Source organism: Stegodyphus dumicola, chromosome X1 (assembly GCF_044657685.1).
Source record: "Stegodyphus dumicola isolate Sdum_Otavi_A_Nest chromosome X1, ASM4465768v1".
Lineage (NCBI taxonomy): Eukaryota > Metazoa > Arthropoda > Arachnida > Araneae > Eresidae > Stegodyphus > Stegodyphus dumicola.
Genome location: NC_140780.1, coordinates 103,349,338 through 103,637,695, shown reverse-complemented (window position 1 = coordinate 103,637,695; position 288,358 = coordinate 103,349,338). Strand labels below are relative to the sequence as shown.

At 35.4% G+C, this 288,358-nt stretch overlaps 2 protein-coding genes and 2 long non-coding RNA genes across 8 annotated transcripts; 1 reads left to right on the top strand and 3 right to left on the bottom strand.

Moving 5' to 3' along the window:
* Positions 1-55,369: 55,369 nt before the first annotated feature.
* Positions 55,370-61,531, bottom strand: LOC146993230 (uncharacterized). 2 transcript variants are annotated; one of them, XR_015038503.1, is made up of 3 exons: positions 61,449-61,531; positions 56,646-56,735; positions 55,370-55,771 (listed from the first exon to the last, which is right to left on the bottom strand). It is a non-coding gene; the product is annotated as an uncharacterized LOC146993230 (long non-coding RNA). The 2 variants fall into 2 exon arrangements; XR_015038504.1 differs by lacking the exon at positions 61,449-61,531 and adding an exon at positions 59,887-60,560.
* A 7,055-nt stretch (positions 61,532-68,586) lies between these two features.
* LOC118184663 (pantothenate kinase 3-like) lies at positions 68,587-286,700 on the top strand. Of its 3 annotated transcripts, none has more exons than XM_085807605.1 (10): positions 68,587-68,772; positions 71,189-71,262; positions 182,715-182,893; positions 188,837-189,010; positions 232,791-233,035; positions 233,722-233,898; positions 267,631-267,754; positions 267,859-267,984; positions 268,079-268,145; positions 268,924-286,700. In XM_085807605.1, exons 2-9 carry the CDS (start codon positions 71,217-71,219, stop codon positions 268,130-268,132), a joined length of 1,125 nt encoding a protein of 374 aa, XP_085663731.1. In that variant the 5' UTR covers positions 68,587-68,772; positions 71,189-71,216; the 3' UTR covers positions 268,133-268,145; positions 268,924-286,700. The 3 variants fall into 3 exon arrangements, with proteins under 3 accessions (XP_085663731.1, XP_085663730.1, XP_085663729.1); XM_085807604.1 differs by lacking the exon at positions 68,587-68,772 and adding an exon at positions 68,779-69,157 and having other exon boundaries at positions 278,780-286,700; XM_085807603.1 differs by lacking the exon at positions 68,587-68,772 and adding an exon at positions 68,779-69,157.
* LOC146993229 (uncharacterized) lies at positions 92,040-106,708 on the bottom strand. 2 transcript variants are annotated; one of them, XR_015038335.1, is made up of 4 exons: positions 106,447-106,708; positions 104,834-104,911; positions 104,531-104,596; positions 92,040-92,214 (listed from the first exon to the last, which is right to left on the bottom strand). It is a non-coding gene; the product is annotated as an uncharacterized LOC146993229 (long non-coding RNA). The 2 variants fall into 2 exon arrangements; XR_015038336.1 differs by lacking the exon at positions 92,040-92,214 and adding an exon at positions 106,279-106,349 and having other exon boundaries at positions 104,533-104,596.
* LOC118184665 (histone-lysine N-methyltransferase SETMAR-like) lies at positions 278,594-282,493 on the bottom strand. The gene is made up of 2 exons (XM_035354367.2): positions 281,489-282,493; positions 278,594-278,674 (listed from the first exon to the last, which is right to left on the bottom strand). Exons 1-2 carry the CDS (start codon positions 282,491-282,493, stop codon positions 278,594-278,596), a joined length of 1,086 nt encoding a protein of 361 aa, XP_035210258.2.
* Positions 286,701-288,358: the final 1,658 nt, after the last annotated feature.

Here is a 288,358-nt window from a genome sequence, read left to right as displayed (position 1 = left end):
CATATGAGGCATGTCAAAAGGAATGCTCATCATCTCGGATTACCTGACTTAATGGTAAGACGTCTCACCCTCGAAGAATGGTAATAATATTCTTTAAAATAAGATCCCTTAGCCACCCCGCATTTCCCACTTGAAGAACCCATTCTATCTATTCTTTTTTTAAATGTCTAGGGATGTCATCCGACGCAACCTCTCCGCCGAAAAAAAAAACAAGTTCCTCCCACCTACCCCAAAAAGAAGAAGAAGAAGAAATTTCCCCTGAGTCTTTTCGAGAACCCTTCCCCCTCTCTCTTCCTATATATAAAAGAAACCGAGAAAAAAGTTGTCTTTTCTTTTTTTTTCCATCTCATCCTCAGGAGAAAGAGAGAGAGAGAAAGAAAACCAAATGCCATGGAGTGGTTACGGCTAGAGTCTTTTTCCCTCGCGATTCGTTTCCGTTTCGCCAAGACAATTCCCCTCACGTTTTACTTGGGGTCGGGCACGCTCTATTTTCGAGGATCGGAACTCGTGACTTGCCTTTCCCAGCAAGGGACTTGGATGAGTCCGAAAGGTCAACGGACCCTTCAGCAATGGATCTCTCGAGCCCCTTTTCGCCCTTACCGATCCTTAACGACGGATCTCTGGATCGATACGTCGGACCGCCCCAGCCGGATTCTCCGCTATACCCCTTTTATCACCTTCGATTCCCTGGAAAGACTGCTCAACGATTTGGGTCCAGACGCTCTCCTCTTTTCGACCTGGCTTCAGAGTGTGATGAGAGAACCTCTTCAAATCCAAGAAGATTCTCAGACCGGGGAAACTTATTTTAGTCCCGTGGAGAACAAGGTGATGGATTTTCAGTTTCAAAATTTATCGGAACTGTTTCAATGTGCTTTATGTTTTTATTCTTCTTAAAGAGTGGGGGGGGAAGAAAAACTAAAAATTGTAGAATAATCATAAAAAATAATTTTGTTTTTCTTTAAAAAAATATTGAGATAGTCCAATCTTCGGAAGGAGGTGGAAAATTCAAAACTATTATCTAAAACAGATATGGCGGTCAGTCCATTTCGATCCACGGAGGAGGATATGTGTGAGATTCTCTGATCCATAGAGAGTTTCAGAAAAAAAACTGCGAAAGTTTCCCCCCTATCTCCAAAAAATGGGTATCCAGGTTGAATGCAGAGTACAGACTGATGGGAAGCCGAAACTCGAGTTCCTTAAATAGAAAAAAATGAGAGCTCCTTCTAGAAACAATTTTAGATGTCTTGTTTGGATGAGTGAGTCGACTGGGAAAAATTTCTCAGCGCTCTGGAAAAAAATTTCGTGTTAAAAAAAAAAAAAAAAAAAAAACTTTTGGTTAATTTTTATCATGTCTTATAGACATGATAAAAATTAACTCTCTCTTCTTTTTGTCTGGGAATAGACCATCACTCATCATCCTTTCTAAAATAATAGAATTTCAAGAATGGGATATGTTCTATTTTTCGAAACGGTGAGACATCATTCCCAGACAAAAAGAAGAGAGAGTTAATTTTTATCATGTCTATAAGACATGATAAAAATTAACAAAAAGTTTTTTTTTTTTTTTTTTTTTTTTTTTTCAATTTAGAAATTTTTCTCTGAGCTTTGCCAATTTTTTTTCCCAGCCAGCTCCATCCATTAAACAACACCTCTCAAAATCTTTTCTCACTTATCTATTTAAACCACTCGAATTTTGCTTCCAATGAGTCCACGCATCTTGGCCTTTCTTCCACTCTGCTCTGAGAAAGATAGGATAGATTGTTTTGGGTGGACCGTCCTGTTGACGCTTCCGATTTATATAGAGAGCTATATATAGATAGGGTCCCTCCTAACTCCCTCTATTATGACTATTAGTCTTTTTTTTTTCAGAGAAATATACAAAGAATGATCCACTGTTTTTTTCCGTTAATGAAAAAAAAAGTGCTTCTACCTTCCGACTTCTTTTTAGTACCTCTTTAGGTGTCTCCTCCTTCTGGATCTTTTCCTTCTCCTCTCTTCCTCGCGAGCAGGGAATTGGAAATGCTGTTCAGGATGCAACGCTCGTAAAGGCTCCATTTTCTTCCTGGAGAGGGCGTCTACGGCAAACACCGTCTTGTCATGAAATTGGAGTTGGTAGTAAAGAGGTCCGTGAATAATGTACACGGAGCGAGCTCGCAGTCGATAGGGAATCATACGATACCCGTCGGCTTCTAATTCCATTTCCCATCCATAAAGACGGATAGAAGCTTCTCCGGTTTGAAGAATATGAACCCACTCGGGTGAAACGTAAAACAGTTTTAAAAAAGTTCCAGCATCGACGGCGATCACATTTTCCCATCGCAGATAAGCGTGTAAGCGAAAGGTTCCTGCATCCATCATCGATTGGAAAGCAAAATGCTTGAAAGCTTCGATGGACGAAAAATAATGCAGGATTTTTCCATCGTAACAGGATAAATAGCACATGGTTTCTTGGACGATTTGTTCCATACGCTCCGGGTCCCGAAACCATTCTTCGAAACGAGAGAGAGGTTCCCATTGATGAGCTCGTTCGAGATGACAGACGGGCGTGATTTCCACCAGGGTAGGTAGAACTGCAACAGCATCGGTCGACATTTTAGTTTTGCTCGGTTGAGAAGGAAGAACGAGAATGAACCCTGTAGGCAGAAAAACTCGGATCTATATAAATACTAGTGGAAAAAAGGCGGGGGGAAGGGAAGTTCTTCCTTCCTCCCAAAGAATAAGAAAAGTGGGTGGAAAGAAAAAAGTCATTTCGCTCTCAGGAAAAAAAAAAAAAAAAAAAAAAAAAAGAATTTTTTTCTTGTCAACATGTTGTCTAGACATGTTTCTAAAAATAGATTTCCAACAAAGGTTCATTCTTTTGTTAGAAATCTATTTTTAGAAAAGAATTGACATATCCTTCAAAACAAATTTCTTTTTTTTTCCTCCCTCCAGCCAACTGGATGGGCAAGCGTTTCGGGTCAGATCAGTCCGTGCTGACATTATTTTTTTTTAAATACAATGGAATTAGTATAGGAATGTACTAGAAACTGACCCAAGGTTGAAAAGAAAATATCAAAATCAATACTCACTTCTTGACGATTTCTTTTTCCAAAAACCTGTCGAAGAATTCTTGATGGGTTATCCACTCTCTAGACCTGTCTGAAGGGAATCCAATCTAAGGTGAGCGCGCATTTACCTGACGCGAAACTCGGAATATCTGCATAAATAACAAAACGTCCATTCTTAAAACCTCATCGTCTAGTCCATTGAGTTGGTTGGGGGGGGGAGAAAAAAAATTCTCAGAGCTCTGGAAAAAATTTCTGAGTAAAAAAAAAAAAACTTTTTGTTAATTTTTATCATGTCTTATAGACATGATAAAAATTAACTGTCCCCTCTTTTTGTCAAGGAAGGATGTCTCACCGTTTCGAAAACGAAACCAAAACTCATCCTTCTCATGGCAATTATTCCAAGAATGAGTCACGGTTTGTTTTTCGAAACGGTGAGACATCCTTTCCAGACAAAAAGAAGAGAGAGTTAATTTTTATCATGTCTAGAAGACATGATAAAAATTAACAAAAAGTTTTTTTTTTTTTTTTTTTTTTTTTTTTTCATCACTCAGAAATTTTTTCCAAAGCTCTGAGAATTTTTTCCCAGCCGACTCGATGATCCAAACAAGACAGATCCAAATTGTTTCTAGAAGGAACTCTCCCTTCTCTATTTAAACCACTCGTGTTTCCAACTTCAGTTCAGTCTGTGCTGTGAATTCGACCTGGATACACACTTCTCCCTCCTGGAAAGAATTCCTGTGAAGGTATGCGAACATTTTTCTCAGCTCTTAGAAAATTTTACCAGCTGACTCGATCGACGACAGACATCTCGAACATTCTGTTATCTGCGGAAGCCGTTTCATTTTCGTGCAGTCCATGCTGTGGACTCACCTGAATATTCATTGCTCCCTCCCCTTCTGGAAAGGGTCGTAGCTTTTTTAGATCCTCGTCGCTCTTTTTACGTTTCGTTGGATATCTAGGACGAACTTTTTTACCTTATTCCTTTCAAACTCTAATATTGAGGTTGGAGAGCCGTCATGGAAAATCAGCCATGATCCTGACGAATCTAAATCGACTCCTTGAAGACAGAGCTATGTCATGTTTTTTTGATGACAGATTTCCAAGCTCCGAGTGATGAGAAATTTAGAAATTTTGCAGTGTTAACGGAAAGGAGGAGACAGAAACCTGGAGAATGGAAATGAAGCTAAGAAAAAATGCTAAGAGCTCAGAAAAAAAAGGCTCTTTCCAGGAGGGAGAAGCGCGTATCTAGGTTGAGTGCACAGCACACACGGATCTGAAGTTGGAAACGCGAGGAGTTTAAATAGAGAAGCGAGAGTTTCTTCTAGAAACAATTTTGGATGTCTTGTTGTTTGGATCATCGAGTTGACTGGGAAAAAAATTCTCAGAGTTCTGGAAAAAATTTCTGAGTGAAAAAAAAAAACTTTTGGTTAATTTTTATCATGTCTTCTAGACATGATAAAAATTAACTGTCCCTCCTTTTTGTCTAGGAAGGTTGTCTCACCATTTCTAAAAATAGATCATGACTCATTCTTGGAATAATTGCCTTGAGAAAGGGTGAGTGATGGTCTATTTTTCTATTTTTAGAAAGGGTGAGACATCCTTCCCAGACAAAAAGAAGAGAGAGTTAATTTTTATCATGTCTGTAAGACATGATAAAAATTAACCAAAAGTTTTTTTTTTTTTTTTTTAATCTCATCTAGAGAATTTTTTCTAGCCGACTCGATCGACAAGACATGACATGACCATTGTTTTTTTTAATAATGGACTTTCACCTATCCCTTTCAACCCTCCGAATTTGGCATTGGATCCGTGTCCTTGCTTCCACATTCAGAGCTCTTTTCTTCAACATTTCGATGCAGGGGAAGAATCAATTCTCTCACGACGTTTAGATATTCTTTCAGAATGCTAGAAAACTCATTCAAAGAAGAAGTATCTAAGGGTGGAGTTGCCGGTTGAGGAAAATTCACGAGTCTTGAAACTGGATTATGCTAATCCGTCTGTATGCCAAACTGTAAAGGAGAACCACCCGCTTTAGGAGAGCATATAATAGTAAGATCCATCTTTTTCCAATTTTTGATTTGTATACTTGTTTCTTCTTACTCGGAACATTTTCCTTTTTCTTCCTCCTCATCCAGGAACTGAATTCCAGGTGGAACAGAAGCATTTGTAATAAACTGTTGTTTCTTGGTTCCACACGCCTGACATTTTCCCGTGACCATCGGCCGTCGATTTTTCGACATGCGATAGTGGACGTCAACCGTATCGGTCTTGGCTCGGCATTTCACACACCAAATGGAATACGAAACAGGTTCCGCGTCAGAATGCTCCATTGCAGTAACACACTCTTTATTATTTTCTTCTCTTTCGATAGAGAGAGAGAGAGATCTTAACCAGAAGTGTAGATATAAAATTTAGGATACGTTTCGGATCCGTCGGCTCTTTTCGCATACCCCACTTCTTCACAGAGGTATTCCGTTTGCTGATCCGCTCTTCGAGGATAAAACTCGTTTCCCCAAGCATCGCGAGCATAACGAATTCGATCGCCGGCCGTTAAACAATATTCGACTCCATCCGCCTTTTTAGGATACATTTCATGCCCCGATTCGTCTTTGGCATAAGGGAATAAAACAGACGTATAAAGCGAATACTCGTCCCCATTTTGAAATTTCGGGTAGTAATCTCGTCCAAAAGACGTTCGGGCATACCGTCGAGGAGCTAAAATGTATTGGTTTCCGTTTAAATCTACCGCGTAATACTCATGACCGTTTTCGTCTCGAGCCAAGATAGGATTTCCTTCAGGATCCGTAACGTATAATTCGTAGTGAGGATGTTGGGGGTCGGTCGGGTATCGTTCTTTCCGCGATGCGTCTACTCGATAAACAGACATGCTTAGTTCTCGTCGCCTGCTTCTTCCTTCCTCCCACTCGAGACCCGTTGAGATGAGGGTATGATGTGATATCTATAAAATGGGTTGACCCTTTCAAACTATTCCATTGTTTAAAGACGGGTGGGTTAGGAAAAAAAATATTAATAAAAGCAAATATCTGAACGGTTCAACACAACGGGTGAATGGAAAAAGGAATAGTTCTCTCTCTCCACTCACAGGATGGTTTCTTCTTCTTGAACGGCTCACACTCAACTGAAGCGAAACTCGGAACTCGAAATGTTTAAATAGATCATAGAGTCCATTCCAGAAAGAATCCGGAGATGTCTTGTCCATCCAAGTCGGCTAGAAAAAAAATTCTCAGAGCTTTGAAAAAAAAAAAACTTTTGGTTAATTTTTATCATGTCTTATAGACATGATAAAAATTAACTGTCCCCTCTTTTTGTCTGGGAAGGATGTCTCACCCATTCGAAAATTCGAAAAAACAAACCATGACTCATTCTTGGAATGGTTCCCATTAGAAAGGGTGAGTGATGGTCTATTTTTAGAAAGTGTGAGACATCCTTCCCAGACAGTGCTATTGGTTCGTTTCGAGACGAGGTCATTTCACACCCCCCTCCTCAAAAAGTATATGTATATAAATTAAAGGAAGTGATTTTCATACACACACTTCACCTTTTTGAGTGGTGTCACGATGAGCCTATCCAGTAGAGAACGTCTTAGGGAAAGAATGCGTGAACAGAAACGACGCTGGCGAAGCATTCAGCTAATCGAGAGCGAGAACGAATACTTCAAAGAGAACGTTATGCTGTTCTTAAAAAGAACTCCCGACCGCGAAAGAAACATCTTCCTCCCAAGCAGTGGGAAAGCTATACCAATTTGCAGTATAAGGATATGTGGTCCAAAGAAGCCCATCAAAAATGTATTCGACAATGTAATAAAGAGCAATACAACTTCCTGATCTACGTACTCGTTCGTTTGTACACCTATTACGCGTTACCTGAATCGAAACGTCCCCCTCCTCTGGATATTATTGTGCAAGGATCTGCCGGAACGGGTAAATCTTTCCTGATCCAAGCTTTATACCAAACTCTGATTCGAACACCTCTTTTTAGCGAAGCGTGCTCGGTTCTCAAACTCGCACTCAGTGCTCAAGGAGCGGTCTACATTACGGGAGATACTTTGCATCATGCCTTGCGTCTTCAAATGAACGGGACTTTTGTTCGACCTCTGACCCAAGAGACTTTAGACTATTACCGACCCCTGTATGCTCCTTTACGGATGTTGATTTTGGATGACGTTTCCACGATCGGATCCAATTTATTTTCGCGCCTCGACCAACAACTTCGACAATTGTGTCATGTGCCTGATAAGCCGTTTGGGAATGTGCACATGATTAAATTCGGAGATTTGCAGCAGCTCCAACCGATTCGCGACACGCCCATTTTTTATTCTGAAGGGTAGTGGACGCCTCAATCCACGCTCTACTATGAACTAGTCGAATGTATGCGATTCTCTCTGGATTACGAGGAGAGACTCGATCGTTTGACGAGAAATCACTTTTTAGAACCGGACGATGTGGCATTTTTCCAGTCCCGCGTTCGCAGTTTCGACGAAATTCCTCGCGAAGCTATTATTCTCTGTTTTTCGAGCAAGGATGCAGAGAAATATAATATGAAACGTCTCCAATCCCGAGGGACGTACTGTTCGTGTCTGGCTCGAGACGTGATTTATTCCGAGAGCGAAAAATTGCGGAAGAGGATGATGAAACGGAGTCGACATTTACATCGATCTCAGATGGCGAATCTCGAATCCGTCCTCCATTTACAAAGAGGAGCGCGATATCAATTGACTAAAACGCTCGACAGATCCAAAGGATGGATGAATGGAGCGATTGGAACACTACACCAAATAGACCAGGACGAAGACGGAGTTGTGACGCGTGTCTGGCTGCAATTTTCCAATAGTCTAGCTCCTATCGATCGCGTCTCCATTCGTATCGACACCTGTTCGACGAAAAGACTCGCATTTTATCGCGAACAGTTTCCTTTGATGTTAGCCGAAGCGATTACGGCTCATAAAGCCCAAGGAGCCACCTTTCCGTCGATAGCAATTTACATGCACGGACCGTTTAATCAATTTCAGCAATATGTCGCTTTTTCTCGAGTGACTCAATCCCAGGGATTGTATATTCTGGACCAGTTTCGTCCCCGCATGAAATTGGCGAGCAAGCAAAAATACGAGGAGGAACTGGAGCGATTGCAAAACATGTCCCGGATTCCGTATGATATATCGGCTCGAAAAGAGAACCAAGATCCGTACGAGTTTCTCATGAACCTTCTTCAATGTGGGAATCGTCTTTCCTTCCATCTTTCCAATAGAAACATCTCCCAAGAAAAAGAAATCGTCAAACTAGAAGAAAAACCTTCTTTCCATGTAAAACCTGTTATAAAATGTCACTCTTAAATCTTTTTTTAAAAATTCAATAAAAAGAAATATTCTCCATCAAAACCCCTCCATTCTTTCAAAGCTTCACAAAACGCTCAACAATGTCCACACAATGAGAAGAGAAAAATCGATCTCAACGGTCCACACAACATGTTGACTCCTCAAAATATGTCTCTCCCAAGTGACAGGATGCTTCTTCTTCAACGGCTGACACTCATCTAAAGCCAAACTGGGAATGCTTAAATAGATAAGCGAGAGTTTATTCTTAAAAAAAATGGCGCTGTCTTGTCAATGGAGAATCGAGTCGGCTGGGAAAAAATTTTGAGAGCCGGGAAAAAAAATTCTCTAACTCTAAAAAAAAAAAAAAAAAAAAAAAACCTTTTGGTTAATTTTTATCATGTCTTATAGACATGATAAAAATTAACTCTACCCTCCTTTTGTATGGGAATGTTGTCTCTCCGTTTCTAAAAATAGACCAGAACCCATTCTTGGATTTTTATTCTTTTTAGAAAGGATGAGTGATGGTCTATTTTTAGAAACGGTGAGACAACATTCCCAGACAAAAGGGGAAGGTAGTTAATTTTTATCATGTCTAAAGACATGATAAAAATTAACCAAAAGTTTTTTTTTTTTTTTTTTAACAGAGTTAGAAAATTTTTTTCCTGGCTCTCAAAATATTTTCCCAGCCGACTCGATTCTCCAATTGACGACACAGTGTCATTTTTTTAAGTATGGATTCTCGTTTATCTATTTAAGCATTTCGAGTGTCACTTCAGATGAATGTCAGCCGTTGAGGAAGAAAAACGCAGATTCCCATTTTCTCATTTCCTTCAGAGAGAGAGAGGCCTAGATTTTCGAGACTCGATGACTTTACAAGCACTTTTTGTTTAAGCTATTCGACTTCATATTTGTCTGACGTTCAAGAGTATGATCTCTCGTGGATGGATCTCTTCCACCTCATTCTCTTTCCAGTCGATTTAGAAGGGGAAGGGGAGATTTTTTTTTCCTCATGGAGGATGTCTCCTGAATACCGTTCAAAGAGTCTATGGAGAAATTATATGGTCAGAGTCACGGATTTCCAGGGTAATCTGCTTCTCAGCTAAAAAAAAAGGATCTCTCTTTCCCAGTCTGTCTTCGATTGCCTCGTTAACTGTGAAACCCATCGCTTTTCCGATTTTATGGTTCTCCCAGTATAATCAGACAGTCGGTCACAAAAGTATTCGAACACCGGTACCCTATCAGAAAGTGACAAGATGGCGTTTTTTTCTCTTTCTCTCTGTATGTCGTGTTATTCCATCCTAGGTTTTCTTCTCCCCCCCATCTTGGAAAAAACTGGAAAAAATTGGTTACGATCTCTTTTTGAATGGGGAGATGCCATTTTGAGAAAAAGCTGACGACCCTATCTTGGAGAATGAACATGACCGCTCTACACACATTTCACTCTCTCTCTCTTTGAATTGGGAAGCCATTTTGGGAAAATGCAGACGACCCTATCTTGGAGAAAGGAAATGAACGCCTCTCCCTCTCTCTTTGAAATAGAAAGCCATTTTGGGACCCTCTATTCTTGGGGAGGGAGAAAAACTGAAGTCTGCACTTCGCTGTCTCTGAATGCGGAAAGCCATTTTGGGAAAAGCAGACCCTCTTCTTCTGATCTTGGAGAACTGGAAATGAACGCTCTACACGATCTTTCTTTGAATTCAGACGGTATTTTGGGACCTTCTAATGTTGGAAAACTGAAATGGACGCTCTACGCTTTCTCTCTCTCTCTCTCTCTCTTTGAGATGAGTAGCCATTTTGGAGGATTCTCCACCACCATCCTAACCTTGGAAAACTGAAATGAACGCTCTACACCTTCTCTCTCTCTCTCTCTTTCTCTCTTTCTCTGAAATGGGTAGTCATTTGAAAACTCCCTAACTTTGGAAAAAACAGAAATGAACTCTCTACACCATCTCTCTTTGAAAATGGGGGGTGTCATTTTGAGACCTCCCTCCCCTAAACTTGGAAACAAAAACTGAAATGAACGCTCTACACTTTCTCTCATTGGACATGGGTAGCCCTTTGGGGACCCTCTCCTCTTGGTATATATAAAAAAAAGAACTGAAATGAAGGCTCTACACAATCTCTCTTGGAATGGGATCCATATTTCGGGAAACGTGGATCACCTCATGCTGGAAAACTGAAGTGAACCACCAAGATTGGACTCTATATAATATTTTTTTTAATTGACATCATGACCCTCCTCCAATTTGTTATTAAAAAAGTTTTTTTTGTTTTCGTTTTTATCCCATTTCCGATGTGATTTCAGAAATGCAATTCCATAACAGTTCAATTTCATTCGAGGTTAAATGATCTAAACAGTCTTTGACCCACCCATCCGTATGATTATTTTCTTCTCCTTCCTGTTGCACCAAATTTTGTAAGTCCATATAATCATTCCATACGGGAAGGGCTGGATCCTCACAAGGCTGTCTTGAAACACTTGGAGTCTCTTTGGGATGAGTGGAGGGATCTAGGATGTCTGGACCCGGCTGCGATTCTACCTCCATGATTTGTGGACCCGTTGGAACTTGTTTACCCGGCTGAAATTCTGCAATTCTGCCTCTACGATTTCTGGACCCGTTGGAACTTGTGAACCCGGCTGTGATTCTGCCTCCATGATTTCTGGACCTGTTGGAACTTGTGGACCCGGCTGACATTCTACCTCTACGATGTCGGGACTTTTTGAAGCTTGTGGACCCGTCTGACATTCTACCTCTACGATGTCGGGACAGGTTAGAGAAGAAGAAGAAGAGTATACTCCAAGAGGTTCTGTCTGTGAGGAGTCCGAAAGAGGCTGCCTGTTTGAACAAGTCGGGGAAGAAGAAGAAGAAGCTTCTGGGTTCTGAAGCGGATCTTGCACGCCAGGTAGGTTCCGGTAAGTAGACCGTTTTTTAAGAGGTAATTTTTTTCTTCCTCCTCATCTTCAATCGTGATGACTTCAATTTCATTCTGTTGCCGGGTCGATTTTGTTTCGGGCCATGACGGTTTGGTCCAGCTCCTCTTATCATCTAAGGAAGGGATGGGTAAAGATGGCGGAGGGTTCTCCTCCTCTTTTTCTTGAAACATCATCGGCGATTGGAAAGAAATCTCCTCTTTCAATTGTTTCCAAAGCGAGTACGAGCACCGATCGACGAGAAAGAGACTCTTCTGGGTTGTGACGATGAGATATTGCGTTTTCGGGGGAACGACATAGTTTTGAAAAGGTCTTAGAATATATTTCTTATATTTCATCCTGTCGCTGACTTTAAAACTTCTTTCCTTCCGATTGGGGGACGATGATTCGTAATAGGCGAGAGGAGCGGCTGTGGTCTGAACAATATGAACTTCGTCCTCAGCCGTCGTTCTCACTCCAAACGTAAAATATCGTTTCGTGAGAAAAATATTCTTTCACCGAAAACTCGTGCGCGGATCCGTATATCGCCGGTCTGTTTGAATGGGCCGTCTCAAAGCTCGATACATCCGATTCCAAGAGAAGGGAGATTCCTCTTTCGTTTGTTGCGATTCGAATAAATTTCTGTATATATTCTGAACGAGCAGGTTGGAGGATTCGACATCTTGGTTGAAAGAAACGATCGCTTGATGAGGTGGTAAATGCGGAATAAATGTCGCACAATGACACGCCAAAAAGATTTTCAAGTTGGAGATTTGCTTTAGCGTCTTCAAATCCTCCCCGTTCGAAATCCGTTGAGTTGGAAAAACGTCTAATAGCGACATGGCTCCCAATGGAAAAGAAATGATCTCGCCCAGTACTCTCGTCTTTTTATATATATAGACACACACAGACACACATAGAGGCTCTATGACGGCCGTTTTATTTGTTTTTTTTTTGTTTCTCTCTCTCTTCTTTCCAAGAAATCTTATCTCCGTGACCTCTTTTTCTTTTCTCAAAAAGATGAATGTGTGTGGGAATGAGGAAGTGAAAGTAATAATTTAATAAACAAAAAATTATCCAACCATGACCTTCTTTTTTTTTCAAAGTCACCCTTTCCAATCCAAGGACGTCCAGAGATAGAGGAAGCAGAGGGAGAGGAGGAGGGAAGGGAAGGTCACACTCTCTTTCTCTCTATAAATAAAAGGGGAGAGCCCCAAAGTCGTATTTTTGTCCAAGTGGATCATGAGGAGGCATCCCCAGCTCACTACGTGTATTCCTTTCAAATATAAATATGTTGACCTTTCCTTTTATATCATCCAAGGAGTCGTTTACTTGAAAGCCTCCGATTTTTCAAAATGTGCGGGTTATCATACCGTGGGGAGTTATCAAAAGATGCGGGACGAATTTTTATCCGACGAAAACGTGTTGATGGCTCGTGACATTACACCTTTGGATGCACAAATTTTGTTAATGAAACGAGCCAAATATTTTTACACGTCCCACTTTCTAACCGTCTCGCAAATGAATAGGATTATGGATCGTCTTGAGAAGACAAAAGGGATTCTCGTTCATTTTAGTGAATGGTTGCACAAATGTTTGCACGAACCTCTCTCGATCGAGAAGACTGGGAAGAATACCTATTATATTCTTCTCGAGGACTCTCCTCCTTCGTCTCATCTTAAGGAGGCCACGACTTTTGAAAAAATCCTCGAGCAAGAAAAAATAGAATTGTGGAACAACTACCCCATCCCTCTCCCCGAACATCAAGAGAAGCCTGTTCAGAAGAAAAAGAAAAAAACCTTTCCAAAAGCCTATCCTCATCCTCCTCGATAATGATGGGGATGAGGAGAAGCCTGTTCAGATTCCTCTCAGTTTGTCAAAACCCGTCGAGGATGAAAAACCTCTCCCTTCCTCAAAACCCCTTGAGGAAGAGAGACCCCTCGAGAAGGAGAGATCTCTCCCATTGTCAAACCTCCTCGAAGATGAAGAATCTCTCCCTTTCTCAAGACCCCTCGAGAAGGAGGGACCTCGTCCTTTATCAACCCCCCTCGAAGATGAAAAACCTCTCCATTTATCAAGACCCCTCGAAAATGAGGGACCTCTCGATTTGTCAAGACCCCTCGAGGATAAGGGAACCAAAACTTGTCTCTCTTTCGAAGAGGAGGGACCTCTCAATTTGTCAAGACCCCTCGAGAATAAGGGAACCGAAAATCCTCTCCCTTTCTCAAGATTTCTCGAGGAGGAGGAGGAGGAGAGACCGCTCCATGTCTCAAGACAGGACCCCCCTCTATCTCTTGAGGATCCGACGGAAACGATTCCTATTGAAAAACCATCTATCGACGATCCCCAGAAAAGGTCTTCGGAGGAGATTAGACTTCCATGTAGAAAACGAATCTGCCACAATCATCATCATCATAATACTAATAATAATAATATACCCCCCTCTCAACAACAGAATCCTACAACATTTGCAGATAAATGCATTCAAACCAATCCCTTTATAGTAACCCTTTTGATTGGAGAACCCGTGCATTAGCCTCGAAAAAAAAATGAGATTCTAGACTGTTTCTATGACCAGAATGTTAAGCGAATAGATAGGTCTAGCTCAGAATTTTTCTTTTTAAAAGAAAATAAATAAATAAATAACCCAAAGACTATTCGTAAATATAAATGGTAAAGTCTCGAGTCGGCTGGAAAAAAATTTTCAGAGCTGAGAAAAATTCTCCAACTCAGGAAAAAAAAAAAAAAAAAAAAAAAAAACTTTTTGTTAACTTTTATCATGTCTTAGACATGATAAAAATTACCCCCTTCCCTTTTCGTCTGGGAATGTTGTCTCACTCTTTTGAAAAACAAATCGTGATTCATTCATGGAATGATTGCCATTAGCGAAAGGATGAGTCATGGTCTATTTTTAGAAAGGGTGAGACATCCTTCCCAGACAAAAAGGGAGGGTCATTAATTTTTATCATGTCTAAGACATGATAAAAATTAACCAAAAGTTTTTTTTTTTTTTTTTTCATTAGAGAATTTTTATCTCAGCTCTGAGAAATTTTTTTTCTCCCAGCCGATTCGAGACTTTACCATTTGTTTTTAAGAATGATTTCTCCCTGATCTATTATTTCAAAATTCCAAGTTTTGCTTCAGAACCATCTGTGCTGTTGAAGAAGTAACGTGATATATGTATTTTTTTAATGAGTTCTGTCAAGATTGAATTGTGCAGGATCGACCTTGCGAATTTCTTCTCTGTGTCTTTAAATAATAATGATACCGAACCGCTTTTTGTAGAGCGCAATGGAAAAAAACCTTTTGTATGGTTAGGACAATTCATGTGTTCGATCCCATTGTATTTGAGAATTTCTTGCGTCGATCCCGAAATGCAATAAATGGATCTTTGCAACCATTTCTCTAAAAACTGCCGTTTCATTTCTCCTCGCACCCAAATCATGGAAAAGGGTTCCGTCAACATCGTTAACACCCATGGAAAATAACTGCACGGAATTTCTCCTTCGTACCACGACGAGCCGTGATAAAAATCACTCGCCCACACAGCGGTTCGTTTTTCTTTCTCGGTGAGCATTTGCCATGGAAACGGGGGTTTAAAAACAAATACCCCTCGAGAAGTACCGTCCAATGTGACGTAAGCCAATTCTTTCACAATAAAGGCTCCTTGAGAATCGTAGAAACCTTCAAAGTCGAGCACAAGTTCCATGTTTTTTATTTCTTTTTCTTTCCAAGGTGACCTTTATTATTATTATGATGGATGTGTATTGAGATACGCACGATATTATTCAAAAAACAAATATATATATACGAATGTGACCTTTCCCAGAATTCATACGACCTGTCACGTGCAACCTTCTCTCTCTCTCTCTCTCTATAAAAGAGGAGACGGCGAGAGAACGCTATCCATTTTTTCCTTCAGGACACACAGCGAGAGAGAGAGAGAATTTTGTTTTCTTTTTTTCCTCAATTGAAGAAGATGGACATTTTGAGTGCCAAACCTCTCAAAGATTCCTACATTGTTCTGGACATGGAATACTTTCACTGTTATGATCCAAAGACGGGAGATATATGTTTCATCTTGAAAGAACTGGGCTACATCACTTGCGATTTAACCTTATGCGGATCCATGATTTTTCTCCCTCCTGTCCATTACGATGACTTATCGTCCCGCAATCAAGCTGTGGTCAACCAGACTACAAATAACCGACACGGCCTGCAATGGACCGAGGGTCGTCTTTCCTACGAGCATCTTCCTACAATCCTGAAAATGCTGACCGAAAATGTGGAGGTGATCTACGTCAATGGATACGATAAAGCCGAATTTTTCAGCAAGCTCTGCCAGCGCTCCGTTTACGAGTTTTACATCCCAGGGAAAACCGAGTGGCGGAACAAGTCGAAATGCACGCGACACCAATATTTCCAAAAGATGATTCATTGTGCCGAGAACAAGGTGAGAAATTTTCGATACCATTTGATGGAGGGTAGTTACGTTTTCCGGAAATTACATTGTTACCCCTCCGAAAGCAATGTCGAAGACGAAGAGGAGGCGGAAGAATCTCCCCAGGAGAACACGTGCGACGATGAGGAGGAGGAGGAGGAGGAGGATGAACTTTATAATAATAATAATAATAAATGTCTAAGTTGGGATGCTTTAGAGACCCAAGAATATTGGTCTCAACCCTTATCTCACCTAGACCTGAAAGAGGATCCTCAAGTGTACTCTTTGTGGTCCTCTTCTAAAATTTGGTCTTGGAGAGAACCCTTGAATGTTCATGAATGAAATGGTATGTAAATCCCTAGAGAAAAAAATAAAAAAAAAGTTCCTTTTTTTTGTAATGTGTTGATTTCTTTCCAATCCCATTTCTTTTCCATAACTCCAGCCCGATCGACGAGAAGAAGAAGAATTTTCCAAGTTACACAAGACGAATCTTCCAAGTTACACAAGACGTAGAAAGATTTCACAAGGATTTATAAATCACACGCTCCCACATGATATATGTATAGAGAGAAAAAGACCCTCTGTTATCTAGCCAATACGTCAAGACTTCCCTAAACTAAGAGAGACCATGAGTACCGAGGAAACCTTAGCAGAGCAAGTGGAAAGACTTTCAAAGAGATTAGAAGAGTTAAGACGGGATAGATTTACAGTTCCGCCGACTAAAGAGGAAACTATCATCGATTTCAACAAACCGCTGTACTTTCATCCCCTACCCCAAAGAATGAGACGAGTGGACTCGCCGTTCAACAGTTCCAATGACAAACAAAATGTCACTTATTTGAATATTCAATTTCAACACATGAATATTTCATAAGTATTTTTTTGTTTTTTTCCCTAAAGCGTAGGGAGATCGGATCAGTAGTTTTTCCTTTTTCATCGTCGAAAAAGATTGGGAGGAAAAATCTTTCTCAGCTCTCTCAGAAAAATTTTTCAGCCTTAAAAAAAAAAAAAAAAAAAAAAAAAAAAAAAAAAAAACTTTTGGTTAATTTTATCATGTCTTAGACATGATAAAAATTAACTCTACCCCCCTTTTGTCTGGGAATGTTGTCTCACACTTTCTAAAAATAGACCATCACTCCTGCTTTCCTAAAGAATAGAATTCCAAGAATGGGATCTGGTCTATTTTTAGAAACGGTGAGACCCTATTCCCAGACAAAAGGCGGGTAGAGTTAATTTTTATCATGTCTAAAGTTCAGGGTCCATCCATCTTCTTATGTGAAACGGTGACCCTGACGAGATCGAGATAAACAAGTCCTGTGAGTTGTTTTGTCATCTTGACGCGATCCAAGAAAGAATTCTTATTTTTTTTTGAAATAGGCGGGGGGTGGGGAGAGAAAATGTTCTCACGACCCTCAGATATCTTTTCATAAATATATTTTTTTTATCAAAGTGTTTCTTTCATTCCGATCCTTTTAAGAGGTTGGAATGACCCTGACATTTAGATGGGGTCGCGATCCCGACAGATGTCGCGCGAGTATAAAAATGTGTGTCCTCCACGAGATTTCTTCAGAGAACAGAAGAAGACGTGAACTGAGCTGGTAAGTCCCTTTGGTCCTATGAATATGGTTATCTATAAACTCGATTTGATTCTTAGTTTTTTTTTAATAATCATAATAATCATAACTTCATTTAAAAAGACCTTTGAAACTTTGAGACTTCTTAACCCTTTGAAAAGAAAAATGTCTCTTTCAAGACGACGACTCTAAAACTTTTTATTGTTTTTTTCCCCTTTCTAGATCTTCCCTGTTATACATATATACCTTTTCGATTATTTTTTTTGCTCCTGTTTGTGGGAGACATCACCGTATTCATCGCCATGGCGTGTTCAGAAAACTTTATCGTGCTCGATCTAGAGGGTTTCCAGTCCTACAACCACAAGAAGGGTGAATTTACCTACGTTTTAAAAGAATTGGGCTGTGCGACAAAAGATTTTTTGACCGTGGGATCGTTGACGTTTGCTCTTCCTCACCCCTTCCACCAACTGAGTGAAAAAAACCAAAAGACGAATGCCTGGCTGACGAGAAACCGGCACGGACTTCGTTGGAACGAGGGTCATATTCCCTACAACCATTTAGGACGCATTCTCCAATCGCTCACTCACAGCTTCTCCACGATTTATGTGGTGGGATGCCAGAAAGCTAAATTCTTTGCTAAAGCCTTGGATTATCAAAAACCCGTGACGGAAATTTATGTGCCAGATGGAATCATTTGGAAGTATCGGGAAAAATGTGCCCGACATCATCAAAGGAGGAAATATTTCCATTGTGCCGAAAACAAAGTGCGCAACTATCGATGGCATATTACGGAAGGAGATTTTCATATCAATCACGTCTATCCAGACGGAACGGAGAAAGAGGAGAGGATTCAGGAGGAAGCAGACAATCATCTGCAAGCTTTTGATAAGGCCTACGATCAGTTAGAGAAGGATCCGTCCCCAAAAGCGTACGATAACCTCATCCAGAAATGGGATAATCTGTCCTGTTTCCAAGTGATGGAACATCCGGATGAGCATACGCCTTTCCACTTGATGGGCTCTTCTACTTCTTCTTTGTCGTCAACTTCCTCCAATAACTCGAGGAAGACGGAGGGTTGGGGAGACATACCTGAAAATATTCCCCATTACGATCCAGCAGCCTGTTGGGACGAACCTTCCAAAGAATCTCATGAGACCCCCAAAATATCTTCAGAGGATCCAAAACAAAATCCACTGAGTGTTGGGACAATGAACGGACAACTCATGCTCTAAAATCCACTAAGACTATGTCCACTGAGTGTTGGGACAATGAACAGACGACTCATGCTCCAAAATCTACTGAGACTATGTCCCCTGAATGTTGGGACAATGAACTGACGGCCCATGCTCCAAAATCTACTGAGACTATGTCCACTGAATGTTGGGACGATGAAACCGAAAAGACGACAGAGAATTGGGATGACCGTTCTCAAAAGTATTTGAATTGATGTATACATAAACTCAGGAGAAAAAAAATAAAGAAAAGATTTTTAGAAATAAGTAGGGAAAGGTTCTCCGCTTTCCCTATATTTATGGAAATGGACTGAGAAGAGAGAGAGAAACGAATCAGGAGACCAAAAAAATGGGTCTTGGAAGGAATGAGTGCAAATGCATTCGATTCCTTCCGAGACCCATTTTTTTTGGGTCCCTCTCTCATCCAATCTTGGAAAAGAACTTTGTCCTATTTTTCTAGGTCCATTCAAAAAGAAATGAATCTATCCATAAATTTTCTTAAAAGAAAAAAAAAACAAAAAAGATCCATTACCTCTTGACGGTCCAAAGTCGAGAATCTTGGAAAAAGTCATCCACTCTCTCCATCCAGTCAAGATTCTCTGTAGAAAATCTCGTAGGTGCATCTGCATTCTTGAACACCCGGCAGTTATTATTGGACGCGAAACGTCGAATGCTGAAATAGTTAACAGTGAGCCCATTCTTAAAGAAATGGGGATGTTTTATTCATCCAGTCCAGTGCGGAAAAATTTCTGAGAGCCGGAGAAAGATTTCTCTGGCTGAAATATATATATATATATATACCCCTTTTAGTCTGAAAATTGATGTCTTCAATTTTTCACAAATTGAAGACATCAATTTTCAAATTTTCAGACTAAAAAGGGGGGTAATTTATTTTTCAGAAACTTTTCCCAGCCGACTCGATGTGAATAAAACTTTACTGTTTGTTAAGAATGTTATTTAATGGATCGATTTCAACCTATCGAGTTTCGCTTGAGTTCCGGCCGCGCTGTGGGCCCACCTGGATACAAGTTTTCCCCTTTTGGAATAGAATAAAACTTTACTGTTTTTTAAGAATGTTATTTAATGGATCGATTTCAACCTATCGAGTTTCGCTTGAGTTCCGGCCGTGCTGTGGGCCCACCTGGATACAAGTTTTCCCCTTTTGGAATAGAATTTCCGTCAAGGTAGGCTACTTTTCCTCTTTTTGCATTTTTCATGTCATTTCGTTTGTATTACAATATACTGAAAACGGGCGTTCGAACTGATTTCTAGGCTATTTCAATACAAATGGAGCTCGATCCAAGAAAGAAATGATGTCTTTTTTTTATTTTGTGGACTGCCAATTTGTATTGGAATATACTGAAAACGGGTGTTTGAGTCGGTTTTCAGTATATTTCAATACAAATAGAGCTCGATCCAAGAAAGAAATTATGTCTTTTTTTTTTATTTTTTGGACTGCAAATTTGTATTGGAATATACTGAAACCGTGTGTTTGAGTCGGTTTTCAGTATATTTCAATACAAATAGAGCTCGATCCAAGAAAGAAATGATGTCTTTTTTTTATTTTGTGGACTCCGAATTTGTATTGGAATATACTGAAAACGGGCGTTCACGTCGGTTTTCAGTATATTTCAATACAAATGGAGCTCGATCCAAGAAAAAAATGATGTCTTTTTTTTATTTTGTGGACTGCCAATTTTGTATTGGAATATACTGAAAACGGGTGTTCACGTCGGTTTTCAGTTTATTCCAATACAAGTGGAGCTCGATCCAAGAAAAAAAATGATGTCTTTTTTTTATTTTGTGGACTGCCAATTTCGTATTGGAATATACTGAAAACGGGCGTTCACGTCGGTTTTCAGTATATTCCAATACAAGTGGAGCTCGATCCAAGAAAAAAATGATGTCTTTTTTTTATTTTGTGGACTGCCAATTTTGTATTGGAATATACTGAAAACGGGCGTTCACGTAGGTTTTCAGTATATTACAATACAAGTGGAGCTCGATCCAAGAAAAAAATGATGTCTTTTTTTTATTTTGTGGACAGCCAATTTTGTATTGGAATATACTGAAAACGGGCGTTCACGTTGGTTTTCAGTATATTTCAATACAAATGGAGCTCCATCCAAGAAAAAAATGATGTCTTTTTTTTATGTTGTGGACAGCCAATTTTGTATTGGAGTATACTGAAAACGGGCGTTCGTTGGAATATACTGAAAACGGGCGTTCACGTCGGTTTTCAGTATATTTCAATACAAATGGAGCTCGATCCAAGAAAGAAATGATGTCTTTTTTTTTATTTTGTGGACTGCCCTATTTGTATTGGAATATACTGAAAACGGGTGTTCACGTCGGTTTTCAGTATATTCCAATACAAGTGGAGCTCGATCCAAGAAAAAAATGATGTCTTTTTTTTATTTTGTGGATTGCCAATTTTGTATTGGAATATACTGAAAACGGGCGTTCACATCGGTTTTCAGTATATTCCAATACAAATGGAGCTCGATCCAAGAAAAACATGATGTCTTTTTTTTTATTTTGTGGACAGCCAATTTTGTATTGGAATATACTGAAAACGGGCGTTCACGTCGGTTTTCAGTATATTCCAATACAAATGGAGCTCGATCCAAGAAAAAAATGATGTCTTTTTTTTATTTTGTGGACAGCCAATTTTGTATTGGAAAATACTGAAAACGGGCGTTCACGTTGGTTTTCAGTATATTCTAATACAAATGGAGCTGCATCCAAGAAAAAAATGATGTCTTTTTTTATGTTGTGGACAATCAATTTTGTATTGGAATATGCTGAAAACGGGCGTTCGAGTCCTTTTTCCGACTATTTTTATACACATTCCACTATATTAAAATGACGTCATGGTTGAGTCCAAACAGAGTCGTCCCCGGACAGAGTCGTCTCCGGACAAAGTCGTCCCCGGACAATTTTATACCGAATTTGTATAGAGATATACTTAAAATGGGCTTGGAGGGGGGGGCGCTTTCTAATATATTCCTATATACATTCGGTTGCATTCAGAAACAAAAAGAATGTCTTTTTGAATGGACAGGATGACTATGGAAACCGGATCTCTCTCTCTCTCTCCCAAGATTGGATGAGAGAGTGCCTCCTATTTGTATTGCAATATACTCAAAACGGGCTTTCGAGTCAATTTCTAGACTATTTCTATACAAATGGAGCTCTATTTACGAAAAAAATGATGTCTTTTTTATTGTGTGGACAACCCTATTTGTATTGCAATATACTGAAAACAGGCGTTCGAGTCGGTTTCTAAACTCTTCCTATACAAATTCCACCATCTATATAGAAATGATGTCATCGTTGAGTCCAAACAAAGTCGTCCCCGGACCATCTTGATGACCAGACATATTGCCTTTTCAACAGCCCGTATTATTCTGAACAAAAACGTGGAATACTTTTATAGAAAAGAGAAGAATTGAAAGTGAAAGTCAAAAAGCAAAATGGGATCGGCTGGGAAAAATTTCTGAGAGCCGAGAAAAAAATTCTGAGTCAGAAAAAAAAAGAAAAAATATATAATATATATATTATATAATATATATATTATATAATATATATTATATAATATACATTATAAATACTTTTTGTTAATTTTTATCATGTCTTCTAGACATGATAAAAATTAACTAATCCCTTTTGTCTAGGAATGTTGTCTCACCGTTTCTAAAAATAGACCATGACTCATTCTTTCTAAAGAATAGAATTCCAAGAAAAGAATGGGTTCTGGTCTATTTTTAGAAACGGTGAGACAACATTCCCAGACAAAAGGGGGTACATTGAGTCTGTGCTGTAGACCCTGAACAACCTATCGGTCACCGGTAATATATCTGAAAGGACCCCAAAAAGCTATCCACTGTCGTTGGAATTGTGTTCACTGGAGGCTATTTCTTTTTTTGCAATCTCGCTTTTAGTTTTCTCTGAGATTATTTAGAAATGGGTGAAGATGGGTAGTGTGAAGCGGGGGACACCTGTATCAGGATTCCCGATTAGGGTAGAGAGGGAGGCGTGTTGCCTTTTCAACAGCCCACAGTGTTCTGAACAGAAACGTGGAATGCTTTTATAGAAAAGAGAAGAGTTGAAAGTGAAAGTCGAAAAACGAAATGAGATCGGCTGGCAAAATATTTTCAGAGCTCAGAAAAAAATTCTGAGATGTAAAAAAAAAAAAAAAAAAAACTTTTTGTTAATTTTTATCATGTCTTCTAGACATGATGAAAATTAACCCACCTCTCTTTCGTCTGGGTATGTTGTCTCACCGTTTCTAAAAATAGACCAGAACCCAGTCTTTTCTTGGATTCTATTCTTTAAAAGGATGAGTCATGGTCTATTTTTAGAAAGTGGGAGACAACATTCCCAGACAAAAGGGGGGTGAGTTAATTTTTATCATGTCTAGAAGACATGATAAAAATTAACAAAAAGTTTTTTTTTTTTTTTGAGCTCTGAGAAATTTTTCCTAGCCGATCCCATTTCGTTTTTCGACTTTCACTTTCAACTCTTCACTTTTCTATAAAAGCATTCCACGTTTCTGTTCAGAACAGTGTCTCTCTCTACCCAAATCTGGAACCCTAGTCACGAGAGAATATGAGACTAGAAAAAAATAGTTTAGCTTATTGATCTAAAAAATGTCCCATGCTAGAACTCAGAATTATAATCAGAGAGGGGCTTTCCAGTATCCACTTCCAAGATTTTAGATTTGCCTCTCCCAAGATTGGAGGAGAGAGTGGCCCAAAAAAATGGGTCTCGGAAGGAATCGAATGCATTTTGAAATGCACTCATTCCTTCCAAGACCCATTTTTTTGGTCCCCTGATTCAACTCTCCAGTCTATGGAATAGGGAAAGCTGAGAACGTTTCCCCTTCTTTAAGCGACTGGAGACCATAGCGCATCATCACCATCATCATCATCATCACCATCATCCTCTTTCTGATACTTTTCAACGAAGGCTTGATGTCTCTGGATGATTTTGGGGAGATGATGGATCCCGAATTGAGTGATGAAAAAGAGAGGACTCTTTTTCCTTTCTTGTTCGTCTTGCACAGTCTCTCGGAGGGTGATATACGTTTCCCCGTCCTCCTCAATTTTCGTCAGAGGTCTCATGAATATTTTACACATCCAAGGGAAGAGCGACTTGTTATGCAGGGATTTCGAAGCGACGAAGGCCGCTTCATTCGAAGTGAGGACAATCTGGTTCGGTTGACCCCATTCTTTGGAGTAGTTGTCCAAATCGCCTAGTCGAAGAAAATGGTGTCGATTAGGAAAAAAGACTTGGAGAACACTCGTCGTATGCGAGACGTTCGTAGGCAAGAGAGTCAAGATATCTTTGGCATTTCAGTACAGGAATCCTAGATCCACATACGCGTGCACGTAATAGTCATCGTTATATTCCAGTTTGAGCAGCATGGCTTTTGTATTTTTTTCCGTTCTCAAGGCGAAACACTCGTCTGATATGAACAAGAGCTCGCTGGCGATCCGTTTATATAGACTCCTCAGAGAGAGAGACGGAGAGGGGGGAGGAGGAACAAGGTTGATGAATTCTAAAATAAAAAAAATGATAAAACATGAGTGTTTGTGAAGGTCATAGAGAGATGATTATAAAGTTGTTTTATTTTTTATTTCCTCAAAAGAAAAAACCAAAAGGGTCCCATTCCATACGACATAACCTTTGAGAAGGTGATGGGGTCGAAATGGGTGAAGATGGGTAGCGTGAATCGGGGGACACCTGGATCAGGATTCCCGATTAGGGTAGAGACGGAGGCGTGTTGCCTTTTCAACAGCCCACAGAGTTCTGAATAGAAACGTGGAATGCTTTTATAGAAAAGAGAAGAGTTGAAAGTGAAAGTCGAAAAACGAAATGAGATCGGCTGGCAAAATATTTTCAGAGCTCAGAAAAAAATTCTGAGATGTAAAAAAAAAAAAAAAAAAAGTTTTTGTTAATTTTTATCATGTCTTCTAGACATGATAAAAATTAACTCACCCCCCTTTTGTCTGGGTATGTTGTCTCACCGTTTCTGAAAATAGACAAGAACCCAGTCTTTTCTTTGAATTCTATTCTTTAAAAGGATGAGTCATGGTCTATTTTTAGAAAGTGGGAGACAACATTCCCAGACAAAAGGGGGGTGAGTTAATTTTTATCATGTCTAGAAGACATGATAAAAATTAACAAAAAGTTTTTTTTTTTTTTTGAGCTCTGAGAAATTTTTCCTAGCCGATCCCATTTCGTTTTTCGACTTTCACTTTCAACTCTTCACTTTTCTATAAAAGCATTCCACGTTTCTGTTCAGAACAGTGTCTCTCTCTACCCAAATCTGGAACCCTAGTCACGAGAGAATATGAGACTAGAAAAAAATAGTTTAGCTTATTGATCTAAAAAATGTCCCATGCTAGAACTCAGAATTATAATCAGAGCGGGGCTTTCCAGGATCCACTTCCAAGATTTTAGATTTGGCATGGGTGACATGTTCCCAAATTCCTAAATTCTTCAATTACAGTCCCCTTCTTTGACAAATGGCTAAAAAATTCTTAAAGAATATCATGATAAAGATTTAGCTATCTATATATAACATTATGTTTTCTTTTCAAAAACAAAATCCAGTCTTGATCGAAATGGACTTTACGCACAATTTATTGTGTCCCCCCGTTTCCAAGATTGGTTTGAAGAAGTGATCAAAAAATGGGTCTGGAAGGAAAAGAGTGCATTTCGAGAAAAGAAAAGAGGACCCTCTTTTTCTCGCAATGCACCCGTTTCCTTCCAGACCCATTTCTTTTGCCTCCTCAGAACTCTCTTTCTTTTCTCTCCCTCTCTCTCTTAAGAGGGATTGAAAGAAAGAGGCTAGATGGAAAAGTTTCTTTTTTTTTCTTTCGAGAAGATGAAAAAAAATTTGGAGGAGGAGCAAATTTTTTTTTTGGGTGGTGGTGGTTGTTTTTTTTAGAAGGTGATGACTTTAGTGACATTTAAAGAGACCACCAGAGGATCCGTTTGAGTCTCGACGACCTTTTCTTGACGGGGGTCTGTCTGGCAATAAGCGCTGGCATATTGTTTAGGGTAAGTAGAAGAATCCGTCATGCCTGGATGAGGCGGTATGTAGCGCACTCCCAGATTAAAGGGGGTGATGAAGGGAAATCTCTCCCCCGGATAGAGCAGTCGGTAAACGGGTTGATTGGGTACAACTCAAACCAGCGGCTGAGTTAAAATGCTATACACCCAGGCCAGAAGTTGATTATTTTTAGGATTTTTTTCGGCCAGATGTAACATTTCTTCGCTGGAGAGGACATATCCCTCTTGAGAACTGCCGAGACTCTCAAGATCTTTTATTTTCCTGAAGACGTGGTGTTCGTCGAAAAACACGGAGAGAATGTCCCAGGTTCTTTTACTGGAAGTATGAATCAGAGGCAAAATGTCCGTAGCGTTCCAAAACAATCTTCCGTCATCCACATAACAGCGAATGCTCACAAACTCATTATATAAGATGCGGATCATCATCTTGAGTAGAAATACGGCTACGCACAGCAGTCTCTCTCTCTCTCTCTCTCTGGGAAATAGAGTCTGTCTTCCACTCGCCTCTCTATATATACGAGAAGACCACGTGATGGGCGACGTGACGGTTGACTTCTAGAAAAAAAAATCAACTTTGTCTCTCTCTCTCTCTCTCTCTATGACCTTCTATTTTTTTCCTAAAGGACACCCCGTCACCATCTCAAAGGTCATGGGATTGAGAGGAACGAAAGAAAAAAAAACAACCATCCTTTGTATACTACCTATGACCTTCTCCTAGAGACCCCTGTCATTTTCTTCTCGAGAGCTACGTGATGAAAGCTTTTTTTTATTCTAGATTTTATCAACTTTGTAGACACATGACCCCGTCACCTTCTCAAAGGTTATGTCGTATGGAATGGGACCCTTTTGGTTTTTTCTTTTGAGGAAATAAAAAATAAAACAACTTTATAATCATCTCTCTATGACCTTCACAAACACTCATTTCGTTATCATTTTTTTTTTATTTTAGAATTCATCAACCTTGTTCCTCCTCCCCTCTCCCTCTCTCTCTCTGAGGAGTCTATATAAACGGATCGCCAGCGAGCTCTTGTTCATATCAGACGAGTATTTCGCCTTGAGAACGGAAAAAAATACAAAAGCCATGCTGCTCAAACTGGAATATAACGATGACTATTACGTGCACGCGTATGTGGATCTAGGATTCCTGTACTGGAATGCCAAAGATATCTTGACTCTCTTGCCTACGAACGTCTCGCATACGACGAGTGTTCTCCAAGTCTTTTTTCCTAATCGACACCATTTTCTTCGACTAGGCGATTTGGACAACTACTCCAAAGAATGGGGTCAACCGAACCAGATTGTCCTCACTTCGAATGAAGCGGCCTTCGTCGCTTCGAAATCCCTGCATAACAAGTCGCTCTTCCCTTGGATGTGTAAAATATTCATGAGACCTCTGACGAAAATTGAGGAGGACGGGGAAACATATATCACCCTCCGAGAGACTGTGCAAGACGAACAAGAAAGGAAAAAGAGTCCTCTCTTTTTCATCACTCAATTCGGGATCCATCATCTCCCCAAAATCATCCAGAGACATCAAGCCTTCGTTGAAAAGTATCAGAAAGAGGATGATGGTGATGATGATGATGATGATGATGATGCGATATGGTCTCCAGTCGCTTAAGGAAGGGGAAACGTTCTCCGCTTTCCCTATGAGTGCATTTCAAAATGCATTCGATTCCTTCCGAGACCCATTTTTTTGGGCCGCTCTCTCCTCCAATATTGGGAGAGGCAAATCTAAAATCTTGGAAGTGGATACTGGAAAGCCCCGCTCTGATTATAATTCTGAGTTCTAGCATGGGACAATTTTTAGATCAATAAGCTAAACTATTTTTCTAGTCCCATATTCTCTCGTGACTAGGGTTCCAGATTTGGGTAGAGAGAGACACTGTTCTGAACAGAAACGTGGAATGCTTTTATAGAAAAGTGAAGAGTTGAAAGTGAAAGTCGAAAAACGAAATGGGATCGGCTAGGAAAAATTTCTCAGAGCTCAAAAAAAAAAAAAAAAAAAAAAAAAAAAAAAAAATTTTTGTTAATTTTTATCATGTCTTCTAGACATGATAAAAATTAACTCACCCCCCTTTTGTCTGGGAATGTTGTCTCCCACTTTCTAAAAATAGACCATGACTCATCCTTTTAAAGAATAGAATTCAAAGAAAAGACTGGGTTCTGGTCTATTTTTAGAAACGGAGAGACAACATACCCAGACAAAAGGGGGGTGAGTTAATTTTTATCATGTCTAGAAGGGCTGTCCACAAAATAAATCATGTCATAAATCATGTCATTTATCATGTCAAATAGGGCTGTCCACAAAATAAAAGAGAAATAATTTTTTTCGTAAATAGAGCTCCATTTGTATAGATATATTCTAGAAATTGACTCGAAAGCCCGTTTTCAGTATATTACAATACAAATAGGAGGCACTCTCTCATCCAATCTTGGGAGAGAGAGAGAGAGATCCGGTTTCCATAGTCATCCTGTCCATTCAAAAAGACATTCTTTTTGTTTCTGAATGCAACCGAATGTATATAGGAATATATTAGAAAGCCCCCCCCTCCAAGCCCATTTTAAGTATATCTCTATACAAATTCGGTATAAAATTGTCCGGGGACGACTTTGTCCGGAGACGACTCTGTCCGGGGACGACTCTGTTTGGACTCAACCATAACGTCATTTTAATATAGTGGAATGTGTATAGAATTAGTCGGAAAAAGGACTCGAACGCCCGTTTTCAGTATATTCCAATACAAAATTGATTGTCCACAACATAAAAAAAGACATCATTTTTTTCTTGGATAGAGCTCCATTTGTATTAGAATATACTGAAAACCGGCTCGAACGCCCGTTTTCAGTATATTCCCATACAAAATTGGCTGTCCACGACATAAAAAAAGGACATCATTTTTTTCTTGGATGGAGCTCCATTTGTATTGGAATATACTAAAAACCGACTCGAACGCCCGTTTTCAGTATATTCCCATACAAAATAAGGCAGTCCACAACATAAAAAAAAGACATCATTTTTTTCTTGCTTGGAGCTCCATTTGTATTGGAATATACTGAAAACCAACGTGAACGCCCATTTTCAGTATATTCCAATACAAAATTGGCTGTCCACAACATAAAAAAAAGACATCATTTTTTTCTTGGATGGAGCTCCATTTGTATTAGAATATACTAAAAACCGTCTCGAACGCCCATTTTCAGTATATTCCAATACAAAATTGGCTGTCCACAACATAAAAAAAAGACATCATTTTTTTCTTGGATGGAGCTCCATTTGTATTAGAATATACTAAAAACCGACTCGAACGCCCGTTTTCAGTATATTCCAATACAAAATAGGGCAGTCCACAACATAAACAAAAGACATCATTTTTTTCTTGGATGGAGCTCCATTTGTATTAGAATATACTGAAAATCCACGTGAACGCCCGTTTTCAGTATAATCCAATACAAAATTGGTTGTCCACAAAATAAAAAAAAAGACATCATTTTTTTCTTGGATGGAGCTCCATTTGTATTAGAATATACTGAAAACCCACGTGAACGCCCGTTTTTAGTATAATCCAATACAAAATTGGTTGTCCACAAAATAAAAAAAAGACATCATTTTTTTCTTGGATGGAGCTCCATTTGTATTAGAATATACTGAAAACCAACGTGAATGCCCGTTTTCAGTATATTCCAATACAAATTGGCAGTCCACAAAATAAAAAAAAAGACATCATTTCTTTCTTGGATCGAGCTCCATTTGTATTGAAATATACTGAAACCCGACTCAAACACCCGTTTTCAGTATATTCCAATACAAATTGGCAGTCCACAAAATAAAAAAAAAATACATCATTTCTTTCTTGGATCGAGCTCCATTTGTATTGAAATATACTGAAAACCGACTCAAACATCCGTTTTCAGTATATTCCAATACAAATTCGCAGTTCACAAAATAAAAGAAAGACATCATTTCTTTCTTGGATCGAGCTCCATTTGTATAGAAATAGCCTAGAAATCAATTCGAACGCCCGTATTCAGTATATTGTAATACAAATGGAATGACATGAAAAATGCAAAAAGAGGAAAAGTAGCCTACCTTGACGGAAATTCTATTCCAAAAGGGGAAAACTTGTATGCAGGTGGGCCCACAGCACGGATGGAACTCAAGCGAAACTAGATAGGTTGAAATCGATCCATTAAATAACATTCTTAAAAAACAGTAAAGTTTTATTCACATCTAAAACTCAAGCGAAACTCGATAGGTTGAAATCGATCCATTAAATAACATTCTTAAAAAACAGTAAAGTTTTATTCTATTCCAAAAGGGGAAAACTTGTATCCAGGTGGGCCCACAGCACGGCCGGAACTCAAGCGAAACTCGATAGGTTGAAATCGATCCATTAAATAACATTCTTAAAAAACAGTAAAGTTTTATTCTATTCCAAAAGGGGAAAACTTGTATCCAGGTGGGCCCACAGCACGGCCGGAACTCAAGCGAAACTCGATAGGTTGAAATCGATCCATTAAATAACATTCTTAACAAACAGTAAAGTTTTATTCACATCGAGTCGGCTGGGAAAAGTTTCTGGAAAATAAATTACCCCCCTTTTTAGTCTGAAAATTTTCAGACTAAAAGGGGGGTATTTTTTTTTTATTTTTTTTTTTTTTTTTTTTAGCCACAGAAATTTTTCTCCGGCTCTCAGAAATTTTTCCGCACTCGACTGGATGATTAAAACATCCCCGTTTCTTTAAGAATGGGCTCACTGTTAACTATTTCAGCTTTCGACGTTTCGCGTCCAATAATAACTGCCGGGTGTTCAAGAATGCAGATGCACCTACTAGATTTTCTACAGAGAAGCTTGACTGGATGGAGAGTGGATGACTTTTTCTAAGATTCTCGACTTTGGACCGTCAAGAGGTAATGGATCTTTTTTGTTTTTTTTTTCTTTTAAGAAATATTATGGATAGATTCATTTCTTTTTGAATGGACCTAGAAAAATAGGACAAAGTTCTTTTCCAAGATTGGATGAGAGAGGGACCCAAAAAAAATGGGTCTCGGAAGGAATCGAATGCATTTGCACTCATTCCTTCCAAGACCCATTTTTTTTGGTCTCCTGATTCGTCTCTCTCTCTCTTCTCAATCCATTTCCATAAATATAGGGAAAGCAGAGAACCTTTCCCTACTTATTTCTAAAAATCTTTTCTTTATTTTTTTTCTCCTGAGTTTATGTATATATCAATTCAAATACTTTTGAGAACGGTCATCCCAATTCTCTGTCGTCTTTTCGGTTTCATCGTCCCAACACTCAGTGGACATAGTCTCAGTAGATTTTGGAGCATGGGTCGTCAGTTCATTGTCCCAACACTCAGTGGACATAGTCTTAGTGGATTTTAGAGCATGAGTTGTCCGTTCATTGTCCCAACACTCAGTGGATTTTGTCTTTGGATCCTCTGAAGATATTTTGGGGGTCTCATGAGATTCTTTGGAAGGTTCGTCCCAACAGGCTGCTGGATCGTAATGGGGAATATTTTCAGGTATGTCTCCCCAACCCTCCGTCTTCCTCGAGTTATTGGAGGAAGTTGACGACAAAGAAGAAGTAGAAGAGCCCATCAAGTGGAAAGGCGTATGCTCATCCGGATGTTCCATCACTTGGAAACAGGACAGATTATCCCATTTCTGGATGAGGTTATCGTACGCTTTTGGGGACGGATCCTTCTCTAACTGATCGTAGGCCTTATCAAAAGCTTGCAGAGGATTGTCTGCTTCCTCCTGAATCCTCTCCTCTTTCTCCGTTCCGTCTGGATAGACGTGATTGATATGAAAATCTCCTTCCGTAATATGCCATCGATAGTTGCGCACTTTGTTTTCGGCACAATGGAAGTATTTCCTCCTTTGATGATGTCGGGCACATTTTTCCCGATACTTCCAAATGATTCCATCTGGCACATAAATTTCCGTCACGGGTTTTTGATAATCCAAGGCTTTAGCAAAGAATTTAGCTTTCTGGCATCCCACCACATAAATCGTGGAGAAGCTGTGAGTGAGCGATTGGAGAATGCGTCCTAAATGGTTGTAGGGAATATGACCCTCGTTCCAACGAAGTCCGTGCCGGTTTCTCGTCAGCCAGGCATTCGTCTTTTGGTTTTTTTCACTCAGTTGGTGGAAGGGGTGAGGAAGAGCAAACGTCAACGATCCCACGGTCAAAAACTCTTTTGTCGCACAGCCCAATTCTTTTAAAACGTAGGTAAATTCACCCTTCTTGTGGTTGTAGGACTGGAAACCCTCTAGATCGAGCACGATAAAGTTTTCTGAACACGCCATGGCGATGAATACGGTGATGTCTCCCACAAACAGGAGCAAAAAAAATAATCGAAAAGGTATATATGTATAACAGGGAAGATCTAGAAAGGGGAAAAAAACAATAAAACGTTTTAGAGTCGTCGTCTTGAAAGAGACATTTTTCTTTTCAAAGGGTTAAGAAGTCTCAAAGTTTCAAAGGTCTTTTTAAATGAAGTTATGATTATTATGATTATTAAAAAAAACTAAGAATCAAATCGATTTTATAGATAACCATATTCATAGGACCAAAGGGACTTACCAGCTCAGTTCACGTCTTCTTCTGTTCTCTGAAGAAATCTCGCGGAGGACACACACTTTTATACTCGCGCGACATCTGTCGGGATCGCGACCCCATCTAAATGTCAGGGTCATTCCAACCTCTTAAAAGGATCGGGATGAAAGAAACACTTTGATAAAAAATATATTTATGAAAAGATATCTGAGGGTCGTGAGAACATTTTCTGTTCCCACCCCCCCGCCTATTTCAAAAAAAACATAAAAAGTCTTTCTTGGATCGCGTCAAGATTACAAAACAACTCACAGGACTTGTTTATCTCGATCTCGTCAGGGTCACCGTTTCACATAAGAAGATGGATGGACCCTGAACTTTAGACATGATAAAAATTAACTCTCCCCGCCTTTTGTCTGGGAATAGGGTCTCACCGTTTCTAAAAATAGACCAGATCCCATTCTTGGAATTCTATTCTTTAGGAAAGGAGGAGTGATGGTCTATTTTTAGAAAGTGTGAGACAACATTCCCAGACAAAAGGGGGGTAGAGTTAATTTTTATCATGTCTGAGACATGATAAAAATTAACAAAAAGTGTTTTTTTTTTTTTTTTTTTTTTTTTTTTTTAAGGCTGAAAAATTTTTCTGAGAGAGCTGAGAAAATTTTTCCTCCCAATCTTTTTCGACGATGAAAAAGGAAAAACTACTGATCCGATCTCCCTACGCTTTAGGGAAAAAAACAAAAAAATACTTATGAAATATTCATGTGTTGAAATTGAATATTCAAATAAGTGACATTTTGTTTGTCATTGGAACTGTTCAACGGCGAGTCCACTCGTCTCATTCTTTGGGGTAGGGGATGAAAGTACAGCGGTTTGTTGAAATCGATGATAGTTTCCTCTTTAGTCGGCGGAACTGTAAATCTATCCCGTCTTAACTCTTCTAATCTCTTTGAAAGTCTTTCCACTTGCTCTGCTAAGGTTTCCTCGGTACTCATGGTCTCTCTTAGATTAGGGAAGTCTTGACGTATTGGCTAGATAACAGAGGGTCTTTTTCTCTCTATACATATATCATGTGGGAGCGTGTGATTTATAAATCCTTGTGAAATCTTTCTACGTCTTGTGTAACTTGGAAGATTCGTCTTGTGTAACTTGGAAAATTCTTCTTCTTCTCGTCGATCGGGCTGGAGTTATGGAAAAGAAATGGGATTGGAAAGAAATCAACACATTACAAAAAAAAAGGAACTTTTTTTTTATTTTTTTCTCTAGGGATTTACATACCATTTCATTCATGAACATTCAAGGGTTCTCTCCAAGACCAAATTTTAGAAGAGGACCACAAAGAGTACACTTGAGGATCCTCTTTCAGGTCTAGGTGAGATAAGGGTTGAGACCAATATTCTTGGGTCTCTAAAGCATCCCAACTTAGACATTTATTATTATTATTATTATAAAGTTCATCCTCCTCCTCCTCCTCCTCCTCATCGTCGCACGTGTTCTCCTGGGGAGATTCTTCCGCCTCCTCTTCGTCTTCGACATTGCTTTCGGAGGGGTAACAATGTAATTTCCGGAAAACGTAACTACCCTCCATGAAATGGTATCGAAAATTTCTCACCTTGTTCTCGGCACAATGAATCATCTTTTGGAAATATTGGTGTCGCGTGCATTTCGACTTGTTCCGCCACTCGGTTTTCCCTGGGATGTAAAACTCGTAAACGGAGCGCTGGCAGAGCTTGCTGAAAAATTCGGCTTTATCGTATCCATTGACGTAGATCACCTCCACATTTTCGGTCAGCATTTTCAGGATTGTAGGAAGATGCTCGTAGGAAAGACGACCCTCGGTCCATTGCAGGCCGTGTCGGTTATTTGTAGTCTGGTTGACCACAGCTTGATTGCGGGACGATAAGTCATCGTAATGGACAGGAGGGAGAAAAATCATGGATCCGCATAAGGTTAAATCGCAAGTGATGTAGCCCAGTTCTTTCAAGATGAAACATATATCTCCCGTCTTTGGATCATAACAGTGAAAGTATTCCATGTCCAGAACAATGTAGGAATCTTTGAGAGGTTTGGCACTCAAAATGTCCATCTTCTTCAATTGAGGAAAAAAAGAAAACAAAATTCTCTCTCTCTCTCGCTGTGTGTCCTGAAGGAAAAAATGGATAGCGTTCTCTCGCCGTCTCCTCTTTTATAGAGAGAGAGAGAGAGAAGGTTGCACGTGACAGGTCGTATGAATTCTGGGAAAGGTCACATTCGTATATATATTTGTTTTTTGAATAATATCGTGCGTATCTCAATACACATCCATCATCATAATAATAATAAAGGTCACCTTGGAAAGAAAAAGAAATAAAAAACATGGAACTCGTGCTCGACTTTGAAGGTTTCTACGATTCTCAAGGAGCCTTTATTGTGAAAGAATTGGCTTACGTCACATTGGACGGTACTTCTCGAGGGGTATTTGTTTTTAAACCCCCGTTTCCATGGCAAATGCTCACCGAGAAAGAAAAACGAACCGCTGTGTGGGCGAGTGATTTTTATCACGGCTCGTCGTGGTACGAAGGAGAAATTCCGTGCAGTTATTTTCCATGGGTGTTAACGATGTTGACGGAACCCTTTTCCATGATTTGGGTGCGAGGAGAAATGAAACGGCAGTTTTTAGAGAAATGGTTGCAAAGATCCATTTATTGCATTTCGCGATCGACGCAAGAGATTCTCAAATACAATGGGATCGAACACATGAATTGTCCTAACCATACAAAAGGTTTTTTTCCATTGCGCTCTACAAAAAGCGGTTCGGTATCATTATTATTTAAAGACACAGAGAAGAAATTCGCAAGGTCGATCCTGCACAATTCAATCTTGACAGAACTCATTAAAAAAATACATATATCACGTTACTTCTTCAACAGCACAGATGGTTCTGAAGCAAAACTTGGAATTTTGAAATAATAGATCAGGGAGAAATCATTCTTAAAAACAAATGGTAAAGTCTCGAATCGGCTGGGAGAAAAAAAATTTCTCAGAGCTGAGATAAAAATTCTCTAATGAAAAAAAAAAAAAAAAAAAAAACTTTTGGTTAATTTTTATCATGTCTTAGACATGATAAAAATTAATGACCCTCCCTTTTTGTCTGGGAAGGATGTCTCACCCTTTCTAAAAATAGACCATGACTCATCCTTTCGCTAATGGCAATCATTCCATGAATGAATCACGATTTGTTTTTCAAAAGAGTGAGACAACATTCCCAGACGAAAAGGGAAGGGGGTCAACAAAGACATGATAAAAATTAACAAAAAGTTTTTTTTTTTTTTTTTGAGTTGGAGAATTTTTCTCAGCTCTGAAAATTTTTTTCCAGCCGACTCGAGAGTTTACCATTTATATTTACGAATAGTCTTTGAATTATTTATTTATTTTCTTTTAAAAAGAAAAATTCTGAGCTAGACCTATCTATTGGCTTAACATTCTGGTCATAGAAACAGTCTACAATCTCATTTTTTTTTGAGGCTAATGCACGGGTTCTCCAATCAAAAGGGTTACTATAAAAGGATTGGTTTGAATGCATTTATCTGCAAATGTTGTAGGATTCTGTTGTTGAGAAGGGGGTATATTATTATTATTATTATTATTATTATTATGATGATGATGATGATGGTTGTGGCAGATTCGTTTTCTACATGGAAGTCTAATCTCCTCCGAAGACCTTTTCTGGGGATCGTCGATAGATGGTTTTTCAATAGCAATCGTTTCCCTCGGATCCTCAAGAGATAGAGGGGGGTCCTGTCTTGAGACATGAAGCGGTCTCTCCTCCTACTCCTCCTCCTCCCCGAGAAGTCTTGAGAAAAAGAGAGGATTTTTGGTTCCCTTATTCTCGAGGGGTCTTGACAAATTGAGAGGTCCCTCCTCTTCGAAAGAGAGAGAAGTTTTGGTTCCCTTATCCTCGAGGGGTTTTGACAAATCGAGAGGTCCCTCATTTTCGAGGGGTCTTGATAAATGGAGAGGTTTTTCATCTTCGAGGAGGTTTGACAATGGGAGATATCTCTCCTTCTCGAGGGGTCTCTCTTCCTCAAGGGGTTTTGAGGAAGGGAGAGGTTTTTCATCCTCGACGGGTTTTGATAAACGGAGAGGAATCTGAACAGGCTTCTCCTCATCCCCATCATTATCGAGGAGGATGAGGATAGGCTTTTGGAAAGGTTTTTTCTTTTTCTTCTGAACAGGCTCCTCTTGATGCTCGGGGAGAGGGATGGGGTAGTTGTTCCACCATTCTATTTTTTCTTGCTCGAGGATTTTTTCAAAAGTCGTGGCCTCTTTAAGATGAGACGAAGGAGGAGAGTCCTCGAGAAGAATATAATAGGTATTCTTCCCAGTCTTCTCGATCGAGAGAGGTTCGTGCAGACATTTGTGCAACCATTCACTAAAATGAACGAGAATCCCTTTTGTCTTCTCAAGACGATCCATAATCCTATTCATTTGCGAGACGGTTAGAAAGTGGGAAGTGTAAAAATATTTGGCTCGTTTCATTAACAAAATTTGTGCATCCAAAGGTGGAATGTCACGAGCCATCAACACGTTTTCGTCGGATAAAAATTCGTCCCGCATCTTTTGATAACTCCCCACGGTATGATAACCCGCACATTTTGAAAAATCGGAAGCTTTCAAGTAAACGACTCCTTGGATGATATAAAAGGAAAGATCAACATATTTATATTTGAAAGGAATACACGCTCTCCCCTTTTATTTATAGAGAGAAAGAGAGTGTGACCTTCCCTTCCCTCCTCCTCTCCCTCTGCTTCCTCTATCTCTGGACGTCCTTGGATTGGAAAGGGTGACTTTGAAAAAAAAAGAAGGTCATGGTTGGATAATTTTTTGTTTATTAAATTATTACTTTCACTTCCTCATTCCCACACACATTCATCTTTTAAGAAAAGAAAAAGAGGTCATGGAGATAAGATTTCTTGGAAAGAAGAGAGAGAGAAACAAAAAAAAACAAATAAAACGGACGTCCTAGAGCCTCTATGTGTGTCTGTGTGTGTCTATATATATACAAAAAGACGAGAGTACTGGGCGAGATCATTTCTTTTCCATTGGGAGCCATGTCGCTATTAGACGTTTTCCCAACTCAACGGATTTCGAACGGGGAGGATTTGAAGACGCTAAAGCAAATCTCCAACTTGAAAATTTTTTTGGCGTGTCATTGTGCGACATTTATTCCGCATTTACCACCTCATCAAGCGATCGTTTCTTTCAACCAAGATGTCGAATCCTCCAACCTGCTCGTTCAGAATATATACAGAAATTTATTCGAATCGCAACAAACGAAAGAGGAATCTCCCTTCTCTTGGAATCGGATGTATCGAGCTTTGAGACGGCCCATTCAAACAGACCGGCGATATACGGATCCGCGCACGAGTTTTCGGTGGAAGAAAAATTTTCTCACGAAACGATATTTTACGTTTGGAGTGAGAACGACGGCTGAGGACGAAGTTCATATTGTTCAAACCACAGCCGCTCCTCTCGCCTATTACGAATCATCGTCCCCCAATCTGAAGGAAAGAAGTTTTAAAGTCAGCGACAGGATGAAATATAAGAAATATATTCTAAGACCTTTTCAAAACTATGTCGTTCCCCCGAAAACGCAATATCTCATCGTCACAACCCAGAAGAGTCTCTTTCTCGTCGATCGGTGCTCGTACTCGCTTTGGAAACAATTGAAAGAGGAGATTTCTTTCCAATCGCCGATGATGTTTCAAGAAAAAGAGGAGGAGAACCCTCCGCCATCTTTACCCATCCCTTCCTTAGATGATAAGAGGAGCTGGACCAAACCGTTATGGCCCGAAACAAAATCGACCCGGCAACGGAATGAAATTGAAGTCATCACGATTGAAGATGAGGAGGAAGAAAAAAAATTACCTCTTAAAAAACGGTCGACTTACCGGAACCTACCTGGCGTGCAAGATCCGCTTCAGAATCCAGAAGCTTTTTCTTCTTCTTCTTCTACCCCGACTTGTTCAAACAGGCAACCTCTTTTGGACTCCTCACAGACAGAACCTCTTCCAGTATCCTCTTCTTCTTCTTCTTCTTCTTCTCCAACCTGTCCCCACATCGTAGAGGTAGAATGTCAGACGGGTCCACAAGCTTCAAAAAGTCCCGACATCGTAGAGGTAGAATGTCAGCCGGGTTCACAAGTTCCAACGGGTCCAGAAATCATGGAGGTAGAATCGCAGCCGGGTCCAGACATCCTAGATCCCTCCACTCATCCCAAAGAGACTCCAAGTGTTTCAAGACAGCCTTGTGAGGATCCAGCCCTTCCCGTATGGAATGATTATATGGACTTACAAAATTTGGTGCAACAGGAAGGAGAAGAAAATAATCATACGGATGGGTGGGTCAAAGACTGTTTAGATCATTTAACCTCGAATGAAATTGAACTGTTATGGAATTGCATTTCTGAAATCACATCGGAAATGGGATAAAAACCAAAACAAAAAAACTTTTTTAATAACAAATTGGAGGAGGGTCATGATGTCAATTAAAAAAAATATTATATAGAGTCCAATCTTGGTGGTTCACTTCAGTTTTCCAGCATGAGGTGATCCACGTTTCCCGAAATATGGATCCCATTCCAAGAGAGATTGTGTAGAGCCTTCACTTCAGTTCTTTTTTTCCTACCAAGAGGAGAGGGTCCCCAAAGGGCTACCCATGTCCAAAGAGAGAAAGTGTAGAGCGTTCATTTCAGTTTTTGTTTCCAAGTTTAGGGGAGGGAGGTCTCAAAATGACACCCTCCATTTTCAAAGAGAGATAGTGTAGAGCGTTCATTTCTGTTTTTTTCCAAAATTAGGGAGTTTTCAAATGACTACCCATTTCAGAGAAAGAGAGAGAGAGAGAGAAGGTGTAGAGCGTTCATTTCAGTTTTCCAAGGTTAGGATGGTGGTGGAGAATCCTCCAAAATGGCTACTCATCTCAAAGAGAGAGAGAGAGAGAGAGAGAAAATGCGTAGAGCGTTCATTTCAGTTTTCCAACATTAGAAGGTCCCAAAATACCTTCTGAATTCAAAGAGAGATCGTGTAGAGCGTTCATTTCCAGTTCTTCAAGATCAGAAGAAGAGGGTCCGCTTTTCAGAGACAGCGAAGTGCAGACTTCAGTTTTCTCCCTCCCCAAGAATAGAGGGTCCCAAAATGGCTTTCCATTTCAAAGAGAGAGGGAGAGGCGTTCATTTCCATTCTCCAAGATAGGGTCGTCTGCTTTTTCCCAAAATGGCTTCCCAATTCAAAGAGAGAGAGAGAGAGAGAAAGGGTGTGTAGAGCGGTCATGTTCATTCTCCAAGATAGGGTCGTCAGCTTTTTCTCAAAATGGCATCTCCCCATTCAAAAAGAGATCGTAACCAATTTTTTCCAGTTTTTTCCAAGATGGGGTGGAGAAGAAAACCTAGGATGGAATAACACGACACACAGAGAGAAAGAGAGAAAAAAAAACGCCATCTTGTCATTTTCTGATAGGGTACCGGTGTTCGAATACTTTTGTGACCGACTGTACTTAGAATCCAAATCTCATCGAGAACTTACCTTTTCAGAGCGTTCTACAAGTACAGGAAATTATCAAAAAGATAGCAACTCATTAGAAGACAGAGTGAGGGGAAAAAGGACCTTCACGATTACACTCTGATGACCAAATATAGAATCTAAATTTAGGGTTTGTTGAACAATTTTAAAGGCCAGTTTAGTATGACACATAATAAATACGCCATCTAATTGAAGTGAAATTTCCCTATGATGGCAACTTGTGGTTTCTGACAGTTTAGGCTTTCATGGTGGGGTCACTTTTAGAGCACATGCTTGATAGTAATGTTAAATACTATCAGGACCAGCGCCAAAGTCGGTGTTATTGGTATATTCGCACTGGGCGCTAGAATTGATGTTCAGCCAAATTTTTAGAATTTAGAGAGGTAACGAACATAGGGATGGCAAGATTTTAAAAGCTTAGAGGAAACCCTGGGAAGCAAAATTTATTTATTGTTCGAAAAACAGCATTCACACCAAACGATGGAGAAAGTCAGAAAAATTTGTAGAATTTAGAAAATTGCCAAACAGTAGAATTTAGAATCCGCGGAGTTTGCACTGGGCGGGAAAATGCCTATCGCTGGTTTTGAGCACTATTACTTAATTAAGCTCTCAGAATCACTGAGATTAATCGCCCTGACAAGATTGGTATCAAGATATATGATGACTGATAATTTTAATAAACACTTGCACCACAATTGCACAGAAACATCATAAAAATTAAGAATAGATATTTACCCTCCACTTAATATCAGGTGTTGCACGTGGTTGCGGCTGTGTGCAACAACAAACTATGGGTATTGGAATTTGCCAATGCTTTTAAGGATGAATTCATAACATACCATAAGAGCCAATTTTTTGATAACAAAAACATTTAATCACATCACAATATTAAAACTTAATTACTACAGTCGACAGACAATCATGTTGGAGGAAAGCGAGCGACCAACCGCACCGACGACGAGACGTGACGGTGTGTCGCCGAAACCACCTTTGGTTACAGTTAGTGATAACGGCGCGCGGTTGGCGAGTACAACACATGTTTACAGAGTCGCCATAGTACTTCCCCTCCAGTGGCAAGGAATTAAAGGTACCGAGGGTTAAATCGGACTCTACGTTCGGAACGTGTATACTGAGGAGCACTTGTTTTCTGGGATCCAGGCACAGGAACTGACGTAGTAGCAGATGTTGGTGTAGACCCCATAGATGAGGGTGCCTTCGAAGGAGGTGGGACTGATGTACCAGTCTCGAAAGTTTGTGGTGCTAAGATAAAGGCTGGTTTGAGACGATCAAGGCTCACCACTGTCTCTTTGTCGCCGATTATTATCCGATAGTTCTTGGATGTGCGACTTAGAACTAGGTGTGGGCCTGTATAGGTATGCTCCAAGGACTTTTTTGATGCATCACACCGTAAGAACACATGTGAGGATGTAGCGAGTTCTTTAGGCACAAACACAGGTCTTGAAGAATGTATGCTTGTGGGCTTAGGGTATAACGCAGTCATGGTTTCACGCAATTGTTTGAGGAATGCATGGGGCTGGACATTGGGTGAGTTTTTTGCGGGATTTATAAAATCTCCCGGTAAACGTAAATTGGTACCATAAACCATTTCAGCACTTAAAGAACCCAGGTCCTCTTTGATAGCCGTTCTGAGTCCTAACAACACAGTAGGAAGGACATCAACCCAGTGAATAGCAGTATGGCATCTAATGGCCAGTTTAAGAGAGCGATGGAACCTCTCAACAAGTCCATTGGAATTCGGGTGGTACGGTGATGTACGGATCTTTTTAGTTCCCAAGAATTTTGTTAATGCAGTAAATAATTGAGATTCGAACTGCCGTCCTTGGTCCGTGGTAACGTACTCGGGTACCCCAAACCGTGAAATCCATACAGAAAAAAAGGTTTTTGCCACAGTGTCGGCTGACATATCTACAATAGGGATAGCCTCTGGCCAACGTATGTATCTGTCGACACACGTAAGAAGATATGTATAACCTAGTGATGGGGTAAGGGTCCAACCAAATCGATATGTACTTGCTAAAGCGAGCAGATGGTAACTCAAAGCGTTGACATGGAGTTCGAGTGTGCCTGTGAATTTTTGATTTTTGACAGACTGTACATGACCTCGCCCATGCAGCGATGTCCTTCTGCATACCAGGCCATACGAAACGCTGTTGAATTAACGTGCGAGAAGCACGGATGCCAGGATGGGATAAATTATGGAGGCCGCTAAATATACCATGCCGGAATTTCAGTGGAATGTATGGCTGCACCACATTACCTTGCACATCGCAGTACAGTGAAAGATCTGGTTCTAACTGCATAGGTACTAAATTAAGTCCATGAGAAGACTTGTCAGACAAAAGATGTAGCAATTCTGGGTCCTGTTTCTGGCATTCAGCAATGGCGGAGAAATCTGTTGTTGATGGCAACTGAACCTCTTCAATTCTGGACAGAGCATCAGCAACTGTATTTTGAGGGCCTTCTACATGTCTAAAATCGGTTGTAAACTGCGCTATGTAATCAAGATGACGCATTTGCCTGGGAGAAGCCTTGTCAGGCTTTTGCCGAAAAGCGAAAATTAGCGACTTGTGGTCGGTATAGATAGAAAACACACGACCTTCTACCATATGACGAAAATGTTTAACAGCCTCTTACGCACTAAGAAGTTCGCGGTCGTACGATCTGTATTTTGATTGCGCTGCAGAAAATTTTTTCGAGAAGAAAGCCAGAGGCTTCCATGCTCCGTCTACCAGTTGCTGCAAAACTGCACCCATGGCCGTATTAGACACGTCAACCATTAATGCTAAAAGGTGCTTAGAAGGATAGCTAAGAGCTGTTGCCGACGCTAAGTCATTCTTACATTGTACAAAGGCTGTACGGGCATCATCAGACCAAATAATTGGCCGCGTATCTATCTTTTTACTCCCAACCAAATATGTGTGCAAATGTGCCTGCTTTTCAGCGGCATGAGGAAGAAAGCGACGATAAAAATTTAACATGGCCAGAAAACGACGCAGCTCCTGAACAGTTTTTGGCTCTGGGAAATTTTGAATTGCAGTGACTCTGTCACTAAGTGGGCGAACGCCCACCGAAAAAACTTCGTGACCAAGAAATGACACTTTAGATTTCCCGAAAACACATTTTGATGGATTAATGACTACACCATAAGACTGAAATCGGCCAAGGACTATGCAAAGGTGTTCAAGGTGCTGGTTTTCAGTTGTCGAGGCTACCAGAATGTCATCGAAATATGGGACACAAAAATCTAAATCTCGAAGGACTTCATTAATAAAGCGCTGAAACGTTTGCGCAGCGTTACATAACCCGAAAGTCATGACAGGAAATTCGAATAATCCAAAAGGTGTTATTACAGCAGTTTTTGGTATATCAGGTGGATTGACAGGGATCTGGTGGTAAGCACGAGTCAAATCTAATGTAGAAAAAATATTTTTGCCTTCCAAGACTTGCATGGAGTCCTGAATATGAGGAACCGGATATCTATCAGGCAAAGTAACTGAATTAAGACGTCGATAATCCCCACAAGGACGCCAGTCGCCGTTTTTCTTAGGGACCATGTGGAGTGGACTGGCCCATGAACTTTTAGATGGCCGACAGATTCCTTGCTCAAGCATGTATTTAAATTCTTCTTTTTCAGCCTTTAATTTCTCTGGAGGCAACCGCCGTGCTTTGGCAAAGATTGGTGGTCCAGTAGTCTCTATGACGTGTACAATACCGTGGTCAGCAGTCGGTTTGCCAGTTACTGAGCGGATGACGTTAGGGTATTGCTCAAGTAGTTTGTGGAAAGGAGAATTACCGGAAATTAATTTAATTCCAAAATTAGTGGCATTTCCAATGCTACCTACCGCGGACAATTGTGTGATGGAGTCGAGTAAGCGTCGATTTTTAATGTCGACCAACAGAGAAAATTATTGCAGAAAGTCTGCACCAATTATTGTATGCGAAACCGCAGCGATGACAAATGGCCATTGAAATTTGCGACGCAATCCTAGATCCAAAGACATTAATATTTCTCCATATGTTGCAATTTTTGACCCGTTAGCTGCAAATAAGTTAAATTTTCCAGGCGGCCGTTTGAATTCGGCAAAAGAGGGAGGTACAGCCGAAATGTCAGCACCTGTATCAACAAGAAAACGTCTGCCTGATGGTTTATCTGTTACGAACAATCGACTAATGCACGGGCCGTTGTCACTCATGGCTTCGAGTGACGGCCCCTTCAGTTTAAAGAGGTCTTCTGAAATTTGCATGGAGGTGTACACTTACGCGCTTTATCACCGAATCGGCTGTGATAGAAACAAATGTCTGATTGAGTACCAGAACGAGCGCGGTGGTATTCCCTATTATTTCGGTTCCGGGACTTTGATCTACCGCGCGGACGATACTGAGATCGTGTCTGTAAGGCTGCGACCTGCAATGATAATTCCTGGATTTGTTGTTGAAGAGATGAAATATCAACACTGGGATGCTGAACTTGACTGATTGTTTGTGGTTGCAGAACATCATGAATTTTGTCTGCCATTTGGGCCAGTTGGTGTAGGTTCTCGTTACTAGAGGCAAGAATAGCTTGGATATTGTTCGGGAGACGATTGAGCCACAATGATTGTAAAACATTGGACTTAAAATTGTCACCCGCAAGCTCCTGTATTTTTGACAATAACTGCTTTAGTTTGGTGTTTTCAGACTCCTCATAAACTGAAATTAATTTATTTTTCAATTCCTCGTATTTATTATCCGAGGGTGGTTTCAGAACAATCTCGCGTACTGACTGAAGAACCTCAGTGTCGAGGGCGGAAATTGCAGTATAAAATTTCATGTCGTCGCGTGTTATATCCCCGAGCTTGAATTGTGCATCTAATTGAAAAAAACCAAAGGTTGGGGTCACTACGATAAAATGGGGCAGGTTTCACAGCAACGCGAGTCATTTGTTTGTCATCAGTGGCTAGAGGATCGTTAGTAGCCACAATAAATATGAATAAATACAGATAAAAAAAACGATATAGTTCAAGACTACTGTTGCAGTACACGTAAAGTAACACAAAATAATTAATGTTAGGACCTGGATTCTGATGATCTAGAACATGAGAAATATAGGAAAAAACTCACCCGCTTGACGAATACATACGAATCCATGTGCGGAATAAAAGGTAAAAAATATTACCTTGATGTACAGAAATTATCCACTCGCTTGATGTTGGAACACTATCACTAATGGAAGATGAAGGTACTCCGCATGTCTGAAAGATGATCACAAATGGAACATGAAGGTAATCCACGTGGCTGTAATATGATGAAACTGATGCACGATCCAATAGACACGATAAGTAATCCAATACACATAAGTAAAAAATATTGGTTCAGCTGCGTTTCGCAAATTATCACAAGGTCTTGTTTAAGCACAAAATTCCTGCTGTACTATAAATTTCGACGATTCATTTGGCTTGAGCCTCACCGTCCTGAAGTCACCATTTGTTGCACGTGGTTGCGGCTGTGTGCAACAACAAACTATGGGTATTGGAATTTGCCAATGCTTTTAAGGATGAATTCATAACATGCCATAAGAGCCAATTTTTTGATAACAAAAACATTTAATCACATCACAATATTAAAACTTAATTACTACAGTCGACAGACAATCATGATGGAGGAAAGCGAGCGACCAACCGCACCGACGACGAGACGTGATGTCTGTGTGTCGCCGAAACCACCTTTGGTTACAGTTAATGATAACGGCGCGCGGTTGGCGAGTACAACACATGTTTACAGAGTCGCCACATCAGGTTTTCCATTTATTCTCGTTTCTTTTTCGGGAACATCACCAATAAAAATGAGATAATTTTTGTTGGGATAGGGATTATGTATGATGGCTAAATTTCAGAGAGTGAAGGAGGGAGAATTCAACTTCTGGCAACAACGATCATGTCAATCATGCGGGTTGCCATCATTATCTATGAGTGGGTTCATAAGGAGATTCTTGTAAGGACGCGAAGCTGTGGGGTGAATTCTTCACCTCGCGTTTGTTTACTTCGGCGAAGTGCTACTTGTTAAAGTGCGGGTTTTTTTTCGTATTGTGGTGTTTAGTTTGCGTTTTAAGTAATGCTAAAAACATATTATTTTGTTCTCCTGGTTTGGTGCTTACAGAGAAGATTCAGGTAGAAGATTTTTCCTTTATATTTTGCGCTCAGACACAAATTGTGAGGAAGAAAGATGGAATGGAGCTTTGACCCGGACTGTCAGTACAAACCGCCCATATCGTCAGAACGTCTATTAAAAATTTGTCATGAAAAAGGAGTAAGAAATTACACTTTCTTTCGTAAACAGTTCTAAAATTTTGAAAGATGAAATATCCAGCAAAGTGGCTTTAGTTAAAAATATTGACTGCATTAAAATTATAAGAGCTGGAAGGCTTCTAATAAATACCTCAGTGGCAGAATGTGCGTGGCAAATTTTAAACATATCTGAATTGCATAATGTAATGGTTTCCCCGATGCTTGCCATGTCTGAACTGACAAGCAAATTTCTTTTGTCAGCCATTGTAGTAGAAGTCGAGCTGTCGGAGCTAGCTAACGAGCTGAATCATAATAATGAGACTGAAGTATTAAATTTAAGAAGATTTATGGCGAAAAGTTCAGAGAGTAACAAGAAACCTTCAGAAAGAGTACTCGTTACTATTGCAGGACACCACTTGCCAGAATATGTAAAAGTATGGCTGACAAGACATAGGATCACAAGGTTCTAGGATAATCCAAGGCAATGTCCTCAATGTCTGAGGTTTGGTCACGGGATTAAAAGCTGTAGAGGATTAGTAAGATGTAGCAAATGTAGCGAAAATCACACCAGGGCACAGTGCTAGAGTGTGCAGATAAAGTGCGCGTTGTGCAGTAACTCACATGAAGCATCCTCGAAGAGTTGTCCCAAATACATCGAAGAGGGCAATATTCTCAAATATAGTACTGACCATCATGTTCCCGTAGTAGAAGCAAGGCAAGCTGTAGCAAACAAAAATTGTTATGCAAAGGTGGCAGGAAATCAGATGTCAACTCCTGCAAAGGAAGATTTCCTGAAAGTAATGACTCCATTAATAGCTGCGTTGCAAGGATCTTTTGAAAACAGCAGACGTTAAAACAGCAGGCTAACTATTTCGAAAAAAACGTGGCAGGGTTGGATCAAAAGTATGAAAGCATGTTCAACAAGCTCGATACAAAGTTGAAAGAGATATCAGAATGCACTAGAGATAAGCATATTGGGAAAAGAGCTCTTGAGTCTGACAGTGACCAGGACTTGGATAAGCATATTACGGAAATAGAAGTAGTAAGAAGCAAGGGCAAGAAGCCCCATTCTAAATCAGAACCTATAACAAGTGAACCCTGCATTCAAAGCAAGTATGACATGAGTAAACCAAAAACGTCTGGCCAAGGTTAGAAACTGTGATTTTATTCATAAAATAAGTTTTTTTCCTCCTGCTTCTCTCTTTGCTTCTTTTCTCATCTAGTTCGATAGGACCTACGTTTGTTCATGGAATGCAGGAAACATCTCTAACAAAAGAAACTTTATCATTAGCAGGAAAGAATTTGTCTGCGATGTTTTAATTATCCAGACCTGGCTTTCTAATTTAGACGATTTTTGCTTACCCGATAAAGTTATTTTTCGCAAAGATAGATCAAGCTCCTACCAAGGCGGGGGGCTTATGATTGCCATCAAGAAGCAATGGGCAAGTTTATTTGTACAAGATAGCAGTTATGATTTAGCGGGAGGAGAAATTATGAGAGTTGATCTTCGAGCAAATAGTTCCGACATTTCAGTCATCAACGTCTACCTTCCCAATGGCCAGTTCAACGTGAAAGAGTGGGATAAAGTTCTGGCTACGTTGCCCGGCAAGTTTATTATCTTAGGAGACTTCAACTGTCACAACCCGGCTTGGGGGTCAAGCAGGCTGTCAGCAGGGGGTAGAGTGCTTTTGAAAGTGGTGTAACAACAACAACCCTTGCATTTTAAACACAGGGAAGCCCACACATGTAAGTCCCGGAGGAATCGAATCTTGCACTGACATCGCCTTGTGCTCAGCCGAGCTTTATGGTCAATTGAAATTGGTAGTTTCTCCTGATTCCTATAGCAATGACCACTACCCTATAAAAATTAACCCATTAACAAGCCCGCCCCTTGAAAGGAAATGCTTTGAAAATGGCCGTGTTGCCAAACCCCTCCAAAAAAATCGCTTTCGTTTTCTGAAATCTCTCTAAGATGGCCCAGCCTAGGGCAGTATGTTTGCTTCCCCTTAGTGTGATGGATAAGCCATAAAATTGCCTCCCCGTCATTGAATGGCAAGAAGTACTTCTTGGCTTTAGTTTCGTCTCTCATCTTTCTTTGTACTTGTAATAGTTTGTAGACTTGTTTCTTTTAATATGTGACGTCCGAATTTTCCGAAATCATTTTAGGATTTTAGCTTCCAAGCTTGTAAATTTTCAATTATTCGACATGTTTTATTGGGCAGTATTTTAAGAAAGATCATTATTTATTTTGTTACACAATTTTTTTACTATTTAACTTATCTATTTTATTTAGTTTTAGTAGACCAATTTATTTTGGGAAATTAAATTTTAATCCATTCTTTTACCGACTCAGTTTTTATCACATTATAAGTCCATATATATTTACGATGATTGTACAATATTTATCAGGAATTTTTGGAAAATTTGGCATACGTATTTATATTTTAGCATTGGATTTTTTCCACAAGTTGTTCGTTAACAGTCGAGCTCATCTTCGTAAACGCTTGATCTTTTCAGCATGCAATTGGCAAGCAATAATCTTCCTAATATTTTTCGGGAATTTATAGCAATTTCTAGAATTTTGGCGGTTTTCTCCAAATATTTTGTTAAGTTTAGCTATTGTACAGTTGTTACTAATGTGGAATTTAAAACCAAAAATGTATTCCTTCGTTGATTTGAGAGATAGCATTTCGAATTTAAACGGAAGTTTAAATGAATTTGATACAATCTTACCACAGACTAGAAAGAATTATTTCTCTGTGTTGGATGGATTTTCTCACTTTTCCGTATTTTATACAATAAATGCATAAAGCAGACATGCACAAAAATCCCTTTTGATTCTTACGGTTTCAGTTAAATGAATTGTATGCATAAATTTAAAATCGTGGGACTTCCACTTACAAAATATGACTAAATTGCAGTATTTAAGCTAAAAACTGAAATTATAGTACTGAAATGACATAGAATATAAGAATAATTATAGTCGATTTAAATAAATTTCTATTCTATTGTAGTCTATTTAAATAAATTTATATTTTCATTTAAAATTTGTCATTATTAGCATCTCCCGCAGTTTTATGCAATCATAGGATTTTCCGAATTCTATTAGACCCTTAGCATAATTTCAAGGCCTAATAGAAAAGTGATAATATGGAAAGACTATGTCTTGAGTACCAATAGCCAAGTATTTGTAATTAAATAATTAAATAAAAATAAATATTGAATACCAGCCGCTTTTTTATTTATTTTTAGTCATATAACAAAAGATAAATAAGAATACTATTACATCTAAGAATTATTTAGTAAATTATTTTGCTAATTTATATGAATGAGGAAACATGGTAAAAATGTTTTAATGATTGAATTCACCGTTAAAAATCAAACAAACCCCAAAGTTCCTTTTTCCCAAAACTGCGTAAAAAGTTTTGATTAAATATGATTTGAATGAGTTTTCCAATTCTGTTTTGAGTGATAAAAATTAGGATATAAATATTATTAAATTAGGATATAAATTATTATTAGTAATAATTTTTATATTATAACTTAGCAGAATATCGTTTACCGTTAAAAATTATATCTAAAAGAATTAAATTTTGTAAAAGAATAAAAAATATAATTAACTGTTCCATTTTGTCCTCTATGCATCTATTTATATAAAAATGGAATCTGGCTAGGGAATTTACGACTTGTATATGAACTAAAAATTGGTATCTTGACAAAACTTGTCAGAGCATAAAAAGCGTATATTCTGTGATATTAGTGTATTAATCATACTTCTGTATACGTAAATGCAGTTTATAATTACCAGCATAAGTATCATAATGGATTTTATTAAAACGACGAAAACTGAATGCATTATCAAACTACGGCTCTTTATCTCGTTAAGTATTGCTTGGGTCGTAACCAACACGAGTTTTATTTTTGAAATATTATTTCAAATAAAACAGGAAGCGTTAAACGATATTCATTTTAAACAGTTTTTATAGAGAAATGTTAAGTAGCTTTAAATTGTACTTCATTTCTGAAACTTCTGCGGTACTATTTTTAGAACAGATCAAGGACTTTAAAGAACAAGTACATTTTAGTAATATGCAACGTTAATGATTTAGTTCAAATGTTATTGAACAGCTGTACGATTTGTAACTGGCACTGAAAGAAGCGAAATTTATCTGATTATCCGCAGTCTTCATTTAATGAATTAATAGAGAATGATACAGGATGAGCTGCTGGTCAGCATGTTAGTTACATACGAAAGCTAAACTACTTTCTTTTTTCCCACCGACAGTGAGGCAACCAATCCACTGGGGCAGTTAGCATAGGCAAACTACTATTTGCTTGTACAAAAACTGTACTTAATGCTTACAGCTTATTTTAAATAAATTTCGTATACTGAATACAGCTCCCCCGAAAAGCTCAGTTTTCTATCTTATTTGTTTTAGATTTCAGATTAAAGGAAAAGAATCAGTTCTGTTTCTCAGAGACGGGATTCCTGCCTGTTTGTTTTTCGTGGTTTTCTACATGTGTAACCCAGTTTCCCACTGAAAGGACTCCACGAAGGCCCATAGCTCTCGTAAATAAATAGTGGAAAAAATGCAAATTCATGTAGATTTTATATAAAGTAACATCGATTGATCGATGTGTATATTTTGCATTGAAGAGGGGAAAAAAAAGAAAACTGCAGTTTTTGACACCATTTAGGCGTCATACATTAAAAAATGAGATTCTTCTGTCTAGTCGAAAAGGTTATGCTATTAGAATATGACAAAGTAGATGTGGGCAATTTGCATAAGGAGAGGAATGCTTTCTTGAAGGATTTTCGTAAGTAAAGCTGACTCGTATTCGCATTCCACAGGTGGAAAACCACGAAAATAAATCACGCGCTCAACATTTTCGCCCTGGAATCGAATACCGGTTGAACTACCAGTATTCGGCTGCCACAGATAGGACTTCTACACTTACAAAGAGTCTTTCGCTTAAGAACTGTTTATCACCTCTTTCATTCCCCGATGTTAGGCTTTTGTCGTTATTAGGGCACGTTGTTTACCGTTGTTTGATTTCAATGAATAAAGGCAAAGCAGACAAAGCCTCTCAACCTGAAAGATAAAATGCCTTTAGGTAGGATTTATAGGAAACTGGTTCGCGTTCGTTTCATGCATCAGGGAATTTCATGCATCCGAATTTTGTTTATGTTTCTTTCATTTAGCTCAAAACATACGAGTACTCTCTATTTTAAGAAAAGAATGTTTTTGGGGAGTATTTTATAAGGGTAAATTACTTGTATTAATAGTACACATGGAGGGAAAATCACGAAAAGATCCGTACAGTTAGCTTGTTCATTAGTATTCGGAACCAGATTTAATTACTGTGGTTCAATGATCTTAATCACTTGTGTTCTAATGGGCCTCTTGAGCTTCACATTTTTGTTGATCAGGCTAATTTATGTCGAAATCGCACGAAATTTTCCAAAATTTAAAAAACTGCTTTCTGATGAAATATTCCAGTAATTTTGATTTATCAGAAATTTCGAAATGTGTCAGGTTTCTGGAGTATGTGTACATGTGAGCATATAACATTTAAATTTAGTCATTTTAAACATAAATCAGATAGCATATCTTTTATGATACATTGAGTAATCTTCAGTACTATGTAATTAATTCCCTAAATATGAAAGTATGTGAAACTTAAATTAGGAATTATAGCAAATCATTCCATAGAAATATGCTATGCCAGTATTAGTCTAGAAAGGATCAGTTATGCGTAAATATTGTAGTAGGCATGTCAGGTAACAATTTGTCAGCAGTATAGATATCATTAATTTAAAGGAGATAATAACGATATGTGTGCCTTTTGTTTTAGCATAGTTCTGCTCCCGTTACTTTTAAGCTAAACATATCACTTGAAATAAATTTCTTTCTAAAATCAGAGGGATATTATCAGGGGCGTAGCTAGAGGGGGGCAAGGGAGGCATCTGTCCCCGGGCGCAGAATCCAAGGGGCGCCAAACTAATGTTACGACATTTTAGAATTAAATGTTTTCCATCCTTGGCAAGCAGTAGGGGGCGCGAAATCTTCAGTTGTCCCTGGGCGTTGAAAACCCTAGATACGACTCTGGATATTATTAACAATTCTTCTTTATAAATATAAAGTTTATCCTTTATATAAATATAAAGTTTATCGTTTATTATATAAATAATTGAAATGCTTAAATTTGGCATTCTAATAAATATTTTATCTTAACTTTTTGAAAAATTGAATTTATTTTAAAATGTATAAAAAGGAATTAAATCCTGAATTTTTTCCAGTCTTATGATAATAAAATTTTAGACTCATCAGTTTGTATATCCGTATATATTATAAGAAAGTATCTCATTCTTTTTTGAGGGATCTTGTGATGTAAGTGATAGTAGATCGGACTAGCAGTCGGAAGGTCTGCGGTTCGTATCCGTGCGAGAGCATAGAGGATTTTTCGTATTTTCTCCTCAGAAAAACGGAATGTATGGAAGCGTGATAGACGATAATTCGTGAACACATGAATTAGGCCGATAGAGTCTCGTGCTTCTTCTCTTTCGCCCTATAAGAGGGGGGAAAAAGGAATTATGCCATTGTCCCTATCTTGCTACAAATCTTGGATATTCTTCCAATTAGAATTTGGAAGACATTTTTGATAGAAGAATAATTACAGCATTGCTGAATTTTTGCATTTCTTGCTTCGAAAAAATCCAAGGTCCGCCTATTACTCCGCCTTTCGCAAATTTTTCAGATTTACTTTTTCTGGTATCGCTTTTCCATTACAGTATGTTGATAGGTGAAACAACCCCGTAAAACATTTTTTACATAATTTACGTTCAAGTTACATTAAAACGCAATTTTCGGAATTAAACTTCTTACATATGAGTTCCCTCGTTTTTGATACTTCTAGTAAAATTATATTAGGAGATAATATAATCAATATTTCTTTAGTAAATAAATTATTATTATCTTACTTTGCGCAAGTATTAGAAAAACTTTTTTTCAAGTGAATTTTAGATCATTCAACATATATATATACACCGCATTTTATAATTTCATTACACAAAAGTTTTATACCTTAGGGAGTATATCTTTTCTAGTAGATTTCGTATTGCTTGAATTTTGAGGGAAAAGGAAAGTCAAGATTTTTACAAATAAAAACAATAAGAAAAATGTACTTTCCTCCGTTCAGTGCTGTATCTCTTTACTTACGTGCACTCTAAATTCGAAAGAGTCCTATCCGACTCTAAAGGAGTGATATCCCACCTCCCTCTAATGCCAAAATGGCACCAACCTCGAAAGAGCGATATTTCACTCTAGTAAAAAGCGGTTCCTTTTCACACAAAAACAGGAGTGACCCTTTTTTTGTTCGCTCTTCTTCGATAGTCAGATATCGCCCGATATTCGGGTGAAACCACACACATTACAAGGAGTTATAATAATAGTCTGCTCACTCCTTGATAGTGTGATTTTTATATAATTATTTTATAGGCAAACTGAAAATTGGTATTTACTATGTAAACTTTATAGCTGATGTATTGTTTTAGATATCTGGTTAATATTATCTCTTGAAAAAAATATTTTACACTACTTTTTAACATGCTATTGTGATTTTAATTATCTGATATATACATCTGTTTTAGATTTGCTACCTATGTACTTACTTAAACATTTATTGGTGATGAGATTTCTTTCCAGATCTAACGAAATATACATATAAAAAATTACATCCATATTAAAATATTGGAAATTCGGTGTAGTTAACATTCTGAAATACTTAACACTATCACTTTCTCATAGAATATATTTAAATTTTACAGAAACATGGCTTTTGCCTTTATGTGTAATAAGCAATAAAAATAAGAACGTCAATGCAACTTATATATAAAAACTGGATTATGAATCAAAGTAGACCATCACTGAAATAAAAAAACACAGTTTAAAGACAATCATATCTTCATTGTTTAGACATATAGTTTTTCTTTCCAAATCTAACGAAATATACATATAAAAAATTACATCCATATTAAAATATTGAAAATTCGGTGTAGTTAACATTCTGAAATACTTAACACTATCACTTCCTCACAGTACTTCTGATGTGAAATTACTTTGAATTCACAGAATATATTTTATTTTACAGAACCTTTATGTGTAGTAAGCAATAAAAATAAGAACGTCAATGAAACTTATATATAAAAACTGGAATAGCAAGATATTCGCAATGAAAAACTTAGTTTTTGAATAAAAAATAAGGTTTTTCAGGTACTTAAAACTTTGAATAAATATTTCAGATATTTTCAAAATTTGATTTGAGAAATCAAAAAATGCTTATTTTCATAAAAGAAATTTAATAAAATCATTTTAGATGAATCATATATATATATATATACTGATATACATTCTAAATTTTGTATACATATTTTAATTTAAAAAAGCAAATTATGCTTATTCACAAGATTTGGGCACGTAATCATGTAAATTGTAAGCTAAATTTTCCATTAAATAATCTTACTAGTTGGAAAAGTAATTTATTAAAAATAATTCTTGACAAATTTTATAATGAAAATTTGAATGTGTTAGAACAGCTGATCATATATATATGTGTCAGTAAACCTGTATCATAATCTGATAGATTTAACTTCTTAAAATGCTACTTATAAGTGAATATATTAATACAATTTGTGAATTGATGTTACTAGTAGTTTGTCTACTTGAGCATAATATGCATAAAAAATCGAATAATAAATTTTAATATACATTGAACTAAGAAACAAATGCGAATTTAATTTCCCTTACATGAAAACTATTCAGCTTTATTTTCAATGTATGAGATTCAGAAAATAAGTAACCATAAAATACTCTCATGCTATTTTTTTAGCTCCATATATTGCACAAAATATAGCAAAAGAAATGTTTTTATTTCTTATTACATAATTATGAAGAGCTTAAAATTAATTATTACCCCAAATTATGAATAAAGTCTAAAATCTTCAGTTAGCTTGTTACACTTTCTATTTTTGAGAAGTTATATGCATACAAATTCCCATACATTAATCATTACAGGTGAATAAATGCTTACATATACTTTTAGACTATAACTTATTTTTATATATGCTAATTCCAAGTCTCATTTGGGAAAAATAAAGTAAATTTTAAAGTGAAATAATAAGGATTATAGCTCACATGTGTAAGCTAAAAATTCATTTTTCATAATTCTGCTGAAAATTATTATGTATTTCATTTGCTGATTAAATCCGAATAGGAATCATTACCATAACTGCAGAATTATATTAATTTCAATGAACGAAGTATTTTAAATATAAGTGAAAACAAGCAATGCATGAAAAACTCTTTATTAGGAAATATATGTACATATATATACATATATAAAAATGGAAAATATGACAATAAAATGACATTAAAAATATGAAATGTAATGCATGTACAGAATGCAATAAATTCATACTCAATCATGTATTTAAAGAGTCCCCACAAGCTCTAGGATTGCTGACATTATACAAAAGGCTTGCCACAAAATTATAAAAATTTGTTGATGTATGTGCATATTGAACGCTAAATACAAAATTAGTTTTAAATAGAATGTCAAATGCCTTCATGGCATGATTTGGGCATGTTATTAAGTGATTTACTGCTTTAATATAGAATGAACTTGTAATACACACTATAATGGGCTGTTTATTCTGAGCTGGCCCAAGAGATTCCATGTCTTCTATTTCCTGAAAATAAATTTCTTTATTAAGAATACATCCATTACCTATCTATTAGGACAAGTCAAATATCAATGAGCCATACTAGAAAGTATATCTTTCCAATTAAAAAATATCGCCAGAAAATTTGTTCTTCTTTCAAAAATAAGTAATTCCTAGTAATTTTATTCACATAGAGGTCTTTTGCTTTTAGTTTCTGTAAAAATGCAGTATAAATACATATAGGAATATGTAAATATTATATTGATGCAAATATAGAATAGGATAGTCTATTTGTGCATTGCTTCTTAATGAAAAATGTAATAAATAATGTACATAAAAATGTAAAAAGAACAAACTATATGGAGAATTAGTCTGTCTTTTCCTTATAAAAACAAGTATCATCCCTTCATAATAAACTATTGTTGTTCATAATAAACTATTGTTATTGTAAAGATGTTTGTTCTTGATTTCATGATCGCTATAGTCTGGCTGGAAGTGTATCTTTTGAATTTCACCTTGAAGCAATTTTTCCATCACTTTACAAGTTAAAAAAAAAAAAAAAATCTATGTTCACTGTATATACATGCATATATATGATTAGTGTCATGCTTTAGATTTAGATCATGTAAAGGCATCACACATATTACAAACCATCTTATTCTCTTGAAATATTTGCTAGTATGTAGGTGACATTCAAATCAGTGCAATTCCAATTCTACAGAAATTAGCTAAATGACCATGCATCATCTGTGGGTACAATAGTCGAAAGCAGCCTGAGAAGATGAATTTTAGCAACATGAGGCCAAATACATTCACTGTTGTAAAATGGCTCATTTTAATATAATCTGCCCTCTTAAAATGAAAGTTAGTGCAAAGCATATCAAAATTCCTCAATACTTACATTTAGCAAATATTAGAAGTGCAAAATTTGGATTTTTTTAATTTTTTTCAAATAACAGCCTGATGCTAAAATACTTGCTTTGCCTTTACCCTACAAAAATAAAAATAAAAAAATATATAAAAGACATATACTGGATAAAAATTGCATGTGAAATATAATAATTGATTGAAACTATATAAATATCACACATGAACCTTTCAAGATAGAATATGTAGCAAATTTCAAAGGATATGCAGCTCAGCTCACTTACATTAGTATCAATAGCTTATTTACATATACATACACTGCAAACTAAAAATATTATCCTATGAAAAGAATTTTATAGCTAAGCATATGAAATTATTTTTTATGCATAGACTTATGCCAAATATTTACTCATTAATAATGAATAAAACCTTTTCCCCTCTTTCTTTCCAATAATTTTAGCTGAGCAAAACTAATGCTTTTAGGTCATCTCTCTCTAATATATATAAATACACACGTTTATTACATAATGTTTGCAAAAATATCATTAAAAAGACCTTTGGCACTAGAGGCACATGCATTTACAGCTTACCTTTATGAGCCAGAAGAAACAAACTATAAGCCATTTACGAATAAAGACGAATGTGAGTAATAGATGCAAAATTACTTTACTCTAGGTAATTAAAAAGTAAACAAAGAAAAGTTTTAAAGTATTCTATCATTTATAATCCTAAATAAATTCTATCATTTATAATCCTAGTTAAATTTTTAAAGATTTTTACCACTGAAATCAGCAATACTTGGTACCAGAAGATCAAGGCGTTTTGTTTCCACATATTTCAAAATTCTTGGGACATAAAAAGATGAAAACTGTTTTTTAAATGTCTATCATTAGAAATTGTTTCAGTTTCGATACAATTTCTTACATGGCTATTAGACAAAACCATTTCAATTGTTTTAATGACTGAAACATACTGAAATGTTTCTTTTACAATTTTGGTTTCAAATTGACCTGTTTTTGTATTCAGAGCTTGATCCAATCTACTGCCAAGCATAATTTCGACAGGTTCGATAAAATTCTGACAGCTTTTCAAAGCCTTTATTTGTTCTTTAGTTGCTGACATGCCATCAAAAATCTGCCTAATGGGAAGGATGCCTCCGTGGAGGTCTTTGTAAGGCAAACTGGTTCGTATACACGTTACACATGGAGAAAACCACAAAAAAGTCCATGCATCCAGCTCCTTCATGCGATTCAAACTCTGGACCGAACTACCAGTGCTCAGCGACTTTGCCGCTAGTGGGTATTATTTAGGGGATGTGCATTAATGTTCGGAGAAAAAGCATGATATTAAGCATTTGTTAGTTAACAGCCTGTTAAACATGGTATTTAGGGCATATAAATTAAAATGAGCGCAGGGGTGTAGCTAGAGGGGGACAAGGGGCATCTGTCCCCGGGCGCAGGATCCAAGGGGCGCCAAACTGATGTTACGGCATTTTAGAATTAAATGTTTTCCATCCTTGGCAAGCAGTAGGGGGCGCGAAATCTTCAGTTGTCCCTGGGCGCTGAAAACCCTAGCTACGACTCTGAATGAGCAGCAAGAAATATAATATTAAGCATACGTAAGTAAAATTTACATAAAGTAAATATTAGTTACTGAAATCAATTTGGCCTTCCCCCATTTTCTCAAAATTGTCCCAAAAACTGTTCCGTTAAGAAAATTTTCGGCAACATATTATCTTAGAAGGAAACATTCTTTAAACGCAATTTAATATTTCTTTGACTGTATCTCAACCATTATGCTTAATTTCATGCCGAGACAAGTACTCGAGTATGCAGTTTTGTAAATTTTCTTTGCAAACACTTAAAAATCACTTTTAGGAAACATAGCACGGAAATCAGACAAAATAATAATAAATTGAGAAAAAATGAGACATGCAAATAAATTTTGAACAGCAGCGAAAGAAAGCGAGGAGGCCGCAAGAGAATTCTACCAGCTTTGTGCTTTTGCAGCGTTTACATTTACTGGATTCTTTGCGGTAGTGTTTTCGAAGGCAGGTGGAAGGATGGTAACTTTGAACTTCTGCAGTTCATAAAATTTCAGAATGCAATTCCAAAGGATTAAAAAACACCTAAGACTGAGAAATTGTACCATACTGTCTACAAATCAGCTGATAGAGTATTAAATCAAACTTTTAGAATACTATTAATGATTTTGTGTATAGGAAAACAAACAAAATAGTACTTTACGGTATTAGAATTAATGTTTTATTTCAAAAATAAACCCAGATATTTTGTTTTTATATATATCATTTTGACATTTTATAGACCTTTTTATTGTGCACTGAGCGAGGCAGCAAGAACTCTGGCTACACCTCTAACAGTGTTCACATAACTTAGTTATTGAAAATATAAACAAGCTGTGTTACCTGGGTCTTTAAATCCTATCTAAACCAGAAAATGAATTCATATGAGTTTATTAAAATCAGGTTACTTACATTTCTTTCCTACTTTAAAGGACTGTGGATAAGAAAAGGTTTATAAGACTTGTTTGATACAACAATAGCTTTTGCTAATGTAAACAATTATATTATTTTGAACATTACTTTATCAGATCCTCTCACTCATTTTAATATCACTAGGAGAAGATATAATAACTAATTGAAATGAAAAAGCATTAATCTTGAAAAGTAATAAGTAAATGTCATTAGTTTAACTTTCTAACTATTGAGTTGATGTATATGAATTAATCTATGAATCATTTTAGAATTATCATGTTTAAATTAGTATATATTTCAACAATATTGAAAGTATGCCTGACAAGTTTTCTTAGAAGGGGGAAATAAATAAATAAAAATAACTCGTCGAATTAGGTTTTCTCCCGCAATAGAAGGTAGGGGAAGCTGTTTTTTAATTGTGCATTCTATTATCTGTTAATAAAATAAGTTAATTTTCTAAATATGATAGGCGCTGCCACAAATATAAGGCAATATTGCTTAATTTTCATATTATAAAATAAAAATGCATCAAACATTTAGGTTTTATGGCTTACATATAAAAAAGTCGTTTTGTTTCAGTTGAAATAAAAATGTTTAGACATGTACGAATTTTACTATTTAATTAAGTCTGAAAAAAACATGCCTTACATTTTTTAAAAATAAATACTGTTTTTTTAATTTTCTTATTTGCATTAAAAGAAATAAACATTTGGTGTACATATTATATATTGGCATATACGTATATTTGTCAGTAAATACATATTTAGCATAAAATAAATACATGTATATAGCATATAAAGTCAACTGAATATCTGGAATTTTCAAAAATCCGGACTCGGTATAGTTTTTAATTAAAAACAGAGTAGACCTGGAACATTTAATAATACAATAGTTTTCAGTTTGTCATCAGAAAATCAAAACTTATTTTTTTTTTTTTTTTTTTTTTTAATAGCTGGGTTTTTTTTAGTCCAAAGGGGCAATTCTCCCAGAAGGACTGTTAATTTCGTTTTGGCATTTTGCATCGATTCCCGATATGTTTCATTTCAAATTGCTGCCACCAAACATTATATTTAAAGAAATTAAATAATGAAGAATCTGCATGAATGTATGTATGTTTCTCGCATTGTAATAAAACAACGGCACCTAGAGCCAACAAAATTTGAATAAGGTAATCTTCCATAGAATATGGGCATGTGGAAGCCCTAATTTGAATTTGAAATTGGTTTTATTATTTTCTTTATTATTTAATATTTTGTAATACTTCAACGAATTTTTGATTAACAAAGTAAACGATTTCAAAGCGAGCAATGGCAAGACTGCTCGTGTAAAAAAAAAAAAAAAAAAAAAAAAAAAATATATATATATATATATATATATATATACCTCCAGCTCGCGAGACTCTGTATTGGAAATTCTAAAGATATGTTCATTTTAAAATTATTTTGCGATATTGCTGTTGAATGTTTTTATGGTTTAAGTGCGGAGAACATGATATTTAATAAATAAAGGTAACACACAAAATGTTAAAAAAACGCCCGTTTGGACGTAATTTAAAATCTGAAGCTTTCAGTCTTTTTTAAAGAATGCAAGATTTTTTTTAAATCGTAAACGGAAAGCCGTCTTATCAGCTTTATTGGCCTCCCGGACTTTTGTAGCTACACCTACACTCTCGAGAATAACAACATATTTGCAAAAATATAAGTTTTAGAATGCTGATATGACCCAGGTAGTGCAAGTATTTATATTTTGGAAAAATTCAGCTTTGCAACAGTAAGTGAATTTTATTGTCACAAACTATAAGCAGAATTTATAAAAAATGAAAATTAAAAATCTATTAAAAACTACTAGAAGCTGAAAACGATATGACTTCAATAGGAAATTCAGTAAAGTATACGGTTTTTATTTCTTCCAATACTACCAAATAATTTACACACTTGTGTTATAAAAAAAATCAAAACTTTAGTATGCATTTTTTTTTTCCACCGCTGTTCTTCCTATTTGAAATAGGAATGCATGCAAAACTAAATTTAAATAACTAAATTCGATAGCTTTGTGTAAATTGTTCAAAAATAAAAATAATGTTAAGAATTATTTACAAAAAGTACCATCCATACGTACAGCTTTCATTGTGTTAGCAGTACGTAATAAATAAAACTACGTTACAGCATTACACTCTTAAAGCAAATTTACAGACACCTAAAAAAAAAGAGCAAACTAAAACTACTTTTTATTACATACTTAAATTTTGACACATAAATCTAACTATAATTTATAATAATTAAGATATTTATATTAATTTATAATAATTAAGATATTGTATATATATTTTAAAAGCGAACTTACTTTTGGCAAAGGAGCTGTATCCATTGTTACGACTGTCCTCGCTTGAAATGGCGCTTAGCCAAAGAACGTTCTTTGACTTAGCAAACTTGTTTGGTCAGTCTGGGTGGACAATGGCAAGACAGGGGGTCGTCCTGCTCCTTCAATTCACTCCCTTCCCCAAGGTTATTATTGCAAGTGGGAAACATGTTCTGCTACCAAGACAGTAAATTTGCTTTGTTTGACACGAAAACGGAGCGAAAACTGCTTCACCCTCCAAATCCCACCCTGCGAGATTTAGAGTGTGTGTGTGCGATTATGGCAAAGTCTCGAGGGCTATCTGCCTAACGGGAGGGATGCCTTCGTAGAGGACTTTCTAAGGAGAACTGTCTCGTATATATATTACGCATGGGGAGAACCACGAAAACGCCCATGGTATTCGAACCTCGGACCGAACAATCAGTGTTCAGCGACCTTTACCGCTCGGCCGCTGGTGGGCCTCTCTTTTAATGACGAATTAACACCAATAGATAGGCTGTTTTCTCCTGAAGGTTCGGCCTTTCTGTAAACGATTAGGGAAAACCGGAAAAGCAATAAAATGATTTTTCACTCATGAATCGGCATCTTCAAGAAGCATCGACTCCCAGTGAGTAAAAGCGACCATCTGGTAAGATGTATTTTAGCATAAAATGGTTTGCAAATCCAAATAACATTAATTTAGAGAAATTTTTATGGATTCAATATATAATTCTTAGATAAAAGTACAAAAGTAAGTAAAAGGGGGCGATGAAGGGTGTTTTTCGCTACTTTTAATTTTTAGAATAGGGCCCCAAACATATTACTGTCGACCATGTATTTAGATTTGCTAACTTTACTAAAGCACGCGATATCTATCTTCCAAGATAGGAATATTTCACTTCCGGCGAACTTTCTAAGGAAAACTTACATGCATTTAGGTTTACATATAGAGAAAACCATGAAAATTCTATGCAGCTGATCTATTCCTTCGCTGAAAATAGAAGCTTAGAAGAATTGATAGTGTTGTGTTGCTTCAGCGACTAGATTTCTCACTTTGATTTGGGAATTAGAAATATAATTACAAAGATCTCCACTAGAGGAGATCATAATTCATTATTTTTTTCACACATATAAAAATCTGGTTAAATATGTTTCCTCGTTTATAAATTACAGAAGTTTTTTTTCAATAATTCCTGATATTTTAAAGGAAAATTTTCATGTACTTTTTTTTTTTTTCCTTGTAGCAGGTTTATATAGTCGTTGATTGAAACCACACTAATTTTACCTAACAATCGGAAAATGACACAAATGACGTGAACTCTTTCATAATTATATTACTCATTAGCATTAAAAAAAAACTTAACTTGGGTTGAAGATTACCTCAGAAGAGTTTTTTTAATTTCTTAATGTATATGCCATACAGTCTGGTAATACATATCTTATAATACATAATAATAAGTCTGGTTATACTACAGCCATATCAGTGGCCGATAAGACCGCTAAGCATTAGTTGTTCGATTTGGATTCAAACTCAGGCGAACGAATGCGATGGCTGTGTGGTATTTTTCCATGTATAACATGAGTATGAGCTATTCATTAGAAAGTCCTCTATGAAGGCATCTTTCTACTTAAAAGCAGATAGTCCTCGTGTGTTTTGCTGTATTCAAATAATCCTAGCCTTCAAACTACGACACCTATCACTCTAAAAATCAAGATGAAAGTTTTCTAAACAAGATTTTTAAATCGGTCTGTGGGGGTTCCAGTGGCCAATCGCTAAAACTGCTGAACACTGGTAATTCGACATAGGTTCAAATCCGGACGAACGCGCTTGTTCTATGAAAGTTTTCCAGGGTTTTCTACATTCAGTGTGGATGAGATCTAATTCCCCTTAGAAATTCCCTCCATGATAGTTTCAGTCCTCTTGCGCAGATTCCAAATCCATTAAATTTTCTTTATTAAATACAATTATAATTCTTTCTTTTTAGAGAAATCGCAGGGAAAAAAAACTGTAAACATCAAATCGAATGCGATTACGAATATTTTAAAATAGTTAAAATTTTGAGCGGGAAAGCTTTTTTAATACGTTCACAAGCAACTGATAATTAGGGAAAGAAAAACATTTTAAATTGGCATAAAACTTTGTCGATTTCTACAATAATCTATAGAAATGCGTTTTCAAAAACTTCTGCTGAAATATGAAGTTTTGTATTTGTAAAGCACTTATTAGTGAGATCTGTAATTATATACTCAGCTTTTAGTTTTCAAAACCTTACAGTCATCAGAATAAAGTCATTAAGCGTAAGGGGGGGGCGAAAAAGGAATTTTAAAGAAAAGATTATTTTTAAAAAATGACTCAAAATTTCCTGAGCTGGTATAAGTATAATTATGTAGCTCAAATAATTAAATATTTGCGAAAATTTTGTTAACCTCTCTCAGTCTTACCAATATTTCTGTATAGATATGGAACATAATTAAAGAGTATCATAGATAGTGGAGGATATAGACTGAGCATCACAATATATAATTCTGTTTGTCGCAAAAGCAGCCACTTTGATAAATGAACATGGCTGTCGGAAATCGCGTATGAATGTCACATACATGCTTTATAATACCAAGAATGTTATAAAAATGACGGTTATTTGATATCAGTCTTTACTGAACTTTCCAAAATGTTTAAAAATATAATATTTAAGAGTCAGCAAGTTTGTTTAAAAAATTGTATGCATTTCAATCACGGTGTTTTGTCGCTATAATCAGAAGCTCGTCATCGATATTTAGACTTTTTCTCGATAAGCTACCGAGTTCAAATTTTGTACTCACACCGTTTACGGACCGAAATACGGCAAGGTAAACAGAGTTCTGTAAAATTCGATTTAGAGGTCTTAAAATTTAATGTTGAAAACTTTTTTTGCCCATATTTCCATTTAAAGAATAAACTTAAAATCTCACACATTTTAAGTTTGCATCACTTTACAAAGCGTAAAATAGCTTTTGAAATAAAATTTGCATAAAATTAATATCATTTCTGATTTTGGGCGAATTTTTAGAACTTTATACTTTTATGAGGTAAGAGGAATTTTGGAAGTAAAAGACAACCAAAAGGAGAAAAATAATTTGTCGTACAGATTAATGGGAATAAGAGCCCTTTGAAAAATTCCTGTACAGGTTTATAACAAGAATAATAGATTCTTAAATAACGAAATCAAATAATCGAATCGCATTGTCAAAAGTATAAGATTTATAAATTTATGAAGAGAGCTGCACGTTTTTTATTATTCGTGATATAAATTTGTAGAAATTTTTAAAGAGAATTATTTAATCACGTGTTCCCAATAAATTATATAATACATTATTTTTCTCATTTTAATTCATTAATAATTTTATGAGTCATAAATAAAAATTTATTTTATAGAAACTTGTTTATTTTATTCAATACTTGTTCTAAAACGGAAATTCTTAATTCCTTTTATATATATATATTCACTTTGTAACTGGTAATAAATTTGTTTCCTTAGAGTCAGTGTAAGGCCTTTATCTCAAAACATCAAGAAGACTTCTCCCCGCATTAATGACAGCCATTACCCATTGTCGTCAGGGGTGCGCGGACCCTTGTCCCCTTAGACAATGGGGGTTGGAAGACGTACAAAAATACGGGCTAGATGTTTTTGGCGCATTTTTCCGCTATTACAAAAACACGGGAAGATCTGTTTTCGAGGGTACATTTATACTAACAATAATTCATAACGAACCGTTAAGGGACCTGCATAAAAGAACGAGAAAATACGGGTCAAACCGTTAATGGGTTGTTCAGAAATGATAACTACGCCTCTGCTTCTGGCAACCAGAGATTTATCGTTCACTGTCACTGGAAGAAATTCGCTACAGAAAGCAGTAACAGAATCAAGCTTTTATACCCAGAAGAAACGAACCTGGAAAATTTCAACCGCATCTTGAGCGCCACGAAAAAGGAGTACCTCAAAAAGAGTTGCGATTTAACGCAAAAACAGCCTGCGGGGGGACACAGAATGTAACTTCATTCTTGGCCAGAAAAAGAAATGTCTTAGACTCGCTAAAGCTCATCTTTTAAGAGGTTACTGGATCTCTTACAAGAAATGGAATGCTTACCTTAAGAGGATTATTAAAATCAAGAGAAGGCTGTATTGGGAAAAAATTTGTAGTCATACCAGAAAGGATGGCAATTTATTTAGGATAGTTAAAAATATTCAAAATAAAAAAGTCAGGTCCAGTTCTCAAACAATAACTTAAAGCATCAGAATAGCCCCACTTGGTCAGCTGAAGAGCAGAGTGTAGTATTTGCTAAGTACTATTCAAGTTTCACTATTCAAAAGTTCATCCCCTGGATTTCAGTGACGAAGAGAGTAGCCGTATTAATAGCCCCTTCTCAGGTTCTGAACTCGATAAAGCTATCAGGAGCCTCAAAAATTCTGCTCCGGGACAAGATAACCTTACAAGATATGCTATCCCAGTTTTAGCTGATGATTGCAAGCAAGCGCTCCTTGAGGCCTGCAATAATTCATGGAATTCGGGTCTGATCTCTGAGAATTGGAAAGAAGCTATTGTTATTTCTTTTTTGAAACCTGGGGGCGACAGTGCGCTGGTTTCCAGTTACAGACCAATTTCTTTAACGCAAATTCTTGTCAAAGCAATGGAAAGGATGATTCTCAATAGATTACTTCCGAGGATCCGGCAAACTAAAAGACTCTCAACCATGCATTACGGCTTTATTCCGAATCGAAGTTGCCTGGTCTTGCTTAATAAATTGTTCAGTAGTATCCTGCATCACAGAAAGCAAAGGAAAGTTGTTCAGCTGGTGGCCCTTGACCCTTGATCTCAAAGCTGCATTTGATTCAGTTTGGCATGATGGCCTGCTCTATAAAATAATACAATTCGGTGTTAAAGGGAATAGTATCCTGTGGATTGCCAATTTCTTAAACCAGAGAACTATCAGAGTAAAGTTTGAGACGGGTCCTTTCAAGGAGCTATGAACTTATCTGCAGTGTCCCAGGGCTGCATTTTGTCTCCTATTTTCTTCACAATCTTCATGCACGATATCTGTGAAATTATCCCGGATGATGTCGACTGCTACGTGTATGCGGACGACATATTCTTCTACAGTGCAGATGTCTCGTTCCCCAGGGTAGTCAATAATTTGCAGCGTGCGCTGTTTGAAGTGCATAGATGGGCTAAAGTGTGGAACTTATGCATTTCCCCAGAGAAAAGTAAATCAATTATTTTCGGCGGGACAAGGAGTAGTGAAGAGAATCTATTGGAGCTTGAGGGTGTTAGCATCCCTACGGAAGATCACATTAAAATTCTGGGCATGTGGTTTGATAGTAAATTGAGCTGGAACGTCCATGTTAATAAAATAGTACCAAAACTGGAAAGAATGCTGAATGCTTTTAAATTTATCGCGAGCCCCAGGTGGGGTGCCAGAAAAGTGGATCTCGTTAACATTGCAAATGCTACAAAAAGAGGAAGATTAGAATATGGCAGCTGTCTCCTCATGTCTACCTCTCAATAAAATAAGAAAAAGCTTGAAATTGTTTATAATCACGCCTTAAGACTGGCTATAGGGGCGCTCATCAGCACCCCTCTCCCGTTGTTATATGTTGAAGCAGGGGTTTTAACCTTAGATACGAGAAGATGCATCACCGCAAGGAAGTTCCTAATAAAGAATATCGCTCTGTCAGCAGCCTCTCCTATTGCGGAAAGTCTGAAAAATTGTTTGCAAAGATACATGTGGAGCAAAATACGTAAGCCCATTAGCCAGTGTGTTAAAGATAAGCTAAGCAATCTCGATCTAGATTTCAGTAAGTGTATTACTTTAACAATGAACTAGATTTTTCTGAAGAAGTTAAGTGTTGTTTCAAAACTAATGAGTATGAGTTCCAGAACAAAAATCTTTCAGATGTGGAGATACAGTAATTTTTCCGTTCCATTATTAATGATTACGTGAATCAAGGTTTTAAAATCTACGCTACAGACGCTTCCAAGTCTGATACACGAGTTGGCATTGCGGCTGTAGATCGTACCGCGGTGATTGTCAGTCAGTGCATAGACAATAGAAGCTCCATCTTTTCAGCTGAGACTTGGGCCCTTTGTAAGCTCCTTGAGGAACTGAATCCTAACGATAAGATTGCTATCCTTACAGATAGCAAATCTGTAGTGAGCGCGCTGAGCTGTGTTCATAGGAGATCCAACTCTCTCATTCTTAAGCTCTTCGAGCGGATTAAGTCTTTCCATCACCTTACAGTCATCTGGGTTCCTTGCCATAAGGGTATAGGGTTCAATGAAAGAGCGGATAAAGTTGCGAAAAGAAGAATATGAATAACTCGGGGGATCTTTCAGCAGAGGATGCGTGTAGGTTCATCGAGAATACTATTAAGGAAGAGCAAGTCGACAGCTGGCGGACTTCTTACACCGGCCGCAGATTCAGCTACTGTAATGTTCACTGTGAGTGCTGTAAAGGATTAAACATCGATAGGAAAATGGAAGTAGTAATCAGTAAAATTAGATTGCAAATGTTGGACACGAATCAACTGTTGTATAGGTATCGTAGAGCGAATTCTCCATTTTGTGACTCATGTTATATGATTGACAGTATAGAACATGCCGACATTCACTGCAGTAAGTACGATAGCGTCAGAAACATTAGGTCAAGAAGATGAAAATCAGCAATATTGACCTCTTAGCTGATCTTTTAAATCATTATAATAAGAAACCTTGGAGATATTATTTCCTAGGCAAATTTGTAATCAAATACATCATAAAGAATTCTTAAGCACTTTTAGTGTAAGGGTTTGGTTTTCGGACAGACGTTCCCCCCTGAATTGGAGGGAATGCGTCCTTGTGGTTTAACATGTAATTAACATTATATTTGAGTTGGAGCATAAGGCCCATATCACACGGCGTTTGTTTCACAAGAAACAACTTTTTCGGACAATTTTTCTGCCTGGTTTACTACTGAAAGAAAGACGTGCGACTTTTTCCTTCCTTTCGCAAAAAGTTGCAAGTTTTTCGTTTTCAACGAATCAGCTATCAGCGGCGAATGCTGTTAGCTGGTTTGTAATGGAGAACCAGTTTTCCCTGTGTTAACCCCAAAGCGATTTGTGGTGATTGGCTGTTGTGACAAAGAAGAAAAATTTTTCTAAACAGTTGTTCTTTCGAAACAAACCGACGTGTGATAGCAGCCTAAGGCAAAGAATGTCTATGTACATATTCTACCCCAAAGCGATATGTATAGAACAAAACATATTCTTTGCCTAAGGCGCCAAAGGGAAGCACAGCTTCAAGATGAAGAAGAAGATCTGTAAGTGTATTGATTGGACGTGGAGTAATATGAACACGCCTATGTGACTCTGAATGTGTTCGATGTTTAAATGACTCTAAACATGCACTATTTTAGAAATATTGAGCAGACGAAAATAATGTAGTTTAGAAATGCTTTCATTGTTAAGTGCATGTTTACTTCCAGAAATGTTTCTATTATGATATTGCTTTTATCTCCACTTTAATGATTCTTTGTAATTCTTTTCTGGTGCCTGTCCTTTTCGTAATTTATGAACATTTTGTGCATCTTGGAAGAGTGTTCATTTGTCGTTTCATCAATGCCGAGAGTGTAATTTCAAAATTTATTCCATAAAATTAATGTGATTTCTTAAAGCATTTATCTACGTGCCGTTAGAATAAGAAAGGTGATGAATGTGAATTTTCTTGTTAATTTAAAGTTGTTACTTTTTTTATTAACTGATTTAAATTTTGTAGCGTTTTTGGTCAGACAGTTTTCAGTACCTTTACATTTTGTATATTTATGGCGTTCATCATTTTGTGCCTGTTGTTTTGTATGCAGCAATAGTTTTATACTTCGAATATGTTATTTGTTGTTGAATATTAGTGGAGATTTTCCTGTTTCTAATTGATCGTCTTTGATTTTTTATCAGTGTATAGTGGGCCTGCATATGAATAAATAACATTCTAAGTAAATTAATGATTTAAATTCAAATTGGATCTGGGTTATTTAAATGTAACAAGTAAAAAGGCCTCTATGAAAGCATCTCTTCCGTTAAGCAAACAGTAGGATATCTGTCTGAAAGAAGTAAAGCCTTCATAGAGTACTCTGTATAGAAAATCAGAAAATTTCATATTAAGCAAAGAAACAACCTTAGTTTCTTGTATGTATTAAATGAAGCTTTGTCCATTTCGAGGATGATCAGACCCAGGTACCTCTTCTTTATCTGCAGAAACAGAAAGTTTCCTAAAGAAGAGGGACATGTGTCTGATTGCCCATGAAATCTATAGAGTTTTGCTTGAAAGTTATGCCAAACTAAGTTTGCTTTTATGCATAATTATTTTCCTAGTTTGAAACCATGAAAAATCCGAAGATGCCAGTACATTCAACTGCTAAGAATAGAATTCAAGACAAACTGCCATTTGACTTAAAGGAGCAGAATTTAAATTAAGAATTATGCCATTTTTAATTTCAGGATCAAAGCTGTTTGTTGAACTACTTTTGAGAAGACATTTATTTAGAATGTATAATAGAATAGTATATTATAACCTTTCTAAAGTTCTAGTGAAAGAAGCTTATTGCATGTTTTATCAGCATATTTGTGAATATTTTCTGGGAACTTATTATAGAAAAAGAGTCTAAACAGCAGTTCTCAACCTTTTGACTAATGCGTACCATCGAAACAAAAACTGAAAACCTTTAGTACCACCACTACAAAGTACTACTACCACCACACTCTTGAACAAGGCTCAGGCATAAAATTACGAGTGTGAAAGAAAAAAACTCAATCAGTATGTTGAGGTTTTAATTTTTTAATGTAGTAGTTAAAAATACTTTGCTTCTTTGCGTACCACCTATTTTTCTCTTACACACCACTGGTTGAGAACCCCTGGTCTAAAATATGTTGTCCACCAGTGGCCGAGTAATAAAACTGCTTAATAATGATAGTTTGTTTCCAGTTCAAATGCCCATTTGGAAGTTTTCATGTTTTCTTCATGTGTAACTTGAATATAAGCCATTTTGCATTGAAAGGTTATCCCTCCCTTTCTTTATGTTCCTGAAGTGCTTTGCTATTATGTAAAAAATCCTGATCTAAATTATGATTGTTAAATAGACTGAAAATGTATTGAATTGCTTGGTAGCCTGGAAATTTTGAAATATAAAGTCAGTTATTATTAGTGCCTGTTGATAAGTATTTTTATGAAAGATAAATATTAATTTATATATTGTTTTTTCAAATATATAGGAATTGTGTCTGAATAATGTGAAAAATTTTAAGGAACAGCTTTAGTATTAATCCTTTTGGCGATTTTTTGATTTGGCAACACCTGGCTTTGACAGTCAGATAAAATGGTGAATCATCAACAAAACCTGTCAAGGATAAATATATCTAGATTAAATAACAATCCTAATGATTATGATCATAATGTGCACACTGAAAAAAATTAATTTTATACTTCATATAATGACCCAGTTGGGTATGGAATAAAATTATGCTTAATTCTTTTTTTTTTTTTTTTTTCCTGCTTTATGAGGAATCTTTTGCATCTTTTAAAGAAATTTTTTTAGAATTAAATTATTATTAAACTATTGTTTGGATCTTAGCATAACAGTTTTGCAAGGATAATGTTTAAGGAACGGTTTCTGTTCACTGTCTTTTATCTATATATTTTCAGTAAAACAACTGGAAATGTACATGAAAAATTTTCTGTTTCAGAATTAAAGATCTTTCATGCTTTCAATAAATGGCTTCTGAAAATTGTAATGTTTTCTGCAGTTGCTCTTCTCCTCGTAAGTTGAAGAAAATTTTAATGCTTTTACTATGTTAAATGTATTTACAATGTTTTTGTCTCTGATACTGATAGCTACTGAAAAATTTAACTATTTCATTCTAACTTTTAAACGAGAAGTATTAGATTCCACTGAATTTTAAAGCAGCTTATGTATTTGTTACATCAAATTGTAAATATTATAGGGCCTTTATTTTATGTATAATAATTTTAAATGATTTTTTTGTACATTTGTTTGTTATTTAAGCTTGCTGCTTGCGTGTTTCTTTAGTATGAACTTCATAGGTAGGTATAAGCAATATTTGACATAAAGACTTGTTTTTATGTCAAACATAAAAACAGGTCTTTATATCAAGCACTGCTTATGTTAAAAATTAAAAATTGAAAGGATTTGTGAATAGTTTTTGGCTAGACTGGAGATTACAGGCCAGTTGCCGAATGAAGCGAAATCACGCCAAATCTGTTAACTTCTTTGCATTATGAAAATCGTTAGGGTTTAAGGTTACAGTTTATAGTATTTAAGCGGGCTTTTTGAATTTCCATCATTTCGCTGTGCTTCTTGTGGATTGTGTGATATATCTACATATATACAGGGTCTCGTCAAAGCAATCTTGGCCCTTAACATAACATTCTTTTAGGGATTCCCAATGCTGTCTCTTTTCTGTTTCATGAAGAAAAAAGAGAATTTGGGGAAACTATAGAATGATTCTGGGGCGCTCTAAATTTTTGGCCTTGGACACGTACTTTTTGGGCCTAGGTGGCAATCAGGCCTTTTTTTTTATATGTGTATGTAGTATTTATTCATGCAAGGTATGGTCATTGTATTGTTAACACTCCTGATATTTCTGGTATGAAATTAAAGTAAAAATATACTGGGAATTACGTATTTTGTATGTATGTATATACAAGGAAACCAAAAATGTTCTGCCATTTTTTGTCTCTTTTAATCACATGCATATAGAGAAGAAATGATACGACTCATGTGCTGAAATGACCTTCACTAATACAGACACATTGCACACACATTAGTCATGCTTGTCTAGTGGCAAGTTGTGGGCAAAATAAATGGGGGAGACATAAAAGCATGGCTTTTTGTGGTTTCTTTTAAGGTGGACCTGTCACCAGCCGCCTCTAATCATCAAATAAGTTGGGCATTTGGGGAGGATGCCATGATAAAATGCATTGCTAGGTAGGGAAGTTCTGGAAGTTGAGGTTAGGAGATACAGTCAAAAGTCATTAATCCAGATACCCATAATCCGGACCTCAAAGCTATAAAATTTCTGCGCGCGTAATACCTTTACGCATGCGCGTTTAAAGTATAACGCACGGTATAAGCTAAGCTAAAATTATCTATTTCAGTTAATGTTGCAGATTGCATTGTTCCTTAATCTTTGAATTGGAACCGGCTTATTATTTTTTGCAGACTGTTAGAGCAATTTTATAAAAGTAAGTTGGATCTTTCGATTATGTCAAATAGAATTTCCGATGCTGGATCTACAAAGGGAAAGCATGTTTCGATGTCCATCAAACAAAAAGTGGATAAAGGCTTCTTTGTTTCTCTAACCATTCCGAAATCTGTTTATCAATTTCACACTGCTCTGCGCGGTAGGGAAACGTTGCGGCCCGCAATGAACTAGAAGTTGATCTGTCAGCACTATCCTTATCTTCAGAGCAGATGTTTTTATTTTATTCGGCTTATAATTCCTTACTAAATGTAGTATTTAATTTCGATGTACTCCGTCTTTGATATGATTTAAATCAAATTCCTCGTCATTATAAATACCATGAATACAAATCAAATAGTTTTCTGGTTGCAATTTTCTAATTTCGGCTATGCGTAAGGTATGCTTTACGCATCCACGCGTTGAAAGAAATGTTTAATAAAGTAAACAAATAAATATTAGGCTTCTTTTTTGGTAAATTTTCATACCCTTTAGATCATAATTGCTCATTATTTTATAAATTACGGTTTCATATTTTTAATTTTATAATTTCTGCATGCCATCTTACCAGATTTAAACTGATGATCTATAATCCGGAAAAATCGATAATCCGGAATCGCCGAAGTCCCGACGAGTCCGGATTAAAGACTTTTGACTGTATAAGCCTTTGTTAATAACCACACAGTTTGCGACCCAAGGAGTTACATGACTAGGCCATAAAAGCAACCATAGAGGAGGACAGCAGTCAAACATGTAATGAACTTCAGAAATGCTTCCAAGTTCATAGGAAATAATTGGGCTTTACCTGTACTGTATAAGGAAGGTTTACTAGTTACGCAAGTAGGAACATCATTTAGTGTAAAGTGACCACAAGTCCCGCTTTGTGGAGGACCAATTTTTAAAAATGCCCCGCTTTTTAGAAAACATCTGCATTTCTTATTTTAAATGTACTATAGAAATATATTGCATATTATTTATTAATTATTATAGCAAATATAAAGAAATAAAAATACATAAATAAAAAAACAAAATGGATGCAGAGTACACTAAATTAGGCAATGTAACGAGTTAGATTTGCTCGGTGGTGTTTTATCATTTTTGTTACGTCTTGTCAAGGAATATGCATTGTTAACGGAGGAACAGTTAGCATTAGCTGAAGGGCTATTTGCTTTTCACACCATAAACCACAATTAAAGTTTCAGATCAATTGATTGTATGTCGCAAATGATCAAAACATTGTATGACAAAAAATTTGCATGTGCAAGGACAAAAACCGAAGCAATTAATTGTAATACTGCCCTATATGCTCATACTGCCCTCTGTTGACAAAAAAGGCGAACTGTAGTTTTTTCAGTCTTGTCACTTAAAGCATTGATTTTGTGTGTGTGGAAGAAATATGTGAGAGGAAAAAAAAATGTAACAGGGGCTTTGCTCTAGTGGCAAGTCATCATGTCATGAAAATGAAACTATATGATAATTTTTTATTTATTATTCTACTTAATTTTATTTTGATGTTTTCATCCTCCTAATTTCTAGTTTTCCATGAACTTATATTTTCTGTTCATAATAACACATTTATTTGATATCTTTTTTAATACTTAATATTTCTAATTTGTAATATTTTATTTAATTTTTTCACAGAATTTTTTTTCATACCTTTCATAATTTTCAACATACTCTGAATTTTAACTTGCATGTTATATTTTAAGAATGTAACTGTTCCCTTACATGTTGTGTATTTGTTACATTATTTAATTTTGACTTTTTAAAAAATTCATAACATTATAGTTTTCAACATGTTCTAACTTTTAAATTATTTCTTATATTTCCCCAATGATATTATAAGTACTAGTTATTATATCATTTAATTTTAAACATTTTTATCTATTTTTTTACCTTTTTAGTTTTCTGTACACACTTTAACTTATTTGTTATATATTTTATTTATAAAGGAACATTTATGTCTCATAATCTTGTTTATTTTGCTTTATTTTATACAGAATTGCTGATTTCTTTCAGATGTTTAACAATATCTTCCTTATACTGTCGAATTATTATTATTTTTTTGTATTTAGCAGTTTAAGTCTATAACTGTTAATTACTTTTCTTATGTTAATAATTTTCCCCCTTAGTTTATATTTTATAGTTCTAGTTTAACTTACTTATTGCTCTGTTTTTATTTGTCACAGTCTTACAATTCATAATTCTAACACTGTATGCCATTTTAGACAGTAACATAATTTTTTTAACAATTTGAAATTTTTGAATTTACTACATATTCAGAGATTTCTTTATAATTTTTAATATACTTCTTTTGTTCTCTGATCGTAATTGACCATCTATATGATTTGATTTAGTTTTACTCAGAAATTTCCTTTTGCAACTTTACAATTGAATACCATTATACAATCAAAAGTCATTAATCCGGACTTGTCGGGCGATTCCGGATTATTAATTTTTCCGGATTATAGGTCATCAGTTTATATCTGGTAAGATGGCATGCAGAAATTATAAAATTAAAAATATGAAACCATAATTTATGAAATAAAGAACAATTATGATCTAAAGGGTATCAAAATTTACAAAAAAAAAGCTTAATATTTATTTGTTTACTTTATTAAACATTTCTTTCAATGTAAGTTGTTTAAGTTGGTTCATTTTTTATGTGATAATACTTTCTCTTTAATTCTATAAACAGTCATAATTTCTTGTTCAGTTACAAAGTTTCAGTTCAAGTTCTATAACTCCTGTGTCGAGAATACCGACTAATTTGTCAGTCGAAATTTTTTCATTTTCAATAACCTCTGTATCACTTTCTTCACTATCGGAAGCAAATTATAATGACGAGGAATTTGATTTAAATCATATCAAAGACAGAGGACATCGAGATGAAATACTACATTTAGTAAGGAATTATAAGCCAAATAAAATAAAAACATCTGCTCTGAAGATAAGGATAGTGCTGACAGATCAACTTCCAGTTCATTGCACGCCGTGACGTTCCCCCCCCCCACACACACATGCAGAGCAGCGTGAAATTGATAAACAGATTTCGGAATGGTTAGATAAAACGAATCCATTATCCTTTATCCATTTTTTGCAGCAATTCCACTTTTTGTTTAATGGACTTCGAAACATACTTTCGCTTTGTAGATCCTTTATGTATTAGTAAATATATATCAGAAATTCTGTTTGACATAATCGAAAGTTCAAGCTTACTTTTATGAAATTGCTCTAACAGTCTGCAAAAAATAATAAGCCGGATCCAATTCGAACGTTAAGGAACAACGCAATCTGCAACATTAACTGAATTAGGTAATTTTAGCTTAGCTTATACTGTCCGTTATACATTAAACACACATTTGTAAATGTATATTGCACATGCGCACACGCATATTTGCAGCCGTAAAGGTCTTACGCGTATGCGCAGAAAGTTTGTAGCTTTGAGGTCCGGATTATAGATCATTCCATATTATGGGTGTCCGAATTAACGACTTTTGACTGTATCTAAATGTGAGTGTTAATTTCTCATATATTTTCAAGGTCTTAGAAATATTCTAACATCATGTTTAGTTTTAAATCGTTATTACTGTTAAGCATATTATAATTTCCATTTTCGTTTCATCCATAAAGACCTGTTAGGTCTTTTGCGATGTGACGGTCCTAATGCATGTTTTTTTTTATATCTTTGCTTTATGGTCTAGTAATAATACCACACCAGCCTCTTGGATCAGTTTCATGTATATCCATTAGTTTTTGTCTTAGTCTGTGTTTTGCCTTTGTTGCCTATTTTTTGAGCAGGAGTGTATTTGAATAGTATTTTTAATAAATAGTATTGATAAATATCTCAGTAAATATTATTGTATGAAATGACTTTGAGCTTTTGAGAATATGAAATTTATTGATTAATATTTTTTTGAGGAATGTTGGGAATATCCTCCAGATTCCATCAGTGGTAAAAAAATTTGTCTTAAACCATGCTTTTTAACACCTTGATTGCTGAATTGATGTATAATTTGAGGTACTTAAATGACTCAGTCATAAAAATAGGTGAATTCAAATTATTCTTATATTTATTGTATATTCTCATTATATGTTGGATCAGCCTTTTAATGGAAAATGCTGAGACTAAGAATAATTGAAAATCGTTTAAAATAGTTTTCAGATATTGGGAATTAACTTCAGTGTTTTGTGATAGGTTTGTCATAACAAATTTCCCCTATCTAAGGTTTTGCTTTTCTAATAGTTCTTACTGTATGTTGACCCTTCTGTTTGAGTATTTTAAATTTCATGCATTATAAGGTACTTTCTCCTTCCTTTCCACATGCCTACATGGTGGTGTAATTGGAAGCATACTTGAACCGTATTTGAGTGGTCCAGGGTTTGAGTCCTACTGAGGGCATTGCACATTTTTCACATGTTCTGCTTGAAAAAAAAAGTAATGGCTCTACAAGGGGTGCTAGGTGGGGATAAAAAGGTGGGGGACGATAATTCATCACCCCAGGATTTTGCAATTGGGTCCTCTAATATCTACTCCTACTTTGAAAGGGGGAGTATACAGCATAGTTTCTCTGCCTTTGGTGTGTAATTGGAAGCATACTCGAAATGTATTCAGGAGGTTTAGGGTTCAAGTCCCAGGGAAAGCATTGCACATTTTTCATGTATCTTGCTTAAAAAAAAAAAAAAAAAAACTAACGACTCTACAAGTGACACCTGAACTAAAAAGATGGTGGACAATAATTCATCACCACCATGATTTGGCGACTGGGTCTTCTAATCGGCCAGTCGCCCTTTAAAAGGGGGAGTATATAAGGTATTTTCTCCCTCCTTTCCACCTGTCTTTGTGGTGTAATTGGTGGTTGAAAAGCGGAACACGCTCTGCGTGAAGTAACTCGGACACCAGGTTAAAATAGTAGCTTTCTACATACTTTGCATTATGTGCAAAACTGATATCTCATTCTGACGAGAAAGTGTGGGATGAAAACGAGCTATTGGAAAGGTTCCTTCCAATTTTTGCTAGTGTTACCAGCACTGTTGCAACATATCAAGATCTCGATTTAAGCGGATAGTGTTTTGATATGTTATACGCTATGCATAGAGTTTTTTCATTAGGCATCTGCTATCATGCAAATGTGGTTTGAATTTAGAAATGGCCGTTTGAGTTGTCAGGAGATATTAGTTTAAATATGGGAAATAATCTAAAAATTTTAATAGAAATCAGTAAATAATTAGCTGGGACTTAAAATTCATTAATTTATTTGCATGTCGTGAAATCACTAAGAATCCCTTAAAATTTTAAGAAATTCATGCTGCAATCATGTTAGTTTTGCTATTAGAATTTAAACTGATAGTCATAATTTACTTTATGGATATTTTGTCTGCTTTGTGAATTCTTTTATTGTTAATTTGTGAAATATAATTAATAGCAAAGTAATTGAAAGGTATATGCATAGATAAATAAGTTTTGAATAGTATTGTCTTAATTTCAATGATTAACTTTGTAGGGACCAAAAATGATAGCGACTTTTCACTGTTTCATACTTGAAGTAAAATATGTATTTCACTTTATTTTTTTAACGGCCTTAAATTGCTATGATATAAAATTTATGGATGTAAAGTTAGTTTAAAAGTAAATATTAATATATTTTTGTCGCATCCATAAATTTCTCAACATTTCTCCAAATCTGCATGGATGTATACCATCTGGCAGTAGTATTACATTTTTCGGTACTATTCGGTTTCAAGGGCCGTAAAAAAATTTCAACGAAAATGTATGCACGAAAGCGCCAAATCTCGCGTACGCGCTGATTTCAGATTGTGTAAGTTTATATAGTTCTATATTTCTTATGACGCCATTGAAATACTAGTTTAATTTTTAATTCCTTTTTTGATATCCTATGGATTTAACAATTTGGGAATTGCCTATGATGAAAAGTCTGGAATAGAATTTTGGGTAAAGGGCAGAATCACCCACTGCTTGATGCGTTTTTAAGAATTGCACATACTCAGTATCCATGTACACATCGACTTATTTTCACTTAAAAAAAAAAATCCCAGAATTGCACAAAAATGGCACTGCGCACACCCTTGACTTAATCTATGTACACATCGACCTATTGTCACTTAAAAAGTAAAAGAAAATTGACAAAATTCCAATTGTTTTTACCCTTGTAAAAAGTGGCAAAGAAATAAGTGGGTGATTCTGCACTTTAATGAAAATGTTTTCAAAGAAAAGGCATCATTCATTATAGAAAATTATGTTTGAATAACCAACGAGATGACATTATGCTTTAGCGATAACTCAGTAGCGAAATATTATATGAAATAAACCTTTCATCTAAATTAAAACATCAATATTTAGATAGTTATTTACTATTATACTTCCTTTCTTGCGTTAGGGTTGCCGCAATTACTTTTGGCAGCACTGGCATCAACAATAGTTTGGCAATTTTTTTACGGCCGTCAAAACCGAATAGTACCCATTTTTCTTTTGAATAGGTCCAATTTTTTTGTAAAATCTTTTTGTAACTGATTGGCGGTATTGATATTAGTGTTCTTAGTATACTTACAGTAAGCTCTTCTAATTTTCTCTTAGTTCTTCATTTATAATTTAAAATTTAAACTGCATTATTCAGAATATTCTGATTGATGAACGTAGTTCAAGTATCTTATTTCAGTCATTATCCTCAACTATTTTTATAACTTATTTCAGTCTAATGTAAATGTAACTTTTAATCTTTTGACAAAGTTAAGTATGTGAAGTTATTTTTGAAAATGTGGTCATATGGGTAAGACAGTTGAATAATGAAAACTCGACTTAAGTTTTGCTAATGGCAAACGGCCTGCTTGCATGTGATTTATGGTTTGCAGTATGTAACATATGCGAACCCGTGTTCCTTAGAATCGTACACAACTATACACTTTCTCTAACAGAGAGCTCTCGTGTGGTTTACCTGAATCTATAATCTAATCTGCTTGATTAGCGTCATAATTTTGAATCCAGAATAATTTGTTTTGTCATTCCATTTACACTATGTGTGTTTTTAACTATGTGTGAAATATGAGCCAGTTTCTTTTAAAGGCATTCACCCCCTTAGGCAGATAGTCCTCTAAATTTATGCAAACTTCATTCCTTAAAAATATTTATCATATCATTCATTTTTGTGTTACTGAAATATGTCATGATAATAAAAGTCTGTTTTGGAAAGGCTATTCAGAATTTATTCTTTGAAATGAGCGGTGGCATTTTTTGTGGCATAATAAGAAACAGCTAAGCGATGTAAATTTGAGAACCGAGGTTTCAGTGTATTTTTAGAATACTTCTTTAATATTCGTATCAATAAAACCCTAAAATTTTTAAAAAGAAACAGTTTCTTTCTGTAAATTTTAAGCATTGTTTTGGACTAGATTATTTTAGTTTTGCAAAACATACAAAAACGATCTGCTTAAGGGAAGAGATCCTTTCATGGAGAAGTTTCTAAGGAACACTGTCTGATTCCACATTATACATGGGGGAAACAATGAAAACTCCAATGCAAACAGCCCGTTCGCCGGAATTTGATTTTAGGTTGACCTACCGCTTTCAGCGATATTATTGCTCGGCTGCTGATGGATGTTAAAAATTACTTTAATGCATGTAGAAACTCGAAACTAATGCTTGTTTTGCAGCACTTCATTTATATGCATTGTGGTACATAAGTTGACAGTAAGTGCATAAGTCATTTTAGTTGATAATCAATCAGCTAATAATGCTTTTTATTATAGGTATTATAACGCGTGGGTTGGCAACACTTCTCATTTTGAAGAAAATTGAATTTTCAGTTTCCTTTTCAGGTGAAAATAGTAAAACCTCTTACATATACTAGTAAAGAGTGCAAATGCAAAAATCAAGACTTCAAATTGCATTTAAATTTGCAATGCATTCACATGTCATAAAACTTACAGACATGGTGTTTATTCACCTGTCACCATTTCCTCTGAATTTTAAAGAATGAGTGCATTTCATTATATATGCAAGTTTTGTCATTTCTTTAATTATTGTGATATCAGACATGACAGATATTAATGCTTTTTTCATTTTATCATGAGGACGGTGAAAATAGCTTTTTTTAAATCCCCGATTTGTCATTTAAATTCAAGAAATTCACAGAACAAAGTAAAGCCTTTCTAAGATGATCATTAACATTTCCAAATGGCTTGTTTTTTCCTAGAGACTTGTTTTAAAAGAAATGATATTCAATATCAGTGTTTTATGTATGTCTTCTGAAGGACTGTCATTTTCAGAGGTGGTCATCTTAAAGAGATTATCACACAAGAAAGTTGATTAATATGAATGCGATACTTTTCAATTTACCTATTCTACTTTTTTTCTCTGTGGTAGAAATTTTATAATAATTGATGCTGATTAGCTCGGAATACATAAATAAGACTATAATAAAAATATTACCAATGTAATGCTTTCTTTCTATAAAAATAAGACAGCTTTGGTTATTAATAATTGCATCCTGGAGTTTATAATCCTATCGAAAAGTGAATCAGCGTATTCAGATGTTGCAGTTGAAATTCATTAAGTCTTCAGAAGGCACTGAACATCATTTGAGAATTAACAGAAAATATTAATTCATTACAGTGCTCAACATTGCAAAAGTAAATGGTAATATTTTCTTCAAAATGATCAGCGAAATGCATTTTCTGTTTTTACACTCTGTTTTCTGCATGGTATTCATAGCTTAAGACACATCATAGGGCTGAAAGAGGCCAGTTGGTCAAACAGGTGAATAGGCCAGCATATCAGTCGAAGCAATATCGTTGCTGTTTGAACCAAAGGCTCAGCAAAGCAATAGTCACGCTTCCAGTCAGCGATGCGTAGTCACTCGGTAAGCTCCCGGTAACCAATGCATGAAATGATCGCACAATTAGAAGAGCTGCCACATCTGCACCAACAAAAGATACACTATCATTGATTCAGTGCCATTTACCAACTCTCAGGGATCCCGGGTTATCCAGGGATACAATTTTCAGAAGACTAAAGGATTTTGGGTTCAGATCTTGATGTCTATTAAGAAGCTTGCTATTGACACTCCACCGTGAGCAGTGTCACCTAGCATGGTGCTGCTCTTGTTCAAGCTGCACTGTGTCCAGTTGGAGAAATGTTATCTTGAGCGATGAATCACACTTTTCTGTCAAATCTGATGACTGCTGCATATGTGTCTGGAGAAGCAGAGGTGAGAAGTCCAATGTGCCATTTGTTACTGACATATGATAGACAGAACGCAGTATGTGACAGTCTGGATAGTAATCAGCTGGGACAGCCATTCAACATTAGTTGTGCTCCAAGGTACTCTGACTGCTCGCAGGTACAATGATATCTTGCAGCTGATTGTACTCTGTGCTGCTAGCAGGTCATCCAGGTCCATTTTTCAGCAGGAGAATGCTCAACCATATACAGCACGACTTTCCCAATAATGTTTTCAATCTGTTAATGTGCTCGACTGGTCCGCCAGGCTTCAAGCCATCAAAGGTGTTTGGGACATGTTGGATGGGAATGTTCAGCTGTGTACAAATATGTCCCAACTCACTGACCAGTTGCTCCGATTATGGCACAATCTATCGCAAAAGGGCATTGGCAACTTAACATATGCCAAACCCAGCTGAATATGTGCTTGTATAGCTGCCATGGGTGCTTTACCACCTACTGATTTTCACATTCTTTGTATTGCCGTGGATTTTCAAATTCTTTGTATTACTATGCTTAAATAAAACTATTTTTTTAACATTAGTTTATCTACTCAAACACTGTACTACTGACGAGTTTCGTAGTTGTGGCTCAATTTTTTTCAGAGTATATACATTTTTTTTATAGTAGAATATATTTAAAACTGCACTTTTGAAACTCTTCATAGTAAAAAATATTGCCAAGCTAGACATGGAAACACACTAACATTGGATCAGTTCACTGATTTTATTATAAGAAAAGTACAGATAGTGAATTTTTTGTATGGGTAAAAGTCTGGGGCAAAAGTTATTCAGGCAATAGGTAATATTACTTAGGTTGTTGCTGCAGGTTAAGATTTCTTGGAGCTAAGAAACCTTGGTACGTTAGAACTGCTTTTCAAGTTAGCAGTAAATCTTGAAAGTTGGCCTGCATTGTTAAATATGCATAGGTGGGTACACGATGAAAAGTTAGAAATTTTATAAAGTCTCTAACCGAAAGATCTGACCAATTTTATGCAGGAGACATTTTGATAGTTGGCAAAATGTTTCGGCCACTAATGACCATCACCAAGATAAATAAATCACAAAAATAAAATAAAAAGAAAGTAGGTGATAAGTTGAAACCTGTAAACTAGGTGGGGGCAGTGGGTCATTAGCCGAGATGAAAGAAAAAGCCTGTCACATCCAATTAAATACAGTACTAATTAAAAACTTTCTTCCAGGTATTCAAGTTATTTAGAATGGAATTCCATCAGACGCTTTATTGGATACAGTGACGCAAAGTATTTTTTTGGTAGAAAAGTGTCAAAGAAAATTTTTAGAATGTATAGATTGTTTGATGTTGCCGGTACAAGGTTCTAACATGAAGGGAAAACACTGTGAATAAGTAGGGAGAGTGAATTGAATGTGCAAGTTAAAACGAGCAGCAAAAAGCATTTTTTTTTTTTTTTTTTTTTTTTTTTCTGTAGTGAAAAATTTACGGACAAGTATAATTTTGAGGTTTTATCACTTAAAATCAGGTGGCCCATAGATTAACATTCAAGAAGACACCATTCAGTTGGATATGAACTTGTTGATGGAGAGAGTCTCGGCAGCCTTGAACTTGAAAGAACTGCATCTGGAAGAAAAAATAAAGTTGGAATAGATGGTGAGACGTTTTTCATATTAATTTCACAGCACCCAAGTATTAACATATGTGTTGAGTCACCTAACTGAAAGAGGGAATAATCCATGGCAAAAAAAAAAAAAAAAACAAAAAAAAACAAAAAAAAAAAAAAAAAAAGTTATAAACCCTTTAAGTAGTCCCTATGCTAATGCTGGCGATTTGCTATCGTTTACATGAAACTAAACAATATAACAAAATATTTGATTTACCTGTTACCAATAAATGAGAAAATAATATGGAAAAGTAAATCTCTACAGAGGCTGTTTGCACTTTTTTTTAGATGATTTTGCTTTGCTATATAAGAAAAAAAAGGGTCTGCTTGGAATTTTTTTCTAACATCAGCAATATATTTGAAAGTTTGAATTATCATGTGCTGCTTGACAGTTTTGCTTTCTTGCAAAATGGCGCTTTTAAAGAAGCAATGTATGGAAAGCTGCATTTGTGCTCTTTCTGAAGAAAATTATCCATATCTAGTTATTAAGGAATACTGTGAACACCATGATTTTTTTATATCTAAAGCTATGATAGGTAGTACAGTTAACAAGAAAGGAAAAAAAAGTCAAAGTTTGGCTTCAAGTAGAAAAATAGTTCCAAATACATAGCAAAGGAAAAAACGGAATGTTTTGAATGTTGTAAAACTAAGAACTTTAATGTTAAAAGAAAATCTGCCAAGTCAAAGGAGAGTTCCAAAATCATTAAAATGCTGAGTGTCAACTGTAAACAAAATGATTAATTCTGATTTGAATCTTGGAAAGGTGTAAAAACATAATATCCATCATCTTTTTTCACTACACATCACCAAATGCAGAATGCGCTGCATTATGAGACTATGAGAAACATTTATCCGCACAAAAGTGGAAAAATGTTATCACAATAGATGAATCTTGGATGTATTTAAATGACTGAAATAAAAAGGAGATCCATTTAATATCATTAAAGAGGAGGAAAAAAAATCTTAAAGCATGATTCAAAGAATCTAAATAAAGCTTCTCAAAGAATTTATGATTGTTGCTGGTTTTTCATATAACAGCAAATTAAAAATAAAGATAGTGCAGAAAAATGTGAAGTTCAACACCACATATTAACAGGAACGTTTTTTTTTTCTACTCAGTTTTCAAATATGAAATACCTTCTCTTCATCCATAGTGCCATCAATCAGTAGATCTTCAATTCAGGTATGGCCTCCCGTGTGGAACAAACATTTTATTATGGTAGGGAAGGGGGTGGAATGCTGTTTAGCCCACTTATTATGCCAAGTGCCAATAACCCCACCAAGGCTGGAAATCTTTCTTGAAATGGGGCCAGGGAGAACTTTTTGATGATGATGTCACTTGAGACATTCAGCATGTGCGTTATATCACTGATGGTTTGACTAATTATAGAAGGCTGGTGACATCAGAGATCAGAGCTTATTTGAATTTATTTGAACAAACTCGAATAGCTTATTTGAAAAAGCTATTCTAATATATTATTATTCAAATTTATTATAACCTATATAAGCCTATTTGAATTATTCTTTATATTTCTTACGTGCTTCCTTAGTGCACTGTCTCTTGGAAAGTTATACGTAAAAGAGAAAGTGCACAAAATGTGCCAAACGTGGCAATTTTTTAAATCACCCCAACCAGTGGGCTAAACAACATTTTCGCTGAAGTTCTGTAATAAATTCAAAGGTCCTTTTCTAATCGAGAGAATCTTTTTTTTTTTTTTTTTCATTTAAGAGAAAAAGAGTGGTGAATCTGTAAGAGCGAATGTGGTTCAGCTAAGAAGATATGTTGAGTGGGCTTAAAAGCAGATATGCTGCTTAAAAGATCGATATTACAAGAATCATGTAGTATAAACTGAGTAGGGCCATTAGAAAGTTCAGTTGATTCAGCAGGCATCTGTGTAACAAGGCCCGTAGAGAAGAACAAAGGATTCCAGGAATAAAAACGAAGAGAAAAGGCCCATGTTTTGGATGATGCCAAAAAGAAAAGCTACTGAGAAATATTGGTCCAAGAAGAAAGAAGGAATAGGTCAGAGGTGAAAACAAAGTTTCTGGATTCCTCTGTCACAACCACCTGAGTAGTAAACAATGGCAGGTTGAAGGATGGTGAAAAGGCAAAAATATTGGTGAACAAGATTAACAAGCAACTTGCATTGATGGGAAAATGACTGGTCTCTTAAGAGCGTTTAATACCCCTTTCTCATGTCGATTTTTAATAACAGATGGCGCTACGAATGTTGAGCGATAAAGACTTAAATCTGTAAGACTACCTACAGCCTGGTTACTATGGCAACGACGCTTCCTTCCTCTGTACTTGTTTGGCGGGAAAGTGAGTAAGCCATAAAACACATCCCCTCAGTTGAACAAAAGACCTGCTGTCATTTCTTCCGTCTGTGACTCAGACTGCAGGGTATGCTTTGAACAGGAATAGAACTTTTCCACCTTTGTGTTGAATGAAAGATATCTGTGAGATACGTGCAGCAGTCGCTATTTCTTTTCGCAAAATTTGTTCATCACGCTTTTCAATGTTGCGTAATGTTTCATAATTTGCCGTTATTTTGCGGAAGAAAACAAATTTCATCGCGACATAAAAATTATATATAAATGATTTTATACTTGATGATATGTGTATACATATATAGCACGCACATAATATTCCATTTACTCATCCATCCATAATATTTCATAAATTACCATCCATAATATTCCATAAATATGTGTTAGCACTATCCAGAGCTTTATATATATTTTTTACTTGTATTATAAAATCGTATAACACTCCTAACTATTATTTTTTTACTTCAAAAGTGGATAAATCATTATCAAATTTTTCTAGTACACGGAGAAATGGTCTATGTATCCACACACATAAACGTAGTAAAAGATACTATTGTTGATTGAATATCTTTTGGCAGCAATATCAAGATGCAACGAAAATTCGAAATCAATTAATAACATGCATTTTATTACAAAAACACTAGCAGGACGTATTATTTGCACAAAAAACTTAGTGTGGAAATAATTTGCGGCACATTATCTGAGATCCGCTTTGAATGAATACATAAAGTGTTATAATGAACAATCAGTTTTAATATTTCACTTGATACTGAAATGCATAAAATCAAATTGCGTTTCTATGTTTCAGGTTTATAAAATACAGCTGATAATTGAAGGGGTATCAGGTTTATAAAGTACAAGCTGATAATACATGATAAGGGAGAAGAAATTCCTAAATTACAAAATTGAATATTATATTTTAATAAAGTAAAATGATACATATTATAGATACATCCTAAAAAACAATAATATATATATATATATTGTATATCGTTGTATACCGTATATATATATTATGTATTTATATGTATATCTACTCTTTTCCGGATGTAACTGTAATTACGTACTGTGCTGGTTTATCATCTTCCTGTAGCGATGCATTTGGATTTGCTGTGTATGAATCTGTTTCATTGAACAGGAACAAATAGGAAACAGAATATTGAAAATTGAATTTTTTTAAAGCATTAGTAATTTATATATATTAAATTGACTAAAAAGAGTATATTCATGCATAACGTATAAATATGCGAAGTGAATACTTTTTGGCAATCACCTTTCTAGGATGATCATTTTTAAAAATAACCAGTACTGTTGATAACATAAACACCGGTACGATCTATCTGCCTAAGGGAAAGGATGCCTTCGTGGATAACTTTCTAAGGGAAATTGGCTCCTAGACACGTTACACAGGGTAAAACCACGAAAGCGCAACCAGTCCCTTCGCGGGATTCGAAACTCGGACCGAAATACTGGTGTTCAGCTACTTTACCGCTTCGTGCCTCATTTCAGAGCGGATTCGCTATATATGAAACAGAGTAATGTGCTGTTACCGTATTTAGCAGCCTGCCTTTTTCCTTGACCTACCATAAAAAAATAAAATAGCAAAATTATAACAGCGTCTCTAAAAAGATGCTTTGCTATATTCTCATTAAATCTTTATCATTCTGCGCTACTAAAAACGAAGTACGATTATTTCAAATTCAAAATTTTATAACATTACTTTACAGAAAGCGATCTCATGTCTTCTAAAAATAAAACCCAACATCTGTTTCTACTCAAGCGCTTACTTTCTAGACAAAGTAATTTCAGTGTAACGTACGTTCAGTTTTATCTAACTTTGAACGGAAAAAAAAAAAAACTATGTACATAACAGGCAAAGATATTAACAGCACATAAATTTACTCAATTATATTGGATTACCAGAGGAGAAAAAAATAATTCGATGAGATAATTCTCTGAGAATTCATAAACGCTAAATTAAGAATAAATTTTATAAAATGTTTACTAATGAATACATGTATTTGCATAGTAAGTTTCCTTTTTTAAAAAATTTTTCATCTTTATCACGTTTATCGGAGTGTCGTATTTAACTTCACAATTATGCTCCGAAATTTCATTGCTGTAGATTGGATTATTACCAATATATAATTCTACTAGTAACCAGAGCCAGTATTAGAGGTTTTTGCTGCTTACTACAATATCTGTGGCTCTTACTTCTGCCACGCGCCGCCAGTGGCTGAGTGGTTAAGAATATTGATTACTGGAAGTTCGACCTGGTTTCGGTTCGATCCCAGGCGAACCAGCTGGCTGCATGGTTTGTTTTCCTGTTGTGCAACATGAATACGACCCAGTTTCCTTCAGCAATTAGGCTCACCCGCGGCCGAGCAGTTAAATCGCTGAACACTGGTAGTTCCGACCTGGGTTCGAATCAAGGCGAACGGGCTGGCTACATGGGCGTTTTCATAATCTTCCCCATGTGTAACGTGTATGGGGAGCTTTGCTATAAACTAAACTAAGCCTTCAGAAACTTCCTCCACGAAAGCATCTGCTATCTGCCACCTCGTGGCTTTGCTATATTCAAAGAGCCTAACCCAATCTAGCACTCAGTTCCTCTCTAAATTCTAGCGGGCGAGCGCTAAAGTCGCCTATTACTGGTAGTTCAACCTCGGCACATTATCTGAGTTCAGCTTTGAATGAAAACAACATAAAGTGTTATAATGAACGATTATTTTAAAGATTTCACTTGATACTGAAATGCATAAAATCAAATTGCGTTTCTACATATCAGATTTATAAAGTACAGCTGATAATTGTAGGAATATCAGGTTCATAAAGAACAGTTGATAAATACATGAGAAGTAGGAAGGAATTCATAAATTACAGAATTTAATGGTTGTAACGAAAATTTTAAGCACGAACGTTCTTCATAAAGTTATGAAAAAAAAAAAGCAGTCAGTACCTTTAGTGCGGATAGTAATCACTACCAAAAATCTATGCTTTTCTGCCAATTTTTTGGTAGTTTTTCAAAACCTTTGGCTCGGAAACTTGGTGGCCCGAGTCCAAACACAGGTCAACCTCATTTCGGACGTCTTGTGCAGAAGTGAAGATAGGACCAGCAAGATGTAGCTGAAAGTCCGAATGTGCGATGTCGGGGTTATATGGTGGATGTGGTGAAAGATCCCTTTCGAGTCCGTACAGAGGCCAGCCGGTGAATGCAGACACGTATGGTATTATCTTGATGGAACGTTACCTTTCTGCGCCGGAACTCAATTCGACTCTTTTCCTTGATAGCAGCGTCAGCATGCACTAGCATCTCGTTGTATCCTTTACTGTCAAGGGTTTTACCTTTTTCCATATACTATTTGTGATTAATACCACGGCAATCCCACCAAATACAAAAGAATGATCTTTTTGTTAGTCAAATTACGCTTTACGATGCTGCCGACGGACTCACGGGCGCAGATCAACTAAATTTTTGGCCTATGTTGTTGAAATAAATTTATTTTTCAACACAAGTGACTATCCAGATCACCAGATCCAAAGCATGATCTTTTCGTTAGTCAAATTACGCTTTGCGACGCTGCCGACAGGCTCACCGGGCGCAGACCAGCTCCCTTTTCGACCTATATTGTTTGTGTAAACTTGTCTAACTTTGAAAGAAAAAAAAAAAAAAAAAACTATGTATATAACACGCAAAGATATTACAGAACATAAATTTACTCAATTTTATTGGATTACCAAAGGAGGAAAAAATACTCAAATAACTCTCTTAGAATTCTGAAACACTAAATTAAGAATAAATTTTATAAAATGTTTACTAATAAATACAAGTATTTTAAATAATAAATTTTTCCATCTCTACATATACCACGTTTATCGGAGTGTCGCATTTGACTTTACAATTAAGCTCCGAAATTTCCTTGCTGTAGATTGGATGATTATCAATATACTTACAATCCTACTAGTAACCAGGGCCACTATTAGGGATTTTTGCTACTCAGTACATTATCTGTGGCTCCTACCACACGCCACCAGTGGCCGAGTGGTTAAAACTACCGAATACTGGAAGTTCGAACTGGTTTGGGTTCGATGCCAGACGAATCAGCTGGTTGCATTGTTTGTTTTCACCGTGTGTAACATGAATACAAGCCAGTTTCCTTCAGCAATTAGGCCCTCCCGCGGTAGAGGAATTAAATCGCTGACCACTGGTAGTTTCGACCTGGATTCGAATCAAGGCTAACGGGCCGGCTGCATGGACGTTTTCATAATTTTCTGTATGTGTAACGTGTATGGGTTGTCAATTTCTCTAAGAAAGTTCAACATGAAGGCATCCTACTGTGCTTTGCCGTAATAACCTAATCTAAGCCTTCAGAAAATGACTCCACAAAGGCCTGCCATCTTAAGAAGGTAACCCTCGTGGCTTTGCTACATTCAAAGAGCCTAACGCAGTTCTAGCAAGCGAGCTGCCGAACACTGGTAGTTCATCCGGAGTTCAAGCCTCGATAACGAGTTGGATGCATGACCGATTTTGGTGTTTTCCAAATTCACCTGCTTTGGCGTAATCAAACTCTATAATTCTAAACAAACTGACGTTCAGTTCGGCTCCAACGGCTCTAGCACCACGTTCCAAATTATAACTACAGTTCAACAAATAAATGTCTGGCGTATACATTCGAATAACCTAAGTAAAAAAAAAAAAAAAAAAGGGCTTTTTAATTTCTTCCACAACCAAGCATGCATGCACATAAAGCGAATAAAGAAAAACTTATGGAGTGCAATAGGGTTCTAATCCATAACATATTTAGTTAGTGATCGCCATCATTGGGAGCTATAAATATGCTATATTGACGGGAAGGAGAAAATTTTATTTCCTGAGTGAGCTAATTCAGAACTAATCATTATTTCATCTGTCATCTTAAATTTAGGATGTCAAATTACGTGACTAACAAAAACCTAGTATTTATATGAAGCTTGATAAAAATCAAAGTTTTGAAGACGGTATATGTGATCATGTTCGGTTGATTACCATTATGATCAGCAAATAACAACAGCAATTTACTGATGTCTTTCTTATCTTTATATTCAGATGTAGTTTTCAGGGCAACTAGAGAAAATTTATTAATTACTTTTATTATTTTTGATACTTTATACGTACGAAGATACATACTTGTAGGAAGAGAGATATAAATATCATATTCGAACAAATAAAAATAAATCGTGACGTGAAGACCCTAGAGATACGGCTTCTGATTGCTTTTCAAATTTTTACCATATTAGTAACGATATAATCGAATAATCTTTCAAAGATTATTGTTTACCGATTTTAGGTAACAACTAGAAAACATTTTTTCGAACTTATCCTCAAACAAGTTTGCTATTGGTAATGAATACTGCTGTATCATGAATCAGGTGCGGCGCTATGCATTTTGCTGACTTTGTACGCAATAAATTCTGTTGTCAAGTGCCCTTCCCACAAAATTCTAAAATTTTATTGCTTGATGCTTCGCTGAATTTTACAATTTTGCTGTACCTAAATTCTGCCGTACCGGCAGTGATCATGATTTCAAATTCCCCCTCCCCGAGATTTACTGTGTTATCTGAAAAACAGCTCACAAGTTGCTAAAAATAGCTATAAAACTGGTTCCACAGCTTTTAGCAACGGCCTCCCGTTGTGCGTTTGGAAACTCAGCTTTTGAAAGAAAAGGAAGGGGAATAATTTCTCTCTGACTACAGTATAGATGAGGTCCGTGACTTTGAGCTACTGCAGAATGTTCTGAAGTACACTTTTTTCTGTTTCGGCAACATTCATCTTGAGAATTCAACACTTGTTCATTAGCCCTTAGTAATTGACAGAAATGCTTTTAGAAAGTAGTGGGTTCATTGATACCAACAAAATGGTTGGTATCAATAAACTGGGGATATGTTAGTTTCAGTTGTTGGGTTCAAATGAACCTTTCAAATACTAAAAAAGTCCTTTTGCATAATCGAAAGAATTTCATCTGAGAATAATTTTTCTACTTAAAAATGAGTTTTGCAGTACTTTTTAAATACTACTTGTATTTTTATTTTCGAAAATTTTCATAAATATTGTAATTAATTATTTCCAATTTTAATAACTCGCAGAAAAAACACAATTTTCAAGAAATTTTTTTATTATGGTTATTCAAACTTATACTAATATACAGCATCTTTTATATTCCTTATACATTTGACACTGCATGCTTCAACCTGCATGTAAGTTTCTCTTCCTTAGTAACTCCTGACCCAGAGACGTCTCAATGAAAGCCAAATCATGCACAAAATTTTCACCTGAAAAAAAAAAAGAAAATGATAAAATATTTTTAACACCATATTCTCGACCCCCCCCAAAAAAAAAGAAATTGCAAGAAATACAAATTTCTAACAGAAAAATGCATTTTCAAACAGCTGAAATTGTTTCACAAATTAACAATGCAGATAGCAAATGTAACATATGGCACTATTGCCACTCAGTGCAATCTCTGCATATCCTAAATTCTGCTGGCTGATGTCTTCGTAAGTTCTGAACATTTTTTTGCCTCTAAATTTTGCTGCTCAGTGCCCTCTGCTAAATTATAAAATTTTGACTACCACTGGTTGCACAGGCCCTGATCAAAGCAAAGAGGCAAGATGCTACCTGCTATTGATAAACTGCCTTATAAATACCACAAATCTAAATAAATATCAGTTTTATTTCCAAAACAGAATTATCTCACAGCTAAAGCATTGCCTTTGCAGAAAATCTTCTAAATGGAAACAGAATTGCATCCACATTACATGTGCAGAATCCCAATAATTCATTATAAACAGTTCCAAACCATAGTTAGGCTTAGAACTCACAGGGTATATTCAGGGAACATGTGGGCAAAATCATGACAGTATATCACAAGCCTAATTCTTGACCATACATACTAGAAAGATCACAGAAATTCCTCACAGGAAGCTAGATTCATATAACAAAATTTCATGCAACATATGGCATATGGGGAAAAGCAAGGACATTATAATCACTAGCATAGTTTATACCCAAATGAGTTGCAGATGGTGCACTATGTGCTCACAGCTGATTATCACTAATGCAGATATATATTTACTAATATTTAGAAGATGATGTCAGAGGAATGATGAAGTATAGCAAAATATACAAAACATTAGTCCTTAAATCCAACACATTTTCTGATTTTCATACCATCTAGAATAATAGATTTGACGTTAGGTACAGTATCAGAATTTTGGGTACATGAAATGTGAAATGGTTTTTTATTTTCAGTCACTGTTTCTAGTAATTTGTTCGAAAGTAACAAATAAGCTGGTTTCAGTCTGTCAATGAAATGTTAACTTGTCTGTCCTTAATTAAGACTCAGAAATATTTATCATATTTTTTCACCACAAAAAAATGGTCCCTCAATAAGCAAATTCAAGTGCCTTTTTCACACGATCAGTTCTCACAAACACATGAGAACATGATCTCAAGTCTTTATGCATAAATATTTTATGTTTGTTAGCAGTTGATAAACTGGTGCTGATCCGTAAAAGACAGTAAATTTGTTACAAATGGTTCAGGTTTAGTTTTAGTGGTAGGTCGTCGAAAAACTCACATGGTAACCTTATTTGCATAAAATATACCATTTGAGCTACAGAGTGATTAGTATCAGGACATATTGCAACTCTGAATCCTAGAAGGATTTCTGTCCATCTGATGTTGCTGTGAGCCTTTATTGCATTTTTTTAAGTTCTGAGAAACTGCTCAATTTTCCCACTGCAATGTGGGTGGTATGGAGTGGAACGTAAAACTTTAGCACCACATACTTTTGCAAGGCTCTTGAAAGGCTGCGACTCAAACTGTCTTCCTTGATCTGAGATTATAGAACTAGGCACAACAAATCTGCTAATCCAATGATTGTAAAATGCTTTGACAACCATTTCTCTTGTGATATCTGGTAAAGAAACTACTTCTCCCTAACAGGAAAAATGGTCAATAAATGTCAGATAATACGTCCTACCAGCAGATGGTGGTAATGGCCCAATCAGGTCAACTTGCACAATACTTAATCTAGCATGAGGTGCTTGGAACTCGGCTATTTTAGATTTTGTATGCCTGTTGACTTTGCTCCTTTGACAATTAACAGGACTTTAAGTCTATTCGTGAATTTCTTTCTTTATATTTGGAAAGATAAATTTTTCAGTCATCTCGTTGACAGTTGTCCTGATACCAGAGGAGCAAAATTATGAATTTGATGAAACATTTGTCTAAATTGCTTTGAAATAAAAGGCCTGATACTGGTTGTTGAGCTGTCACATCTTAATGTTTTCCAAAATGCTAATGTAGATGATTTAAATTTCAGTGAAGCACTACCTGTCATTAAATGTTGCAATTCTTCATTATATTCTTGAGCATCTGCTACTGCTTCATAGCCAGTAACTGAGACTACTTCAACTGCAACTAAATTTTCTTTGGCATCAATATGCTGAATATCAGTTGAAAATTCCGATATATACTGAAGTTGGTGTTGTTGTCTGGGTTATGCCTTCCCATTCTTTTGCTTCTATGCATATGACAGTGGCTTGTGATCAGTAAGTATGATGAATTTGCGTCCTTCCGATACATGTTTAAAATGCTTGACAGAAAGATATATTCCTAAGAATTCTCTGTCATAGGTACTATAAACCTTCTGTGCATTATTTAATGTTTTAGAGTAGAACACAATAGGTTTTCAGTCTTGTTCTTGTTCTTCCAATTGCTGCAATACTGATCCTATAGGAAAGTCTGATGCATCTGCACACTAAGGGTAATCCATTGGGAAACACAAAAGGGCACCATTGACTAAATCAGATTTGCACTTCTCAAACTGGTGAATTCCTTCATCTGTGCAGGCCTACCAGCGGCAGAGCGGTAAAATCGCTGAACACTGGTAGTTCGGTCCGAGGTTCGAATCCCGCGAACGGACTGGCTGCATGGGCGTTTTCGTGGTTTTCCCCATGTGTAACGTGTATATGAGCCAGTTTCCCTTAGAAAGTCCTCCACGAAGGCATCCCTTCTCTTAGGCAGATAGCCCTAGTGTGTTTTGCCATAATTAAATACACTAAACACCTTCATCTGTGCATGGAACTTTACAATGATCTTTTTTTATCACCCTTTAACATTTCGTGTATGACTCCTTGAGTTTCTGCAGCATTTTTCAAAAAGCATCGATAAAATTTTATCATGCCCATAAATGAACAAAGCTCATGTATTGTCGGTAATTTACATTGCAGATTACTTCAACCTTTTCTGGCAGCGAACAGGAACCTTCTGTGGTTATGAGGTAACCCATAACTTATGTTTAATATGTAATACATAATGTAATATCCCACCACATTACCCATTTCCAATCCTCAGATGTCCAGTGTCTTTTCTCGACACCACTGAAAATGAAGTCTTGCATGTCGGCAGAACTGAGTGATTTTCTTACAGGCACCAAAACTATGCATTCCTATCCCTCTGCAATTCGCTGCGCATAGTTCTAGCTGAAATTTGTTGGGAAGAGCCTTGGTTGACGATTTGTGATAGTTGAATCTGTGTTCTGCCGTACAGTTCATCGGAGATACCGCCTATCACTGTCTTTGAAAACTATGCTCGAACTGCAGTTACATTTTTTAGAGAAGGATTCGAAATCGATGCCCCCACTAAATGTGCACCATTAATAAGCCCCTTTTTCAAATGGTGAACGATCTGCCGCCTTTTTTTTCCCATTTTACTTCATTCATCATGAAAAGCACTCTTACACCTTACTTATACTGGCATTTTAACCAAGTATAATCCACATCATAGAAAAAATTTGGATATTTCATCCCTAGCATGCATTCAGATGAAAATCTGAAAGGTTTCTTATTGATTGGCCAGTGTGTGTATTATTATATTATGCAACATGAGGCAGCATTAACATGTGGAGCTGGGAAGGCTTCTAATGATCACCTTTCTCTCTTGTGAGAGCAGGATGCACTGAAATTTGATGTCCTTATTTTTTAGCATGGTTATGAGTTTTGTAGACAAGTGGATCATCCACGTTCAAGATATAAGCAATCATCTTTCCACGATACTCAATTTTGTATGTCTTCTCAAATATCATTGTATGGATGTCCTTCCAGCTGAATCAGGAGTCCTGAATTGTGATAGGATTAATGCAAGCCACTTGTTTGGTGTAGCAGAATCTATCTTGATTCTCCTGGGTTGCATCGTTGTCAGTGTACATGTCAGGCTCGGTAAGTAAGTAAGTAAGTTTTAGGCTTCCCTGCTCCGTGAACTAAATCACACTGCAGGCCTACTCCCCCTTTGGGCACGTCGTGGAGGTTCAACCTCCACTATTATCCTCCAAGGGAGCAGCGCACCACCTGGATAAGACACCAGGCATCACCGGTCGTCTAATGCTCCTACCAGTCGCTTGGGCGAGCCCGTCGCAGCGGGACATTACCCAGCGAACCTGGGGGAAAAACCCCGGGCTACTAGTACCACGCCGCGCTAGGACGTGCCAGACTCCGAGGCCGGCCAATAAGTGACCTTTCCCAGAGCCTTCAGAACCACTAAGTTCATAAATTTTATACCCCTCGTGGCCGAGACTGCCTAGGTACAGATCCTAGCCAGTAGCTTCGCAGAGTTCTCTACGTCAACCCCGGGGGGGATGTCAGGCTGGGTACTGGCATTTCTATTTCCATCAGCTTTTTTGCAGCATCAAAAACCTTCATTCTCATGTTAGCAAACACTTTCCTTACTCTTTCTGGCTGGTGACAAATATTTTTATTTCTTCTTGGCTCATTGCCGGAATCTGAACTTCCGCCGATCGGCTTATAGCAGCTATCATCATTTAAATTTTCTTGCCTGCGGGGTCACCAGATTTTATGACTTTCATCATCCCCAGGTTGCTGTTCAATGCTATCCGCTTGCTTTGAAGAGTTTGGAAACTTTCATCTCTGGATGCTCATTTTTGCTTCTGCAGGAAATCGTTATGAGCAAGCATTTTAAGGTGTTTGAAGAAATTAAGGTCACATTCTTCAGCAGCAGTGAGAGGAACCACTACTTTCGAATATATATTCCAAGTTTGTGATCTCAGAAACAATAAACTGGAAAAAATTGCTCATTAATAATGCAGAAATCAGTAAAAAATTCAATAAAACCATATGGCACGCTAGGCCTTCCTACAGTGCTCCTAACTGAAGTTGGTGCACCAAACTACTATAGCAGTATCAGGCGAAACACAAAGCGAGGGGAACTAGCAACTTAACACTCACTGTCTCGGAGTCCTCTCCACAAACGATATCTATACCCTCTTAAGCAATGTCCTTGCCTTATAAAGCACATGTTGTAGCATACAGGAAAGTCCCTCATGTCCAATAGAATTCCTGTAAATCCAACGTATCTTTTTGCTTTATAAAGCACATGTTGTAGCATACAGGAAATACCCAATGTCCAATAGAATTCCTGTAAATAAAACGTGTCTTTTTACTCAGTACAATTGTAATTTCACTTTCGATGCCAAGTTATTAATTTCCAATACTTTCAAAAATTTCTAAAGCCTATCAGAATACACAATGTAAATAATTGTATTGGAGATCTTTCTTTGTGGAGCTTTTCCTTGGAGAACTGGAGTTATACTGAAATTACTGATGAATGAAACCAAAATATTTCATTGCAGACAATGTTTACATTGAAAAGTATAACACTTGGTGCAGAAAATGCTCACAACAAGTTAGCAGCTATAAATAAAAGCACACAGGAATATTTGGAAGCATAACTGGATGAGGAAACATTCGGAAAGAGATATCTTCTGGGAATGAGCACAGGATATGTAATCTTCAAAAGTTGATTACTGAAATAAGGCAGAGTTCATCAGATACATTTTTTTACAGAAACAGTGACTTTGTGGAGGTCATTACAGAAATGTGGTTATACTTAAATTACTGATGAATAAAACCAAAATACTTCATTGTAGGCACTGTTTACTCTGAGAAAAACATGGTGCAGAAAATGTTCAAATTAGCAGCTACGGGAAAAGCACACAGGAATATTTAGAAGCAGAAGTGGATGACAAAACATTTGGAAATGTGATCAATTTAATTTTCTGCAATGGCAGTGCAGCACTGGAGAGGCTCTCTTCAAACATTGATTACTGAATTATGGTACAGTTATCAGACACATTTTTCTACAGAAGCAGTGACTTTGTGGAGGTCTTTCTTGGAGAAATGGAGTTATACTGGAATTACAGAAGAATGAAACCAAAATACTTCACTGCAGGCATTGTTTTACATTGTGAAGTATAACACATGGTGAAGAAAATGTTCACATGTTAGCAGCTATGGAGAAAGCACACAGGAATATTTAGAAGCAGAAGTGGATGTGGAAACATTCGGAAAAGAGATCAATTTAATTTTCAGCAATCGCGTGCAGCACTGGAGATGCTCTCTTCAAACATTGATTACTGAATTATGGTACAGTTATCAGACACATTTTTCTACAGAAGCAGTGACTTTGTGGAGGTCTTCCTTGGAGAAATGGAGTTATACTGGAATTACAGAAGAATGAAACCAAAATACTTCACTGCAGGCATTGTTTTACATTGTGAAGTATAACACGTGGTGAAGAAAATGTTCACATGTTAGCAGCTATGGAGAAAGCACACAGGAATATTTAGAAGCAGAAGTGGATGTGGAAACATTCGGAAAAGAGATCAATTTAATTTTCAGCAATCGCGTGCAGCACTGGAGATGCTCTCTTCAAACATTGATTACTGAATTATGGTACAGTTATCAGACACATTTTTCTACAGAAGCCAGTGACTTTGTGGAGGTCTTCCTTGGAGGAATGGAGTTATACTGGAATTACAGAAGAATGAAACCAAAATACTTCACTGCAGGCATTGTTTTACATTGTGAAGTATAACACGTGGTGAAGAAAATGTTCACATGTTAGCAGCTATGGAGAAAGCACGCAGGAATATTTAGAAGCAGAAGTGGACGTGGAAACATTCGGAAACGAGATCAATTTAATTTTCAGCAATCGCACTGCAGCACAGGAGATGCTATCTTCAAAAATTGATTACTGAATTAGGGCAGAGTTCATCAGACATATATTTATTTCTTGTATTCAAATTAAGTATATGTAGATGTACATCACTTAATGGCTATCACTGTTTACAAGCAGGTGTATACAGTATGGTGGAGAAAATGTTCACAAAAAGTTAGCAGCTGCACAGAAAATATACAGGAATGTTTAGAGAACAAGCATATCAGGCCACATGAGTACTAGAACAAATTCAGAAAAGAAAAGATTTTCATTTTCTGCAACAGTAGGGCAAAAGAAACGATGCTATCTTTAATAATTAGTGGCAATGCAGCACAGGAGACTACCTTCAAAAAGTGACTGCTGAATTATGGCAGAGTTTATCAGACTTGTTTTGCTTTCTACAGAGGCAGTGACTTTATGGAGGTTTTCTTTACAGACATGTGGTTATTCAGAAGTTACTGATGATTGAAACCGAAAAACATCATTACAGGTATTGTTTAGATAGCGAAGTATAGCATGTGGCGCAGAAAATGTTCACAGGTTAGCAGCTATGGATCAAAGCACACAAGAATACTTAGAAACAGAAGTGGATTCGGAAACGAGATGACTTTAATTTGCTGCAATAGCAGTGCAGCACAGAAGATGTAATCTTCAAAAATTGATTACTGAATTGTCAGAATTCATCAGGCTTATTTTTCTACAGAAGCAGTGACTTTGTGGAGATTTTCCTTGGAGAAATGGACTTATATTGGAGTTACTCATGATTCAAACCAAAATACTTCTTTACTGCAATTATTTAAGTTCAGAGGTATAACATGTTATGCAGAAAATATTCTCAACAAGTTATCAGCTATGGATCAAAGCACACAAGAATACTTAGAAACAGAAGTGCATGAGGAAACATTCAGAAAAGAGATGACTTTAATTTTTTCCAATGTTAGTGCAGCACAGGTGATGCTATTTTAAAAAATTATTTATTGAATTATGACAGAGGTCATCAAACTTATTTTCTTTTTCACAGAAACTGTGACTTTATGGAAGTCTTCTTTGCATAAATGTAGTTTTACCAAAGTTACTGATGATTAAAACCAAAATATATGATTGCACGCATTATTTACACTGCAAAATATAACATGTGGTGCAGAAAATGTTCACAACAAGTTAGCAGCTATAAATCAAAGCACACAGGAATATTTAGAATGAGAAGTGGATGATGAAACATTCAGAAAAGAGATGCAATGGCAGTGCAGCACAGGAGATTCTAGCTTCAAGTATTGATTACAGAATTATGGCAGAATTGATCAGACGTATCTATTACTGAAAGCAGAGACTTTTTGAACATATTTTTTTAGAGAAATGGGGTAATATTCTAATTAGGTATGGATTTAATCATAATGCTTTGTTGCAGGCATAGTTTTTATTCAGACGTAGAAAATGTTACGGTGTGCTGGCTTGGCTTGTTACTGATTACAAATCAAAAATAATTTTTGGTTTCCTGATTCTTTTCTCTCCTGCATTCTTTCTAGGAGATGAAATAATTTTATCTGCTTCTGAAATTTCAATTTCTCTTTTTTCTTGTGTTTGTTTTACAGAAGCAGTGGCCTGTTTTTGTTTCTCATTCTGTGCTCTAGCATCAACAATATACTTCGGTTCTCTAAGAGACATTTTTCTTGGTGCTCTTGGATCAACAAGCTCAGGAAGAATACAATTCACGTAAAATTTTTCGAGTTTTGGAACTAAACTGATCCAGAAAGTTTTGTCTTCGGGTATTCTTAATGTGATTGCATCTTCTCTGCACCATATATATAAATCACACCAATTCCTCTCTGTTATGGCTAACTGCCCTTGAATTTGAAAATAATATTTGTGGCTTTTCGGTAAATAAAGATTATTATCAGCATCCATCCGAAGACCAACAGAATTAGGCTTGCTGAAAAAGTCTGACAAGTCTGCTGAGAATCTTGCTGTATAAGGACATTTTATTTCAAGTAATCCATCTTCGTCTATCAATCCATCTGGCGAAGTACAAAGAAAGGGATATTTAGGATCAATAAAAAGGCCACACCGTCTGATGTTTTTTCCCATGTGCTTTTCCTTGTATTGATTTAAGGCTACTGCTTTGTTAGCCAAGCCATACTTTAATGCTTTAGTTGAAACGTTATCATTATATATGATACGTTTCACTAAAGCAGCACTGAGTGTTGTTGGACGCCTATCAGCAACATCTTTGAAAAAGGATGATGATATTCTTCTTGATCTTTCATGACGCCATCTTTCAGATGATGACTGTCCACGTGTTACGGCCTCAAGAGAATCTTTTTTTGGAACTTCAATTGATATAAAAAAAATTTTAGCTGCCAATTCATATGCTTCATCTGATAGGTCTGGTTTCTCAGGAAAATCACCATAAGAAATATCCCCACCTTGCTGAATATGTCCTGCTTTCCTCGTATTTCTCTTTTTCTTCTCAGTGTCAAAAAGTCTATGTCTCTCAAGACGTTTTACATGGCGCTTATTTCTGAAAGCTAAGAATTTCAAAGTTGGAGTCCTGGGGCTACTTCCTGTTACAGCTTTTTGTGCATTTTTTTGCCACTGCTGTGCTGGATTTTGATAGGCCATGACAGCAATACTCGCACGCCTGTTCATGCCACCAGCTTTGGAAAAATCAACTCTTTTTCCACCAGATGTTTTACACAGTTGACTCATGAAGCTTTCAGCAGGATTATTTGTGGCATTCCAAATAAGAGTACTGCTACACGATATCAGTACTCTTCCCACTTCTGCTTCAATAGCTTGCAACATACCCGAGGAAAAAATTTCATTGTATGTGCTGTCCAACTCTGCACCTTTCTTTGCACAAAAAGCACTACAAGCATCATGCTTGCCAAATACATGATGTGGCCCATTTCTCAAGTCAGATACTAATGCATCAATAGCTTCTTGTGTGTGCTGATAATGGCTAGGTAAAGCATGAGCTTTTATAGCTACTCTAGCACCTCTGACTAACAGTGGCATTTTAATTTTCAGCAATTTACGGGCAGCAATTCCTTTAGCCCCGGGGAAGCGCGCAGTATTTTGCTGAAGTTTCTCAAGAGCTCTGCGATATCTTAGAACAGCATGGTTAGCACATTCTACTTTGATCACCCGTCCTCCATATGAAACGCTTTCTTTCACTTTGGCCATTGTGTTAGCATCTCCATCTCCAACAAGTCGAGTACAACGTATTTTGTGAACACACTGGAGATAATTCAGACCTTCCACAATGGCACTGCTTTCCGTACCTATAGAAGGCCCATTCCAATTTCGCCAACAAAGGTGCACTTTATTTGGCATCTTGCCATCTTCAATAGCACTGCATATAAGGCACACTTTGTTGCGAATTCCAACAAACAAAATTTTCAGGGTGACCATGCCTATAATAACAGATATGCCACTTGAAGCATTGTAACCATGCCCATAGCTTCTTTTACACCAACCTCCATCAACAATGACAGTTATACAGTGATAACCATCATTATCTTTATCATTGCGAAGTTCTGCCTGCCTTTTCTCCTCTTCTATAGCAGCACACATAGTTTCCTGTGCACATCCCTGTATTATTTTGCCAGTAGTTCGCTTACAAGAAGCAAAGGTCGAGTTGCTCATATACGGAATTTCCATGATGCTAAACTTTTCCTCCTCTTGTGAAAATCCACTGCCAGTAGATAACGCACCTAATACTGCAAGCTGATTTAGGCTGCTTTTCTCCATATCAGAACAAATTGTTGCCATTTCCCCACATAAAATTTTATCACATACATAGTTATATGTAGTGACAAGACCACGTCGAATCACTTTGTTAAAAATAAATGATCCTCCAAATTTACAATTTAGGGAATGTTGCTCTAATGTCCTAGCCTGCACTATTACAAAAGACATATTGCAAATTGTTCTGCCAGATGGTAATGGATTTGCCTTTTGTCGATCTTCCCTTTCGATAATTAAAGGTGAATCAGGACACAGAAATTCATCATTAAGGTTCTCCTGAAGAGGCTCAGACTCCAAGCTAAAATATATATATACACAATATATATACATATATATAATTAATATATATAAATATTACAAATTAGGTTTAAATTTGGCTTATTTGATGACAGCAAAGCACTTGATCTTCCTAAGAGGAGGAATGCTTTCATGGAGGACTTTCTAAGGGAAATGGCTCATATACACGGGGAAAACCATGAAAACGCCCATGCAGGCAGCCCATTCGCAATTAGGTTTAGGAAATTTAGGCAACAGATAGCAAATAAATTAACAATAATAATACACTGGATTACCAGTATATTACTACAAGAAGATGAGTCATCTTCACAACTGCTGCTTCCATGCTCGCAGTGTCATTTGCTCGTGCAATATTAGTCAGTACTTTGTGTGCCGGAGGTTTCACATGAAGGGCCTCTACACCTGAGTATAAAATGTTCGTGTTCCAGTAAACACTGAATTCAGAGGGGCAAGAATAACTTTCATGGTGGATAACTCAGTTACCAAATGGCTTTCTAAGGCTCTATTCAAGCCGTTGTATAAATGTCATAATTCCCAACTAACAACGCTTTGTAGTCAGACCTTGCTATGTCACAAAAACTAGTTTGGGCATTAAGCTTGAAGTTTTCAACTTTGTGCCGACTTGATATAAGAGTCGGCCAATCAGAGCATATACATAAAACCTATTGAGAGAGAAAGCTGTAGACACATACATGCATGCACAAATTTAACTTCTCTAATTGGCTATGGCTTAGACCCTCTCTCGCAGGTGTGAATGGAACTCCCACATTTTGTGCCTTATGATTATGCGTCTATGACATTTATACCATCATGTGAACGGAGCCTTAGGATGGCATACTAAGAAGATGCGCTGTCTTGTGGGGATAAGCAATTTATACTCCTAAGCCTAAAAAAAAAACTTGGAAAAAAAAGATCACGACTTAAATTTGTTGTCTAATTGCTCTAATTTGAGGCACATTACGAGAGGAAAGCAAAGGTAGTAATCAGAATTATTTAAAAAATTTTATCCTTATATTTTTCTTAAAAATTCTGTAAAATAATAAAATTTTTGGTTTTCCTCAAATAAATATATATGGAAAAAATAATAGCCACATAATCACAGATTTCATTTTGTTATATTTTATTAACAAAATTTAAATTATTAAAAATCTCTTTCATGAAGGGAACATAAAACATCATGAAAACAATGAAAAAGAAGCAATATTTAAAAAAGATAGTAGGCTTATTGATGAGGCTCCCATCAAAAGAATCAAACCCCAAAATATTTTCATTTGCTTCAGTGTCCCGTCTGAAAATTTCACTGATTTCAATGAATATATTTTTAAAAAAATCTTTTATTTTCAAGTTCTTTCATGCAAAACGTCCAAATTTGGTACAAATCAAATTCATCCCCCTCTTTTTGATAGCTACAATATTATATTTAACAGTTTTAATAGCTATCAGTATGTAAACAACATAATGTAACACCATAAAAGAAAAACATAAATGATGACATTTTAATTTTCGCATAGAGAAATACATATTTACCCCAAAAGAGAGCTTGTATTTCTACCTTCTACGTCAGAGTCAATAACTGAAATGTCCAGATCAGAACTAAGAAGAAAAGAACCATAATTAGTTTAATTAAGATACAATAACACACCGACCAAGTATTAATTTGAGAGTCAAGCAACAAAAATCAGCATCATATTTTGAAATATTCACTATTTGAAAATATAACGCTGATTTTGGTTGCTTGACTTCTAAATTAATACATAATTAGTTAACCATAATTAAGTAACTGTAATATCATGCACAGCTAATATCTATTTTAAAAATGAACCAACTTACCTCAGGAAAGCCTGGTTTGTCTTAGGAACATTAGCTGTAACTTCTGGCGTAGAAAAGTCAAATTTTTCACTTCCGGACCTAAGAATGAAAGAAATAAACTGCTATAACATAATTAAAAAAAAAAAAAAAAAAAAAAAAACATGAATAAATAAATAACACATAACAAATTTAAGCATTAAGCTATGTATGACTACCACCCATCTCAGACAATGCGACAGATATTGCTGTATACTGTTTCGCCATACCCTGTGTAGCTATTATATCATGCTGTATAACCACAGTTTAGAAAAATTACAAAATGTGTTATTTATATCTATCTAAAATGGTACATTACTACATGATTTGTAAGAATAAATTAGAGGGCTCTGCGAATGAAATTCCTTCCAATTAAAAAATGTAGGAATAAAGAAAATGCAGGAATTGCAAATGCAGAAATGAAAAAGGAATTATATTTTTTGTACAGAATCCAGATGACATATTTTTCAACATTTTAGAAATTTCAATATTAATTTTAGGGGCCTAAAATATTAGGCCCCTAAAAGCAGAATATAGTTTTTAAATGTTCAGATAATCTTCCTATGAGAAGAATTCATTTCAGAACCACACATCTGAACCACAATTAAAAAACATGTACAAGAACAGAGCTGAGGACTTCTGTTTGCAGAAAGTCTGTCACATAACATATGAAAAGTTTCTTATTGGTAGATTTTTGATCAGACAGATATTTTATTGTTATAAAGAGAAAGCATTCACTCCCTTTATACTGGAGATAATTCAATTTGGACAATGGCAAAAAGGCTAAGCAAGCCTGAGCGTATTGGTCCCATTCTTGGCACTAGTTTGGTTTATGCTCAAAATACACAGCAGATATTTTCTAATTACCTGCATCCCAATATCAATTCAATTCAGCTTTTGGTGGAATTTACCATTTGTGACATATTTTTCAAAAACTACACTTCACAACATGCATACATGACAAATACACAGAACCATAAATAAACAAGCAATAATATATATTTATATATAAATTTTACTAAATGGTCATAAAATGTTCCAACGCTAAAAGAAAGTTTTAACATCCAAGTAAATGACATAATAAAAAAAAGCAAGTTGAACAGCGAGCACATGAATAAATGTGCATACACCTGTAAAAATATACCATAGGTAACTGACAAAGCATTTCGTAGCAAACATATGACTATAAAATTTCCAATAATACATGTAATGATGGTGAATTCAATTTAGATCGCAAGAACATGCTCATACTTTTGAAAAGATTCAATTATTTCAGCAATTCCTTGTGAATTGGAATTTACCCTTTCAATATTTCCCAACAATTTAGTGTGAATGGAGGAATAAATTGTTATAACAGAATTGAACAATTATTAGCATCCCCTCATACAACACATACCAAAAAAAAAAAAAAAAAAAAAAAAAAAACTTACTTTGTAAAAAAAAATCATCCGGGCAATGATTCTCCTTTGACACAGATGCAGTTGTATCAATAATTTCTGACCTTCAATAAAAAAAATACGCATATTTTACTTCGGAATTAACTTACTACGAAATCATAAACACGGGGTAGTCGATATAAAGAATAAATTATTTCTCACCTTTCGAAAACATCCGCTTGTTCGGAATCTTCCACATCTCGGGAATTTAATTTCATATTTTTTTCTTGAGCTCGACGTTTACGCTGAATTCTGGATCTTTTATTAAAACCAGGATGTTTTTTCGGTCGTCCTTGATATTTTCGCATATTTTTTGCAAGCTGACCACAGTACAAATAAATGTAAACAAAACGAGTGCGGAATAGCAATGCAATAGGGTTGCCGTAAACGTCATTCTGCTGACAGCTGACAATGTTTAGTGAAAACTGTGTATAAAGGACTATATGAAACGCTTCTAAATATTATTTAGAAAAAAATATGATTTATAACTGATATCAAAATCAATTACTTCGTGAATTTTTACAGAAATAAGATTACAATGTTAAATTTTAACTCGTAGCGCCATCTATTGATGGCTTTCCAAACTACACATTAAAATTACGTATTTCAAACTAATTTTTTTAAAATATAATATTTAAGTAAATTTCATTTCAAACCTGATTCTAACATTGTGATTCGAAAACTGACCTATTGCTTTATATTTCTGCCAAATTTCACGCAACATAGTTTCTTAATTAGCGATTCTGCGTGTAAAAAAATTTTTAGTATTGTAATGCTGCTGTAGTAGACCACCTTAAGGAGAAATCCGTGGCTGCCGGATTAGGAACCTTTATGAAGGAAAGTAAAAGAACAAACGATCAAAAAGTACAGATAGGCATCAGACCAGGTAACTGAAAGGCACCTACCAAGGAACACATAATCATAATCAGAATATTCCAAAGACAAATGAAATCGACGAGAATAAAGCACTGACTCCAGAAACTGTGGAGGCCAGCACAGGACCACAATAATTATCAGTCCCAGAGGCATATACGAATTCATAGGGCCATGACCTATTCAACTTGGAGCGAAATTCTCGAAGAACATACGAGTCCAAATGAATATGGACTTCTACTACAAAAATAAAAGCTAAGTAAAAATTTACCTTATTTCTTCAAGTATCAGTTTATTTTTTATACTTAGTTAGTGTACAAAGTTGCTAGTGTACCTTTGTTTTACCTCAAGAGAGGCTATCTAAGTAAAATACAGCGAAGAATTTTTGTTGTGATGTATTTATCTGCTTTTAAGAATTTTATGTTATCTGTTAAATACGATTATGTGGCTGTTGTAAAAGACAGTAATGAGTAGAAAATGTTGCTGGGAATGCAAATCAAATTACATATCTTTAATGTATGAATATATATGTTAAAAACTAATGTATTGTAAAAGAAAAACGCATTCTTGATAGTGCGTGTTTTAAATAAAAAGCAAAAGCTAGCATATGGTAATGAGTTGACTTAGAGGTAGGCTCTCCAGTCAACACTTTTAAGTTAAATGTAATTTAAGCCGAGAACATTAGGTATAGATTTTGAAATAAGGTTTCTTTGTGGTCTAGTGTGTCTGATGCTTATAACCATGTAGAAATTCGGTTAGCAAGTAGTTGTTGAAATACTGCAGTTTTACATACTGTTTGACCCAACACAAAACTGGAGAGTTGGGGGGGAGAATGGGAAATTTAGAAGGCTATTCCTATGCCCGCATATTGTGTAGCTTAAATATTTGTATGTAAACTATTTTGCCTTCTAGATACCTGGAAGGAGATGTTAGACAAACGTCGGTGATGAATCTGAGAAAATGTTAAAATTGAATGAAATTTTATAGAATGTGAATTTAAATGAGTTTTGTTAGAGCTGCCTTGTGTTTTTAGATTTAAAATCTTATCCAGTCATTAAGACCTTTGACTGTGATTTATTTAAATTCTGGTGGGAAAAACTACTAATTTATATTAATTAATCAGTCATTATGATTTGAACTTTAACTTCATTCTGTAGGCCTCACCAGAATGCAAATTAATTATTGTGTGCTTAAGTAGAGGGTTGTATATTTTAGAGTAAGAGCTTCTGGCAGCCTTGCATTGCAGTTAAGTTCTATTGCCAGCTGTGTCAAAGTTATTCTGATTGTGCAATTAGGCTACATGCCTTTCTTATCACATACTTGCCAACCTATGACACTCAAAAATCAGGAGATTTTTTTAAGAAATCGGGAGATTTTTCACAATGTTAAAAAGACTTTTTAAATGAGGAAAATATAGTTTTTAATAATGAATTAACTTTAAATAGTAACTAATTCTTAAATGCAAGCAACACAAAAATACCTTACACATAAAAAACATTTTTATTACTTGCATCGTTTAAGAAAACAAAACAAACAAAAAAAACTTTAATCAGTTTTTGTACAAATGGTATAAACAGTGGCAGATTTTGCTTTCTTTAAGAAAGAAACTTCATAATTTTGTTCATAGCAATTGCCACATAGGCCTGCTTTCACTAATAAAATTTTTCTAATGTGTCATCACTAATATTAGATCTAAATTTAGTCTCGTTTTTGCAACAACACTGAAAATCCTCTCACAGTCTGCATTACTATGGGGAACTGTCAAGATGGCCAACCTAATTCTAGACAGTTCACTATATTTTAAAATTCCATCAGCATCTTTCAGTTTTCCAATTAAACTCCACTGGGTGTCAATCCTAGCTGATTTTATAACTTCATCCAAGTTTTCTAATTGTAAACTGCTGTTGTGCAGCTGTTGGACCTGTTTCAATTTTTCCTCCTTCTTAGAACTCCTTTCAAGATAATAATAAATATCAACAATGTGTTCATCCACATTTATTGGTAAAGAAGCTACTCCTTTTTCAGCTGCTAAATTTAAGAGGTGACAGGTGCACCTCATAATCTGCAAATCTGAATTTTCCTTTCTGAAGATGCCTGCAACACCAGTCTTCAAGCCTACCAATACTGGTGCATTATCGGCACCAAGTGCTAAGCAATTATCCAGAGGGACTGCATTTTCTTTTAAAGTTTTAATAATTAGCTGTGCTATATTAAAGTCTGTCAAATGTCCTTCTAAAATGGGGACAGAAAGTAAACTGCACTCAATTTCTGAAGACTCTGGATTAAAAAAAGAAACAACAATTGGATACAGTTTTGAATCGGTATTATTGCTTCCATCCGTAGAGAGGCAGACGGAGCTGTTTTAATGCAATCAATAACTGAAGATTTATTTTTCAAATCCATTTCTTCAACAACTGCACCTCTTTTGGTTCTTGCACTTAAGTATTTCTTAGCGATTTCACTATCGGGAAACATTTTTCTAAATAAAGCTGCAGCGTGATCCGATGCATTCAGTGGCAGGTTGTGCTCCAGTAAAAAGGCACAGAACAGTCATTCTGCATTAATAACTTTTTGGTCCTTTGTTTCCGAAGAAAAATTTAATTTTTCGTTTTTTTTTTCAAAACTACTCATGTTGCCCTTGAGTTTTTGTGTACGCACATGTTTGAGAACATCCGCCCTTCCACCATGCGAAATCGAAAAATCACAACAACAGGCGGTACACACCGCAAATTTATTACATTTCCTTGAGGAAATAATGGAAGGAAAGTCAACTGTGTACGATTTTTGAAACGTACACAAGTATTTCACCTTTCTCGCAGCCATAACAAAAGATGATAATTTCTAAAACTATTTCCCGAAGGCACGTGTACTCACACAACTCAGGACAAAATGACCGAACTGACTAAAGAACATCCAAATAACAGCTTGTTTTGTCCTCATTGGCTAATATATGCCAGATGACACGCAGTGGAGCACGATGCCCATTGGAGAACTGGAGAAGGACGTTTCTGGATACGTATATGCTCTCACTCACAAAGCAGACGTTATCTATCTAATTCCCAAGGTTTTGCTTTAGATATAATCTAGAGAAAATTCATTTGCTTCGGACGTCCAAAATCACTTTTTTTGTTTATATAACAAAGTATTAAGCCAAGTTCCATAAAAATCGTGAGAAATTTTAAGAATAAGAAAAAGTCGGGAGAAATATATTGTAAATCGGGTTGGCGGGAGAGCGGTCGAAAATTGGGAGTCTCCCGCCTAAATCGGGAAAGTTGGCAAGTCTGTTATCATAAGTAGTCTATCTGTATAGTCTCAGGCTATGTTAACTACCTTCATCTTATGTTAAATGCCCACAATTTAGCAGAGTTGGTCTGTAGCACAAATAGTGCCTTATATTCATTATAACCAATGTTATTTTAACCTTTTCAAAGCTTGGTTATTTATTTCAGACTAATGCGATAACTCGCTTTGTAGTGTAGTAAGTAGGGTCTGGAGGACATTGAGATAATCTTCTAGAACAGTGGTTTTCAACCATATTTGTTCCATGCACTCCTTTCACCGTTACTGAACGATCATTCACCCCTTCCATTTCCCAAATCGAAAAATATGTATATACATTTATTTAAATTTAGATTATTTTGTAATATCTTGTAAATTAAGGAAGGAAAAATGTTGATAAGTACCAAAATTTGAATAAAAATAGTTTTTTATATTCATAAAATAAAACTAAGTACTTTACATGGGGAAAAAAAAAAGCTGACAACATTCTCCCTCCCCCTGGTTGAGAACCTGTGTTTTAGACACAGCAGACATTTTGGGGGGGGGGAAGCGGAAAAGTGAAAAGAAAATGCACAAAATACCATCATTTAAAAAATATATCATATTATGATTGCTGATCAGATATAAAACGAAGGAGACAGTTTGCGCAGTTAAAAATTTAATACATATTTAATAGACACCATATTTTCTTTAAAATTTTTTAAGCCGGCACTAACTCGGAGGAAATTTTGCCCGCATATTTTTTAAACACGCCAGGGGCTATTGGCCACTGCCAGTCCTAAGCCTGGAAAAAGTGTGAAGGGAAAATAATGCGGAGAGGGGGAGCAACAAAATTGTTACCTATTAATGTGCTATCTTACAGTTAAGGAAGCAGCGCATTAAACAGCGGCATGGAATTTAAGGTGAGATAAACAATACAGTTCGCAGATTGATTCAGATGTGTAGGGCGACTGTGCTAGTAAACGTTGTATTTTCAATTTGGGGGTGGTTCTTACATTTTCAGGTGAAGGAAAGCAAAAATCGAGATTGAATTAATTTACACCATTCAAGGCAGAATAATATGAGGATTTTGAGTATGGTCGCAAGCTAGTTCTTGTAATTCAGATGTGGTGAAATCTGCGATTGCACCGAAAATTTCGAAAATGGAGTAACCATTTGAAAGGGTATGAAACTTTTCCTGGGGATTCCGATTCTGCCCAGATAAATAGTGGTTGACGTCAGGCAAAGAATATGTATTTTAAGAAGGAAAGCTTCGCAGCAGCAGGAGTGGCTCCCTCCGAACGAAAAGGGACACAACTGCGCATGCGTGAAATATCTGTCGCCAAAAAGCGCCAAAGCTCGAAGCTGATGTCGAAGTTCGAACAGGTTCGACGGTCACATTTATCAAGAGTTTAAAGCTGTGTGACTCCATTTTTTTTCCCTACTTATTGACAGATATAAAATCAGACATCAAACTGCGATATGGATAATACAAGTTCAATTAGTAAGGCAAAAAAGCACGAAAATTCGAGTTTAAATTATCGCGAAAAATCAAAGAACGACTCATCTTCCTCAATTTCCTGTACACGTGGCGGAGTTGGAAAATCTCGGCCAGGTACATCGCAAAGGGGGAAATTCTCGCCAACAGGTTCCATCGCCAAATCCCTTGGCGAATTGTCCCTCCTCTTTCTAGAGGCGTAGAAGACAAACTGGTTTACATTACGTCTATGGAGCCTTTCTTTCTTTACATAGACTTTCTTTGGTCAGGGATAAATAGAAAGGGCTATTTCATTCCTTTGTTCGACTCCTCGCCAACGCGAGCCTAATGAGGGGACTTAACCGGCAGTAATCTGACGTCACTGTGATGCACCTGTTCTGATTTCCCGCGTTTAAAACTATAGTTTCATTCATCTGCGAGACGATATTCTAGAGATTACATATCCCAAATTAATTTAAATCATATATATTTGTTTTCTAATAATGTAAATATTAAAAATAATTTTTATATATATAATTTTAGTCAGTTTTCATTTTAAATTCTATATTGTAAAGTACCGTTTATGTAGTATGGCTTTTTGCGCTGTAATAACGTGCCGTAGCACTTACAGAAGTGCGAAAGGATGAGATATTTTATTTCATGGGATGAAAGGACCCAAATGAGAATTTGCTTTTCACGAAAGAATGGATACCCAAATGTTAAAGACAAGATTCTATTAATGTGAAGAGCGGAAAAATCTGCAGCGAACATTTTCTATGCAGTGTTTATGAAGCTATGAAAAGTTCCTTGTTTAGATAGCCACAAAAAGAAACTGTTGAAATGGAATGCTGTGTCGAAAGTAAATTATGATGACAATGATAAATCGAAATTGATGATGACAATAATAAATCAAATGTTAACGATTTTCAAATAAAACTCACAAATGAAAATGTAGATATTCCTGAATGCTCTAAGTTTATGAATAAACAAGAATGCATGGATAATTTGAAGAACAAAATAATATCCTTAGAAAGTTGTATTAAAGTATTGAAAAATAGAGAAAAGAAAAATTTTAGAATGTTTGTTCAGCGGCAAAGAAGGTGGACGACATCTAGAAAGAAATTGGTATCAGAAAATTAAAATCTCAAATAGCGAAATTTCGGGAGGGGGGAAAGCACAAATCGGAGAATTTGGAAAAACGTCTAAAGCCTATTTTTATAAAGACGCAAATTAATGCATTGCTGAAAAAGAAGGAAAAAATCAGGTGGACTAGTCAAAATATTTCATTTTGCATTTTCATAAGAGCTCTGTCATCTTAAAGCTATGATTTTTGGAAAGAAAAAAATTGGAATTCCTTTACCTACTTTTAGCAAATTAAAAAAAATGGTGTGCTAAATTTTAGTGTAGTCCAAAAATTAAAAGTGATGTTCTTATTCTAAAGAAGAAAAGAGGCGAATATTTGAATTGTGTAGAAAAAATATGCGTTCTCAGTTTCGATTAAATATTGAAATATATTGAAAACTCTGCTATGACTCTAAAGTGGACCAAGTTCTCGGTTCTTTTCAAAATGTGCAGTTTGTGTTAATCAGAGGTCTCATTTCGCACTCTGCTTCAAATTACTGAGAAACCATGTTTTAGATAAAGGATTTATTTTAGAAGATGGAACTGTTTTAAACTTTGATATTATTAAAGAGGTTTTAAATAGAGATTCGGAAGAAATCGAATTGTGTCACAAACTAAAACCGAATTATTAAATGGTTAAGAAAAACATTATTTTCAAGAACTACCGCAAAACGCAAAAGGTATACTCCACCTCACAGGAAATCAAAAAGCATATGACTTCTATGAGTTAATCGATATCTTCGGAATTATGAATAGTACCAAAATAGTACCAACAAGAATAACAAGTACTTAATAAACTAATTTTGTTAAGTGCTTGTTAAAGTTATTCTTATTGTATCCTTTGTAACTAATTATTGATTCGATTTTGTGCTAGATTAGCATTCTAGATAAAATATGATAGTATAAAACATCAAAGTAATTGGTATAAAAAGACCTGCCTCCTTTTTTCACACTTTTGAAAAATTTAATAACTGTTTTAGGTACTGTGAGTAAAGCTATTTTTTCAAAATTAAGGTAACAATCTTACATTTATTTAATTGTAATATAGATGTAAGTATAAATTACAAAATTATTTTTAAAATATCTATTATTATATTGAATCGGAAGAAAAATATGCTAATGTAAAATTTACAATTTGGCAAAAAATCAAACGTAGATTAGCAGAAATTTTGCCATATATGTCATTACTAAGTGAATGTAAAGTTGTTTTTTTGAGTAAATTTAAATAGCTGCTATTATAGTTATCTTAGAAGCAGTATAAAAATTCTCTCAGTTAGCATGCAGATAAAGAAATGATTATAAATAAACGTGCATTAAATAAAAAACCTGCAAATAATTTTTTAAAAAATACCACGGAGCTTTATGTTAAAAGAGTAGCGCATTTTATCTATTATTTTTAAATTGAGTAAGTATTATTAACTTTTTTAATCGTTCAGTGTAAAATGCATACAGCAGTAACATTGTCTCTTACAAATTATAGTTTTCTTTCACATACAGCTCATTTTAAACGCTGGTTCAAAAACGCTAACTTCTAAGCTATGAATTGCATCTCCGCGCTCAGTGTCATCATAACTACGTCATCACTTCTCACTTTCTGCTTCAGGGGGAAAAGCTCAATGAGCTAACCCTTCTCTTCTAAGTCATGGGTTGACGTACTAAAAAAACCGAAAAGAATTTTGGTAGCGCAAAAGTGGTTATCGAGATATTACTCTAGGTCAGCATTTCTTTATCTTTTTTATAAGCGGAACACTTTTTGATGTCCGCTTTTATTGTAGAATCCCTGATTTGCATCATTAGTATGGTTTTAATGCAACATTCTGTAAATGGATTATTTGCAACAAAAATGATTATTATTTCAAATAATATTTATTTCTCTTACGAAGTAATTTCACAATTTCTAAAAATAGCATATTCAAACAGGGCTTTTAAATTTTAATTAGATGATTGGTACTGCTTTTATTATCGCAGTTACATTTAATATTAGGCTCTATGGGGTGAAACTGAATTCTCATATCAGGTTTGGTGTCAGGTCTGTTGCGCTATTCATTTTTTGTCGACTCATAAGCTGAGAACCCCGTTTCACGTGTTCATCTAGTTGCAATTAGTAAAAAGGCCAAACTGGCCGTTTGTGACAGTTGGAGGATGTTCATTATTTAAACTGCACCAGAATTCCACTAGTGTCTTAATATAAATTTTTCTTGCAACGATGAATCAGATATCATTCTTATAAAAAATTCACACTCTTGTGTTGACATGGTCAAAGGTCATTCATTGAAAATAAAATGCCACCTTATTTTGGCTTAGTTTTGATTATAACCAATTTTTTCCCCCTGCGGCTAACGAAGAGGAACTTATGTTTGACTGCCCTTGAAATCGATTGCTTTCTCCAAAATTTAATTGAACGTGCTTTTTTGACCTAATTATAAATTTTACATTGGCATGTTTCTCTTCCTATTTCATATAATAACATATATTTAAAAAATAGTTTGTAACTTATAGACATACATTACATTTAAATAAATGTAAGATTGTTTCTACAAAACAACTTTGTAGAAATGTTTACTTTCTTAATATAAGATTGTTTTTACAAAACAACTTTGCTCTCAGTATCTAAAGAAAATTACTTAATGTTTCAAAAGAAGGGCAAAGGAGGAAGTTCTTTTTTATGCGAATTACTTCGACGTTTTATACGATGATAAATTACTTAAATGCTGAGCTAGCATTATTTGCTTTTTTTTTTTCAAGTTACTTTGTTGAATAATGTGAAAAAAAAAAAAAAAAAAAAAGCACGTAAGTTTTGGGGAACATTTGAGTAGGGCTTTCATAAAATCCAGTTTAAGAAATACTGCTGTAGGTATTTCTTACTATCTTATTTTTGTGGCGCAAAACGTAAGAAAACTTTTACGCTGTCTATCTCGGTAACTTTTGTTTCTATTAGACGAAATTTTGCATGCATATTTAGCGCCAAAGGACTAAGAAACAGAAAAATAGTACAAATAGTTCTAAAAATACACCCATAGTTCGTGTTCAAATATGAAAATTTCCCCTTTAGGAAAACTGACGCTTCATATCTCAAGGTCTAGTGGTTCTATCTCGATGGCACTTTACAGATGTATCCAGAGGCAGCCCCTCCTTTACAGCGAGCATTGTTATGAGGATGTAGTACAATCCACCCATAGCGCCTGCTTTCTGATACAACACATTCTTTACTAGATTTTTGAAAAATTTATCAAATTTAGTTTAATTTTTGTGCAAGAAATTGAAATTTATTTGGAAAACTTAAACGAAACTTGAGAAGATTCTGGTTAAAAAATTTTTTAGCTAACCTAGAGTACTGGCCATAAAAATTGCAACACCAGGAAGGAATGATCTCACGAATGTCAAAATCACATGAAAGTAAGTAGAGGTTGGGATATGCAAATGATTAATATTTCAATGCATTGAAATGACGCAAGAGGGAGGAACGACATCTGAAGCACAGCATAAAAGTTGTGTAGTGGATTTCTCATTCGGAAAGCACTTCGTAAGTTCGGACTTTGCTCAGAATATCGTGTTACGCATCGAATAATAATAAGAAATGCATACCAGCAAGTATCAGAATTCGATAGAGGTAGGATAGTTGCCTATTGAGAGTGTGGATTAGCGTTCCGTGATATCGTCCATCGCTCTGGTCGATATCCAAACACTGTCATGCGAGTATGGAATCAGTGAGTTGCTGAGGGTCATACTGAACGCCCTCCCATGACAACGCTCAAGAAGACGGACATATTGTGAAGTCAGCTCTGCAAAACCGTACAACCATACCGTAACATTAGTCAGCAAATAGGCATGTTTCCAGTAGCCCCCAGTATACGTTCGTCCGGTGCGTCCACGTTTGCAGCATCATAAACGATCAGCACGGCGACCATTACTTTGTCTTTCCTTGACAATGGAGTATAGAGAGAGACGGCGAATCTGGTGTGCTGAACAACAAAGCTATAGGAGTGGCATAGTGTCGTCTTTTCAGACGAGTCTCGGTTCTGTCTGGAGGCTCCGAGGAGACCGCATGTCGCCTCGGAGCACACAAACAGAGAGCATTCCAGCTACTGTTTAAAATCGCGAAATCCATATTTAGGGTAACAACAACAATATTGGCTTCCCTGCCTCGTGTAACTCAATCACATAACAGGTCCACTCCCCCTTTGGGCACCTCGTGGAGGTTCAACCTCCACTATTACCCTCCAAGGGTAATAGTTTTGTTATCGATTTACCCTCCAAGGGTAATAGTGGAGGACCACCTGGATACGACAGCAATAATAATAGTGGAGCACCACCTGGATACGACACCAGGCAGCAGCGGTCGTCAAGTTGCTCCTACCAGTCGCTTGGGCGAGCCCGTCTCAGCGGGACATTACCCAGCGAACCCGGGGGAAAACCCCTGGGCTACTAGTACCACGCTGCGCTAGGACGTGCCAGACTCCGAGGCCGGCCAATAAATGACCTTTCCCAGAGCCTTCAGAACCACCAAGTTCATAAATTTTATACCCCCGTGGCCGAGACTGCCTAGGTACAGATCCTAGCCAGTAGCTTCGCAGAGTTCTCTACGTCGACCCCCGGGGGGGATATTTAGGGTAAAACAGACAAGTAACTTTCCGTACTTGCATAAAATTAAAATTTTACACGAATAGAAATAAATAAATTTGCACTTACCTTTTTTTAGCCTAAAGGGCGTTAGCCCTGAAGGGCTATTAATTTCGTTTTTGGCATTTTGCGTCGAAAACTTTAAATCTCCGTTTCACTTTTCAAATTGTTGCCACCAAATATTATCGCCCTTTAAAGAAATTAAATAATGAAGAATCTCCATAAATGTATGTATGTTTCTCGCATTGTGATAAAATAACGGTACCTAGAGTCATCAAATTTTGAATTGCTTAATCCTTCACCGAATATGGGAATCTGGAAGCCCTAATTTGGAATTTGTTTTGTTATCGATTTACTAGCGTGTAACATTTTAACGAATTTTTTATTAAGAGATTCAAAGCGAGCACTGTACGGGGGAAAAAAAAGCATTTTTATCTCTAGCGCGCGAGACTGTGTATCGGGAATTCTAAAGATATGCTCATTTTAAAATTATTTTGTGATATTGCTGTTGAATTGAATTTTATGGTTTAAGTTACTTTTATGAAGAACATGATATTTAATAAATAAAGGTAACACAGAAAACGTTAAAAAAGTCTCTTTGTAATATAAAATCTAACTTTAATTTTTTTTAAAATTTTTTTTATAGTCTTCCCTTTTGTGTAGTTGAGCGTTTCATTTGACTACGAAGTCGTGTTAGGTTGGCCACCGTAACCTGTTAACCCTTTCCGGCACGCTACCTTTTAAAGATGGAATTTCGACCGAAAAAAAAAAAAAAAAAAAAAAAAAAAAAAAAAAAAAAAAAAAGAGGAGGCAGTCTAATCAGGCCTGGAAGAGTACACAGGTAAAATTTTGTGAGGATAGGACTAATCGTTTTAATTCTGTGGGTGTGCCCGAAGCTCGTACACTGAATGAACAGAGCTTCGAAAAGAGTGCTGAAACAAGATTTGCTGGGTAGCGCGTTAAAAAGTAAGAGATTTGCGTACGATTAAAAAACACAGGATTCTTCATACCATAGCAGATTTAGCATTACCCAGGGTGTGCCACGGGAAGGCCTGCTACTCTACACCCCCCTAAAAAGTTCTTGGTTATATGATGATTACATGCGTATAAATGAAAAAAAAAACATAACTAGGGTATATGATAGTTACATTATTTACATTTCATATTTACACTTTCGTCTATGTTTTTCATGGTGGTACTTTTCGAAGAAAGTGACACCGCCTTTGAAAATGCACAATCCAACATTGCATGTTTTGCGCATGCACCGGGTTCCGTATCAGATTCACTATCTGAAGGCAATTCGTGTAGCACTTTCAGTGCTTCAGAAATGGTCAGTTCTCTCCGATCCATTTGAAGAATAATTAAAAATCCGAAAAAAGTGAACTAATATTATATCTACAATTAAGAAATTATAAACTGTAAAATAAAATTAAATAAACGTCTACAACTCGAAAACTATCAAAACGTAGCGCTAACAAAACTTCTTTGAACGAAAGCTAAAGAGAAAAAAAGAATTGCTCTAGTGAAAAAGCAAACAGCTAACTGATAAAATTGCCCCCTGACCATCAGAAAATTACCTCAACAATTTCTTAGTTGATAACCAACCCCCCCCAAAAAAGGACAATAAGAAAGAAAAACAGGAAAAGAAACACAGATGCGGACCCACCTTTCTATTATGAATGAGCTGACGGGTAAACTGCAGAGAAACAAAGGTACAGCTGTTAGTCTTGTCCTATTCTCTCAGTGATCCCACTCTGGGCACACCTGATGTTCGCGGTTCGAATTTATGCGAGATTTCAAGGTAAAAATTTAAAACTGATATAGAATAAGGAGAATAGTATACAGCCAAGAAAATAAAATATAAATTTCTTTTCAAACAATTCCTTTTATATCCTAAAATAATCTGGAAGATTTCTTTAAAAAACGAGGGTGTACTGGTTTGTGTTGGGCTGCCATCTTCTATAATAAAGAGTGTTCACAGTAACCTATGAATCCTTTTTCATTAAATTTTTCCCAGCGTAAGGAAGGAAATTTTTAGGTGTACCTGCTACGCAAAGGGTTAATCCCTATGTCCTTCTTGCCTGCCTGTCTCTGCTTAGTGGGGTCTTTTTGACTTTTCTTCTTGCTTGCATAATCGTTCTGTTGGATTAACAGGGCTAACAAGTCACCGAGTGGTTAAGATCGCTGAACAGTGGTAGTTCGAGTCCAGGCGTATGGGTTGCTTACATTGTTGGTTTCCGGGGCTTTCGCCATGTGTTACATGCATATTAACCTGTTTCCCTTAGAAAGTTCTCTACCAAGGCGTCCACCCTTAGGCAGACAGCCTTCGTATGTTTTGCCAAATTCAAACAATCTAACTTCTTGGTTTCGACACAGACATTCCACGGGTTTCTGTTGTCTCTGCCTTCAGAAAACTGGCTGGGAATGTGCATTTTTTTCTTGCGTTGTTGCCTTCCAGCTCCTGGCACGGCTGGTTGCGATACCTGTGAGATTTTCATAGACTTTCTTCGCCACCAGGTTTCCTTGACCGCTTCTTCCATTGCTGGCCTGGCTGATAGCTGAATCCTTTCATGTCTTTGTGAAGCCTTGGCATGTTGTACTGTAGGCTGTGTACGGATGCCGATGCTATGCTTTTGCACTGGCTTTGGGGCTTTAATGCATCTCCTGAACCGGAATTCTCTTCTCTCGTTTTCGCTGTAGCCTTTCCCTTTGGCTGTTGTTCAGTCTTAAGCACCCTTTGAGCTTCCATTTATGCTGGGCTGATTCCTATTCCTTGGTATGCCCGCCACAGACTTGAGCGCGTTTGCTCTTTGATTTGGCCTCTCCCTGACCCGATTCTTCCCTAATGTGCGGCGTATTTTTACTTCCTCCCTAGGAAACGCAACCCACGACTAAATTTGGCGATTTATCAGGTCTTGGCGAAATGATGACAAAAAGCGCTGTCGGTTGATGTTTCAAATTTGTGATGGCTGCGAATATGTCAAACGAAGTGGAAAATTAATTTTATAAAATTTTATTTGATGGATATTCCTACAAAGTAGTGTCTTCCAAGTTCGGAGGAAAAGAGGATTTCGACTTTGAGATCAGATGTGATCTTAATAGTGAAGATATATGGGAGAATTGGAAAATACATTTTGAAGCTGTTTCCCACGCGCATTGGATTAAAACAGTGCAAATCGGAAAGAGTTAAGTTTATTTTTAAGAAAGATTATGTGTGTCAACATGCAAGACTAAATAAGAAAGAGACTAGTTTCAGAAATAAAGAATGTTTAGCTGCTTTGCATGTCAGAATTAAAAATATAATAAGTATACAAGATGTGATGAGTATGTAAAAAGGAATCTGTGCGCTTTGATTAAAGTTTCATTCATACACATCGATGTGATGTTGTTGAAGCGTGGAATTGCTTACGCCCAATCGATTCGGTGAAAGAAGTGTTCACCAACTACTTTCGTGCCGGTAAAATAACAATTAATAATATAATATTTTTATTCTACTATACATCCACAGAGTTCACTGTTAGTAAATACCGTCAAAATGGTGATGATAAAGGCAGTCTCATAAACATGTATCTGAACATACAAATTGAAGCAGTTAATAACACATAGTAACTTTTGATTTAGTCAAATTCTAAATATAATCACAAACTCCTCTGATAGTAACATCAAAAACGTCTTCGAAATCATTGACCAAGAGTGCACTTGGTTATGTCTGTCATTAGTTTAAACCTTAGACACATTATAGGTGACGATATGAATTTGCCCATCTCTATCTCATTTTGAAACAATGATCAGAAATAGATTCAAAGGTCATCTACCCCTCTTCCGTTCCCATTATTTCTTGAGGACTTACTGTTCCATGCTATATACCAGGGCTTAATTTCTAAAATTAGAAGTGCCGGAGCCCTATGGAAGACTGAGAGGAAGGAAAGAAAAAATAAATGATTAAATTAACTAAATTAATTAATAAAAATGGAAAGACAGAGATAAATTTAATAAACTATTAAATTAATTTTGAATAGTTAAAAGAAAAAAAAAAAGTATCGGACATCGTCTTATTTGAGGCATCGTCTGGAATTACAATTCCACTTAGATCCTAAGAAGTAGCTCAGCCAATCTCCGTCTGAGTTTAAGCCCTGATTATACATAAAATGTACTATTCCAAGGGATGACAAGTATCAGTCTTTTTTTTTTTTTTTTTTTTTTTTTTTTTTTTTTTTTTTTTTAGCATACCAAGGAAAAAAGATAAAACGATTACAGCTCCACTAAGGAGAATAGTGAGAATTCTAGAAACAGTATGAGGATATAAAATAAGTAATTTAACTGAAAAGTGTAACTTTGAACATAAAGAGGGAAGAGTTCAAGACTACCTGATCGCAATGCCCTGTCGATATAATTCTAGCCGTCAAGCAGAAATTTTTCCCGATTACTTTTCCTGAATACAACCTGAGAATAAATATAAGACTTCTCGGTACAAGTGGCAGCAGCGGTTCCCCCGTTTGGTTACATCATTCAGAAAGTCTACAGCTCTGCAGAAGTAAGTCACTAGCATGGAACGTGCACAATCAGGGTGTCACTTTAGTTCTTTGAGGGAATACAAAATTTACCCGCTCGCAAATTCATTGCATATCCTGGAGAATAAGCCTTTGACATATAAACAAAATTTCTGTGTTAAAGTTGTGGTTCACTTGCATAAAAAAGTGCCTGAGCTCTTTTATTTAGGGCTCCAGCTGAAATTATAATTTATTTCGAAAACTGACAAGTACCGGAACAATTTAAGCTCTGCTATATACACAAATGCCACAAAATGAAGAGAAATTTAAATGCCACCAACCTGCACCCCTTTAAGTCTCATTCTAAACTTTTGAAAATAAATACACATTTATCATATGAATACAGTGAATCAAAACAAAAATTCTATGTGCTACTCTTTTTTTTTTTTTTAGCATACCAAGGAAAAAAGATAAAACGATTACAGCTCCACTAAGGAGAATAGTGAGAATTCTAGAAACAGTATGAGGATATAAAATAAGTAATTTAACTGAAAAGTGTAACTTTGAACATAAAGAGGGAAGAGTTCAAGACTACCTGATCGCAATGCCCTGTCGATATAATTCTAGCCGTCAAGCAGAAATTTTTCCCGATTACTTTTAATGAATACAACCTGAGAATAAATATAAGACTTCTCCGTACAAGTGGCAGCAGCGGTTCCCCCGTTTGGTTACATCATTCAGAAAGTCTACAGCTCTGCAGAAGTAAGTCACTAGCATGGAACGTGCACAATCAGGGTGTCACTTTAGTTCTTTGAGGGAATACAAAATTTACCCGCTCGCATAAATTCATTGCATATCCTGGAGAATAAGCCTTTGACATATAAACAAAATTTCTGTGTTAAAGTTGTGGTTCACTTGCATAAAAAAGTGCCTGAGCTCTTTTATTTAGGGCTCCAGCTGAAATTATAATTTATTTCGAAAACTGACAAGTACCGGAACAATTTAAGCTCTGCTATATACACAAATGCCACAAAATGAAGAGAAATTTAAATGCCACCAACCTGCACCCCTTTAAGTCTCATTCTAAACTTTTGAAAATAAATACACATTTATCATATGAATACAGTGAATCAAAACAAAAATTCTATGTGCTACTCTTTTTTTTTTTTTTTTTTTTTTTTTTTTGTTCATTCTTCAAAAATCTCTTATGTGACCTCAATAATTTGAAAGAAAAAATGAAATTATATCTGAACAATGGCAAGTTCTGTATTTTTAGTAGAAAGCCCACTCAATCTCTAAATATTAAAAATAAATATTTAGGATTAATAAATATTTTTAATATTTGGAAATTTATTATTCCCGAATTATATGACTATAATAACTAAATCCTTTATGCTTTTTACAAAGACCAACACAACTTTGCTTTTTACAAAGAGACAATTTAAGACCTTTTAGAAAGGTCTTAAATTTACTCTCAGAAAGAACTAAGGGTTATAAAAGAAAGCATGGATTTTCATTTTTCTAGAATGAAAAAGTGAAATTATTATTTAATATTTTTATTTAACGTAATGACTGCAAAAATGTACGCCTTAATTTTAAGAAAGTATATTGATCTAACACAGTTTTTTCAAAATGCTTTGATCATGTATGAAAACAAATTTTTATTTATTGAATATATTAATTTTAATATTTTATGCTAACCATAACACAATATAACCTGAATTGTCAGTGCTGTAAGAAAATAGGCATAGAAATCATAGGAACAGTACACACTCAAGCAATAGTTAAGATACTACTAAATGATCCTCGTTCTTCTTTCTGCATAAAAAAATTGCATCTCTTACTATCAGATCTTTGACAACTCAGGATACCAAACATAATCATTACTCAACCACCTGCAATTATAATGCACTTGCTGGTGTTTTAAATGCTAATTAATAATATATATATTATTAATTAGACTATATTTTATTACATCATTTTATATTTTAGTAATTTTAATTTGTTTAAATATAATTTGAAAGGTTTTTTTTTCTAATCCGAGAACCTTTTTTCATTTAAATTAATGGTAAATAGTTCTTTGATTTATCATTTATACCATTTTGTTTATAAAAATTTTTATTGAAAGATTGCTTTCATTATGTATTAAAAAATTTGATTTTAATTAAAATTTGAAAATTGTTCTGTAATTATATCAGCTTGACACTATTAATTAAAATAATTGCCATAATTTTCAAACTTTAAATTTCGAGATAGTTATTTCTTGTAAGTGCGTAGTGCATATTAATAGCACATAACCTAAATTAGCAACAATATGCCAAATTTATGGTGATATAATCCTTGCTGTATAATAAGAGGGGGGAAAATACTAACAACAACTTATAAAAATTTTTATCGAAAGATTGCTTTCATTATGTATTAAAAAATTTGATTTTAATTAAAATTTGAAAATTGTTCTGTAATTATATCAGCTTGACACTATATAATTAAAATAATTGCCATAATTTTCAAACTTTAAATTTCGGGATAGTTATTTCTTGTAAGTGCGTAGTGCATATTAATAGCACATAACCTAAATTAGCAACAATATGCCAAATTTATGGTGATATAATCCTTGCTGTATAATAAGAGGGGGGAAAATACTAACAACAAGTCTTAAAATATTTTCATACTTTTAAAATGAGATATATTTCTTGCAAGAGAGGTAGCACATAAAATTGTCATTTTGCCAATGTAATTAATATTTAAAAGCTACAATTGTCAAATTACTTAGCTGACACATTAGAAATAATTTTTTTCTTGCTGTAAATGCTTTTATATTGTAAATCTTATGTCGATTAAGAATTCTCTTAATCTGTTCAATGTCCATACGATTGCCATTAACTCCAATTAGCTGGCATGATAAATGCTTCTATATATTTTTTTAACAATTTTCATAAAAATTAAAATTTGTAAGAAATAATTTCCAACATTTAGGATTGTGCATTGTTGTAGTTTAAATGAGAAATCAACTAGGATTTGATAAAATAACATTTATTAACAGACTTCAGAAACAAGCACGAGATATACCTAGATATAAAATGGTTAAAAAAATGTCCACATATAGTTGTTCCAATCAACAACTGTATTGCATATTACAAAACTCAACTGAGGTCAGTCCATGGTACCAATGGTACATAAATTTTACAGCTCTAAGGAAATTTAGATGCGTGTGTGATTATGGAAAAACCTCGAGGGCTATCTGCCTAAGGGAAGGGATGTCTTCATGGAGGTCTTTCTAAGGGAAACTGACTCATATATGCGTTACACATCGGGAAAACCATGAAAACGACCATGCATCCAGGCCCGTTCGCGGGATTCAGACCTCAGACCGAATAACCAGTGTTCCGCGACTTTTACCGCTCGGCCGCTGGTGGGCCGAAATTTAGATGCGATCCTTCAAACCAAGTGCAAGATCTGAGACTTTTTTCTGGGCAAGATTTAAGATTGAAACTTTATTTTGGTGTATCGTAATTAGTAAAACACATCATTTCAGGATTATTTTTACGAAATTTTCAGCTATGAGGAATCCCTTTATTCTGTAGTAATTTCACTGCTTACTCCTCTTTTTTTTTTTTTTTTTTTTTTTTTTTTTTGTAAATCCCAGGCAACTTTGCTAATGAACAAGAATTTCTATCTATAGAATTAAAGAGAAAGTGTTCGCACAAAAAATTAAACAAGTTACATTGAAATAAATGCTTAATAAAGCAAACAAATAAATATTGAGCTTTTCGTTTTTGTACATTTTTATTTCCTTTAGGTCATACATACTTTGTTATTTCATAAATCACCATTTCATATTTTTAATTTTATAATTAACATCTTACTGGATTTAAGATCTAATATGCAGCAAACTCCCAAATCTGAAATTGCCAATGTCAGGAATATTCTAAGATCTTTGACTTCTGTACTATATCTCTAACAGCAGTCAGTATAAAGCCATGCTATACAAGGGATATAAAAAATTGCAGTGACAGTTTCTTTTTTAAAGGATGTTCATGGTCTGAACAACTTTTTTTTTTTTTTTTTGTTTAGGAAATGCTGCTTAGCACAGCCCAAAACAAGTCCACAGACATTAAATTAAATCGATGGAACATCGTGCATAATTTTAAAAATTTCTGTGGCATATGCTCAGAATGAGAATGTCAAACAGGGCCCGATAAATAGGTTCTGCATGCTTTCATAGAGGAATGGGAAATAAAATACATCTGTTTTGAAATGGCATCAAAAGGAACATTTTCTAGATTTCATTACAAATGCTTTATATATTGCAGTCCAATGCACAAAGACTACGGTTAGTATTGGAAAAATGCACAACCCAAGCTCTACGGCATGTAAATTATATTTATTTAATGAAAATAAGAAAGTGTAATAAACAAATAATAACACATGAATATTTGGCTCAGTTCACTAATAAAACCAAGATGACTTAGCTGATCACATTGTTGCTATCTTCAGCAAGTTATCACATATTTTAACACTGTTTTTTGCAGTGCCCATATAACAGAAAAAAGTACCTGCATTTCTAATAACAGTTTTTAAATGGAACACTATCATTATGAGTTATAAAATATACTTTTTATTTCTTATTAGGGCAAGTTATTAAATTATAATTAATAGAATTTTTTAAAATGTGAAAACTAACAGTCTCTTAATGAAGAAAAAGTTACAAAAATGATAATTACCTTATATCTAAGTAAGAAAAGATATATTTATAATTTATTTAAATCTTTTATTAAAGGAATAGTAATAATAAATTACTCAAGTATATGTTAAAATCTAAAATAAACCTAACACTTATAAATGTAATTACTTAAAACGATCTTTCAAAATATATTACGTAACTATGCTACTTCTGATTAACATTTCTTACATGATAAACTATTTCTCAGATTGAATTTTCCTTTAAAACTTAAATACATATTTTGAATATAATGCCACTCATGATATGTCCCCATATAAACATATAAAGGAAAATATATCACACTTTGTAAGTGTTTGTATACGTTACAAACTAGACAACGGAAGCAAAGGAAGATGGTGGTGGGGTGTATTTAATTTTGGCAGAGCACACTAGGGCTATCTGCCTAAGGGAGGGATGCCTTCGTGGAGGACTTTCTAAGGGAAACTGGCTCGTATACACGTTACACATGGGGAAAACCACGAAAACGCCCATGCAGCCAGCCCGTTCGCGGGATTCGAACCTCGGACCGAACTACCAGTGTTCAGCGACTTTACCGCTCGGCCGCTGGTGGGCCCCAAAGGAAGATGAAATGAGTTAAATAAAAACTGTTAAAATGAATAAATTATTAACTTTTATACATCCACTTTTTATTGATCACATAAGAAACAATACATATCTTAACAGAATTATTTAATAGGTAAATATATACAATACATGTTATAGTTACAGAGTTATTAATACTGAACTATATAGGCTGAACTAAGAATAGTAATTATTAAATTAGAAAGAATTATTATTTTATTGTTCACTTTCAACCAAATATAATCATTATTAAATATTATGGTTTACTAAATCCCACAAATTTACAGGAAAGGTGTAATACCATAGGTGCTGAGACATGGTAACGTACAACTCCAGCATTCCATAAACCGAAAAAAAGCACTTCTACCTACATTGCTATTCTATCATATGAGCTCATGCTCATCTAAATGCAATTTTTTTCCCGTATATACCTAATATTTATCTTTACTGTAATGCGACCACGCTAACCATACGCAGTGCTAATAGCTAGTAAGTGCCAATAGCCCCACACGTTAGTCAAGCCATTAAAAAAAAGCAGCGTAAGTACACTGTTGAAAAATGAACCGCCATTTTTCTTTATTTAATACCCCTCAGTAACCACATATGAAGTTTGCTTATTCAGTAATTATGTTTGACATATGCACAATTACATATAACCCGCCATTACGAAATATCGGCTTTCAAGTATTACGCTACAAAATACGACATACGATCACGATAGTTCGTCCATCTCTGCTCATGCGCTAGCCATACAATTTCGCCAAGACCTCGTAAATCGCCAAATTTAGTCACGGGTTGCCTTTCCTAGGGAGGAAGTAAAAATGCGCTAATGGGCGTGGGTTACTTTCTTCTTGGTGTTTCCCTAAAACTTCTCTAATTAATGGCATTTTGCCCTGCTCATAGAAAGGTTTGCGTTGCTCTGCATTTGCCGTTACTTCGGCGCTCTCTGAGGTACGCTATCATCGCTGTTTCACGCTCAACCGCAAGCGCCTTTAGTTGTCGAAAAATTTAGCACGGAAGATAACGAATGCTTACCTTTCAAGTTTGTATCCCCGACATTCAAATTTCCCTCATGCCTCTCGGTATATGAATGCTGCTTGGTGAGGGCTTTATCCGAATTACTAGCTGGCTTATCGACTGCTATCTGAATGTCTGATTTTAAACTCTTCTGCCGTCCCTTCCATTAAAAACAACTTACTGAACAATATAGTCAATTATACTGTTCAAAAGTAGTTCTCTGGGTGTTGTATCAGGTTTTGCCGACGTCAACTCTTTGGTAAATTCATCGGCTTAGGCATCCAAGCGTAAATGGCAATTTTATATGTAATTGCGACTAGTTTTAATTCTGTTCTGGTTTATTTGCGCTGAAGTATTAGTTTGTCGTTGATAAGGGGCCATCTTAAAATGTTTTATGTTAAGGTTTAAGAACATCTCAAAATATGTTTACTAACGAATTGTGGAACATTATCGGATATATATACTGGTTATCATTAATTAAGAAAAAATCACAAAAATGACGATTACTCAAAAAGTTGCATGTAGAATTTAATAGAACTGACCCACAGTATACAACAGTAAAATAGTAAGGTATAAAATAACATCAAAATAATTTAGCATATGTATAAAATGAACGAATTGGATGTGTCAGCTTCGTATAGGAAAATTACCTTCAATGTGGAGTATGATCTTCTCTAGAAGCAATACAACATATACAGCGGTGTGCGACGCTGTCAATTATGCAGTGTATAAGTTTCATAGGACGTGAGAGCCACTGCTCATGCAAAGCAGTTACAAGCGTTGCAAAGGTCTGAATAGGACTGAAAGCACCTATACGTCTTCCTAAAACATCCTAAATATGCTCGATAGGATTTTGGTCCGGTGATCCAGATCGCTTTCCATGCGCTGAATTATTTGCTGTTGAAGATAATCGTCTACGATGCGAGCCCTGTGTGTTCTAGCATTGTCGTCCTGTAGCAGGAAATTATCACCTATTGCCTGGCTATAAGGGCGCATATGAGCATTCATGGTTCCACCTGGAAAGACATGGTGGTCTGTGCGCCCACCCAAAGAGATACCGCCTCCTCTCTATTCATCACTTTCACGGATGTTTGATGGATGATAACGGGTTGGAGGTTCTCTCCAAATCAAATAACGCCTACTATCAGTTTGGAAGCTAAACCTGGTCCCAGCCACAAAGAGAACAGCGCTCCATTGATCAGCTGTCCAGTGGACATGTTGATGTGCCTACCTCAAATGCAAATGGCTGGTCGCCTGGCGTCCAGACCTGCTTAGCTACGCATGGTTGACGTTGTCACCAATCTTCCAATGGCTGCACGAAGGGAAGTTCTGAATTGAAACGGAGTTTAGGTTCTCTTCCTTCTTGCGCATAACAGCAAATATTGGTCATCAGCGCTCGTCGTAGCGGTTGGCCGTCCTTGGCTGAACCTCCTGGATGCCGAATTTGTGGTTAGAAATTGTTGCCAAAGTCTATGAACAACAGAAGTACTCATATTTAGCCATCTGGAGAGCTCTGTCTGACATTCACCAGACTCTAGTCTCCCACGGAACATGAAAAGGCTTTTTTGTGCTCCTTTTTGAGGTGTCGAGATGTGTGGTTACAGTGTAGCATGCGTTTCATGTATGGTTTAGGAAAGACCCACCATACAAAAAAACATAAGTAGGTGTTCCTAAAACTCGATGGATCGACCTCGTTTGTTCGAAACGAACGTTAAAAGAATGCTCGGGCGTTTTAGCAAAGTCCTTGCAAGTGACTTGGTAAAGCAAGCAGGAATTGGGCATGCTAAAAAATACGGTGTGGAAGGTGTTACATAAGCAGCTATGTTTTAAACCGTACGAAGTGGGGTTAGTGCAGGTCGTTACACCAGCAGACAAAGTGAAAAGGGCCTAACTGTTGTGAAGAGATGTAGTTAAAAATGGAGAAAGATGGTTTTTGTAGGAAGACTCATCTTCTCCGATCCGATGAAACCGCTTTCCATGTAAGTGGCAAAGTCAACAAACATAACATTACACCGAAGCAGGAGCCCTTGCCCCGGGAAACTTAGTGTTTCCCATTCAAAGTTTAATGAACTCAATCTCCAGAGACGATCAGAGGAGGCGCCACCTCCCTGGTCGATCCAGAGGGACTTAAGTCCTAATGTGCATATCTGGGGAAGCGAGAAACCACATACACAAATTCATCATCAGTGTGACTCTCCAAGAGTGAACGTTTTCTGTGCGGTGTCCTGCGAGAAAGTGCATGGTCCATTTTAATTCGAACAAGAAACTGTGACCGGAGATTCATTTCTAGACATGTTGGAAACCTAGTTTTGCAACTGGATGGTGCTCCGCCCTATTTTCACAGGAATACATTAGAGCTTCTTAATCGTGTTCTTCACCAACGCTGGATTAGTGCTGCAACAGCAGAAAACAACCTCCCCCCGGCTGATGCTGGTGTTCATGGCAATGAGAGGGCGGATACGCTAGCCAAAGATGCTGCAAAATGTGATGGAAATGAACATTACGAGTTGCTATTTAAGTTTTAGAAGGAAATGAATGACTATGATGGAAAACTTTACATTAAATAAATGGAAAAAACATAGTGGGAAAATTCGAGGTACATCTTATAGGAAATATATAAAATATGAAGATTTATAACGACATGCACTTAAATTGAATTCTGTCAGATCACGGAAGATTTCCCGAGTATTTTAGTAAACTAAATCTCCAGGAGAATGAAATCTGTAGAATTTTTAATAGTTGCGGAGATGCCTCCCACTTGGTTGAGAACTGTTCTTTAACCAGAAAAGTGAGGGAAAGGTACGGAGATTTTGAAACTTTATTGAAAAAAACAGAAAATTGAAAAGGTAATTGGATACGCTGAAGAAATCATGGAAATTAGTTATAAAAACAAAAGTATTATTGGATTAGAGCAGGGGTTCTCAACCAGTGGTACGCAAGAGAAAAATAGGTGGTACGCAAAGAAGCAAAGTATTTTTAGCTATTAAATTCAAAAATTAAAAGCCCAACATCCTGATTGAGTTTTTTTCTGTAGCACTCGTAAATGTATGCAATCTGAGCTTTGTTCAAGAGTGGTGGTGTAGTAGTACCTTGTAGTGATGGTACTAAAGGTTTTCAATTCTTGTTTAGATGGTAGGCGTTAGTCAAAAGGTTGAGAACCGCTGGATTAGAGGATTTAATTGAAATTTAAGAATTTATTTTACATATTGATTATTGGATATTCAGGAAATTTATTACAATTATTTTTAGGTAGCGTTAATATTGAATTAATTTGATAAAATAACATGAATTTATTAGATTTGAATTAATATATAGGATCGAGGTTTATGTATGGAGTGGATTATTTATATTGTGTGTCGCGTTATCCTCGGTTTCTAACGATTTTATTTATTATTTTATTCTATTTGTTTTTGTGTGAATGTTTATGTCCGATGTATGTAGATTTTCTTCTTTGCATGCCGCCATTTATTTTGTTCTTATTTATTATGTGTTCTATTTCGTTAATTAGCCTGTTTTGTTACTTGGGCCCCGTGCTTGGTTTTTCCTGTAGCTTTAATTTGCCTAATTGCTGGTTGGTTAAGGTGACACTTTAATTTTTTTTTGAGGAGTGCTGCTGGGTCTCTTGCTTCATCGTTTGTTGTTGGAAAGCAGGCCCGCGCCGACAATAGGTGCCAGGTCCTGCGGCGCACGACGGCGCTGAGTTAAAACAAGCAGTTCGTCTCGCTGCCTGTCTGAACAAGAAAATTTTTGTCTTATTTGAACGCCCATCCGGGAGTCGACTCAGGTAAAACCTGGGAAACTACTGATTAGGCTCTGTACTCAGGTAGTCTCGGCGGCCACAGGTGTTTAAATTCAGTCTCCACAGGACTTAAGTCATCGCTGGCGATGGGTGTTTTAGGCTGGGCAGGGACCGTATGGTACTGTCTTATCCGTTGGTTGTGGTGGAGCTATATAGTCAGATAGTCATGATTGTCCGTGGTGAAACACCCCCATCGATGGGTTGGCTAAATCAGCGAGCCTTTGTACTTCTTAAGGTTTCCAGTGAGCGACTGAAGCTTCAAAACTGCATATTCATATCCTTTCTTGGCTTCCCCCGGAGGCGTCTAAAGCCGACATCTGTATACCATGACGTAGTGTTAGCAGGCCGGATTGGTGGCCCGATCTGTCTGACAGTGTTTAAGTGACGTTCTGCTGTTCGGGCTTGTGGCCGCTGTTGATAGCAGATGTTTTTACCATCCCTCCTGAAATGTGAGTTGCTGAGTATTCCTGTCGATTCAGCTGAGTCTTAGCTCGTCGACTCCACCAATGCCAGGACGCCTATTCTATGATCACTGGATCTGTCTACAACTTGAGCGAACAATATTGACTCAAAAAAACCGGTATGGACAGCCATCACAACTTATCGGAGAGAGCCTTTCTGTGGTCCTCAGTTGGTGGGCGGGTGTGTCCATTTGTCTTTACTGAAAGCGGACAAGGCTTCAAGGAGCTTTAGACCAATCGCAGTACACACGAGTGACGAAATTCATAGCGCGCGCTGGCTGAAGTTCTAGGAATATTCTCCTATTGTTTCACTAACTCATACGCTGTATTTGTAGTGCGAAAATAAAATTGCACAAAACAGTATTATGACCAACACGCAGCAGAATATGCTGCTGTGTTATGTGAAGGAAAATCCCGTTTTTTAAGGGGAAAGTTAACGCAGGAATTTAGAGCTAAGAAATAAGTGATATGGGATACTACGAAAGCAACGGTAAATAGATAAGAGTAAATGAATTAAGCTTACTTCAAATCCTTTTAGAAATAAACAATTTTAATTATTTAAATTTATAATATGATTAATTTGCATTACAATCTAATAGCAAACTAAGGTGTTGTTTTTTTTTTTTTTCCTTCCCATGTTTACATTAAAACTGTTTTCTCGCAATTTATTTTACAGTTACTATTGGAAAAATATTTCTTTAAATAAGAAATTAGAAACAAAATATTTCTTTCTTAATATTTCTTCGCCCTTTTATTTTATTTTATTTTATTTTATTTTACTGAGCCCACCAGCGGCCGAGCGGTAAAGTCGCTAAACACTGGTAGTTCGGTCCGAGGTTCGAATCCCGCGAACGGGCGGCTGCATGGGCGTTTTCGTGGTTTTCCTCATGTGTAACTTGCATACGAGCCAGTTTCCCTTAGAAAGTCCTCCACGAAGGCATCCCTCCTCTTAGGCAGATAGCCCTAGTGTGCTTTGCCATAATTAAATACACCACACCACACCTTTTCTTTTTCTATGAAAATTATTTCTATCAGGAAAAGAAATAAAATTCATTCGCTATTATAGTATGTCCGATTGCTGCTGCATTCAACTATCACACACGCATCAAAATGCTTTATTTTAAATAATTTATTCTATAATTAACATGAAAGGAAGTATTTTTTCGATATAAAATATATAACCAAAATTAAACTAATCTATCCTGTATGTGTGATTAATTCGTTTTGCAATTTTTGTCACACAATTACTAATACCTTTTTTTTTAATATTACATTGCTGTTATTTTAATTTTTTATATATGTAAGAACTACTTATTTTAAATATTCTTCCTTCTCAAGAGATTTTATTCTGTGAAAATAATTAAAAGATAGTAATATTATTTTCACAATGTAAGTACTAAAGTAAAAATAATCATTGTAGGTCTCCTCTAGTTGAAGTCCTTGTCAAACTAGCGTTTCGACACATTTTAAATAGAAAATTATTGTAATAATAATCAATATCTCTTTTACAATATTAAAATGAGAACTCTTCTATGAACAGTATTTTTTTTTTTTTTTTTTGCAAAGAAACAATGATTTTTTAATACTAATAGATTACAAAAGTACTATTCCATGAACAAACCCTCAGTCTTATAGCATTGTTACATTATAGCATAATACAATAATAATGTAGTATAATTCTACTAACAAGCTCACCAGCGGCCGAGCGGTAGAGTTGTTAATTTAATTTTCAGGAACGCAGGTAGTTTGGTCCGAGGTTCGAATCCCATGAACGAGCTGGCTGCATCGGCGTTTTCGTGGCTTTCCCCATGTGTAACGTGTATACGAGCCAGTTTCCCCTAGTAAGTCCTCCCTTAGAAAACAATTTTAAAACGTAATAATTATACACACACACACACACACACACACAAAAAAAAAAAAAAAAAAAAAGCTGAAAGTTTTTAGATTTTATATTACTCACAAAAAGCTATTTTTTTTTTATCGTTTTGCGCAGAGTCGTAGCTAGGGTTTTCAGCGCCCAGGGACAACTGAAGATTTCGCGCCCCCTACTGCTTGCCAAGGATGGAAAACATTTAATTCTAAAATGTCGTAAGATCAGTTTGGCGCCCCTTGAATTCTGCGCCCGGGGACAGATGTCGCCCCTCTATCTATGCCCCTGGTTTTGCGTGTTACCTTTATTTATTAAATATCATGTTCTTCGCACTTAAACCATGAAATTCAATTCAACAGCAATATCGTATACTGTTTAAAAAGCATATCTTTAGAATTTGCGATACATAGTCTCACGCGCTAGAGACGAAAATGTTTTTTTTCCCTCATTTCTTTTTTTTTTTTCCCCGTACAAGGTTGCCATTCCTCGCTTTGAAATCGTTGGGTTTCTTAATCAAAAACTCATAAATGCTTTACAAAATATGAAAATACGTAATAAAACAAATTCTCAGTTCCAAATTTGGACCTCCAGATGCCTGTATTAGTATGGAGGATTACGTTATTCAGAATTTCATGGCTCTAGGTACCGTTGTTTTATCACAGTACGAGAAACATTCATACATTTATGCAGATTCCTCATTATTTAATTTCTTTAAATATAATACAGTGCGATAATACTTGGTGGCAACGATTTGAAAACTGAAACGCCACAAAATGGCAAAACGAAATTAATAGCCCCTCTGAGCTAAAACTTATTTTTAAAACTATCACAGTAGTAGTAGTACTGCTACTGAAAAAAATATTATAAAGCTATTTTATAGTTTTATAATTATTTTTATTTTTATTTTATAGTAGTGTGAATTTCGCGCAATAATGAACGACATTCCTTTTTGTGTTCACAGTATTGTTCGTAAGGTGCTGCTAGATTTTAAAGTAAACGTAATTCTTGCTGTATATAAATCGAGTAGAAGCTTATCGAATGTCTATATTTGTATTAAATGAAGAAGGTTTATGTGCTTGATAAACTTATTATCTTCTACATTTTTAAAGCATACAATTACAATTTATATCTATAATTTCAGGAATAGTATAAACAACCTTTCTTTCAGTAGAAATTGCGTTCTTGTTTTTTGAATGTGGCTCCAAATACTCTCTCAGTTCATCGCAAATTAAAATAACTCTAAATTTTGGCAATCTGAAATACGCAATGAAAACATCTTTTGGCAGAGCTAAAGCATCAACATATTTTCTATAAATTCGCCACCGATTCAGAGATCTACGACCATATTCTTCGTTTTAATATGAAAAAATCAGCGGCGAAAACACATACAAAGATATTGTCTACTTAGTACGTCAACTGCACAATCCTGATTGACGACGCGGCAACACTTTTTCGCGCGCTTTCGACAACTTCCATACTCAGAGAATATAGGATGTCGGGCTGACCTGTTTTTCACTGGCAGCGACATCTGGTGGCCCACAACTTGCTGTCGACTCTCGTAGCGTAGAATAACCGTTCAGGTTTGAGTGCCCCTTTCTCCTAGCACACTGTCTTATTTGACCGAAAGTTATAACCAGGGTAGGAGTTCCTCTCTGGTGTTATCTTCTGGCTTGTTTGAACGTGAAAATACTTGATGCCGATGCGTATGTAAGGGTAGTCGCGTTCGACAAATTGCTTAATCCTTATTTCGTGTCTATTGTTTCAATCATAATAATTTGTGCAACTTTTTTTTTTTTTTTGTATGTGTGTGTGTGATTGCTTGTTGTTATTGTTATTCTACATAGAAAAAGGTATATACAGTTACATATTATGTTACACGTAGCTTAACGTTTTTAATCGAAAAAGTGACGATCTGAGCATAATTACTCGAAACTGTTTACCTCCGATGTTTGAGTCATTGTCGTATTCTTGGCCGCGTAAATTACTAATATCTAAACCATTTTCCTCTAAAGTCTTTAATAAGAGTTTGTTCGTATCTGTTATAAAACCAAAAATAAAATCCTTTCTTCAATACTCATGTCCGTATTTTCTAAATTAAGATACCTCATACAAATTGATATCTCTTCTTGATGGCTAGCATCAAGTGTACAATCAAGTAAAACAGAAAAATGCTTTGCCTGTTTAACCTTATTTAAAATATTATATTATCTCCTAATAAGCTAATTGTTTTATTTTGAATTTTATCTTAAAGGTAATGAAGCATTTTTTTAGTTTGAATTTTATTAATATATAGAGAAATGATAGAGTCAAATTTTGTGATCACTTCTATACACTTTAAAAAATTATTTCTTTCGAATAATTTGTAACTGAAACCACGGAATGCTAAGTTTTGTTTGGCTAAAAACTGAATGTCTTAGATAATTCTTTCAATAACATCGCGCCAATGCTTACTCTCTCTCTCTCTTTTTTTTTTTTTTAATAAAATGTGAAATTCGGAATTAACAGGCTTATTCCTTCCTAATCGTTCTAAGAAATCGGGTAACTCTTTCGTTGTTTGGCAAGATTCGACAAAAGTACATCTAAAGAAATTTACGTCAATTTTGTCTTTTGGAAAACTGAAACTCGAAACCAGGTTTTGGTATTATCCAGGACAATTTTCTATGAAGGCTTTAACTTGGGATGGCAATAATGGATTTGGGCATAATCCGGAATCATCAGGCACCGGCAAATGCGTATCTAATGCATAAATTTTAGATTTCAAGCTCATGTCTTCTTTCTTTCTTTTCTTTTTTTTTTTTTTTTCCCAACCGGCTGCATTGAAGTTAAAGGTAATTCCCACGTGAAAACACATTCTAACTCTTTCTGATTATTAGGTTCTTTTGGTAATTTCTTTGGTAGCTTAGACGTTGATGGACAACTAGTGCTAGTAGTGTCAGCTTGGGTATTCTTTGGGTTTTGAAAAAACTGTGTAATTTTAAAGTTCTGGTTTACTACTTCCTCTAACTTTCTTTTTCTTCATTACATTCTGATACTTAGACAGTTTTATCCGTTTTCCTTCCGACATATGGGGAAAAATGAAAACCAAAAAAAGTGGAAGTAAAAATTAAAGTAAAAAATAATCATTATAAGAACTACTGCGTAAAACACTTTTTAATAACACTCAGTGTGTGTGTGTGTGATTATGGCAAAGCCTCGAGGGCTATCTGCCTAAGGGGAGGGATGCCTTCGTGGAGGACTTTCTAAGGGAAACTGGCTCGTATACACGTTACACATGGGGAAAACCACGAAAACGCCCATGCAGCCAGCCCGTTCGCGGGATTCGAACCTCGGACCGAACTACCAGTGTTCAGCCACTTTACCGCTCGGCCGCTGGTGGGCTTTAATAACACTCAGAAAATCACTGTTTGAAATATTTTACCTTACTCCTGAAAACGTGAGTATATCTTAAAACACTGCTTGGAAAATATATGATGAATACCGAATAATTCAAGGAGGTGGTGGTACTCTTTTGTTTATTAAAGTAAATAAATCAAATTTAAAGTATAGATTTAAGAGGTAATGAAATAACGAAACATTTTCCTTCGGTTTCCCGCATAGCTAATATCGAAAAATGACCAATTCAATTTTTGATTTCAGAATACCTTGTGTATTTTTACTTCACTTCAAATCTGAAATAGGTATATTTTAAATTCAGTGGTACTCCATAAATATGTCATTAAAAATTATTATCTTTTCTTCTCGAAAGATAATAATTTTTAATTTAATAAACAAATGGTTCATGTAAATTTTTCGAGTACTTATGTTCAAATCGTCGGTTTTCTGAATTAAAAAGCTAACCTAAGTTTAACTGCATTTACCTTTTTTTTTATGATGTAGAATAACAAAAACAACAAGCAATCACCAAATAAATCCCTTTAATATCGTCACTACATAAAGGCGCTCGCAAGACATTTGCACGACGGCGCCGATTAGGCTTGGCGCGGGCCTGTTGGAAAGGCATATTCCCGCATGTTCATAAAGCCTACAGACTTTTTCTCCTATGGTCTGCTCTCATTGAATGAAACATCTGCTTGGCGGTCATATTTGGAATGGCGAGTTATTGCCTTGTAGGTTTGATAATTAACGCCAAACAAACCTTGCGGGCTTTCAGTAAAGCGAGGAGAAACAGCCTTTATTTCATTCGACAATTTTTTATTTTTTGAAGGAAAACTAAAGGGAATTGTGTGAAATATATTTTAAATAACCTACTGATGTTATTTATAGTTTGTATCTATTTGGTTAAAGAATATGTTTAAACTGTTTAAAGTACGATAATTGTTTTGCAAGAAAAAGGTGTTTACATGGAAATGGCATATGTACTTTTCCGTCATTTTTGTTAGAAAAAGTCTATTGTGCAAATTTCCATAGCGCATTAATTTATACAAATAAAGGAATATTTAAAAGAAAAAAAAAAAAGAAATGAAAACATTCAATAAACATTTAAAGGTATCGGATACCTATTCTTTTTAATTAAATTATGATTAAGTATAACTAAAATTATATTTTATTCCATCATGCGCTATTTCTTTTGTAACGCTTTTCGGAATCCTGGATCGTAATCTTGCTACTGGTACCTACTACAAAGAGTACAAATCAGTAAATAAAAGTAAGAAAAATTAACATTAACAAAAATAGAGAAAATAATGGTGTTAAATTTTTAACACCGCACACGAAGGTGAAAAGACCAATAATGACAAGTCATTCAATAATGTGAGGATAAAAATAATTGTAGAAGACACGAGCTTTGATAGAACCCGAGATACTATCGACCCCGTCCGAGAACTTCTTCCGTACCACTGAGCTGCGGTATCTCCGTTGATTTTTGCACGCTCAATCAATCAATCAATACATGTATTACCGGGCTATAGCTAATATATGCAATGTTGCCGGCTCAGTGACAAGTCTGCCCAAAAGGCGCATGCTCGGACGGAGTAAGAGGAGGTCGAGGTGAAGAGAGAGGGGTAGACCATACACAACAAGGTTTTAGAAAACCAAACAAGACCAGGAGAGACTTGGCAAGAATGTGGATATCTGACTGATATTAACATAACATACATAAGAAAATGCATAAAATACAGAGTTTTAATATACTAAAAATAAGTCAGTACGGTAAAATGAGAATAAAAGAATAAATGTGAAGTGCAAAATAAATACATAACTACTATATACACCTATATACATAAGGTGCAATTAAGTCGGGAAATTTGAGTCACGGGTGAGGTGGGGTGCGTAAGGTCTGATATTAGCGTCATCAGGTAGTATAACATATTCGAAGGCGTTGAATTCTCGTAAGTGTGAGCAACTCGTGCCTTATTAAAGAAATTTCTATTCATACGATTGATAAATTCTTTTACCCATTCAGTTTTGAAGGTCGTTGTGTAGGTTATCATTTGACACGTAAAAGTGTGCTTTGGACCCAGGACCAAGGCGATGGCTTCCGGAGTGCCTTTGCTGAAAACAGCAATTACCTCCACAACTTCGTTAAGAAAATATGAATAATTCAGAGGTAAGCATAGCCAAGGCTTAATTTCTAAAAGTAGAAGTACCGAAGCCCTATGGAAAACCTTCAGGAAAGAGGAACAAGAATAAATAAATAAATGAAAAGACTATTAAAATCATTAACAATTTAAAAATCAAATTAATTAATAATTATTTAATTCATATTAATAATCAACATATATTAATTATTATTTAATTAATAATTAAATTATTATTTATTTATTAAAATAATTAGATAATTTCAATTTAAAGTAGTTAAATAATTACAATTGTAAAGAGATAAAATTAAATAAGCGATTTTAATATAGTATTATTGCTAAAAATAAAATTTTCGAGATCAAAATTTCTACTGAAATTGTTGTTCAGTTACATAAAAGAAGTACCAGAGCCTTCTATTTAGGCCTACCATGTGCTCCGGCTAGAATGAGATACATTCCGATGACCTCATTGATCACGTGATTTATGTATACCTTTTGTAAACAAACAATGCAGATGACCTCAGAGATCACATGATTTATGTACAGCTAATGCAAACAAGCAAGGTCATTCTTCCTCTTCTTCTCTTGCGGAATGTATCTCATTAGAATTTGTCCCCAAAGCTAAGAAGCACCGGAGGTGGGCTCCGACGCAATTTAAGCTCTGGTCCACACAAAGGGACGAAAAGGCGGATACAGATTTGAACAGGTCAAAACTTACAGTCGTTATATAGCTGAGGTGAAACAGACATAATAATAAAGGGACGAAAGGCTTCTTTCAACTGCTTTCTTGCCAGGTCAATACCCCCTGCAGCGCCAGTTGAGTAGTGAAAGAGGTGCTGAGTGAGGCGATACCTGCACGCGCTAGCGTGAACGTTAACAGAATAGGTAGCCCCTCAGATGTCAGAAGTGTCTAGCTCCTCAGATGCTAGTTTCCTCCCTGAACATCTGCGCATGTCGTCTTTTCCCTGAAGGCGCTCCGTATTTACTGTTATTTACTCTGCTCTTTGCACTGCTTTGGTAGCGTGTGATTGCTGATACAGTTCTCTTTTTTATTTTGCTTCGATTATTATATCTTCTGCACAAAATCAAGAAAAATTGCCCATTTCAGGGCCAAGTACTTCTGTTTCCTCAGAAGCAATTTTTGATTCTGAATCGAATCAAAAAGTACTTCTGTTTCCTCAGAAGCAATTTTTGATTCTGAATCGAATCAAAATCAGGAAGGAGTAGTCGTGGGCGATAATTCTCATTGTGTTGTGAGTGATATGGTTGACTGTGCAAATGATTTTACACTCATGTCCATAAATTAAGGATAATGCAAAATCAGGCAAAGGAAGAGTTAGAAGCAAAACAAATTTGACTTATTTGTAAAGTTTATTTATTAAAAAAAAAAGTAAAGAGCAAAAAAAGATGCTATATGTTTGATATTATTAAAAACATTAGCGATTTTTTCTCCCTGGAGCAAATTACAAAAAAAAAATCTTTTTTACAAAAAACCAGTATTACATTGTTGGTATGATTGTTAATACATTGTATGTCTCCCAGACGATGCAATACAGTCCGTACAACTCCTAGGCATGCTGAGTATCAAATTATCGATCTGATCTTGGGGGATATTACACCACTCAAAAAGCAATGCTCTCCGAAGTTCCGGTAGACATGTAGGAGGAGGTTGACGGGCATATTCACAAAGCCTACAGACCATTTTCCTACGGGCTGCTCTCATTGGAGGAAACATCTGCTTGGCGGTCATAATTGGAATGGCGAGTTATCGCCTTGTAGGCGTGGTAATTAACGCAAAACAAACGTTATTTCATTCGATATTTTTTTATAGTTTATGAATGAAAGCTTAGAGGAATTGTGTGGAATATATTTTAAATAACCTACTGATCTTATTAATAGTTTATTTGTATTTGAATTTAAACTTTTAAAAGTACGTAATTGTTTTTCAAGAAAAAGGTGTTTACATGGAGATAGCATATGCACTTTTTCGTCATTTCTGTTGTGTAAATTTCCATAGCGCATTAATTTATACAAATAAAGGAATATTAAAAAAAACCAAAGGAAACATTCAGTAAACATTTAAGGGCGTCGGATACCTATTCATTTTACCTAAATTATGAGTAACTATAACTAAAATTATATTTTATTCCATTATGCGCTATTTCTATTAAAATGCTTTTCGGAATCTTGGATAGTAATCTTGCTACTAGTACCTACTACAAAGAGTACAAACCAGTAAATAAAAATAAGAAAAATTAAAATTAGAAAAAATAAAGGCGTTTAATTTTTAACACCGCACCCGAAGGCGAAAAGACAAAGTCATTCAATAAAGTTAAAATAAAAATAAATCCGTGCAAAGCAGAGTTTATGAAAGCTACGAGAGGGGATAGAACCGGCGATCTAGAAGCCTGAGAGTTTTCCCGCGCTCGTTACCGCTGAGCTGCGGTTTTTTCGATGTATTATGCCCACTTTTTGGTACGCGAAGCTCAAATACAAATTGTAAAGGCGATGAACCAAAAGTCGCCAGCCAAGCACTAGATTCTGTAACCCTACGTTTCCTGTTTTAACCAATCGGAGCAAACAGCAGCAGAAACGGTCTGTAGGCTTTGTGAATAAGCGGTTGACGGGCTGCAACTCGTCGGCCAAGCATGTCCCACACGTGCTCTACTGGAATCAAGTCCGGTGAGAATGCTGGCCAGTCCATACGGGTGATATCCTCCGATTGAAGGCATTAGCTTACGATGTTTGCACGGTGAGGACGGGCGTTGTCATCCATAAACACAAATTGTGCGCCCATGGCGCCCCGAAACAAACGTACATGTTGTTCCAGAATGACGTCCCGATAGATTTGGCTTGTTATGGTTCCAATTTGAACATGCAGATCAGTTCTGGAACCCAGAGTAATTCCATCATCAAAGAGCACTCCTGCACCACCGTAACGGTGTCGTTCAATGATGTTTCTTTGGTGGTAACGGGTACCTGGAGCTTTGCCGGACTTAACCGGACGCCGCCGGAGTCTGATTCTCGCCGGACTAACGGGTACCTGGAGCTCTCCATAGTCCGGCAAGAATCAGACTGCAAGCTAAACCTGGACTCGTCGGAAAACATCACACAAGCCCACTGTTGCGGTGTCTACAATGCATGCTCTCTATTCCAGGCTAACCGCAGGCGACAGTGAGTTGCAGTAAGTGGAACGCATCTGACAAGTCTACGAGCATATAGACCTATCTTCCCTAAACGTCTGTACACGGTCTGCCTTGAAATTGTCGTACCAGTGGCTGAAGAGAGCTGACGAGACAGGTCTGAGGCTGTGCTCCGCCTGTTTCTTTTCCCAGTAACTGCCAAATACCGGTTCTCATTCGGCGTTGTAACTCTGTGGCGACCTATGTTGTAACGTCTACTAACATTACCATCATCTTGGAATCGTTGCCAAAGCCTGGAGATGACACTCTGGGCAATTCCAACTTCGTCTGATTCCCGTTGCGTACGTGCACATTCCAGACGGCCGATAATTCTACCACGTAAAAAATCATCCAAATGCGCCCTTTGTGTCATAACTATTCGGTTATTGCACTGAAATGCTTATAAAGCGCCTGCGAACAATTTTACTTCTTTGCCTGTATTCCTTATATTTCACTCTCGTCATTGTGACGTACCATCGGTGTCATCTGGTTACTTCCTGAAATTTGCATATGATTCTTGAAGATGTGTGTAGTGATTTTTATCAGGACTTGTATTCCTCTTTACTTGCTTTGGAAACATGAACTGTCCTGACTCGGAACAGGGAGCTTACTCAAGCTATGTTCAATAATTTATGAAGTAGACAATACACACAGGAAGGGTATACAAAACCCTTTATTTTTTCTATCTTTACAGCGATTTCCGGAACTTCGGAATACAGAGACCAACCACTTGTGGTCTGAACGTAAGAATATAAAAATATTAACTGAAACTCTAACTAAACTAACTTTGAATTAATATACAAGTGCCTAACTTTAAGATTGGCCGTTATTTAACAAAAAATCCGTATGTAGTACAAAGAGCTGCTAAAACTACGATACGTTTAAAATTATCAAGAGGATTAAACCTCTGGCCTTGAAGGCAACCAGCAACGGAGTAAAACTAGTATGGCTAGCGGCCTGCTTCTAATAACTCCTTCCTCTCTCTTGCTTGGCAAAAAGCCACAATTTAAGTACTTGGCGTTAGCAAGACAAATTTGCATAAATAAGTTAAAGCTTTTAATTCTGGCCGGAAGTAGAAAATAAGAAGTGATAGTAAAGATTTAAAATAAAATAAACGTTAGTAAAACTTAGGATCCTTACAATTTTACAGGTGATATATTTATTTTAGAGTTCGACTTCCGCGTGACTCCGAATTATCCTTAATTTATGGACATGAGTGTAGTATAGCTGAGAGTGATTTTGTTTGCCGTGATTGTTTAAAACTTTCAATTATAGATACAATTTGAAACGTCATGCATATAAATTTCATTACAATACTACATTAATTGAGTCTCTGAAAACTCAAAGTTCTAATAGTATGGTTGATTGTGCAAATGATTTTAGTGTTGCTGAGAGTAATTTTGTATGCTCTGATTGCTTAAAAACGTACAAAAATAAATGCAGTTTGAAACGCCACGCCAATACATTACACTCTAATAATACTGCATTAATGATTCATTAAAAAGTGGTCGATCACTAAGCTACAAATGTGAGGACTGCCATCTGAAATTTAGTGACGTAAAAAATTTGAAATATCATCAAAATAAAATTCATACTTCTAACAGGTAATTATGTGTGTCCTGTATGTTATGCTAATTTTTAAAATCGAGAAATGATATTTCATTTCAATAAGGTTGATTTGAATCATACTGAGCTAGAATTTAATTCATTTAATGATTTTTTGGCATGGAAGGCAAAAATTGAAAATAATACTAAGTCAAAATTTCTTTTGGAGTAAGCATATTTAATATACATGGTGTAATGTCACTGTTCAGCAAATTTTATATCAGAAAGTAAAGGTTTGCGTCACTTAAAAATCCTTGGTAGCAATAAAATAAATGCATATTGCCCAGCTGCATTAAAAGTAACAGAATATACAGATGGCAAATGTGTAGTGTCATATCCGAAAATACATATTGGGCATCGGAATGATTTAGGTCACTTATTTTTAACAAGAGACGAAAAAAAATTTTGCATCAAAGATAGCAGCAAAAATTTCTCTGGATAATATTTTAGATTAAATTAGGAATTCTCTGTCAAATGCTGGGCTTGAGAGGGTCCATTTACTTACCAAAAAAAAAAAAAAAAAAAAAAAAAAAATTTAGATAACATCGAAAAATCTTTCGTCTTCTAATTCTGTTAAACATGAAAATGATTGGGTTTGTGTAGATACGTGGGTACCTGAAATGCAAAATTCTGAACATCCATGCATTTCATTTTATAAAACCCAGGGATCAACTTAGCATGAATGAATATTGTACGCAATATTCATTTCTAAAAGGAAATGATTTTGTTTTGATAATGATGACAGAACCACAAGGAGAGATACTGAAAAAAATTTAGTTCTGACTCGTATATGTATTAATGGTACACATGAGGTGAATGCACACGGATTTGAACTCATAACATTGGGCAAATACAACCACAAATATTTATGTCTTATATGGCTGAATCTTTTTTTAATGCTTGGAAGTCTGAAATGGGTTTACTGCAGAAACTTTTTACTTTTTTTGTGCATGGCATGTTGATAGACCCTGGAGAAACAATTTTAAAAAATCAATGCTGTTGAAAAACATATAAAATTATTAAATCTCTCTTAGAAGAGCAAGACATTCATACTTTTCATACACTGACCGAAGCAGCAATGAAATTACTTAAAGAAGATCCTGACACTATTGAATTTGCAAATTACTTTGAAACATATTATTTACAAAATACATCTAGCTGGGCATACTGTTATAATAGACTTCACAGTGATGTTAACACAAACATGCACATTGAACGAATTCACCGAACATTAAAATATATTTAATTAATATATTAATGTTCATGGGGGAAATGTTAAGAGTTATGGGGAATGTTAAGTTAAGTTATGGGGGGATAAGGCTATATGTGGTATTATGAGATTTGTAAGAGATAAAGTGATTAATCGCTTAATTACAGCAAATAAAGGTAAATTAATAAGTAAGATTTGGGATTTAAGAATCAGACATAAAACAAATGAAATACTATCTTTATAAGTAATAGAGGATGAGAATGGGTGGTCTTTTTCATCAACACACAATATACATGAAAGTAACAAAACTTGTACATGTCACATACAGTGCACTGAGTGTAATATATGCATTCATTGATATAATGCAGCTGTATTAATTCATCAGTTTGTAGAGACATTAGGTATTTTTTTGGAAGCAGGTAAGATGAAAAATATGCAACGCCTTTGCCTATGCAACCGCGGACCTCTGAATACGCACCACACCACGAAGAGTGGCTTGGCAAATGCGGTCAAGAGCAGGAGACTGACGTTAATTACGGAAGGGGAAAGTAAACGGCTGTGTCAGGGATCATAAGGGGAGATGTATTTTTTTAAAAAAAAGTGTTTTTAGGTCTCATTCAGTATCAGTATATCAGTATACCATTAACGTAATTAATGAAAGCCATTTGAAACCAAAATAGGATTTGCATTAGTAAATTATAGTTAAGAATAATGGCTCCCCATTGTTCTGATTATTACTGGAATAATTTAAAGATTAAATCCGATAGTATCTTAAGATGTTTTTGCAGTTGGAAAAACAAGAATATAACTCATTTTGATTCAACTTTCTTTTCTTTATGAATGAAGAATATCTGTTTGCCATACACGTGATCAAATAGGGAATAAGTGTTTAATCCGTAAGATTATAAGTATTGATTAACATTTCCTATAACTACTTCTAATTGAGGCTTTCTAAGAGCAACCCCCTTAATTTTGACTCGCAGCTTTTAATTTTAGACTAAAATATGAGCATAGAATCTACCTTTAAACAATGGGATTTTTTTTTAAACATTGTGGCATGAGAATGCCTAGTAATAATAGTTTTAGCGTCGCTAAGAATCATTTTCTGGATTCTCATATTGATTTTTTTCCAAAAAATATTAAAAGCTGCAATTGACGAGTATGAGCAATGCATAATACATACATATATAACGTAAGCATACCATAAAGAAAAATGAACCCCCAACAAAAGCTGATTGACTGCTATTGAACTCTAAATAGGGGTTTATCAGTGGGAAAATGGCAATTAAAATCAATTAAAATTCCATTTAATTGATTTTAATTATTTATTTACTGTATCGACTTATTACTTATTATAATGGATTGGAATATTAGAATATGAATTAGCTGAATATTTAAGAAAAATATTATGACTGCGAGAATAGGAAAAAAAAAAAACATTTCTTGAATATTTACTTTCTTATAGAATGCAGATGAATTTATTTTTACTCAACGAAAATCAAAATTTAGTACCTAATTAATCTGCCCTGTATCGAGCACTTTAGTTCAGTGATCCGTATTAATGTGCGCTTTTTTTAAAAAAAATTAAATGCTTCAAGAATAATTAGAAAAGGGCATAATTCTCTTCTTACCCTTAAATTCTTCAATAAAAAAACTGCATTTTCAGCTATAACCAAGTGAAATAATTTTCTAAATATAATTCAAAGCATGAAAAATAAGGTACATAAACAGCTTGGAAATGGAACCAGCATTGAGATTCTCTTTAAGAAATATGGTGAAGCTTAACAAAAAGTCTACGAAGTGAAGTAATTCCGTAGAATATTTTCTGACTCTTTATGATTAAATTGCACTCAATTATACTTTATAAACGACATGTAAATACTATTTAATGTATATGTGGGGATGTGTGTTTGTGTGTGTGTGTGTGGCTCACTAGCGGCTGAGCTGTAAAGTCGTTGAACTCTAGCAGGTCGATCCGGGGTTCGAATCCGGATCGACGGGGATGGCTGTATTGGCGTTTTCGAGGTTTTCCCCACGTGTAACGTGCATAAGAGTCAGTTTTGCTTAGAAAGTTCTCCACGAGGCACCCATACCCTTAGGCAAATAACCGTCGAATGCTTTGCTATAATCAAACAAACCAGACCAAACAATAGATATATAAATAAGTAGCTTAAAAAACTGAAATACCCTCATATGCGGTCAGGTCGTAAATTTAGAACCCCTTTTCTCACAGGGGGGCTGAAAAGGAAGTGATAATCTTGCGCGTGGTCTTGAGAAAATGTGGGGGTCGTTTAAACATCTAACTTCTCTACATTCAGTTTTATACAGAGGAAAATACAAATTGAATTCTTCGAATGAATGCAATTTTGTACAATGAAAATGTATTACTTAACGATCAACTGTAAGACAAATAACATCTTTTTTTAAAGCCATAGGTGTAGAAAGACAGATATTTGTTACACGAATGAATTTGTAGTAAATATTGAGTTTTACATTTCGAATGCTATGTTCCATGTATGCGAAGTAGCTGAGTATGTGAGATAATAGTCATAACAGAATGCCTTTCAACCTTTTCACGGCTAAGGACTGTTTCTCAATTACATTGTGGTCGCTGCTTTTTGGTTAATTTTCTAACGACATATAAACAATAATTGTTTTTTATTGAGACTTATGAATAAAATAACGCAAACTAGACTGCAGAAAATTCTTGAGAATGAAGTTAAATAATACTGAAAAATACATTATTGATGCACTTTTGTGTTTTATATGTAGTAGTATTAACTACTACTATAATCCTTAAATGGAATCCTTAAATTATATATATCTATGTATAGGTATATATAAATGGAACCAAATATAGAGCAAGGTATAAAATATCTTTATTATACAGTGTTCATTACCATGCGTATATTTACGTAATATCAATATAAATAGTTAGTTAGGTTTCGTACATATATAATTTATTTTTATATTTTGTATTTTTTTGTATTAGATTCAGTATTGTATACGTATCTGAAGTTCAATTTGTTCTCTTTTTGGATTACGACTTTAAGTGAGAAAGAATTGTTAGGTCCTTCATAGGGATTACATTATATACAATCAGTTAGGATCCGACTTTTCCTTTCTTTTAATCATTATATATATTGAAATACTACTTGATAAGTATACATAAAATATAGCAGTTTTTTGGTGGCTTGGCAAATGCGGTCAAGAGCAGGAGACTGACGTTAATTACGGAAGGGGAAAGTAAACGGCTGTGTCAGGGATCATAAGGGGAGATATATTTAAAAAAAAAGTGTTTTTAGGTCTCATTCAGTATCAGTATATCAGAAATAAATGATGCACATGCTATCAGAATGGAGACAAATTACATAAGATACGAAAAGTTATATTTATTTGTTTATTAACATTTCATTATTACATTGTTTTCGTTCAGGAATTTCCTTCCACCCCCCTCTGAGCAATACATACAGGTACATGTAAGTCGGCTGAAAAGCACTGCTATAAACAAATATTCCAACCCAATTCCAGTTGAACAGCGCTTATTAATACTAATTGTTTACGAAAAGCATCCTACTTTTTGAAAAGCTTCGTATCATCTAACATAAAATTAATTAATTAATCATCTTAAGAATGATTTTGTGTTGAATATGGCAAAACATATGAGGGTTGGTTAGGCATGTTTTCATGGAGAATTTTCTAAGGAAAATGGGCTCATATTTACATACCTTAAGGAAATCCACGAAAATGCTTACACAAAGTGGTACGTTGCAGTAGGATTCCTTCAATCCATCTGTTAAATTTGCATCTAATTGTCAAGTACTCCCATCTGTTAAATTTGCATCTAATTGTCAACTGCTCAATTTTTTTGGCTAGTTTATACATTCAAAGGAAAATACAAGTTACTCACTGAACTTCACACGTTAGTCTGAATAACCTTTAAACCCGATGAACAGTATATTTCTGTGACAAGGCGAGCTTTCTGACTGTACAATCTGTTTTATATTTAGCAAGCTTGTGCGGAATAAGTTTATTCGCTATTTTATGTAATTTCTGCAATATTTTGTAATTCTTTTATTTTTTCATTTAAATTTTATTTTTTTAAAGATAATTTCTTTTTATTCACAAATATTTATATTTTCTATTTTTCTAATAAGTGAAACATTTAATTAGATTCTGATATTTTGTTTTCAGAAGATAAAGTACGAAACCTTTGTTAAAATTTTCATTGCTCACTGTAGTTCAGTGACCGTATTTTAATGTGCTATTTTATTGGCGAGTCCATTCATCCGATATGAAACTTGGAAATGAATTAACAAATCGATCTTTCCATTCAATTGGTCCTATCGACTTGAATACAGTAAGCCTGAGTAAACGGGAAGTATCTTTCGTAAATATAAAACCATTATAAGCGCATTTATAAATAATAATTTTAAAATATAATTTTGACAGTGTTTGACGCTGCTTTGAAAAGATTTCTTAATTGTAAATATAAATATATATACTGAAAATTACGAGGAGAATAACACATACGTATCTGTTATTACGAGAATAAGTATTTCTAATGTATGCAATAGGGCAATTTATTTACTGTATCGATTTATTACTTATTGTAATGGATTGGAATATTTTAATATGATGTAATGTTGCGCGCTTCCAACCTGCACGCAACAATAGTGGTGACTGCTGAGAACTGGAAAGCTGCAATTGACGAGTATGAGCAATGCATAATACATACATATATAACGTAAGCATACCATAAAGAAAAATGAACCCCCAACAAAAGCTGATTGACTGCTATTGAACTCTAAATAGGGGTTTATCAGTGGGAAAATGGCAATTAAATTCAATTAAAATTCCATTTAATTGATTTTAATTATTTATTTACTGTATCGATTTATTACTTATTATAATGGATTGGAATATTAGAATATGAATTAGCTGAATATTTAAGAAAAATATTATGACTGCGAGAATAGGAAAAAAAAAAAAAACATTTCTTGAATATTTACTTTCTTATAGAATGCAGATGAATTTATTTTTACTCAACGAAAATCAAAATTTAGTACCTAATTAATCTGCCCTGTATCGAGCACTTTAGTTCAGTGATCCGTATTAATGTGCGCTTTTTTTAAAAAAAATTAAATGCTTCAAGAATAATTAGAAAAGGGCATAATTCTCTTCTTACCCTTAAATTCTTCAATAAAAAAACTGCATTTTCAGCTATAACCAAGTGAAATAATTTTCTAAATATAATTCAAAGCATGAAAAATAAGGTACATAAACAGCTTGGAAATGGAACCAGCATTGAGATTCTCTTTAAGAAATATGGTGAAGCTTAACAAAAAGTCTACGAAGTGAAGTAATTCCATAGAATATTTTCTAACTCTTTATGATTAAATTGCACTCAATTATACTTTATAAACGACATGTAAATACTATTTAATGTATATGTGGGGATGTGTGTTTGTGTGTGTGTGTGTGGCTCACTAGCGGCTGAGCTGTAAAGTCGTTGAACTCTAGCAGGTCGATCCGGGGTTCGAATCCGGATCGACGGGGATGGCTGTATTGGCGTTTTCGAGGTTTTCCCCACGTGTAACGTGCATAAGAGTCAGTTTTGCTTAGAAAGTTCTCCACGAGGCACCCATACCCTTAGGCAAATAACCGTCGAATGCTTTGCTATAATCAAACAAACCAGACCAAACAATAGATATATAAATAAGTAGCTTAAAAAACTCAAATACCCTCATATGCGGTCAGGTCGTAAATTTAGAACCCCTTTTCTCACAGGGGGGCTGAAAAGGAAGTGATAATCTTGCTCGTGGTCTTGAGAAAATGTGGGGGTCGTTTAAACATCTAACTTCTCTACATTCAGTTTTATACAGAGGAAAATACAAATTGAATTCTTCGAATGAATGCAATTTTGTACAATAAAATGTATTACTTAACGATCAACTGTAAGACAAATAACATCTTTTTTTAAAGCCATAGGTGTAGAAAGACAGATATTTGTTACACGAATGAATTTGTAGTAAATATTGAGTTTTACATTTCGAATGCTATGTTCCATGTATGCGAAGTAGCTGAGTATGTGAGATAATAGTCATAACAGAATGCCTTTCAACCTTTTCACGGCTAAGGACTGTTTCTCAATTACATTGTGGTCGCTGCTTTTTGGTTAATTTTCTAACGACATATAAACAATAATTGTTTTTTATTGAGACTTATGAATAAAATAACGCAAACTAGACTGCAGAAAATTCTTGAGAATGAAGTTAAATAATACTGAAAAATACATTATTGATGCACTTTTGTGTTTTATATGTAGTAGTATTAACTACTACTATAATCCTTAAATGGAATCCTTAAATTATATATATCTATGTATAGGTATATATAAATGGAACCAAATATAGAGCAAGGTATAAAATATCTTTATTATACAGTGTTCATTACCATGCGTATATTTACGTAATATCAATATAAATAGTTAGTTAGGTTTCGTACATATATAATTTATTTTTATATTTTGTATTTTTTTGTATTAGATTCAGTATTGTATACGTATCTGAAGTTCAATTTGTTCTCTTTTTGGATTACGACTTTAAGTGAGAAAGAATTGTTAGGTCCTTCATAGGGATTACATTATATACAATCAGTTAGGATCCGACTTTTCCTTTCTTTTAATCATTATATATATTGAAATACTACTTGATAAGTATACATAAAATATAGCAGTTTTTTGGTGGCTTGGCAAATGCGGTCAAGAGCAGGAGACTGACGTTAATTACGGAAGGGGAAAGTAAACGGCTGTGTCAGGGATCATAAGGGGAGATATATTTAAAAAAAAAGTGTTTTTAGGTCTCATTCAGTATCAGTATATCAGAAATAAATGATGCACATGCTATCAGAATGGAGACAAATTACATAAGATACGAAAAGTTATATTTATTTGTTTATTAACATTTCATTATTACATTGTTTTCGTTCAGGAATTTCCTTCCACCCCCCTCTGAGCAATACATACAGGTACATGTAAGTCGGCTGAAAAGCACTGCTATAAACAAATATTCCAACCCAATTCCAGTTGAACAGCGCTTATTAATACTAATTGTTTACGAAAAGCATCCTACTTTTTGAAAAGCTTCGTATCATCTAACATAAAATTAATTAATTAATCATCTTAAGAATGATTTTGTGTTGAATATGGCAAAACATATGAGGGTTGGTTAGGCATGTTTTCATGGAGAATTTTCTAAGGAAAATGGGCTCATATTTACATACCTTAAGGAAATCCACGAAAATGCTTACACAAAGTGGTACGTTGCAGTAGGATTCCTTCAATCCATCTGTTAAATTTGCATCTAATTGTCAAGTACTCCCATCTGTTAAATTTGCATCTAATTGTCAACTGCTCAATTTTTTTGGCTAGTTTATACATTCAAAGGAAAATACAAGTTACTCACTGAACTTCACACGTTAGTCTGAATAACCTTTAAACCCGATGAACAGTATATTTCTGTGACAAGGCGAGCTTTCTGACTGTACAATCTGTTTTATATTTAGCAAGCTTGTGCGGAATAAGTTTATTCGCTATTTTATGTAATTTCTGCAATATTTTGTAATTCTTTTATTTTTTCATTTAAATTTTATTTTTTTAAAGATAATTTCTTTTTATTCACAAATATTTATATTTTCTATTTTTCTAATAAGTGAAACATTTAATTAGATTCTGATATTTTGTTTTCAGAAGATAAAGTACGAAACCTTTGTTAAAATTTTCATTGCTCACTGTAGTTCAGTGACCGTATTTTAATGTGCTATTTTATTGGCGAGTCCATTCATCCGATATGAAACTTGGAAATGAATTAACAAATCGATCTTTCCATTCAATTGGTCCTATCGACTTGAATACAGTAAGCCTGAGTAAACGGGAAGTATCTTTCGTAAATATAAAACCATTATAAGCGCATTTATAAATAATAATTTTAAAATATAATTTTGACAGTGTTTGACGCTGCTTTGAAAAGATTTCTTAATTGTAAATATAAATATATATACTGAAAATTACGAGGAGAATAACACATACGTATCTGTTATTACGAGAATAAGTATTTCTAATGTATGCAATAGGGCAATTTATTTACTGTATCGATTTATTACTTATTGTAATGGATTGGAATATTTTAATATGATGTAATGTTGCGCGCTTCCAACCTGCACGCAACAATAGTGGTGACTGCTGAGAACTGGAAAGCTGCAATTGACGAGTATGAGCAATGCATAATACATACATATATAACGTAAGCATACCATAAAGAAAAATGAACCCCCAACAAAAGCTGATTGACTGCTATTGAACTCTAAATAGGGGTTTATCAGTGGGAAAATGGCAATTAAATTCAATTAAAATTCCATTTAATTGATTTTAATTATTTATTTACTGTATCGATTTATTACTTATTATAATGGATTGGAATATTAGAATATGAATTAGCTGAATATTTAAGAAAAATATTATGACTGCGAGAATAGGAAAAAAAAAAAAACATTTCTTGAATATTTACTTTCTTATAGAATGCAGATGAATTTATTTTTACTCAACGAAAATCAAAATTTAGTACCTAATTAATCTGCCCTGTATCGAGCACTTTAGTTCAGTGATCCGTATTAATGTGCGCTTTTTTTAAAAAAAATTAAATGCTTCAAGAATAATTAGAAAAGGGCATAATTCTCTTCTTACCCTTAAATTCTTCAATAAAAAAACTGCATTTTCAGCTATAACCAAGTGAAATAATTTTCTAAATATAATTCAAAGCATGAAAAATAAGGTACATAAACAGCTTGGAAATGGAACCAGCATTGAGATTCTCTTTAAGAAATATGGTGAAGCTTAACAAAAAGTCTACGAAGTGAAGTAATTCCATAGAATATTTTCTAACTCTTTATGATTAAATTGCACTCAATTATACTTTATAAACGACATGTAAATACTATTTAATGTATATGTGGGGATGTGTGTTTGTGTGTGTGTGTGTGGCTCACTAGCGGCTGAGCTGTAAAGTCGTTGAACTCTAGCAGGTCGATCCGGGGTTCGAATCCGGATCGACGGGGATGGCTGTATTGGCGTTTTCGAGGTTTTCCCCACGTGTAACGTGCATAAGAGTCAGTTTTGCTTAGAAAGTTCTCCACGAGGCACCCATACCCTTAGGCAAATAACCGTCGAATGCTTTGCTATAATCAAACAAACCAGACCAAACAATAGATATATAAATAAGTAGCTTAAAAAACTCAAATACCCTCATATGCGGTCAGGTCGTAAATTTAGAACCCCTTTTCTCACAGGGGGGCTGAAAAGGAAGTGATAATCTTGCTCGTGGTCTTGAGAAAATGTGGGGGTCGTTTAAACATCTAACTTCTCTACATTCAGTTTTATACAGAGGAAAATACAAATTGAATTCTTCGAATGAATGCAATTTTGTACAATAAAATGTATTACTTAACGATCAACTGTAAGACAAATAACATCTTTTTTTAAAGCCATAGGTGTAGAAAGACAGATATTTGTTACACGAATGAATTTGTAGTAAATATTGAGTTTTACATTTCGAATGCTATCTTCCATGTATGCGAAGTAGCTGAGTATGTGAGATAATACTCATAACCGAATGCCTTTCAACCTTTTCACGGCTAAGGACTGTTTCTCAATTACATTGTGGTTGCTGCTTTTTGGTTAATTTTCTAACGACATATAAACAATAATAGTTTTTATTTGAGACTTATGAATAAAATAACGCAAACTAGACTGCAGAAAATTCTTGAGAATGAAGTTAAATCATACTGAAATATACATTATTGATGCACTTTTGTGTTTTATATGTAGTAGTATTAACTACTACTATAATCCTTAAATGGAATCCTTAAATTATATATATCTATGTATAGGTATATATAAATGGAACCAAATATAGAGCAAGGTATAAAATATCTTTATTATACAGTGTTCATTACCATACGTATATTTACGTAATATCAATATAAATAGTTAGTTAGGTTTCGTACATATATAATTTATTTTTATATTTTGTATTTTTTGTATTAGTTTCAGTATTGTATACGTATCTGAAGTTCAATTTGTTCTCTTTTTGGGTTACGACTTTAAGTGAGAAAGAATTGTTAGGTCCTTCATAGGGATTACATTATATACAATCAGTTAGGATCCGACTTTTCCTTTCTTTTAATCATTATATATATTGAAATACTACTTGATAAGTATACATAAAATATAGCAGTTTTTTGGTGGCCTGGCAAATGGGGTCAAGAGCAGGAGACTGACGTTAATTACGGAAGGGGAAAGAAACGGCTGTGTCAGGGATCACAAGGAGAAATATATTTAAAAAAAAAGTGTTTTTAGGTCTCATTCAGTATCAGTATATCAGAAATAAATGATGCACATGCTCTGAAATGTAATTTCTCATACATTATTTGTTTTGTGCAGCCGGGGCAACAGGAATGAGACAAATTTTGGAATATAAAGTGGTAAGTTTATTTTAGCATCCATCTCGTAAGCGTTCTCCTCGTACCTTGAGCAGAAACCCTACTTATACATATGTGTACGTCACGAAGCCCCTCCAATCAGCGATATTAATTGAAATCACGAGGTGACGCTATCTTCTCATCAGGAGTGTTCTTAAGTACTTTATGTAATATGACAGATTTATGAGTTTGGCGATTTGGCGGGCGCCAACAGGTTAATATATTTTATACTAAAAAAAGGATTTCGCCAAAATTTAGGAACAGGGATGCAATTTAGGTAGAGAATCGCCAACACATTATTAAGCAACATTAATAGAATTTAATTTAATCAATTGCTTTAAAAATATCATTACAGATTATACCCCCATCTGAAAAGGCTTGCAGTCGCGGCCGTCGACCCAAGACAGTCCAGATAGTGAGAGCAGAAAATTTAGTTATTAGGAAATTAAGTGAGTAGGAAAACTGATTAGATTTACCTCAAGGGACACAAAATGTTTACATAAAATATGACATAAAATATTTGAATATAATTAATACAGTATATAAAATATAATAAATGATTAATGAAATTATAATATAGTAACTAAGTGCAGAACAAATAAAGCACTAATAACATATTGCTGGTTAGCTACGCGGCAATAGGAAATAGTAATATAACTGAATTTGTAAGTTTATATCTTAGGGCATGCCATTCACAGTTTGTGTATGAGTCCATACAATCATTAGAGTTGTCATTCAGTCTCATCTTCAGTCTTTTACTGGTCTTTGGAGATCTCCGGATCATTTAATTAGCGCTAGAATTATGGATCAGCATTGTCACTGAAAACATTTGAGTTTTTATGTCACGATACTAGAGCTCTTATACTCTTGTTGAAAATACACATTTTGCTAGGTTTTTAACATATTTTGTCACTCTATTTTTCTCTTATTAATGATAACAAAACAAAATTTAACTTCCAACATCCATACCAGTTTTTTATACACGATGCTGCAGAAACATAAAATGAAATTCAGAAATTTCAACAACTGAAATTTAACTTTTTCAACTGTTGCTACAATTTATAACACAAACATAGGAAACCATGAGCTCAAGGAAATGTGAGGGTATAGTACTCTACTTGTAGTATAGCCTCAATTGAGTGTTTCCCACACGGAAAGTGCATTGAACCTGAAACTCAAGTTTGAAGGAGCCCAGTAAAAGAAAAGGGCAGACAAACTTTGCAGGCACTGAGAGATAAATCAACTATTAAGAGGGACAACAGGATGAAAACTAAAAGAAGGGTTATGGATTGTTTATTGATTTATAAATTTTGATTTATTCATGATGTAATTTAAAGTTTTCAGGTGGATAATAGAACCTTAATTTTGACGCATGTACAATCTCAGTTGGTTTCTTCGTGTGAAAATTTTCCCTGTCGATTTCATAATTAACTTCAGATAATTTATTCATAATCTGATAAGGGCCTGAATAGGGTGAAGTCAATTTTCTAGTATTTGGGTATTCAAATTCCTCGTAAAGGACAAAATCTCCAGGTTGAAATTTAGATTCTACAAATCTGATGTCATATCTAGTTTTATTCTTTCGGTGGTATTCGATAGTTCTTTTCTTTGCTAAAGCCCTTGCTTCATTTAAGGAAGGGTATTTATTTTGTTCAATTGGAGATTCAAAAGAGAGGTTACCAAATAGTAAGTATGCTGGGGTGAACTTAGTTACCGTATGAGGGGAGTTGTTATATTCGATAACAACTTGCTCTAGCACTTTAGTCCACGGTACTTTTTTAGAAGAAGAATTTACTTTACATTTTAGTCGATTTACTATTGATTGATTTACTCTTTCTACTTTACCATTTGTCTGGGGATGGTGAGATGAAGTTAAAAGTTGTTTAACATTATGCTTTTTAAGAAATTTTTTGAATCTAGAGGAAGTGAAGGCTGCATTCCTGTCACTCAGAATTTTTTCGGGGACTTGTATTTGAAATATTTGTTTTAGACAATTGGCATAGGTTTCTGAAGTTACACTTTTAGAGGGAAAAGCCCAGACATATCTTGTTGCATGGTCAATAACTATATGCAAATATTTTTTTGTAGAATTATAATAATTAAATCCTCCCACAGTGTCAATAGAGAGACATTCGAAAGGTTTGTCGGTTGGGGGTACGTTTTGCATAAGACCAAATTTTTTCTGTTTTTTCTTTTTATTAAGTTGACAAGTATGACAATGTTTAACAAAATTTCCGATATCTTCGCTAATATGAGGCCAATAATATTGAGAGGTGATTAAGTTAAGCATAATTTGAACTCCCGGGTGACCAAAATTTTCATGGGTTTTATTCAACAATTTTAATCTTAAAGATTTAGGTACTACAATTTTATAAAAATTCTTTTTCTTAATTACCATCATATCATTTATCTCTTGGTAATTTTTTCCGCAGACATTATCAATTTTTTGTTGTTGGATTATTTCATTTCTATCAAGTAAATGTACATAATGTTGGAGGTGCTGTGAAACAGGATGTCTAGAAAGCATGTCAGCTTCAATATTGGTAGAGCCCTTCTGATACTTTACTTCATAATTGAACATACTTAGTTTGAGTGACCAACGGAAGAGTCTACCTTTTAAATTTTTAACATTTTTGAGCCAAACGAGGGCCGCATGGTCCGTATGTATAACAAATTTTTGTCCATGCAGATAGTAATAGAATTTGTCTAGGGCATCTACTATGGCCAAACATTCTAACTCAGTAATCGTATAATTTTTCTCATAATTTCTTAAAGTTCGGGAATGATATGATACAGGGTGAAGGACATCATTTTCATCTGGTTGTTTCAAAACAGCTCCAACAGCAGTTTGAGAAGCGTCAACAAAAATATGACATGGCCTACTGGAATCATACAATTGTAAAACAGGTTTGGAAATCAGTATTCTTTTCATTTCGTCGAAAGCTTTTTGACATTGGTCATCCCATTCCCACTTGACATCTTTTTTCAAGAGTCTGTTTAATGGAGCTCTAATAGTTGCATAATTCGGAATGAATCTATGATACACATTCACACTTCCCAAAACTCTTTGTAACTCTTTGGTGTTACTGGGGTTTTTAAGTTTCTTAATAACTTCTATATTATGGTTATTGGGAATTATTCTACCATTTTTTATTTCATAGCCAAGAAATGTGATCTGATCTCGGGCGAACACACACTTGTTTCGATTCAATTTAATATGCTCCTCTTTAAACACCTCAAATAAAATTTTTAAATGTTCCAAATGTTCCTTCTCAGAGGAAGAGTAAACGATGATATCATCAAAGTAACTGCAAGCGAAATTAATTTTATTTTTTGTTAATATTCGTCTAATTGTTCTGTTAAAAATTGCAGGAGCATTTTTGAAACCAAAAGGGAGTCTTAACCATTCGAATAATCCAAAATTCGTGCAAAAAGCTAATTTCTCAGTATCTGCAGGGTGAATCGGGATATGCCAGAAACCAGATCTCAAATCAATTGTAGAAAATACTTTTGCTTTACTTAATTTGTCTAACAAAGTGTCAATGCGAGGAAGAGGGTTTGCATCTGTTTTAGCCAGGGAATTCAATTTTCGATAATCTATACACAATCTAGTTTTTTTTCCTTCCTCACGTTTAAGTACTAAAGTCACGGGGGATGAATATGGGCTACAACTTTCTTTAATTATACCTGCTTGTAATAATTGCTCAATTTGGGTCTTAATTTCCTCTTCTTCCATAGGGGATGTTCTATAAGGTCTTAATGATACAGGCAAATCAGAATTTAAATTAATTCGTTGAGGTTCAATATTAATTTTTCCTACATCATACTTATTTTTAGAAAACACAGACGAATAATCATTTAACAATTTTTCCAAGTTATACTCTTTGTTATCGAAAGTATTAGAAACAGCATTTTTCACATAAATGTTAGACTGAGAAACTAATTCCTTTGGATTTGTAGTCCGAGATTTACAGGTTGGAAAATTTCTTACATCATCATTATTAACACATGGATAAACATTTGTTGTACCACCTTGAAGTTGGAGGTGTAGAGATATGGGTCGGCTGTCAAAATGGCAGTCATCATTAAGTACAATAGCTCTCTGTTTAATTTTTAAATTAGTACAATCAATACTCAACTCAAATAATTTTGCATTCATAAAGTCCTAAAATTACATAATTCAAATTATTATCAAGAACAAACAAGGTAATTTGTTTACTAATCCGTCCAATTTTCATTTGTATACAACATATTTTGTTGAAGATTATTTTTCCTTTAGTTTGGGTTACTGAAAATGATCTAACTCTTTGTACTTTTAAACGTAATTGTCTAGCTGTTTTGGAAGAAATTATTGATATGGTGGCACCACTGTCTACAACACACTCTAGACGTTTCTTATTGGGCAAATATCCCGACACCTTTAATAGTCAACTACTATGAGGGGTTTCTGGGGTTGGTTCTATTGCAAGGGGCGTAACATTAGGTGTATCAGATCTCTCCCTTCTGAAAGGATAAACCTGAAACCAGTGAAAAGCATTTGGGATTCCGTTCCGGGTGCAAAGTCTACAGGGACTAGGTGGCAATGGCAATCTATTTTGAGAATTATAATTATGATGGCTTGTAAATCCTGGACCACTGAACCGATTATAAAAATTACTTGGTCTCTGAAAACGTTGGAAATTGTTGGGTCTAGGAGAATCTTGTGTCACAGTAGCTGAAATTCTACTTCTATTAAATCGATTGTAACCTTGGGGACTGTTCTCAATCGGAGTAACAAATCTGGGAGGTGCACTTTTGATTTGTTGATTTTCTCTAATCTTAATAAGCTTATGGACATGAGTAAGCCAAGAGATGGGGTCAGAGGGTGCGTTGATCGTCATTAAGGATTTTAATTCTGTAGGAAGGCCATCCGTCAGACCCTCCAAGATCATTTCATGAGTTAGATTTAATTTTTTACCAATATCTAATTTTTTGCGAAAATATTGCGTTATGTCCTCTTTATGATTGTACTTGTAATTGGCAAAATCACCAAACGTAGTTAAAGTGGGGTCGAAAAAATTTTCCTTTAAAATTTGGACTAATTCCACATATTTAGTAATTTTATGGCAGTTTTTGACATATACGCTAAGTGCATTACCTTTTAGATATCGAGCTACATTATTAAGCTTCCACGTTTCATCTTTATCTAAATGAGTTTTGTTAAAGTACTCAAGCCATGAATTTATATCCATATCATTCTGCGCGTCAAAGGGAATTATACTTGTTTCAGGTTCAGCGCAAGCTGCCCTTAATGAATCATCAGGATCAGAGAGGTTTTCATTAGCCATTATTCTTTTAATAATACTTTCATAAATAAAACTAATAATACTTTATAAATAAAACTAATTCAAAAATAATACTCTTTAAATTTTCCCAAAACAATATTAAAACCAAAATACATCCTTTAAATACCAAATTTAAAATACATTTATACCCAAATAATATTTTTTAAAATTTTCAAAATAAAAACACTATTATTAAATCAGTAATTATAACTCAATAGTAATAATATCATTTGCATCGCCAATCTTTTTACTAATTGCTTCTGTTTGACTTATTGTGACGAGAATACGAGTGATGAAATCGACACGAAAATACACATTTTTGTGCACTCTTGATTAGATTTTCGCAAAACACGATCAATCACCACACAAGCACAAAGCTCTCGAGAGCAACACAGAACGGCGTAGACGTAGGGAAAGATTTCCATCCTCAAAAGTAGGTCAACGGTAAGAGCACATTTGATGAACGACGAACTTTCGATGGAAACACAAATCACACATCACAGGGGGCAGAAGGATGCTTCTCTGGACGTAAAATAATCTGCAGAATACCAGAATACAGGTAACAGAAGGATGATTCTCTTGAAGCAAGAACGCCTAGCGAAAAATGTAGAAACATAGAAGTCGCACAGCGGCAAATTCATCTAAAGTGCGTAACATTTTATCCGTATAATCCTTGGGGTATTTTCTTTTTTAGATAATCCCTTTGAAGGTGGTATCCTACCGGCTTTCTGAAATGTAATTTCTCATACATTATTTGTTTTGTGCAGCCGGGGCAACAGGAATGAGACAAATTTTGGAATATAAAGTGGTAAGTTTATTTTAGCATCCATCTCGTAAGCGTTCTCCTCGTACCTTGAGCAGAAACCCTACTTATACATATGTGTACGTCACGAGGTGACGCTATCTTCTCATCAGGAGTGTTCTTAAGTACTTTATGTAATATGACAGATTTATGAGTTTGGCGATTTGGCGGGCGCCAACAGGTTAATATATTTTATACTAAAGAAAGGATTTCGCCAAAATTTAGGAACAGGAATGCAATTTAGGTAGAGAATCGCCAACACATTACTAAGCAACATTAATAGAATTTAATTTAATCAATTGCTTTAAAAATATCATTACAGGTATATATAAATGGAACCAAATATAGAGCAAGGTATAAAATATCTTTATTATACAGTGTTCATTACCATACGTATATTTACGTAATATCAATATAAATAGTTAGTTAGGTTTCGTACATATATAATTTATTTTTATATTTTGTATTTTTTGTATTAGATTCAGTATTGTATACGTATCTGAAGTTCAATTTGTTCTCTTTTTGGGTTACGACTTTAAGTGAGAAAGAATTGTTAGGTCCTTCATAGGGATTACATTATATACAATCAGTTAGGATCCGACTTTTCCTTTATTTTAATCATTATATATATTGAAATACTACTTGATAAGTATACATAAAATATAGCAGTTTTTTGGTGGCTTGGCAAATGCGGTCAAGAGCAGGAGACTGACGTTAATTACGGAAGGGGAAAGAAACGGCTGTGTCAGGGATCATAAGGGGAGATATATTTAAAAAAAAAGTGTTTTTAGGTCTCATTCAGTATCAGTATATCAGAAATAAATGATGCACATGCTATCAGAATGGAGACAAATTACATAAGATACGAAAAGTTATATTTATTTGTTTATTAACATTTCATTATTACATTGTTTTCGTTCAGGAATTTCCTTCCACCCCCCTCTGAGCAATACATACAGGTACATGTAAGTCGGCTGAAAAGCACTGCTATAAACAAATATTCCAACCCAATTCCAGTTGAACAGCGCTTATTAATACTAATTGTTTACGAAAAGCATCCTACTTTTTGAAAAGCTTCGTATCATCTAACATAAAATTAATTAATTAATCATCTTAAGAATGATTTTGTGTTGAATATGGCAAAACATATGAGGGTTGGTTAGGCATGTTTTCATGGAGAATTTTCTAAGGAAAATGGGCTCATATTCACATACCTTAAGGAAATCCACGAAAATGCTTACACAAAGTGGTACGTTGCAGTAGGATTCCTTCAATCCATCTGTTAAATTTGCATCTAATTGTCAAGTACTCCCATCTGTTAAATTTGCATCTAATTGTCAACTGCTCAATTTTTTTAGCTAGTTTATACATTCAAAGGAAAATACAAGTTACTCACTGAACTTCACACGTTAGTCTGAATAACATTTAAACCCGATGAACAGTATATTTCTGTGACAAGGCGAGCTTTCTGACTGTACAATCTGTTTTATATTTAGCAAGCTTGTGCGGAATAAGTTTATTCGCTATTTTATGTAATTTCTGCAATATTTTGTAATTCTTTTATTTTTTCATTTAAATTTTATTTTTTTAAAGATAATTTCTTTTTATTCACAAATATTTATATTTTCTATTTTTCTAATAAGTGAAACATTTAATTAGATTCTGATATTTTGTTTTCAGAAGATAAAGTACGAAACCTTTGTTAAAATTTTCATTGCTCACTGTAGTTCAGTGACCGTATTTTAATGTGCTATTTTATTGGCGAGTCCATTCATCCGATATGAAACTTGGAAATGAATTAACAAATCGATCTTTCCATTCAATTGGTCCTATCGACTTGAATACAGTAAGCCTGAGTAAACGGGAAGTATCTTTCGTAAATATAAAACCATTATAAGCGCATTTCTAAATAATAATTTTAAAATATAATTTTGACAGTGTTTGACGCTGCTTTGAAAAGATTTCTTAATTGTAAATATAAATATATATACTGAAAATTACGAGGAGAATAACACATACGTATCTGTTATTACGAGAATAAGTATTTCTAATGTATGCAATAGGGCAATTTATTTACTGTATCGATTTATTACTTATTGTAATGGATTGGAATATTTTAATATGATGTAATGTTGCGCGCTTCCAACCTGCACGCAACAATAGTGGTGACTGCTGAGAACTGGAAAGTAGACAAAGTCTTGAGAAGGGCTTAAATCCCTTTTTATTCAACTTTAGAAATTACAAATGCGTGCTCTTGACGCTCACAAACTACGCCGATCCGGCGGTAAAATAAAAATAAGAAACTGAAAAGAGATAATAACAAGTGACTAACTACGAGGCTCTCTAAAGGTAACTAACCTCACCGCGTTCTAAGATACCGCTGATAATTCAGCAAACTTCTGAATATTACGTTGAAAGATTAACAATCTGCCGAGGCAAGCACACAGGCCGAAACGCGTGGTTCTTCAATTTCTAGCTAGCCACCTCCACGCTCGTGAAGCAAGAAAAGCACACATTCGAACTCGTTTCCTTTCTATTTAACTCAAATTACTTCCGCTGACAATTTGAATCCTTGCGCGTTCTACTAAAATTTACATACTCTGGCATTGGCAATTCCAGGGGAAAGTAACGCTTGACAGGAAAGTAGTTTAAACTTAAAATAAATATTAGTTAAAATAAATATAAACTCTACATTTGCCGCTGCCAGAATTTGGTAAACTTGGAAGCAGGTCCTAGAAACGATCTGTTGAAAAGTTCCCACAATTCTGAACTAAATTTTAAGAGCCTCATTTACATAAAAAGAATCTGTTATCTCAGAAAAGGTAGAATAAATTTCTGTAGATACTTATTTAATTCTCTCTTCTTACAGCAACCTTTCCTGCACTTCAGCAATCAATCTGTTCTCTTCCTTCCAGCATCTGGAAGGAATAAGTATCAGTATCTTTCTAAATACATTTTAATTTACACTTTCTTGACACTGAATAAATTTTTGTTTTTGAACGATTTATTTTCCTTAGTTACTGCTTAATTCACATTCATTCAAGTATTCAACCATGAATTTAACCTTACCCTGGCTCTCCACCATGTGTGGTGTCAAACGGGAATATTCGTGTTTTAGTATTGCAACACTTCCCCTAACCACAATGATTTGTTAGAATTCAACGACCAAATAGACGCACCTTACTCGACATTCTACAACACGATGAGCTACTTTAACATTCTTAAAATTCAAATGTAGTCGGAGAACAAAAACAACACATTCATTTTAACTTCCCCCTCATTCATCTTTAGACATGCAGGCTTTCGCTCTAAAGCATGATTTTATCTACAGTTTAATACTTAAATTTGAATTCATTTCTTTTGAGCATTTACTTTTAGCATCTAAAATTTTATGCTTCTAGACTAAATTCTACTTTTACATAACTTTCAGGTATTTACGTATATTTACAAAATTCTAATCCATATGATTTTTACAATATACCATAAAATGAATAAGAGAAAAATAAATTTTTACTTCACGCATTCTTCGCCAAGCTGGCGGCACTGAAACTAAAGTTCTCATTAATACAAGAATACGAAGTTATTTTACTTTCGGCCCAATTTTGGCTTTAACATAACAGAATTAGTCTTTCGACAAACAGGAACTGCTTGTTCTTAGATTTTATACTTAAAGAAAATAATACTTTTTGCCTTAGCTAAATAAAGTAAAACAAAACTAAGTCTCAACCGAGACAAATTGACTTCGGTCAAAACATAGAACTTCGTATTTACGCATAACATTTCGGAGCAAAAGAAAAAAAAAATTATAGAAGATTTTAACTTATCTTTGAGTTTTCGATGATTGGAACTCCGACATCCTCTTCTGGCAGAACTGCTCCCACGTTATAGGTTTCATCGACGTCAGTCTTCTCCTTAGTGTCCTCCCATTGTCGTCCACGTTGCTTTTTCTTTTTCGCCCTCTGCATGCTGGCCTCTTGGAGTGGTAGTCGTCGGGTTGCTGTCTTTTCCGTTTTTTCCCTGGACGGCTGGTCTTGGCGTCTTCCGGTCTGGAGTCATGCTTGAATTTCTTCTGTTGGTGGTGGTCTTTTCGTTCCTCCTGCTGTCTTTTCGTTCTCGGGAACGTCGGCCTTGTTTGCACCTGACTCTCTGGCCCTGGCAGCCTTCTCCTCGATGTAGAATTTCTACTACGATACGTTGTAAGTGGTGTTTCACTAGCCAGTGCGCCTGTGGACAGACTGGCTCTCCGGAGCATTATCTAACCTCCTGTCCCCTTACAGAAGGGCTACACATCAACCTTCCGTCGACCAATCGACAAGCTTTCTGTAAGTTTTTGATAAAACAGAGGCACTTGGTTAGAAAAATAGGGCTTTTAATGGATAAACTGGCCGATCTTAACACAGACCTGTGCCATACTTAGCCATGTAGACGAATAGTAATTCAGTGTCTAGCACCAACTACCAACACCACAAAATAACTGTGAATTATCGTAAGGAGTGTCCAACACTCCTAGTAATATAGCAAGAATAAACTATTTAATCAATTTGCATTATGCCAACCAAACGAATTATGTCTATTATCTGTACCGCAATATGTAAATAAGGACCATCTGTACCTGTTTATAAATGTATCTTAAGTACCACCATGTAGTTATGTTTTATGTATGTATATGTATAATGCACCCAATGCTTCTATACTCAATGTAATTATGCGCCTTGTACTTGTATATATGTGTTCTAGTATACATGTTACTGTATTGATCATTAACTGTATTAATCATTGCTGCATTATTGTATTAATATTATTTAGCATCATCAAATTAATAGCACCATTTGAACCTTATTACGTACTTTCAAGTCCACGAGACTAAGGCACTATGTGCATTAAGATTGTGAGCCCAATGATTACTATGTGCCTAATAATATGTATATATATCCTCGTATATATGATAATGTAACCATGCATCCGAATATAACATCACGCAACATGACACTTTACCGCATAGTGTTAATCTAAAGTCTTAATTCTAAAAACCCCATTGCATTAACTAACTTCTATAGCATTATTATTATATATATATTTGTTTATATATTATGTATCGTCTGTTTATGTACCATGTATATTATGCTTATAAATCCAATGATTACTGCGTGCCTAATAATTGGGTATACGTGTTTTAGTATGTATATAACTGCATCCATGGCTCCGCGCATATCATCCTGTAGTATGGCACTGTACCACATAGCGTTAAACTAGGATCTTACACTAAAACTAACAGCACCAATGAATTGTTCCAGCATTGTACTAATCTTATGTATTATGTACGTATATGCATAGTGCATCTAATAATTATGTATCCTATGTTAAGTATGCACCTAAAAATATTTGTATATTTATATATATATAGTATTAACAAGTAGAAATATTACTGTATTCATGCGTCAGTATTTAACACTGTGTAACATGAAGCCGTTTCGCATAGTGTTAAACTAGAATTTTACTATAAAATTAACTGCATTTATTACTTTCCATAGCACTGTATTATGAACCATCTGTTTATATATGTATATGTATACCATGTACCTAATGTCTGAGAATCTAGTGATTATTATGTGCCTAAAAGTTGTGTATATGTATATTAGTATATATATTAGTTTATCCATCCAATTGCCTACAGCATCATGTAACATGTAAAAATAACAGCACCAATTACTTGCCCTAGCATTGTATTAAGAAACTAATATATGAATATGTATATGTACCCAATGACAATTATACACCCTATAATTGCGTATAAATGCATTATTTTTAAAATACTATAAAATTAATTGCATCAATTATCCTCAACGGCACTCTACAATGTACCATCTGCTCATGTATATAAATGTGCCATGTACCTATTGATTATGAAATCGAATGATATAAGCATTGTAAATAGGTATAGCATTGTAAATAAGAAAACAGTATAGCATTGTATATAGGAAGCTGTACCCATGCACCCGCATACATTTCTACGTAACGTGACACAGTAACGCAAAACATCAACGTAGTGTCCTATTATGAAATTAAATAAGCACCTATTACTATTACTAGTTATAACATTATTTTATGGATCTAGAGTTTCAGTATATGAAGTAAGTACGAAATGTTTATGTCACCAATGACTATTGTGTACCAAAATATAAGCGTATACACGCTTTTGTCTATATGTAATTGTGTATGTCCTTGTTTATATGTAATTGTACCCATGTATCTACTAGTGTTATCACATATCTTGGCACTGTATAGTTAATATACATCTATTACGCACTGAATAATCATGTACCTAATGTGTCTGTATATATGTATATGAATTTATGTTCTGTATATATGATAATGTAACTATGCATCTGCACATTTTATCCTGTAACACGGCACCGTATCGCAAAGAACTAACTAGAGCCCCACTCTAAAATTAATTGCACCAAAGACACTGTACTACACAGTACTAATCTAGGGTCTAACTTTTAATTCACTGTACTAATTACTTATTCCAGCATAACATTGCGCACCTAATATTTCAGTATGTGCATGTCTTCTGTAATCTAATGATAATGCTTCAAAGGGTCATAGTGTACTCAACATATGAGTACACACGTTATGTATATATGCTATCGTATCCATGCTTTTGCATACACGTTGTAACATGGCAATGTATTATCCAGTGTCTAACATTAATTAGCTTTAACGCCACTGTATGAAGTACCAAATTTGTATGTCTGTTTATATATTAGTATATTAGCACAATGAACACGTATGATTATCTAGATAAAGGTGGACGTGGCGCTATACCGATTAACCGTATTGGTAGAGGAGTGGTGCCCACGTCCTCCGTCGCATGTCGCATGTCTTTACCAAAGTTTCTTTACGCGGCGGCTTTGCTTTCTTGTATTTCTTAAATGCTGGAGTCTGAAAGTTTTCATTTCTTCTTTTAGGTACCGTCGCATGGGTTGTAGAAGGGCTAGGTTTCTCTTCAGTTCTCTGCTTCTTGGGTGGTGGAACGGGTGACGTTACTTCTGGACCTTCTACTTCTTTTACGCTTGAGTCCAACAAGAAACTTTTAAGGATTTCAAAATCATTTTGATTATAATATTTTTTCACCTGGTCGGGACTTGCTTTACAGATTTCCCCTCTCTCGTTCTTAAGGTACAATACGACTCCCTTGATTTCCTGAATTACATAGGGGCCTTCAAATTTTGGAGCTAACTTTGCAGTAAAATTGTCTGGGGCGTTTATTAGAGAAAATTTCCGCTTCAACACTTTATCTCCAACTTTAAAATCTGCTTCACGGCGTTTTCTATCATAGTACAATTTTTGTCTATTTCTTGCCGTATCCGAGCTTTCAACCGCCTGGTCAATGAGTTTTTGCTCATCTTTTTGTTTAAATTCTTGCTCTCTTTGTTTCACAAAGAATAATTTATCTAATGGCGTAATTAACTTCCGTCCTAAAAATAATTCTGCTGGAGTTATCCCCGTAGTATCGTGATTTGCTGTTCTTAAAGCATAAGCTAACTCATTTATGTAGCCATCCCAGCGCTTGTGATGTGTGCTAACATAACTTCGAATTATTCTTACAATGTTTTTATTAACTCTTTCTGCTATGTTTGCCTGTGGTCTATACAGAACCATTTTGATATGGCGTATGCCAAGTCCAGTGCATATATTTTCAAATATTTGACTAACGAATTGTTTACCGTTATCGCTAATGACTTTTATCGGTGCACCGTATTTTAAAATGTATCTGTGTAAGAATGCATTTGCGACTGTTTTGGCTGACGCGCGTTTAAGTGGAACAATTTCTGTCCATTTTGAAAAATGATCTACAATTACTAAAAGAAAACGATTTTTATTTAACTCACTCTGGGGGAAAGGACCAAGAAGATCTATGCCTAAAATTTCATTCGGAAATGTAGCGCGAATGCTATTTAAGTACCCGGCCGGGCTGTAATTAATATCATTTATTAACTGACATTGATTGCAGGACCTGACATACGCAGTTACTATTTTGTATAATTGCGGGAAATATACCGCTTCGCATACCCTTTTTAAAGTCTTTCTGACCACTAAATGACCCGCTGTTTTCGCGTCGTGTAATTCCTTCAAAATGCTTAATCGAAGCGAGGCTGGGATGACTGGTTTGTACTCGAGATTTTCGTTTGTTGTTTTCGTATAAAATAATAAATTATCTATTATTTCATAGTTTTCTGCTCTATTTCTTATCGCATCGATATCTGTGTGCTCAAAGCTTTCGGGGTCTTTCAAATATGCATAGATACTTCCAAATTCAGGATCAGCTTTCAATTCAGCTATAATTGTATCTCTAGAATCTAAAATTTTTGAAGTCAACACAACGCATTTAAGTTCATTGCCTTCATCGTCCAGTTTTATACGAGAAAGTGCGTCAACTACATTGTTTTCCTTACCCGGTTTATATTTGATTATGAGATTATATTCTTGGAGTTTTAAAGCCCTTCTTATTAACCTGGGCGTTAGGTTTTTTCCCGAGTAAAGTCTACCAACAGCCGCATGATCCGAAAAGACTGTTACTGGCGCTTTGCCGAAATAAAGTCGAAATTTGTGTACAGCTATTAATACGGCTAATGTTTCTCTCTCTGTAGCTGTATAATTCCTTTGTGTATGATTCAACGTTTTACTAAAAAATGCCAAAGGATGGCCATTTTGCATAAGAACCGCACCCACAGCATAGTCCGACGCATCTGCTGCAATTTCCAGGTTTTCGTCCCCCTCCGGGAATTTCAAAACAGGGGCATTGATAAGCGCTTCTTTTAACCTTTCGAATGCGGTATTTGCTTCTGCTGTCCACGTGAATTTACATTTCTTTCTTTTAATTACTAACAAGGGTTCAACAATATTAGCAAAATCTTTTATGAATGACCGATAATAAGAACATAACCCAAGGAAAGAAGAAAGTTTCTTGGCGGTGTTGGGAGGTGGGAAATTCTTGATTGCTTTTATTTTTGAATCTTGAGTTTCTATACCCTTTTGCGAAATTTTATAACCCAGATATTTAAGTTCTTTAGTTGCGAACTTGCATTTTGAGGCGTTAATTGTAAGACCGGCCTTTTTTAATAAATTAAAAACTTCTTCTAGATATATGTTGTTCCAACGTACTACTCGTTATAATTATATCATCTAGATAGATTAAAGTCGATTTTCCTAGGACAGGCCTTTAGAACAATGTCCATAGCTCTCTGGAATGTTGAAGGGGCCCCACACAACCCAAAGGGCATGCGTAAAAATGCATAAGTGCCCGATTTTGTTATAAACGCGGTTTTATGTATGTCTTCGGGTGTCATAGCTATTTGATAGTAGCCAGACGTTAAGTCCAAAGTAGTCATGTATCTTGTAGATTTAATCTTTCTAATAATATCCTCTATAACCGGCAAAGGGTAAACTGGGAATTTAGTAATACTATTAAGTTTTCTGTAATCGATAGCAAACCTCCAAGCCCTTTTATCCGAAGGAGGAAACTCGTTCTTTTTCCTACATAGTACGACTGGACTCGCGTACTCACTATTTATGGGCGTTATTATTTTGTTCTTTAACATTTCCTGAATATGTTCTTCTATGATTAGCTCTTTCTGTTTAACATAGCGATAAGGTTTAGTCCTACAGGGTTTGTCGGCAGTTAACTGTATCTCATGCGTAACTATTTGACAGCTACCAGGCCGTTCTGAAAACAAGTTTGAAAAAGTACTCACCACTTGCTGGATGGCTTGACTTTCATGGTCGTTCAAATGGCTAAGGTCAACTTGCGGTTGTTCCACTGGTTCCACCACCCTCTGGTCCATCTCCAGCACAATAGAACTGTCCTGAAAATTCAGTTTGGCCTTCGCGGCTTTTAAAAACTCCATACCTAAAATAAGTGGACTTTGCAAATGTTTTACTACAAAAATTAATAATTTAAGGCTTTCATTTTGGACCTGTATCTTTAAAGATAGTTTTCCGATACATTGACAAGTTTGTTCTTGTGCTGCTATGATTTCTGTGTTTTTATTTTTAAATAATCGTAACCTATTAAAATTCTTCTTAAAATATCACTCATAAAATTACCTTCTGCTCCTGTATCGATGAGGGCTTCTACTGTTACATCGCCAACCAGGACTTGTATAATTTTAACTGTGAGTTCTTTACGATGACCGTATTTAAGTGTCTTCTTGAGGGATTTTTCAAAACTTCCGGGGTCTGGACCCTCGCTTTCACAGGCCCCTCTACTCGTTTAAAGCTTTCCTTTCAAGTTCTGCCTTCTGGGTACGCGGACGTTTGTTCTCAAATTTCCTTTTGGGGCCTTGACCTTCGAGCTTCGATGAGTTAGCTTGATAGCTCTTTCCCCCATAAGAGCGGTTTGCATTTCTGGTCTGCTCATTTGAAGATTGCCTTCGGATACTTTGAGAATACGTTGCGCCTCTAGCTTTTTCCGCTATTCTGCGATTTTGAAACTTGACCGCCAATTCGAAGAGCTCCTGCAATGTGCTTGGGTTTCTAATTTCGAAGTAGTCTTAAACAGCAGGTAACAATCTTGGTAAGATTATTTCAATAATCTCCGGGTCGGGTTTCTTCCCATACAGCATATCCGTCAGCTTAATATTTCGCAGAATAAAGTCCGTCAACTCTTCTATATCCCGTTGATAAAAACTATATAGTTCGGCTTCTAGCCTTGCTCGATCTTTCACTATGGGGAAGGCCTTTAATAACGATTTTTTGAAATTTTCAAATGTATATATCTGGCCTCCGAATTCCCCTAATAAAAATTTGTCTATATTCTTCCACCATAGCGCCACCTGTCCTCTTAGTGCAGATGTGGCGATGGCAACTTTTTGTCTTTCAGGCACAGGGTAGAGCTGGAATTGATTTTCTAGGCCTTCTAGAAATATTGCCACTGAATTTTTTCCGTCGAAATTGACGTTTGGCTTAATTGACGCTCTCATCGTCTGGACCAGGTATCCAAATCCTTCCAATGGGCTTGCCATTTCGTGTTGTTGTCCAACAACTTCCATCCATTTTTCGGCCATTTCAGTTCGTCAAGTGTTCGGGCGCCAATGTAATGTTGCGCGCTTCCAACCTGCACGCAACAATAGTGGTGACTGCTGAGAACTGGAAAGTAGACAAAGTCTTGAGAAGGGCTTAAATCCCTTTTTATTCAACTTTAGAAATTACAAATGCCTGCTCTTGACGCTCACAAACTACGCCGACCCGGCGGTAAAATAAAAATAAGAAACTGAAAAGAGATAATAACAAGTGACTAACTACGAGGCTCTCTAAACGTAACTAACCTCACCTCGTTCTAAGATACCGCTGATAATTCAGCAAACTTCTGAATATTACGTTGAAAGATTACCAATCTGCCGAGGCAAGCACACAGGCCGAAACGCGTGGTTCTTCAATTTCTAACTAGCCACCTCCACGCTCGTGAAGCAAGAAAAGCACACATTCGAACTCGTTTCCTTTCTATTTAACTCAGATTACTTCCGCTGACAATTTGAATCCTTGCGCGTTCTCCTAAAATTTACATACTCTGGCATTGGCAATTCCAGAGAAAAGTAAGGCTTGACAGGAAAGATAGTTTAAACTTAAAATAAATGTTAGTTAAAATAAATATAAACCCTACAATGAATTAGCTGAATATTTAAGAAAAATATTATGACTGCGAGAATAGGAAAAAAAAAACATTTTTTGAATATTTACTTTCTTATAGAATGCAGATGAATTCATTTTTACTCAACGAAAATCAAAATTTAGTAGCTAATTAATCTGCCCTGTATCGAGCACTTTAGTTCAGTGATCCGTATTAATGTGCGCTTTATAAAAAAAATTTAAATGTTTTAAGAATAATTAGAAAAGGGCATAATTTTCTTCTTATCCTTAAATTCTTCAATAAAAAAACTGCATTTTCAGCTATAACCAAGTGAAATAATTTTCTAAATATAATTCAAAGCATGAAAAATAAGGTACATAAACAGCTTGGAAATGGAACTAGCATTGAGATTCTCTTTAAGAAATATGGTGAAGCTTAACAAAAAGTCTACGAAGTGAAGTAATTCCGTAGAATATTTTCTAACTCTTTATGATTAAATTGCACTCAATTATACTTTATAAATGACATATAAATATTATTTAATGTATATGTGTGGATGTGTGTGTGTGTGGCTCACTAGCGGCTGAGCTGTAAAGTCGTTGAACTCTGGCAGGTCGATCCGGGGTTCGAATCCGGATCGACGGGGTTTGCTGTATTGACGTTTTCGAGGTTTTCCCCATGTGTAACGTGCATAAGAGTCAGTTTTGCTTAGAAAGTTCTCCACGAGGCACCCATACCCTTAGGCAAATAACCGTCGAATGCTTTGCTATAATCAAACAAACCAGACCAAACAATAGATATATAAATAAGTAGCTTAAAAAACTACTATATTTTATGTATACTTATCAAGTAGTATTTCAATATATATAATGATTAAAAGAAAGGAAAAGTCGGATCCTATCTGATTGTATATAATGTACTCCCTATGAAGGCCCTAACAATTCTTCCTCACTTAAAGTCGTAACCCAAAAAGAGAACAAATTAAACTTCAGATAAAGTCGTAACCCAAAAAGAGAACAAATTAAACTTCAGATATGTATACAATACTGAATCCAATACAAAAAATACAAAATATAAAAATAAATTATATATGTACGAAACCTAACTAACTATTTATATTGATATTACGTAAATATACGTAAAAATACGTGTAATGAACATTGTATAATAAAGATATTTTATACCTTGTTCTATATTTGGCTCCATTTATATATACCTATACATAGATATATATAATTTAAGGATTTCCATTTAAGGATTATAGTAGTAGTTAATACTACTACATATAAAACACAAATGTGCAACAATAATGTATTTTTCAGTATTATTTAACTTCATTCTCAAGAATTTTCTGCAGTCTAGTTTGCGTTATTTTATTCATAAGTCTCAAATAAAAACAATTATTGTTTATATGTCATTAGAAAATTAACCAAAAAGTAGCGACCCCAATGTAATTGAGAAACAGTCCTTAGCCGTGAAAAGGTTGAAAGGCATTCGGTTATGACTATTATCTCACATACTCAGCTACTTCGCATACATGGAACATAGCATTCGAAATGAAAAACTCAATATTTACAACAAATTCATTCGTGTAACAAATATCTGTCTTTCTACACCTGGTTTTAAAAAAAGATGTTATTTATCTTACAGTTTATCGTTAAGTAATACATTTTCATTGTACAAAATTGCATTCATTCGAAGAATTCAGTTTGTATTTTCCTCTGTATAAAACTGGTCGTAGAGAAGTTAGATGTTTAAACGACCCGCACATTTTCTGAAGAGCACGAGCAAGATTATCCCCTCTTTTTGAGCCCCCCGTGAAAAAAGGGGTTCTAAATTTACGACCTGACCGCATATGAGGGTATTTCTATCTAACTTCCTACCTCCATGGGGTAGAACATGGAGGTAGGAAAGGAAGGAGGGGCCAATCGACACTAGAAGTGAAGCACTGCTTTGAAGCTTGGGTCACCAGATGGGGTGTTCTTTGTTTACATTCAGAAGCTCGCTTGAGAGGATTCTGATAGTATTTCGACACACGACTATTCCATACAAATCGAAAAAGGGACACTTTCGCATGAAAGAAACATTCATAGTATGATGGATAATAGCAATTTGTATAGTTTAGTGACATTTACGCAAAAATCACATCTTGCTTATTTTTCGATAACTAACAACAGCGATGTTGATTATGAATTTGTTGTATAAAATTCTAAGCTGTTAACCTACAAAAATATAGATTTAAAAAAAAAATGTTATGCTTAAAGAATGAAAAATACCTTACGGTAAATTTAAAATTGTATACGTCTTTCAATTCCCTTGATAGAGTATTCGCTACTTTTATTTTATTTTCCAAACGCCAAAATGTTTTAAATAAAACAATTTTTTTTCACATCCCTATATTATTGTTGCATATTATTGCAAAAACCATGTATCTGCCTTTGACAAAATACATAAATATTCATTAAATTATTTATAAATGTATTTGAAATGAAGAATTTATTCACTTATAAAGAACTGTGAAAGTACTGTGAAGAAATCAAATTATTAAATGTATCTAATGTATAATAATTATAAATGTTATCTAAATATATAATAACCTTAATATTGAATTGTAAGTAAACATAAATTGAAATCCTGTTGACAAATACGTTATAAAACTAAATATTTAGCAAGAATTGTTCGTATTGGAAAGCAATCTGTTAAAAGGTATTGTAAAGCAAATGCTATGAGGTGCGCACTTAAGAACGTAATAAAGAGTTTTGGATTATGTATTGTTGAAATGAAGGGTAAAAAAAATCTGATAAGTATAATTAAAAGAATTATTCCCCTTACATTTTATAATAACTCAGTTACAAGTTTTAAATAATACTTCACAAAAAAAAAAAAAAAAAAAACTTATTTTATTCCCTTTCAGAAATGTTCAGAGAAAGTCAAGTACTATTTATAGTATTTCACTAATTCCTAATAATTCTCTAATTTAAAATGAACCAAATAGAGTATTAATTATAAATTGACTTACATTTTTCGATTTAAAAGATGCCTCAGAAGCCAAAAAATCATGTCATATTTAAGAAAGTATTTTAGGAAGAAGCTCTATAAATAGAAAAGAATTAATGCATAATTTTAATATTAATAATACAATAAACTTTGATCTTAATTTTTAACCGAATAAAATAGAATTACCTTAATTTTTTTTCCTAATGTAATTAACGAAAACTTGTGAAAATATTTCATTCAAATTAAACCATTCTGAGAAAACTGTCCTGTGAAAAGTATAGCATTTAATTAATTCCGTTCAGAATGAAATGTTGTTTTCACATACTTAGGACTCTGAAGTGTTGTAGAAAAAGAAAATATATACATTTATATGTATATTTACGACGTAATTACAAAATATTTACATCCGAACGCGTCAAATCCCATTGAACTCAATGGTAAATGACTCAATGTTTTGGTCACTACGTAGGGATCGCCGGTGCTTCAAAGCAGGGTACGGGAGAAACTTGTTTAGGCCAACTCCATCTTACTTCCTACCTCCATGGGGTAGAAAGAGGGAACGCGGGGGGGGGTTAAAGTCAGTTGAATCATGGAGGTAGGAAGTACCTTTCCTACCTCCATGAGTTGAATGCGGGGAGAGATAAGCGAAGTTCTTTCGAGGTCTTAACCGTGCCCTTCCAGAAACAAGGCCGTCCAGCTCTCTCGTGACGTCACGATGAGGAGTGCGAAGAAACCTCTCTCCTGCATTCGAAGAGAGTGGACCCACTGCCCTCTAATTTATCTGTAAAAGCTAATTTTATGTTATTTTGATGTAAAGTAAATGAGATTACTAAATAAATGATACTATCTTAACATTTATTATATATCACGCTTTAAGATTTCAGATATCTGAGCTTATTTTTCTTAATGCTTGATAAAACTTTCACCTGGATGATCAGTAATTATTTATATGAGTCTCATTTTATTTTCCATAGTTTGGATAAACTTTCCCACACTTCATAAACCAAAAATATTAAGCTTTCGAACTGGAAACAAAACATTGCATATTATTTTCATTCATTTGTAAACATGAAAAATATGAATAAAAAGAGCATTTTACAAGAATCAACTTTTTCTTACAGACGTTTTTAAATAATATATAATTTTTTTCAGTATGGCGATAAAATAAAAGAACTAGCATTTTTGGTTATTATATTTATTCTTTAAACAAATTTTAGTGTAGATCTTTTATAATAAACTAAATATAAAAAAGGAATATTTCATTATTTATTTATCGATATAAATACGTAAAAATTTATTTTTAATGATAATTTTTAATGTCAACATTGTTTTAAACTGTCAGATGGTGTTATGTAAATAACTCTGTTATCATTAAAGTAATTATTAAACTTGCAGTGATTCAGATTCTTACAGAATAAAAACCAAAGATCTATTTTTAAACTGTCACAGAAAATCATTTAACTTTAGTTTTGCCGACTGTTTTTATTAAATACTTTTTTAATTGCTATATGAATTCTTACTATTCTATATTACTCTTTAGCGAAATCTTGACATGTCCACATTAGAGTTATTATGAACATAATAGTTAATTTCCTAGCTTTCTAGATCGAAAGATTGTGCCTGTAACTATGTGTGAGTTTTGATTCTTTGGATTACTTATGTGTATCGACAAGGAATTGTAAAGGGCAAAAAATAATAATTCTCCGAAAGTTTAACAGACATGACATTTTGAACGGAACAAACTGCAGAATTATGCTTTAAGTTTTAAAATATGCAAGGTAGTTAGCCGAGGTTCCCACATCTCGTTACCGAAGTGCACGTGGTAGAGCCTATATCATATCAGGAAAGTGCAATGGTAGTATAGGATACCGGACGTCCCTTGCAAAAAAAACATTTAATTCTGCCAATATATTTAATCTTTTTTAATTGTTTATTTTATTGTATCCATTTAAAACACCATATACTCTATAGCTCTTCAAAAATTTAGCATTTTGCTAATGTATGAAGTCATGTACGAAGTTATGTAGTGTATGAAGTTAAAACAGCAAAATTTAAAAAAAAAAAAAAAAAAAATTGCAAGCTTTATAAGCAACTGGTGTAACAATATTGTTTTCAAGTTTTGTTTATATATTTTAAAAATATAATATTAATTACAATTTTCACAATAATTTTGAAAATATGACAGAAAAAGTTTAAAAAAGGGGTAATGTGAAGCACACAAATTTGAATTTTTAAGTGAGAAACATTATTACTTTTAAATCTTTAAAACTATAATGACAAGTGCATTAAAAATAAAACTGAAATAAATTAGATATTACAAATCATTTAATGCTATATTATTAATATATATTCATAATGCACAGCGTTTCAGCAATACTTGAAACAAAATTTACTATACATTAAATAATCCTGTAATATCCATAATTAATTTATTGTTTACTTTTACATTTTATACTAGTTATTGCTTACTTTTTTTATATTTTACACTAGTTTTTCAGTGGGAATCATTTTTACTTTAAAAACAGACATATTAAACGTATCGAATATTTAATCTATTTAAGTTTTCTTTAAATATCAATACAATCATAGTAATGAAAGCTCATCCTGCTGTTTTCAGTCGGAATGAAGTCCTTCCGTTTTATTGCACGTATCCGCTTTCACATCTGCATCAACAGGAAAAGCGAAAATATGTACTTTAAGTCCAAATTGGTAATTTCAATTACATCATGGCACTGAACACATGTAAGACATTATATTATTTGTGGAACAACCCACAAATTGAAAAAAAAATTAAATTTAAAGTGTCCAACTGCGAAAAAAGCAAGTATATACCAAGATTTTAGGTCAATAATTGGAGTTCAACCACTTCTGTCGTAGCAATGGCGACCAACAATAACCTTTGACCCAAAGCTGCCCTCAAACCCAAAGAAGGCTTACACTCTCTGTACTGACGTCACGCGCTCTACGTCACTGAGCTGTAAGCATGGACCTTTTTTATAAGGTCCATGGCTGTAAGGCCTTGTTCTCGAAGGCCACGCCTTAACTTGGCTAAATGAAAGAAATGTGCGGCCGAGCGGTAAAGTCGCTGAACACGGGTAGTTCGGTCCGAGGTTCGAATTCCGTGAACGGGCTGGCTGCATTGGTGTTTTCGTGGTTTTTCCCATGTGTAACGTGTATACGAACTAGTTTCCCTGAGAAAGTCCTCCACGAAGGCATCCCTCACAGACAGATAGCCCTAGTGTGCTTTGACATAATTAAATACACCACCAACACACCTAATTTGAATATCAGCCCGTCATGCCAGACGCGGTCGAAGGCTTTCACCACGTCTAGCATGAGTAAGGCTACCTTCTGATGATTGTAAAGCGCTGATTCAATAAATTCATTAAGGCAGACAATCTGCTTTGTCATGGAGATTGATTTTCTAAAGCCGAACTGTTCGGGCGGCAATTTGGCCAGATAAGGATCCAATTTTCTTAAAAGAATTCTTTCGTAGATTTTGCCTAAACCAGGCAAAAGACTAATAGGTCGAAAACCCTGAGGTTTATTTATATCTTTATATGGCTTTCGTGGATGGGAAATCTCTTCTGGACTATAAAAGAAATAAAGAGCTAGTTACCATGCTTGCGTACGGTGTTGCAGCAGGCAACGCAAACTGAAACTGAGGACAAGGCGACAAGTCCTTGTGCATTTAAAAAATTAAGTATGCAGTTAATGGGGAATCATAAGTTGACCTCTGTGTGTGGTACATGAGCTACCACAATATAAGCATGGATGGATGTAGCAGCATTGAATGATAGATTTTATTAACGCTTTGTTTCTTCGGTAGAAAAATTCAGGAAATCCAAGTTGTGTCTTGGGAAGCAGGTCTTATTCCGGACAATATTCCTTTACCCAATAGCTTTCAAAGAGTGAATCTTCATTAATATAAAGTGATATTTCCAAAAGTATGGTTTGCATTCCTTGAAACAATGAAAACCGATACAGGTATTGCATATATACCTTTTTCAATACATTCCTGCGAAGTCCTCTGACATTCTGTGGACTTTTGTGCCGTTGCTCTCTTCAAGAAAGATCTTTCTAAAATCAAACCTACCACGACTGATGGACTTTGGAAAGTAGTGGAAGAGGAATGGAAATCAATACCCCTGGAAATTTTGCGAAAAGCCCTTCTATCATGGAAATCACGATGCAGACTTATAGTATAGAAAAAGAGGCTATCAGATCGAACATTAAAAGAGAATACTTTTAACATTTTCAGCAGTAATTAAACTGTTCCCAAATCGTTCTAAAATTGTGTAAGCCCACTCTGTAACTGCATTTTGTTATCCAACGGGTCAGGGTATTCTTGTGAGGAAAAAAAACTGAGAAACTTCTTTCATCTACTAGTCTTATCTGTGCAGAAAGGACAAGGTGTGACTGACACGTTGGATGCGGTCATATAGATTGCCAAATCTTTCGATGAGCTTCAGTCCGCAAACTTCGTTTTTTTACTGGAGAAAACTGCTTAACAGTTCAGAATCTGAATCTCGAATGAATCTAGAAAAGACAGAAAGCTTTAGATTCGTGATAAAGAGAAATCCTAGCAGCAAGGAAACTATTGACTGTGATGTTGACGAGTCGATGAGGCAAAATGAAAACGACCGTTCTTCTAGACTGTAATAGTGTTGCACCGATTAAAGAAATTGAAAAAGCCAGAGGATGAAGAAAGCGATAGAGGGTTAAGATGACGCCCAGTTTTAAGATTGAAATCTATTGAGGAAATTTTGTGTTATTTGTAGGAACAGTGAACTTCAAATGACTTTTCTTCTTCCGTCGATTATGAGATAGAGCAGCGCGAAGAAGAAAGAATATGAGAGACGGTTAAGTATCATCAGCATTATCTCCAGAAGGGTTTAGTCAGTTTTCTTATAGGTATATGATTTTTATATTATTCTTTTGTAGCAGAATATTGTCTTTGGTTAGATTTTATATTTTCTTTCACTGTTTATGCATTAAGGGAATTCAGCATATGATTTTGTAGCAAAATATTCTAGTTTTTGTATAAATTAGTTTGCAGCAGTATGTTGTTAGATGTCCATCTCGGATTCTGTTAAATTCGTCTCATCTATCCATTTATTCAGTTTACATTAGATAAATTTCTTGTTTTCCACTGTATAGTGTGTGTGTGTGTGTGTGTGTGTGTTTGCTAATATTGATAATTATTTCAGCTGAAGGATTTTTTTTCTTCTGAGAGGAATATTAAAGATAATTCACAAAAAATATATAATTTGAAATCCTGTTCTTGCATTAAATTGTTAAATACTTTGATAGAAAATTTTTAAATATTTTTAGCTATGCCTTGGTTTGGAATGGACATTGGTGGAACTCTTGTGAAATTGGTTTATTTTGAGCCTTCTGATATATCTACAGATGAATTGGAATTGGAAAAAGAAGCCCTGAAAAACATACGTCATTATTTAACATCTAATTCTGCATATGGCTCTACAGGAAAAAGGGATGTTCATCTTCAAGTAAGTTTCTAATCTTGAATTAAAAATGTTTTTGTAAAGTGAGCAGTTGCAAAATAATGTTTCATTAATCTTGTAATAGGCATTTAAATGTTAAAACTTTCGCAAGTACTTGTAATTACGTTTCAGATTTATTAATGATCATAAAGTAGCTTTGTATTCTAAATAAAATGGAGTATTTATCACAGATTTAAACTATTTAATTTTAGCCTGTAAATTTATATCCATGTTAAATAATAGAATTTTTAAACCCTTCATAATAAGAAAAATTAGGTTATATGCATTTTGTTCCAGGGTTTTTGAAATATAAGGGAAGTGGAATGTAAAATTTGAGGGAAAATGGAAAACTGATAATATACGTTCTGTACTTAAAAAGAAAAAAATTTACGCGCCTCGAAAACGCGGTGGAGCGTAACGACACTTGACATGCAAATACCCTAAAACCAGCTATATACTTCATTAAGCATGCACAGCCACTGAACGGCCATAGCCCGTGTATGGCCCACCAATACGAAATAAGCCGACAGACAGAAACTCCAATAAATCAGAAGGCCTGCTAATGCCCACTTGATAAAGGTTGCTCCCCTTTACCTCCTCTCACTTCCTTACCCAGTAGAGGACAACAACCAAAGAACTGTTATTGTTAGGAAGTCTCCAGCGACATTACTTCAAGGAACCGGAACAATTTATGCTAAATGTACGATAACCGCGGCATACAGAGGAATTAGGGATTTCGGTGTACATTCTGACCAATTTCATAGCCAAGGAGACAGTGTCTCAGAGACCTACCCGATGAGGTCACATGTAACTGAGCGAGTGCTAGAAAGGTTGCATTACTGTCTTTCGTGAAGCAGTATGGTCATGCCGTTGAATCTGCAGGCGTGAGAGTCGGACAGATGAAACTGAGGCAATGTTGTCTGCAGCGGTTCCAGCTAGTACTTCCTATTTATATAAAGGATGTACTGTTTCAGTACGTCGTCCATCAGACCACAGAGCGGTGTGATAGGCGACGATCCACAGTTCTCTGTACAACGTGCTGTCTCTGGTCTCGTGGTTTGGATGGAGACTAGAGAGAGGGCAACGGCAGACTCCGGAAGGTTTAGTGTTGCTCAGAAGACGACTGGAAGAGGATCGACTGTGTTATGGGTTCTCCCCCCGAGGGCTCGACTGGGAGCAATCCCGGCGGCGTTCTGGCTAGGTCCATACCTAGACAGATTCGACTTCTGGGGAAAAATTATCAATTTTATCAGTGACTAGAACCATCGTTTATTAGCTGGTAGTTTCTGGTTTGGCAGGGACCATATGGTATTGTCTCCTCTGCCCCTTGGTTGTGGGGACGCTCCATGGTCAGATATCGAAGGTTGTCCTTGGAGGTTTGGCTCACCTTGTCAACACTGGGAAGATGGTCGATGTCTAGGTATAACTTTGTTTTCTTTTTGGTGTATAACACAGACTGTGTGAAACATTTAAGTCCCCATAGGTTGACCGGTAGTTATGCCTCCTTGGATCGCTTCTAGGGGTTGGGGTGTTTAACTGTGTAAGGCAGCCTCGAGCTACCCAGGTCTACCCAGCCTCTTCTTCCTAGTGTATTGTGTTATCGGTGCCTCTTATGACGTCCATTTATAACGCCGACTCATCTCCTACAACGTTCGCTGTGGTGTCGTGCCTGAGCCGCCTGAAATGTAGCGGACTTGAGTCGTATCGTTTTCAGCAACGAATACAGAGGACAGCCGCATATATGTGTGGACACGGTCAGGCCAATGCTGCACACCCTATGCCGTTGAATGGCATTATTCCATCATGCCCGGCATTACTGTGTGGGGTGATTTGCGTATAATAACCGATCACCTTTAGTCATCCTGCGTACTACTCTAACAGGCCAACGTCACAACAACGACATCTTGCGGTTTGCTGTTATCAGGCTTCCTGGGGATCTATTTTTGAGCATGACAATGCTCGGCCGCACTCGGTACAAGTCGATGGTAACTTTCATCACAACATGGCAACCCTCCTGTAATTATCTAAATTGCCCGGCCTTCCCTTCATTAAACACGTTTGGGACATGTGAGTCGCCGACTCTAGCCGTCAAAATTTATGTCTGACCTTAGTTGACCAAATCTGGCGGGAGTAGACGCGGAATTGACGGGAGTAGACGCGGTAGAATCACTTTAATAAGTTCATTATCCGGCCTCTTTCCATATATTAAATTAAGTATCTGGTTCTTTCTAAGAATGAAGTCTGTTAACTCATCGAAATTGGTTTGATTACATGCTAAACAATTCTGCCTCAAGCTTTGATCGGTCTTTAAAAAGTGGGAATGCTTTCAATAGCGCTGTTTTAAGGTTTTCCCATGTAAATGTTTCCGATCCTGGATCCCCCAACAGGAACTTACCAATTCCTTTAAACCAAATGAGGGCTTGGCCTTTTAGGTTTGCTGTAGCGATAGTAATTTTCTGCGGCTGGTTCTCTGGATATAACGGGAAAGTAATTCCAGCTGCTCCAGGAAAGTCATCACGGAACCTTTGGCGTCGAATGTTGCAGCTGGCTTCATGGCTGCTCTCATTGTTTCCATGATGAATCCGAATCCCTCCATCGGGTTTACTGGTGACTGAAGGATTTGAAAGTTCGGAGTGGTCAACGTAAATTTTTCGTTTTCTAACGGCATAGTTCATCTGGAATGCTTCGAACACCAAATGTGGGGGACACCAATGTGTCCACTTTTTTATCTAACAACCAAATGTGGAGGAACCCGGTGAAGAGTTAAGCGAATAATCGCTTAAGTTCAGTAACAGGAACGTAAGACTCGAGAACGGTTAATTACCCTTTATTGCTCAAAATAAGAAGGAACAGTTGGCCCCTTTCTCAGGGCGTACAGCAAAGCCTCCACTTGGGCTTGAACTCAAAATAAGAAATAAGAACTTAACTGATGCTTAACTAAAGAGACGTAGCCGAAGCTACCACAAATTAAGTAGGTGGCCTGTAAATATCGAATTTAGCTAGTGAAGCTATCAAGGGCCTGCAATACGGCCGAGCTTAGTAACAGCTTAAGGAGACGCACGCTAGTCAGAAACTCTGAGGCTGTCTCTCAAAGTCAATAAAACATCGACTTAAATACTACTCTTACTCATTTGCATTAAACGCGATTCTAAAAACACATTCTGGTAGGAAAATGTAATCTGAAATTAGGAGAGATTAAAGAAAAAAAAGAGCTTTAACTCAAAATAACTGTTAAAAACTTAGGATAAACCTTACACTTTTATCAACTCCTCTGCAACCCGTTTCTGTAGACATAGATAAATAGGGAAATTTTTCATACAAATCCAAATTGGGATCCTTGTGAATTTTTTTGGAGTTGACCCCCAAAACTGTAAGCAATTTCTTACATCTTCATTAAATGAAGGGAGTTGTATTTTAAGGTAATGCAATAGCGAACATTGGCGTGTTACGTTGCCAATTTCAATAGAATTTGAATTCAACAAAACACCTGATAAAGGTGTTTCGGAAGATTTTAATATATATTATAATTAGATATGGAGGCAGAAAGATCTTTTGTTAATTACAGCGATGCTGCAAGTGTTCTTAATCATCAAACGGGTGTATGAAATGTATTTTAATTGAGTCATTTATATATAGTACTTGTCCGATAACGGTGTAAAGGCACAAATCAAAATAAACATTTCATTCACGAAATTCACAAACGTTTATTTGAAGGCGATCACGAGCAAGAATCATTTACATTTTCTCAGACTAATCTATAACATTTCCAAAAACTCATAAAATCATACTATTCAATAAACAAGTCTCTAATATTTTTCTAGTTTACTTTCTCTACAGAATATTCCAAAATTACTACAAAAATAAAACTCTCTTCGTCTCGATGAAGCCGACCAGCGGCCGAGCGGTAAAGTCGCTGAACACTGGTAGTTCGGTCTGAGGTTCGAATCCCGCGAACGGGCTAGCTTCGTGGTTTTCCTCATGTGTAACGTGTATACGAGCCAGTTTCCCTTAGAAAGTCCTCCACGAAGGCACCCCTCACCTTAGGCAGATAGCTCTAGTGTGCTGTGCCATAATTAAAATAAACCAAAACCAATCCTCTCGATGAACATTAGTCACAAAACTCTTAATCAAAAACGAAACGTGGGAATTCGATCTGTTGTCACTAAAACGGAAGTGGAATATAATTAAAACCATAAGATTATGTTTGTACTCTCGCCCACATATCAGATGAGGAAATGTAAAGATGCAGTTTCCAACAGTATTAAAAATAAATATTTAAATTGTGAAGGAAATGCCTTCATTGCTTTTAAAACTTTAAGTTTGTTTAGCAGTTATAATTTGAAAGGTAAGTTACAAAACTTATATAATGATGAAGTTTCATAAATTATAATTAATTTTATATCGAACGGCAACATTCTGGAAACTGTTTGCTGAGCTGTTTCGAATGCAAATTAAAGGTCCTATGACTCGTGCAGTGGTAGAAATTGCATAAAATAGGTTCAATTTTGTCATCCCCTGTTGAACTAGTAATTTAATTTAATTACCCTTAAAGTACACCGAGACTTCTTTGATTAAATATAGTAATGTGGTCATAAAATACTGGTAAAAGTATTATTTAAAATGACTTTGCGTGTCATCATCTGTCTTAAAACCACGTGTTAAAATTTTTATGCAGATAAAATTTCATTTGTGAATTTTCTTTGAACTGATAGTCTCACTTTCTTTGGTAGCATAAACTCATGAGCTCTAGAAAGAGGAATAATCACCTTTCCTTAAACTGTAGACAGTCCGAATAAAGGCTTAAATAGTCCGTTTATTTGAACACAAAGAAATAACAATGACCGAACTTGAGTTTATACAAGCCAACACTTCTGCCATAACGTAAACAAGTTATATTGAACTAAAATCAAATGTAGTTAGATTAGCCGAACTGCTCACCAAGTAACGCGAGGAAGGCAGTGGTTTTTTAGAAAACTAGCGAGACAAGCTTAATGGCTGGAAGTACTCCACGCCACAGAATCAGATCGCTATTTAGTCACGGTAACAACGTGGCCTCAAGTAGGCAGAACACGCTCTAAAATCAACAATCAATCAATATCCCTATCGCCGGGATGTCTCTGTCAGCACGGGACATGTCCGGCTGGATGGTACTTAGGACCCATGGGCGCATGACAGTGCAATGTCTGAGGAATCAACTCGTGAAATCTTCGATTAAATAGCACTTCTTCTCCCTTTGTCTGAATAAATACGCTCAATCTCATTTACATTCTGGCATGAAAAGCGTAGGTAAAAAGGAGAGCGACAGGAAAGTTACTTTAACTCAGAATTAACTATTAGTCAAAAATAAATAGATAAAGCCTCACATCTTACTAAAGCTTTCTATTTTAATAAATGATTTTTAGTAATTTTTTTAAGGAAATTTTAATTCATGCTAAGCCCTTAGTTTTTTTTAAATATCTTAAATTTTCTTAGCTCTTTTCCTTTAATCAATTTCTAACAAATTATTATAAGCTCCCCTAAAGTTTGTACCGTTGTCTGTATAAACCTCTCTAGATCTTCCTCTTCTAGGAACAAAACATCTAAATGATAACAGAAAAGCATCAGTGGAAAGCGATGCGAAACACAGCACTTTTCCCTGAATCTTAATATCAGTTTTGTAGCTATTTTATGCTCCCGTGCATCATAAGTCATTTTTTTAGTTATTTTATACTCCAGTACGTCATAAGTATTTCACATGTAGTTTTTAATATTTTAGCTAGATTCCTTTATTGTCATGAAAGTATTTCAGAAAGCACAGTAAATTTTAAAATTGTAAAACGTCATCAGAAACTTTTGTCTTTTATTGTATTTGTCTTTGTGTAAAATTTCAAACAAATATGCCACTTTTAATTAAGTTTGATCGTAAATCCTTTCTGTTACAGCTCTAACTTAATTTTTAATTCATTTTAGATGAATAATGTGGTAATAGGAGGGCACACTGGAACGCTGCATTTTATACGCTTTCCTACAAGTGCCATGAATGTGTTTTTACAGCTTGCTAAATCCAAAGGAATGGCTTATATGGCTAGCACTGTTTGTGCCACTGGTGGTGGAGCTTTTAAGTTTGAAGCTGATTTTCGTCATGTAAGACTACTTATTTCTGTATTTTTTATGTGTACTTTTATTCTGTAACAAAATAGCTGATATTATCATCTAGCAGTGTCAAACACGCGAGTGCTACTGTACTGAAATACCTTACAAGTTAAGCAGTCAGTGCTCTGTAATAATAGTATTGCATGTAATTGGTCTCAAAGAATGATAATGATTAAATAAATCATGCTACCATATTAATCTACGTATTGCATTTAATATTGTAAGGCTTCCCTTAATTTGCATAACAAATTATTTTAAGTTTGGTAGCTTTCCTGAACCTGTCATTTCCCCTCGAATTACCTCGCAAGGATGCAAATTTAAATTTAAGTAAAGAGAGTATAAAAACAGATGAAACTTGTAGTTTATTCAGAGCGTGATTTCGCTACCCAGTGCAGTGTGCAATTGTGTCTTTGCTGCTGATACGCCTTTTGGCCATTTAATAAGTGTATTGCTGGGTAGGTTGTTGAGTCAGCCTAGTTAGCCTTAAAATAAATTGTTATTCCAGCACTGCTACTCATCTTTCAAGTTATTGTTAAATTATTCTTAATTTCCCACTGCAAGTAGTCGGTGTTATTGTAAGCATGAAGTATGTGCATTTGTGTGAAGAGTTTGACGAATAATAAAGGGTTTGTTGTACCCTTCATCTGCCCTGGTATTATTCACACCTGTGTGAGAAGTCACCAGATTTCCTCGTAAGATCATTTTAACTGTATGGTCGCCTAGATGGTATAGTAGTTAGGGGACGCGACTGCGATACCGAAGGGCTTGGGTTCTAATCTCAGAGAAGGCATGGATGTAAATTGTGTGCCCCCTCGTAGGCGGTAATGGTGACCGCCTGTTAGGTGCCTCCACAATGAAATGGCCACCACTTCTGGCCGTAGGAGTGGCCAATGCTGAAAAAAGGCGAGTACCTGCCATTTGATTAAAAAATAAATTTTAGAAAACCCTAACTGTATGATAGAAATGAAGGTTAGACCTTACAATATGAGTATTGTAAGTTTGTTTTCGTAAGATCTGAAAGAGTAGTCGCAACTAATGATTTAGAAGCATAGCTTAGAGAGAAAAAAATTTTGTTTTAATGTTTCAAATGCGGATATGAAAATATTAGCAGTGTATATGTCATCAATGATATGTTTTTTATTCTTGCATTAGGACATGATAGCTACATGTAGCTTTCATGATGTGAAGCAGTACCTTTTAGCTGTAATAGCATAGTATTTTATTCAGAAGGATTTTTCTACCAGGATAATTTACTGTATTTTGTGATGATACACAAGCAAATATGTTGACTTTGTATTTAAATATTCTTGTTGTGCGCTAATCTACAACAAATGTAGTTTTAATATTCAGTCATAAGTATTTTTTCTTACTTTCCTGCAACTATATAGAAGCAAAAATTAAATAAATAAAATGGTCTTAGAAATGATTATAGTCTTAGAACTGTCACATACATCGGAAACGTCAGTGGGGTCTGGAGATCGAGATGACCCAGAAATTTCTGAATGATGAGAGGTACGCGAGTCGTCTCCACAATGAGAAACTGAAGACTTTACAGCAGATTGATGTTTTTGAGGATCACTTGGATGACATGAATCTGACAAATCATCATCTTGGATTTCTTGAGGAAACACTCATTGTATCGGACGTACCAAATTGTTAGTTTACGTTCTTAATCCAACTGTTCTCACTTTACCATCTTTTCCTGGAATCAGTTCCGTAATTTTAGCTAAAGGCCAATTCAATCTTTTCTTGATATCATCTCCTATCAACACAACGTCATTCACTCGAATATTTGGAAATTGTGAATTTTGCTGTCGTTTCTGAATAAGTAGTCCTAAATATTCTTTTCGAAAACGTACTCGGAGATCTTCCATTAATTTTGCACGAAATATGATTCTTTTTCCTGAGATGATTGGTGTCTACTGTTTCTATATCAGTTACATTTAAATTGAATCTATCAGTCAAAAACATGGCGGGTGTAAGTGGAACTGTATCTTCGGACAAATATGTCAAGGGTCGCGAATTTACTACCCTTTCACATTCGCACATAACTGTTTCCATTTCTTCATAGGTAAGAACAGCTCCGCCCAATGTTCTCCTAAGGAGTTCTTTGACTACTCGAACAAGTCTTTCCCACCAGGCAGCAGTGGGGGAATGAATTTCCATTCGATCTTCTGTATTTCGGTCTGTCGAGTTACTTTACTCCAATCAATTTCTAACAAATTATTATAAGCTCCCCGTTGTCCTCCCCTAAAGTTTGTACCCATTGTCTGTATAAACCACTCTAGGTCTTCCTCTTCTAGCAATAAAACGTCTTAATGATAACAGAAAAGCATCAGTGGAAAGCGGTGTTATTAACTCTAAATGAATTGCTCTATAAAGAGCACATGTGTAGAGAACCATCCATACTTTGTCCCCACGTTTTACAAACAGAGGACCAGCCAAGTCAATACCAACTACTTCGAAAGCTGCTGCATTTTCCACTCTATCAGCAGGTAAGGAAACTGGTTTTGTATCTTCGACATTTAGTACAGTCCTTCAGAACACTACGTATAGCTCTTCTTCCTCTTATAATCCAGTACTTTTCACGCAATATACTTAGTAATATCTGGGTTCCAGCATGACAGTTTTTTTGATGAAAATATTCAATCAGTCTTTGAGTAAAGATACATTTATCAGGAAGAAGAATATGTGAAATGAAGAAAGGCTTACCTATGTGTTCAGTAATTCGAGTTTTAACTCTAATTCCGTTCACAACTTTGAAAATATACAAGTTCCGACTAGAGGTTTCACTAGGAAAAAATTGAGCTTGCACATTACAAATAAGCAGAATTTCAGCATTTTCAATCTCCTGCATTAGAAGTTCTCCCCCCCCGTCTAGTATCATGACGCGATCTTATATTACTGATAAATCTCAATATCCACGCAACCATTCTAACTATTGAATGGAAATTCGAGAATTTAATGGCATACCACGGGACTTGCTCTTCTGACAAATTAATATTACATAACCTAACTTTTCTCCTTTGAAATGTTATTTCGGGTGTTTCTATTGTCAATATCTCGGTATCAGGGCAGTTGTCTGGTGTTTGCAACAACAAAGCCGGGCCTTTCCACCAGCAGGATTCTAAAAATTTCTTAGGAGAACACCCTCGCAAGCTCAGATCAGCGGGATTCGTTTTCCCTGGCACATGTCGCCATTCATTATTAGGAAACAGATTATTTATTTCTTTTACTCTGTTCGAGACAAAAACTGTCCAATCACCATGTTCTTTTAACCAGTATAAAGCTACTCTAGAGTCGCTCCAAAATATTGTTTTAATCTCATGGGCGTTTAATGCCTGCTTCACTGAATATGCCAATCTGGCACCAGTGCAACAAGCCATTAACCTAAGGATCGTTACTTTCTTCAAAGGTGCAACTCTGGTTTTTTGCTCTAACAAAGTAAATTTTTACACCTTGAGAGGTTCTCGTTCTAAAAAAAAAAAAAAAAAAAAAAAAAAAAAAACAATGCAAGTGGCATATGCCTCTTTGCACGCATCTACGAAAACATGCATCTCAGTGGAATGATTTTTTTTTTTTATTTCAACATAACGTGAGATTTCGATATCTCTTAATGCGTCTATTTCTCTAAACCATCTTTTAAAAAAACATTTGAATATTATCTGGTAAGGGAGTATCCCACTTTAGATTTAAAGTCCATGTTTTCTGCAATAAAAGCTTAGGTGGCAAGATTGCAGGACTCAACAGACCTATTGGATCAAATATTTTCTGAACTGTAGCTAAAATGATTCTCTTAGTAAAATTCTGATCTTCACTTACAAGATCAAAGTTTAAATTACACTTAAGAGTGTCCTTATCAAGATCCCACGAAATTCTCAATACTTTCGTGACACCAGTACTTTTAGAAACAAGTTTACATTTTACATTACTCTCCCATGGCCCACCAGTGGTCGAGCGGTAAAGTCGCTGAACACTGGTAGTTCGGTCCGAGGTTCGAATCCCGCGAACGGGCTGGCTGCATGGAGGTTTTCGTGGTTTTCCCCATGTGTAACGTGTATACGAGCCAGTTTCCCTTAGAAAGTCCTCCAAGAAGGCTTCCCTCCCCTTAGGCAGATAGCCCTCGAGGCTTTGCCATAATCACACACACCACACCACACATTACTCTCCCAATTTCTTAAGTTAAAGCAACCCTGTGACAAAATATCTTTCGCATTTACAATAAAATTTTCCTCCTCCTCAATATTTGCAACGCCGGAAACACAATTGTCGACATAAAAATAATGTTTCAGTTTTTTGTACTATAGCATCAAATTCAGATGGTACTTTATCTAATAAATGTGTAATTGAAGCTGCTAATAAAAATGGACTCGACTTTAACCCAAATACTACTCTGCGATGCCGGTAAACAATCTGTTCACTCTCGGACGGATAAAAAAATCTCTAAGAGCTTTACCACTTTCTCGTGCTAACGCGTCAAAGACAGCTCTGATTTTTGTAGTGGTACTGTCCTTAATTACTGGCCGATTAGGAAAAAATGTACCGTCTCAATATTATCAATCACCTTTTCAATTATATCCAATTTTTCCCATTCCCGGAAAATCGTAGTATATTCTTCTAAAAATGCTTTATCTTGTGCTCGCTGGCACATCCTTTTATGCGGCTTCCAAGTTAAATCTTTATTTGTCGGCAAATCGGCCATATCAAATTTAAAAGGTAAACAAAGTTCATATCTACCGTCCGAAAGAATTTTCACATTATTTTTAAACTCTTTCCAAAACTCTAGAATGTTCTAAATTCTTTCTGTTATTTTCAATGGGATCTGAAATACCTGTAGATTCTAAATTCTTCAATTTAATCTTTTATCGAATAATTTCTAACATATAACGAAATTACATTCAAAACAGTATCATCATTGGTATCTCCAAATGACTCATGCTTCCCAGTTAACACATGTCCCAAACAAGTCTCAATCAAAAGTAACCCTGACTCCAACCGAACAGATTTATTAGTAAATAAAGCGCCTATAATATCCGCTCCCAAAAGCAGACCAATCTCACGATCAGAAGAACCCAAATCAGACAAACTGACGCCTCTATCTTTCAGGTCATTAAGAATTTTACTATCATTCACTTTTGGCACTGTGCCACAAATTTTGCTCTCTGATAGTGCTTCGATTTGAAAGGAGAAAAGTTTCATCTAATGCCGAAATCAGCAAATTATAAACATCGTGAATCTGCGTTTGCGTTTCTCTTCTCTCGAATAACGAATGCTTCAATTTAATTTGCCTTAATGGTTTTAAATTTAAATTCTCTACTGGTTTTTTTATTGACATACGAATGCTGAGAACCTGTATCCAGTAATGTGCTTACTTTAAGCTCAACATTCTTAAATTTAATTTTAACTATTAGAGTCATTAAATAAGCATTTTCTATTCTACAGTTATTAGTTAATGTACTGGTTTCAGTTACGTTACTTCTAGACTTTTTCATTTGCTGTTTTTTCTTGGGCCCACCAGCGGCCGAGCGGTAAAGTCGCTGAACACTGGCAGTTCGGTCCGAGGCTCGAATCCCGCGAACGGGCTGGCTGCATGGGCGTTTTCGTGGTTTTCCCCATGTGTAACGTGTATACGAGCCAGTTTCCCCTAGAAAGGTCCTCCACGAAGGCATCCATCCTCTTAGGCAGATAGCCCTCGAGGCTTTGCCATAATGACATACACACTTTTTTCTTGGCGATTGGGACACATTAAAGAATGGTGATTTTTATAACAGTGCAGGCAAGAATTTTTTATTCGACATGTTTTACAAGTGTGTCTCAATCTGAAACATCCAAAAACAGGCTTCTTTTTAATTAATATATTTTTCTTAGCTTCTAATGTCATGTTTCTAGCAGAAAAACAGTTTAGTTGGGTGCCGTTATTCACAAAAGAGACAGTTAAAATTGCGCTTACCTGGGCTCTCAGAATTTGACGTACTACTTACTAGCGCAGATGCGATGGCGGATTCTACATTTTTATTTAGTGTCTCCTTTTTCTTAATTAGAACCAAACCCAGTGCGGGCTAACACGACCATTTCCATTTCTTTTCCTTTCACTTGTAGGGTTTATATTTATTTTAACTAACATTTATTTTAAGTTTAAACTATCTTTCCCGTCAAGCCTTACTTTCCCCTGGAATTGCCAATGCCAGAGTATGTAAATTTTAGTAGAATGCGCAAAGTATTCAAATTTTAAGCAGAAGTAATTTGAGTTAAATAGAAGGGAAACAAGTTCGAAGTGTGCTTTCTTGCTTCACGAGCGTGAAGGTGGCTAGGTAGAAATTGAAGAATCGCGCGTTTCGGCCTGTGTGCTTGCCTCGGCAGATAGTTTGAATCTTTCAACTTAATATTCAAAAGTTTGCTGAAATATCAGCGGTATCTTAGAACGCGGTTAGGTTAGTTACGTTTAGACAGCCTCGTAGGTAGTAACTTGTTATTATTCATTTTTAGTTTCTTATTTTTATTTTACTGCCGGGTCGGCATAGTTTGTGAGCGTCAAGTGCACGCATCTCTAACTTCTAAAGTAGAATAAAAAGGGAGTTAAACCCTTCTTAAGAGTTTTGGGTACTTTCCAGTTCATAGCAGTCACTATTATTGTTGCGTGTAGGTTGGGGCCGCGCAACACCACACACTTCTTGTTTCAGAAAACTCATCAAATTATCAAGGTATCGGTCATCGGGCTGAGGTGCTTCTTTTAAATTTCTGTTTCTCTCTCAAGCAATTAATACTTCTTCGGGCAGGCAGGACTAAAGGCGTTAAGAAATCACCATACTTCTCTTGCGTTCTTCCAACACTTTCTACAGCTATAATCTTGGTTTCTATATCATCGTAGAGAGTGGGAAGATCCGTCTTCACACGTCTCCGCTGCTTGCATTACGCATAACCATGCTTAGATCTCTTACGTATATCTGCACAAGTAAGTCTTCTCTTCCAAACCTCTCCCGAAGCTGGGCGATTGCTTTCTGATAATTCGACGCCGTTGCCGGAAAGCTCTCCACTACCCGTGCGGCTCTGGACTGAGGAACTACTGCTTGTAGAAGGTACTGGAATTTATCTCCATCTGGAATCGTCGGATCTTCATGGATTTTCGAAAACTGCCTCCAAAACGTCAAAAATTCTTTTGCTTCGCCGTTGAATTTCTTTACTTCGATCTTCGGCAGTTTAAATTTGCGCTTCTCTGGTAACTCAGTAGGTAAAGGATTCTTCAGCAGCCTTTTGATTTGAGAACACAGTTCAAAATATTTATCTCCATAAGGCTCAGACGAAATAAATTCTTTTTCATATAGCTTTTCAGCTTCTTTAGATTGTAGAATTATCGACGTTATTTCCTTTTGGCAAGTTTCAAGTCGATAAAATTTGTCTTTAAGCTGTTGTTCCAGAATCGAAAGTAGCTTCAAATCGTGAATATATGATTTTAGTTCTGCATCAATTTTGTTTGCACATGGGGTAAAGGAAGTTCTTAGAGATTTCCGTTCAGTTTTCAGTTGTGTCAGCTCCATTTTCAATTTATTTTAGCTGTTATCGCGCTCCACGTTTTGGCGCCACAAATGTTATGTTACGTAAGGCGTTACGTTCGAACAATGACTAGCTCAGAAGGGATTCATAAGTCATCTACCCGATTAATTAACAGCTATCTTATCATAAATGGAGCACTTCAAATCTTTTAAACTTAAGCAAAAAGGTTTGTTTACACATTTGTACAAGTTAAATGAATAAGAAATATCTATTTAGCTACATCATGCAAACATCGTCCTTAAGCTATCTAAACCGAGACTGTTCGTTTATCTCTGCCGTCCCATGACGTCAGTCTCTATCTGGCCTTTGATTCGTTGGCGTAGTGATGCCATTCCCAACGCATCAGGTGTTTTGTTATGTAGGCTTAGGTGTACATGATTATTTTTAATTAAACTTTTAACAAAGCATCTTTTTTCTGCAGTTTAATATTTTTACTGTCATTGTTTCAAAGAACCTATTTTTACTGTCATATAACACCTAATTAAGCATCATTTTTTTAGCTATGTAGGCTTGGATGTACATGAGTATTTAATTAAAGTTTTGACCAAGCAGTCATGTCATTGTTGCAAAAAACCTGAATTCAGATGGAGTTTATAAACCAAGCTTAAAGGTTTATTACTTTAAAGGTTGCATCATTAAACTGATTGATATCTAACCGCTTCAGCTTGATTTATTTCTTTTTCATAAATTTCTTCGTGAATCGTATTTTGGTTTTTTTGTTTTGGGAAAAAAATTTTTTAATATCTTACAAAGCTGAAAATGACTGTGTGTTGGAACATATTTTGTAAAGGATCCAAAAAATCCATTTTTTATATCATTCCACGAAAAATTAGGAAGATTTTCAAAACTAGGATATAAGGAACAAAATTTGCTTTCAGTTTGTCTCCTTAGTCATGGATATGGCAATTTATGATGATTTGAACCACGTATTTAATTGAAGAATCTGTCGCCGGATATTAATCCATTTCATTATAAAAGCTATATTTGAATTATGTTACACTTATTTAATTGAATTTCATTAGTCAAAGGAAAATTCGATTGCTGCAACAAAATTTGGGTGGTGGTTTTGAACGATATACAACCAAGCTGAAAACCCATTTGAAGGAGCTCCATTTTGGACCCGCAAAAAATACTAATCACGACCGATCAGCTGAAAGCCAGCTGGGAGTACCAGCGTTACTATGACAAGTGGGAAGAAGAGTATCGTGTGTGTATTTAATAATGGCAAAGCACACTAGGGCTATCTGCCTAAGGAGAGGGATGCCTTCGTGGAGGACATTCTAAGGGAAACTGGCTCGTATACACGTTACACATGGGGAAAAACCACGAAAACACCCACGCAGCCAGCCCGTTCGCAGGATTCGAACCTCGAACCGAACTACCAGTGTTCAGCGACTTTACCGCTCTGCCGCTGGTGGGCCTATGACAAGTGGGAATACCTGCTGAGGCGATATGTAGTTTCCCAAGAGAGCTAGCTACTTTGAAGGAGATTGAGGGAGTTTGTAATTTAAATGTAAATAAAAATACTCTATTAGAAAGTCTCATTACTTTATTTTCAGACTTCGTATATTTAAATTCGGTCAACCAGGTTCGGGAGGCATGAAGCGATATACTCAGTTGTACGGATTTGAAGTATACCTAATGTACATGATTCTACTTTGAAAACCATAAACTTGGTACATTGATTTGTTGCCTTCTGTCATCCTGAAAATTCTGAAATACGAGTATCTGGATTTCTTTGCTATGTCTCGAGTCTTTTAGAGCTCTTTCTCACAAAAATATAAGTGCTGAAAACATTTCACATCTATTTTAGACACATCTGCAAGCTGCAGATGTGTATGTTGCATTTGCAGATGTGTCTAAAAACAGTCATGTGTCAGTCTTATGTAGCCTCTCCTTTCTCTAGTGCATTATTTCATGAAACATGTGTGAATTCATTTTCAGATAGGTTATCTGATTAATTGTTGGTCAGTCTGATTGATTGATTAAGCTATATCAAGGATTTCTTTTGTTTCTTCGTCGAGTGTAATCGCTCTTAGACTTTCATACTCATTTAAAATCTCAGAAATCAGATTTTTCAGTTTAATAGCCTCATTGCGTAACACTGTAGGCATATGTGAAATCTGTGTTTTTAGTTATTTAAATTTTCTATTTCTTTATAGATATTTTAATTACTTCATATACAATTTACTTATAGATATTTAATTTGTTTAATATACTAGTTACCTGTACAGTTTCAAGAAAACCATTTAATATGTTTATCAGGTTTTCGATCGCCAAATAGAAATTAATTTGAAGAAGTAGTAAAACTGCGCTGATAAATGTTTAATTTTTCTTTTATCAAAAACATTTATTCTGCAAGAGACCTTATAAATGATTTCTTATTCATTGTCACCAGAAATGTCTTAGTACCTACTGACGAATAAGGAAGGCACGGTGCAACTTAACTGACATCCTTACAACTGCGAGACATTTAAAATATTTTATCCTAAGACACCTTGAATTCTTAAATTTTGTGCAATATTTTTACATTTCTCACCCTCCATCAAGGTTTAAAAACATCCCCCCCCCAGTTAAGACTTCAACATAGCTCTCTGCTTAATTTTCGAAGTACTTTTTTCTCGAACTTGACTGAAACTCTTTTCAGAAAAGCTTGCACTTTTGCCCCTAGGTAGATATAGTTTCCATATCTAAAAACTGAGCCTTGTTGGCTGTATTTCTCTTTTCAGTTTTTGTTATTTACAACACGTTAGAAGATTTTATAATAATTTTTGCTTTATTTCCCATTAAAGAAATTAAGTGACGAATATAATATTTGAGCAAGCAATAGTAATCTAAATTTAGATCTACTACTTTTGTAGAAGGAATGTTAAGAAGAGAAAATATTCCTTAATCGAGGAATTGTATAGTGCTGTTAAAACAAATTCGAGGTACGAAATATCGCTTCTACTGCACTCAAGGTGTGATATAAATTCATACATCTAACTTTTTCATGTCTTTTTTAATAGTTTTTCCTCCGGAAGAAGAAAAATCTAGATTTGAGGATAAATGTATTAGAGCGCAAACAATTTATAAAATGTACTACACTTCATAACAAAATAAATAAATAAATAAATAAATAAATAATAAATAAATAAATAAATAAAAATAAAAATAAAAATAAAAAATCGACGTGCCAAGAAGAAATCATCCGATTGCTTTGAAATTTCGTGTGCATGAATGTTTTGACCAAATATACCAATGATTAAAATTTGGTGTCCAATGAATGAATAGTGCGATCTCCAGCGCATCGGATCTGCGCATCCAGCAGATGTATATAAGGAGCTGTTCTTGAACTGTTGTTAAAATTGACAATCTAAACTCAGAAGATGGTGCTTTTTGGAAATACATACTTCAGCAAAAATCAAATCAAATGAAAAACATTCCCATTCAGACCGCCAATGGATTCCTCTACACAGATGAAGATAAGGCCAATGCATTTGCTGATCATTTTGAAAATCAGTTTACACCTAATGATATCCCAAATGATAACAATTTCACCAATTTTGTAAACTACTCGGCTGAACAATGCTTCATTCAGCCCACGGCAAACAATCTCCCAACTTTCACAAATCCCAGCGAAATCAGTAACATAATTTCCAAACTACATAATAGGAAAGTACCGGTGCATGACAATATATCAAACAAAATGTTGAAAAATCTACCTAGAAAGTACATCTCCAAACTCTGCTGAATCCTGAATGCCTGCCTATTTCTAAACTATTTTACGACGGCGTGGAAACATACCGTAATTATCTTCATCCCAAAACCAGAACCCCCCCCCACGAAAGTTCAAAATTGTAGACTGATAAGTTTACTCCCATCGCTCGGAAAAATACTTGAACGTATTCTTTACATCCGATTGGACACTATTCTCAGCGTACTGGCTAATCAGCAATTCGGATTCCGCAGGGATCTCTCTACCACTATGCAACTAGTAAGGATTGTCGAGTTTCTCAGTTCTGCAATATGACTTAATGCAATACACAAGCATCAAACCATTGCGTATCTTATGCTGGACGTGGCCAAAGCTTTTGACCGCGTCTGGCATAATGGACTTATTTTTAAACTCACCACTCTCGATGTCACCCGAAAGCTAGTATTTATGATTCATTCCTTTATCAGTCACAGAACTTTCATAATCAGACAGGGTCAACATTATTCTACCCCAAGAAAGAAACATTGCTGCGGGCGTTCCTTAAGGATCTAATCTAGGGCCTTTGTTTTATTTAATTTATGCCATGGACTTCCTGATGTTTGATAACAATACTAATTGCATCACCGCCTGCTACACTGACGACACAGCTATTTCTGTCTTCTTCACTCAACTGTCAGGCAATAACTCGCATCCAGAGACGGATGCATGAAATCAAACATTGGTGCTGTAAGTAGAAAACATGTTAATACGAGTTCTCTACTTACAGCACCAATGTTTCTCCAAAAGCCAAGATTTAACGCAACTAAATCCAAACTCTTGCTCATAGGTCGTCACCGCAAGAAAACTGTTAATGTTGACATGACATTATTTAATGAAAAATTGCCTAAAGTCATTCAGGCAACATATCTTGGCGTCAAATTCAACTCCAAGTTTACCTGGAACCCTCACGTCACGACAGCCATAGGCAAAGAAACAGATGTGGCAAGAAAACTTAACAACATTATTATCTCAACATCCACGTTTGATCTCGCCAGGAAAAGAAGGATCTATATCTCCATCTTACACCCAATTCTTACTTATGCATCCTCAGCCTGGTGCGGGGCTTCAAAATCTGATTGTATCAAACTTCAGACTTTTCAAAATAACTTTCTTAGAAAAATAATGGGAGCTCCATGGTTCATTAGAAACACTACACAAAGACCTAAAACTAGATGACATCAAAACATACATCGGGAAAATAAATAATAACTTTTATACCAAGGCCACCAACACTAACACTGTTAATTATGCAGATAATTTCAGGTACGAACTCCTGGAAGAAGACTTTAATCTCCGCCCGTATGGTATTCATCTCTTATTAGGCCATTAAACTCCTTGCTTGCCAATAGCGCTGAATTCTACAAGAAAAATTTGTCAGTGCTTCACACTCCTCCAAATGTTCCGCCGTTATTGGCCGCCCACTATTACATAAAACACACAACGGCGAATGAGCTAGTCCAATGCGAAATAAATGATTCTGTAGACAGTCATGCCCCGTCAATAGTCTAAAAGATGCAACCGCAACTGTTCGCAGGTGGTCAGAAACAAAAGCTGGGTTTGATGACAGAACACTCCAAGGCTTGCTCTCATAAGCCCGAGTGGCAAAATCTCTAAAAGTCTTTTGATATGTTAGCGATGTCAGGAGCTTAATAGAATGGAGGCTTGCACTCGTTTTTGGCTTTTGGAGAACAGTAGCCCCCTTTTTTGCAAGCATATCAGACATCTTATTCCCATAAATACCGCAGTGTGAAGGTACCCATTGAAAAGATATCTTGTGGGAAAGTTCTTTTATGACTTCCTGATACTGTTGAACGCATATGTTCTTACATTCTTTGGTAAGAGGAGATGGCCAGTATTACTGAAGTCGAATCAGACAGTACAACAGCCCTCCTGAACAAGCTCTGTCTCAATGATAATTGTTGGAGAGCTACATGAATGGCTTTCAGTTCTCCATCAAAGTGAGTGGAGTAAGCCCCTACAGGTATGTAGGAACTGAAAAGCTAGCTAAAAACTCCAGCTCCAGCCCCCTGAATCCTATCGGTCAAAGAGCCATCCGTATATACATGTATCCATTCCTCAGCCGGAAAACGTTGCTCAATTGTTTCCAAAGCTATAGTTCTTATTTGCTCTGGACTCATTTCCTTCTTATCAACTTTCATTTCCAGGTCCAACCGCACATCAAGGAACCTATAATCCAACGGATTTAGCGAAAACAGCAGTGCCGGTTTCAGTGTTCTTATATGATTGTATTGTTCTAGGCGAGAGACACACTACAGAAAGCCATTTTGTGTCTTCAGATTTCGTTGTTTATTGTAATCATAATTTCTCCAATGAAGGTTACTTGGTAGACGAATAAGTCTCTGGAAAAGGATGAAAGCATTTTTCTGAATTAGGTTTGTCATTAGTTGGTTTGCCGATATCAACTGCATTGCCAGAATAGGAGTCGTTTTAACAGCCCCGGTTATAATGCGCAGTGCCTGATTTTTGAAGACCTCCAGGCGTTGTATCACATCTCGCGTAGCCGAGATCAATATCTCACAGCAACAATGTAGTATTGGTCGAATATACATTTTATACGTCGAGTTGAGAGTCTCTCTACCACAACCCCATTTAACACCAGCTAAGCGTTTAAGGATCGGTAATGTACGCTCCGCCTTAGCAACTACATGCTCTGCATGCTTTCTCCAGGTTAGGCGCTTGTCAAAAATACAGCCAAGATAGGTGGCACCATCAGTCTGCTGCAAAAACCGACTTCTCATACATTAGTCTAGGAGTAAAGTGTTTTCTGTTGAGAGAGAAAAACTGACAAGTAGTCTTTCCCTGATTAAGTCTCATATTATTAGCACAACACCACTTCTCATGTCTCTGGAGCGCAGAGTTTAAGATTCGGTTTAAACCATCTTGATCTTTTTCGTTAGCTCTGGCCCATACGACAAGATCATCGGCAAAAAGAGCAGTGTTCACGATTCCACCTGATTCTAAGATGTCTGGTAGGTCGTTAATAAAAATGTTAAAGAGGATAGGGCTAATAACTGTGCCCTGAGGCAAACCCGTTTCAACTTGTTTATATTTTGAAGTGCTGGTGCCATAACGAGTAGCACAAAAACGTTGGATCAAGAAATGTTTTAACCAAAGGAACATTTTTCCACCAACACCGAATGTCTGAAGTTTTTGAACAGCCTTTAACCTCCAAACGTTATCAAAGCTGCTTGGAAATCTACGTAAACAGCTAGTACCGAATTTCGTTCATCAAGTGCATCTTTAATTGACTGGCTTAAGCATACAACTTGTTGACTTGTAGAATGGTAATTTCTAAATCCCGCTTGTTTGGAAGACATTAAGCCATTGGTTTCCAAGTACCACTTAAGACGGGGAGCAATCATTCTCTCCATTATCTTTGATAACACACTAGTTAAAGCAATTGGTCTGTAGCTGACCAAATCTTGCTGTGGTTTGTTCTTTTTAAGAATTGGGATCAAGATGGCCTTTTTCCAGGCAGCAGGAACAGTCGAGTTCCAACTCATAGAGCTTCAGGAGGACATTCAAGGTGTTTTCGCCAAAATTGTTTAAAAATTCAATATGGATATTGTCTGGACCTGAACTTTTTTTACATTTCATTTGTCCAGTAGCTCCTCGCAATTCAGAAATAGTTAAATCTCTATTAAAAACCGAAGGTCCAGAGAGCTAGAAGAAAATTTCTCGATAATTGTTTTCCTAAAGATCTTTTGGCTCTTCTTTAGATCGTTTTTTAAACGCTGTCTTTTTCAATAAAATGAGTTAAAAGCATCCGCAATCACCAGATCATCCGTCAGTATTTTTGAACCTACTTTCATGGCTTCTCTTTCCTGAACACTCTCTTCCTTTTTCACTCCATTCACAAAATTATAAACCTTTTTCCGTCCTTTCTATAATATATATTAGTAATGAAATCATTAAAGCATTTTTTCTTTGCCGCAATAATTTTTTTCTAAGGATGGCTACACTTCTTCTCCATCTTTGGACGTCCTTAGGATTTTTTGTTTGTTCAGCAACGTTTCGGGAATCAATGGATATACACTTTAATTCAGTCAATCTATCATTCCAGAAAGCCTTGAACCTTAGTTGTTTACCTCTTGGTATCCACTTCTCTGCGGTTCTCAAAATTAATTCAGAAAAATAAGAGAATGCTTTGTAGATGCTCGTCTCAGGGTTTAAAAACTTAGGTGGCTGGGAAAAGATAGTCTCACGTTCCCAGCAAAAGTTTTCCCACTTCGCCTTCTTAAAATGCCACCTGTTTCTCATTTTATTTACTAAAGGGTAAGAGGTTTGTAATCCAAAACTGGTCGTGATGATACGATGTCTAGAACCAGGATCATAAATGACTTCCCTTCTTGCATCCACAGCTAAATCAGCAGTAGCTAAAATCAGATCGGGATTTGTACCATTTCCATGATAATGAATATAAGAAGGAATATCCGTTTTCTGGTGGATTAGTTCCAGTCTGGTTGAGTTAATTAGGTCCTCCATTATCCTCCCGGAATGGTTAGAATCGTTATAATTCCAGCGGGAGCTATGAGCATTAAAATCTGCACAAAGGATAGTTTTATTAAGGAAGGGAAACCCTGTAAACTTAATTTATTATTGTTCGGTGGGCTATAACAACCATAAATAGTGAATTGAGTTTTTTGTTCCCAAACGTCGATTTGGACCACCTCAGCACCAATATGAGAGAATAAATCACTGATAATATTGAATTTGGACTTATCTTTGATAAAATTGAATATTGAATTGCTACTCATCTCTGATAATATTGAATTGCTACTCATCTTTTTACATATAATATCTAAATAATTGGCATATTCCTTTCCACTATTTCACATTTATTTTACTTTCTCACAATTTCAATTCTCACAGGCATGGGCCTAATTTACTTCTAATTTCCTTTACTGACAGAGTTTACCACCCGAAGATCTTCATGCGAGGTTTGCCCTACCCAGGAATAATTAAGGTGCTGGTAAGAGCGGCATAGATATCGCGCTGAGGCCAGCCTAACTAACAAGTATCAAAGTATCTGTTGTTAAAAAAAATCTTCATACCGAGCAGAAATTAACGGTGCTATCACTGCTTTATCTGATAGCATCAAAGGTGCAGTTTCGGAAGCTAGTGAGACTTATCCTAACAGTGATAAAATTTTCCGACTTCCTCCCAAGATTCGTCTGCTCATGAGAGAGAGAAACCGGCTGAGAAAGTGTTTTCACTTAACATGGGACCCGGCTCTCAAACGGGACATCAATCGGCTTAATGAGTTAATACAAAAAGGAAATTAAAACCGGGATGAAAAAAATGTTGAATCTTGATTCCAAAGATGGCTCCTTCAATCGGTCCCTTCACTACAATGATAATGTAGCAATATCCAATAAGGACAAAGCTTCCATCTTCACCTCACACCTCCAGGAGCAATTCACACCAAATGATTGCCCAAATGACTCTGCTTTTGAATTAAACACCCTCCTACGAGTCAGAGATTGGTTGAACGCTCCAACTATCCCCCATCCTATTACCTTTGCCACTCGGGTCCCAACAGCGGCCGAGCGTCAAAGACGCTGAACACTGGTAGTTCGGTCCGAGGTTCGAATCCCGCGAACGGGCTAGCTGCATGGGCGTTTTCGTGTTTGTTTCCATGTGTAACTTGTATACGAGCCAGTTTCCCTTAGAAAGTCCTCCACGAAGGCATCCCTCCCTTTAGGCAGATAGCCTCGTGTGCTTTGCCATAATTAAATAATTCAATCCAATCCAATCCTTTGCCTTTTTCAAATGTAGCAATTAAAAATCTCCCTACGAATATTATCTGCAACCTGACAAGTATTTTAAATACTTGCTTCGCGATGTCGTACTTTTCCACCCCATCGAAGATTCCAAAAGTAATTCTGCTGCCTAAACCCGAAAAAGATCACTCAAAACCCGACGGATATAGACCGATAAGTCTGCTGCCTGGTTTAGGTAAGGTCTATAAGAAAATTATTCTGAACAGGCTAAAATCTTACTTTCACTATCTACCGCCGGAGCAATTTGGTTTCCGCGCTCATCTGTCGACGACTAAGCAAGTCGTTAGAATCACCGAATTTGCCAGTGAAGCTCTCCATTGCAAGCTCAATGTTGCTATTCTCATGTTAGACTTAGCGAAAGCCTTCGACCGCGTCTGGCATGAGGGTTTAATAACCAAGCTTATCTTTCTCAACCTGGACAGAGAACTGATTTTACTAATGTACTCTTTCATCAATGACCAGACTTGTAGAGTTTCTGTTGGATCGGAATTATCTAATAGAGTGCAGCAGCGTTCATAGTAGGATATTAAAAACACACCATAAGGCAGTAACTGTAATTTATTTATTACTTCGTATGTCAATTAATAGTTAAAGGTACGCCATTTACTAATGTGTAAGTCATTGTCCATTGCGTGGATTACTTTTTTCAAATGATGCCCCCTCTGCACAACACATTCATCTAGGCGGCGTTTGAAGCTTGCCATAACTCGGTGTAACGTATTCCCTGGAACATTGCCAACGGCAGTTCGGCAACGGCATTCCTTCAACTCAGGAATGGTGGCACAACGTGTTCGGAAAACTTCTTACTTCAGGTGGCCCCAAAGTCTGCACATGAAAAATCAGGTGAGCCAGGCGGCCAGGAAATGTCACCAAAACGGGAAATTACTCTACCTGGAAATGTCTGTCGCAATGGTCCGTCCATCTGGAACTTTCCCATAACGTACCAAGTTGAAATGTTTCCGAAATAGACGCTGGGTAGCAATAGCAGAGTAGTTATTCTTGAAATAGCTTTCAACAGCAAAGGTACAATGCTGTGCACTCCACCGATCCATATCACTGTCACACTCGAAATGGCAGCTCATTAGTACACGAATGCGGCACGAGCTGGCGCGCATTCATGCAGTACGTCATTGTACTACGCAAGTCAAATTACGTTATGAACGCTGCCAGACCCTATACAAAAATCATGGCAAGCGGCGTTCCCCAAGGTTCGATGACCGGCCCTCTACTCTACCTTTTCTATGTGTCTGATTTTCCACGGATGCATTTAAATCATAATTCGTTGTTATCCTGCTATGCTGACGACACAGCACTTGCGGTGAAGTCTATGAACATAAATCACGTGATTAAGAAATGCAGAATGTTATTCCCTCTATCGAACAATGGTGCAGTTTCTGGAAAATCCGAATAAATGCCCAAAAATCGCAGTTGCTACTTATAAGGAAAAAGAAACGCAGTGTACCTATAAAGAAAAGTCTTTTCCTTTTTAATGAAGCGGTTCTCAGTGTGAAACAGGCAAGATATCTTAGGATTATCATAAATGGAAAACTTACATGGAAACAGCACATTCAGCATGTAAGGGATAAAGCGGTTAAAGTTATGAAGAGCTTATTCCCTATCATCGGAAGTACTCCAAGCTTACCCTGGAAAAGAAAAGACTCATTTATCTGGCTACAATTCGACCTATTATGTCTTGTGCTTCCCTCGCCTGGACGTCTGCCACCAAAAGTGACATAAAAAAACTGCAAATAGTGCAAAATCGCTCTCTTAGGATAATCACAAATGCGCATCCTTATGTAAAAGACAAGCGTCTTCACGAAGATCTAAAGCTTGACACTATTGATAAATTTCTAAGGAAAGTGAATACTTCTTTCTATGACTCTGCTAAGCAGTGCGAACATATGAACATATTCAATTTATTCCACTATGAAATCTTGCAAGAGGACCGACACTTAAGACCTTACTGTGCACATCTTCTTAGTTGAAACCAAGATTTCCCAACTTAAATATCTTTGAACTATGCCTATCTTCAAAATATTTCTGTAAATAGCTACGAAATCTGATAAATCATGCTGCAGACAGAGGTCAGCACCCGGGAGGGTGACTACCCATGTGACACACTATGCCACGTCCCTAGAATGTAAATATTTATCTGTACATATTTTGACTTGTAAATATTTTAGACATCATTAGAATTGCAACTAACTTATTTTAATACTGTTGGTTTGTTTATACTCGAATTATTTTCTGTAAAGTACAATTTTTCAGCCTACCGATACCTAGATAACTATTCACCACTCAGATGTCTCCAAGCTCATCCCGTGGAAACTGGCCATGCCCCTAGTGCCTGATATCCTGCCTCCCGAGACCTACTTTCAGCATTTCTCTACCTGCATCGCTCATCGAAGCATCTAATTGAAATAGCCGAAAAACAACCTGCATTCTTTGCAGGTTAATCGCGGCAAACAGAGGAAGTTGGGGCTGGAGTTGGCTGTTGTTAAAAATTCCTGTTGTATTGCGATTCCTTTCAACGACTGAAACAAATGCCTCACTGCAGGATTCGAACTCAGAGTTTAAAAGAGGTCTTATCATTGGATTGAAAGAGGCAGGTTGGGCAAATCGGAGAATGGCTGAAGAAACTGGCAAGAATGGGTGGATAGTGGCAGATTTCAGTGTCATGATGGTAAAGGGCCGTTCTCACTGGGGTTTATCCACGTCCAACTGGATATAACTATTCACGAAGGTCACGGTTTATCTAAGCTAAACGAACACAGCTGACGTAGCCGACCCATCTCCGAAAGCAGTTTTTCCCCATAGGGCAGCAAGTTGAAAAATCTGAACTGCAAGCACAGCGGAGCTAGTCGACACATGAAACTGACTCCGTCAGCTCAGATAAACCTCGGTGGGAACGGCCCTTAACAGGTCCCATATTTCAAAAGTGCACATCTGTGTAGTCACCGGGGGGAGTGGCTTCTACGATGGACCAATGGGCATCCAGTAATATTTCTGTCATGCCACATGACCTTTCGCGTGCTTTAACATTTAAGAAAGATGTTTGAAAATATTTTGACATGCAATTTTGTGTAGAAAATAATTAAAGCATCGCCGATTTCTTCTGAAAATTTTCATTGCGAAGTTAGATCAAATATAAGCAATTGTGAGGATTTCACTACCTGATTGAAAGAATTTGATATAAATAAAAACACATGTTGGATACTCTGCAAAAATATCCACGTGAAATATTACTTAATAAGTAGTAAATAAGATGAAGAAAACAATATGTGATAAACATCTGAGCCCAAATGCTATCTTTATATAAAATTATCTATGCATATGAGAAAAATATTTACTCCAATTATATATGTAAATAGAAGTCAGCTCTTTTTATTGCAGTCTATACAAAAAAGATGTTCTATAATAATATCCAATGCTAGTGAACTGTACTAATTTGCATTCGTATACATTTAGTGTGTTAAATTTACTCCAATTATATATGTAAATAGAAGTCAGCTCTTTTTATTGCAGTCTATACAAAAAAGATGTTCTATAATAATATCCAATGCTAGTGAACTGTACTAATTTGCATTCGTATACATTTAGTGTGTTAAATTTCACATTTAATAACTGTTCACTCTTAAATGTACTGTCTCCACAAGAAATGCTCATCAAACAGAATGAATTTATCTTATTCACAACGAATATATTCAATTTATTCACACATAACTTTTAATGTTAACAGTGGATATAATCGGATCATACATACAATAAGTATTCTGAATCTTACACTTTAAAAATCAAAAGAATGCAAGCACAAATAAGAAAACATTGGATTCATTGTAACACTTCCATTCCTTCTCAGCTCAATTAAAAAAAAATATACACTTAAATTCTCTTAATCCACAGGTGTTAGTAAATTAATAATACTCGAGGCTAATTGTAGCTTGATTCATTTTCTCGATGTAAAGAGCGATAATATGCCGTGAACATCAATCCAAATATTAATGCGTGACAAAAATCGAGAAAGTGAAATGTCAGAGATTAATTAAAATCAGAAAACGAAAACACTACGAGATTTTTCTACTACTACGCCATATATTTATAACTGCGAAACAAATCCAATTTAAAACGTAATCAACATACGCTCACATGCACGAAGATTTAGCGTCAAAAGAGCAATAGAAGCTCATTGGCCCATTTTTGAAATCCTTTCCTCAGTGGCTACGCTAATTTGCTTTTGTGAAATATGGTAACGGGTCGACCTAGGGCCACAACAGATTGGGAGGACAGAGTGATCGTGAGATCAGCTGTCACAGCTCCTGATTCATCGCTATCAACCATCAGACGTGCGAGTCATCAGACACACGAGTGTCCACCATGACCACTCACAGATGCATTCAGGTTAATATTCTTCAGTAACGAACCATGAGCTACATAAAAAATTAAGTTATAAAACAATGAATGTTCTTCTCTAAGTCCAAGATTATTATTGCAGCTAAAATCTTATTATTTTCTTCTTAGTGCACTTTAACCAAAACCAATTTAAAACTTTTTTTTTCGTAGATTATAGTTTTTTTTTTAGCCTGTAGAATGCTAAAATTTAATAAACAATAAAACAACTTGCTTTGAATGCAGGAAGATAATTCCGTTTAATTAGTGACCTAGACATCTTTGAAAGACTTGAAAAAAATAATAATTAAAAAAAAAAGAAAACTGATTAAGTCACTGCTTAGAAGAAAAAATGGAACTACTCTGATATGCGCCCTCAAGTCGCCAAATTTTTTTGGCGAGAAACTTCACGCTGCCATATTACTATCTAAATTTTTTGTCTACATTTTGAACTTTTAGCCTAAAATATCTCCAAAAACGCGGTTTTCGCACATGCAAAAACTACATTTTGAACACACAATTTAGCTAAAAATCCGAAACAAAAACAAAAAATTTAGATAGCAAAAACATAAAGTTTCTAACCAAAAATATTTGACAAGAATCCATGTACACAGCGACATGTTTTAACTTTAAAAAACATCTACGAATTGCACAATGTAGGCAACGAACGAATCTACAAACTACGCACACCTCGCTTTAATAAATTAACATAACAACAATAAATTTCAAAGAATACCATGTACACAGCATCCTGTTTAAACTTAAAAAAAAATCTACGAATTGCACAATTTAGGCAAGGAAGGAATCTACGATCTACGCACTCCTCGCTTTAATAAAATAACATAACAACAATAAATTTCAAATAATACCATGTACACAGCGTTCTGTTTCAACTTTAAAAACATCTACGAATTGTACAGTCTAGACACTAAACAACAAAATAAACTAAAATAAATTTCAAACAATTTAAAAAAACAACAATAACGACAGAAATTCATACTAAAGAACCAATGAACATAACATTCTACAAAATAAGAACAAGGATAAAATAAAATGCACTTACCATGAATTAATGCGTTTTCGAATAGCAGAAATATAAATTTCATACCGCCTTTCACATGCCGCGACGTAATCACTATCGTATTTACATGACAGCCAGACTCACTATCCAGAAAATTTATACTATACTTCACAAATAAATAAAATCACAAATCCCTACTTCTATCATGCACTGCCATTAAAAATAATCTCCCAGACCCTCTTTCCACACTTCCAAATACCCACTACCCCTCAACAGGATAGCCACAATCATATTTCCTTTTGCCGAACTTCAATTCAACAACTACTATTTTATCTTTCCCTCCCATCTTCTCAGACACAGAGGCGAACCAACGAGCTCCAGCGAAAGATTTTTCAACGTCAACAGGGTTGCCATAGAACACGCAATCGCGCCAAAAACCAGCGCAGAACACATATCGCCACATTTGGTGAAATTAGGGCGTATATTAGAGTTGTACCGAAAAAATTAGAAAAACCGCCAAAATTGGACAACGTATTTCAGAAATTCCGAAAATTTTTCATTTTTTCATATGCAAGATTATTTTTTTAGTTGATCGTTAAACAAAGATATAAGAGAATAAAAACTTAACCAGTCCACAAGGATGGATTTTCCCCGCGTTCGCTGCATAATAAGGTTTGCTGAAATGCAGGCGGGTGGCTTCGAGCTAGTATGTAGTCTCTTGGGAAGCGTTTGGTTGCCGAGATGCATTCGCGCAAAACCTTGACTTATCAATTTTCAAGATTTCGCTAGCATTTTACAGATATTTCAGCCTCAGATCTCTCAGTGGCAGTGTCACACAAATAGATAAACGGATTTTCAGAACTTCTTAATTTCACAAATCTTTATTTTCAGTCTTAAATACATTATACGTACAAACAAATTTCCCACTTTTCGTATATTGCTTTTTCTATTAAGGCTTCACATGGCTGCTGACATGACAAGATACATATGTATACATGCAATAAATGACTATGTATAGAATACATACAATAAATAAATATATCTACAATACATATATAAATACATAAAGAAACATAATAAGAGGCTAAAAATTCAAAACAAAAATTTTATACCCGTCCTGCGCTATAGTTGCAGGATTGATGTAGGCTAACAATTGAGAGAATGTCTACAGACGCGAAACAAGTAGTTCGCTTGGAGTTCTGTTTCTGGAGGGAAATGAGTTTCCTATGATTTTCACTGTATGTAAAGCTGCTGCCAGTTGTATGTAAACTCCCGCAGCACTGCGTTACATGGAATTTCGCTTATGCAACTAGATTACATTCTTCAATCGGTAACTTGAATCGGACACCAAATAGAATTCTTTAGCGCTCGCATTGGTATGAAAGAGTTCATTGTCATTTTCTTTATTCCTTCTGATTGGCTACGCTATAGAATGTACATGTCAAACTGTTCCTGGGAGAATTCATAAAAACGAGCCAAATTCCGTTAGAAAATTCTCCACGAAGGTATACTTTAAGCAGATAGCTGAAGAGGGCTTTGTCTTGTCTAAATAATTTGAGGGATCCAATTGAATCCTTTGTTATACACTTTCGTATCTTACTAGGTCACTAGTAAAATTAGTATGATTGCTAGATGTACGGAGTTATTCATAATTACATGAAACGTTTTAAAATTTCATAACGAGCAAAATATGTCTCTGATACCAAATCTTGTATTGAAACGAGGCAAACTCATCTTCGCCCCCCGCCCCCACTTCACAAATGTCCATTGTGTCCACTTCGCAAATATCCATTATCTGCTGATGCGACAGACCTCTTGTACGGTAATTCTTTTCGTCACACACACGCATCACTACAGCACAACCAACCAAACTACAGCGTGTGATACCGTTGTGAAGGTCCTGCAGATTAACTGGGAGCGAAGTCACAAAGGCAGTATTTTTGACAACCGTCCTGAAAAATGCGAAGCTTTTGCATGTGAAAGTAAATGAGCGTTATGACGCAACGCGTTGGCAACACACTAATGGAAACGGGGGCCTTGCTTGACTCCTGTGTTACGCGCCGGAAGAGGGGAGGGTCTAATCGCTCCTCTCTTTGTGGTTAACCACAGGAAGTTAACTTCTTTGTCCATTAAGGAGGACTTTCTTATCGATCTCTTTACCTTAGCTCATTGGCTTTTCTTTTCACTTTCTTTAGTGTATGCTGTTTTTTATCCATTTCATATTTTATTAACGAAGATGTGGAATTAATTGAATTTAATTGCAATATACTCCATAACAAGAACGCCTTGGTTCTTGCGTAGTACGTATAATGTATTTAAGACTGAAATTAAAGATCTGTGAAATTAAGAAGTTCTGAAGAAATACATAAAGGGATTCTTTATGTATTTGTGTGACACTGCCACTGAGAAATCTTCGTAGCTAGGGTGGGGCAAAAGGGGACATCTGTCCCCGGGCGTAGCATTCAGGAGGCGCCAAATTGATGTTACGAAATTTTAGAATGAAATGTTTTCCATTCTTGGCACACAGAGAAAAGGGCGCATAATCTTTAGTTGTCCCCGTGCACTGAAAACCCTAGCTACGCCTCTGGGTTCTTGGTCCGTGTTTCTCGCAAGAGTTGTGTTCTGCTTTTAGTAGGTAGATTACGCTTTCGTCGAGCCCCGAAGAAAAGTGTAAAAAAGTATAACTTGATGTTGAGAACCCTGTGGGTACTTGGACTTAGTAGAAATGGATACTTAAACCTTGAAATTTGAAATACTTTCGTTGATTTTCATGGCCGCTGCTGTAAGCGGAAATTACTTGAAACCTTTAAGTGCCGTTAATAAAATGTTTTTTTGTGCTGTTAATTATCTGGGATTATAATTTACATTAATGATCAGTCCCATCAATTCGAGTGTTCTATTGACATGCTAAGCAAGTCCTTATATGTTGATGATGTCATCCACGAAGCTTTCTCATTATCAACTGATGCAGTTAAAATTCTTCAAGACGCTGGTATGAATTTTGAATCGAATTATGTATCTTTAAAAATAATTGCCAAGAGATTGGCATAATGGAAGCACTTCCGCAGAGAACCCGGTAAATGTAAACATCGTCATCTATGGCGATAATAGTTCACTCCTGTTAACCCATCGGATTTATCCTATTCGCTTGTTCGAAGTTTGCAACCATTCCTCTTGCGTTCATTTTGTTGAATTAAAGCTGTCGTTGTTCGCATATGCAGATTTATATTATTCTTCTCTTATTTATTATTATTTATTCTGAATTTTTTAACCACGAATAGACAGAAATATTTTCGTAGATAGATGCCGGTTCTCGGTTCGGGGTGAAAGGAAGAAAATACGGCGGGAAGGCTGAATGCTAATTTGTAACACGGATGGTTCACGTTGTGTTCTTAATTATTAACAGCTCTAAGAGCCGTGAGGTTTCCAACCTCTAAAATAATTTGTTTCCGTAGGCCGCAAAAATGTGCATGTGCATTTTAAATAAATTAATTTTAAATAAATTTTAAATAATTAAGTAATGCTTTTATTTTTATTATTGGTTATTGTCATCTAAAATTATGAGAATAAATCAATTTTTATGGCCTAAAATTTTAACAAGATAATATATTTGTAATGCTTTTCTAACAATAACATTTCAGAGGATGGCAGGTGTGACATAAATAGATGATTAAATTGAAATAAAAAATATTATTGATTATCTAAGATGACAGAATAGTTTGATGCATCACCATGGTCATCAAAATTAGCAAACCACTGCTGGTGTAAGGAATATATTGTTTTCTGTGTTAACTGGAATTTAAGACAAATTTTTTTCGTATATCACGTTTAACCGGTTAATTTCAGTAGATTAATACTAATTTATATTTTTTAAATGAATTTTTATTTCCGTTATAAAAAATGCTTATATATTGTCTTATGCTTAATATATTCTTTTCTGTGCTAACTTGAATTTAATACAAATTTATGTTCGTATATCACGTTTAACCGGTTAGTTTTACATCTACATGCTTATTATCTGTGAATTTTTACTACCATATGCTTAATATATTTTTTTGTCTGCTAACTTGAATTTACGTGCACTAAAAATCACGTTTACGGCTCGGCTCATCTTTGATGAACCGCGAGCTTGGCGAGTAAAAATGCAACGGCGCCAACGGGTTCTTTCCCGAAGCACCAACGGGTTCTCTGCGGATGAAAACCCGGCATAATTAGTAAGGAAGATAGTTTGAATAAGAAAACGTTAAAGAGGCTGGGAATAAATTGGGATTCTGGTGAGAACTTATTGACATTAGATGTGCAACAACTTTTGCAGCCAATTGTTGGAAACATATTATAAAACGAAAGGTATTACAGATTGGGGCTAAAATTTATGACCCAGTTGAGACATTGCACCTTTTGTTACCAGAATTTGTTATCAAAATAAAATTCCTATTACAAGAGTTATGGGAAGTGGATATTGATTGGGACACAAACTTGCCCAACGATTAGAGTGAAAAATTTAAAACTTGGTACTTTGGAATTGAAGTTATTTTCAACTTGCGCACTCCTAGAAAACATATGTTAAATGATGAGTCTGTAAATTTTGACAGAATAGAACTTTACGTGTTTTGCGACGCCTGCCTTAAGGGATATGGGGCTGTTGCATATTTTCATGATACTGATTCTTTCTCTGCGTCTTTTGTGCTCGCTCTCAAAGAGCCTGTATCTCCACTTAAAAAATTAACTTTGCCTCATTTAGAGCTTATGGGAGCTGTTATTGCTGCAAGACTTGTTAAATATTTAAAGAAATTCTTTGGTATCCGAGAAGGTAATATTATTTTGTTTCACTTATTCTCAAATCGTTCTGCAATGGATCAGGCACAGCGAATAATTGGAAGCTCTTTGTTGCAAATCGCATACGTGAAGTACAATATCTAACCATTGCAATGCAAATACTGGAAAGGAAATGAAAATCCGGCTGACGTAGTCTGGCGTGGATAAACAGCTTCTGATATATTGTGGAATGAACTTTGATTCTATGACCCACTGTGTTAAAAGAAAAAGAATCTACCTTCATCATCTTTTTTTTGAGCCTATGGTAGAACAGCGTCAAACTGTTGTATCTTCTATTACTAGCCAAGTGTGTAATGGGTTATGGCAAAGCCTCGAGGTCTATCTGCCTAATGGGAGGAATGCCTTCGGGGAGGACTTTCCAAGGGAAACTGCCTCGTATGCACGTTACACATGGGGAAAACTACGAAAACGCCCATGCAGCCAGCACGTTCGCGAGATTCGAACCTCGGACCGAACTATCAGTCTTCAGCGACTTTACCGCTGGGCCGCTGGTGGGCTTATTACTAGCCAAGAGACTAGATTTAAATTGATTTCCAGGTTTTCATCCTGGAAAAAATTGAAACGTGTAACTGCATGGTGTTTAAGGTTCTGACATAATTCTAAAGATCTTTAAAACTTCAGGGTTTTTTAACAATTCAAGAGCTGGATAAGGAAAGCAATTTGAACTCTAAAATTATACAAAATTCCGAATTTAGAAAAGAAATTAAACTTTTGAAAGCAAGGAAGAAATTGAATCTCAACAGTAAATCCTGAAATTAAATCCTTTTCTTGGTAAAGAAATCCTTAGAGTCACTGGTAGACTCAACAGTTCGAATCTTTCGGAGGAAAGAAAGCATCCAATCATCCTTCCCAAAAAACACCAGGTTACCGAATTGATACTCAGACACTTTCACGAAGTGAACCTCCATGGAAGAGCTACATTAAAGTTATCAGCTTTGCGACAGAAATATTGGATCGTTAATGGCCGAGAAATTGTAAGAAAAATAATCTAGAAATGTATAAAGTGCTTTAAAAATCGAACAACTACCGCCATTCAGATAATAGCCGATTTCCCCAGCTTATCGTGTAGTGCCGGATAGACCATTCTCGAATACAGGACTAGGTTTTGCAGTCCCCATCCTGATTAAGGTTCGAAAGGGAAGATGTGGAAAGACATGTAAATGCTACGTTTGCTTTTACATATGCTTCACATATGCTTCAAAGGCCATTCATCTAGAAGTAGTCAGCAATCTAACAACAGAAGCATTTATAGCGTCTCTGAAAAGATTTATGTCACGCAAAGGAAAACCCGAGAAAATCTTTTCAGATACAGGAACCGAGCATGGTGCAGGAAAGATACGCCTTGTATCAGACTTCAGTGGAGCAGTGTGCTTCTTTATAAATAAATCTAGATTCAGCCTAGACTCTGATTTTCAGTTTACCTATATCTGGAGCGAGCCTGGAACACGATACCATTCCTCCCTCATCAAGAAGATCGTTACGGTGGTGGAGGTGTTATGGTTTGGGCACGCATCATGTCGGACGACCGCACACCCCTGCATGTATTTGACAACATGCAGGGTCATGATTGCACTGACAGTTGTCAGGTATAGAGAGGAGATCTTAGAACCTTATGTTTGAATTTCAGGGGCCCAGTTGGTCTTTCGTTGCTGTAAAGGGACAGCAACGCTTGCCCACACAGGGCTCAGCTCATCGAAGGTTTCCTAGAAAGAGAGCATATTCGCCGCATGGATTGATCAGCCAGATCTTCTGACCTTAACCTTACATAGCATATTTGGTACGCTCTTGAAAGGGCAATTTCATCTTGCCATACTGAATCGAGAACCATACCGGAGTTGAAATTTGCCTTGCTGCAGGAAAGGGATCGACTGCTACGGGAATTCCTCAGCTGTCTCCTGTCCAGTATGCGGTCACGCTTGGCTGTGAGATGGAACCATAGCCCATATTGACTCATTTTCAGTTCGATATGACATTGTTGATTTTGGACATCCCTGCACCGTGAGGTTTTGCTGATGATCTTGCGTACACAAAATGACTTTTGAATAGTATGTCTCTTTTTTTTTTCATACCAAATTTAATTAAAATCTGTCGATTAGTTTTTCAGAAATTCGACATAATGTGCAAATTCTCTTAATTTTGCTTACCAGTGTTTATTTTGCCAATTTTTCCCTCACCCCATTTCTCTCAGCCTTCATTTCTTGATTTATTTCCGCCATACATTCTGTGATAAAACTAACAGTAGGAAATTTTTGCTGTGCCCCTTTTCTCGAATCCCTAAGAACCTTTGTGTGGTGCCATCTTTCTTTGATGCCTTAAGCACGTGCTTATTTTGCTTAAATGACGGGTAGCTCTGTGTAAAAAGATAGTGTAATGAGGAGGTTTCTGGTAGTAATTAAAATTATTGAAAAATATCAAGAAAATTGTTTAGAAGGTAAAAATACAGTTCCTGATGAAACACTTAGAAGCTGAAGAATTTGAAAGAATAAATTAACCTTATTGATTATCACTTAATGTTTTTATTTCAAATCTAAAAAATGCATATCATCAAATGAAATTACACTAAAATTGTAAAACTTTTACAATATTTATATTCCTTTTTAATTTAGTCTTATATTGTCTCTGCCCTACACATTTCTTCTACAGCTGAGCCTGTAGCGCCTTTTTCAGAGAAAGCAGTGTTAATTTTTGAAAGCTTTAAAGGTTTAAAATGTTAATTGGGTGATTAAATAAAACTTAAAACATGGAGTTGAAGAATGTGCGAAAATATTAAGGCATGACTGCCTTCATGCTTTAAATTAAACTTAAAGCATACTCGTAAAGGCATTTTATGCTTTATTTAAAAGTGAATCTATGCTGAAGGTCTTAAAATAAATATGAAATCACAGTTTACAAATAATAAGCTAAAATTTGTTAAGTTAATATATATGCTATCTTCTAAACGTCTTGAAAACAGTAATTCCAGTCGCTCTTCACATAATATCCAAGATTACCATGATAATTGTCTCTTCACATAATATCCAAGATTACTGTCTTTTTAATCATAAATTCGCTTCAAATTTAGCTTTAAAATAGTAGAACCTTTATGATTTCTTAGAAGATATGGAATGATTTTTTAATGGTTTTCGCAGACTAAAAAGAGTTCCTAAAAGATAAAAAAGAATAATAATTCTTAAATAATCATATTCTGTATTTAATACAAAGCTTATTATGTTTCAGACTGGAGCTTAGGACAATATCAACTGAGACTGATCTGGAAGGAATAAAGCATACAGTACTTTGATACATGCAAAACTAAAATACTCTGTATTGTTGTAAAGAAAGCATTAGCTTTTGAATGGGTCGCACGAAAATGGCTCAGCTGGCTTAAAGCAAAAAGCAAAAAACTTATTTTTTCGAGCGTAATATTCAATCATTAATAACACTTACTGTTCACATATGAGAACTGCTAAATGGTTGCATTAAATAACAAAATAAGCGTGCGAAAGTGGTATGTTTTAGCTAATTGCTTATCAAGAATATGTATAGGAATCAGTGTCAATAAAGTGTAAGGATCTTAAGTTTTACTAACGTTTATTTTATTTTAAATCTTTACTATCACTTCTTATTTTCTACTTACGGCCAGAATTATAAGCGTGAAGGTTTTTATGCAAAGTTTGTCTGGCGAACGCCAAGTATTTAAGTTGTGGCTTTTTGCCAAGCAAAAAAGAGAGGAAGCAGTGAGTTCGAAGCAGGCCGCTTACCTTAGAAGTTACGCAGTTGCTATTTGCCTTCCAGGCCAGAGGTTTTAATCCTCTTGATAAATTAAACGTATTGTAGTGTTCACAGTCTCTGTGCTACATACGCTTCCTGTTATTATAAGGCCAATCTTCCACGTGTATTATTCTAAAGTTAAATTAGAGTTTAGTTTTATTTTTATACTTTTTTTACGTTAGACCCCGAGTGGAGGGTCAGTGTATTCCGAAGTACGGAAGTTATTGTATATAGAGAAAAATAAAGGGTTTTGTATACCCTTCGTCTGTATCCTGTCTACTTACCACAATTAGTGAACATAGCTTTAGTAAGCTCTCTGTTCCGAGTCAGGTCCTTGTATGTTCCCGAAGAAGGTTAGAAGGAACATTGAACCTGATAGTGGCGCCCAACGAAGAAGAATAACCATGGCCGAGTTTCAAGAAGAACCTGTGCTGCCTGCAGAAACGGCTCAGAATCCAGAAATGCCAGCTGCCGCCCTGGAAGGATTCGGTTACATCGTCCAGACCATGCGCGCTTCGATGAAACCAGAAGCAACGTTTAATGGAAACTCACCGGTAACCAGTTTTTTGGAAAGTTGGATGACCACTTCATGCTCTACCCCGTGCACGAGTTTCAAAAAGTTACCTTAGCTACCAGCGCTTTGAGGGGCCAAGCGCTTAATTGGTTCAAATGTATCGGCAGAAGTCTCTTGGGTCAAGCAGGAAGTCCCACCTATACTTACGAAAATTTCAAGACTGCCCTACTAAAAGCCTTCCCTGTTGTAAGGGATCGTGCGAAATTAGAAACGGAACTTTTTAGTATATATCAACAAAGAATCGAAAACCTCTCGAGCTTTATTTTAAGAAAAATTCACGTTTTCAAGCTCTTGTATGGAAACCGTCCGGATCCTGAAATAATTCAAGTGATTTTGCCGAGGTTACTACCCCAAGTGCAAGACTTTATTGAATTAAGAAATCCGACTACACTGGAAAAGTTATTTGAGCTAGCAATCCAGTTTGAAAGTAGAAGAACGCCGGACGTCGAAAGAAGACGCCAATATCAACAGCGAAACCAATTTGGTACGCCAAGACTACAGCAAACTCAAGCACATGGCTACGGAGAAAAAGCGAATCAGTGGGCAAGGAAACCCGAGCATTCAAAAACAGCTGGCGAACGTCGACCGTTCAATAGCAACCCACGAAAAAAGTCTCAAGGCCAGGGGGAAAAGAAGGAAAGCACGGAAAGGAAAAATAATTTAAACTAAAACGGATTTCTGCGGACGAGAGGGTGCGGAAATCCGAAGGCCACGAAAACCCCTCTTCCTACAAGTTAAATACAGTAATGGTGAAAAATTTGACTCTTCCGAAGATTGAAGTCTTGGTGAATAATATCCCGGCCACCGCACTCCTGGATACCGGCGCGCAGTGTTCCTGTGTGGCAGAAGTCTTTTTTAGAAAGTATTTTCGGAAATACCGCAAATATAATGCGGATAATACGACAGTATTAGCGGCGCAAGGAGAAAAATGTAAGTGCGTAGGTAAAGTACCTTTGTATATCCGTATCAAGGACGAACAAGTAAAGGTGATGTTTTTTATAGTAAAGAATCTGCAAGCACATTTGATCTTAGGAATAGACTTTCTTTCAGGCGCACAAGCTACACTGGATTTTAATGAAGCGTCCCTTAAGCTGACAATGAAACCAGTGCGTGTAGAAAAGTTTGAACCGCCAAGGTTAAATCTTGACCACCTGCCTAATGACGAGCAAGATAGAATCCGACAAGTGGTAAGTGAATTTGCTTCGTTATTTAGTGATATTCCAGGATTTACTCAGGTTACTAACCATAGTATTGACACCGGAGATGCATTACCAGTTCGTCAAAAACCATACCGGTATGATAAGAATAAGGAAAAAATTATAGAATGGCATATTACCGATATGCTACGTAAAAAGATCGTAACGCCCATCTCAAGTAGTTATGCTAGCCCGGTGGTTTTATGTAAGAAAAATAATGATTATCCTTTGGAGCATCCAAAAAGGTGGAGATTCGCTATTGATTACCGTAAATTAAATTCCATAACGAAATATCCGGTATATCCGTTGCCGATCATAGAAGAAATTTTAAGGAACATAAAATCAACCAAATTTATGACGACTTTAGACTTAACGACTGGTTATTTTCAAATAGGGGTGAGGCCTGAGGACGTGCCTAAGACTGCTTTTATAACCAAGTCTGGCACTTATGCATTTTTGCGTATGCCGTTTGGCCTTTCAGGGGCCCCAGCAACATTTCAGCGATGCATGGACATTGTGTTAAGACCTGTTCTTGGAAAGTCCACATTTATCTATTTAGACGATATCATTATTACTAGTGATAATCTAGACCAACATGTACAGGATTTAAGACAGGTGTTTTCTTTATTAAATGAGGCCGGTCTAAAAGTTAATGTCGAAAAGTGCAAATTTGCAGCATGATTTAAAATATTTAGGTTACAAAATATCTCAAAAAGGGATCGAGACAGATGAATCAAAAATAATCGCTGTACAAAAGTATCCGACTCCAAACACGGCAAAGAAGCTCTCTTCTTTTCTAGGACTTTGTTCATATTATAGGTCCTTTATAAAAGATTTTGCGGCTATCGCTGAGCCATTGTTAAAATTAAAAAGGAAAAAGGCAAGATTCTCGTGGACGGCCGAAGCCAATAGTGCTTTCGAAAAATTAAAACAAGCATTAACGCAAGCCCCTGTGTTAAAATTTCCTGAAAAGGATGAAAATTTAGAAATTTCAGCGGATGCTTCGGATTATGCGGTAGGAGCGGTACTTTCGCAAAATCAGCAGCCCGTGGCATTTTTTAGCCGAACTTTAAATCAAACACAAAGAAACTATTCCGCGACCGAGAGAGAGGCACTTGCAGTTCTGTTAACAGTGCAAAAGTTCCGAGTCTATTTTGGAAAGGCGCCGATAACAGTATACTCTGATCATGCGGCGGTAACTAGATTGTACTCAGTGAAAAATTTATCCCCAAGGTTAATAAGATGGGCACTCAAGCTGCAAGAATATAATCTGGTAATCAAGCATACCCCTGGAAAGGAAAATATCGTAGCAGATGCCCTATCACGAATTAAATTAGACGAACAGGGTAATACCGTAAAAGTTGCAATGCTTACAGCGTGTACAATAAATTCCCGAGAAACTGTAATAACAGAACTGGGTAAGGATCCTGAGTTTGGAAGTATTTATGAGTATTTGAAGGATCCTGAAAATTTTAGCCACCAAGATATTGTGGCGATAAGAAATAGGGCGGCCCATTACGAACTAATAGATGGTCTATTATTCTACACAAAAACTACGAATTCCAACAACGAATTTCGACCTGTTATCCCAGCTAGTCTTAGATTAAATATCCTGCAGGAGCTCCATGACAGCCCTTTAGCTTCTCATGCTGGTATTCGAAAAACTATCCAACGCGTACGCGAGGCAGTCTACTTTCCTGAACTGCAAAAGTTAACAAGGGCGTATGTCCAGTCCTGCCCAACATGTCAAGCAGTTAATTATATTAATTTCCGCCCGGCCGGGTTTCTAAATAGTATTAAATCCGAATTTCCAAATGAAATAATTGGCATCGATTTATTGGGCCCTTTCCCAAAAAGTCAGTTAAATAAAAGTCGCTATCTCCTTGTTATGGTTGATCATTTTAGTAAATGGACCGAAATTGTTCCCTTAAAACGAGCCTCCGCGAAATTGGTTACCGATTCTATTTTAAATAAATATATTTTAAAATACGGGGCGCCCCTAAAAGTTATATCGGATAATGGTCCTCAATTTGTAAGTAATATATTTGAAGACATGTGCCAAAAACTGGGCATACGTCATTTAAAAATGGTCCTGTATCGGCCGCAATCAAATATAGCGGAACGGGTCAACAGAAATATAGTGAAAATTATCCGTAGTTATGTTAAAAATTTTCATAAAAGCTGGGATAACTATGTCAATGAATTTGCTTTCGCCCTTAGGACCGCAAAACATGATACAACGGGCAAAACTCCTGCTGAGTTATTTCTAGGCAGAAAGATTATAACACCGTTAGATAAACTATTTTATGTGCAACAAAGAGCCCCAGAATTTAAAATGGGTGATATAGAAAAACTAATAAAAGAAGCAAAAAAGAATACGGAAGTAGCACAAAGAAAACAGAAATTATATTATGATTTGAAACGACGGGGAGTAACTTATAAAGTAGGGGATGAAGTTTTAAAAATTAAGCATTCACTTTCTTCAGCACCAGAAGATAAAACTGCCAAATGTTTTCCACGATTTGAAGGACCATATGTTATAGAAAAAATAACTCACGCTGTTGTAGTGTTAAAAGCCAGAAATGGTGAAACCTGTTCCGCAAACATTGATCAAATCGAGCCCTACTTCGATCGTAATAAAATGCAAATCTTTTCAGATCTTTTGCAGGATCCGGCACGGCAGACACCGCAGGTACAAGTTCCAGAGGTGAAAAAACGACAAGTACAAGGGCAAGCCAATGAGAGACAGAAGCAAGTGAAAAGAAAATTGCCCCGCGGAAAAATGGAAGGTAACAAGAAAAAGAAGCCGTTCCACCGTCCAGAAAACAGAGTTCACGAACACCCCCAGAATGAAGAAGGGAGAAGGACGACGTATGTGTAGAGGACCAGGAGAAATGACGGCAACTATAACCCGGCTTTAAAACGGAAGATCTACTCATCCGACAGAACTCTCCGCAGCAAAAGTCGCCGAACTGCGGAAGGGCCATCAGCGGCGGAGGAAAAAGTACAAGAAAAATTTGAACGGCCAACAACGAGGTCCAAGCAGGATCACGACAGAAGTTTCCCGGTTCCGCCAAGACCAGCTGCCATCAAACGGCAAAGACCACAAGCAGAGGAGAAAAGGAAAGTATTCAAGGGTGGCCGTACTGGTGAAAAAAGGAAGCTTCCAGAGGAAAGCACTGAAGGGCGAGCCCGTACAAGAAGGAGGATAAACCAAGCTACTATCTGCAGTACCTTTAATGACTGGGCCCAGAAAAGGATGTCCGAATATTACAAAGATAAGTAAAATTTTATATTACTTTGCAAACTTAAGTTAATCTTTCATTCTTACTGCAAGTGGCAGATTTCAAGAAGTTTTACCTCATGCGAGGTCTACCTTTATCGCCAAAAGGGCGAGAAATGAGTTGTGACCGATTTTCTTATTATGTTTTTCAATTACTCGCGCGTAAAACTAAAGTTGATGTACAATAGCGTTGTGTAAAAACTTAAATATTGTAAAAAAAGTTATTGTATAAATTTTATTTAAAACATTCTAGCAAGAGAGAAGTTTTAGTCTGAAAGACTTTTTGAAATGTATTATTTCAATGTAGAAAGAATTGGCACTTGCTTTGAAAAGAATAGAAGTTAACAATGTACTACTAATGTATGTTTTCAAATGTGTAAAATTAACGGCATGTTGATATGTTCTGTTATTTTAAATGTTAAGAAATACCGTGATATGGTAAAAGTGAAAGTAATGTTAAAAATTTGTTATTCGTGTGACTGTAGAGATTAAATCATGGCGAATATGTGGTAAAGGTTGAATGATGTAGTTAGGCTCTCTGACGCTACACTTTAGAGTTAACCACTTTTAGAATAGTACCTCAGGGTTTAGAGTTGAAAGTAGGGTGTGTTAAGAGGTCTCGTTATGTTGAATTTTAACACGTTAGTGTTTTGATTGTAGGAGGAAGTGTGGCACACGTAGACAGAAACACATTCGTATTTGGTGTTCTTTTACAACACATGTCAGAGAGCACGGGGAGAGATAATTAAAATAGTCATGAATGAAATAAGAATGTTAAGAGCAGTATAATTCTATATGTTACTTGCCATGTCATTGTGTAACATTTCATTAAACTAGTTTTCCTTCCAGATCTCTGGAAGGAACCAGAATTGAATAAAGCTCCTGTTTAGATGCAGTACAGATGAAAAAGAAGATTGTTGTATATCCTGGGAGCTGCTATTGTAACAAATTTCTTTCTTTTAAATTTCTAGTTTCTAGGGAAGTTATGTTGTAAAAGATTGGCCTCGCGTTAGATTCTAGAGCTAAAAGTTTTCAACAAGGTCGTTTTAGACCTCAGTTTCAAACTAATTAACTCTGGCGGGAAGTATGTAAGGATCTTAAGTTTTACTAACGTTTATTTTATTTTAAATCTTTACTATCACTTCTTATTTTCTACTTCCGGCCAGAATTATAAGCGTGAAGGTTTTTATGCAAAGTTTGTCTGGCGAATGCCAAGTATTTAAGTTGTGGCTTTTTGCCAAGCAAAAAAGAGAGGAAGCAGTGAGTTCGAAGCAGGCCGCTTACCTTAGAAGTTACGCAGTTGCTATTTGCCTTCCAGGCCAGAGGTTTTAATCCTCTTAATAAATTAAACGTATTGTAGTGTTCACAGTCTCTGTGCTACATACGCTTCCTGTTATTATAAGGCCAATCTTCCACGTGTATTATTCTAAAGTTAAATTAGAGTTTAGTTTTATTTTTATACTTTTTTTACGTTAGACCCCGAGTGGAGGGTCAGTGTATTCCGAAGTACGGAAGTTATTGTATATAGAGAAAAATAAAGGGTTTTGTATACCCTTCGTCTGTATCCTGTCTACTTACCACAATTAGTGAACATAGCTTTAGTAAGCTCTCTGTTCCGAGTCAGGTCCTTGTATGTTCCCGAAGAAGGTTAGAAGGAACATTGAACCTGATAAAATAAATAAACAAATGAAAAGAAAACTGTTTATTGTTGCTGTTATCCCAAAATATGTAAAAGAATCAGCTTTTGAAAAGGCATGTCAACAATCAGAAATGTTTGCTTTTACCAGCTTTGCTTTATATAGATTCCAAAAAATTAAAAGGCATTCCAGCTTGGTGAGAAACTATGTAAAATAAACACCTAAAGATCATTTTAAGCCTGGAAACGATGTCGATTTATAAAGCATGTCAAATTCATAAACATGAAAACGTCAGAAGAATAAAGATGAAAAAAAAAAAAAACTGTCATCATATATTTTCTTATTTGATGATGCAGCACTGTTGAGTTGCTCTTACAGTGCTTCTGTTCGGTGTCCAGCTACCAGGAGTGAAACCGTTGGTTTCCAAATTCATCCTCAGTTAATATTAAGACATTCAGGATATTCTGTTAAAGCGGCAGCAAGCTTAGAAGAGAAGAATAAAAGGAGAGAATAAAATGCATCGATATGAATAAAAATTGTCATGGAATTATAATGGCAAACCATGTTTTGCTGTAGAAAATCGCGAAAATATTTATACAGGATCTGACATTGAACGAGACGAAAAAAGATACAATAATAAGTATAAAAAGTATTTTTTAAAGCATGTTTACAATCCAGCCTCTAGTGCAGAGTAAAATGTCGGCAAGAGAACAATGAGAAATTACTACAAGAGTTGTTTTACGTAGTGGTCGCGGACTTCATTAAACAGTCTATATCGATGTAGAAATGATAATCTCTGGCGCGGGAAGCTGCCAGATGTGCTGTTCTTGTTTGCCGCAGTGACGATAATCCACGCTATGGAGATCTTCCGATGTCTGCACAGACTTTTCATTAACGAGTGATTCACAAAAGAAATCCAAAGGATACAGATCCAGCCAGTATATAGGCTAAGCAATGGGTACGCCACATCCAATGCACATCCTGGGATGTACAATATGGAGATAGTTACGCGCCACGGTGAAAATATGCATTGGGGTACCATCATGCATTAACCACATTTCGAAAACACACCTTAGAGGTCATGCTGCAGGAAAACAAGTTACATTCCTCCGTTGAGGCGTTTGGGCAGAAGTACGGGCTTGACAGGTAACTAGCGAGTTGCCTTGTGTTGACACGAGACATGCGTTGTGTTTCTTGCTGGACATTAATGTTAGAACTTTCTGTTGACCACGTATGTGCAGTATGCATATAATGCTTTCCACGTGAAGCCTGCCTCATGAAAGAATAAAACATTGGCTGAAAATCAAGGATTATTTTGGATGGCATCAAATATCCAACACACAAACTCTACCTGATGGGGATAGTCGTCTTCAGCTAGATATTGTATGTTATGTACGTCAAAAGATAGCATGTTTTCAGCATGCAGAACAACCGCCTGCCGCACATCGAGTTCAGCTCCAACTAATCATATACCTATCAACAGGAATCAGCAAACTATTGCAGTATACGTTATTCAGGTGTTCAAATACTACGATGTTACCCTACACCACACCATATTACTTTGAAGAATCCCGTTTCCCATTGTCGTCGATCGATCTTGGCGGAAATGGTATTGTGTGGATAACGCCTTCTCGGATATTGTTCTTGTTATATTCGCTTGCTAAGCAACCATTGCCATGTGTTGGTCGTAAATGAAATAGCATTCCTCATTCGTGAATTCAGCCATAGCTTTCTAAGTGAAACAGACAAGTAACTGTTTCGTGTGATTTCCACCGCAGGGGCAGTACTGCAACTTGTACTCATATCTTAGCGTATGCACCGTACTTGACGTTGCTTATGTCAAGCATGGTGCGCAACTCACGAGCGAAATTAGCGATCATTCGATTGCCGCATTCCATGTTCTTTCTTTAGACAGTGCATGAATATTTCATTCTGCCTTCTGCCGTTGAGTGGGAAGGAGTTCTTTACCTAATGCTATAAGGTATTTTCTCCCTCCTTTCTGCAAGCCTTCGTGGTGTAATTGGAAGCATACTCGACGCATATTCGAGAAATGCAGGCTTCGAGTCCCGGCGAGAGCATTGCTGATTTTCCCCCTCTCCTGCTTCAAAAGCCTAATGACTCTACACATTTACCAACCGTATCAAAGTCAGGCTTTCACGTATGTTCTGAGTAGTAAGCCGCGGAGGCACCACCCAAGCTTCTGTTGTGAATCTTGCTTATTATTATTTTTATTTTCAGTCTTACTTATGCGAGACATACAATCTGTATAAACCTTTAGACTGAGCGAGTGCATGGCGAAATGAGACATAAAAGAAAGAATCTTTATAAAGCTAATTGTTATAAAATTTAAATAAAAGACTATAAGGTATTTCTCCCGCCTTCCTAGCGTGCCTTCGTGGTTCTGCACGCTGAGCCGATATACCAGAATCCCGTTTCCCATTGTCGTCGATCGGTTCGATTCCCGGCGAAGGCGTTGCTATTTAACATCTTTCCTGCTTCCAAAAAATACCTAATGTCTCTACAAGGTCACGAATCTTTTTTTCAAGTACGTGGACATGTTATAATTGTGAAATAAAAGTGCTTCAAGAAATTTTATAATTTAATGCTAATAACTTTAAAAAATTTAAAGCTGATTTTATTGTTGAATTTGCTTTATAATTGAGTTAAATATTAGATTATGTGTAATAATAATGCATACTACTTCCAGATTTATACAAATTACAAAGATTTCTTACAAATTACAAAGGTGAAGTTCATGTGTAAATAACTGCTTTAGTTTATTCCATTGCGCTTGTATCATATGTCATTAAATCTTTTCATTTGATGGTCCTTAAAAATGCGTAATTTCCATTTGCAGAAATTTTACGAGCCCTTTATACAGCCCAAATGGATGACGACCCAACTAACTCAGAAAATATGGGTAACCACATCGAACCGTGTATTCATTTGATCTTACAAAAACGCATCAAAAATACGGGCTCAGATATTATAGCTGTAAAAATACGATCCTTTTCTTTCACTAAAAGGAGACCCTCCATTATTACAGATAACTCGACCATTGACAAACAAATGCAAATGCTTGCTAATATGAACAAAGAAGCGTTGCTACTCAGAGAAGAAGCGTTGTAGCCGAAGTTTAAATTCGATTAGTAATGCAGGCTTGATGCTTTCTAAACCCGTTAAATCTAAAAGTTTCAAACCCAAAAGTACAAAGCTAAAAATGATAGTGCTAAAAAAACTACCATTCATTCTGATAAAAACGGTTTCTACCTGCTACAAAAACCCGAAAACGCTCTAATGATAATGAGACTAATATTCCCACAGAAAACAAATTCGAAATTCTTAATAGTTACATAACTCCTGAGGTAACATCGACTTTGCAAGACCAGCAGCAGTCTACCATGAGTAATTTCCCATGGATCCCACCAATTGTAGTGAGTCACGCTTTATTGACACAAGGGAAAAAGAGTTCCTTGTGTCAAAGCAAAGTTGCACAATCTACAGAAGCAAAATTTCTTGGAAAAATTAACGGAGAGTACCTCAAAATTCTTTTCACCCAGAAAACGGCCAGAGTAGTGACAGTACAATTAGTGACTTTTTCCCGTGAAAATAACCTTGAACGTTACGTAATAAACGTAAAACACAAAAGACCCATCAAAGAAGCAATCGGACGACTTCCTATCATCACCAGCAAAAATAATGCATCCCAAGCTTTCAAAAAAATCTCTCAAAAACCGAGAGACAAAAGCTCCAATGCCTCTGCTGATGCCAATATCAAACGTAGAAAAATATACGACGTTTAAGACATCATGTCTGGGTCTCAGTATCTCAGTGTCTTGGATTCTCAGTATCTGTCGAAAAATACATTGCTGAAAATTCTGTTCCTGAGTGCCATAATTGTCAGAAGTAGAATCTGTCTTCTGACAACTGCTTTTTGCAATCACTTTGTGTAAAATATTCTTTACCCCATAAAACAATAGATTGCTCCTACAAAGGAAAGGCAGAGCACCCCAGTTACCTAAATGCAGTAATTGCCTATCACACCACTCTGCATCGATCGTGCATGTCTTAAATTCTCTAAAAGTAAGCCAGTTAATAAAAATTTCATCATACCGTTTATCAGCTACTCACAGGCACGTAAATCGCGAACTCCCAGCCCCAATTGAAATAATGATAGACCCTGATAATAGCAATAACTTAGCTCCCATCATAAATTCAGCAGAAAATAATAATTACAAGAACAAAATGGACTTAATGGAATACTTCAGTCACTTCCAAAAAATTAATAACTTGCTAGGCACAGGCAAAATTACAGTCATAATTTAGATATCCTCGGGATCTGTAAAGACCCACTAGATAAAATGTGTACATTTTTCGAGATCTCCAACGAAATCAATGATCCGCTAATTAACTTAGCAATATCTGCGTAATTTAATTATTTGCTCCATCGAATTCTTCATACCTTATTAATTATGCCTTGATAATATACTTTGTTATTCATTGTTCTGCGCATTCTTATTAATTGCATTGCCTCTTCTCTTCCTCCCCTATATTTTTCGGCTATTTTCCGAAAATTTTCTGGTTATCTGAAACAGTCTGTATTCCTCCTCACCTCACCGAAGCCTGCATTACTTCGTTTTCCCCCATAGCTCTTAACCCATAGCCGATCTTCTTAACCCATAGCCGAAGTTTCGGATAATCACATAACAGTAACTCCTTCATTCAGCAGTGCACTTGAGTTGCACGCCAGCACGCCTAATATTTCGGAACAGTAACTCTCACAGAGAATTAATTGGTTTCTTCTAATGGTTATTGTCACACGAAATTAAGCGTGCCTTTTCTCAGCTGCATCTCAGCGTGTTAGCTGTGAAAAAGATATGGTCTAAGTATGCACGCAGTTCTACACTGAATGGGGTAATAGCGCAGAAGCCTAAATTTCGTGAAGCTCGTTCACCTTAAGTATTTTGGCGATTTCACTGGCTGAATGTAATTTGCGATAATATATTCCATACCATGGCAATTTTTATTTTTTTATGCTTGCTGTCAGCCATCTGAGTTTCTCAGCGCTTTCACAGAACATTCTTATAATAGGGACTTCAAAAGACATTTGCCTAAAACGGAAAACAATCTTTTATTAGTGTTTTTTCTGTTAAATATAATTTTGTGTTATCATTACTAATATGTGTAGTGTTTTACCGAAACAGAAAAATATCACAATCATTGCTAAAATGCACTGTGTTCAGTTGTGTGTTTTTATTATTTCAGTTTTTATTTAGCCATGAAATATTATTAAAGTGCTATATAAGCTCAATGAATAATATTCAGTTATCTTACTTTCCTAATGTTTGCCATAAAGTTTCCCATATGATATATGAAGCTAAATCTTCTACATAAGTTCTGTGTACTTGTCCAGTTGCTTTGTAAGAGATCTAGATAAACACACTATGTTTGTCTGAAAGCTTTAAATGTTCTCCTGGAAATACTTTATATGGATATATTACAAAATGTGATATACGTCTAGTTTAAGAATTTTTTAATTAAATTGTGTAAACAGAGCTGATAGTTTAGGTAAATTTTTATAATAAAATTGTTTGTATTTTTTCAGAATTAATATATTTTTCAGAACTAAAAGTATTGATTTCGTTCAATTTTTCGATTTACTGTAAAAAAAATTAAGTACTGTGTAAAATTTTGTAGAATCTGTTTCATTGTTTAAATCGTAAAATATGTTAATACGATGTGTGGAGGATAGTTTAAGTAAACTAAAAATTAAGCCTTTATTTGTTTTGAAATTAAAGTAAATTGAATATTCCCAATAATAATGCATTAATTTTACGCTAATGACACAATTAGTTAGTGCAGTTTTGAATTTTTAACCTATTCAAGCTGTACAATAATTTAACAAATCTGCAAGTGGTTGACCTCATATTTTGTCATTATTATTATGATGACATATTAATTTTTTTTTTTTTTTTTTGTTGTTGTTGTTACTTATAGGAAATGAATATGGAGCTTCACAAATTTGACGAACTGGACTCATTAATTAGAGGGATTCATTATATCAAAGCATATAATGAACATGAATGTTACTACTGGGTTGACCCAACTGATGACACAAAATGCAGAAAAGAACATTTTGATTTGAATAATTTATATCCCTTTTTAGTGGTAAACATTGGTTCAGGAGTTAGCATGCTTGCTGTTCATTCACCGGATAATTTCAAGAGAGTTACTGGTACAAGGTATGAATAGAACATTCTGATACATTTTAAACAAAGTATTTTTTTTTTCTTTTTTCCACAATTTGTATAAAATTTTGTGTCATATGCTTAAGATAATGTTAAATAAAGTACTTATGTAAGTACAAACTGTATATTTTTCTGAAAGTGATAGTTGAAAGTGAACAAACATTTGCCTATTCAACGTGACAGTTTTTTAAATATTTCTGCATTAAGTACACCTTATTTGCCCATTACAATACTCTTCTTTGCCTCCCTTAAAATACCTTTCTGATATAAGTGTAGTTTAACATTTTAAAACTATGTTGCGTTATTTTTCACTTAATCTTTAAATTTTATGCTGAAAGAAATCTTATTTTTTTTTTTTAAGCTAAGCAGTAGTATTTAAACCATTTAGCATTGTCATAAGAATCCTCAACATATCAAATTTTGAAAGCTGACCTTGTATGAAACAATATTTTTTTTCCCCTTAGTTAAGTTGTTTTACAAAACAACTGCAGAGTCATGCTGTATTCAGACCAACATATTAATTTGTATATAGAAATTTTTATTTTGTGTTATGTAAGTTCTTCAAAGGGAATTCTGTGCAATATTTAATGTGGAAGTGTTTTATGTAATATATTAAAGATATCATGAAAAATGTTGTATCAATATTTCTTATGCATACTTTGTAATAAAATTGTATTCAGTCTAGGTGGAGGAACATTTCTTGGACTGTGCTGTTTACTTACTGGTTGTGAATCTTTTGAAGAAGCTATTTCTTTAGCAGAAAAAGGTGATAGTACTAAAGTAGATAAGTTAGTACGTGATATTTATGGAGGTAGCTATCCAAAATTTAATCTTGAAGGTGACATAGTTGCCAGTAGGTAATGTGTATTTTTGATATAGTTTTATTATTTTTTAAATGAATGCTGTTTTATAATTAAGTAGCAGTTTGTGAATAAAATCAAAGTGCATTGCATGGGTATTGGTGTGTATTCCTTGAAAATCTGAAAAATTCCCTAGGAAATGAATTTTGGTATTTAACACATTCATTGCTTTTCTAGCGCACCTGTTGATTACTATTTGCCCTTAAAATTAAATAAAGGGAAAAAAAGACAAGTTCATGAAAAACTTGTTTATTTTTATTTACTTAATTATATAAACAATAATAATCAATTAGTTGTGAAATTATCATGCCTCATATATGTGCAAGTCCTGTTTGGATTAAAGTATATCAAAATATTGGAAATCATCCAACCTGTGATATTTTTCAAAGCAAAGCATTGTGCATAAGGCAGATTTTGATGTGCATGTTTTCCACAAATTGCTGGTTTCTCATGGAATTCGATGAGAATCTCAGTGAACATTCTTATATATTAATATAGCTTTCCAGGTAATGTTTTTCTCCTATCTGCTGCATATCCAAAAACTTATCATGTAAAAAATAAGAAGTACTAAAAGCCGATGATGTACCTTGCATCCACTAGACTTGAGCAATGATTGAATATTTCATGTGAAATCAAATCTGCAGCCGTTTTCCACCGACTTTTAGTGAGCAGTAGTGACCAGTTAAAATCCCATTGAAGAAACTGCACACACGGTTAAAAGTCCATACAATTAAATGCTTACATTGAAAGAAGACCACACTAATGCCCTAATGAAAAAGTCCACACTGAGATTTATGCCACATATGAGAAAGTAAATTTATCAGTATTTCCCCCATTGATCTTCCTCCTCTCTCTCTTTATTTATATATATAACTAATTAAAATAAAAAGAACAAACGAGAAAGGACCTATGTAGTCAAAAACTTTGCACATTGAGCTGAAAATTTAGAAAAAATTAAAAGAAATTTCCTAGTTCGTACGCTAAAAAGTTTCTTAGATACTGTGGTTCCGTGAAAATATTAACATAGGTAAAATAAGGTTGCAATGAAATGGGTAATAAAGATAAAATAATAGAAACAATTGGATATTTACAAATAAAATTAAATACTAATTGTAAGCAATATGCTAATCAAAGTAAGGCATATTTTAAACATAAGAATTAAAGTGCGACAAATGATTAAAGCAAAAATATAAAAACTAAGAAGTGGTAAATGGTAGATTAGCCTAATTCGAATTTCATTATGGCTCTTCAGGGAAAATTATTTTTAATGACTTTCGAATCAAGCTAACTCCATATCGCGTTTCGCCGAAACAGACAATTGACACTGGATACGAAACACTTTTTATAAATTAATTGAAAAAAACTTTACCAAAATCTTTAGTTTCAATTCTCTGTTCCAATTTCCCGACGAGTCCGCTTGAAGAAACACATTAAGGTATAATAAAAACTATAGACAATGGATTGGTAATGCCGATGTGCAAAATAAAATAAATAAGCGATTTGCTATTAGTCAAAATATACAAGTTTTTATGGGAGGAACTACTAGCTTATAGAGTTTAAACTTTGTAAAAGTACTAAAATTAAATTTAAAATAATAAAAATAATAAAACAGATGAACTTAAGGTAAGGGTCTTGCTAAGACCAAAAATCAACACAAGAGAAAGAAATATTATTTTAAAAACCAGACTTCAGACTTGGAAACCGACGTCTTCATAGCAGGAAAGATTAAACTCAAAAGAGGGTGCAAATATATGAATAAAATAAAGTAAAAAGCAATTCAAAACCTAATCCATTTGCATGCTGAAATCATCAACAGGTGGTGGTAATAATGCAAAATAAATTAAAATAAAAGATACATTTAAAGTCTGTCCTATATTCAGTGTGAAATAAACCATATGCAAAAAACAAAAACCACAAACACACTGGCAAAGAGCATGAAAGGGACAATAAATGCCAAAGCCAAAAATGAAGAAAGACATTTACATCTTTCACTACATCGGTCATCAGGGGTTTCTTGCAATGAAAGAAGTAAATAAATTAGCCTCTTTCTGAACCAACACAGACACAAATTATAGTGCTTAAAATAATCTTAAAAAATCAATCAAAGTAATATGTGTCTTTATCAGTTCAGCTTCTATTGGCCATAGTAAGTAATGCAAAAATTGTATAGTTTCAGAACCATAAACAAGCTTAAAGCAAACTTTAAAATATTTATTTTGAGTAGACCGAGTCAACAAAACATGAATACAAGCAATCCGATACATGAACAAATAATAACATATGAAAATTTTGATACCATACAGGTCAGAGTAATTTTTTTAAATTTTAGCATCAAAATCATAAACAAGCAAAATGCTTAAAAAAATCTATTAATGTTTGCTTTCAGTTTATGTGGACAGAGTCCAAAAAGCAAAACATGTAAAACAGAAATAATTTAACATATAGAAAAATAAAAGCATATGGAAATTGGAACTAAAAAGAATAACAAATGAAAATTTGATCTAAAAATATCATTAATTAATTAACAATCTTTTTATTAATTAATTAGTTAACACTATTATTATTAATTAATTAATGATTTTTTAGATCAAATAATTAACATTGTTGTATTTCAAAACTTTTGTTGCTCTAATGTTACAGATTTTAAGAACTGACTCTTTTTATTTTATATTTTTAGGTCAAATTTTCATTTGTTATTTTTTTGTTTCATATATTAGATGGGTTTTTTTTTTTTTTTTTTTTTTTTTTTTTTTTGTGTGTGTGTGTGTGTGTCTACTTAAATTGAATATAATTATTAGATTTTTAAGCATTTTTGGGGGGGGGGCCAAAAATAAAACCACATGCAAATTTCTTAATTCAAAATGGAAAAACAAAGTGAAGTGCAAATTTTCAAAACATACAGGCCAGGTTAAAAAATAAAAGCAAAATTCATTAACAAGCAGAAAAGCTTAAAAATCTAATGTTTTTTTTATAACTTTAGTGGACCAAGTCCAAAAATATGTAAAACAGAAGCAATCTAACATATACAAAAATTAAAAAAAAAAATGAAAATTTGACCTAAAAAATATATAATATAATATAAAAATAACAAATAGAGGAGTCAGTTCTTACAGCACACACATATTATATATCTATATATAGATACATATATGTAACGGTTTTCTTAATATATATTACTGTTAAAATGTTTGTTAAATTTCCAGGATAGTATAATCTAAATATTAAAAAAATATTGTAAAAATTTATGTTTGGAAAAAATATGTATAACTTTTATTCTTGAATTTAAACCTTGAATAAATCTGACAATGGACGTGCATAGGGGATGTTGGCCTTGCAGCTTTCCTCGAAATGTACAAAATTATAAAGCGTGTAAACTGTGTGTAAATATGGATCATGTGCAGAGAATAATTATTACTACATTATTAAATTCTTTAACAACTCCTGAAAAGATTGCTTGTATTAAATTTAATATGCAGAAAAAAACAATTAAAATTGAATTCTTGCTTCAGCGAAAGAGAGAGTATCTTAGTGAGATCAAGTCTTAATTCCTAAAATTACACTGGTGTGCAAAACTTAAGGAACAATATAAATTTTAATCAGATAGCCATGAAATTGCAGAAAAGAGGTTCTTGCGATGAGTACAATGAACACGCAATTCAGTAGAAAGTTCATACGTATGCAAATGTCAGGAACAAAACGTCACACGCGACGTGAGCGTACGCAAAACACGTGCGGTCGCCGGGCTCAACTCAAGTCTACAATAAAAGGAAGGACGTAGACGCAATTAAAGACATTCACTGCAAGTACAAGCGAGTTCTTTTGTGAAATATGGCTAAAAGAAATCACTTGGATGATTTCACACCTGGAAGAATGATGGAAAAGCTGGAGGAGGGGCGAAGTCTGATCAGTGTAGCTGAAGAGTTCGGGATGAACAAAAGTGTCGTTTCGAGCGCTTGGAAAACCTTCCAAATCATAAGTACAGCTGTTAGAAAGGTTGGTGGTGGCCGTCCCAGGAAAACAAGTGCAGTGGATGACAGATATATCGTCCTGCAGGTAAAAAGAGCCCGAAACCAGTCAGCAAGCGCCATAGCTCAGCAACTGTATACAGCAACGGCGCGACAAGTGTCGCGGTTTATTGTGTCCAGACGCCTTCACAAAGGTAGCCTATTCGCCCGCCATCCTTTATGCTGCATCCCTTTGAAAGTTGGCCATCGACGACACCGTTTAGAATGGTGCAAGGAGCACGAAAACTGCGCATCTCATCAATGGAGTCGTGTCCTCTTTATGGATGAGTGCCACAAGCGATTCTCAACGCCAGCTGATTTGGAGAGAGGTCGGTTTCATCCCAATAATGGTTTCATTCCAGGATGCCAGGATAGTTTCATTCCAGTAACATCACGGTTACGGTGGTCCTGAAGATTTCGTCTGGGGAGGCATTATGCTGAACGGGCGCACAGAGCTCCCTATTTACGACAGAGTTTCTGTAACCGGAGATCGCTATTGTCAGGAGGTGATCCTTCCCCATACGCGTCTGTTCTGTGGTGCCATTGGAGCAGACCGGTTTTATGGATGACAATGCACGGCTACACCGGACTCCTGCTATTCAGAAGCTACCGAAAAGTGAAGTTATCACTCGAAAGGATTGGCCAGCGTACTCCCCTGATTTAAATCCAATAGAACATGTGTGGGATGCTCTGGGGAGATGGCTTGCGGCAAGATTACATTCTCCGGGAACACCGAACAACTGAAACAGATGGTGATTGAGGAATGGACACTCTTACCTCAAGATCTGTTGGGCAGTCTGGTGCTGAGTATGGAGAGACGGTGCGAAACAACCATTGCGGTAATGGGAGGGCATATCCCAAGCTAAGGAATATCTGCTTGTTGTTCTTCCTCTTGTACAGACAGTCATGTGTAACGATATGAGTTTAATAAAGAATTTTTTGTTTGATTCTATACTCTTCGCATTGTATTCATTTTTGGGCTGATCTTTGGAATATGGTAACTGGTATTTTGGCGACATTTTGGAGGCGATAAAGGTTACTACCTAGGACTTTGGTAATAATGTGAGAAGTACTCAGTTCCGATTACGCATTATTTTGTGTGAGGGCAATGAGAGATCATGAGATATGTCATGTGACATTAATGGACGAATTACAGTTCTTTAATAGGAAAAGGGGAGGAATTTGGAAAACTGTAGTACTACATTATTTTGTATTAAGCTTCATTGTGTGTTGTGTGAAATAGTGGAAGTGTGCGTGCCACGTAATGAAGATTCTGAAGATTAGGTAAGTTAGTATTTTTAATCATTTGAGGATATTATTTTTATGCATTGTTCTAAATGTAAGGAGTAAATAAATTAATATGGTATTATCAGAAAATTGTTATTAGCAATGATTTAGTTTAAAGTAATTAGGATTGTAATCTAATTTTTATTAATTTAATGTATGTGCTTATTTATATTTTAAGTAGTGTTTTTTAATTTAATTATATTTTAATTTAATGATCGTGATTTTGTGAGTTATATGTTTGTAGTATTTTGGAATACGTTGAGTATTTTCATGCATTTTCGCGAAATTTTTCTAATTTATGAGAAAAAAGCAGTGTACATGGATATAGTGAAGAGTGTGCACAATGCCATTTTTGTTCAATTCTGGGATGTTTTTTTAAGTAAAAATAAGTCGACGTGTACATGGTTTAGTGATATTTTAATTAAATGATAGTTATTTTGTGAATTTTATGTTTGTCGGAATTTGGTATACGTTTCAGTTGAAGTAAACGTGCATGGAAGTAATTTAAATATTTAACACTAAGTATTTGTAACCATTTTTAATGTTTGCGGTATGAATTCGTTGGTGACGCTTATAATATAATAGATAATTTAGAGGTAAAAGTTTTTGGATATTTTATTTATTTTATACGTGGAAATGTTCATCCTTGGAAAGGGTATATACTTTTTCGCGATCAGGTAATTTCATATATGTGCTTTTTACCGAGTTTAAAGATTCACAGATTTTTTTTGCATTTTTGTGCAAATTTTTGTAATTTATGAGAAAATAGCAGTGTAGATGGATAAAGTTAAGAGTGTGTGCAATGCCATTTTTGTGCAATTCTGGGATGTTTTTTTAAGTAAAAATAAGTCGACGTGTAAATGGTTTATGTTTATGTGCTATTCTGAAAAACGCGCAAGGAGTTTGCGATTGTGCACTTTTTCCCAATTTTGCAGTTAATATTTGTCATGATTAAGCAGTTTTGTTACATAAAATTTCTAGCATGAGTGTAATTCGGCTAGTAGATTGTTGGAAAAAGTGTTCAGTAAATAAAAAGAAAAGAAACATGTCTTTACTTCGTGAAGACTAAATGGCGGCGAAAAAAAAAATAATAAATAAATAAATAGAGGGTTGCTGTAGCAGAGTTGGTCCCCAAATTTTCGCCAAAAAATCGCCAAGTTACCATAATCCAAAGATCAACCCATTTTTGTGCACCCATGGTTTCGTCATCGTTTAAATATCGCTGTCTCACATTTCTGAATTTCATGTCTCTTAGAAGATTTCTCGTGGTGTTATGGCAAAAAGAACACCTGTTGCTTAAGTTTTGCACACCAGTGTAGAATGACCTGTGGAAAGTCGTCAGAAAAGAGGAAAAAATAAATTAATTAACTAATAAAAAATAAAAATAATATATATTCCTAAAATAAATCAAAACTCATTAAAATGTAAAGAAATAATGAAAGAAATAATAAAGTTTATGTAAAGAAATAATAAAGTTTAATGAATAGTTAAATAATATAATTAAATACCGAACCTCATCTTAAATGGGGGTTCTGTCTTTGTGATGATTTGATGAAATTCAAGCCTGCGCACTTTTTAGCCGTACGGCGCACGTTTTCGCCTTTCTCACGTGACACAAAGTGGGGATAATAGAATACAGAAGAAAATGTTACGCACTTAACTAACTTTATGTAAACTATGCTTTTGTTCGTTTTATACTAAAGTGTTCGTCCTGTTAGTACGTGTGTTTTCTGAAAATGCCCACATCACGTCACGTTCATGTTAAATATATCTAAAAACTCAACCTCGCGACGGATGTACGACCAGTAGTGTCAGAATGATGGCTGTATTTATAATCCGTTATGAACAGAATTATGAAAATGCCGGTGAAGTTTAATTGATTCGTCAAATGAGGTAAGAAATATTTTGTTCAATTTATTTTGTTGGAAATTGAAGTTTACGCATAACAGAAATTGCTGAAGCAGACCTCACAAAATTTAAGGAAGAACGAAACGAAACTACTATCCGTTCAGCCAATAACTAAGGTAACAGGTTCCACTGAATCTTTAATTGCTTCTTGTAAAGTTGAAGATATAGAAGAATAATGAGGAATTTTTAAAAGTAAAAGCAGTTTCTTTGAAAGGTTAGATTAAAAATTTAACTGATGTAAAATACATTGAAACTGAAATCGCAAGTGCCCTGGAAAAGATTATAAAATGGAATTTCAAAGGCACAAAATTATTGAAAGAAAAAGGAAATGTCAGCAATTCGTTAGTTTCTAATGGTTCTTCTCGTGATAATAGTTACGTATCGATTATTTCTGGGGTGTTAATAAAAGTTCTGATTACAGAGTAAGTTGCCAAATATTGTGATTGATAAATTTTATGAAAATACTGTAGTGTGGCAAACATTTTGTAATACTTTTGATACGGCAGTAAACCAAAATGCAAAGTTATCTAAAGGTGATGAGTTCAATAATTTGCTTAGGCCCGCCAGCGGCTGAGCGGTAAAAGCCGCTGAACACTAGTCGTTCGGTCCTGACGAACGGGCTGGCTGCATGAGCGTTTTCGTCGTTTTCCCCCCGTGTCTAACACGGATACTAGACAGTTTCCTTAAAAAAAAAACCTCCAAGGGGCATCCCTCCATTTCCCTGTAGTGCCTAAGGGGCAGAGCACGTAATAAATAAAAAAATAATATATGTATTTGCTTAGTTTCTAGGAGGTGGTGCAACGAAGGATTTTCATTATCTCCAGAATATTATGACGAAGTGCTTAAAATTCTTAAAGAAAGATTTGCTCAGAGAGATCTATTTCAATTTGTATACATGCATAAACTATTAAATTTACAACCTATTCGAAGTCCGAATGATACTCATACTTTGAAAAAATTATATGATACCTTGTAACATACAAGTAAGGTCACTAAATTCATTAGGAATCAAAACTGAATCATACGGAAGTTTGTTTTATCCATTATTAATGAAATATATTCCTAGGGATATAACTCTGGATTTTGCTCGTCAGAAAGCAGATGAAGAAAATTTTAATGTCGACCTCATAAAATTTCTAAAACGGGAAATCGAAAGTCGCGAAAGAACTTCTTTAAATTTATCTACGAGTTATGCGAATTTGCCTGAAAAGCATTCACCTAATAAAAACGAAACATTTCCTCCGTACGTAATTCAGCCTGTTTAATAATGTAAGCAAAATTACACTACTCGAACTTTTCTTCTTTATTTGTCTTAGGAAGTAAGATCCCACCCCTTAAGCAGATAGCTGTAGTGTGCTTTGTTATAATTAAATAAACCAAACATGTTTATTTATGGAAGCGAAGTTCACGTTTCGGAAAAATGCGTTATGTCACTGGAAGAAACAAAAAAAAGTTTAAAAGGTTCCTAAGCTGTGCTTTCTTTGTTTTGTAAGGGACTGCAGAACCAATAAATTACCCTTCTCAATGGAAATGCTCAAAATGTAACTGTAAGTATCATAATATATTGTTGCATGAAGATACGAAAGAGTTAAATAAGGAAGAAATTAAGAATTCTTCTAACGGCATAACCGCAAAGATTTCTTACAAATATTTTAGTGTGAATCAAGAAGCTAGAGGATTAATCAATGAAGTTGGGTTTGAACTCAGATATAAAGGCTGAAGGATCGTCTTCAGAAAATGTGTTAAACTCCCAAAATTAAACTTGCGAACATTTAGTGGAAATGTGCAAGAATGAATAACTTAATGACCTTTTTAAATGCATGTGTACATAGCAATCCCAAAGTATCAAATGCTAAAAAATTGCATTATTTAAAATCTTCATTAAAAGGTGATGCATATCGTGTATCACCTTTTAATGAAGGTGTGCAGGCAGTAGCGATAACGGATAATAGTTATATCATAGCGTGGGAATTATTGAAGGATCATTACTCGAATAAGCGTGAGTTAATATTTGCACAGAATAAAAGATTATTTTCATTACCTTCAATTCAAAATGAATCAGTTTCAGCAATTCTAGTCTTAATGGATAAAGTGAATGAAGTTGTTCGTGGTTTGGTGGTGGTGGTGTGGTGTATTTAATTATGGCAAAGCACACTAGGGCTATCTGCCTAAGGAGAGGGATGCCTTTCGTGGAGGACTTTCTAAGGGAAACTGGCTCGTATACACGTTACACATGGGGAAAACCACGAAAACGCCCATGCAGCCAGCCCGTTCGCGGGATTCGAACCTCGGACCGAACTACCAGTGTTCAGCGACTTCATCGCTCGGCCGCTTGTTCGTGGTTTGGAGGGGCTACAAGAGAAAATATAGAACTTTGGGGATACATTATTGGTTTATGTTTTTTTTTTCAGAAATTAGATTCATCAACTAAATTATGGTGGGAAAGACCGTTAAAAAAGAGGAAATTCCAAAATTAAGTGAACTGATTGAATTTTTGAAACATTATGCAAGGACGTTACAAAACAATAAAGTGTCTTCAGGAAAGGGTTACAAGACTAATAACAAAGTAAATGTGTTTATAACAAATGCTAAATGTATCTACTGTCAAGATGATCACAATTTACTAAAGTGCGCAAAATTCTTTCAACTAGACGTGCAAAAGACAATTCAGTAAGTAAAAGGTAATAATTTGTGTTTTGATTGTCTTTCAGACACTCATACAGTTAAAAATTGTAAAGTGTACATAAATGTAAACATTGTGGAAAACCTCAGTACAGCGTAATACGTATAGAGAAGTTAAACAGACCAGAATACAAATCTTTTCGATCCAGGCGAACCCATTTATTTCCAAAAATCATGAGCCGTCAGTTCCAATTGAAGAGTCGAAAGAATCGCCAAAATCCACTATGGTCGGTGCAAACGCTTCGAACATTAAGCATAGTGAGATTTTACTCTGTTTGGCAGTGATTAAAGGTTAGTAAACTGCAGACGTTGGTTGGATACTGGAAGTCAACGATGACTTATTACTAGAGAGTGCGTAGAAAGGTTGGGTTTGAACGTGAAAGATAGTTCCATATCTAGGTACTTTTGGCACTGTCAGTAACGGAAAAGTTGATTTATTGTTTTCTCCCCACTTTAATAGTGACTCCGATTTCAACTACTGCTTTTGTTATAGAAAATATCAGTGACAGTCTGTCTTTTGTGTGTTCACCTAAAGATATTGTTAATAATTTTAGTGATTTAGTTTCAGCTGATCCTTCATTTTGTAAATCAAGCACAATTGACATTTTATTAGGGGTAAATATGTTTTTAACTTTAATAAATGGAAACATTACTAATCGTGGTGAAAATCTACCTTTTCCGTGAGTTCAAAATTAGGTTGGATTATTGTAGGAGCAACAGCGTTTGAGACCCCTAAACCGAGCAATCCATTGTCAGTAAACCACGTAAGTGAAAGTACTGAAGAATTAGTTAAGTCATTTTGGAAATTAGAGAGTATCCCAGAGTCATATCCTCTTGTAACAGAAGAAAGTTTACGGAGGGTCATTTTCAGAATTCCCGTACCCGTGATGAATTTGGAAAATACTCATTTGAGCTGCCTTACAGACCTAATAGGAAACTTTTGGGTAACTCAAAGGAAATGTCTTTTCGTAGCTTTCTTTATTTGGAGAAAAGTCGTTCATCATTGCCAGAAATTTGTAATCAGTACAGAAAGTTTATGCAAGAATACTTATTGTTGGGTCATATAGAGTCAATTTCATCAGTAGATTGTAAATTAAAAATAAAAGTTTCTGTGTACTTCATTATTTTGTTTTAAAAATGACTCAAGCATAACGACAAAACTGAGAGTAGTGTTTCATGCAAATGCAAAGTCATCATCAGATGTTTCACGTTATGAGACGTTAATGGTTCGTCCAAAAACCCAAGATTTGATTGGGTATAAGTATAATCTGATTAATATACTTTTGACGTTCATGCGTCATCGTATTGCAATAACTATGGAGATTGAGAAAATATAGACAAGTAAAAATTAAGCCTAAGCATAGATAATTTCAAAGAATATATTGGAGAGGTAATTCGAAGCAGCATGTGCAAGTTTTTCGGTTGAACACTGTGACGTATGGAACTACTACTTCGCCATACTTGGCGACAAGAGCATTGAAGAGATTAGCAAATGATGAAAATTTCCCCAAAATCGCCACCATGGTAATAAGGGATTTTTATGTGGATGATGTGCTGACAGGTGCTAATAATGTTCAAGATGGTTCTGAGCTATAAAAATGAGCCGAATGCTTAGAAAAGGAGGGTTTGATCTCCACAAGTGGTCTACTAACGAAAGGTTAGTGTTAGAAAACGCAACCATAAAGGGTTCAACTAAGGATAAACTTCACACGAATGTGGAAAATAAGGCTGTAAAAGTTATTGGTTTGCAATGGGATCCTAATAAAGATGAAATTTTCTGAAATTTTGCGATATTTAACTGCCAAAAAAGTCCAACAAAACAAAAATTATATTATCCTCAATAGCAAAATTATTCGATGCTTAAAATTGAATTATCATATTAACGAAAATTCTTCTTCAAGAACTTTGGAAATTTAAACTTATCTGGTATAATCCAGTTCCGATAGAGATTTCGAAAAAGTGTAGGACTATGTGTAAAGGAATTCAACAAGTAAATTTAATTCGCATTCCAAGAAATGTTCTGGTACCTGAACTTTGAAAATTCAGTTGCGTGATTTCTGTGATGCGTAAGGTATGCTTTAAGGAAGACGTCCTAAATACCCATTATCTGTCTTGAAAACGTCATTGACTGGTGAAACCCCTATTTCTCATGCACAACTAACTTCAGTAACTGATTATCTGAATGATTTGAAAATGAAGATGGAAAAAGCCGTTGGAAAGCAGAAAACTTATGCATTTTACCATAATTGGAAGACTCGTCATAAAGAATTTAAAGAAAGTGACAGAAAGTTGACAGAGATATAGTCTTAATCCCTGATAGTGAAAACAAAGTTTATGCCGGATGGACTAGACCTGCTATGATCATAAAAAAAAAAAAAATATTAATTATAGTTAAATAGCTCTGATGCCGAATAATACTTCGAAGCACGTTCACGCAAACAAGATACGAGAGTTTAAAACTGTTGTGAATAATGTCGGGGTGATATATGATACAGACACTGATTTCGGAGTTGAAAACATTCCAAGAATTGTTCCGCTGAAAGCAGAACACTATTCGGATGAAGAGCTTGGTACGTATCCCGCACCACATATGCCAGGACAATATGCTATTGTAGTTGTACTCTTTGGATTAAGAAACGCTGCCGCAGCTTTTCAGAGGTCTATGAACAGACTTCTTGCAATGCATAAAATCTATGCTGAGTCTACATTAATAACGTGACTCAATGACATGGTAATATTTTCCAGTGACTGGAAGCACGACTGAAAGTAGATAGTTTTTGAAAGTTTATGAATATTTTGACTATTTCGATTGAACATTTTTTTAAAGAACTAAAATTCTATACTTGAATTTTTCTAATGTTATTTAATATGGTTAATATTTAGCCATGGTTTTGTTAAAGTATAATGCTAATGATTAATTTGTATTGTTTTGTTTATATAACAACTAACATTATCATAAATGATAATGATTTAGGTTTAAAAGTTAATTGAATGCTTCATCTTTTAATGATTAAGATTATTGAATTTATGTTGAAATAACTTTTATTCAAAATAGTAAGACTTGATTAATTAAGCTCGAAAATTTCATGAATATTTGTTTTTTGTTGTTTCAAGAAATGTTTATATATGGATTTGACAGGTCACTGAAAGACACTATCAAATCTTTTAGAGGTGGGATGATTTCATGTAATAAACGCACGCGCACTTGAGCCGAACGGCACGCGTTTTCGTTTCTCTCACGTGGCACAGAGTCGAGATTATAGAATATGGAAGAGAATGTTACGATAATGGATGTTAAGCGCTGTATGGCAGCGGAATATTATGTTACTAACTTTATGTAAACTATATTTTCGTTCGTGTTATAATAAAGGGTTCGTCCTATTAATACGTATACTTTATGAAAATGACATCACGTCGCGATCATGCTAAATATATCTAGAACCCACCTGACGACGGTTATACAATAGGCTTAAATTGCAGTTTCACTCAAAAACTCATAAATAGCTGAGCCGGGCTGACCCTGAATTTAAGTCCTTAATATACAGTTAGTTAGTTAAGAGGATTGACCCTGCTCGCCGGGCCACGAGGAGGCCATATGACACATAATAATGCAAGTTTCTAAGGTACAGTGCAATCGTGTGGTATTTCAAATGACTTTAGAAACAAAGACCATTCTTTTGACAGCATACCAATGAAAAAAGGTAAAACGGTTAAATCGTCTTTGTTGAGAACAGATTGAATTCTACAAACAGTATGAGATATTGAAGGAAATTTTAATGGGAACTTGTAGGTATGAAAACAAAGAGAGAAGAGTCCAGCATTTTCTTACCACGAATTTCTGCCGATATAAACGAAACTGTGAACCAGAATGTGCCGGAGAAAATTCCCTTCCCCCCCAAATCTTAGGGTTGGTCTGTAAGATGAGAACAAACATAACGGTCTGTACAAATGACAGTTCCCCTATTTGGTTACATCGTTACGAAATGTCTGCAAGCATTATGATTTGGTGAAATTATGGTTAAATTACATAAAAGAACTTCCGGAGCCATTGTATGTAAGGGTACAGTGCGTTCCGGCTGGAATTATGATTTATTTCAAAAAATTGAGAAGTACTGGTGCCAGGCTGCTGCGCATTTAAACTGTGACTATGAATGTGAAAATATTTGTTTGCTCAATCAGAAATATTGTTATAGTACTGAATTAAAAGAAGGCTTCAATTTCTATAGTCATTAGCTTTTTCCCGGAGCTCGCGTCGTGAAAAAATATGCTGTACCCTCCCCAGCATTCGAACACCGGACCTTTTGATTGCTACCGGGTGTGCTTTACAATTGCACCGCGAAGGCATGCAACTAGAAACCGACATTTAATCATTATAATAATTATTTGTTATAATAACTTTAAGGAATAATCATGATCATACGCACGTTTGCCCTATAATTCTTTACATTTGCCAAAATTTGTATTTATGTCCGGGGTTTCCATCAACGTCTATTGTTCAGTCTTCGAATAGCCAGTAGACGGGAAGGAAGAAATAACTTTCTCCATGGTGAAGGGTTTGCGATTTCTTGTCTTCCGCCCCTGACCGAGTGGAAGAAGCAGTTAAAAGCGAGACGTGTATTTAATTGCTTTATCCCTGTGGGAGGTATGGAAAGAAATTGCAGGTATATTGCACCGTGGGTGACAGAGTCAGCCTATATATTGCATTTTAACTCAAGGGTCGCCTAAGTAATGGGTGCCTACTCTCGAAAAGGGGTAGGCCAATTAGATAAAAGAGTCGTTATGGGTTGGAGAGAAATAAATTGGTCTTTAGAAGGATGTTAGAAATTTTAAGGGTCCGCTTCATTATAGTGTTACACACTTAGTTAGCCGCTGTTCGAAGACAGAAATCTTCATGATGGTGCCGCGGCATAAGGGAGCGTACTGGTAATACTTAGGTTTAACGTAAGAGAGTTGAGAGACTGTGTTAAAAACTGTATACGCCCTAGAGTCATTTTTTTTTATTATTTTTTTTTTAATGCGGGAAACGAGTAAAATGAGCTGTGCCCTTGCCGGGACTCGAACCTGGACCTCTCGAATACACGCCGAGTGTGCTACCGTTACACAATGAAGGCATGGTGGGAGGAGGGAAAAAATATCGTATAACGTATACAGGAATGTGGAAAAATGAATTCGAATAAAGATCAATGTTTGGCTTTAGACCAAAAAAATCTAAATGGTAAGTGTGAAGGTGCTAGGCCAGCGCTTATATCTCCCGTTTGAATGTCATGTAAATAAATTACTTTGGATTTAAACAAATAAATCAAAATTAAAAAATTGTAATATTCTGTGCCTGAAACTCAAGGAAACAGAAAATAGTAAGCGTAGCAGTGAAAAGTCTTCATATCCAGAATCAGAGATATTTGGGTCTTTAGAAACTAAATGGCTTAATAAAAAGAAAGTAGTTAGAGCTTTTTACGATAAAGTACTTTACAATGAAAGACAGAATATGTAAATTTCATAGCTAATAAAATATCCAGTCCCATCTTGCTTGGACGGTTTAAGATAAACCCATGATAACTTATTAGTTTAAAAATTAAATTTGAAAGTTAATGCCTGCTTTATTGAGTAAATAATTAATAAAATGGGAAGGAATTTGATTCTCTATAAGAACTTGTGTGAATAAAATTAGTTCATCTTTTAAGTAGTATATATCTGTACATATATTTTCAATTCTATTAATTTGATTGATTATTGTATAGTTAATAACTTTTTGATAATTTTGTTTGCCAATTAATTGGTTTAATAGTAGTATATTTGTAGATTCATTAGGTTTTTTAGAAGCTGAAGCCATGGAAACTGAGCAATACCCTCGCTGGGACAGGAACCTAGACCTCACGAATATGCGCCGAGTGTGCTAGCGTTATACCACGAAGGCATATTGGAAAGAGGAAGAAAATATTTGTCAAGTGGTTACTTCGTTATATCTTATATATTAACCTTTTTAAGGACGACTGAGGATAAGGGGATCTAATCGCCACATCCTGGTGGTGACGAATTATTGTCCACCACCTTTTAGTTCGGGGGTCACTTATAGAGTCATTTAGTATTTTTCGAAGCAGGAAATCGAAGAAATCCGCTATGCCATCGCCGGAGGCCTCTCGAATATGCACCGCGTGTGGTACCGTTACACTACGAAGTCATGCAGGATGTGGGGAGAATAAACCTTATAAATTTAAATTGTATTCCTTTATCAAACAGTTTAATTTTATTGTATTGAATAATCCGTTGATCAAAAAATTCTATTTCTTGTTGACTTTTATTAGTTTATTTATTTTATTAGTGTTGAGCAAAAAGACTATGTATGAAGTTTCTCAATAGATCCAAAATTATTAAAAGTAAAAATAAGTCTATGTACCTCTAGGTATTGTTGAATAGTTTTAAATTAGTATTGTTTAAAGACTTATGAAATTGATATTCTTTTGTAAATAAGCATAAATTACAGACTTAAGAGAAGTAAGTGACCATAGGGATTCCCTTGATTTGTTTTAAAATACTGTTATTAAGTTTAATATAGATGTGAAAAACTGACCAGTGGAGGAAATCTTTACATTTGTCTTTTGCTAAAATAGTATTTTATGAAATAAATCTAGAAGTAATAGTGTAGACTATTGTAAATTTCCTTCAAAGGAAGAGTAGTATATATATATATTCAAAATCATAGGAGTTAATTTCTTGAATTTCGGAATCTCTAATTTTTGAAATAAAAGAGTATTTTTGATAATCCAACATAAATTGCGATCTTGGCTAGCTGAACGAAAAATAATAGAACATTTTTTTTAAAAAAAATTTGGATCACAAATAAGTAGTCAATAATTTTTTTATAATTTTTAATATCATTTTCTGTAAATGTGAATTTATGTGGTTTTTTATGGAATTTGGGAAGAGCATATAGGTTAGAGAATTTGTTGCAATTAGATGAAGCCGAAATTTTAAGTCTACAATGAAAGGACTTTTAGTTTATTGATGATGGAAGTTTTTTTTTTTTTTTCGTTTGTTTTTCAGTAGGTAATATGCTGATGAAATTAAGTTTCAATTATTTGGCCGTATAATTGTTTTTATACGATACTGAAATTATTGCTTGCTTTATCTATTTTGGTAATAGTAATTTTCTTCTTAATTTCCAGTATTTTGTACTTAAGTGCACTCCAGTTTAAATTTCCTGTAAATTTTAGTTTATTAATTCTATTCTTAATTTTTATCAAAACTTCTTTCCACTCTAATAATGCATTACTGGGAAGACTGAATTTATATTATGTTTTAATTATAAATTCGTTCTGGTTATTTTCAGTACTGTTGAGGCTATAGTTCTTGCTGATCCTTTGTACTGGCCTGAATTTAGTTTCGAGTTTCATTAGTTCCTTTAATTGTAGATCATTGACTATGTCCAAATTGCCTGTGATTATAGTGATTATCGACATATATTCTGGTTAAGGATATATTATGGTTCTTGGTAATATCAAATTGCTTTATTATCGAGTTCATGATGGTTACTGAGCTAGTTGTTTAAAGTCCTCTGATATTGAAATGAAAGAATCGTGCTTTCGTTGATTATTCTTGAAAATGTAATTGAATTTAATTTTATCAAATTCAGGATGTAAAAAGTTGACATTGCAGTAAATTTGTTGGAGTTGTTATTCAGACTGGAGCGTGTATAATTATTAAAGTCCAGTACTAGATCCTTAATGATATTATGGCCTGCGTAAGTGGTTTGAATAATTTTTTTTATTTTAATTTTAAATCTGGTTTTACACGTTTGCATCCGATTAATTTCATTTTGGGTAAAATTAGCCGAAATTAGAAATTTGTCTAGGCAAGATTGAAGTCTTTTTTTGATACAGTGTAGCAGAAATTTATTTTGTATTTTATTACCTCTTCTTTTACTTCAATTAGTTCTTCTCCCCCCTCTGAAAAGTTTAAATAGGCTGTATATAGATGATTTATCAGTATCTCTAATCTGCTTAATACACTGCTAGACATTGAAAATGCAAACACCAAGAAGGAGTGGTCAGAAATTTATGAAAATTTTAGAGTAGACGCAAGTCACTGAGTTATGCGAATGATGTGAAATGTGCAGCTCTCCGACGCACGTGAAGTAAGCTATAAGGGAAGGAACGTGCAGAATGGGCAATATTCGTGTCGTTATTTCTGCCAGACGAATTATCGAAGAAAGTTGGTTTTTGTCCCGGAGGATACGTGTAATAGGAGAAAATGTCTGGCCGCCGTCAACGAAGGCACTTCCAGCAGATAGATGATTTTACGAGGGGTATGCTGATCGGACTGAGAAGGGTGGTTTGGTCCTTACGTCAAATTGCAGCTGACACCCGCATGGATGTGAGCACGGTGCATCGACTATGGCGAACATGGTTGGAACAAGGAAATGTGGGAAGAAGGAGGGGTGCAGGTGCAGCCAGAGTGACGTCAGCACGCGTGGATCGACTCATCCGCCGACAAGCTGTGGCGGTCCCGCAAGTCACTTGTACCGCGATTCTGCAGCATGTGCAAGATACCCTGGACAAAGAAAGTCTATGTAAAGAAGGAAAGGCTCCATAGACGTAATGTAAACCAGGTTGTCTTCTACGCCGCTAGAAAGAAGAGGGACGATTCGCCAAGGGATTTGGCGACGGAACTGTTGGCGAGAATTTCCCCTTTGTGATGTACCTGGCCGAGATTTTCCACCTCCGCCATGTGTACATGAAATTGAGAAAAACGGATTAAGATGGATCGTTCTTTGACTTTTCGCGATAATTTAAACTCGAATTTTCGTGCTTTTTCGCTTTACTAGTTGAACTTGTATTTCGCAGTTTGATGTCTGATTTTATATCTGTCAATATGTAGGGAAAAAATGGAGTCACAGCTTTAAACTCTTGATAAACGTGACCGTCGAACCTATTCGAACTTCGACATCAGCTTCGAGCTTTGGCGCTTTTTGGCGACGGATATTTCACGCATGCGCAATTGTGTCCCTTTTCCTTCGGAGGAAGCCACTCCTGCTGATGCGAAGCTTTCCTTCTTAACAATACATATTCTTTGCCCTGGATGTTTCCGTGTCGACCAGAACCATTTCCAGTCGATTGGTTGAACGTGGCCTGCACTCACGGCGTCCGTTAAGAAGACTGCTATTGACCCCGCAGCATAGACGCCAACGTTTAGAATGGTGCCGGACTGGAGCGGTGTGGATGACAGAATGGCGAAACGTCGTGTTCTCAGATGAGTCACGCTTCTGTTTATCCAGTGACAGTCACCGCATACGTGTGTGACGTCGACGTGGAGACAGAGCTAATCCGGCAGTAACTGTGGAACGCCCCACCGCGCGACAACTTGGCATAATGGTTTGGGGCTCTATTGCTTACGATTCCAGGTCACCTTTGGTTCGTATTCAGGGCATTAAGACGGCCCAACGATACTTGGATAATGTACTGCGGTCGGTGGCAATCCCCTACCTTCAGGGGCTGCCTAATGCAATTTTCAGCAGGATAACGACTGACCACACAGTGCTCGCATCTGACAACATGCTCTGCAAGGTAAACAGATGCTTCCCTGGCCACCGTACTCTCCTGACCTGTCACCAGTCAAACATGTGTGGGATGTGATTGGACGCCGTTTGCAGACTCTGTCCCTGCCTCGTTCAGAAGACGAACTGTGGCAAATGGTTGAAAGGGAATGGAGAGCCATCCCTCAGGACACCATCCGCACTGTTATTGACTCTATGCCTAGACGTGTTTCTTCGTGCATCGCTGTCTGCGGTGGTCCTACATCCTACTGAGCCGACGCCGTTCTCGCTCTGTATTCTGACTATCATTTTGAAATAAAGATAACTTATTGCTGCTTGCTGTCTCTGTCTTTTTTCCAAATTTCATCACTTTGTGACCACTCCTTCTTGGTGTTGCATTCTCAGTGTTTAACCCATAGGGATAAAATTATTTTGAGCTTAAGCATGAATAGTGATGCTCTAAACAGTCTAACCTTAGTTTGAGTAACCATAGCTATAACCTGAATATTAATATTGTTAAAGTGTACATTTGAAAATTTTCTAATTTTTCTGTCTTAAAATTGTTTTTAGAAAATGTTATTGAGTTATTTGCGTGATTTTAAACGTATAGAACTTTTTATGGTAGAGTTGTTAGATAGCATGTCGTTAAATTTACAGGTTACATTTGAATAATGTCATTTTAGAAATTATGTGTATGTAATACGAGCAAGTTACAAAAGTAGAAAGGGTAAGCCTTTCTATTGAAGTAAAGTAGCCTTCAGTAATATATATATATATATATATATATATATACGTATATTCACACACCCTTTTCAGCCCTTATGTGTATAGCAGTTCGTTATGTCGGTTGAAAATAAGGTTTATTTTATTCAAGTACCCTACTCCTGTTCCGGGATGCACAACCTGAAAAACTAATCTGACGAAAACTACGTTTTGACAGTCGGACTTTTTTTTTTATGAAGATATGACCACTTTTATACAAATCCACGGTTTTTCACAATGTTGCAGAAAGCTTTATAGCAATTCAGCATTTTTCGTAAAGGTGACAAAGATGTATTTCATTCCCTGCTTAATTAAATAATCAGAAAGTGAAATGAAAATTGCTCTTACATAAGGGTGTGCGCCCATTATGAAAAACGCCCGGATTGACATTAGTTCCGACGGTCAGTTTCAAGCGAGAAATTTATTTTCAGTTTGTACGCGATCTCCTGTGATTTCTGCTTTAGTGCAGTGGGCCAATACCATTTTTGTCTATGACGATGTCGTGGTGCACTTTTCCTGTCCTGTGATTTCTGCTTTTTCGAGCAGTGGTCGTCTTGCATAAAGAAGGGCTCCTTTATGAAGGCGTCTCAGTTTAAATATTTAAATGATAATAACGTGGTCTAAATTTTGGCCTATAAGTTTATTTACTTATTTCTGTGGTGTATTTCTTGAATTATATTATCCGAAAAATTAACTAGAATTTCAAATTTGTGTAAAATATTTTTATAATTTTTCAACAAATAAAAAATAAAAATATTACTAAAAATGACCTGCAAATACTTATTAGCCATTTTAAAGAGGTAAACTGCGATTTCAATGGTAGATTTTCAGACGTTAAAAAAAAAAATAAAAAAATAAAAAATAAATAAATGTAGGAATTCTCTCTTTATTTGACTGCCACATAAAGAGTACCAGCAAATTTTTGTTGGACTAATTAGACATGTCTCTTTTAGTGAAACAAAGGCATTGTTCAAAAATAAGAATTATTTTGAAAAAATGGAATAATTAGATGTCCTAAAATTTGCGTGACGGTACTTTTTTCCATTTTAGGGTTCTTCTGTTCATATGATTGAATCTGGATTGAGCCATTAAAGGATTTTAACAGCGAGCAGACCAGAAGAAAGAGGACTCTCGACAATAGCTTCCTATCATGAGGATCAGAATAATTTTTAGAGAAATTATTAAACCGCTTGCAAATTTAATTAAATTGCTAATAGTGTTTTTCCCTTGATTATAGTACAAGTTATTCCTTTTCCCTCTATTTCGGATTAACCTTTATTCTGTGTTGAGATGCCGTCGCCAGTACGATCCCGGTTATTCGGGAATTTACAGTATTTATTGCTTGATTTATGTATCATATCGTGTATTTATCAATCATACCTGCAAACACAGTTTTGTAGAATTAGTACTGCTCTTTAGGGATTAGGTTAACTGATAAGTAGTATTTCTAAATAAATGAAGTGTTTTTCGAAATACCTACAGGTATTTGCGGGTATTCTTTCAAAATAGGAGAATAAAATTAGCAAGATGCTAAAGCTTTAATAGTTCCATCTTGGGTTTACTCCGGATTATTGAACAGGCTGACTGTATGGAGTTTGCGTAGTTTTTCCCGTGTGTAACGTAAATGCCAGCCATTTCCTCTTAATAACATGTCTATTAGACAAATATAAGGTACAGGGTGGCCCAAGACGAACCGAATCCAAAGCAAGTGAAGAACACCTGAACTGACTTTTAAGGCGATGTTATGCAAGTAGATGAAAGACAAAAGCATACCGACTTGGGTTTTTCTGTTTCTACAGGTACTGCGGGAAATGTTGACTGTTACGATCCAGGCTCATTGCATTTATTTGAGGCATTTCCTCCATCCGTTTTCTGTATTCTTGCCGCTTAAAAATAATGGGGAGAAGATAACGCAGTATATTTTGAGGGAAAGAATAAATGTAGAGCTTAGACAATTGAAAAGCATGTATAAATTGGGCATACTAGTACTACGATTAACTATTATTTCAGTGCGTTTTTTTATTTATATATTTCTACGTTGTACGTTGCTGTTCATTCCAAATGCTACGGGTACAAGAAAGATTTCTTATTAAGCCGCATAATTTAAGTCTGGAGACTTCTATAATCAGTAGAGGTCTTTAAAATAAATTTTAAAAGAATCGAAGGGAGAAAAAGATTGTAGAGTTTATCTCCAGTGCGAAATTTCTATAATCAGTAAAAGTCTGTTGAAACAAATTATAAAATAGTCCAAGGAAGGAAAAGATTGTAATGTTTTTTTCCAGTGCCCAAATTTCACCTATTTTAATTAATTTCTGCACATAACTTGCTGGAAGATAGTTAAGGCAATTAAATTCAGCATTTGCAATTACTTTGCTCTTTTTGAAGTAGGAAAGACATTCACTTAAGTGCAGTATAAGAAATGTAGGCTTCCATCTTTACGAACACTTCACGGAGATTGAATCTCTATGGTAGGTATCTTTATCTTTTTGAAAAACAGGGTGACTGGTTTTGACAAGGATTTTGAAAAGTTGAATGAACAGCTTTCGAGGATGAGTACAAAGAATATCAATCTCAAAATTTCAAGGAATTGTTCTTTCTTGTAGAAGCTTTCAGTTCCCTGAATTCGGCGAGTAGGTTCAAAATTGTGCGAATAAATCAGTTTCTAAATCATAACCTAAAAATATCAGGGAATAAGTCTCTGAAGAAAAGAAATACGCGAGTAAGTTCGGTTATTAACCAGTCAACACAGTCATTGCTGCAAATTCTCATACTGAGAAGAGTCATAGCTGTGAGTTTTACCTGCGAACTTGTGCGAAAGAAATTGGGCTAAATAATTTCATACTGCCTTAAATGAATAAAAAAGTGAAAAAAAATTCACAATTCGAACTAAAGCTTCGATTTCTCGGCTGATCTTTTTGTTTTGATTGTATTTTAATCGAATTTTCCCAAGCTCACGTTTCACTGCTAGTCGAAGGGCTTACTTATTTTCATTAACATCTCTTCAAGAAGGTACACCCAACAAGCTGCAAGCTTTAATAGGGCATTAATTCTTCATTTTCTTGGTTGTGGTTGCTTGCAAGTTCGATGCCTTTGTCAAGAGTATGGAGTAACGACAGGAACACGAATTCGTACTTTAAACACTGTGTTTAAAATTACCTCAAATTGAAAATACACCAGTCGACGTACTTGCACAAGATCAGACCGATAACCCAGTTAAAGGGAAAACGTTAAAATTTACGTTCAGGATAGGTAAGAGAATTATGGTAATCTTCTATTTTCTCTTTGCCAACTTATCACAGCCTGCTCAGTTAAGCTGCAATCTTCGAAGCTAGCACAGGCCTTCCCAAATCATAATAACTAAAATGTCTACGAGATTATTGTAGGTAATAAGGGTGAAACACAACAGTTTATGATGTTCTGTTAACCGGGAACTCGGGCAATATTGGCCTACAAGGGAAGAAGGTAGATTTGGGTAAGGTTATTAAGATGCCTGTATCACCGCAGTTAAAGCCTTTAATATCATCCCACGAGAAAAACTGGAATTTTTTTTTAAATCTTCACCAGAAGAAATAAAGATAAAACTGATTATGAGAGTTTCATTAACCCCTACAAAACTTACTGAAGTGTAAATACCAATCCCTCAGCTGAGGAACTCAAGCGAGAAAATAATTACGCATCTCTAGAAGCTGATGACTAAGAAGATACTTATGATCGTCAGAGCTTATCGTCAGAGCTTGCTATAGATGATTATATAAAACTTAAATCCAAATTAAAGCTTTCAAAATACGTAATATAAGGCCATGTCAAAGATGATATACTTCATATTAGATTATTAGTGACAGTTGTTTGGAATGAATAAGGAGAAAAAGATCTGTGCTGTTGTCCATTTGCTTCGTAAGAAGTTATGGCTTTCTTCCCGTGCTTGTCCTTGCGATGTAATGGTTAATACATCTAACTAGCATGAGCAAGATCAGTGGTTTGATTCCCGGCAGAGGTGCATTTAGGATTTCACGATTCATGCTTCGGGGGCCCACCAGCGGCCGAGCGGTAAAGTCGCTGAACACTGGTGGTTCGGTCCGAGGTTCGAATCCCGCGAACGGGCTGGCTGCATGGGCGTTTTCGTGGTTTTCCCCATGTGTAACGTGTATACGAGCCAGTTTCCCTTGGAAAGTCCTCCACGAAGGCATTCCTCACCTTAGGCAGATAGCCCTCGAGGCTTTGCCATAATCACACACACACACGATTCATGCTCCAAAATGGATAATAGCTTTTATAGCTTTCCCTCCGCTTACACGTGGAATCCTACAAGGTGAAACCTACATAGTTTAATTCAATGTCATAAGTTTGTTTATGCCACGGTTAGGCACTGTGTTTAAATAAAGCAAGATGAATAAAATGCTCACTATCGAGTCTAAAGTTTGCAAGCAAAAAAAAAAAAAAAAAAAAAAAAAAAGCAGTATGGTTTTGGGGGCTTTCGTAACTTGCGGGGGTCCCTACGCTGCCGCTAATAAAGGCTGTCCTCTTTCCCCAGGTATAAAAAAACAACCAAAAGTAAAGAGAATCAAAAGATTGATGACAAAGGGAAATTGAAGATTTCGAGAATAGAGGAAAAAAAATCACTCAATAATAAATAATAATAAATTACTGAATAAAAAACTACTGATGAAAAATTTGCCTAAATTAATCAATATGGCAAAAAGTTAAGAAAAATATTTTCATGGAGAACAGTTTAATAAGTAAGACAAATTACTATAAATATAATTCTAAAAACAAGTAAGAGAATAAATAATCCATAAGAAAGTACACCAAAGAAAAAACAAATCCTGCTAGCTTCCAAAGATAAATAATCTTTTACGGAATGGTTGAAGCAATTAGTCAAAAGGGCTAAAAATTTGCTAAATTCGTTCAAAGAATCAAAATGCGTTCTGAAGGAAGTACAGTTATGAGTGGAGCCATCGGTACTCACCTCAGACTTTGCTAATTATTTTAAGGTTCTTAACAAAAGGTAACTGCTGCACTTAAATTGCCCTTTCTAATTTAAATATACTTTGAAAAGCAAACTTTAGGACTAATTTAGTATTTTAGTGAACATAATATTGACGTTACAGGGTGGTTCAAAACCCTTATGTCAAACTCCAAGGATTGACAGGATGCACTTAAACAAGCACTTTTCATCAGTCAATGAATGCCTTCAAAGTGCGGTGAAGCCATAGAGGGTACTTTCCAGTGAAGCAGAGTAAGTGCTGCTTTTGCACTGTTCGTGTAAAAACAGTGCATTTTGGTAGGAACTGATTATTTCATGAATCAGATGGCATGCATACGTATGAGAAAGCAAAAGAAGTCCAAAGACTTACTGGGAACGCCTTCCAGCAAGATGCGTTCCAGATTATAAAACCTTTAAGCTGCTGCGTCGGTATCTGCGCTCCAACTTGTTTGCTAACGCATATTGCTTCTTTGTTTAAGTACTCTACGCAAGTACTCCGTACTCTACGCAATGAAAAATGCTTGTTTAAATGTCTTCTGTCACCTCTTAAAATAGTTATATATATCATAAATTGAATTATAACTTCATCACAGGAATAACAGCGTTTATTAGGACAATGGAAAAGTAAGCAATCACAATACAGCAGCGATCAACATTACTACAATTCTATAACTGAAGTTCAGAGCTTAAAGTTAGCAGATTGCCCAAAACATAGATTACGTCATTTAACGCTCTGAAAGGCGAACACAAGCTAATAAAGAAAAGGAAATCACATTAATCATTGCATCTCCTGACATTCGGAGGTATAAAATATACAACACCCCTCCTCAATGATTAATCTTTAGTAAAGCAAAATAACTTACCTTAAGATGCATAAAAACAGTAAATCAGCATATAATATAAAATTACACTTTTAACATATTCCAAGGTTTTGCCTAAAAGCTTTTAGTTTCTTTGGTCCTAATGGCTTTGTTAAAATGTCAGCAGTCATTTCATCGGTGCGCAGATATCCAAGTTGGTAATGTTTACTTTTAACAAGATCCTTAACAAAATGGTATTTAGTGTCTATATGTTTAGTTCTTCCACTGTCTCGTTCGTTGTTTAACATCTTGATACAACTTTGGATGTCCTCATAAAAAATGCAATTGGTGTCCGTTTCATGGAAATCTTGTAAAAGTCTTTTGAGCCAAACTGCCTCCTCTGCTGCCTCGGCAAGTGCTATAAATTCTGCTTCGGTTGACGAGAAAGTCACACACGGTTGTTTTCTGCACTTCCATGTAAATACACTGCCTTGATATTTAAAGAAATATCCGGAGTTGGATTTCCTATCGGTAGGGTCATTCCCCCAATCTACACCCACAAAACATAACAAAGAATTGTTTTCCTTCTCGTTTATATTTCCCAGACGCAGTTTAATATCTTTGGTTAACTTAATATCTGAAGAGCTTTTTGACTTCGATCCAATCGGCTTCCGTTGGTTTTGACACTTTTCGGGCTAAGATGGAAACAGCAGCTGCTATGTCTGGTCTAGTATTGACTGCTAGGTACAGTAAGGATCCTATTGTTCTTTTATATTCCTCAACTTTACTGTAAGCTTTTGCATCTTTCCTTTGCTTATAATATCCTGGATCAATAGGAAAAGTAGATATTTTACAATCGTTCATGTGATACTGTTTCAGCTTTCTCGAAATGTAGCTTGATTGGTCTAGGTAGAAGATTCTCTCGTCGTCACGTTCAAACGCATGCCTAAATAGTAATGAAGATTTCCCAAATTTTTCACTGAGAAATGTTCACCAATTTCGCTTTCAAATTTTTCAAGTGAATCCTCTGTGCTTGCTGCAATGACCATATCATCCACATGTACAGTGATGTATACAAACCCTTTCTTATCCTGCCTTGTATATAAACAAGGGTCATTTTCACTTCGTTCAAATCCTTTGCTTAAGAGAATTTCATTAAGTTTTCTGTTCCATTCATTCGCCCCTTGCTTGAGTCCATATAAGTTCTTTACAAGTTTACAAACTTTATCCCCTTCTTCAAACCCGGGAGGTTGCTTCATGTATATACCATGAGATAAATCTCTATTTAAATATGCTGATTGGATATCATAATGGCTTACTGCCATTTTTCTTTTTCCTGCTATGGTAAGAAGCATTCTCAAAGTAGTTGGCTTGGCTAAAGCAAATTGGCAAGCGGAGCAAATACTTCATCATATCATGACCATATTTCTGCTGGTATCCTTGAGCAACCAGTCTAGCTTTATAGCGAAATACTTTTCCTTCGCAATCTCGTTTTGGACTTGTATACCCATTTGCAGCCTGTAATGGTTTTCCCTTCCGGTGCATTTGTCAAAATCCATGTGCCATTCGTCTTTAAAGCATTAATCTCTTCCTGCATGGCTTGTTTCCATTTTTCCTTATTGGCACCCGAACAAGCTTCATGATATGATGTTGGATCTGCTGCTTCCTCTGACTGTGCTGATAATGAACTAATATTGTATCTCACAGGCGGTATACCGTATACCTTTGTTTTGTCTAGGAGATCGCCTCAATTCTGTATTTTCAGAGATATACTCCTTTTCTGAATTGTCTTTAAAAATAGTTAGATCTTCTGTATCCTCTTGTTTATCCTTAGGATGGGGATCTTTTGGTATAAATGTCACATCCCGACTAATTACAATACTGTCTGTATTTGTATCCAACAAACGATAACCTTTTGTTCCTTCTTCATATCCAACCATGATTCGTTTAACAGACGTGTCGTCAAGCTTTTTGTCTCTTCTTTTTCGGTATATGCACATATGCTGGAGTATCGAATGCTTGTATGTAGGCCAATGATGGTTTCCTTTTATACCATTTTTCATAAGGTATAACATTAAGTTCTCTCGTTGGCAGCCTGTTTTGAAGGTAGTTTGCTGTAAGAACACCTTCACCCCAGTACTTATTAGGAAGATTAGAACTTTCTAGCATCGCTCTTGTCATCTCAATTAATGTACGATTCTTTCTTTCAGCGACCCTATTCTGTTGCGGAGAAAAAGGGAACAGTTTTCTCATGTGTTATTCCATTTTCTTTCAGCAATTTTTCAAAGTCGTTGCTTGTATATTCCCCTCCTCGATCTGATCTCAGTCGTTTTGGTGCTTTCCCAAACTGTATTAATACTTGTTTGATAAAGTGTGCGATACGCTGTTTAGTTTCTTCTTTATGCTTCAGAAGGTAAACTGTAGTGTATCTACTATAATCATCACTTACTGTTAGTATATATCTTGCACCACCTGGAGTTACAGTTTGCATTGGTGCACAAAGATTTGTATGCACTAAATCGAGTATCTCAGAGGTTCGCGAAGTAGACTTTCTCGGAGATGGTTGCAATCTCGGAGATGGTTGCAATCTGCATGCTTTGGTAGCAATATAATCCTCACATGTCAATACAGTAGAACAGGAAGCAATATTAATACCTTCAGCCATAGATTCATTGCACATCCTTAAAATATCGGCAGGATTTCTATGACCTAATTTTATATGCCAGTCATGAATGCATTTTGTATGGACTTGTTTCGTATGAAGGGCATGCTCACTTTCGTTAAGAACATACACACTTCCTCTGACGTAGCCGAAAGCTATTATATTATCATTTTCACAATATGGCATTCTGCATCTTTAAAGTTCACTTCATATCCATTATCAGTCAGTTTCTTTTCGGATAATAAATTTCCAGATAGCTATGGAACAAAAAGCACATCTTTGATCGTAATCTGTATTTCCTCATTTTGATTATTCTGATATTTTACCAAGCAATTACCTTTTCCCTGACTAAGCGCTGTATATCCGTTAGCTAATGTTATTCGCTCAGGAACAGAGTTTTATCATTGCACATATGAATGGTGGCTCCAGAATCGATACACCAGTAACCATGTAAATCATTCGCACTTGTAATGGTTCGCACAATGGTGATTAGAAACTTGTTTCGCTTTATTAATGTCACTTGAATTCAAAGTTGCCTTGACTTGTTGCTTTTTATTATGCTTAAGCTTCCATTTCGCATATTTCCTGCAGTCAGCCTTTAAATGCCCTAACTTCTTACAAAAGAAACAATTAGGTACTTTATTTTTATCAGCTGGAATGTTACGCATTAAAGAAGAATATGACTTCAAAGTTTTGGTCTCTCTTCTTGTACCAGGCTCCTTACTTTCGTTTTGACGAGTATACTCTTCCAACAATTTATTTTTAACTAATTCAACATTTAAATCTGCTTCTGGTCGTGTTTCTAAAGCTGTAGTTAATGTAGCATTATTTTCAGGTAAGCTACTTAAAATAAATGCAACGAATAAAGGTTCTGAAATTTGCTCACCTAGCTCTACTAGTTGATCCACAATAGGTTCTATTTTCATTAGATGCTCGCTCATTTGTTCTTTATTGCTGTACTGCAAGTTACACAGCTTTTTCAAAAGCCCAACCTTTCGGGACAGTGCTGACTTTTCATGGTACTGTTTGAGAATATTCCATGCCTCTTTCGCAGTCGTACAATTTCTTATATGTCCTAATTGGTTATCTTCCAATAAAAGTCCTATAGTTGCTCTAGCTTTTCCGTCTTTCGAAATCCACTTTTCAGTTACTGGAGATGGAGGTTCTGTAATAATAACATCCCATAAATCCTTTTTAATCAGCAAGAGTTCCAGTTTAAATTCGTAGGTATAGTAATTTCGGTCATTCAGCTTTTCGATGCAGACGCGGTTTAAAACCATAGCCGCCATTACGTAGCTGTTAACGATGAAAGAAGAAAACGGAAGTAATCACTGTTCATCAATATTAATCCAAAATACTGATTCAAAATATTACTATACGCCTTTATGAAAGACTTCTCCTAATTTGCTTGGCCCATAACCTATTATATATATCATAAATTGAATTATAACTTCATCACAAGGATAACAGCGTTTATTAGGAGAATGAAAAAGTAAGCAATCACAATACAGCAGCGATCAACATTACTACAATTCTATAACTGAAGTTCAGAGCTTAAAGTTGGCAGATTGCCCAAAACATAGATTACGTCATTTAACGCTCTGAAAGGCGAGCAGAAGCTAATAAAGAAAAGGAAATCACATTAATCATTGCATCTCCTGACATTCGGAGGTATAAAATATACAACAAAAATTTCCCAAGTGTTTTGAATCACCCTGTATATGCAGGTAGCTATGAAGCATTTCCTAAAGTGTACCGTCAGGAATTACCAATGTTTAATTTAGGTTGCCATTTTTTTCTACATTAATGGAAACACGATGATTATTACCTTCTTAAAGCCAGGGAATAACCAAAGGTTACTGGTACATCTAATAGCCACGTCAGTTTGCTTGTTTGTATAGGAAAAATGGGTGAAAAAATTCTCGTCAGACACTGACTGAATTCTTGTAAGGTTGAAACTGGTAAATACTGCACAATTTGGCTTCTAGAGATTACCTCCCCCTCAGTATCCCCAAATATCCTTAATATTTCAGAAGCATTTGCGCTTGCACACACACACACACACACATCAGAATATGCACCGAGAATATCCCCTTACATCGTCCTACTAAAGTAAAGTCTGCGTCATGACTGTCAAGTATGGTAATCGCAAAGGTAAATTGTTTTTGAATAGTTTTCTCACAGTGCCACTTTGCCTTCCTGAACTTTTTTTTCTTTTGTATGTGGTTTTGTGAATTTTTTCGTTCCATTTTTAAGAAGCATTATGTTTGAGAAACTAAACTATCATTTTTTCACTGGAATTTATGCTAAGTTTTCAATTGCTGAAAATTATAATTTGTTAATAATTTCGAAATTTGAATTTCGAATACGTCAGGCATGTTCATTAACTTTAATTACGTTCATTTATATGTCATTAAAATATTTTAAATATTCAAAACTGTCTTTCATTGTTCAGAAAGGAGGAGGGGGACCTTTTGTGGGAGAAGAATTAACTTATTCGCTTAACGAGATCTGATTAGGTACTGCAGAATTTACCTGTACGATTATAGGATGAGAATATTCTTGCTGAGGAGTTTACAGATCTAATGTGGAGTTTTGAATATTTAAACCGTCATTTAATGATTGTCATGGAACTACTAAAAATTATTGTTAATTCACGATTATTGTTAATTCGAAGAATGATTTTAATTCCGTTTTAAACGTTATATGTACTATAAAATGTTAACAGTTTCGTTTATTTTTACTGATTATCCAGTTTATTTTTGAAGCGCACTTTCTGCGAAAATGTTACTTTAAGAAAGTTAATGCAGAATAATTTTCATTTTGTTATAGATGCTTCAGGACATTTCAATGAAAACTTTTGTTCAGTCGGAATTAGACTTTCAATGCATTGTTTTCAAAATAAATCTTAAAATGCAGCATTAGATATCTTAAATTGTGGAAATTTTAATGTACATGTTCACTGACATGAAAAGAATACATTATCTTAAATTAAGAGAACTGAATTATTATAATAAAGCCTGAAATGTTATGCAAAATTTTATGTAAAAATGATTCAGTATATTTTTGTATTTCTTACTGTTATTCAAAATTTGAAATTAATGATAGCTTAAAATATATAAAGGTAAAGGAGAATGGTATCATGCTATTTCACAAAATTTTTATTTTGAATTATGAAATAATAATATAAGACAGAGTATATATGTTGGTGTTGTACTACTATGTGTGTGTAAATATTATGTAGGTTCTGTGAAAAGTACCTCTCGAATACTAAAAGTAAAATATAAGCTTTTTAAATAATTATAAGGGATTGTAAGGATTATGTTAATTTTATTAACAGTTAAATTTTAAATTAAATTTCCTTCCCTGTCAAATTCTTAACTTCAACTTACTACTTCCAGCCAGAACGTAGTTTTGGAATCACTCTGAATACTTAATGAGGAGAAGCGGTATTTAAACTGCGAAGTTCTACTTGCTGAGTTAGAGAGATACCAGATATTCTGGCTCGCACGCGTCCGTTTTTTTTTAGGCTACTCTCTCGTAAGCTATTGTTGCGTTTTTTTTTCTTCTGACATCAGTTGTTACGTTGATTTGCGCGTGTCGGCCTTTTAGCTACTCTCTCTCAAAGCTGCTATTACGCTCGGCCTTACTCAGGCCCTTGATAAGCTTCTTAATCAAATAGAGTTAAAGGGCCACCTCGATTAGAATCTTGATAGCTTCGGCTATATCTCTTTAGTTAATCTTAGTTTTAGTTTATTTCTTAGTTTTTTAAGTTCAAACCCGAGTGTCGGCTTTTATTGTACACTCCAAGACGGAGTTTTGTTAAAACCTATTGGAATAATAAAGGGTTAGTTACCCTTCCATCTTGTTGTTTCTTGTAACACGAACTTAAGCGATTATTCGCTAACTAGTTCTTAAGGTTACTCACTTTTGACTGCATTTACACAGTGGTAAACCTCACAGGGTAATTACAGTAAGCATAGAGATGTCCTTTTTTTATTATTGTATATATTCTTGAAAAATAATGTATCATTCTTGTGTTTTTCTTGATTTTCTGTAATGTAATTATTGCCATGGCAATTTACAATGCTTTATATATAATGAAGGTAATATCATATACAATCAAAAGTCGTTAATCCGGACTCATCGGGACTTCGGCGATTCCGGATTATAGATCATCAGTTTAAATCTCGTAAGATGGCATGCAGAAATTATAAAATTAAAAATATGAAACCGTAATTTATGAAATAAAGAACAATTATGATCTAAAGGGTATCAAAATTTACAAAAAAAAGCTTAATACTTATTTGTTTACTTTATTAAACATTTCTTTCAATGTAAGTTGTTTAAGTTGCTTCGTTTTATGTGATAATACTTTCTCTTTAATTCTATAAACAGACATAATTTCTTGTTCAGTTACAAAGTTCCGCTGTTCAAGTCCCGTTAATTGCTGTGCCGAGAATACCGACTAACTTGTCAATCGAAATTTTTTCGTTTTCACTAACCTCTCTGTCACATTCTTCATGTCCTTATCCATTTTTTTCAGCAATTCCACTTTTTGTTTGTTGGACATCGAAACATACTTTCGTTTTGTACGATCCTTTGGGAGCTCCAGAATCGGAAATTCTATTTGACATAATCGAAAGTTCAAGTTTACTTTTATAGTATTGCTCTTACAGTCTGCAAAAAATAATAAGCCGGATCAAATTCGAAAATTAAGGAACAACGCAATCATCAACATTAACTGAAATAGATAATTAGATAATTTTAGCTTATACCGTCCGTTAAACACAAAACGCGCACGCGAAAACGTATTCTGCGCTTGCGCACACGCATATGCGCAGACGTAAAAGGTTTTACGCGCACGCGTAAGCGCCTATGCGCATGTGTCAACACGGCGCATGCGCAGAATGTTTTTAGCTTTGAGGTCCGGATTATAGATCATTCCGGATTATGGGTGTCCGAATTAACGACTTTTGACTGTAGTAGCAATCAATCGCTTTTGACAAAGTTTTAGATTTTATTAGTGCCTGTTATTTTTAAGAAGGTAAGCTAAGATGTAAAAAAAATGTGCATTTTATTTCCTTACTAAACTTTTCCTTCTTTTTCAGCTTTGGTAACATGACTAGTAAATCTAGAAGAGCAACAGTTAAGAAAGAGGATTTGGCACGGGCAACATTAGTGACAATTACAAATAATATTGGGTCCATAGCACGTATGTGTGCTGTTAGTGAGGTATATGGTTTTTTATGCAGTAACTTTATGTTATTGAAAGAGAAAATGCATGCTTTTTTCCCTACCCACAAGGAATAATGAATGAAGTATTTCTCCTGTTGCAGGGTATAAACAAGGTTGTCTTTATAGGCAATTTCCTTCGAGTAAATATTTTGTCTATGAAACTTCTAGCATATGCTATGGACTTTTGGTCTTCTGGGTCTCTTAAGGCTTTATTTCTAGAGCATGAGGTAAGTTTAGTCTCTATAATTTTGAATGCAAAACAAATTTAGAATGATTAACATATTGTATGTGTTCTTAATTTGTATTGAATATATTTAATAGGGCTACTTTGGAGCTGTGGGTTGCTTAATGGAACTAATGAAGACTGGTAGTTAAATAAAATCTTCTTGTATGTATTAATTTAGTGTTGTTACTATATTAAAGTTTAAGAGATTTGTATCTTGAAAAAAAGAAAAAATATTGACTAGATACCTATTTTCATTTACCTCCATTTACACTGAGCAGCATTTTTTAAGATAATAGCGTATATTTTGTAATATTTAACTTTTTTAAAAATACATTTCTTAAGAAACCTTTGTGAAACAATATATTTGAAGGAATGCTAGACTATATGATTACATCTGAACTCTTGCATATCATTGCACAAGAATATGTTGAGTAGAATGAAATCCTTAACCTCCTGTCAAAAGCTTATCTAAGCATGTATTCATATTGATTTCTGTAAAACATTTCACATTTCTGTGAATAATTAACAGACATTTTAATCCACCATATTTGAAACTTTCATTAATGAATACTAAATACTTGATTTTAAATGAATATTAATAATCAGTAATTAAAAGTATTAATAAGCAATACTCAAAACTATGATTATAATTTGCTTAGAAACTTTATTGTTCAAGTTGGTATTCATCAAAGGAGATCATTCAAGATCTTTTTGATCTTTATAAAAGATTGTATGTTTCTTTCCTGTCTTTATAATGAGAAACAGTTAATTTGAGTAGTGTTTTGACCAAATGTTACCTTTTCTTTGAGTCCAGTGATTAATTTACGCATCGTTTTAATATTCCTTTCATTCATAATGGAAGAAAGAAAATTTCCCGGTAATGTGCTGAAATCTTTGCTTGTTAGAAGTAGATATGTAATTGGCTTTTGTCTTTTTTTAGGTATATTTTTCTTAATGGAATGCCATTTTGAAGAATATTTAATCAAAATCTCAAAGAAACGCAGCAAAACCATTAGTGGCCTTAAAGCCACCAACTGCATATGTATCTTATTCATGTTGATTATGATGAAACCTTGTATGTAAGGTCTTTGTTGATAAATAAGCTATAAATATCTGAGGAGATGTTTTTGCAATCTCTTTCGTATTGTACATTCCATATTTGCAAAAAATCATTCATTGTAAAATTACATGAATAAAGATACTGTGAGTGTCATTCTTGCCCTTTTCCTTGTATGTCAGCTTTTATTGCTGCATGTACTATTGTTGAGAAAATCTTTTGTACTTTGTGATTCTAAAATTAATTTCAGTAAAATATTCTGGGATATACAATGGCATTTGAAAATTCTATATACACATTATAATTTTTGGATCAAAATTTTTATATTTGTGTTTATTTTCCGGTTTTTGTTATATTAAATATATTTGTGATACAGTACAAAGTCCGTAATCCGGACGTCCATTATCCGGAATGATCTATAATCCGGACCTCAAAGCCACAAACTTTTTTTGTATGCTTTACGCGTAAAGAATGCGCATACATTACTCGCCCTATACTTCCACATTTTTAACACCTTTGTTCTGTACTCTTATTAGGTATAGCGCGTGCTTTATTTTGTGTGTTAGTACTTGAATAACCCTTATTCTTCGTATCTCGAACGCGGATTTTCTCATAAATTTTTAATTTCTCTTTGAATCCAGAAATAGTTTTACACCCGTACAAAATAATTTTGTTACTGCTGTGATCCGGTATCCCATTAATTACATAATCAAGAATTGATTAATCATCAACAGAACCGCGACTGGCTGTTTCACGGATGGCAATTAAATATTCGGAAAGGGATTCGCCAGGTTTTAAGTGTCGTTTAAGTCCATGCATAGTCTAAATGAACCGCATTTTTTTCTACTTAGCACGATATTACTTGCGTAATCAGAACAGCTTGGCTTAATGATTTGTTTCTCTAACCATTCCGAAATCTGTTTATAAATTTCATGCTGCTCTGCGGGCGGGGGGGGGGAACGTCGCGGCGCGCAATGAACTGGAAGTTGATCTGTCAGCACTATCCTCATCTTCAGGGCAGATGTTTTTATTTTATTTGGCTTATATTTCCTTACTAAATATAGTATTTCATCTCGATGTGCTCCGTCTTTGATATGATTTAAATCAATTTCCTCGTCATTTTAAATATCACGAATACACATCAAATAGTTTTCTGGTTGCAATTTTCTTATTTCGACTATGCGTAATGTATGTTTTACGCATGCGCGCGTTGAGAGAAATGTTTAATAAAGTAAACAAATAAATATTAAGCCTTTTTTTTAATTTGATACCCTTTAGATCATAATTCCTCTTTATTTCATAAATTATGGTTTCATATTTTTAATTGTATAATTTCTGCATGCCATTTTACCAGATTTAAACTGATGATCTATAATTCGAAAAAAACCCTAATCCGGAATCGCCGAAGTCCCGACGAGTCCGGATTACGGACTTTGTACTGTATTTGGTTTGATTTAATACATGGTAGAAATTTGAAAGGCTATAATGAAATGCATTCTTCTAAAATTCGAAGTAACTATTTCTATGAATTATTTTTGGCTATTCCTTAAAAACATTGTAAGTCCGAGATCCGGAATCGTCGGGCCTTCAGTGGTTCTGAATTTCGGAAAATTCCAGATTTTAGATCATCGTAAACATGGCAACATTAGGACTTTGCTTTGTTTAAATCAGTTAGAAAAATGCTACCCATGTCCACAGAGCAGGTGCAACTGGGGTGGCTGCAACCGTGAGTCAGAATTTAGGAATGGTACAAATTTTAGAATGTAGAAGAGCACATAACACCAAAAATTAGGGTCGCTGAATGTTTAGAATTTAAGAGAGGCATTGAGTAGAATTTAGGGTGGTAGAGCAGGAGAGCAAACTATAAGGACCACCAATGATTGTACGGGGCGGTAAATGGGTACCGGCCCTGCCCTCTCCGCTACAAGCAGTCAAGGACCTTCAGTATGGTCCTCGTCCACGTCAATAAATGCATTGTTATTGGCCGAAGTGGATTGCCTAGCCAGCAGGTGCTTAAAAGTGACATGCAGGAATCTCAGTTAGTCCGGAGAAAAGTCGCATTTATGCACAGCTTTTTCCTTTTGCTGCGTTTTTAGACTTTGTGAGGAGAAGATTTATTATTATTGGTATTTTAATCTTTTGGTCAGAGGTCCCAATATTAGATCTTTCGGGATACTCGACATCCGGTTTTCGGACTTTATAATGTATTAGTAGTTTTCTTGTGATTATACTTATCTTTACAACTCTATTGTATTGCAAAAATAAAGATTATAAATCGTTGCCAAGTGGCCACTTTGATTGTTGTGGTTGCTTATTAAGCCCAATTTTGAAGTTTATGAGAACACAGAGTTTTAACATCCCTCACTTCTGGTGCGTTTCATCTTTCTAATGAAATTTTTACTTGATTTATGATGGTGCAAATTTTTTTTTTAAACATGATTAAACTTATTCTGAGCTTTACCTTACTTGAAGTTTAACTACTTGACTATGATCTCCCACAAGCAAAACAAAACTAGATTTTAGAAAAAGAAGGAATGGAATTTTGGTTGCATATAACAGAATGTAAATGTGGTATAATTAATATCTGTTTACATCTTTACAGTTTTGTTATTAGGGGGTTTGCCGTGACTATAGAAATTATGTTTCATGTTAATGTTGTGTACTTTAAGATTTTTTTAAATATTAGGTTACCTTTTGGGATTGGATCTACTTATTTAATTATGGCAAAGCATATTAGAGCTATCTACCTAAGGGAAGGGGTGACTTCATAGGGGAGATGGGAACTTGACTATATTTTACATTGCATATGGTAAACCATGGAAGCTGTTCCCATGCAGCTTTTCGGAGTGGAATCCGGTCAAATAATACGATAGTGAACTAACATTATAGAGTGTTTCATATTGAATGGGACAAAAAGAAAGCATACCTGGGAATGCTGTAATTATTTTATTTTCTTAAATTTACAGTGAAACTATAGTTGTCCAAGTTTCTATAGTTGTTCTGTGTGTGCCTATCTGGTAATACGACAAATATCTATGCGTATTTAAGTTTGTACCACACTCGTGATAGAATATCCTTTGTTAATAATTTGAGCACTTCAGTTACTCACTGCTTCAGTTTCTGTTAATTCCTGAGGAAATGAAGGCACAAACACTTTGTCTTTAACAAAACCCCCATAGGAAAAATCAAAAAAGAGGTTAGTTCTGCAGATCTCAGTGGCCAACAAAGCAATGACGTATCGTTTAACCCACCACCGTCAACCCAGCAATGGGATAGACTTATCGTTCAGGCACTGGTGTACGTTTTTATGCCAATTTGATGTAACACCATCTTGCTGCAGAATGAAGACGAGAACTGCTTCCTCCAACTGAGAGAACAACTACTGTGATAGCATATCTTGGTAAATGCACCCCTTAATTGATTTTTCCATGAAGAAAAAGGACCGAACACACAACTGTTGAAAATGGCGCAGGAAACGTTCTCCTTTGGAAAATTACATTCATGATACATTACACCATGTGGATTTTTCTTGTCCCCAAGTCGTAAATTATGGCAGTTAGCCTTTCCAGACACACAAAAGTGGCTTCATTCGTAAAAACAAGTCTGTTCTCGAAACCATCTACCTCCAGCTTATCTTGCAAATTATCACAGAAAGCCTCATGCAACAGTTTGTCGGAAGGTTTTAACGCATACATAATCTGAAAGGAGTGTGGCCAGAATTGTAGACGTTTCCGTAACACACGCCACATAGTTACATGAGGCACATTGATTTCAGAACTCGCACGAGGCGTTTATTTTGTGGGATTTCATAAAAATGTTTCACGAAATTTTTCAACCACCTCGGTTTTGGCTGCTGTTTGTCGTGGGCTGATTTTCTTACATAAGTAGCCTGTGTCCTGAAACTGCATCACCACCGTTCGATGTTTTCACGATGCGGTGGTTTTTTACAAATTTTGCTCGAAAATGTCTTTGAACAATGATAAACGATTTACCAGATAAAACTTGTATAACTGTAGTTTCAGAAGTTTCGTCTTAATAAATCCAATATAGAATTTATGCTATGCTATTCTTTTTGTCTCGTTCAGTGTGAACTGTATTCTGCAGCTCAGTGGTCTTCCTTCAATTGGCAGCTTTCTGTATGTCAAAGAAAAAAATTAAGATACTTTGGTTTGGAAGTGATTATTCTAGCTGTGTTCTAATTTGAGTACAAACTGTGGGTTAATTTGAATAATGTTATGATTGTCTATGTGCAACAAGAAAAAAAAGACGCAGTTCAAATTGAATAAAATGTCACATATCAAGCTTTCCCTGTGAATCACAAATTCTAACTTTTGACACTAAAACTGTACTGTATACCTATTATTTTTATGAAGCTGTTTATTAATTATATCAATCCTGCTTTTAATATTATTTTAGGTTTTTACGTGTCATTTGTTGTGATTTAATACACTGTTTATAGAGACCCAAAACTTTTTTCTTGTGTAAAGCGGAGGTGATTTATTTCATCAATTTGAGCTATTTTTAGAACTTCACATGAATGTATATCTTTGCAGTATGTAATCTCTTGATTAAAATACAGGTTTTTTGGAAGATGCTAACTTTAATAATACCAAAATTTTTTGTCATTTGATAGAAACTTTCAACTGCAAATTTTCTGGAACTAGCGGGAGTATAATGGAGCCATTAAGTAAATGCAATTTGAAAGAGCATATGGCTATTCCTGAACATTGATTGAAACTGTAGTCGAATGCATGTTTATTTTTAAAAATATGATTTTGCTGTAAAAATAGCTTTTCAGCAGTGCCTGTTATATATCTGTATTTATTCTGGTAACTAATGGATTGAGTTATCTTTCTGAAAATAATTTTCTAAGGTATGACTGAAAATATCCTATTCAAGTGTTCAGAAGAGGTATTGATTACCCATCCTGAACTGGTTCAAATATGAAGCAAGCTTCAGTAAAAAACATTCTTCACCCTTAGTATAACTTGTTTCTTGTATGTCCCATTGTATTTTTTTCCTAGTGACCAATGATAAAAGTGCTTCCATTTGATTACTTAAGTCGCTAATAGGTGTTCTTGGATTCTGTTAGCGAATTCTGGTTTCAGCAATCTTGTTGCTAAGTAAACTAGTATTTAGCCTTGTGGCATTTCAATATTTTATTGGTTTACCTTAATCAATGAGTATACGATAATCAATAAGCAATATATAAAAAGCACTCATTTTTATAGGACAGTAGACTGCAAGAATGAATGGGACAAATATCTTTTAAATACAATTTTAAATACAATTTATTGAAACATAATGTACCTTGCTGTCCACCTAAAAAAGTAAATTTCTGTCTATATATATGAGTAAACGAGGCATAAGTGTATGAAAAAGCTTAAGATGTTGTCTTTCTGAGTGAGAAGTAAGGACTGAGAACAGATCTGATAAGTTTTGTCGAAATTGTTGTTCAAATACTTATTCAGTTGTATTGGATACAGAAAGGCAAAATGGCCTGAAGTGTTCGGCATATTTTGCAGAATTGAAGTTTATGAAGTGGTATGTGTGTTTAGCATATTTCGATGCTTTAGCCCAGTGTTTTTTAATCTTTTTCATAAGTAAAATTTTCAAGGTCCACTTTTATTTGGGAAAATCTAGTTTGCTTCATTAGCATGGTTTTAATGCAGTATTGTGTAAATGGATCATTTGCAACAAAAATTACAATTATTTAGAATAATATTTATTTACTTCAAAAGGAATTTCAAAAATTTTCCCAACAGTTCTTAAAATATCATATTCAAACAGGACTTTTCAGTTTTAATGAGATAATTCGTACTGCTTTTTATTATCGCAGATATATTTAATATTAGGCTTTATGGGTGGAAACTGAATTTTCATATCAGGTCTGTTGCAATATTAATTTTTTTCGACTCATAAGCTGAGAACTGCATATATGTAGTTGCAAATTGTAAAAGTGCCAACACGGCCTTTTGTGATAATTGAGGATATTCATTATTTAAACTGCATTAGAATTACACTAGTGACATGAATATAAATTTTTCTTGCAACAATAAATTAGATTGCATTTCAATAAAAACTTCATATTCTTCGGTTGACATCGTCAAAGGTCATGGATTGACAATAAATGGGTTAAGCAAGAATTTTTTTCAAGAGTGGTAAATAAGGAGGGTAAAAAAAGTATTTGCACTTGCCTATATTTCATCATATTAGCTAACAAAGGTAATGCTTGGCAATTTTAGCTATTACAATGAACACAGGAGGTAATGAACACACAAATCTAATGAAACTTTCATTTTATTATGCCTTTTACACAAAATATACAAATAAAATGTAAACTTTGTATGTCAAAAAAGTATTAGCAAGATCATACAGCAAAATGTGGGAACGTTTAATTCTTTATATTCATACCTTTTGTATTTATAACAGCATGTAATCTGTTTTTCATAGAGAAAAACCTTGTTTGTACTATTGGGAATTTTGTGTCATTCTTGCAGGAATATAAGCTTAAGTTCATCTTTACACGAAATTTTATGTTTTTTCACGTCTAGGTTAAATTTGGGACATAAATTTTCAATTGGATTTATGTCAGATGATTTAGGCGGTATCTTTAACTGGTGAAGAGCCTTACACGGTAACCACTCTCGGGTGAGGTTTGCTGTATGCTTAGGGTCATTGTCCTGTTGAAACACGAATGATGTTCCTAAGCTAAGATTTTGGGCATTGAATTTCAAGTCATGGCGCTATATGTCAATGTATGTACGTACTATCATAATACCATCAATGAAGCACAAGTTACCAACACATTTTTTAACGTGGGTGGGTTGGTGGTTGCTGCCATACAGTCAAAAAATCACGGTGCTTGTTCCACCATGTTTCACAGTAGGTGTTAAATGCTGTTTTTCGAGTTCGGTGTTTGGTTTTTTCCACACATATTGTTGTCCATCACTCCCGAAATCTTAAACTTCGATTCGTGGGAGAAAATAACTGTTCCAAAACTCGCCTGATAAATTAACATGAGATTTTGCAAAATCTAATCTGTTTCTCCTGTTCATTTTTGAAATTAAAGGTTTTTTCCCCTTGCTGCCCTTCCATAATAGCTTCCTTCATGTAAAAAATTCCGTATAGTATCTACACTAAAAGTTTTATGCAAAGTATTAGCAACATCTTTGGCTGACCCCCCCCCTAGGGTGCACTTAGTTTATGGTTTTTCTTAACCTCTTTGATAATGCCTTATTTTCACTTGCAGAAAATATTCAAGGCCATCCACTTCTAATTTTATTTTATGTTGATCTTGTCTCGTTGAACTTTCCTACAACACTTCTGACAGTAATTAAACTCATGTTTAGTTGTATTACTATAGTATGATAATATAAACTCTCATTTCTGAGCCAAATAATCATGTTTTTACCATTAACATCCAACTCCTTCGACTTCGAAGTCATTTTATCACAGTATTAGCAAAATAACGTATTAAAAGAGCGCTGCAGACCTTATAATAACAGGATTTCTTATCAGTCTAAATACGTGACCGCAACATAACAAAATTTGCATAGCAATGAGAACTTTGCCATTTGCAAATTTTTGTTTTTGTTGTATATTTTGTGTAAAAGACATATTAAAATGAAAGTTTTATTAGATTTGTGTGTTAATTACCTCCTGTGTTCATTATGTCCAGCTAAAATTGTCAAGCATTTCCTTTGTTAGATAATAGGATCAGTTATAGGACATTACCAATATTTTTTTACCCACTGTGTATTTGCTTTTTTGCTCTGAAGGCTTAAGTTCATTGATCTTTGTAAAAATGCCGTTTAAATATGCAGTATTTCCTCGAAATAACCATCTAGCCTTTAGCATGTAAAACGAGATGTGTGTACACCTCACATGTCCTCATGTAATCTTTTGAATGAACAATTATGTAGTCTGTGAGATTTTATGAATTTAATAACTTTGACAACCTCATCGAGAATAGTAAGAACAGTTATATCTAAATGGGGGATAAATTTTTGCAGCAAGTGACTGCCAGTGGATGAATAATTTTTGGCGATATTTTTATAAACCGTAACAGTGGAATATAAAACACAAACTATCTATTAATACAATTTCTAAGTTTTTAAAAGCTCAAAGTCAGAATATAACAGGCTTCTGACAGTAATTAAACTCATGTTCAGTTGTATTACTGTAGTATGATAATATAAACTCTCATTTCTGAGCCAAATAATCATGTTTTTACTATTAACATCCAACTCCTTCGACTTCGAAGTCATTTTATCACAGTATTAGCAAAATAACGTGTTAAAAGAGCCCTGCAGACCTTATACTAACAGGATTTCTTATCAGTCTAAATGCGTGACCTCAACATAACAAAATTTGCATAGCTATGAGAACTTTGCCATTACCAAATTTGCCATTTGCAAATTTTTGTTTTTGTTGTATATTTTGTGTAAAAGACATATTAAAATGAAAGTTTCATTAGATTTGTGTGTTAATTACCTCCCGTGTTTATTATGTCCAGCTAAAATTGTCAAGCATTTCCTGAAGACTTAAGTTCATTGATCTTTGTAAAAATGCCGCTTAAATATGCAGTATTTCCTTGAGATAACCATCTAGCCTTTAGCATGTAAAACAAGAGATGTGTGTACATCTCACATGTCCTCATGTAATCTTTTGAATGAACAATTATTTAGTCTGTGAGATTTTATGAATTTAATAACTTTGACAACCTCATCGAGAACAGTAAGAACAGCTGCATCTAATTGGGGGATAAATTTTTGCAGCAAGTGACTGCCAGTGGATGAATAATTTTTGGCGATATTTTTATAAACCGTAACAGTGGAATATAAAACACAAACTATCTATTAATACAATTTCTAAGTTTTAAAAGCTCAAAGTCAGAATATAACAGCTCATCTCCATCTGCACTGATTACATGGTACTTGATAAATAATGGAACAGTATCCAATTTGTTATACCGCAATATCGCGCGATTTGCAATGCATCCAGCCTAATAAATTTGTGCCTTAAGGACATTTCATGTATGGAAATACATCAGCTGAATTCCCTAAATGAAAACTAATAAACGTTGAAAATAGAAGGTAGAAGGAAGAAAATATTACATGCCTTTTTGTACCCAAACAAAGTTAATGAACTAATCAGGAGATAAGAATTTGAATGTAGAATGAAAGTCCTAATAGGTTTCCACAAAAGAAGATACACAAAAACAAGCAATACTTTGAGATAGAAACAAAATATAAACTATGTACAATATAAACGAATGCATGAGCAAAATTTGACGTTGCAAAAGTTAAATCAGTTTGGAGATGAGCTACATAAGTACATAGGTCTTTTCCTTCCTAAGTATTTCATATTTTAAATGGATTTGCAGAGCGGGCTTTAACATCTGCTGCAGACCACATGACAGGATAACATTTTCATTTGGAAGGTGCACGCCGTAGAATGTAGCGGCAATTTTGATTCTTCTCGTATCTCTTTAAGTGTTGAAAAATAAATGTTTGTCTATTATCCTGGTTAGATTTCCTTATAATTTACATTATGGCCAAGGTGTTGTCTTTTTACTTCTATTCTTATGGAAGAGTATATGTGATGTGATGTTAATAACCATTACAGTATGCTAATAAGCAAAAACTTTCAATCAATTTATATTTTCTAAGACACGGTTTAACAGTGACTGTAACGCCTGGTTACTCGCAGCACCCTTTTATATTCAAATGTACAGGATTCTCCAGCATTTCTAGACCTGCAGGATTTCCTATGTGCAACGATCAATAAAGAAATGAGCCAGTGAATCGCTGATACCGGAATTCTGAGTGATTCCCCAATGCAGCTGCTGTCAAATACCAAAACGTGTCACGATGGTACCGTCAAAACTTGCTTCGTCAGACTATCCAGATTAGTAAGCAATGGTTAGTTCTTATTCTACTTTTTTAATTTTTTAAAGGCTTTAATTTTTATTGGGTGTTTTTTCAAGTTACTTTTATGAATATTGCGGAAAGAAGCATATAAGTTTTGCAGAACCCTTGACTGATCTCAGAGTTGTAGCTAGGGTTTTCAGCGCCCAGGGACAACTGAAGATTTCGCGCCCCCTACTGCTTGCCAAGAATGGAAAACATTTAATTCTAAAATTTCGTAACATCAGTTTGGCGCTCCTCGGATTCTGCGCCCGGGGACAGATGCCCCCCTTGCCCCCATCTAGCTACGCCCCCTGACTGATCTCCACAGAACCTCATGGTTCTTAAAATTCCGTGGAACACAGTTTAAGAAATTATACTTTAATGAGTGTACACGCATGGTAGTAAAATCTAAGAAAGATACGTAGAATGTTTATTCGTTCCATTCTGGCAAGATCATGCAAAGTGAGAAGGTCTTCATGATAAAATTTCTTGAAACAGTTTGAAAATGATAGATTCATTAGCAAAACTCTAGAATCTCTCGATATTTGAAGGAGGTGATATGAATTCTGCATAGAAATTAGTGGCAGGGGCAGTCTGATTTCCTTTAGAGTCTAAGAATGCTTGAAATCTTGTAGGGCTGTATTGAATATGGAGAGAATGTGCATTGTAGTCTTTTTCTTTTCTTTTATGCTTTACGTTTCCGCATAATTGCCGTAAAACAAAATATTGAAGATATTTATAATCAGTTGAAAAGTTGCAGAATAAATGGATCTGTTTGCAATAGTTAAAGAATCCAAAACTTTTTATTTTGAGTTTTGACTGTTGAATATGGAATGGTTCTTTCTTAAAGCATGTCAGGATTTTGTGTGCAATAGGTGTTTTAATATTTCACAGTAGTTTTTATTTTCTGACTAAAGTTTGCTTTCAAACTGTGAATTTATAAATCATTTAAAAAGACAAATATATACAAACAATATTGTTAAAGATGCTTTTTAATACTTTAATACAACATATTGCTTCAGCATGCCAAGAAAAATAAATATTTTGTTCTCTTAAAGCATTTAAGAGAACAAAGTACAGTACAAAGTCTTTAATCTGGACGTCCATAATCCGGAATGATCTATAATCCGGACCTCAAAGCTAAAAACGTTCTGCGTATGCGTAAACGCATTTTGCGTTTACGCATGCGCGTTTAATGTATAACGGATGGTATAAGCTAGGCTAAAATTATCTAATTATCTATTTTAGTTAATGTTTCAGATTGCGTTGTTCCTTAATCTTCTAATTGGATCCGGCTTATTATTTTTTGCAGACTGTTAGAGCAATTTTATAAAAAGGAAGCTTGAACTTTCGATTATGTCAAAAAGAGTTTCCGTTTCTGGAGCTGCCAAAGGATCTACAAAGCGAAAACATGTTTCGATGTGTCGCTTCCGATAGTGAAGAAAGTGACAGAGAAGTTATTGAAAACGAAAAAATTTCGATTGACAAGTTAGTCGGTATTCTCGACACAGCAATTACAGGACTTGAACAGTGGAACTGAAGAAGAAATTATGTCTGTTTATAGAATTAAAGAGAAAGTATTAGCGCAAAAAAGAAGCAACTTAATAAAGTAAACAAGTCACTATTAAGCCTTTTTTTTTTTTTTTTTTTTTTTTGTAAATTTTGATACCCTTCAGATCATAATTGTTCTTTATTTCATAAGTTACGCTTTCATATTTTTAATTTTATAATTTCTGCATGCCATCTACCAGATTTAAATTGATGATCTATAATGCGGAAAAACCCATAATCCGGAATCGCCGAAGGTCCCGACGAGTCCGGATTAAAAACTTTGTACTGGATTTATTTTTCTCAGAAGAAAGAGTATATTTCATTATACTTATTGTATCTGTTATGCTTTGAACCTCTTTGAAAGGGTAATGATGGTCAAGCTGTTCAGTTTGTTTGCAAAATTAATCTTGCGCCAATTTCTATAAAATATTTTTCAATATAAAGAAAGTAACATAACATTTTATATTAATGAAAAAATGTCTGTTTTCACTAGAAATAGTTTTAACAAGAAATATTTTAAATTAATTGCAAAACTGATCATTTGTAAGTGCAGAAATCACTTCTCAGATGCATTTTTAACACTTATGGATAAAATTTGTTTCTTCAATTTAGACAAGTAATTTAATTTTCAATCTATCAAGTAATTCTGTAAAATTTGGCAATGGTAAGATCTTTTTGTCTGAGAAAGAAGATTAGAGGCTTGTGGTATTTAGCCCTATGGAAACCGATCTTAAACTCATTGTGTTTGTATTAAAGATGTTTAGTTTTTGAAAATGGCAAATATTTATATAGGACTTAGAAATAAATTTGAAAATACTACGTACGTCCAGAAAGTAAGTTCCGTTTGGTAATAAAAGTAAATTGTGTACAGCTACAGAAAAGTTATTTATTGCACAAAATTCAACAACTCTTAAACTACTTTTCCACATAACTGCCGAAATATTGCAGGCATTTGTCATAGCGTGGCACAAGTTTTTGTATACCTTCTTCATATAGAAATTTGCCGCCTGTGTCTTCAACCAGTTGGAAACAATTTCTTTCAGCTCGTCGTCATTGTAGAAGTGTTGACCGCCAAGGAAAGACTTAAGATGTAAGAACAGATGAAAATCGCTAGGAGCGAGGTCAGGGCTGTACGGAGGATGGTCAAACACGTCCCAGCCAAATCCCTGTAGGAGGTTTTTCGTCACATTTGCAGTGTGTGGTCGTGCGTTGTCGTGAAGAAAAACAACACCTTTTGACAGCAATCCTCGGCGCTTATTCTGTATTGCGCGGCGCAATTTCCGAAGTGTCTCGCAATAAGCATCTGCTCTGATTGTTTGACCACGCGGTAAGAAATCAATGAGTAAGACGCCTTTCCAGTCCCAGAACACTGTGCACATCATTTTTCGAGGTGTCAAGATTTGCTTCGGCTTAACCTTTGCTGGGGATGAAGTGTGCCTCCATTCCATTGATTGCCGCTTACTTTCAGGGGTGTCGTAAGAAACCCAAGTTTCATCTCCTGTGACTATCTGTGTCAGAAATTCTTCGCCGCTTTCAGCATAACGGGTCAAAAACTGAAGTACACTACCCATCCGTTTTGTTTTGTGTTGCTCAGTAAGAATCTTTGGTACCCAACGTGAGCAAAGTTTACGAAATTTCAGTTTTTCGGTAACAATTTCATGCATTAGTGATCGTGAAATTTGGGGAAATTCCATAGCGAGAGCACTAATTGTAAACCTTCGGTTTTCATGGATCTTGTCATCAATCCCGTGAACCAGTTCTTCTGTAACCAAAGATGGACGCCCACTTCGTTCTTCATCGTGCACATCACTACGTCCGTCATTGAACTTTCGAACCCATCTTCTCACCATTGAATCACTCATCGATTTTGGTCCGTAAACATCGCAAATTTGCCGATAAATTTCAATAGGTTTCACTTTCCTCGCATTCAGAAAACGAATCACAGATCTGACTTCACAAGCGGCGGGATTTTCAATCAATACCGACATTGTAAACAAGCACAACAAAGCGTACGTGACTGACAGCGATCTCCAAATAACGCAAGTCTCTTCTCCTTGATACAGAGCGTCTACTGCGCATGTGCGGAACTGCGATCGCAGAGCTGCAGCGGAGATAAATTGAAACGGAACTTACTTTCTGGACCTGCCTCGTATATATTTCTTGTTATGAAACTTAAAACAGACTATTAATTTCTGCATCGAGATATGTATTTTTATTTCAAAAAGTGAAACTCTTCTCTATTAAGAATTTTCAATGATCCTTGTTATATATATATATATATATATTGTGAAAAGATGGCATTACCGTGTACAAGAAATGTCAAGTCATTGGGGAAACGTAGTTAAAACTTTCTTCCTTTTAAGATTTCTTTCAGTATAATTGGATGAAATGAAAAGAATTTTGATGATTTTCCTCTTCACATTTATTATATATATACATGTATGTATGTATGCATTACTTTAAAAAATTAGACCTTTTGGTATATTTTATTTAATAAATGGAAAATAGGCTGAACATCTTAAATAATATTTTGAAATTCATATATTTTTCTTTTCATATTTTTGAAGTCAATAAAATGTAGAGGCATTTACCTCGCTTTTCCAGAAATGTTTTATGTTTGAAAATGGATTTACATTTGCTACTTATTTCTGAATCGTTGTACAAACCAGTCTTCAACCAAAGTTTTGTATTTGTTATACTATTACGTTTCTGTATATTTTCATTGAATGGTTGATTAAGAATGTTAGGATAAATTTTGGGGTTAATATGAAATTAGTTTTTGTCAAAATATTAATTCTCTAGTATGTGATATATTCTCAACATGAACATACATTCTCTGAAATTCTTGGCTTAAAAGTAAAATGGAATAATTTCAACATTTCAGGTTTTCTACTTTGCTTGGCAATAAATGAAATTTTATGTCTATGTTATCGGTCTTTTAGATTTGATGTTAGGATACATTATTTATTATTTCTAGTTGAGCTTAAAATGAATCAGTCATTCAACAATGAAACTGGTAAAGCTGTGAAACATTTCAGTGTATACATTAAATGTGTAGACAAAGATGTCTTGTACTGTTCATAAGTAGGAGGAAGAGCTTTTGTATTTTTTCCTTTAATCAAAAAAATGTAAAACACAAGTAGTTTGATGTTTTGAATTCTTATGTTCTGTTACCGTCTAAATGACACATATCTTTAAATATGAAAAGCATTACATTTTTTACATTTTCCTGCCATTTGTTGTCTTAAAAAAGGAAATAATAAAATGTATTTATAAGTGTTTATTAAGTGTGCAGATAAGTAAACAGAAGGAACTATATAATCGGAATCTATTTCTTTTCACATTCTTGAAATGTTACTATGTTATTAAAAGAGTAACTGGAATGTCCAAGTGATGTTCTTATTATAGAAAATATTACTAAATGTGCTTATAAAAATGGAACAAATTTCACCTAATGGTACCTGATATTGTGCATAGCAGTGAATGATTTCAGAAATGCTTCAGTAAAGTGACAGACAGCTGTGTTCATTGTGACAGACATTTTGTTCCCTTAAAAATAAGTAATATCTGTTTTGTTGCAGAAGAAGAAAGAAATAGGATCTTACTGTTTTATCTAAAAAATAGTTGTGTTCTGGCATCAGTATTACTTGTTTGAAAAGTTTAAGAATTTAATAACATCTCGAGCTATGATCTCAGGGCTAAAATCATTTGGAAAGAAGATTTTTCTATAAAAGATGGATTCCCCCCCCCAGAAAAGATATAGGTAAAGTTAATTCTGAAAAGTGAATTTTGATTTTGTAAGACATTTTATTATTATCTTTTTTTGGGGGGAGGGAGGCTTTTGTTTTTGAATTTTTGGGCAATGTAATAGAGGTGTTCATTTTTTAGTAATATTTTGCTAGCATTCTTTTAGTAACTTTTGTGTAACATTTATATAAGATTCTATTCTAAATTTTGTATGAGTCAGATTTATAATTAATTGTTCCAATAGCATGCTCTCTTTGTAATTGCAGTTATATGTTCCTGGGTAAATAAATCATATCTGTCACTGTATTATGTCAACCAGTTTTCTAAAGGATTTGAAATAAATAGCTGTAAAATAAAATAGAGAAAATGTATACAGCTTTTAGTTGAATCTGTTATGTGAAACATTATTGTCTAAATTATTGATATCACAATATTTTTATGTTGGAAAAGAAGAAGAAATAAGATCGTACTATATGTATTCACTTCAGTCTGTGAACTTCTACAGCATAACACTTTGTTTCATCTGCATGTATCTGTGTTCTGTTTAGTCTTAGAAATACGTGTTTATGCATGTTTCCTTATGTGTGATGTTTGCAATATATTTCACATGACTTAAAATAACTTTGCTTAATTCCATCATGTTATTTTAAGTCACGTTTGCTCTGTATATGACTTGGCTTTAATATAAATGATAATTCATTGTTCCTGGGTAAATAAATGCACATATGTCAATGTATTATGGATTTTTCACTGTATTATTAAAGGAGTTTTCTTCGTGTATATAGTATAAAATTTTATATATTTTTACTGGCAGTTTTTGTTGTCTCATAAATGTATCTGTAAGCATTTTTCTTAAATATGAGATGTATAATTCTTCCCTATTTTTGATAGTCTTATTCATTTTGAACAGACCACCTTTGACCAAATTCATTTATGAAATGTAATTTATTTTGAATAGCTTGAAATTGTGTCTTATCTAAGGAAAAAAGCTTGAGAAAAAAGGTTCTAATACAAAAGGTAATTGAACCAGCTGTAAATGAAATTAAATTAAGGACCATTAAATAGAACTCTGTAGAAGCTGCCATTACATAGAACATTATAGAAGCTAATGTAGCTTATTTTTGTAACATGGCAGAACAGTAAAAATGGTTACTCCATTAATTTTATGCAATGTTTCATACATAAGTTATGAACAAAATGTAAGAACTAATATTTCTAGTATGTATTATGTAATTATATTCATTCAGGAACATACAGAGGTTGGTCTTCTTAGATAGCATAAACTAGACTAAAACTCTAAAAGAGCTAAGTAAATTTTCACTGTGTCTTGTAAGTATCGCAGAGACAGGGAAATGGTGTAAAGTACCCTTTTATTAACTTAAATAAAGATTAACAGACACACCAACTCGTGCTTATAGAAGCCAACTGTTATGGCGTAAATCAAATATAACAATTGAACTAAAACTAAGACAATTAATTTAGCCTAACAGCTGCACCATTGAAATAACATGCAAGCTGGCTTTGACGTCAGGTAGGCGTAATAAGCCTAATGAAACAAATAACTCGGTGCCACAGAATGCTGTTCACAAGAGAATCAAATTAGCAAAGTGGCCTTCAAGCAGGTTGAACACGCTCTAATTCTACCCTCTAAAACCTTCCTTTAAAAAGTATCTTTATTCTACCTCATTTGAATACCACATGAGACAGAAATTTACATTCTGGCAGAGAAAATGGAAATGAGAAGGATAGGAGAGTAAATTAACATAAAATAATGGGTTAGAAACTTAAATGTGAACTATACGGTGTCTTAACAAAAATTTTATTGAAGACGAATTTTGGAAAGCAGTTATAAAATTGATGAATTAGTATGATTCGCTGATAAAATTTAGTTAATGATTAATTAAAAAAATTTAAACATTATTTAAATTCAAGAATTTGAAATTTAAAAAAATAACAGTATAAATTATGACTTTTAAACATTATTCAGCATTGAAATAATGTATGTTAGTTGTTCATAAGGCAGTTTATTGCATGCATTATCTACAAAGCAACGTTTATCAACACAAAAATAGAGTACTTAAAATTTATAATGAGAATTTCAAAACTTTGTTTTTTTTTATTAAAGTATGTATTTTCATCTTTATTCACTTTTCCCTCTAAAACTCCATAAAGAAATATTCTCCACTGCATTAAAACAGTGATTGTGTATAATGTCATTTTTTGTACAATTCGGATCATCTATGATTTTGTATGCTATGGAAGAATATTTTTCAGTTTTATTTTTCTTGGAACTTTGTGAAACCCCGTAGAAAAGTTGTAAAATCCAACTAGTTTTTATATGTGAAACTAATGTAATTCTCAGAGAAATTATTGAAAAGAAAATTGTGCGTAAAGTAAGTTTTAATAACCAAAATAATTTAAATAAAATATGAATTCTTGATTAAAAAAGTGTAGTTGTATTTCTTGGAGAATTGTTAGCCGAGTTTTCAAATAAAACAGTAATTTTTTTTCTTTCTTTTACTATGTTTCTGTGCTTGTGTATAATGTTTAATTTTTCATATTGCGTACAAAAAAAAAAAAAAAAAAAAAAGGATGGCATGAATTACATTTTTAACAGGGTCATGTTCCTTGGTAGTCAGTACTTGAAATATCTGAATTTTGAGGATTACAGCTGAATGATGTATGAAATTTTTAGATGCAGGTTGATTGCCTGTAATATTTTAGAAACTGCATATAAACTACAACATGGACTTCACTTAGACATTTTAAGTTGTGATGCCAAGGAACTTGTGTAATCAAATTACAGGCAAACTAAATGCAGGTTTCAGTGGTGATCATTATGCCTGAACTGGAATAGGGAAATAATGAAAATTCTTTGCTTGTTGAAGCTGAGAAACATAATGAGGCTAAGAATTTCATGTCTGTTATTAAAATTGTGTGATAATTTTCTTTAAGTAATTTAAGGAAAAAACTAGAAGTACCAATATTTTTATATATAATCTAATAATCAGGAAAGTTTTTTTTTTTTTTTTTTTTTTTTTAAAATCGGCAAATCACCACCCTGTATATTGGTAAAACCTTAGTTGTTCCTCTCCGTTCACTGACTCATACATAAAAAGATTTTAAACAAGACCTGTTAAAAGCATTTCCGCCCGCACGTAATAAAGTAAAGCTAGAAAATTCATTGTAAGAAAGACTGAAATTTATAGATTGTTGTGTCCCGTTGAGTATGAAGATAAAATTCTGGAAATCGTGATGCCAAAATTCTTATCTAAACAAATCTATTTATGCACTATACTAAAGTGCAAGATTTTATTGAAATTGGGAAATCCACTGTCATTAAATGAGCTCTTCGTGTTGTCTACGAAGTATGAAGTACTCGTAGAATGTTAGAAAATAAGCAATCAGAGGAACTTTTTATACCAGCTAATGCATTAAATGATTCCAGAAGTGAAAGAAGTTTTGCCTCCGCTCGATTTTTCTCAAAGTCTTTCCGGAAATATAGGATGCCTAAACTGACTGGAAAGGAGGTGGTAAATAACTGCCAAAGCTTAATAATAACTGTCAATGTTAAAAATGAATCGCAGAAAATGTTCTTTTTAGTATTGAAAGGATTGCAAGTTAATGTAATTTTATGAGTCGACTTTTAAAAAAGGTAAATCTAAACAAGATTTCAGTGAAAATTTAATAGCATTAGACATAACAGAAATACGTAATGAACCGGAACCTTTGCCAAAAGTGGAGTCAGATCAGCTTGGGGAAAGCCATAAGAAAGAAATAAGGATATTAAGTAACATCTGTGGTCTTAGATTCAAGGGAAGTATTAATTACGGAACTACAAAAAGATCCAGAGATCAGACAAATTTATGTATACTTAAATAAATAAAAATTTTCTCTGAGTAAATGTAAACTGAAATAAGGTAGAACTGAACATACGGAGATCATCAATAATGTTTTGCTTTACAAGAAAGTTGTAAATGAGAATTCGGAAATATAGCCGGTTACTCCAACTGTTTTCTTTTTGGCATTGTGGGGCGAATTACACGATAACCCAATTTCAGTACACATGAATCTGAGAAGACTGTTCAAAGAGTTAGAAAAACGAA

Coding starts and splice junctions, on each gene's coding strand:
- LOC118184663 (XM_085807605.1), top strand. CDS start 71,217: ATGGCTTCTGAAAATTGTAATGTTTTCTGCAGTTGCTCTTCTCCTC. Junction 182,894..188,836: donor AAAGGGATGTTCATCTTCAA/GTAAGTTTCTAA, acceptor AATTCATTTTAG/ATGAATAATGTGGTAATAGG. Junction 267,755..267,858: donor GTATGTGTGCTGTTAGTGAG/GTATATGGTTTT, acceptor CTCCTGTTGCAG/GGTATAAACAAGGTTGTCTT.
- LOC118184665 (XM_035354367.2), bottom strand. CDS start 282,493: ATGTCGGTATTGATTGAAAATCCCGCCGCTTGTGAAGTCAGATCTGTG. Junction 278,675..281,488: donor CAAATTTCTATATGAAGAAG/GTATACAAAAAC, acceptor TTTGCTTATTAG/CATACTGTAATGGTTATTAA.